The sequence below is a fragment of the Lepeophtheirus salmonis genome, chromosome 6 (assembly GCF_016086655.4).
Source record: "Lepeophtheirus salmonis chromosome 6, UVic_Lsal_1.4, whole genome shotgun sequence".
Lineage (NCBI taxonomy): Eukaryota > Metazoa > Arthropoda > Copepoda > Siphonostomatoida > Caligidae > Lepeophtheirus > Lepeophtheirus salmonis.
The window spans coordinates 51,136,561-51,412,414 of record NC_052136.2 but is presented as its reverse complement, the minus strand read 5'-3'; the positions used below and the strand labels follow the sequence as shown (position 1 = coordinate 51,412,414).

The following is a 275,854-nucleotide window of genomic DNA, read 5'->3' as shown; positions in this document are numbered from 1 at the left end:
GATGATGATTACGTAAACCCAGTTAGAACCAATTATAGTAAATATCATTATTTTTCGAACTCACACCCATCAGAGAACCGACCTTAAATGAACAGTATTCAAAATAAACGCTTCCTTCGATTAGATTGTAAACTTTTGAAAGATGTACTGAAAAACTCAATAAAAATATTTTGTAGCCCTTCCATGGACTCGATAGAAAAGGCGTTCCACTACAGGATGGCTACTTCTCCCCTTTTTACAAATAAATCGAGAGTCGAAAAACAGAGAGAGACAGCACATTCTGTAAGTCCAGTTTAGAAACTTCAAAACATCTGTTTTTGGGATTGCCTAAGTGTGGTTAACAATATGCACATGCCCACTGAGTTTTTGAAGAAATACTACTATTCATAAATAAAGATTGGGGATTGGCTGGTAATGTCACCATCTAAACATAGATTTCACTTCAAAATAGAATGCTTAATAACAAAGGTGCTATTTATTCTCTACACCGCAAGAAGTAAGAACTTTTACATACATACTAGTCTGAACAGACTCCTATTAAGTCCCCACGAAGTGTTGGAGAGGTTCGATATGAATGGAAATGGAATTGTTTAGCAGATTTTCGTTAAGATGTTATTATCTTTTTTCATTTACCCATGCTTATTTTTTTTTGTTTGAACAATGAATAACATTGTTATATTAGTTAACTAATATTTATTTTGTGATGAAGTTGCTATGTGTTTTTTGGAATGTATAGATATATGAAATTAATGTATAGAGAATAAAGAAAAGAACAAAAACAAAAAAAAAACTTAATCATGCATTCAGCTTCTAAAAATATGGAAACAGTTTTTGTACTTTTTTTATAATCAAGTGCGGACGTGTAAACGCCCCTAATAGTCCCTCAAATTAGCCTTACAATGAGCTGTCTATTTATCTCACAATCGTTTTCTTCAGACTTGTAGAAAATGGAGTGACCTTTGATCTGCAGACTCAGGTATATTAAACAGGGAAGAACAATGATTGTGTGAAAGTTTGTCTCTATAAATACTAAACTGATCTTAGTTTTTCTCCGACCCTTTGGCTTCTGAGATATATGAGTTTATAGTTATTTGAGCGAATATCGTTTAGAGTTTTTTTTCATCACTAAGACAATAAGAAAATTAAAGATTTGATTTATGAAACTGATGTAAAATTGTTTAATAGCCTTAAAAATGTTTTTATTTTTTCTGTATCTTGTTTTGAACTCGGTATATTTTCTTTTTAAGGCTAAAAAATGAGTAGAAACGACACAGTTCTTTTGGTTCTTATAACTTATTCTTTATTCATAGTAATAAGGAATATGATAGTATAAGACTCAGACCGATATTAGTTCCCCAATTACCTGCAATAAACCCAGATCTTCATCAAACTCCTGGAGATAAAATCTCTTTTTCCCAGAGTTATCAAGAGAGCCTCATTAGTTGTTTATATTTCTCTGGGTATTACCACGCTAACACACAAATATACAGTGTATTTGGTAGTCAGCTGTAATTGTTTCCAATTCTTTTCACTTAATCGATGCTCTGAACATTAATTGTTTGAATTAGAACTATCTCCTTTTAAGCTCTTAACAATTTTCAACAATGGCTGAATAATAATTCCATAACTGTGGAGAATTGACCAAATACTAACTGATTTTGGGTCTTGCGATATTTCTTTTCAAAGGAAATGTTGCGTGAAAAAATAAGCATATCGACGTTATCTAAGCAAAAAAGTATTGTAGTTATTCATTTAGAGAATTATTTGACTTTTTTTTTTTACCATAATGTATTAATCGATCACTCAAAAGCTCTCAATTATTCGTAGGGCCGATTTTGGCCACTTTGAGGACTCCTGCTATAAAGATATAATTATGAGACGGTGTATGACTATCTATTTATGGAAAACGCAAAATTAATTAGAAAAGTCCTATCATGTAGAAGAACAGTTAATCAGGGAAAATTACGAATTTATTAATAAAGATATTTACCTTGCTCTTGCTGAGTCTAATTTAAGATTCTAATCATCGGAATGAATATAGAGTATATCCCCTTTGGGTTTGAAATTTATTATTAATTAAATAAATAGATATAGTAAGAATATATTAATATTGAACAACATTCTATTTTGATTATCTAATATAGAGTTATCCCATGGACATATTAATAAGGCGTAGGATATGAAATTATCTTAATAGTAAAATTCGAGAAATTAATTTGTTTTTAATACTAAAAATGTATCGTTTCCTACGTGCATATTTCTGAAGGACCGACAGTCATAAGGACTAGCCCCAAGGGCTGATTTGACCGGTCCTAAGATCGGACTGGACTGCACCAAATAAATGTGGGGTGACACAGCACTACTCACTCCCCTTTCCTTCTATTAGTTCCTTGAAAGTTGTCTAGCTGAACTTGAGTTACAGTTTTTCCAAGTTGTGAATATCATCACTAGAGTTGACATTTTTGCAAGGAAAAAAAAGAGCACGAGTAGAGGGCAGGAGTGAGACATATGGGACTAATGAATTAATAACCTTGATTTCGGAGATAGAAAATGAAAATTGTATTTGTATTATAGATCACTGATCAATTCAGAAATTCAATCTTGCAATAAATTACGTTCAGATCAGATCAGTTTTTACAATATATTAAACAAAATAAAGTTGATGAAATATTAACTTTTTCTGCAGTAATTAAATAATAATTATAATAACTTGGAAAAAAAACACACTGTTTAAGGTGCAATCAAAAAAAGTAACATTATCAAATTTTTTTCATATATGATTATGGATCTTTTAAGGGCATATGCGTACAATTCAAAGTAGAGCTTATTAACTCTTCTTTTTTTATTATATTTATGGCTATGATCAATTTTACCCAAACACTCCCTTTTTTGGAGCTCTTTTTGGGCAAACCATCATTTTACATGATTTTATAGTAGCCCCCTTAAGTGAAGTAGAAAAGTTAACACTTTAACAGAATAGAAGAGCCACATTGTAGATTAACGAAAGGTACGTGCAAATGCAAAACACTATCATTCAAATCCCTTCTAGCACGGCATCACCTCACTAACATAAAAATTTATACTGTTTCTTTTTGTCAGCTGTTTTGCTTCTTTCCCCTTATCAACATTCTGAAGGTTGATTGGTTGTAGTTGAATGAGCCAAGGTGACGTAAACAACGACCAACAATTATTCAATACTAATACAGGGCATCGAGGGATCCTCCATGTCATCGACAACAAATTCATTCTCAATTCTTCTATCATCACATTTTTGCTTACATACATCTCAAATATATATAATTGTTTATTTTATCCATAGCAAATGATTTTTTATGAAATAAATTAGAATATGCCTTAAGAAAATAATAAGAGTTCTAAAAAACTTTCGTAATTAAATATTTAAATCTCACTAAGGTTACAAGGTAGACTATGATTGATCTTTGATATACACCAAACTTTTATCTAAAATAAAGTAATTTAAAGTAGACCATTTTGGGCATCTTAAAAAAATAACCTAAAATCAAAATGGTAACCATGATAATTTGAGAAATGCTTTGAAGGAGAGCAGCTTAGCTGGCAAGACGTTTCATTATATCATCTACAATCAGCTGTGACGAGAATATGAACATGGAATCCTTTGACCATTCAAAAATGCATTGATGTCTCCCTATGATGGAGCAGAGGTGTCAAACCTTTTAAAGTTCATCTGATCTCAATAGTAGCAGACCATTTGTTTGAAATTATTTTATTAGAAATTTGTTAATAATTTATACTTAAGTATTAAAAAAAAATAATGATGATTGATCCCTCGATATATGATCCCAGCTCCGTTCTGTGGCACATATATTTGACATCCCTGATATAAAGCATGTGATTTGAATGATTACCACCAAGAATAATATATTTTTCAAAAGTAGTTTTATAGAGTTTCTAAGTCGATTAAAGACAATCATGGAGCTTAACAGATAAATAAATAATCTTAAGAGCTTTTTTTCTCTATTAGGTGCTTATCATAATTTAAATTATGATAACTAATCTACATATATGCAATTTGTTAATTTCAATCTTATTCTTGATTAATATATATATAAATTATTATTGATAAGTTTATGTAGGGCTTATCATCTCTCAAATATGTTACATCGTTATTACCTAGTATACTTAATGACACAAGATAGTATATATTTACACGTGTTAGATTTCGGTCTGGAAATCCCAGACCAGTCGGAGATCAATATATATTTTTGGACCGAATTAGTCGGGTCCAACGAAAAAGCTCGGTCTGGACCGGTATCATATAAAAATTCGGTCGAGATCGGTCCAAAAGGAAAGTTCCGTCGAGTTCGGTTCTAAAAAAATCGGTCTAGACCGATTTTACAGATAAATTGATTATAACATGACATATATTTTTTCAAGTAAAATGATGTTATACGAAGTTTAAACAGAGATAGTTCAGATTAATTTGGAACCCGTCGTCTCTTATATGTATACATTATTTTTTCTAAAACTTGTCGTGTACTTTGAAATTTTTTGGAAAAAAATGAATGACAGTTCATCTAGAAAAAAAAGTTGGTCTCTCATAATATATGAGACCAAAAAAATTGGTCCATAAAGTGAGACCAAATCAAAATCGTCTACAAAGTGAGACCGAAAAAAATCGATACACGATCTGAGACCCCGGTCTGGACCGAAAAATCCGTCCAAATCGGGAAAAAATCACTTATGACCGAACTAAAAAAAATCGGTGCTGGACCGTGTCTCAACACTAATATATACTCTAAAGAATCAATACATTTAATGCATTTTTGGTCAGCTACTAGTATATGGACATATTCCTCCTATTAGTGCTCTGAACCTTGATTTGTTGAACTCGGATTAAATTTTGTTAAGGAATGAATATATATAAGCAGGTCTTTGGTTTCCGTCTGGAAATTATAAACTGGTCTCATACTGTTATAATATTTGCTTCAATGAACTAATTTTGTTGTTTAAAGAAGTTGTCTAGATTGGTCTCATAGAAAAAAATAATAAATCAATCGTGATCAGTCTGATCTGAAGTTCGATCTTCAAAGGTTTTATTGCATTGACAGTCCCATTAAAAACTCTTGTCTTCCAAGTAAAGTGTAATAGTGACCTAATGTTTTTCCATTTTTAAGTTCTACATGGTTGTTATTGAGAGAAAGAGAAAAATTATTAAAGCAAATATAATTGAAAATTTAATGGCCAATCAGATGATCACATAAAATAAGCCGTATATCTGAGAATTTATAATGAGAGGCAAATTATTTCAACCGCTCTAAAACATACTCGTACTTGTCACTAAGTTGATAGATTATATAGATGAATTGGTAGCAACGTTATTTATGTGACTGAGTTATACCATATTACTCAATTGATGTGCCTGAAGGAGTACTTTTTTTTAATTTTCAAAATGAATTTCAGATGTTGTTAAACTCTTTTCTTATATTAAAAAAAAACAAAAAACAATAGAAATAACACTCCGGTTGATCTAAGAAGTAAGAAATTTAGTCCTTTGATACGAAACCGGACAAATCAATTTCCGACCCGCTCCTATACCTACCTGCGTTCGTACAAGGGTACTCATTGTAACTACACACTTCTCCCAGCTACATATATTCCCATCTCCGTAATTCTTCCTAATAGTACTCGGCGTTTTTATCTGCAAAATAAATGTTTACAAGACACCTTTTGTTTTTGCCTCAATTACTTCGTATTGGATTCACTTAGACGCTTCAAATTTTAACACAACAAACCTTTATATATCTGCTATAGTTTGAATCTATTTAATGGCTAAACTTTCAAAAATAAAAATTGGATTAATAAATAACAGAGCGTTCAAAATGCTGTAACTTTGGTGAGTAACTGTCAACAGATGCTAGATAGATGTGACTAGCTATTTTTTATGAGTACTGCGATCTTCATGTTGAGGTCGAAAACTTTTCGGACTACCTTCGTACTTTGTATGTACTGCACTGAAAAAAGAAATCGGGTTCGAATGGAGTTTTAACATAATAATAATACATTTTTTTATTATTTAGCAAAATGAAGAGGTAAAGCCTAAATAAGGTAAAATGCCAGCTACAACCCCAAATTCTTACCTATAACCCAGCATTTGACTTAATTGTTATGTCATAGCTCTCTCCTCTGTGTTGGAAAATAAACTGATGGAACTATCAGCCTGAAGCTTGAGCTAACACAAGTAGACTTTGCTACATTCTGGATACTGGCTAAAATATATGGTAAATATATCTTTTTGTCCAAATGGGGAATCAAATTTATGTTCCCTTTCACTACATAAAAATTAAAAGGTAAGGAAGAAACTGAAAGCAACATTGAAAGCTATTCCGCATTTCACTTCTCATACATCACACTACCACTTGATCTCATTATTTCCCACAGGCAAGCCAAAGTATATCACTGAGGGTAAGCAGAATAGGTATCCGGGTCATTTCAGCTGACAGTAGTCTCCATTTTTTTTGACACTAATAAGTTTGCCTTTAGTTGTAAAAGAATGAGAACCCCTGACTTTATAGGCTTTGTATAATAGAACAATGGTTGGAGATAATGACATTTTAGCTTATATGTCATAAATATACTTTCTACTTTACTTTGATATAGGGCCTTTCTTCTTTTGCATTTTGTATGAAAGGTTAAGATATGCGATAAAGGATACTCTGTTTTATTGTTATGTAGATAGTACGTAAAAAGTAGTTTATTTATTTGAAATTAGGCAAATAAATACATGATACAATATGGCGTATATTAGTGACTCTTGGAGTTTTTACTTCCAGAAAATTCCTTGTAAATATTTATTTTCCTGTTAAATCCCACATTTAATTATGTGGAATATTTAAATTTCATTTAATTATATATAATCCACCAAAATTAGCTTTTTCATCAGTTCTTATTTAATTATTTTTTTCGCAGGCTGGATTGAGTTACATAATTCAAAAAGCGGGTTCTAATAAAACAACCCGTACAGTATAACTGATAATGATAAATAGTGATGTAAATCATTTGTATTTTTTTGCTGGCTCGTTATTTTTGAATTTGTAATCTGAAGAATGAATCTTCTTTTCCTTAGCAGTTGTCATTATTTGTTTAACTCTTGAGTAATGAACTTCCTTTGCTAAAAAGATTCAATTATATTCAAAGGCAGATTGAAAATTCGTGTGTGTTCATAAAATACAGAGCGGAACCCTGAGGGTTTGTTGCAGAGTCCTTATTGGACTCAGAGTAGAATTGGGCATCGATATCGGAATACTTCTTAGCTATGTCCTTGATGCTTTCCTTCTTCCTCTCATCCCTTGTCACACATGATTGTTGCTGAACTCCTCAAAAACATTCTCCAAATGGTTAGGCTTACCATGTTCATTTTTTTAACACGCCCATAATACACACGACTAATGGTAAAAATGAAAAATATGATAATTGAGAATATATTATGGGTAAGACTGACTTAAACTTTATTATTTCTGCTTCAAATATAAAAATAAATACTTAAATTAGTCATTATTGATTATTTTCTACCGAAATCCTCTTTGTTCCCGGGATACCGTTAACGACAACTGCCCGAGAAATGGGAAGCCCTAATGCTTAGGGTTCTACTACAGACATTAAATATGAAAAAGAAAGGGAAGTTGTACGATTTTGATTTTTTTTTAGGTCAACTGGGCCTGATTCTATATCTTTATATGCATATTTAACATATTCATTCATTTATGCTCTATTTTGGATAGCAATTACTCTGATTAAAAAATGTAGGTACAATGTACACACGAGTCCATAAATATGTATATTAGGGTGGTTTGTTTTTCAACTTTTTTATAAATTTCGATTTGGAAAAAGTTTGGAAAAGTTGTAATGTATATAGTATAAAGATTACCTTTGTAAAATTGTACTGTCCTACAAGGTCATCTTTAGATCGCACAACTTGATCAAATTATGAAAAAAGACAAAAACTCTTTAGTTAGTGAATATATGTACTAAGAAAATATTTTTTGTTATTTTGCATAAAATAATTATGATACACATTTTTTAACCTATACAAAGTGTTTAATACATTTTTTATTTTTTTATTCTAATATTAAACAAACAAAGCAAAAAAAGCTAAGAAGATTTGATAATCTGCATGTAGCACGCATCATTTTTTTTTACATTTTCAGAAAAGAAGGATCCAAATTATAACATAAATTTTTTCTCTCTAATATAGCTTTAGAAAAACACTGTATAAATATTTTGTATAAGTTTGAACATAATTAATAAATACAAAATAATGATTAAATAATTAACTGACAAAAGTAAGAACAATTAATTTCATTTCAAATATAAAGATGAAAAAAATGAAATTTTGCAAAGTCTTGGCATATCACAACTTTTTCGAACTAGCCGTAATCGATATTCAAAAAAAGTTGAAAAACAAACTGCTCTAATGTACATCATCTGTTGATACAATATAAACGTGATATTAACTTACTGTATGTATGTATACTCGGGGCTGTTGCTACACGTTTGTACATGTGTGACCCTCTCAGAAGGATTATTAGAGCCGAAAATAAAGAAATGGCTCTCATAAAAAAAATATAAATTGACCTTTTTTTTGAATAGAAATAAATATTACTTTATATAAGACGTCATTAAATGAAATATGGACATAATATATTAAAAAAAATTGAAAGAAGATTTGGCTTTTCATACAAAATAGTCATTCAAAACAAAAAATAAAGAAAAAAAGACAAATTTCAGAAAGAATCTTTATTAAAAATTATTCAAAATTATCATGAGCAAAAAAAAAAGATTAAAAATTCCCACTTTTAAATTGATGGGAGTAATCATAGATTGTGTCAAGAAAACTTGCCGTTAAGAGTTCAATAAAAGTACGAGTACATTAGTAATCTTTTGAAAGTTTTATTATCGAACATTTCTAGATAAAAACTAGATATTAAACTTCATAGATTCGAATATATGTAGTTATATGAATATTTGGTACCTGAGGGAATCATTTTCTAATAGATAACACTATAAAAAATAAATTTACCAAATGCAAAGATGATGATAGTTAAATTAAATAAAAAAAAGAAGTTATTTATAGATCTTGGATGAACCAATACGAGGGTGGTCAGAAAAGTTTCTGACATCAAAGGGAAGATAGCAGTACTCGAAAATAAAACCTTGGCTATAAATGTGTGCGTGTCTAAAACTAAACACTCTGAAATTTTTAAAAATAGTTAAATAATTCTGTAATTTTTAAAGTGGGCGATGAATTAATTTATTTAACATGAAAGATGAGAGTCTTATACACATGTCTATTCAATAGTGCCCCCATGTTCTCATCTACCAACTCTAGCCTGGACCGGAACTTACTGCATGACTTGGCGATGAAGCTCTGGTCGAGGTTGACTCAGGCATTCTTGAGGGCAGACTTCAGCTGGTCCTTGGTCTTAGATCTTGTGGTCGCCTAAGGAGTCCCTTTGGCTACCACGCTGTAAACGGTGGTGCAGCTGCACTTCAGAACCTTGGCAATTTCAGTGGGATTTTTTCCTCCGCTGAAAGTTCCAAAATTGCGACTCGACGTCTCTCCATATTATTGGCTGTTGTTTTACTGTTGCTATTTAGATTTTGCTGGAGTTTTGTTTATAACTAGTCAAGACCCTTGCCTCGAAGTATCAACCGGTTTCAACTCAATAAAATCACGAATATGTGCATGGCGTAAAATTTAAAGGAGTGTTCAGTTTTAGACGTGCACAACTGTATAACAGTCGTTTGAGTGAGTTGAAGTGAATGTTTTTGTGAAAATGAACAAAATCAATTATCAAGCTGTCATTAAACATTTGTTTTTGAAAGTGTAGGAACAGAAAAAAGTTCGTACGACTTCCTTACACTTTATTAAAAATTAATTTTCAACAAGAGTAACTAATTTCCCCTGGAAAATACTTACAAAAACCTTAATATAATTTACATTGCTTAATATTTTTTATAGAAACTTTACAAATTTTTAGTAATATGACACTACACTTTTAGTTTAAAAAAACATTTCTCTAAATTTGAATTGTCGAGGACTTATTGAAGTTCAAACTTTTTTTTCTTGAGCAATAAAAAAAAAAAAAAAAAAATAGAAATTCGACATAAAATAATTATTTTCTCAAAAACGGCCGGATAGTTTTTTTTTTAATTTTCAAAATCGATAAATATATACTCCAAGGAATATTAAAACGCCTTCAAAAGTTTTAGAAACGGTTTTGTCAAAAAATTGTTAAAAGTCAAGTAATAGCTTAAATATGTATCTAATGTATCAACACTCGTAAATCTAAGGTACTCACATCTATCTAGCAACTATTGACAGTTGCTCACCATACTTTTATGCCATTTTGAATACGCAGTTATTATGTAATATTCGTTTGAGTGAGTTGATGTGAGATTTTTTGTTAAAAAATTTCTAAATTTTTATTTTTTAACATAGTCTTCTGTAAACTCTACAAATTTCTCTCAGTGATGTTCTCATCTCTGTAACCTGCCGCGTCTCTAACTAAGCTGGGAAAAGTGTATAAAGTTACAAGGAGAAAATTTTGAAAAATAAAAATTTAGGATTTAGCCCATAGTGTTTAGAAAAGGGAGGTCATTTCGGTCCATCGAACATGTCGAAGAGAAAAAGTCTTCATTCCACCCAAAGTAAATAAGTTAGATTGAAGATTTGATATTCGATAAAGTATATTACATAGAAATCAACAAAAATGTAAGGTTATATATTTTATTCGGGTGTATTAAAATTAATGCATGAATATTTTTTATAGTTGTAGGGAAATATTTCACATTCCAAGAAGACATGGCCTGATTTGAAAATATTTTCTGATCCAATATAATTTAAAAATCCTTTTTTGATCATATATTACGATCCGATATAATATTTTATAAATATTTAGATATACCCTGTAAGTATTTGTTTGTCACAATTGGTTTGTTTCGTTTGTCAAAAGATTAATGGGGGAGTCCAGAGGATCACATATATATATTTTTTTTTTTTGGGGCTTGGATTTTGGGAATTTTTTGAAAAAAAAAATTCCCAAAAATTAATTTTAAATGTTAAATTTTTCGGAAAAAGAAATCAAAAAAAAAAATTCAAAAAATTAATTATAAATATTATTTTTTTAGGAAAAAATTTTTCAAAATCCACAGATATTCAGAAAAGAATTTTATTTATTAAATTTTTTGGAAGCAAATTTCAAAAATAAATAGTTATTCGCAAAAAATTTCAAAAATCCACAGTTCTCAAAAAAATTATTTTTTTTTTCAAAAATTTCAAATATTAAATTTTTAGGAAAAAAGTTTTAAAAATTCATATCTACTAATACTATTAGAGATAGTTTTTCAGGGAGGATAAACTTAACAAGACTTTGTTATGAATAAATTTTATCTTGGATTTTTTACCCCAATAGAAAACTGGTACTAGGAAAACTACCCTGGGGAAAATTGCCAGTTAGGAAAACTGCCCGGGAAATAAATGCCCGTATTTGGTTCAAACTTCATAATAACACATTATAAATTTACTTATATCATTTATAACAAATATCTAAACATATTTCTTTCTTCCCTTCCCCAAGGGACTACCTTCAAGTGTGAATAATATTATTGTATAACATTTTCCTTTCAGTTTTTTCAATTCAATCTAATCTTTTAAGAAATGGATCGAGAGGATTGGTAAGGAGGGACTAGGGGTGGAATAAATAGCTTAGACCCTCCTAAAATATGGTTGAATGCCCTCCGCCCTTGTATTGGGCCAGGGTAATGTGGGATTGCTAAAACCCCCCGCCAATACATCCAAAGAACCTCTCCAATAAATAAAAAAATAGTTTCAAGCCCTCAGGTTACGTAGGGTACCATCCAGGGGTACGATCAAGTACCCCGTGCAATGCCAGTGCTTGGAACTATTTGATATTATAGGGGTCCGTGGATGTGTGTCATCCTTTGGCAGTGATTTAAATAATATAAAGCGAATTTATAATCTGTTATTATTCATTATGAAATTCGAACAAAATACAGGCAATTTTCCTAACTGGCAATTTACTCCATGGCAAATTTCTCCAGGGGAATATTCCACGGGAAATTTTCTGCAGGGCAGTTTTCAGCGAACGGGCAAACTTTGTGTTGCACTCTTTTACATTTATTCATTTATCGAAGTTTGAGCACTCAGTGTATTTTCAATTCCTTTTTTTTCTGATTGCATCATATAAAACATCTGAGGAAATATCGAAATTTCTAAGAACTTTCTCCAATACCAAAACGACGCAGATATTGGACATTTTCCCCATTATATTCGTTCTCCGATTCCAATTCAATATATTGGGCTAGATTTAATTCCAATACCTAAGGAAAGGATATTGATACGAGTTTGATTTGGTCATTTTTGTATTTGGATAAAAATATCCTTAGAGTATTGATGGATCTCCAGTCTCTCCTACAATTCCAATGATGGTCCTAAGATTGAGGCCCGAATAAGATCTAAGCCTCTTCTGACAGAAAATATTTACTTTTAGAAGCTACAATCATGCAAAGCAATTGTGGGACGAAGATACGACATTATTATTTTACATTTGAAATAAGTAACATACGATTAAATGCTATATTTAATTATAAGTACTTTAGTTAGACGTAAAATCTATGCATTGGAAATCGTCTAAAAAAAACATCACATTTCACATGGAAGATTCCTAAAATAATCTTCGTATCTAAATAACTAGAGTATCTTGTTTTATTTTTATTGGGGTCATAACATCTACGATGTTTATCTCTAGCAATTAATAATATATCTATATAGTTGTAATGTTATATTAGAGATCTAAATATATTCAGATTGAATTTGAACTCCAAATAAACAAGTGCCTTATTTCTCAGATCCTACAGTAGTATGAATTTCTAAAACTTAATCATGAAATGTTTAAAATTCAATATTTTGACATGAAATTTCTGAATCTCAAAATGAGACCAAGAAATAAAAGGAATTAAACCTTAATATGGCATATTTTAAGTGATGCCACAATTTTTATGCCGTCCATTTCAACCAAGTTCTATAGTAATGAACCCCCTTTTTTCATTAATATTAAAGAAAATGTGAACTATTGGATTTAAAAATGGGATCTTACTGTCTTTAAGACTTTTATTGCTCGATTGTCTTTTTTTAATTATTTATAGCTATTAAAATCTGAACATTTTGAATTTTAAATTTCAACAAGATATAATTGATTAATTAATAATAGAGTTTCAACAAGACATATTGATTAGTTAACAATAGAACTTTAAAAAAATTAATAATATAAAGGTATGTGTCTGAGCTTTCTTAACCATTAATGTTGCCGCCCTAAGCTGCAATGATGACTTCCAAGCGTCGGCGGTAGGCCTAGAACCCGATGAAGATGTAGTCCTCTATCATGGCATCCCTGTGTTGGCTCACAGGGGCTTTGAGGGCCTCGGTGCTTAGATGACGGACACTACAGGCCTTCCCCTCGACATGCACCGAAAAGTTGTAGTCAAGGGTGTTAGCATAAGTGTTGTAGAGGCCCCAAAAGTGTAAAAAAAGAGTTCAAAAGAGTCTTGCAATAGAGCAGATGGTTTTCTTTCGTTGTTGCTGTCAAAAGTGGCCTTTCCAACTTCATAAGGCTATTTCCCCCCACTTTTTGATAGCTTTCTGGACAGTATAGTTTGAAACTCCAAGATCCCTTGTATGAACCCTCATGGACTTGAGAGGGATTGTCCTGGGCTATTTTCTTTAACTCCTCTGTGTCTAGTTTGGGGTTTTGGAAAGAGCGTTTCTTCTTTTCCAACGTTTTGCACCTGCTGGCGTTGTAGTCGGTGGTCTTGGAAATGTCCTACTGCTTGGAGTGCGCGAATGGAAATTCGGTGATCAGGTTCAGGTATCATTTTCTCAACTTGTACGTAAGCTAGATAGCTCAAGTTTATTTTGCTTTGTAACTAACTGTTTATGCTTTAATATGTCAAAGTATGAATTAATTTCAATCCCTCAGCCTTAATTAATTATTGGATTAGTAAGTGGTCAGATTTAAATGGACCACCCTGTATATGACGCTAAAATGTGTTAAAATATGTCATTTCATCGTATATAATGTTATTTCTGTGTTGTAGATAAAAATTAACTATAGTAATGGAAAGAATACCATATTTTTCTCTAACTATTTTATTTTTCTCGTCCCTCATCGATCAAAAAAAAAAAAGAAAAAAAGTACAAATCCAGCTATTTTTGGTAATAAGAAAAAAATATCATATTTTTTTCCACTATAATACTTAATTTTTACTTTGATATAATTCAAATATCAGTGTCCATCACTTACATCAAGTAGATGTTAAACTTTTTATTTATTCTAAAAGCCATTTAATGGAGTTATATCATTTGTCAATTATATGTAATAAAAATATCAACTTTTACTGTCAAAATGTTGTCTTCTTCATTTGTGATGCAATTTACAACGTCAGTCAAAACGCTCTATTATATCTCGAAATACATCTCTCTTATGTCTATCCATATTATACAGACATTTATCGGGTCCTAATATGGATAAAAAATATGTTATTACGTCATTATACATTCTTATTTAAATTGTGTAGCCAATAAATTAACTTTTTCCTTTTGCAAGGATAGGATATTTTTCTCCAATTAACCTAATTTTTTCGTCCTTAATCGATCCATAACAAAATTATTTTTAAAGTATCCAGAAATTTCATAGGAAATTTCAGTACCCCAAAAAAAAACCTCTTATTATTGGCCCTTGTAACCTTAGTATTATTAAAATAAAAAAATATTTTGTTATAAACTTCAAATAACATACCAAGATATATGCATAAAAAAATTTGTCTAGATGATATGTCCATTTTTTTACTTAATTCAAAAAATTCCCGAAATCGATAATTCGCAAAGAAAATTTAGTGCCAAAAACTTTTTTGCACTAATTTTGTAAAAAAATAGTTAATAGCATTTATTGGAAATATAAAAGAAACATAAGATTACCAATATTTGTTTCGTACTTGCAAAAACAAAAAAGTGATGAAGAATAATGTTGTCGAATAAATAATCATCGACCACGGGAACCTCTTTGCAAATATTGCCGAAATTATTTAATAAAATATTCTGGAATTCGAAAATACCGTTTACACCAGACAGAGTTCTAAATTTGTATGTCCAAAATGTATCGTTTTGTAGCATTTCTTTTAAAAAATTCGAAAAATGCTGTTTGATACAAAAATGGAAAAAATTGAAAAAAGTGTTAGAAAATAATAGATATTTCAGTTAAACATCAATTTTTATTTGGCAATTTATATGCCAACCAATCTTTATTCTATTTACCAATCCTATATTCTATGGGAAGTTCATTTTTTTCCACACATTGCAATTTTGCCGATTTATTTTTTTGCCCAGAACGTTTTTTTTTCTTAAATAAATTAAGAAATCGTAGTTATTCGTATAGTTGTTTGTTGAAACGCCGATCTCTTTTTGATAAATAACTCAAACCCCTATCTAGTCTCTTTGAGTTGCAAAAAATGGTATTTGCGTTTTGGGTATAGCATCCCTTATATGACCCCCCCCCCCCCAAATGACACCCCGTTTTAGTCCTAGCTCAAAAGAAGGACCCATGCAAAATTTCAGACACACACACAATCTCTTTTATTTATATACACGTATATGTACATTAGTACTTAATAAAAATATTTTAACGACTTTAGATTAATAACAAGAAATTTTTTTGTTTTTTATAAAACTATAAAACAATCAGAAAAAAAAGTAGGTTGTAGAAACTTGCTAGAAATTGAAGAACAGCAACTTTCTCCGTGTACCAACTAGCACGCCCTATACATTATACCATTTTACGGCTCTCTTTTTGAATAAAACAGAGATATTGTATTTCCTCTCAGCTGTTTTCATTAATTTTCATAAGTTTATTCTTCCATGCTATACGTAGCAGCTGATTCTACGTATAGTGAACTTAAAAAAAGAAGAACCTTTTCAAGAAAAGGAATAGATAGGATTGGGATTTTATATTAACTTTTATCAATCAAGGACCTTCATTTAACATTTGTGTCATATCATACTAAGTCATTGGAAAATACAAATGCCCAGCTACAATATTTTTTTCTTTCTCTTTTTGACTGTCGAGTTTGATAGTGGATTAAAAAGCTAGTCATCCATATATACATTAGACTGTCCACTAATGAAAATATTTGGGAATTTGGATATTTGTTATTTTGTATTTTATTTCTCTTAACAAGAAAATAACCATCAAACGTCTATAAAAATGGTCGTTTTTAAACGCGTTTTGATTTATAAATTCTATAAAATGTCGAAAAAAAATGAAATTTTGTTCTTGTTTCTTTAAAATTATCGATTTGAATCCAGTTACAAGATGTTTATTTTATTAAGTATTATAGATTAAACATATATTTTGCAACAATGCTTTAATAATCTATCTCTTATTTGTCTCATGGTATGAGAGAAACATGTTTATGGTACAAACATGCTTCCAATAAATAAATATTCTCTTTTTTTTTTTTTTTTTAAAGTCCAACTATGAGAATTGTTGGTTGTCTGACTCCAAAATTAATCTTCAATTTAATATATGAGTATTAATTATACATTCGATCATCATTGATACCAAATAAGACACCCTATTTTACCAATTTATAATTTGGACTATGAAAACTGTTTATTAAACTATTAAAAATATGACTTTTTATTTATAAATTCCTTAATATCTAGGGTTGATTTGTAATACTTCAGTATATTTTTATATTCTATAAATTTGATATTCTTCATTTATTATCAATATTTAATTCCTTTTTTTTTCGATACCAAATTCCCAACTTTTGTCATTACGGTATACTCTAATATACATATGTGCATAATTCACAATGAATGAAATTCAAGTCTTTTTTATGACAAAAGTAATAAAAGGATATAAAATTATGCATGAAATTGATTCTAAGACACTTTATTCTTTAAATTTATAGCATTGAATAAGTTTTCAATCGCAATTGTATCGACATTAAAGGATATAAAAACGAATAAAATAACTTGTAGTCGATTTAATAATTAAAAAAAAAAAAGGAATATCAGAATGAGTACCAATAATGAAAAAGATTTTGTTGTGTACAGCTTTTCATAATGAGGGTTGATGCATGATTCTAAACTTTTGCTCAATAAAGATTTTTGGGGGGAGAATATTTAATGTTTATATTTGAAAAGCAAGAGAGTTTACATGAGTCTGTCTCCAAGACAACTCTGAGACAAAAGGACTGCAATTCTGAGTCCATAAGTGTCCAAGTCTTGATCTATGTACATGTTTCAAAGTCCAAGTAAAGATAGGATGGATCCACATTTTTTCGGATCAGGGTCGGTTCGGATCTTTTGACTTAAATATTCGAGTAAATTTCGGATATACAAACTTTCGTAATACCGATACTGAAACAAACAGTGACAGTTATTTGTCCCAAATTTTCTGAGCATTTATAATGACAACTGATAAGAAAAGAACATTTTTTCTTCAGATTACCAATTACAAAAAATCGGGCCACCTAAAAATTTATATCACTGCTTATTCCGATAAAATAACAATTCCTGCACAGACCGCATGAGTTTAGAAGACATTTGTTCACGTTCAGTTTGTGCTCAATTGGTTTCTTCTCAGTTTTCAGGCATTTAATAAAATTATAAGACTCAAGTCACAGTGTCACATTATCATTTTTTGTATCTTGAAGAAAAAATTCATTGTCGTTTTTTCTTTCATATAAATACCAGTCATAAATAACAATACATTATAATCGAAATTGGAAATTAAACATTATTTTCCCGATACCGATTCCAGAAAAAGCCTCTGATTCCAATTAATCGTCCCATTACTAATATATATATATATATATAAACATGGCACATTTTAGCATTAGCAGAGCCTGGAGCAAAAATAAATGTAAAGCCCTTTACTTTCTTTACCTTATTAAAATTTGATTTAAAAAAGTTCTGTTTCTATGCGATTTTTTGGGTTGAATTCAATTTCTTTCTTGAATTGTGTGTATATTTTATTGAGTAACATTTTCTTAAAATCAATTTTTATATATTATTTTAAAATGACTTTTCTTGGAAATTGCTTCAATAATATATGTAATTAGAGCTGGAGAAAATATGATTTACTGTTATGCTAAAAAAAAGTAACCGAAAATCATGCTGGTAATACTGCCAATTGGAAGGCCATTTTGGAGGAGAGTAGCTTAGCTGCTATGACAATTTATCTGTTTAGCTGCGAGCAGCTAGAAGATGAAATAAACAAAAACAAATTCCACTCTGTATCATTGAAGGATTTAGGTATAAATTACCCTAATGTCGATCCTCAGGTCTACTCCGAGTCCAACAAGGACTTACACTTACCCTCATTGTTACACTCCGTCTTTCATGAGCACTCACATTAGTTGTTACTTTATATTTAGATGTGTTCTGTCTTCAAAAACTAAATAATAACGATAAAAACTTTGAAAAATATAAATCCTGTTCAGATAGCCAATTAGAATAAGGGGCTCCCGCGTTATCAGACATACCTTATAAATCTCTAATAACCTATTAGATGAATTTGTTACTTCCTTGAATAGGTAAGTAATAAGTAGAAACGGGGATATACCTGACTAAGCACAAATGATTACCATAACAGAAAAGTAATTAGTTATAGTGTCATTCTTGTATCATTAAGTCATAAATAATATTTTTTTATAACAGACATCATAGATATCTAGGGATATTAATATAAACAATGAAGAAGCCCTTGGAAGAAGTCATTTCCCTTGGTATCAGTATGTTCCTCGCTGCTACTACAATAACGCATTCAAAAGCTTCAAATCTAAAGCGTGTACACACTACATGGGCTCAACTCCGACTATTGCCATAGATATACCCCTCTCCTAATATAAACTTGTTGTTAATAATTAATACTCTAAATGTTAAAGATAAAAATATGACCTTGGATATATCCAGTAGCCCTGAATGGAAATTTCCACGAAAAGAGATATCTCCTGTTGTCGCATCTGGAAAACTCAAAGGTATGATGGAGCTGAGATTGCAAATCGCTTTGATAACTACACCCAAGATCCAAGTTTTTCAGGGAATTCCGTTTAAATTAAGGAAAGTTTCAAGGATTAATATTAAACGTAATTAATGCTTGTAGAAACGGTATCAAAACCAACTCCAGTGAAGAAAGGAATGATGATTATGAGCTAAATTTTTTTGGAAAGAAATGGTTGAGCTTAAAAATGCAGTGTCTAGTATTTTTTATATAAATAATCTTTTCTTCAGATTATTAAACATATAGTTACGTTTGGTTCTGATTTTAATGGTCTTATTAATATAGCAAATTTCATTATTTATCAACGTGAAACGGAGAATATTAAATAAAAAAATGACTTCATTAATGTTTTGATGGAAATGTACTCTCATCTACAAATTGACAACACTCCTTGAAATCCAAGAGCAATTATAGCAATTTACAGAGTGGTCCAGATGAATTGGCAAAATCCTTAAAGACTTATAAGGAACGAACTAGATGGAGTTAGAACCAGAACAAGTACACTGGCAAAGCTGGATATGCACAAGGTCACCCAGGCCTGTCAAAACTTCCGGCGCCGTCTAGACAAGATTCTCTAGAAAGGCGAATTTCATTATAAATGATTAAATGTCATGAAATGTAGCTTTCAAATAAATAAAAAATCGTTGTTCTAACCTCATCTAGTTCGTTCGTTATAATCCTTTAAAGATTTTGCCAATTTATCTGGAACATCTGAATTAGATACTCATGATTTCAAAAAGCAATCCTACACTTTATCATTTATCATTAAAGAAACTATGATAATCTACCTCACCATAAAGCTGCATACTGTGACTTGTCTTGTGGATATTATAAAAGAAGTAACCTACATGGAAATGCCCATATATATCTCACACTTCTATCCACAGTTTTTTTCCAAACCCTCAAGAATTAAAATCTGATGAATTTGTTCTAAGGAAAACAGCTCGTAAATTATACAAGATACTTATAGACCATCTTGATATGACAAATTAATTTGTGTTGGCTACCGACTTGAAATGATGGAGCTACAGATCATCTTAAAAAAAATAGTTACAAAATTTTAAATACTACTCACTCATGAAACCAAAATGTTACACTCATAAAGAAGTCCTTTTATTGTTGATACTTATGATATCGGAGTTAAGTTTGAGGTCAAAGAAGAGTAAAAGCTTCTAAACAAATGAAAAGTTATTTAAAAAAAAGAAAAAAGATGAATATCTGTTATCAAAAGTTAATGTGCATAAATCACACATCAATGTTAGAACTCAAGACTCATGTTAATTTATGAATTATTTGTAATAGAACATATTATTACATCTCATTTCAAAGTTGTTGTATTGTTTGTTGAAAGACTATTATAGAATATATACTCAGGTTCTGAAAAATGTTTGAGTAAATCATTTGAACAAGTTCTCTACAAGTAGAGCTGTAAAAAATATGCTCTGCCGATATGATAAAAAACCAAAATCGAAAAATGATATGGTCACCCGGAAAAGTTTAGGAATGCTTGGGAGAAGAACAGCTTATTTGTCATGACGAATTATTAGACTAGCTGCAAGTAGCTATGAGAGGCTGGAAATAAACACCAATCACATTTGGTATCTAGCAAGAACATAGGCAGGAATTACTCCAATGACGATCACCAACTCTACTTTTTGTCCAACAAGGACTTACACTTGAACTCTCAAAGAAATCATCAGTGTCAGGCTCAGTCTTTCATGAGCACTTTATACTTAAATGTTCTCTTTTCAAGCTATTATAAATAAAAATAACACCTTTGAAAAAACAAATACTCAAATTGTGAACTAGAAAAAAATATCGGAAGCATTTTAGGTCATATTTTGTGGAGCTCTATTCACTAGTCATATTTTTTAGGGTCCAAGACTATTTAAGAGCCTTTCAATACGAGTTAAAATTGAGACTTTTACGTCATTCTAAATCGATACTTTTATTTTGAGTATTCCAAATGGAGTCTAAAGTTGCAATGTGACTCGAATTCGTTTGTACAATTCTCCAGATATTTAGTTTAAAGGTACGAGGTTGACAAAAAATAGTAAACTTTATTATTAAAAAAAAGACATTCAGATTATAGTAAAAATTAAAATTCTTACAGAGCTTTTTGGTTCAGCTATTTCTTGATAACTAGGCCACGCACTGGTACATAAATACATTTTACTTTTTTCATTAGGAATTCACATAAATCATACCATTTCTGCATTGGCCATATGTACTGATGTAAATATGTCTAGAGCTTATTAGAAATCTTTTTATATGAACTGGACTCTTGGCAAAGTTAGAGGGACACATTCAGAAATTTTTATTTCCATTTATGTACGACCATAAATTATTAAGAATAGATTGCCAAATACGGATATTTATAAAATTAATTGACTTACACAAAGAATAGAGGATAGGTAAAGGGTGGAAATTGATTAATAATTTACTGATTGTCATTAGAATAGAAAGTAATATAAAATTAATTGACTTACACAAAGAATAGAGGATAGGTAAAGGGTGGAAATTGATATAATAATTTACTGATTGTCATTAGAATAGAAAGTAATATTATTGGCCGGTATCTTATGTAAAAAACAAAAACCAAAAAAAACGCCGGAAGTAACGAAGTCAACCGGATAATTGGAAGAAGCTTTGGGAGAAGAGCAGCATAACTATCATAATTCATTATATTAACTACGAGTAGCTATGATAAGTTTCCGACTTCAACGTGAAGATGGCAGCACTCATAAATAAAAGCTTTATTTATGAAGGGCGCTTTAGAATATATAGCAATCTTCATTTTATATTTTAACTTTTCCTCCAGAAAGAGGAAAAGAAGGCAATTTGTCCAATTGGGAAATTATTTTTTATTCAATAGAAGAAATTATTTCAAATTCACAATAATTTGAGTTCAAAACCAATATGACGAATCCATTCATAAATTCCAGAAAGAAATGGCTCCGGTATCGAATGTCCGCCTCTTTATTGCTCCTGAATAGGTCACATTCAAAGTTGCTGTTTAAAACCTCTCCTGATGTTTCCACAACAAGCTTTATGTTGTAAGCAATACACTTCATTTCGGCTCCTACCATTCCCGTAAAGAGTATCTTGTCATCATTAGGTTTGAAGAAACTCATAGTCATTACTGAGTACTATTCCCCACCTTGCCGTAGAAAACATAGTGCCAAATAAGAGCACTTGTCATGGGGGGATGTCCAATCTATTGCATTCAACGACTGGTGGATATTTGTTGAATCTCTTTGTTTACTCTCACACTCCATTGATTTTGGGCATTTTCCCTATCTTTTCAATCGGAAATGTTGAGAGATAAAAATATATATTATCTTTTTTTGCCCTTGGATTAAGATGGTGTTGTTTTTACCTCAGAAAAATGATAACGACCTCTATAACCCAAAATTTCTGCATTTGTGGCCTACAAAAAAATTATTTTTTTAGCATCGTCTACGTGATACAGTATTGTTTTTTTGCCCACAACAATCTTAGCAGAAGAAAAAAGCACGCAGTATAAACTATACAGTGTGCAAAAGTAAAAATACATCATAGTGAACAAAATTAATGAAATCATCAAGAGCTCAAATGTGATAAAGGTTGAGAGATAAAAATATATATTATCTTTTTTTGCCTCTTGATGTGAAGAAATATACCTTCCTTCCTTAAAATTCGAAATGTCCACCTTTAGCCTCAATTTCAGCCTCTACAAGAGGTCGGAAGACCTGACACACTTTGATGACATACTCATCAGACATAGCCATCCACTCCCGCTCAATGTAGGCCTTCAACTCTATAGAACTTCTCTGGGGGAAAAGATAGGCCTTGGCCTCAAATTCCATAGTCAAAGAGGCCACAATGTCCATTGGTGGAGTTATCCCCCTTCATCCAATTTAAGAATTGCTCAATATGTTGGCCTTTACCGTTCATATTATGACCTGGCGTTTTCTGTAGACGTAACATTTAAGGGGGGGGGAGGGATGTATGTCTTTCAGGACATTCCTGATGGTCCTTTTACTAGAGTTGTGTTTTTTTGAAAGCTTGCGCATCGTGGCTTAGGATTTGCCACAATACAGTCTCCCAAGACACTCATTCTGCACCGATTGCTTTTTATTGTGGCCCCACTCCCAGGCTTCTGTTTATAGCAGCTCTCGGCCTCAAATGCCTTTCTAATTTTCAAAACAGTCGAACGTTAACTTCAAAAATTCCCAAACAGGATCTCCCTGTTGGAGCAAATCAAGCACTTTACAATTTTTCGACAAAATCATAACTGACTTTGTTTACAAAAATTTGTATGACGTAAAGAGTAAGGTCTTAAGACTGCTCTTTCATTGCTTTAAGTTAATTTGTTTGGAATTATTTTAAGCTTTCAGGTATGATTCATTTTTGTTAATGCACACTTTAGTTTGTAGATAAATAGTTCCCTATTCAAAATCGGAGAAAGTGCCTATTTGTAATTACAAAAAAATGAAGAAAAATGTGCATGAAAAAATGCATTTTTTTTTTTGTGAAGTACAGTATGTCCAAAAATTGATAGTAGTTTTTAAAATAAATCATGTAATAACCTGAACAGGGGATTTTTTTTGCCCAAAAAATATATTTAGTTCCCAATATGACGACCTTCAAGCTCAATAAATTTTTATGCGTTTTAGCATCCCTTCATACAGATTATTCAAAGTATCTGGAGAAATTTTTTCTCAAGCTTTTGTCAGTTTTTTTTAATTCATCCTCTGAAGTTGCTGGCGCATTCCTTATGTACCAAGGCTTACAATAGGAAATTTTCAATGGGAGACAAATCAGGACTTTTGGCAGGAATCCAAGTTGTCTGAACACCACTTTTGTGCTTTTTTGGAGTTGTGAGCAGGGGCACCATCTTGATGGAAAATGGCTCTTGATGTGTGAGACAACATTTTCCTCTTCACAGGAGGTCCAGTTTCTTCAATTTCGGACAAAGCTGACATCAAAGACTTGCTGAGGATCTCCATTACGTAGTACTTGGCCGTTACAATTTGGTTTCGTGGAATCAGGTGAAGATTTGACACTACCTGATGGCTGATAATGGCCCAAACCTGAATTTTCAGAAGAAATTTCCCAATTGGAGTGGGTTCCACATCTCCCTTATCTCTTGCCAAACCCGATCTGTTTTGGGATTTGAGGCATGAAATAGCTCAAATGGACTTTCATCACTGAAGAGGATACATTTCCAGTCATCTGCAGTTTGGCCAAAGAGTGCCTCAGGTAGTTATCGACTGATGACTTGGATATTGGTAGCCCTTTGAAGTCAATCTTGCGGGAAGTTTCCTTGTGGATTGCCTCTTTTTAGTCAAAGATGTTGAAATAACCAGTTTGGGAACTCAACTATTTTTTTTTCTTCCTTCCTCGACCCTTCTGATTTGCATGGGTTTGTCCATCCTTCCTCTTCTTACACCAATTCTCAATGGTCCTGAGAGGAATATGTAACCTTTAAGCAACTTCTCTCAGGGTTGATCCTCCGTCTATCATGCCAACAGCCTTGGCTCTAGTCTCCAAAGAGTACTCTCTCACCGTTTCGGATATTGAATTTCAACTAACATCCTGTGGTGTTTTCTGAGCCCTTTTATACTGATGTATGATGCAATCATCCAAAATTATTGCATCAGAAAAATTCAATATTGCCAATTGATTGTATTTCATTTTATTCCGACCGAAAATAATTTTTTTTCTCTATAAAACGGATATTTTTAATACCACCATCAATTTTTGGACATATTGTAGAGAGACCCTTAAAAAGTTAAGTATTTTACAATTTATTGAGGATAAGTTGGTGGAAGGAATATTTTTGAACATTTGTTAAACTAATAATGTCTTTGAATCCTTTCAATAACGTGATTGGAGAAATTGGTGAAAATAAACCCCAATAATAAAACGTATTTAATTCTATGCTAAACAGTTGAAAGATTATAAGGATTGTGTCATTAAAACTTTGTATCATCTCTTCTATCCATTTTACACATATAAATTTATACTTATATGATTAAGAAACATCGATAAAAAAATTATAATTCTAAAATAATCTTAACAATATGAGTTTGGGGTTTTTGTTATTATTGTAAAAACATAAATTTTTTATTTAATTAAAAATTTCTATGAAATATTCATTACTTCATAAAAATCTTAGGAATAAAACTACTACTCAATTTCTTGACAATGAAAAATAAATAATCCAAGAAATCAAAGGAAAAACCCACTTTGAAGCGAAATAGTTAATTAAATTTACAAAACCTCGATTAAAATGGCTAAATATGCGAATAAATCCAAAACAATGTATTATTAAGGAACTTATATAGTTACATATAATCTTATTCAATGCATTAGGAGCATACTCGAAAGTATTGACAATGAAAATTAAATTCAATGGAATAATATAAAATATTGTGTTGTATAACATCGCAGTTTACTAACGGAAGGTTAAATGATAATAGTATATGACCATTGAACTATGAAATGTTACTCCATATATGCCCTAAAATCATTAACTTTAGGCTACAAAGGTGCCTTTTTATGTTTTTCGTGGACAAAGAAATCAGGGGGTAGTATCTTGATTCAAGAGCAAAGATTTGTTCACTCGTATAATTGTTTTCAAGAATATAATAACTCAATGCTCTCAAATTTTGTATTAAAAAAACAATGAATCTCAAAAAATGAATATATTATATTATGTATAATACGTTCATAATCAAGGGCGTCCGCAGGATAATATTTGTGGGGGACTTGGTACTATAACCTTCAGATTAAAAAAATATTCTGTTTTTGATCTTTCATTAAGGCCCTTCATAAGTATCATAGCTTTTTCTGCATTTTTATGTTATCTGGAGGTGTCATTTATCGACTCCTCCCATTTCTTATTGGGGTTAGGCGTTTTATTGCCTTATCACATTGAATCATTCAAATTTTAGTAAATAATTTATTTCAAGTTGATTTATTTTAATTTCGAGTTTAAAATTAATTATCTGCCCAAGAATTAAAATGAAATCAAATGATGTAAGTAAGACATTCTGGCCAAAGGAAAAAAGATGTAAGTGCAAATATTTCTCGTAAATTCCATCATGTATGATGAAAACTCCAAAGCTTCTTCAACTTAATAGGATAAAAAAATGAAAATTTTAAATTTTATTGGGAAAAAAAAAATCAAAAACATCTATTCAGAAAAAAAAAATTTTAGGAATTTTTTTTTTAAATCTACATCTGTTCACAAAAAATTTAAATGCTTAGAAAAAAATTTCAAAATTAAATTTCAAATTTTTTGGAAAAAATAATTCAAAAATCCAAAGTTATTTTCAAATTTTTTTTTTTTGGAAAATATAACAAAAATCCATAGCCATTCAAAAAATAAAAAAAATGGGGAAATTTTTTATCAAAAATCTACAGCTGTTTACAAAAAATTTAACTTTTTAAAAAAAGATTTCAGAAATTAAACTTCAAATATTAAATTTTTTAGAAAAAAATTCCAAATATTAAATTTTTTAGAAAAAAATTCCAGATATTAAATTATTTGGAAAAATAATTCAAAAATCTACAGCTATTTTCAAAAAAATTCAGAAATCCACAGCTATTCTCAAAAAATCTCAAAAATTAAATTTCAACTATTACTCTTTTTACAGTCCCCTCAGCCCACTCCTTGCGGACGCCACTGATAATACATATTTTATACATCTTCATACATGATATGAGGAAAAAAAGTTATATACTTGTTCCTGAAAAGTATTGAACTAGAACAAGTATTGTTTCCAATGAAAAAATATTATTATATGGTAGTTGTCTCTAGAAGTATCAGAAAATGAAAACAAAGTATAAGATATTTTCTTATTCTAGTAACGAGTACATTAATATGATTTCAACACCATCTGTAAGAAAAATACCGTAATGTATATAATATAGAAACCCAGTAATAGTGTTTTTTTTAAAGAACCATTAATAAATACAGGATGCAACTTTATTATCGTTACCTTATTTTAATCAATTATTAGGGCTAATGTAAATGTTTATGACGTCATTCCAAGCTGACGTATAAAAAGGCTTCTCCAATCAATTTTGGGGTTATTTCATATCAAAATGTCGAAGCAGGAGGTTAAACGAAGAAGGGTTATCGATTTGTTAGACACACAAATTTCAGCAGGGGAAATTTGTCGAATCGATGATGTCAAAAAGACCCCTGTTCTGCCAATTACGGGAAGAGAGTAACAAAATTGCAGCAATCGAGCATGAGGAAGGTTTTTGGGGTCCTTTCCAGCGATGGGGAAACAATCCTTCTCCATGTCAGGCCCGTAAGTCAACACTGATGGATATATCCGGGTACTTTGGGACTTAGTATAGCCCTGTATGACAGAAACTATCAGAATGAGGGATATTTATGGGACCAAGATGCAAACACAAGCCATAGAGGGTGAAAGTGAACAATGGTACAGGTAGAATTTTCAAAAAAACAGCTATTCACAAAAAAAAAAAATTATAAATATTAAATTTTTGGGAAAAAAAATTCAAAAATTAAATATTTTGGAATTTGTTTTTTATGAATTATTTTCTTTTTTTGATATTTGTAGTACGAGGCTACATCCCTCCAGTACACCCCCTGCCGATGTCCCTGATAAGACAGAGGCAACGGAAAGTCGATGGCATAAGTTCACAGTTTAAGGACTGCCAACTTAAAATTAAAGGTCTTTTTTTTTTGGAAGGAAGAAGCAAGGGACCCCTGTTTGTGTGATATGTAGTATGACGAAAAAGGAAAATTTGAAACGTTACCATATTATTATGTATGCAAAGAGGAGTCAAATTTTCTCCATTGGAAGTGAAAACACTCTAAGATAGAATAAATTTAATTCCCTTTAGTATACACTCCATCAGGGAGCAAAAAACATAAATGACTGCTTCTAAAGCTTCTCTCTGCATTGCGTGGATTATTAACAAGATTAAGATGCTTCTCGATAGTTGTGATCGACAGCATAGTTATAGCTGCACAGACAATGTTAACAGATGACAAGATATCCATTCAAAAGAAAAAGATTCCCTTGTCGAACGATATTAATTCACAGGGACTGAAACACTTGGTGAGGGCATAAAAGCGACTCTGATTGAAAGACTGAAAACTTGTCCCTTTGTATCGATGGATTTGTGGATAATAAGGACATATCACAAACGGCAATTTTCTTTCGACGTAAATAGTTAATCCAAGCGATTTTAACTTCTCGCGATGTTGCCAATGCAAGGAACTACAATGGATGAGGATATTATTAGAACAATCATAATAATGAAAACTTTCCTTGACAAAATTCAATTACTATGACAAAAATAACTTCATTTGTTAAAGATGGAGCACCATCTTTGAATAGTGAGGGATGGAGGTGTTGTTGAAGTTAAGTCAATATCTAGAGAACACTACATTAGACAGCCAAGCTTTTTCCCTCTAAAATATTCTTCAAATTGTCAATGTTACCTTTTAACATGCCCAAAATATATACTATGTTCGTCACTAATCACACCCATGTCTTCATTTTTACATTTTTTATATTCAAACCCCATAAGATTATTCGACTTTGTATTGAAGCATAAGAATCAGTTTAACAGAGAAGGATCACTTTCAGTACCTTATACCCAACATCCCTCCCTGGTGAGGAGCAAATGAGACTTATGTCTCATAATAGCCACATGAATCAAATCAAACAAGTAAATCAGAAATCAGCACTCTTCATCAAAGAGATGATATAGATTTCTTGGTACGTAGAATGGAATTCGACAAAAGATCTTGTTAAGTCCTCCATTCTTATCTAATGGCTTTATTAATTTAAATTATTTAGTTAATTTTCAAATGTTTTGATGAAACATCAACAAATAAAATTACAATAATTAATTCCTGAAAATTATTTTGATATATTGAAATGACGAATGTCAGCTTTAAGTAAAATGCTTAATGCTTATATTCGAACAATAATAGATAATAATCAATGAAATTCAATATAAAGTTTTAATTAGTCATTATACATTAATTACCGATCGGTGTTTTATTTGTAGCACCTACAAGTTTAACAGTTAATGTTGAACTTGTCTGTATATTTTGTCTTTGTACATAAACTGATCTAATCGTTTGATGACTAACTACGCTAGTATGTTTAAAAACATTATTGCATTATTGTTTAAGCTTACATAAATACATATAGGACTTTCAAAACAAGACAGTTTGGGATCCCTTTTATGTGTTATATGAGAACTTTGTTGAAATACATTCAGTTTAAGTTAGTAATTCTACGTGGCGTGTTCCTTCATACATAGGTATATATGTATGTAGCCAAATTTAATCAAATATTCTCCATTACGTTTTCATTTCCTAATTACCTTTAGCCCCATTTAAAAGATATCGTATATTTCAGTTCATTATCTTATATATTACATTTGAGAAACTGAAATCCAACAGAACAAAAGGATTGCCAGACAAATATAGGTATAATCTAGAATTTTTGGCCGTTCATTTTTATAATTGCATAATACAGTATGCCTTAGCAAAAATCCAACATGCATTAAAATTTAAGTAAATGCCAAATAAATTTACGTACGCCAATGAAATAACATTATTGGAAAGAATAGTTTTAAGACCTTCCTTTTTACATCATATAATTATAGACAATGTCAGTTTCGTGATGTTGTCGATGAAACGTATTTGATTTGCTCCACGCGGGAGCTCCTGTTTGTGAGGTGGTCTAGATTGTAAAAGTGAACAGGTTCACAGTTATGAGGATCAGGAAGGTGTTTGAGACTGATGGAAACGTTGAGGGCGTCCCCAGGGTCAATGTCACCATGCATACTACCTCTGTCATGATGCTGGGATTCGTGGCCTCGCATAGAAAGATAATTCGGGCACGTTTCCTAAAATCTACCATCACCACTTTCTCTTTCTAATTATTCTTCCTTTTTTTCTCTCTTTTTCTAGCTCTTTATGATTTTGTTAATGTTGTCCACTATGATGTATCTTTGCTCACGGACACCGTACATATTACATTCTGAATTATTAGAAAATCTATGTCATACTCATTGCTCATCCATGGGATATAAAATTTCAAAACAAAATCGTAATAACATCACGATTCACAAGTTACAGAGTTATACAAGGACTACTACAGAAAATGATTGGATGCTGAATCGAGCCAGTTGAAATACTATTTAATTAATTTATTATTTTTTTATTCTATTTTGTTGGATGTGGCAATAGGATAAAATATCATCTAAATATTCAATCATAAACCATTAAATAGATGATTAAAAATGTTTAGAATGTTTTTTTTCATTTCATTCTATTAAAGGAACATTTAAAACTTCTTCTTTAATATAATTTATAACATTTTGAGACCTATTTATATATTATATAGTATTTTTTATTTATTAAATTGATATTTTTTTAACAATGTATGCGAAAATAGGCATGATTTGTTAATATTCTTCTTCTTACTAAATAGGATATAATTCCCAATTATAACAAAAATCAAATTCAAAACGTAACTCGTATGTTAAATGCTTAATGTATTGATGAAGCTTGTTAGGATTTATAACTCGTAGACTCTTAATGTATAAATGTTTTTCCAAGTTTTTGATTGAATCCGTTTCAATATTGTTGCAACAACTCAAATCATGTTAATAAAAGACATAAACTAGATTGTCTAGTATAACGACAAACTTAAAGATACTCATGTTTAGTATAGTATAAAGCTTTTGGCGGTAGCATTGTCACTTATACACAAGCTAGTGGGTACAACTAAGCCATACTTTAAGAAGTATTGAATTATTTTATTTATTATATTGAATTATGTCATCTCAGGTCCATTTAATCCTTGGATTGTAAGGCTACTATGAAGTATTATAAGGTATTTACTGACAAAATAGTTGAATTTACTAGTCTTATAGTCTCTAATAGTCTCATGCTAAAGGTTTTTTTTCTTAATATGATGGGATTTTTGTGGTGGTAAAAAAGAGCTGGACTAGTAGTAGAAAATCTCATATCAAAGCCAGCCGTTTATTATTTCTTGAAAGGAGTGAAATCAAATTCTTGGGTTGTTCAAGTCATATGTGTCAGAAACATTTCACGTTAAGAAGTACTTAAGTTTACTCTAATGTTTACTCCATTTACTTTAATGAATTGAAGGAATTGTCAAACTGAAACAACATCTAACTCCAGATTTCATAAGTTACGAGTATCAAACATGGTCGTCGCCAAAAGACTATCATCTCTCCAGGAAGCTCACCAAGCACGGTGTTACATCGCTACCACAAAAATACTCAATGTAGTTTTTGTTGTCCATTTTGTTGTCAGCTGTCGATTCCCTTCTGTGACTAAATACATCATGGCTATTTCATTATTTATTATTTTTCATAAATAATCGAAATTATAAGTTATGAATACTTTGCCTCCGCTTCCAAAAGGATAGCAATACAATTTCTTGTTCATCCCTCATCACACATATATTAACGATCTTATTATTTCTAAGATAAATTTTGTTTATCATATACTATAGAAATACAAATGTATAGATTTGCATTTAAAAAAAGCATTATATTTAATAAAATACTATGTCGAATATTAATATTTTGTTATTTATATATGTAATTCATTTTAAAAATGTAGCGAAATAATATGACAATGATAGTCTGGGAGTACAAAAAAATTATCAGTAGGTGTGATTGACTTATTTGGCCAAATACCAAATGATTTCAAGCCTTTTTTCTGTTTCTTTTTGGTGGAAAGTCTGCGTGATAAAATAAGGCTAACAATGTGAAAGTCTTTGTCCATTAAATGAAGTATTTGTACTCACCCACTGGCCATAGAGAATGGATTAACTCACAATTCCCAATTTCCTGCCTTCGACATAACTAATAGTAATGCAACGGTAAAGTTCAAAATAGCCACATCGAAAGAAAACTCGCTATAAAGAGTTTTTCTAAAATAAGAACATTATAAAAACAATTGATAAAAAAAATCCCACCCTAATAAATTTGGATAAAAAGCTTGCTGTAATGTATGTCAGCCCCCTTATTCATATTTAAATATTTCATTTGATACTTGTTTTACAACTTTACAATAAAAAAACAAAAACAATATATATATATATATATATAATGAAACAGAAATAAGATATTTTTAAAAAACATCCTTAATTTTCGGAACTTTAAAATCGTGGAGCAACCTCTAAATGGTATTTTTTATTGTACTTGATCGGTACAACTCCATTTGACCAATTAAAGGAATATTAAAAAAGACAAAAAGGAACAAATTTGAAAAATTAAAATTTTGTGCTCACTACATATGGATTACACCCCCCCTCCTAATATATAGATATTATATAGTACTCATACACTCGAAAGTTATACATATAAAGATTCATATCTTCTAATAAAGTACTTATATCTAATCATCATATGAAAGTACTTGATTCAATTAAATCTAACTACATACTGTACCCATTATATAAGATGAAATACTCGTATTTTGATAAGAACTTAATACCTTCCTACTTAATTTTTAAACTTCTTCCCAACCTCCTAATAATATATTTAAGTATCTACTGCTGGCATAAATGAATAATTATAATATTCTTTAGTCATCTTGTCAAAAACACGTAGAAATAGTCGCTTCCATTCTTAATTGCCCATAAATCAAAAAAGTTTTTTTCTTTAGAAGTTATGAACACCACTAAAAATACATATGAAATTAAAAATTAAAAAGGTTTGGCTGAGTGTCTTTAATTTGATGTTTTAAATCTATGGCTTAAAAGTCTTCACGTGACATCATCATTATGAAGATTTGCCATCTATACGGATGTATTTAAAAGAAGTTGCTCTCCAAAGACAACCCTCAAAACTCAAAACACTCTCGAATTCTTTTTTTTATAGAGAGGAATGATTATAGAACATAATTAATGATGAAAATCCAGTGTAGAATGACATGTTAAAAAAAAGAAGCCAAAGATCAACATGATAACACTGACAATTTGAAGAATGTTTTAAAAGAGAGAAAGAACGTAATGGCGTTTCATTAGATTAGCTACAATCAGCTGTGACAAGAGAGGAAAGAAAAAGGAATATAAATAACGACATTTACTAGAATTACTCCGACGTCGATCCAGAATTCTACTTTGAGGAACACAAGGACATACAATTATAACTCCGCAAAAAATCCTCTGAGTTACACTCTCTCTTTTATGAGCCCACACAAGTGTTCAATCAGGTTTTGAATGTAATTGAATCTATTAAGGAAAGGATGTGAATTAGATAATTATGACAATTGCTTAAGCAAAAAAAGTTAATTTTCAGATTACCAATTGCAAAACAACAGGGCAGATAAAAATCATTTTTTTAGCACTTTCATCACTGACTACAAGAATCTTCTCTTGTTTACGCTCACCTGAATATTGGCTAAATTAACGCCTGAGAGAATGTCTTAAAATATAGTAATTTTAAGATTCACCATATCTCCTGATAGGTATTGCTGAAAGATAGAGTGGTATAATTTTTAAAATAGAAAGGAATAATTAACAGTGATCGGACGATTAAAAAAATCCTGATGCTATTTCGGATTTTTTAATATTTTAAATAATAGTTAAAAAATACAACTTTGCCATCAGGGGCGTCCACAGGATTATATATACATATATATATATATGTTATTTTTTTTTGAGGAAGGGGGTGGGGGATGCTTAGTTAATTTCAAAAAATAAATTTCCAATATTAAATTTTTTTGGAGAAAAATTCCAAAAATACATATTTTTTCACAGAAAATTAAATTTTTTGGGGAAAAATTGAAAAACTAAACTAAATTTCAAATATTGACATTTTTGAAAAAAAGTTTCAAATATTAAGCCTTCTATACAAAGTTAAAAATCACATAAAAACAACAGATTCCCCGTTTCCGATTAATCGTCCCATCACTAATAACAATGTCCAATACCAAAAATTTTACAAAAACAGTATATGTTCTATTTAATAGAGTTTAATCCCCTGATTCCAAATATGGCCGTATTTTTTCTCTCATAGCGTCGTAGCCTTCAGAAAAAGGACATACTTTTTTTTGTTATTTTTGGCCATTTTAAGCCCTCGGTGTTGAAGATAGGGATAAACTATTTTAATAAATTTTAAAACCGAATGTTAAAAAATTCTAAGACCACTTTTAAAATGTCTGCATCATACTTTTAACTCGAACTACCTTTGTTTAAAGTGGAATATAGGTGCTTTTTATTCAGAGACTCATAGCTTCAAAACGAATAGATTCCAAAAGTTTAAAAATATTGGAGAAAATAGCTGAAAGTATGAATTTTAATTTAAAAAAGAAGAACCTCTCCAAAAACACTTTATATTGTTGTCAATTTAAGATAAGGCCACCACAATATTTCTAGGAAAAACTCATTTTAGAATTGATTCTATAATAAAAGGTCATTAATATTCGTATGTCCCAGCTAGAAGAGATAGAAACAAAGACAGAGAAGAAGAAAAGAGATAGAAACAAAGACAGAGAAAAAGAAAAGGATTTGTTCCGAGGATCCCCCTTGAATGTCCGTTTTTTTGGAATCCTTCACTCACTACGGTTATGCAACGAGTCGTCTTGTGTCCATGAAGCTTGAAATAATTTATTTATACAGTTTAGACATGAGGCTAAATATTAAACAAATTTTATACAATATCTTTTCTTTTTCTCCTTTTACCCTTTTCTCTTTTTTGTTTGTATCTCATTTCTTCTTCTCTCTCTCTGTTTCTATCTCTTCTAGCTGGGGCATACGAATACTTATGGCTTTTTATTATAAAATCAATTCAAAATTAAGTTTTTTACTTGAAATATTGTCGTGGCCTTATCTTAAATTGACAACAATACAGAGCGTTTTTGGAGAGGCTCATTTTTTTAAATCAAAGTTCATACTTTCGGCTATCCAATGAGATTTTTTTAAACTTTTGGAATCTATTTGTCTTGAACTATGTGCTTCTGAATAAAAATAATCTATTTTCCACTTTAAAGAAAGATAATTCGAGTTAAAAGTATGCTGCAGACATTTTAAAGTGGTTTTAAAATGTTTAACATTCGGTTCTAAAATATATTAACATAATTTATCCCTATCTTAAACATCGAGGGACTAAAATCAAAAATTAACACTGTTGACATTACAATTTGAAGAATTTTTTGAAGGTGTTAGCTGTAATTAGCTGCCTTCAGTCATGAGAGAATTGAAAACAACAACAACATAAATCCTACTAAGTTTCTTTGAAAAATAAAAAGTCTGCACAGGTTGCAACTACAAAAAGCTTAGCTCTCGTCTACGGTCATAGTTTTTACAAATATAGACAAGAATTATCTTTAGTAAACCTTTCAACAAACCCACCAATGTTGCTATATACGAGGGTCGTTTGAAAAGTCCGTGTAAAGACCGAGAGATGAAACTACTGGTGCGTAATGAGGTTATGTTTAGTTAGTAGTATATCTTGGAAGAACACAAACAAACTTTCAGGCAGATTCGTTTAAATCGAGGAATTGGCCCAAAAGATTATGTTGACGACTGTCTTTTGAATTCGCAAGAATTTATCCTCATCGACTATCCGGAAAAGGGTAAAACTATTACAGGTGCGTATTATTCATCGTTATTGGACCATTTGAAAACTGAGTCGTAGGATAAACGCTCACGATTAGTCCACAAAAAAGTTTTTTCCCATAATGATTATGCACCAGCTTACACTTCAGGAGTTATGGTTCCAAATTTAGATACCCACAGCACTATCAATCTCACACACCTTCACTCCTCTATCATACATCCCCATATCATTGGATATCATGTATTTTATCGATGCTTTCTGGAGTAGTAACCTCAAACGTTCAGTATCACTTGTGCACATTTGGCCGATCTGAAAATTTTGAAACCAATTATAAACTCTTCTAATCGAAGGTGCAAAATCTCCATAATGTTTATGAGCTTCGGTTTAGTCTTCTGAGGCGTTTTGCCTTTTGTTAAGTATTGTTTAATCAACACACGAAATCATTTCCCTCATTTTTTTGAAAATCACTCCACTTCCTCGATTCAAAAGAATGCCAAACAGAAAGAAATAGACTGATCTGGTTGAGAGTTGGTGTGTGCTCTTCCAAGAGATGCTACTAAATAAACATAACTCGATATGCGCCAGTAGTGCCATCTCTCTGACTTTGAACGAACTTTTCAAACTACCCTCGCATAATCTAAGATTAATAAAACAACAACCCAGGTCTACAAAAAATATTAATATATTGATTTATTTTATTATCTTTATTCAAAAATTACAACTGCTGCATCTCTTCACTTGCCTAAGTTTCTATTGTAACTGTGATAAATTCAATTTTCTGTGTCTGTATTTTTATTCTCTCTTGATAACATTATATTTATATTGCGGTTTTAATAGATGAAAATGAGCAAATTGAATTTTAGCCTAACTTTTCGAGGTACTACATATCTTAATAGTATTTTGGTGAAAAAAATGAATAAATAAAATTGCCTGACCATTACAAGCCTTTAGATATGTAAAAGCTTCTCATCAAATACCCATTTTCAAGTTCAAAGGCATATGGAATTCTGTTTATGAAATCATTCGGTTAGTTTTATAAGAGCAATTACTTTTACTATTCTGTTTGAATTAATTGAATGGTGGACTGGCTGTGAAATATCTAGGATATTTCAAGGATTTATTGTTTTCAAATGAAGGTAAAGTTCCTTCATTTTTAGTACTAATTATTTGTATCAAACATTTGTGGATGTTGCTAAATGTAGGAAAAACTATATTAAATAGACGTCTAATAATTTAGTTAAATTGTTTTTGTCTACTAGAGTGTTGGCTTATGGCAGTAGTTCTCAAATGGGGGTATGCGTACACCTTGGGTACTTGGATGCACTCCAAGGGATACTTGAGATTTTAAAAGAACATTTTACAAGCGGTACATAAATTCAGGGGCTTATGCTGGAGGGACCGTAGCCCTTCCAAATTAAGGAATATTTGTTCCTGTACTAAAAAATTTAATTTAATTTTCTGTGAATAGCTATGGATTTTTACATTTTTCCCCAAAAAAGTTTCATTTTTTATGAAAAACTGTGAATGAATAAATAATAAACAAAACAGAGTAGCATGTGGTTCGAAGAGTGACTAATGGAACTCAAATCCTCGGTGTTGTATATATAGGACTGTGAGTTGATATCTCAAATGTATCTTAAGCCACATGATGAGAATCCTTGTAAGTGTATTAGAGGCTCCTTCAACGAATTTTTAAGTTGATCTTTTTAATATGATATAATGACATTTGAATATGTAACTTCATTTGTAATAATTGTCCTAAGTAGTATTTATCAATGAATATTAAAACTCTAGGTATATCTAATTTTTCTATTAATAATGAGAATACGGTAACAACTTTGTTAATTTGTAAAACATTTATTAACATAAATTCCTATCTCAGTGTTTAATTCCATCAATTAATTTAGTTAATGTATACATGATTGTACATATATACATATTTAATGACTACAGAAACTGCTCTAAAACATTTATTCGACACTTCATATAATTATCTAATCTGGTTAATTGCACTACGTATAGTTGGGGGCAACTCTATGGGAAGGTTTAAGGCTCTCAACTATTTCAGTTACCTTATATAATGGTATTGTATCTTAAATGTTGGTAAAACTGTTATAAAAGTGTATCTAAGTTTGAATTTAAATTTCAATTATTGAGAAATACAATCTTTTTTATTTTTCATAATGCTCATAAAATGACGAAAAGCATCAATGACATTTTTCCATTCCAATTCTAGATTGATCCAACTGTACTGAGCCTGAAATTTTGACCTTACATATGTCAATCATTTCCTCGTGCTCTCCTTTGACCCGATCTTTGAGTGCCGCCCCTCTTTCTCTCAGTGGTTTGGCTCCCCTCAGGCAACCGTCTTTTCTTCTGACCCTTAACCATTATATAGAATGTTAATTAATTAAGAAGTATAATAATGGAGAAGTGATTAGCACTTCTTCCTTTCGAATTGCTGTCGTGTTAAAGTACTTCAATGGTAAAGATTCGAAATACATTCATACCACATGCTACTGTGTTGTGTTTATATATTGATCTTTAATTAATATAATTTATAAAATGTCTAACTTTTGAGACCTTTCATATTTTTGTATCAATATTGCGGAATAATTTCATTTTTCCCACTCAACTTTATCCTTTAATGAACCTCTTATAGTATAGTTATTGAAGGTACATAACTAACTCCACTTGCTTTAGTTACGAATACATACTTATTTACTTCAATTTCATATGAATGGTATTCATGAGAAGGGTTGTAGAATATATGACCTGCTCGCCTACTAAATAAACAAACCGAAAATCCACATTGTAATTCTGAAAAAGCTACAATAATAAAGCTGCGATAAGAAGGAAAAGGAAATAAACAAGGACATTGGCACGAATTACTCCGATGTCGATACTTAATTCTACTCATAGTTTAACGAGGACTTACAATTATAACTCCGCAACAAATCTTCAGAGTTACTTTCCGTCTTTTATGAGGACATACAATTTCTCAATCCGGCTTTGCATATACCAATGATAGCTTGAGGGACTTTTGTTTATTTCCGTTCTCTCAAAACTGCTTTTAACTAATTTAATTTATACTACTCTCCTCTCGAACATTTTTGAAATTGTCATCGCTAACACTTTTATTTTTGAGTCTGTATCTATATATAGTGAGAGACCCAAAACTTTTTGTATTTTTCAATTACCATCTGATATCTTCAATTTGTAATTACAAGTAAATACAAATAAACGACAGCTGAAACAGAAATATATATGTTTTAGTGTAAAAATGTCAGAACAACAATCAAAAAGGCAACACATGTGGTATCTCCTGGCACTGCCAATGGCAGTGCCAGTTGGCATCTTCATCTGGACTGCCTGCAACATCAAAAAGTCAATTATACTCCCATACAGCAAAGAAGAAGCCAAACTTTTGCAGCAAGAATATGGCTAACTGCTACCATTCCTCCATACATCGATCCTCCAGCCCTGACCTCAAACCCCTGGACTTTGCAGTTTTGGGCATCTTAAAGAAGAATGTTTACGGCACCTGTCTTCCAGATTTGGGTTCGCTCCAAGCTACCATCAGGACAGTGCGGTACGATATGGACAATGACATCATTGTCAGGTGCTGCCAATTGGTTTACCGGCGTGTGGAGGTTGTTATTGTTTGTGAAGCAGGACATATTGAATAAAAAATGTAGCTTACTAGAATGAGTACTCGATAGTGCGCAACAGCTTCACCTAAAGTCATATTGAGTTCTATATCTCAGTTTGTTCCAAAGTTATGGTCGATTATGCATTTTAAGTTTTGTGTTAACTTAACTTTGTATGTATAATCTTCGTGTCAAGTTTGATCATAATCGATCTGTAACTTTTGCTGTAATCCTTATGAATAATAAACAAACAATCAGGGGGAAAACATAGCCTCTGTTCAATCGTTGGTGGAGGTAAATATAGTATTTAAACATACTGAGTGGTACATTAAAATCTGAACGCTTTGATTTTTAAACTTCAAGTAGATATAAATACTTCAATAACTATAGAATTTCAATAAAATTAATACCATATATAGATGTGTGTCTGAGCTTTCTTAATAATTAATTTAACCGTCCTTAGCGGCAATGATGGTTTCCCAGGTGGCGACGGAAGTCCTGACACCCACTGCGGAATTATTCCTCTGTCATGGCTTCCCAGGGGGACAGACAGTGGCTTTGAAGAATTCGGTGTTTGGATGGAGGACACTTCAGTTCTTCTCATCGACGAGCACCGAAAAGGTGTAGTCAAGGGGGTCGGCATCAGTGTTGTAGGGGCCAAAATTGTTAAAAAAGAGTTAAAAAGAGCCTTGCAATGAAGGAGATATGTTTCTTTCATTGCTGGTGTCTAAAGTGGCCTCTCCAGTCTCCACCCTCCCAAGGCTATTTCCATACACTTTTTTTGAAAGCACTCTGAACAGTCAGGTTTCATGGCCCCTCATGGACTTTAGGGGACTACCCTGGGCTGTTTTTTTAAACTCCTTTGGGTCCAGTTTGGCCTTTTGGCAAAACTCTTCTTATTCTTCAACGTTTCGGACTTGCTGACGGCGTAGATGGTTCTCCTGGAGACTAATTGTAGTGCGCAAATGGAAATTTGTCGATGAGGTTCAAGTGTAATTTTCTCAACTTATACGTTAGCTAGAGAGCTCAAGCTTTTGATTTTTTTGTACCTAATTGTTCATGCTTTAATGTATCGAAATATTGATTCGTTTCAATCACTCAACCTGAATTAATTATTGAATTATTAAGTGATCTGACTTCAATGAATCATCCCGTATCACAAATTGTTTTTGATTAGTCTTTTCTTTCTTCTTTAAAAATTACGTTTTTACTAAAGCATGATTTGAGTCCCCACTCAGTACATATGAGGTGTTATAAACTGCCAGAAACTGCCCAGAAATCAAACACACAAACATTTTCAAGTACTTATATAATATATATTTATTTGTAAAATAAAATGATATAGAATCTTTAAAGAAAAAAACAAAAAAGAAACAGAACTAAAACTATAATATAATATTTTTATTAGAAAATTAGATATTTTAATGTAAAAATATGTATGTAGTTTGTAACTCATCTTATCGCATTTTTCACAAAAAAAATGAAAACAAAAGCAGAATTATAATATAATATTTATGAACAACAAGAAAATTAACATAAACAAAAAAAAAATAATAATAACAGCCTTGGGATGATGATGATTATACATTCTAACCTGTAATTTATAGGGACAAAGGTGCCAACAGAAAACAAATATAGAAATAAATTTACACTGACATGGAACACCACATTAAAAATAAGAAGTCTTCATGTAACTTGGAATGTCAGAAGACAGTAAACTCTTTTTCAATAAATAATAATAAATATTATGGATGGTTTGAAAAAAGAGAAAGGGGGAGTGAGGGGGGTTGATGGGAAGTAACAGACATAGAGTTAATCTTTTTTTTTTGGTCCTTTCTATATGGTAGATATACATCTAAACTATAAACATCCATTTTCCTTTGTGCTCCATTGATTATAACTTGGATTTCACCGAATAACATACACATATAAATATGATGATGGGAGATTTAAACTTCTCTCCATGATGAAGTTGAGGATTTTCTTCCATAAATCCTCACCAACTTATCAGCTGTGGTTAAAAATAACACCGAAAACACGCTTTAAATGCTACGACAAACATGTCATGTATTTATGAGGACTCGGCAATACTCTCGGGATTTTGTTGACTCTGCTCTACCACAGAGGTGGTCATAGTGACTTGTGCCGAAGATGTGTTTTGTTTCCCATGGACGGATATTTCATGAAGTTCATGAGCCTCCTTTCCATGACTATTTTGATCCCCTCCAGAGAGAAGGAGTCCCCCATTTTTGGCACTTGCAATGTTGGAATCTTTGAGTCTCATACTCTGTTTATTGTTGCTTCGCCCAGTGGAGTCCTTATTTTTCTTGTCTCCCGTTTTGCGGTGATTCCTTCGTCTGGGAAACATAGAGTTATCCACATGAAGAGCAGCATTGACCTCTCGTCCCTTAACACAAGTGCAGGCCTTCATGAAACTCTTTTTAAAGTTCTCAGAAAGAAATGCGTAGAGGACAGGATTCATTGCTGAGTTTGAGTAGCTCAAACAGCCTGCTAGAAGCATGACGGCAACCACAACATTGTCCTGGTTATGCCCAGGAGGAGTAAATATAAGGGCAAGTTGAGTGATCCAATATGGTAACCAGCAGAGGATATAGACCGTTATGACGGTCAAAACGAGGCGTGTCACCTTACGATGACTCCTCTTTTTCACTTTGGATTTATTTTTAGGTCCAACAGTTTTTAGTTTGACGATGACGAGGACATAGAAAATGAGTATCAGAATGAGGGGTATTGCAAATCCCAAAACAAAGCTATAGAAAGTAAAGGCCGTCTGTCCATTGAGATAACTTCTTGGGCCGCCTTGCGAAAAATACTCTCCCTCTTCTCCCTCCAAATCCTCACTCTCTTCAAAGGGCCAGAATATATTACAACTTTGCCCTCCCGTCGGCTTTGTAATGGTCGCAGCATACATAAACACGGGAACCATGAGCATGGCAGAGGCAGTCCAGGCTGTAAGACTAACGCAACGAGCTATAACCGGCGTTCTATACTTTGGACTCGAAATAGGATGACAAACGGCGATATAGCGATCAGCAGACATGACCGTGAGGAATATGGAGCTTGTAAACTGATTGATGGACGTGGTTGTCAAATATATTTTGCACATCTCCATCCCGAAGGGCCAATCTCCCAGATAGGATGTCACAATGAGAAAAGGGATCCCCACGAGGAAGCACTCATCAGCCAATGCTAAATTGAGGATATACATATTTGTCACTGTTTGCATTTTAGAGTAACGGAGAACGACATAGATGACGAGGGTGTTTCCACAGAGTCCTACCATGCAAACGAGGCCATAAAATATTTGAATAATGGTCATGAGACCCATGGGAAGGGGAGAACCGAATAAGTGAGTGCATTCCTCTGTTAAATTATGTATTAGAATAAAGGTGAAGTTCATGCAGAAGGACTCATTGAAAAACTCTGGGGACAAGGATCCAGAGATATTCTGTGGATAAGGGAGTTGATTGTTAGATGAGGGATTCGTGAGATATGTTCCCTCAATGATCTCAATTGTTTCCGCCATTCTGCCTTCTGTAAAAAGAATATAAAATATTAGTATATCAAGCTATACAATTGTACAATATATACTGCAATATCATTGCAGTAGTATTATTATGTGTAAAAGGGCTCTAAAATAGGTTTTTAGGCGGAGTAACTAAACAATTGAATTTAATTTATTGCAAAATATATTACAAAAAAAGAAAGGGCAAAAAAATCTAGCAGAAAAAAGGCAATTAATACACTAATTCCCTATGAACACGCCAACTACTGCAATCTATAAATGTATATATATTTTATTTTAATTAGTACTGCAATAGATATAAAAATAATATATAATTTCGAAGTTATATTTTGCGAAAAAAAAAACAACCAAACAAGTTGCTTGAGATTTTCGCAAAAAGATATAAATGATTTTAATAAATTAATTTAAACACATATATTATAAAACTTTTGCTAAACAATAAAAAAAAAATTTTTTTATTTAAACTTTTATGTTCTCAACAAAATCATTCGTAATAGGAAACCTCTTCTTTTTACGAATAAGCATTTAGGGCCTTTATCCTCTTTTTGTCTTAACTTTTGATTCACACCTGTTGCCTTAAGGGTCAAAGTTGATCTTAGGGCTTATAAAGTTCAGCTAACAAAATAAATTAAGCCGGCCATACGTCAACACCGTCGTATCTTTGCTGATTGGGTCCTTGAAATGTATGAAAATGATCCAGAATTTCATCGAAAAATCATCTTGACTTATGAGGCCCATTTCCACCTCGATGGCTACATCAACAAGCAAAACTATCACATCTGGGGCTCGGGAAAACCCAAGATTTATTGTTGAAAAGCCTCTCCATCCTCAACGTGTAACTACTTGGTGCGGTTTATGGTCCGGCGTGGACATTTGACTTTACTTTTTCAAAATTGAGGCTGGAGCAACAGTTACGGTTAATGGATTGCGCTATCGAGAGATGATTAATTATTTTTTATTGGCAGAATTGCATGGTATTGATCTGGACAATGTTTAATTTCAACAAGATGGCACTGCCTGCCACACAGGCAACGAAACAATCGTTCTTTTACAGGAAAAGTTTCCGGACCGTGTTATCTCTCAAAGATGGAATTCGTGAAGCTATTGAGGACATTCAACGTCCACTTTGCGATTTGGTGATGGAAAATTTCATAACAAGAATACGGTCCTGTTAGTGTAGCTGGGGTGGCCATTTGCCTGATATTGCTTTCCATTATTAATGGCACACCTTTATCTTTAGTGTGAAATAAACATCCAACATCTCAAAAAATTCCATTTTCCATTGAATATCAAAATAACACCTCTTATTGGAATACCCTTTATAATTAGGTATCAATTACTAGTAAGTATATAAAATGGGCTATTGTGTAGTGATATGCAAGCTTTTCGTGACTGCGTAGCCTTTTAAAGAATTTTAAAGGGGAGAGGTATCTATGTTTTATCATAACTTCTTTTTATATCAAATTGATTTCTGGGAAACTTTTGATATTCAGAAAATAAATTTCTTGATGACATTTAATACTTAAAAGCCATTTCTTGATTAACTTAATATCCTTCCATTGGAGCCTTACACAATGCAGTACATAACAATCACTGGGCCATGCATAAATAAATATACATATAAAAAGTCAGCCCAGTACACTGAACACAGTTTTAATTACTCAATAGTTTGAACATTAGAATCGTATTACCAAAAGGTTAATACACTATCTAAATTTTCTGATTTAAAAAAATGCTTATCCATTTTTACCAACTTTTTTTTTTTTTTCAAAATCGAGATTTTCTTAAAATTTAAAGTAGCAGATTGAATGCTTTTGCTGATATTTTAATAAAAATGCATGATTTTCCTCAATAACATACGTCTAAAATTATATTTGTCATTTAAAAAAAAGTTTTTCTGCCAAAAAATTGTCAATATACTCAAATTGTCGATTCTAATACTATGTATGAAAGATGATATCGTGATATTATTGATCATATTGCAATATGATTACCAGTTGGTAATTTTTCAATGGTACACAAAGATCATAATCAATTTTAATATATATCTGTTTTTTTACCACCATTCCAGCGTATTGATCAACATTTTTATCATTATAATGACGTTGATAGTTAAGGGAAATATTGAAGCTGGACAAATTTAATGTCATTTTTTAAAGAAAAAATTTACAAAAATATAATAATCAAACCAAAATTTTTCAAATTAAAGATATTTTAATCACGTTTTCTGTATGTTCACTCTCTTTAAAGTTGTATTCGTTATTTTAACTCTTGCACATGATCGTGGATAGCAACAGGTGTGGCATATTGATACTAGAAAAGCTGTGCTAAAAAAAATTGCCAGTGGAATATTACTCTGGAGAAAATTGCCCTGGAGGAAAGTTGCTTGTAGCCGAATTGGCCGTATTTTGTTCAGACGTCATGATTAATAATAACATATTTGTTTGTTCCATCCCCCAATGGAGTACCTTCAAGATTGAGTAATATTATTGCAATACAATTCCATTGCAATTTTTTAAATTTAATCCAATCTGCTAAGAAATGGATCAAGAGGATTGATAAAGAGGGGGCGGGGGATAAATAACGTAGGCCCTCTTAATGTGCCCTCAGATTGGCGGGGGGTAGTGTGAGATTGCTTTAACCCACTGTCAAATCATCCAATACATCCAAGGAACTGAATAATACTGAAAAATACTTTAAGCCCTCGGTTTGCAAATTGAAAACTCCACCACTTTTTTTTAAACTCAATTTAACACTTTTTTTCTTATGGATACTACGTTACATTATTTGTATTTCAATATTCATACCACTAATTGATTTTTTTTTTAAATTTTGGAATTTATCATGTGTTATTATTTATCATGAAGTTTGATCAAAATACGGGCAATTGTCCACAGGGCTGTTTTCCGTGCACGGGCACTAAGATTATGTTTCTTAATTTAGGGAAAGCCTGATTTATATGGGCTTTTTTTACGGGAGTAATTGCATTTTATTTCCAATGTAAACATTTATCATTCGCATGTTAGCTATTTTTGTCAAGGGATAAATAAACTGCTGTCCTAGTGGATACAACACAAGTTTGATGATATATTTCTGTACTTTTATCATATTAGAGATTAATTAGAAAAGTACCAATGGATAAGGGGGGGTTATAAGAAATGGGGTTATTTACTATAAAAATATTAGATCGGAAGAATAATTTCATGGTTTGAGCAAATTTTAAAAGAATTAAATAGATAAATCTTTATTTTTCAATAGAAAATCTGCAAAAACTACTTAATAAGACCATAAGTAGGCTATAACAAGGCTATTGATTTTTCAATTATTGCATTGCTCTTCATGCCTCTTTCTGCCGCCCGTTCCCTCTTGACTAAAGCTCATTGAGGCAATAAAATTTGCATTTTGTGTTCCTTTATGACTAAAAAATCATACATGATACGTAAGAAATGTGGGTAACTCCCTCTAACAAAAAGCTCCACTCTCCTATCCTATTAATATCAAACATTTATTGTTGAAAAATACGGAACGAATTAATCAAGGAAAATTAATTTCCTACATATCTTAAAATAATATTTTTATTCTTTTATGGATGAAAAAAACTGCGTTATGAGAGTTGGTTGTTTTACATTTTTGGAATTCTTGTCAATTTTTTGTTAACAAATAGTAATTTTTCAAAAATAATGTTCATCCTTTCTAACCATTGTATATTCATCTAAAAAATATATTGTACAAAATAATTGTTGCATACTTTTAGAGCCCAAAAATATGATTTTTATTGTTTTTATTACTGTTTCCAAAAAATTCATTGGCTTTGTTTGTAAAAATTAATAAATTTAATTGAAATTGCACATTGGGTCCATACACAGAGCCTAAAAAAAGAAGAAGCTTGAGAAAGTTTGCACAAAGTCAGACATTAGTTTCACTCTAATGTATGTATGTGTATAATAAAGGATAATCAGGTTATTTGACATGGAAAAAGGACACACCGTGTGTCTGATTTGTCAGGTAGACTAATTGGTACTCCTACTTAGGGAGAAGCTGTCTGCTTTCGACAGGATTTCCATTATACAAACATATCCCTAATCATATTATTAGTAGGTACTCTAGCTATAATTTCTCCTCTTTTAACGAGGTATAATAATACAGGCAATCCTTTTGAAATTGTGTCTGTGTCATGTCAAAGACATTAATCATTTGTATGTACAATATATGAGTGAATACGTAAAAATATGTTCTTCATCAAGTTGTGGGGTTGTTAAGAAGGGTGTTAATTATGACATTATGTACATTGTACAAAATAACAAACGCCCACAATAGTTTTTAGTGTATAAAACTAATTACTAATTTGATTACCATTTGTAACTAACTACATAGTGTAATATATTTAACAATAAAATAACTAATGTAAAAAAAAATCTACGAAAATCTCTTTTTTTTTTCTCCCTTCATTTTATAATAATGGGGGCTCTTCTTTTTCTCTTCATGTGTAATAAAGGGAAAAGAAGAAGGAAAAAGGAAAAATAGTGACCCATTTTCTTTTGTAAAAAAGAACAAAATTAAAAAAAAAAAGTGCGTGGTTCTCCCCTTATATATATATACATTTTATTTCAAATACGTCGAAGCAAAAGAATTGATTCTAAAGTGCTTTCCAATCCTCTTTTTTCCCGTATCCTACGTACGTAGGATACTCATCTACTGACTCTCTCATTCTCTCTTTTCTTACACCCCCCCCTTCCCTCCTTTTTTTCAAATTAAAAATAAAGAAGAAGAATTATGTCAATGCTAGCAATAACAATAAAAATTATATATTATACAAAAGATGTGAAAATATTTTTTTTTGCTAAAAAAAATACATCAAACATCCCACTAAAAAATCCACGACGTATTCTTTTTAGCCAAACTAAAATAAATAAATTGATGAATAAAAAAAAGGTCTATTTAAGTCAATGCCTTGATTCAATTAAAAATTCATATATATCTTAAATTAATACTGGATGGGAATTATACTCTTTGGTTATAAATATTTATTTTATATAACTTTAAGAACTGAGAAGAAACCCAAAGGAGAGGTGATTCAGTAGTATGAAAACCAATAAATGAAGAAAATGTATTTGTAAGAACATGAAATGCTAGTAAAGGAGACAAGGGACTGTTAACATAATTTTCTTAAATTGCTGCGAGTTTGTTTAATTTAGACTCTTCAAAATTTAACGCGACTTAATTAAATATTTTTTCTATATATTTATAAAGAGATTTTATGATTACTTTTTCCTCAAATCGAATCTGGATGCAATCTTCTAAAACTGTTTACTACTGTACATTTTGTACTAATTGTAATCGTTACAAAGTACAATACCTTAAATTTTGCCTCAATAAGAGAGCTTTGATGAAGTTATATCTAGAAATTGAAAAATAATCAATTATTTGCTTTTCAGCAAGAGCAAAAATAAACTAACTGCTAAAGTACAAGAGGATTTTTCCTCCCAATATCATTTTTTCCGATAACAAGTTGAAAAATTGGTTGTTTTTTTTTTCACAAGAATTTCCATTATATTATACAATTCTAATGTAAATTATATGAATTACTCATTGATACTTGAGGAAAAGGGATCGTTGCAACCGTACGGGTCTTCCCTACCAAGGAACCCTCTTTAATTCGATTTGTTTATTATTTATTTACTGACGTCATTGGAATGCTGATCCTACCTTCAATTATTATTATCAACAAATGTATAAAAATGATAGATAAGTATTGAAATAAATATAATGTATTAGGGATGTGAGGTAGAATCAGCGTATATTGCTACCGAGTCTCTCTAGTAAGTAGGTCATTATTCTCATTTCCCTACATCTTATATACCACAAAATATTTACTCAGAGAGAGAGAGAGAGAGAAAGAAAGAAATAGGGCTTTTATAAACATACACAGAGCTCATTTCTTGAAGAAGGTAAAGGGAAACAGAGTAAATAAGAATAAAAGATTAATACAGTGGTTCTTGTTGTCATATTTCTAGAAAATAGGATGATGAAGGGGGAGGGGTTAGGAAGAGGAATATTTGCATAAAAGATAAAAGTCCTTTGGGAATTCATGTGGAATCCCATTTATTATTCATCTTTTGTTGTCTTATGTTATGCATCAATGTACATAAATTAGTAAGTCAACTAAATCTCTCTCAATAAATATAATAAAAACCCCTAAAATGATATAATGGCTCTGAGAAAATGACATCATTCTTCCAACTGTTGTATTTTACACCTAAACCCAGATAACAGACGGTGTTACCGCACTGACATACAAATACATACAGGGCTTTACCTCGCTAACACAAAAATATCCTATGTATTTTGTTGTCAGCTGTCTATTCCCTCCTCTCCCTTGATACGTCTTGGTTATTTCATAATGTATTCTTCCAAAAGAACATGAATACAATATCTTGTTGCTCCCTCATTAGAACGATCCCTTGAGTTTCATACTCTGAAGAGAGGGGTAGTGGATCCTAAAAGACTGGAAAAACGTTGTGTTCTAGAGCCTTTATTATATTTGGCTCTCATGTGACCTTTCAAAAAAAAATATTTCCCTCCCCTTATTATGACCGAGGTTTTACTTGAACCGCAGTTTAAAGCACCTCCAAAGGATTAATTTCTTAATAGATATTTTGAGAAATGGAAGATATTATTAGAAGAATAAATAATATGTAATCCATACTCATTTTTCATTATAGGGTGCTTCATTTTGCCGTGCTGACAAGCCTCACATATTAAATTTTCATCCTATTAATGAGATAAATTATGTATATATTTATTTTCAACTCTAAAGATTGCTAATGACTCGTTACTGGTCACAAAAAAAATGTGGGAGCCACTCAAAGAAAAAGTATTTATTTAGTTTTTCTATTCGTACATGTTATCAAACAAATTTAAAAAAAGATAAAAAAATATTAACTTGACTCACATTGTTCCATTCAATTGTATTATATATATTTTTTGAAAATATATTTATAACGACTTGACAATATAATAGTGTAGTTGGTAATTTGTAATTTTTTATTTCTTATGAACACAAAGTCCGTGCAATTGTCTGCATTCTACATAAATTTTGTCGTATGGGAAGAAAAGATGTAGAAAAACGAACTGGTAACCCTGATATTTGAAGAATGTTTGGAGGGAATGCAGCTTTGCAGTCATACAGTTTTATTATATTTGTTACAAACAGTTATGATAATAGCAGGAATAATTAAATAAACACGTATACCACTCTACATCTAGCAAGAAAATTTGTAGACAGGAATTACCCCGAGTCGATCTTGAATAATACAATGAGATCCAACTAGGGCATATACTTATAACAATCTCAAAAATCATCAATGTTACTCTTCGTCTTTCATGAGCATACTCACTTAATGATAACAGCTTTGGAAAATAAAATAAAACACTCTTCAATTTACTTTCTACAAAAAAAAAAAAATCCTAAAATTTACAACTCTACTTAGGGTTATAAGTTTTGTTGATATGAATTAGCACGACTACAATTGATATCTGTTTCTTATGCTATCAAGCAAGAGAAGAAAACGGGCCTGTTAGTCTAAGTTGATTCCTTATCTAAGTGAAATTTTCCCTCTCCCAACGGAAGGTGTCGCTTTTTATTATACCACAGATTACGTTAACATCTTTTTCTTCCCTACTCGACCAATATTGATCATATTGTATTTGTTTCGCCACTCGGTTTATCTGGTTCCTCGGTTTCATTCTATCAGCTGGTTGTTGTTCAATATCAAAGGTCTTGTTCCAACGATTCTTTTTCTTTCTTTCCTCAAACTCTACTTTATATGAACATTCTTACAACTCTAATTATGAGTTAGCAACACAATACAAACACACCTCACCAGACAAGAATAAAGATAATTTAAAAGAAGAGTCACATATCAACAGAGTCTCTATTATCTATGTATACCTACCTGACTGGGATGCTCATAAATCCCGTTGGAGAAGGAGTCAATCGACTTTCTTCAATATAATGTAAATCCACCTCCTTTCTCCTTCTTCTTTCTTATCTTGAGCCATTATTTATTTGGTTTATATACCTACAAATGTAGGTAGAATGTATTCGTTGCTTTTACTTTTATTAGACCCAATCTGATCCTTCTTCCCTACTCGTCTTCTCTTTTGATCCCTTCTTCCTCCCCATCAAAGTAAAGGGGGTAGAAGAGGATACAAAATTGGAAAGAAGGGGTATTATGTCTGTCATTTGTTGACAGACATATTATGTACATTAAACATATAAACAGAAAATTGGATTAACAAATCGGAAATTATAATGTAGGCCCACTCAAAATTAGTATTGTTTCTATCGGTATTTATTACTTCGGTCCAGTCCAGTCTTAAAATCAGTTTTCAGGACAGTTCCTTAAGACTGTCGGTCCTTCAGACTGTCAGTACTAGAACTGATTGATAAAAGAAAAACCAAATGTGTTTGACGTTATCAAGAATCGTCAATTATAAGTTTGATATGTAAGACTGAACTGGATCGGACCGAGACCGAATTGGAAAGGACTCAAGTGTTCAGTTCTAAATAAGGACTTGCACAGCACTACTCAAGAGATCTAGAGACAAGGTATCATACAGGGTGCGAACTCTATTTAAAAACCAACACGATTTAAAAAAAATTGATTTTCCTAAACTAATTATCCTTTTTTTATAAAACCAATGGCAAATGAAAGATGAATAAATTTTTTTATAACTAATAAATATAATTGATTTTGATTGTTTTAATAGTTGATGATTATAACTGTTTCCTTTAGTAGTTTCCAGATTTCCTCCCGGATCCTTCACATTCAGCTCAGATTTTGTATTTCAGCAAGACAAGGTTGATTTCTCACTTAACTGTGCCCTAAACAAAGAAGTCAATGGGGTTGAGGTCTGGTGACCTTTGAGGCCAAACACTGGGTGCAAGAAAGTCAAAATAAAAAAAAAAGAAATGACAATAAGGTCAGCGTTTTCTTTAGATATTTGTATTGCCAATCATCTTCCATACACTTCCTGATCAGCCTTTCAGAACAGTTGAGATTCATAGCAATGGCCCTCATCGATTTGGATAGCTCATCATCATTGATTTTTTGGAAATTTGCTCTGAAATCCTCATATCTGGAGCAGTGTGACCTCATCTTGTGATCAACACCTTTTTCTGTTGATTCATAATCACCCAAAGACTTTTTCAGCTCCTTTTGGACTCTCCAGACAAAGGAATTGTCTTGGTTTAAGAAGTTTGTTATCTCAATATTGTCTCTTTTGGCAAAAATAGCAACAAGAACATTGCCTTTTCCACGATTTTGGAATAAATATTTCATTGATCGATGCCATTTTTTTAACTGACGCCAAACACTTTTAACTAACCACCAAAACTACAAACAACATCCATCCAACGCAGGCGTTTAATTTTCGTTGTAACACAACTGCAGCACCTTGTATATCATAACTACTGTTTTCATTAAAAATATTAAAAAGTACATCCAATTTTGTGATGTAAAATTATCAATTTTATACATATAATAGAAGGACTACATATTATTTCGGCCACCATTGGACAAAAATTGGACGTTAAGTCTACCTGGTCTTGTAGAAAAAAGATGACCCATAAACAGGATATCTAAGTATCTTGGATATCCTCACTTTAAAGAAAAATACTTTGTTCGTTCTAACTACTTTTAGCATGATCTGTTCTATTCCAAATACTGTTTCTAGAGTGTACAATCGATCTGGAGCTAACGGTCCAGATTAATTGAAAACAAAGTAAGAAAATAAAAACTACGCTTGGCTCCTATTTGTGTTTCGAATATTGGTCAGTTGAACTTGAATAAATCTTCGAATATCCATATGATTTAATGCGGAATCTTCCATTTTGAATTGTTGTCTGTGTTTTCCTAGTCAAAATGATAAACATTAGCTAATTTGACGTCGTCAAATTCAGCATAAGTATATACAATATACATATATCACAACTCATTTGTAGAAAACATTCCTCCTTAGTAAATATGTGCAATCATAAGAAATGATAAACTTTTAAAATTGCTACATTCGTACAACGTACATAGTTCCCTTTGATGAAAACCATCATATTTGTTTTATAGGACATCAATACTTTGATAGGTAATATGAAAAGTATAGATGATAGGCAAAATGCAAGATAGCTTTCTCTTTCCAGAGTTATCGTCATGTCTGTATACATATATTTTAATGCCTAAATAATATACGGTGAGATAAATTTCTCCTTAAGATCACTTAAATTGATATAAATATGTAAAAAAAAGTCATTAATTTCATTGCTTCTCACAATCTTTTCAAAAAAAAGAAGAAAAAAAAAAAAGTAGCTGGTAATAAACTAATTCTTTCCAAGTACACATTATATAATTATTCTGGGAATTTTTTCATAGCTTAAAAGAGTTAATTCAAGTTCAACTAATAGGACATGAGTAAACTAATACAACTACATATGTGGTATGACAGTCTGTAGCTTGTTATTAAAAAAAAGGAAACAACCTGAAATGAACTTTCACAGTTCCAACTTTGTGAGTAATATACACTTATATTTTATATGAAACAATATTACATTTTAAATAAGGACCTTTTGCTTTTTACTAGAAAATTTTATATTTGAAAAGTAATTTTATTTTTCAATTTTTTTTTCCAAAAAATTTAACTTTAGTTGAATAGCTATGGATTTTTGAAATTTATCTCCGAAAAAATTTGATTTTTGTGAACAGCTCTGAATTTTTCAACTATACTTCCAATTTTTTTTTCTGAATAGCACTGAATTTTAAATTTCTTTTTTTAAAAAATCAAATTTTTCTTTAAAAAAGTGTAGATTTTTGAAAAACATTTCCAAAAATTTTAATATTTAATTAAAAAAAGTAGAAGATTATTTCAGTTTTACTAGAAAATTTAATATTTAAATTTCATTTATTTTTTCGAATTTTTTTTCCAAAAAATTTAATTTTCTATAAATAGTTATGGATTTTTGAAATTTATCACGAAAAAAAGATTGAAAAAATTGAAATATTTTTTCAATCTTTTTATTTTTGTATGAATTATTTATCCAAAAAATTTGATTTTTTGTAAACAGCTCTGAATTTTTGAAAAGACAACAATTGACGCCTAAATTCTATATACATTTCAAAAGAATATAATTTTTTTCACATGTAATTAGCCGTAGTCGATAAATATGCCTCCCCTGATTGTAAATATGCATGTACAAATAATAATTTATAAAACTAACATGCCATTGATTAGATAATAATACGACCAAAGTAAAAAGTCACGTTTGTTTCATTAAAACGTAACATTTCTCTCTTAATTATTTTCGTGCCAGTGGGGATTGATCATTTATAAATCATGAGGTCATAAATATGTAATATTAGGGATAAAACAGATAAAAACTGTATAGCGATTAATTTTATAAACTGTATTTTTTGATTTAGGGAAACTTGTTAGATCCTGTTGGACTTAAGGAGGGGAAAAAAGTATAATGGAATTGACGTCCTATGACAAATATTAATATCATTTCTTTATTTGTTTATTCTTAATGTTCCTAGAGGAAAAGTAATGGCTACGTGTTATATGATCACTATAATTATTTGAGGAATTCTTAAAGGAAAAAGAAAAGGACTCAGGGAGAAAAGTAAAGTAATATTGTAAAAAAAAAAAAAAAAATAGGACAGAGAAAGTATATTTCCCTTCATTAATATATATATATGAGCACTAGGCAGAGTGCACTTGCAATCTTGAAGCCTCATATGTACCATGTACATACATAAATGTTTTGTTGTCTAAAGGATATCCTCATAAAACACTTTAATTGCTTTGTACCTTGAATGTTGTATATGTTTTTATCACATATCACTTGAAGGATTTTCATTTGCTAATAATTTTATTTCTTTACTCAGAAAATGATATTTTTATCTCTATATTTTAATGTTTGAAGAAGGAACATTTCCCTCATTGCTCCTTGGTTGTAAAATGAAGATGCTTTCTCTCACTCAATGGAAAGAGTCTTTGTTTATCGTACATAATATTTGCAAGTCTTATACAATGTATACAATTTAATAATATTATAAAGAGTTATAATCATTGTAAGTAAAGGGGAAAAAATAAGTCATTGTCCTTCAAAATCTGTTTACTTTATTTCGTCAAATTATCCACATATCCAAAAAGGATGGGACATTTTTTTCCTTATTGATAAAATAAACTCCTTCATTCATGAGGTAAAAAAGAGTGATACAATCCATTGCCAGTTTATATCATCATTATATGTAATTTTGTAAGGACAGTCCTTTTACTCTTTGGAGGGGCACAAGAGACATGACCTCTTTGAATTATAGCTTGAAAGACATTAAAAAAAAAATGTATTTCTTCCTCTCCCCATGTGTCGCCTGAGGAATATAGCAGACCTTTCTTATAGACACGTCTAAACTGACGCAAAGGTCGTCACAATTTTTTTTTTGCTAAATGACGTAACCGTATACAAGGGTGGTCTGAAAAGTTTCCTACCTCAATGTGAAGATGGCAGCACTCGTAAATAAAAGCTAGTGACATATTTATAGCATACGTTGACATTTATGAACCAAAGTTTCAACTATTTCGGGCGTTCATCTGTTACGTAACAGTCGTTTGAGTGTTTTGTGCAAATGGACAAAATCAAGTATCGAGCTGTCATTAATTTTTTTTGAATGTGTAACCTTTAAATACATTCAAGCAATATTATACACACAAAAAAAAGTGTCTCGTGAACAGTTATTTTGCAGATAAAAACGCAGAGAAGTACTATTGTGGCCACGTTACAGAGATAGAAGCATCGCTGGGAGAAGTGTGATGAGTTACAAGAAGACTATGTTGAAAAATATCCCTTACTTTTGCTAGGTAGGAAACTTTTCAGACCACCTTCGTACATATATCAGCCACTGATGACATCAATCAGTCTATCTCATTTTTTAAAAGAATAATAAATAGTTCAATCAGGCTTAAATTAAGAATAATGACAAACTATTATTTTGCAGTATAGTTGTACAAAAATAGTTCAATTTTTAAAATTAAGTATGTAGTCTACCTTCAGTCTCAGTTCAGGTAATTCCTTATAGAGGGCGTTTTAAAATTTAGGAAACATTTTTGAAGGATAAATAAGAGTAACGGGACTGATTTTAAGTCACATATTAAGGAACCATACACTTTTTCACTGGATCTATTCTTATACAAGATTTTACGTCTATTGCCCAATACAACCAATAAATTAAATTTCTGCATCTACACCAAAAAGATCCATTCATAATTTATCCGTTGGTTTTCTTTAATTAACAAGAAGTCAAGAACAAAAACAATGCTTAAAGTAGGTACTTTTCACATATTTGTCCGTGTCTCTTTAAAAATTAGTGGAAATTCCTTTCTTCCGTTGTCTGACAATCATAGTTTCCTAGAAAATAGGGTTTAATGTCATATTCTTTTACACCTATTTCACAATATTTATCCAAGATTCTTCTCCAACATATCTTTTCTTTCTAAAAATTACTAAGATATTTTCAAATGGCAAATGTAATACTATAAGTCAGAAGGAAAGGATTTCAATCTGTTTCTCTAAATACCAGTGGGAAGGTTCATTATCAAACTTACCAATAATGCATTAAATAAAAAATATGCTTTCGAAAATGAAGTATAAAAAAGTTCTGAATTTAATACACCAAAAAAAATCCCTTTTGCTATAACTTTTTTTGGGACCAACATCGATTGATTATTTAGGAGGAATAAAAAAAGGAATAAACGAAAAGGGCTTTCACATTTTCTTAACCCTCCGCTCACGCAATAACTGGCTCCATTTTCAAAGGGGATCAGTATCATATTTAAAAAAAAAAATCTGTCATTTGCTCTCTCTGTGCCTATAATAGAGACTCTATCCACTCATATATATATTGGTCAATCTCTAGTTTTGGACGTATTTGTATTTTTGAAGCAGATAAGAGTATTTTGTAATTATCCTTACCTGGAGTTATTATTTAGTAACTAAGAATTTTATACTAGTTAGATATGTTCATACTACGTACATGGATCTGTAAAACAAGTAATGTACAAATTCCTTTCTCTGAAGATGAGCTAATCAACTAGATGGATGTATATTATATATGTGAATCATGAACGTATATAAAGAATGATTCTTTTTTAAAAATGTGAAAACATATTATTCAATGTTTAAATTTTCCAACCCAATTCCTTCTCTATATATACTACATATATGTAGATTTAAAACTATGATTATATGTTATAGATAGATATATACCCATTAAATGAATATATAGGGATATTTACATGTAAATATGAGCTGTAATATTCTATCCACAAATGAAGAATAGAAGAAAAATTACCATATGTACGGTATGCAAATAATAAACATTCTTTATAGAGAACCACTCACTTTTTCCTCCTCAGCAGATCCATGGACTATCATTTCTTATACATATGATCATCCTATAACGTCATATGCATCATATTTTAAATATGGGATTAAAAACCTCAGTTTGAGTATTTTGATAACTTTTTTTGGCTCATAAACTGAAGGGATGCAGTTACAAATATAAAATTGATGGATCATTAAGCAGAAAAATATGCAAATTTTTTACATATGATTAGAGGAAGAGAAAAAGTAAGACTTCAAATTTCAACTATTACAAGTAGATTGAACAATTTTCAGTGATGCGTAAACTATGTCCCGCTGGTATGTGAAAAAAAATGAACATGATTACTCTTAACAATTTGAAGAATGTTTGGAAGGAGAACAGCTTAGCTGTCATGACGTTTAATTAAATCAGGAAGTAAACGATATTTCTGGAATTAATTCAATCTCGATCCTGAATTCTACTAAAAAATTTTTCAAATATTACAATTTTTCAAAAAACAAATTTCAAATAATAATCTTTTTCTAAGAAAAATTCCAAATATTAAAATAAAAATAAATTTTTTTTTTAAATACTATTTGATATTTAATTTTTTTCAATTTTTCAAAAAAAAAAAAATTCAAAAGCCTGCAGTTCTTCAAAAAAGATTAAATTTTTGTAGAAAAATTTCCAAAAATTCCAGCTGTTATTACAAAAATAAATTTTTTGGAGAAAAATTTTAAAAATAAATTTTTAATTTAAAATTTGAAAAAAAAATTCAAATATTTAATTTTTGAAAAAAAAAAAATACCTATATATTCAGAGAAAATTTTAAATTTAAAATAATATTAAATTTTTTTAGTAAGAAACAATTATTCCATTTAATTTTTTTTGAGGTTTTTAAAAACCAAAGTGCTTTTTTGTATAATTTAATGCAAAAGGTAATTATTATCTTTGACAAAGCTCAATCTGAAGACATTGTACATTTTTGAAGTCTCGTTTATATTTCTTTCATTTTCAATTTATTTCAAATATTTACTTGTGCCAGTGATGGTCGTCTGTAGGAAAAATGAAATGTGGTACATTTATAAAGTTATACACTAATATTTTTGGATTGCAAATTATAGTCTTTTCTATATTAATTTCAATCATTACTTAATAAGAAAGTAAATTGATCAATAACATGGTACACTTATGTTTAATTAATTCTAAACATATCTAAATTATATTTTACCATATTTTCTTTTGAGAAATTAAGTCAACCTTTGTGGGTTATTTTAATCTGAGGATAACCAATTAGTTCTATAGAAGGAGTTTTTAGAACCTTGGATCTGCTTGGGAAGCTACAATTTTATGTAAATCTACAAAGAGTAAATGAGATATAATATTTTATCTATATGAACGTAAGCAGAAAGGAAATGGAATAGAAGGACAAACATCAAAGGAATATAAATTTTCTTAACTACATACATGGAATCGCATATCTTTTTTTATTAAAAAATCGAATTAAAATAGTATAGAGATGTAGGAAAGTTTGAGTAATTTTAAAAGTGATGAGTATATCTAGATGTAAAGTAATCCATGCTTCTAATAAAGTCATTTTTTTAATAAATATTTTGGACGAGTTAGAGTTATTTTTTAGAAAAATTATCCAAGTTATTCGAGTTCGACTAATACTTGAATGCAATAATATTTTGTGCTGTGAAATTAACATTATGGATGTCTAACTTGTTGTCCATTCTTAAAATGCAGTGTTAGTTTTGTTAGCTCTAACTAGACGAAATGTAGTTGACAACAAATGTTTTTTACATGACGATTACGAGACGAAACGAAATAAAACACTTTTTTTGAGTATTTCGTCTGACTTCAAAAAAATATTTTCTTTTTGGATTAAGTAAATATGAGACTCAATGTGAGGAAGAAATGTATAAAAACAAGACAAAATTAATGCTGTTCAATTAAATATGAATTGGAATTAAGATATTTGCTTCACTTTTAAGACATATTTTCATCAAAATATTTTCTTTAGGGATTATAAGTAAGGTAGTTTATAAAGGACAGTCCCCAATTATCCTTATATATATATACACTCAAACTTGATCAAACTGTCACCTGATTTAAGCGTGTCACCTCACTAAGCTGTTATATGCAGTTCCCACGCATATATGTCATCATCAAACTATAATTAAATTGTGTCCTTGCAATTTCCGAAGAGCAAAAATTATTAAATATTTACTACATAGGTAATGAACCTGCTTTTAACAGTCTCTCTTTTAAACCCACATAGAATGTTGAGTGTACAAGACAAAGAAGGAAAAAAGATTGGTTATAGACATATAAACCCTCACTTGACGAGTTAACAAATTAAATATGTAAATTGCATGCACATAAATGAATGATTTTCAAACAATTATGCATTTCCCTTCTTCTCTATCTGGGAATGAATGTTATGTCAATACTGCTCAGACGTTAATTTTACCATTTATTGTATTCTTTTTCCTCTATTTTCTACTTTGAAACCTTCCAAAATATCAAACCCGGCTTAAGATGTTTTCATTTTCTCTTGTCTGACCGCTTTATACAGGTTTGAATGTATGCAAAATATATAATGAGGATAAAACTAACAAATAAAACACAATCCTATAAAATGAGACACAATTGCAAAAAAAAGGCTTTGCTTGAAATGAAAAAAGAAAAATGATGGTGGATTAATGTCCTTGACTATGTATGTACTTTGAAAGAATATACATGAAATAAATATATATATTTGTATACAGAAACATATATGAATATATTATGCAAACTAGACGCATCTATTCTATTCATGTTCTATATTTCGTTATAAATAGCACTACAGGATATGCAACCACTGATCATGTATATGTGCTATACATATACAGCCCCAGTTTTTTTTCAACACACTTGCAGATATTTATTTGAATATCACCTCATTTATTATACAAAATAAATTATTATCTATATAGATAAATTTCTTTTTCCGAAAATGGGATATTAATGGACGGAAAATCAATAAATAAAATGTAACATAAAAGAAAACTACATTTACCATTTTATGTTGTACACATCGCCCTGAGTCAGCGAAAATATAATTCTTAGGTGCAGCAGATATTGTGTCAATATTCATCATTATTACATAAGGGATCCATTACAAAATTTTGACATAGCAGTCATTTTTCAATTTGTCCCGCTAACGCACATCATTTTCTTTATTGTATATTCCAGCCTTTCCATCAAAAGAAAGAAAAAAGGCCCCAAAACTGCTTATGATAGTTAAAACACTGAGTGAAAGACTAATAACTATATATACTGCCAATTAAAACCTAATCATAAAAAACAATAACGCATGAAGAATCACTTGCTGGCACCATGATGCCGGTATAAGTGCAAACATATGTAAAAACGCTATCTAAACATAGCCGACATTGATCTCCTGTACGCCAACGAAATATTTTCTGGCATAGAAATGACTCATCGAATTCCTCGAATCTTCATTCTATAAACTATGTTTTTTGACTCGTATGTATATCATCATGAAAGTGACTTGTTTCGTATATTATACATATTTTTTATTTATTTAAGGAAAAGCAATTAATTATTATATATACTAAGAAATGAATCTTTATTACTTTAAAGAAAAGAAACTGAAGCATGGATGGGAAGGTGGGGGGGGGAGCGGGAAGGAAACAATGATTAATAAGATGGATGACAGGTTTTACCTTTATTGTAGCTACCTATAATATATATATATAATAGAGCAATTTGATTTTAAACTTTTTTTGAATTTAGATTATGGCTATTTGCGACATATTTCCTAATTTTTGTTTACAACATGTACATCAATCAAAGGGTTAGAATCCAAGCTACTAAAAAATAATTAGAACTTTCAAATTTAATCAACACAGCCTATTAAAAACTGTATTTTTAGAAGGTATCATTATTTTTTCTAGACCAGGTAGGTTCCTAAGTAATGTTCCATTACGTATTTTTTACGTTTTATCTTATCCTGACCTTATATCATCGCTGTGCCAAATTTGATCCAAATCGATTAGTAACTTTTGGCATAACTCTGTTGACCAACAGAGAAACAAATAGAGGCAAGAACATAATCTCCGTTTTACTTCGTTTACGGAGGTAAATATGAGGTTGGTAGGAAAAGTTTCGATAATAACAAGACATTTTTTCTGAATGTTTTATTTCATTTTTCAACATGCAGTATGGGCCAAGGAATCTTGCAGTAGGACCTCTTCTTTTTAAATCATTTTAAGTTACATGAGGTAGTTCTATAATCCAATTAGAACAATAAAAAAAAACACATTTGTATTACGATCGACAACAATGAGGTTCGAGGTTCAAAGAAAAAGGATATCAGACTTGCTAGACGCCCATCTGGCAGAAATTGTCAGGATTGTCGGCTGCTCGGAGAAGCTCGTCTTCAAGGTGAAGAAGTGAAAAAGGATGCCCTGAACCTTGCACAGATTCTTGGGAGCGGTAGTATCAACAAAATTTGGTCTCCAGCCTTTTTGTAGTCGGTGAAGGAGAAGATAGACAGGAGCCCGATGAAGATCATGAAAAAGATGGCCAAGTTAATCAAAAATAATCGGAGTTTTAAGATTTAATCAACAAATCCTATTCAAAACTGTATTTTTAGAAGGTCTCATTACTTTTTCTATAACCGGTAGAGGAAAGATCCAAATTATCTTATCTTATTCAATTATTAGCTTTAGTAAAAAACTTTTAACATGTTTTTTATAAGTTACAACAATGTCTATCAGAATACATTTATGCAAAATAATGATTAATGCTGTATTTTAATCTTTATTAATAAAGATTCAAACTTTGAAATAGATGTGCTATCAAAAGATGACATCGTAGAAAAATGAAATTTTGCATAGATTATTTTCTTAATACATGACAACTTTTCTAAACTAGCCGTAATCAAAATTCGAAAAAAAACCCACCCTAATATCATTAGATATATATGTATTAGACTGTTTCGAAACAACAAAAGTTCTAAGTAAATTTACCAAGTACATAGGTAAGTTATATTCTGTGGTATTGAAAAAAATTGACAAGCCCTCTTGACTAATGAACAATTTTAATGACCGTCAAGTCCTGAATATATGTATACATAATTTGAAAAGGAACAAAGTAACAACTGTGCATTATAATTATTCTGCCAAACTGGCATTAAATAAATTGAAAAAAGTGGTATTTCGAGAATCAATCAATTAAATCAGTGGTTTTCAAATTGGGTACGCGTACCCCTTGGGGTACTCGAGATTTTGAAAGAATATTTTATAAGTGGTACAAATTAAGAGATTTTTTTATTAGAAAACTGAATACTTCAATTTTTTTTTGAAAAAATTGAATATTTCAAATTTTATTAAATTTTCAGTGAATGACTATGGATTTTTGAATTATATTTTTGAAAAAATTCCAAAAACCAAGACCCCTTCCAAAATATAGTCCTGCGGACACCACTGTCACTGAACCTCAAAATGTTTTTTGCTGGTAAGGAGGTACTTGGATTACATAAATATTTTACACGTGGTACATCACTAAAAAAGGTTGAGAATCCCTGAATTAGATTAAGGTAAGTGGAGAGAGAGAACTAAAAAAATATATTTGTATGTGAAAGGAAAAAATGTAGGAAGGCTTCTTCCATTCAATAATAAGAATCGATCTATAGATTTTGTGTCTGTTTATCACTGTATACATTATTTCATATATTTTCTCCTCTGTTTAAACTAGATTGCATCAGGAAGTATATATAATACTCCCAGTGCTCGTCATGTTATTCACAGAAATGTTCATTAGTCATTTTTCATGATCTCGTGTCAAGTTGTTGCAAGTTCTTTATCTCAGATTGAGTTGAAATCAAGTCTAAAGTCCCAGTTTAAAGATACTTAACACGCCGTTACCTTTATTGTATCACACAACCTTTCTTCAGAAAAGCAACAGAAAAATGGCCCGAAATCATCTCTTAATTAGCCAAATAAGTCAATCATACCAATTACTATATATTTCTTATGTATTCCCAGACTATCACCGTCATATATTATTTCTTCAACATTTAAAAAATATATTTTGTAATATTTAAATCTACATTGTATTTATTTAAAATATTACTAAGCAATACTATGCTAATCTTTTAAAAGCGTAGCTATTAACATATTTTATTCTATAAAGGACGAAGGATCAACCAGAAATTGCATTCTTGCTCTTTTGGAAAGAGAGCATAAGTATTGAATAACTTGTTACTTTGATTATTTATCAAAAAGAATACATTATGAAATAACAATGACGTATCAAGCGAGAGGAGACAAAAAAATAGACCAATACAAAATAAATAGGGTATTTTTGTGTTAGCGAGGTAACGGGTCGAATCCATGTCCTCAGCTCTGATTATTTCATCATCATTAACATTTAAATTCAGTGATATCAAGAAATTTTAAGAGTTAATAATAATGATTTGAAATAAGGATATTATTTTGATCCTTTGAAGTCTCAAAGTCTTCGAAATTAAAGTTTCAAACTTTTGAGTTTCAGTATGAAGTTGCAGATTTATTAATCTTAAATGGGATTCGAGTACAAGTTAAAAAAAAATATTATTTTTATAATTCATTGTCAATTTAAAACTTTTTTCATGTAAAAATATATATGGTTCTAAAAAAATAATATTTTGAAATAATCCATGTATCAGAAGTCTTTTATCGTTTAAACTTTAAGTTCAAGTTAATTAATTATGAAGTTATAGTTGAATTAGATTTGAGTGCGACTTGACTCATTCAGGGATATCAAAATAGGGGCAAAAGGGTCAGTTTTATAAAATGTTATTGTGGAAAAAGAGAGGATGGGTTCCGACGGGTACTGTGAACTCCTGTCCGACCAAATGATACCTTGAATTAAAGCCTGTAAGACCCAAAACTTATATATAGAAGATAAGTTGTCATTTTGACACCACCACACCGGGCCCTGTAACTTCCCCTATGTGAATCCCATGGATTAATTCTTTTAGGATTAGTGGTAGATGAAGGTCTTTGCCAATTCAGGTAACAGCATCGAATCCTTGAAGGCCTTCACCATCAAGTACTGGAACGAAGTCTTCCCAACGTACGCAGTTAAGACCTGCAAATCCTATCGAGCGAATGATTTGCAAAAAATTTGCAAACAAATTCAATGATTTTTTTCTTTTGTATTATTAGAACATTTAAATAAAATTTCAAACCTCTACTGGCTTCCCTTATTGATCAAGATGGAGTTAATTGTAGTCAGGATTTACCTGAACAACCTTTTATACCTCTCTCCTTCTCTTCTCCCTTTTTCTTCTTCATCCCTTTCTCTTTTCTTCTACCTTCATTCTTTGTTTCTATTTCCCTCTATTCAAACTTGCACCGCTAGCACCCTCTGCATGTATGTATATATATAAAATAAACCTACTTATTTAAATAATTATATAACTGTATTGATAATTTCTGGGACTAATCCCCCAGAGAATGAATGCTAGGGAAACTCCATGTTCTTGAATATCTCAATCCTTCTCAAAAATTAGAATATACAGTCCCAATTTGATCAAAATAAGTCACTTAAATATTGATATTTGTATATTTACGAAGTAAAAAAATACATTGATTGGGAGTTTCTCATTTTCTTGATTTAGGTTAAAGATTTTTTTTGTATTGATGTAAATCATATTTAAAAAAATATAATACATACAATTCATGGGTCATGATACATCCATTACTTTGATATTTATTTGCAATACGTGCTAATATTGATTCAAGATAAGGAAATAAAGCTCTAGACACACCATGTCAAACATACATAAACGAGAAGAAATTGGTGACAATGTCTAAGGATATATCTATGTACTATTGATCTTTTTTCCCGTTCCATGTTTACCCAATCCATACAATGATAATCATTTAATAAGACATATATGAGAGAATGATTTGATTATTTTGACCCATATCTAATGTAGTCCTACATAGTAGCAATGATTAATGTCTTGAATTATGATTCTTTTTCTAAACATATTTAGAATCTTCTCCCCTTCTATACTTCTTCAAAGTATAGAAGGGGGAAATTTGTACCCGTTTTCATACGTAGAACAAATGTTTATTAACACAAAAACAATCCTGAGCGATCAAAATCCCAAAATATTTTTTAAATCATATAAATAGGATTGTAAATCGTAAGTATATTTAGCATTAAAAAAAAGCACAACCACATCTAAAAATGAATATGGTAACTCCGACAGTTTGAAGAATGTTTTGTAGGGGAGCACCTTAGCTGTCATGACGTCTTAATAGATCAGCTACCAGTGGAAGTAAATAAACACAAGTAGGCCCACTTTATATCAAGTAAAGAAATGGGTAACCCTAAAATTTGAAGAATGTTTGGGCGGAGAGTGGCTTAGCTTTCATGACGTTTTATTATATTAGCTGTGAGTACTTATGGAAGAAATAATATAATCACATATCTTACTCTGTATTTAGTAACAACAAAGGGAGGAATGATCTACTCTGTTTTGATCCTCAATTCTACTCTCAGTCCAACAGCGACTAAGATTGATAACTACCCAACAAATATTTAAATTCAAATTTCCCAACTCCTCGACTTTCACACACTTGTGATTACTGTAGACTATAATAAAAAAAGACTCTTCAGATTGTCATCTAGAAAAAATTCTCACAAATATTATGGTCATATTTGATAAAACTCTACATAGGATATATGTGTTAGCGCGGCGTAAACACAAAAACAATCTAGAACAAACTAAAATTAAGTGAATAATAAATGCCCTCCTAAATTATATACATCATATCAACATACATCCTAATATTCAATTGTCATATTTCTCCCAATTATTGACATTCTTATCTAATTTCTGGGATATCTTGAAACACCAAAGAATGTGAATTTTAGTTTATAACCATAATTTGATTCATGACAATAAATTTGGCCCCGATATTATGTCCCCTTTCAAATAAAATCTGTCACTTTATAATTATTTTATTCCAACAATAAATTTTTACTAAATTATGAGCAATTTCTGGTGCTTCTAAAGGACTAATCAGAATAAATTGTTGATGGATACAAATAAAATCTCATTTTGAGAAAAAATATTCTAACTTGCTTTGGTGTTGATGGGGCACATATGTACATAAAGAAAACATTGTATGTAGTGTGAATATATATTTATGTTAAGTTAGATTTAGTTAAAGCTATTCAATTTTTCTCTATCTCAAGAGACTCATTTGTAACATTTATATGATTTTAAGTAATAATATAAAAAAATTGTTAGCTTTTTATGTATAAAAAGAATAATTTGTCTCTTTTTTCAACAACACAAATTGCATAATATATTTTAAACATTTATTTTTATTATGAAATATTACTTAGTTAAATTTTAAATATATATTTGTCATTACTTCTTACTTCTTCAAGTTGAAAGCACAAAAAGAGAGATTGAATCATTTTACATGTAGTTTTTATGGGTAACGTAACTGTGGACGTTTGAACAATATAATGTATCACAGAATATATATTGATAGAGTATGAATGTTGCTTACTTGAGACAGAGTCTCTGTGACATTTTGTAGCTTTGAATCTTTTGTTAGTTTGTTCATGTTTTATTAGTTATTGATATGAGACAAGTTTATATCAGTATTGGATAGCGTTTCAATCATTCCAATATATTTCATTCATGCACGAATCAACTTTCGTTGACATATAGCGAGCCTTGTGTAAGTAGAGGGCAGAGCCATCTGGCCATGTGCTAGCATGTTTACACAACGCTCAGAATTTGAAGGCTAGCTTCAAAGTTGTAAATCAAGTGGCGCAACGATGAGCACATAATCAATTTTTTTCAAATTAAGTTGTACAAGGATACTTGTTACTTACTTTTTCTCTATAATGGGTGCTTAATGAGGATTAAATGAATATTACTCCATAATTAACTACACATAATTCAAATTTTTCATTGAATTAACAAGGGGAATTCTGTTAAGGAAACAAAAATTGTTAACAGGAGTACCCGACATTACTCAGAATTATTAAGCATTGACAAATAGGCAAACTTTGGTTTAATATCATAGAAGATAACTCCCCGAGAAATACTTATTTTCCCCTCAATTTTTCATGAGCACACTGAAACGTAGTTACTCATGACTCAGTTATAGCTACATGCGTCAGGGCTTTAAACGAACACTTGTCCAACCATCTAGGACAGGAAAATTGTTCTGTCAGACCGGTTAATACAGTGTATATACAATTATAACGGAGAGGTGGTCCCAGTTCATGCAAAAACTAAGTACGTTTTGACATGTGACAAAGTTGTATTATCGTTTAAAAAAATTGATTCAGCTTTACTTTAACAAATTGATATCGAGAGTCATTATTTCTTGCTTATAACTCTCGCTACTTTTCAAAATATAGGACAGGTAAAAAAATAATGTCAAGCCCTACACACGTTTTTTTGAAAATTAGTCATCCTCAAAAAGTCAAACAGACACTCTTTGCTTTATAAATATATATGTCACAGAGAAACATGATAAAGTAAATAGTGTTGAGACTCTGTCTAACAGCAATTTTTTCGGTTCGGTATTAAGTGATTTTTTCTATACCGATTTTTCGATCAAGACCGCGGTGTGAGGCCGTGGACCGATGTTTTTAGGTCTCACATATTATGAAAGACCAAATTTCTTTTTTTTTCTACATCAGCCGTCTTTGATTTTTTTCGAAAAAATCTCAAAAGTACACGATATATATAATTACTAAGGCCTTAGATCATTCTTAGTTCATTAAGACCAAAAGAAGTGGACTTCTACGTTCTCCAAGAATTAGGAACAAAGAAAGACAGATGAATTCGAAGGAAGATACTTCTAACATGATCATCCATCTCGAGAGATGCTCAAATTTAGAATTCCGTACTCCACAAGAGAAGATGGAATTAAAATTCATCTCAGCTATCTCTTTTTAATCTTCGTATGACGTTGTTATGTCTAAACCGATTTTACTGATAAATAGCTTATGGCATGACATTATTATCTACATGTCATAAGCTATTTATCAGTAAAATTGGTCTAGACATGTTTTTTTGTCACCGAACTAGACTGAATTTTCCTTTGCGCCGATCCAGACCAAACTTTTTCTCAGAGCCGATCCAGGCCAAATTTTTCGATGAGGCCGGTCCAGACCGAGATTTTTTTTGGACCGAATTAGTTTGGTACAACAAAAAATGTAACGGTCTCCGACCGGTCTAGGATTTCAGACCGAAACCCAACATTAAAAGTAACGTTATCTGTGATATTTCAAAAGCAGTCTCTTACGCGAGGAAAAGGTTTCACGTAGCCAAAGAAATCTTTTTAAGCGCGTTTTGTCTCTTTTTTATAGACTTTGTGAAAATATGGTTAGAAGTTCAACATCAATTAACTACCTTTCACAAGCTCAGCATACTTAAGCTAGCAATACGCTAGCGTTGAGCATTGAAGTATTTATAAGGATATTGTCAATTCTTTATTTAAAAAGCTTCAAATAGTTTTTTGGTGGCAATTTGTACCTGTTCTATAAATATATTGCAATATTTTTTTTTTCTTTAACCTATATAAATTTTAAAAGGTAGGATTCCTTATTTTTGTTTTGTTAAGCAAAATCTCAATTTTGAGATATATGTTCGTAAACATATATTTTGAATGTTTATTTTACAAGAATTTTAGTACAAGTTTATCTAATTAGTCATTAATGCTTTATTTTTTTATTCAAATTAGATATATCCAGATCACTTTAAAGTAATATGTATCATGAAAAGAAATTATATTTTAACTATATTTTTCATCATTGAATTGTTTGTTATGTAAACATTGTGTTTAATTTTATTGCTATGCCTATAATCTGTACATACATATATATATACATTATCTAATCAATATAAACATTTCTATAGAATATGGATGTATATTGAAAATATAAACAGAGATACCTCTCTTATAGACCATAATTTGTTTCGAAATAGTGTTAGAAAACCAACAGGCTTCCTTTTTTAAATATGATTAAAACGAAAAAAATTACACAAATAGAAAATTAGTAAAAATTTTTTTTTATTATTCTGAGACAATCAGTAGTAGAATTTGGATCCGGTCATCTTTATCGATATTTTGGTCAATAATTGGTTTTAAACTGCAGATGAATGTTTAATCGTTCTCAAATCGTTGATTGAAATGTTATTGACCTTAAACCATGGATCGATAAATTAATGAACTTTACACTGCATGAATTACTATAAAACCTTGTATAGCGTCATGTAAGCGACTTTTACACAATTGTAACCACACCTGACTTTATCATTAGGTCCTTAATATATTAATCCAGGTTATAGTTTTATAAGAGACCAATCAACTCAGTTCAGCTATTTTTATGGGAATAAATCTATTTCTCATGATTTCTTCAAAAACAGAATTAGATCAGTTGGTAAAATACAAAACTTCGGCTTGTCAGTAGTAGAACTGATTTAAAAAATTAGAAATAAAGTTGAGTGACGTCATGAAGGACAGAACTTCATAAGTTTTATTACTGATATGCAGGACTGAACTATATGCAGCCTTCATTCCTAAAAAAGGATCGACACAACACTTAATATATCAATATTATTAAATATAAAATAGAGTAATGTTTTGGATGGACCCGCGTAATTTTTTATATTATAATAAATTTCGGACCTTTTTTATTTTTGGGGGAAAGGTTGAGTGTGACTATGAGTATTATAAAATTAAAAAAGTGAAACAAATACAGAGTGTATGTGTTCTGCAATTTTGTTTGTTTTAACTCTCCATTATTTTCCTAGGCTATTTAGAATCCCCGGTTTAAAAACAAACAAACAACATTTGTATTTTGTTATTTCTCTCATTTTTTGCTTCTCTTTTCATAGAAGTTTCTAATCGATCTTCATTAATCTATATCTGACTTTTCACATAGATACAAAATTGAAAATTATCTAAAATAGTTCACCATTACACATATATTGATCTATAATAGCTTGCAGAGGAAAATGTTTTCCGGCATTAAATGATAGTTCCCATAATTAGAGATGTGAAAAGTTTCAAAATCCCGACAAGAGTAAATTCAAAAACCAACAACTACATGAAAGTAGCAATAAAAAAAATATTAGTTTTCTTATAAACAATTCTTTTCAAGCTTGAAAATGTAAGCTTATTAGTTAAGCAGGGATCATTATTAAAGTTTATGTATTGTGAACTCTGACAGCAGATATGTCGCAAAACCGAATTACCATATTTTATGATACGATGTCAGATAGGGTTTTTACGCTCACCGGGATTTCGACACATTTCACATCTCTAGTATTAATATGATTTTAGTGGGGGGATGTGTATACATTCCAGAAATGTATTACGTCAGGATTTCATGGGAACGTAACAATGTTTTTTTTATTGCTTGACTCAAAGAAGTATCCCCGAGGTACCTTTTTTCATATATGTATAAAATGCATTCCTCATGGAGTGAATAATAACTGCAACGATTCACACAAAAGGATTGAAATAAATGTCAACATATGCAGAAATAGATCGCACCTCAATGCATTTCATAGAGTTCTATAACATTAAATATATAAACAGTTTCTTTTTTTGCGCAGAACGCAATACTTTAGTTTAAAAACATAGTAGAATCAATGAAAAGTGACTAATTGATTGAAACATGTATCGATTGTACTTACTAGGTGATTCAGAATTATAATCCCATTTAAAAAATTACTCACAGACTATTGTTTGTATTGGAATATGTATAGATATACGTATACTTTTTACAGATCCAATAATGCCCTATAATTAAGGAACATCCCATTCAGTGTAATTGTCTTTGATTTGAACAGCATGGCAAAGACGTCTCGTCCCTCACTTCCACCTAGTGGGCACAACGCCTTCCAAAATATATTTCCTCATAGGAATTCTAATTCTGGATCACCCTGTATGTTTATATAAGTTTGAAACAACGACCGATATAATAATGTGATAATATGGATAATATGAGTATGCCTCTTTTTACATCATCTTATGACCCCCCCCCCTACCCATCTATGTACATTCGTGGATAAATGTATGTTATGGGTAAGGGGGGAATCGTAGAATCTCTTTTTATTAGCATATTACTAACACCCTTTTTATTCCAATGGTAAGGTTTCACATACTATATAGCCAGAGAAACTAGAGACATTTGCTCCTTAACCATAAGTTGTTTTATAAATTTCTATAAATTTAGCCGAAACATATATTGTATGTCCATTGTTTAATCCCAAACTCAACCTTGAAGGGATCATCTCTTCCTTAAGCTAATATTGATATACCAATTTAGTCGTTTGCAATGCATACAAACATTTATCGATTACCTAAATTTAATTTTAATTTGATAAGTGCCTTTTTTGAAAGGAAGGATTTGTAGAAAGACTATGTAACGCTAAAGAAGTATCGGAAGGAGATGGGGTTAAGAGATGATACGGTAATACATATATCAAAGAATCCGGGTAATTGGTTCTGCGGATATACTAGATTGTTGGAATCCGGACTTCTCTAAACATAAAGCATATGTCACTGAAATGAAAATCTTTACCACACATATACATATAGCGAAATTCGGATGAATAGAATCTGGATAATGTAAGGTATTGTGGTATAACTAAAAAAAGTCATTCCGATATTTATAATTGATTGATTTGATGTCCAACGAAATTATATCACATCAGGGGAATTTGATTCTATGTCAAAATAGGTTTATATTATATGTGATGCGTTATTATCAAAACAACCTCAAACAAACATCATGAGAATGAGAAATTCCTGTTTTTGTTAACGTCATAGTCAAATTTCTCGCTTTATGACTACTCAAACTTCTGAGCAGCCTATAGTAAAAATGGGCAACCTTTATGGACTGAGAGGGTGAAATTAGCTATATAGGGTCTTGTACAGGGTCATTTAAATAACACAAATGAAATTGTGCTGAACTCAACACGCTTTGTATCAAAAACTTGTTTCATTAAGAGGAATAACAAATATTATTTTATTTATCTAAATAATCATTTAAAGTAAATATATTGATGAAAGATCACACTTTTAGTGAGACAGATGTGGCCCACACATTGTAAGCCACTGGTCTAGTTTAAAGGTTTATAAAACTGTATTTGCTTTCTTATTTGGCCTTTCAACAATATGGGGATGTTGGTAAATTGATGGTGTAGAGGGACTACCTTTAATATTTTGATATGACGTCAATAGATAATTAAATAATAGTTTGGCGAAAAGTAATTTCGTATTTCCGCTCTTTTTTTAAAACTTCGAAAAACTTGTACATTATTCGTAACATCGGATCATACAATATGTGTTGTAAAGGTGTGAGTTTATACTACTAAAACTTGAAGAACTGTATTGCGCTTGACCAGTTCAGTCGTTAATTATCGTGCGTCAAATATGGAGGTATGAAAGGCAGAAATTCGCCATATTTTACCTTTTTACTACTTGAAAGGAAAAAAAGCTTCGGTAGTGACCAAGAAAACTTGCAAAGTATACGGGGCCGAAGCAAGAGGGATTTGAGCGGTTTGTTTTTCGCTCAATTTTGCCCTCTACTGTGAACAACTAGACCGTTTAAAGCTGGGCATCTAACAGAAGTGGTAAACATTGGGGGAATATAAGGCAACAAGACATCATTAAGACAACATCAGGCCGCACACATCTTTGATGAGGTACCAAAACCTCTGGGAACTCGGATGGGAAGTTTTTATCCATCCAACCTAACAGTCCGGACCTGGCACCAACTGACTACTACATGTTCTTTTCGATGACCAACAGTCTTGGGAATACAAATTTGGCCTCAATAGAGGCCATTGAAAATTAGTTGTCCGAGTTTTTTACTAATAGGGACAATGGCTTCTACAAGTGTAAACCTATTTTATAGATAAATGGTTTATAACATGAAATCATATATATTTTCAAGTACAATGACGTTAATGCGAAGTTTAAACAGATAATTATGAAGTTGGATTCTAGTTGGCAACAAGTTATAGAGCAGATCGGGGTATACTTGGCTTAAATCGGATTATTGGAGTTCTTCTTATAAAGCATTTAAAAAAAGCGATAAACACAAAATTACCTTTTTTCCAACCTATTAGAATATCCATTTATTTATGAGAATATGTTTTTTATTAAAGTTAACTTGAGTAGTTTTTAATTGAAAAAGTTTTTTGCTAATGACTTAAAAAAGGTTCACTAAGAAAACATTAATCACACGTGTGTCTCTTTCAATTCCCCTCTCTTAAAGATACATATTTACTTCATGAAAAGTAAAAGAAAAAATATTCGAGTTTATTGACATTCATGATTCAGAATCATAGACGTGTTTATGTATACTTATAAGTATAAAATATATATATTATGATGTAAAATAATATTTACTTACAGAAATTCAAAGATGTCAAAAATTTCTTTTTAAAAACTCTTCTAAATCATGATGTGGTGGAATTCTTCACCTCTTCTGATCTCTAGCATCCTTATTCCACTTCTTCGCCTCTCCTCTCCGTTAAAACTCTGAAGAGGGATTGAGCCTGAGATATTGTTTTAACTCTAAATATACTTTTATAGTGAAATTTTGAGCAGGAATAGAGACTTGAGATTGTTTTTTTTTGTGTGTGTTTCTTTGCGCTCTCTTCTCCTTCTAACCCTGAATGAGAAGAGAGCGCTAGTCACTTTTTTTACTTCGTTGCTTTTCTCTTTTTTTAATAAAAACATGTTAATACATTTCCGATAGAGGATTCGAAAAGAAACTTCTTAAATGATCTTCTATTCCTTTTGCAATTGTAATTTGTTTGGGGAAAAAGTAATTTTCTGTGCGATAACTTGTTGTTAACGAGAATCCAACTTCATAATGCCCTTCTCGTTGTCCCTATTTGCAATTCCTAAGACACCCATTTTTTGCAGTCCTCTATTGAGGCCAAATTTGTACCCCTCGAGCGCTTTGGCCATTGACAGTAATAGGTAGTAGTAACTTGGTGGCAGGTGTGTTGGGGTTGGGCCCATAAAAACTTCCCATCCGAGTTCCTGGAGCTTTTGGTGCGTCATCAAAGATGTGTACGGACTAGCGTTGTCTTAATAATGTCTTGTTTTTTTCTATTCACCATTGCTGGTCGCTTCTGTTGGATACTCAGCTTTAAACGGTTGATTTGTTCACAATAGAAGGCAAAATTGAGCAAAAACATGAAACAAATCTCTCAAACCACTGTTGTATCGGCCCGTATACCTCGCAAATTTTCTTTGTCGCTTTCGACGTGCTTTTCCCTTTCAGGTAATAAAAATGTAAAATACGAAAATTTCTTCCTTTGATACCTCCATACTCGACCCACAATAATTCACAACTGAACCGGCAAGCGCAATATTGTCCTAAAAGCGTTCTATTACACAATTACACTTTTACAACGTTTTATCACATGTTCCGTTTTGAGCAATAATGTGCATGAAGTACGAAATTAATTTTCCCAATTTATATATTTACCATTAAATAGTTTATACTAGGATGTGGTGTTCCAAAAGATTTTGATGTCATGTCCGGTCCTAAATCATAAGGACGTGTCTTCTTCCAGAACAAAAAAACTCCCATAGCTAAAAAGATGTAATCATATATATCAACGAGTTGAGTGATCATTAATAAATCTTTAGTTTATAAGATTAATAATTATGTACATATATTAATTAGGCCTGTATTAAAAATAATGTCAAACTACAATAATTAATTAAAGATTTATGAGACTTATTTAATTGGTAAACTGAGGTACTCTATGTAAAATTAGGCTATAAAATTTGAGATTTGTTCAATTTTCCCATTATAAGAATGAAAAGGGACCGATTGTAAGTCCTATACAAAATACCAATATAGATGGGGGGGGGCACAAATATTATCTTCTCAGATGAGAAAAAAATATATATCGACGACACTAAGTTTAACTGCCAAAATGACAAAATAATTGGGAAGGATGTCAGACTTGAAGATTAAGCAGTCATGAAATGGAAAGTTGCTGTACCAGTAATGGTCTGGGGAGGAATCCAAAGCTGCAGGCAAAAACTTCGGCTAGTCTTATGTGAAAGGGACGCAACTTTAATCAGGATCGCGATATCTCCAAATTTTATAACCTGTGGTCCTCAATTTATACTGGAACAACAAAGTTACACACTGGATTGTATTTCAACAAGATGTACCTCCTTGCCATATCGGAAAAAAGACTCAAAATAGTTGGAATCAAGTATGAATTTTTGCCAAAAGCACGTTTGGCTTCATTTGAGCCCAGATACAAATCCAGTCGATAAGTTCCTATAGATAGATCTGGACTCAAAGAGGGGGGAAAAGTCGCCATAAAAATATTGAGTTTCTAAAGCCATCATTAACTGGCAATGGAAAGAATACCTTTCCGAGAAATAAATCCATGAATCATGGAAAGCATTTCCAAAGTGGCCAAAAAGTCGATAAAGTCGATAAATGTGGTGGATTTATAGAATAGCTATTAAATATCTTTTTACACTTTGTTTATATACTGTTTATGTACTTATATAAATGAATAAGTACTTCTAATGCAAGGCACAATTTTTAAATAATTAATGATTACATCTGTTCACGCAAACTACAGGGCCATGTATACCCCTTAGCATGAACTCCATAATTTATTAAATATATCCTCCTTTTCAAGCAATAACAGCCTTCACAGATTGGCAAATCTTGACGATGAAGGCCGTACCCACGGTGTACTACGCTGTCATGATAGCAGCTTGGATCGTATCCAAATTTGGGTCAGAGACAAGGAAGATATTCTTCTTCTTGACACCCAAACTGAAAAGTCCATGGGGCTGAGGTTAGAGCTGGAGTAGAGGTACGTGGAGCCAAGTCAGAAGTAAGCCATATTGTTGTTGGAGAAGTTTCGGGTCTTCTTGGCTCTGTGGGACTGTAATTGACTCCTTGATGTTATAGGCAGTCCAGATAGATATGCCAATGATCTTTCAGTCTCCTTAGTACTGAAACTGGCGTGGTGGAGGTGGCACACACGTTTCCTTTTGTGTTGTCTCAAAATTGGGATCTAAAATAGTGGTTTTTGCCAATTTTCGGTTCCAAAGTCGGATTTAAATATTTCAAAATATGTCTTAAAGCATTTTACGTCTAAAAACACAGAAGTAAAATTTTTACCTGTAAAAAAGGGACGCTGTTGCATAAAATGGGTTTATACATCTTGCTTGCAATACTTTTTTTTTCATATGTCAAGATAGGCTATTCGGAAGCTAAAAAACAACCTAAATTTCCTATATTTATAGATATATTAAGCTTTATAAAGAATTATGACTGATCCCCTTGACTAGATATACCTGAAATGCACTAAGAACAAAGTAAATATATATTTTTTGGATGTACACACAAAGAGAAGTTTATGTTACTACAAAAATTTAAATGCACTTTATATAAGAACAACATTATTATATTTGCACATATAGAGGCCTAATTTTGACCACTCAATGCACATTTTCTCCATCTATGAAGTAGTGCAAATCGGATTAGCCTAATTTTTGACTTTCTCCTACCTATTTGGGAATATTATCCAACAACCACTTTTGTTGCACATGAGTAAACTACAAAAGTCATTTTAATCCTATACTATGCGTGCTTTCCCCTTATTAAATATTTAATATAATTATTATAGCCCAACTGGTCTTGTTTATAATATTTGATCATTCAAATTTTGACAGCCTCATATTTTATTTATTTTCTAAAGCTGTTATCATAATTCTTTAATTTTTGAGGAGATAACATCTAATTATAAAGTGCGTGTACAAATAAATTCGGAGAGTAATACTCATGATTATTTTGGGAGTTATAAGTGAATGTTCTTGTTGGAATCAGAGTGGAATCGAAGATCCGCATTGGAGTAATTCCTACCTACATATGCTCTTGCTAGATTGATAATCTAATAAAACGTCAAAACAGCTAAGTTCCTCCTATGTCAAATACACTTAAATCTGGGAGGGTTAATGTTTTAATTTTCGTTTTTGGTTTTTTCAATCTATAACAAAAATCAAGAAAAGGAAAAGGCCAAAAATTTATTTTTTATTAGATTTATAATTTCATACACACCAATTTTACATATATATATTTATGTCATTAAAGGATTTTTATTCGAATTTGTGGTTTAATTTATAGGGGCGTCCACAGGGGAGGATTGTTGTAGTCGCCCCATAATAGAAAAATTAAAAAAAATTATTTCTATGGAAAAAAAAATACCCCCCCCCCAACTGATAATCAATTTAATTATTTGTTTTCTAAAAAAAAAGTCATTCAGAAAATAAATTTCAATTTTCCTATATAAAAAAAGGTATTGGGGAAAAAAAAAAAAAAAATCTTGCAGACGCCTCTGAGTTAAGAAACCTTAGAATTTTGCTAAGTTTAAAATTATATTAGCCCTAATATCATCTTTCAAATAAATCTGTCAATTTATTATTCTTTTATTGTAAAGATCAATTTTGGCACTCTAAATGGTATTTGCAGAGCCTTTAAAGGGTGCATTAGAATAATTTATTGTTAGAATTTGACGATAATTTGTCAGATAATATTAATGTATACTACACTTATTCTAGCTCGCTTTTGTGTTGATGGGCTTCGTCACAAACATTTAAGCTAAAAGGCACTTTTTCGAATGCTATTTCGCCGAACGTACCCTTTGCCGAAAAAAAATATCAATACCTTTGAGGATGATTCAAGGTACAATGATTTCCATTCATTTTACTCTCAATTTAAAAGATAAAATGTTTAATTATTTTCCACGAATTACAATGGTTAAGTGTTCAGTATTAATAATTGATTCCTTTTTTCAACATTTTTTATAATTCTACTTAACTTATATATTAAGGGATTGTCATGATTTTTGTTATAATATTAATAAGAGCTATTAGTTGAATTAATTACGTAATGAAGTGATTGCAAATGGTTGTAAATAATTAAACATACTATTTTATTAAATTGGAGTAACATAATTACATAATATGAGGCTTGAATTATCATCATTACTATTTCTTTCTATTGGCAAAGTGTCTTATGTTAGAAACACATTGAATTCATTTAAAAAAATGCTTTGTGAGAAACTTTATATTCAAATCCGATCATCTAATGATCTTATTCACCACTAATGTATAGAAAAATTAAAATTATATGTTTTTCTAAGGTTTTCAATGCTGCATTGTTTAATCAAATAAGTTTTTTTGTTTAAAACTTTTTATGGGGACTATATGTATATACGTAGGTTGCTACTTATATTTCTGGCCTTATAATGAAAAAACAAACAGACACTATCAAAATTGGCTTTATTGCTTATAAAAATATTCTTCATAAAGATCAGTGCACTTTTGCATTCTTTTGAACCATTTTTTTTTTTCCGTTCTGATTGAGGGCACTCCAAAATATAGGTTTTAAATGCATCAGTGGCTAGAAACAAGTAATGGGGAGGGGAGGGAATCAGGGCTGGACCCATTGTTTCGATGTTTTGACTAGTCAAAAATACCTTTGTTGAAGGCAAAATGTGTGAGTACTTGATGAATGATTTGCAACTTCTTCCGTTTTTTTTTCAAATTTCTTGGAAAACTTACGGAGACATTTAGAATTAACTGCCAAAAAAAGCAGCCAACCATTTGCTTGGAAGTACTTCTCCCTTGAACAACTTTTGTTGGATTTGGCTCATCTAGAAAGATGATTTGTTTTAGATTCATATCCATGGATCTGCGTTTTGTCACCTGTGTAAATATTTTTTATAGATTATGATGCACATCAAACAAATGTTTTCACCATTTCCTGGCTTCAATTAACACACCCCTTTTTTTGATCATTTATCACATGATTTGGGATTCAACGTGAACTAATCTTCTTTACATGCAAATTTTCATGTAATAAATAACTTTATTATTCATTCCAGGCCAGTTGATGGATATTCTTGTGCGTTTTCCCAAACAAAATAATTTTTTGACTTCATCAGATGAAGGATACTTAAAGGCTCTGCTAATTTCTTAAATTTGTATGAGAAACTTGCAAGCTGATTTGTTAAACCAATAAATGATCTGAAGTCTGTTTTATTAGGGCACTCGTTTGAAAAAATACATCTTACGTACAACACGTATCTTAGGGTCTGTGGCTGGATTTATTTCTTCACCTAGGAGTCTTCGGTACTTTTGGTGTCACGGTGCTAGGTCATTTATTCTTAAACCTATAACTACGCCATATAATGATATTCAATATATTATAAATAAATATGCAACGACATCGTCTTATGATGGTGTATATTCAACTGTACATTCTGTATATATATATATATAGGTGACCTGAAATACAAGTATCGCCGAAGCTCATGTACAATGCCCTAAGGAGAAGTTATTCTGTTGAATTCAATGTGCGTTCGCACCCAGGCGACTCCTAGAGAAAGAAAAATTCTTTCTATATATGGATTTCACCAAAAGATTCCTAGGTCAGATGGAGTAAGTGTAACACTAGAATGTTTACTTATACTTAATAATTGCAACTCCATCTAACCAATTAAAGGAACATAAAAAATAATACAAATACATAAGATCATCTTGAATGGGATTTAAATGTAGGTACATTCATCATTTTTATTTACACGTATTACATTTTATCCGTCAACTTGCTAAATTTTAGACAGATTTGTTTCAACATTTTGGATTCCATATGTGATAACACCAAAAACGAAATTAAAAATAGGTATAAGAGTATACAGGGTCGACAGAAAGTCCTTTTAAATTAACTTTATTTAATATGATTAAATTTAAAGTTGCAAGATATTATATTTAAACTCTACTTGCGTCGAAACTAGATCTAAATAAATAGTTTTGAATAAAATAATATTTTTGTAAACCACAATGAAAGCCAAGAGAGAGGCTATAATCAAGGAGTACCTGAAGGGCAAATCTGGTCCAGCCATCTTGAGGAACATGAAAAGCCTGAAGGCCAACCCGACACTCATCAACATAACCATTAGGATTTACGACGCTAATCAATATATCAAGGAACGACCCAGATATGGCAGACCAAGGTGAAATTCGGAGCCCGGAGTCGTCAAGACAAGGATTGCAAGAAATCCCAGGAGGAACACTACCAAGATGGCCAAGGATTTAACATGGGTGCAACAACAAAAAGAGACCTTTGAATGTATCCCTACAAATTGAAGAGGGAACATCACCTGTCAAGCAAGGTAAAGGCTTGAGAGAAGCAATTACATTCTTCAAAAGCTGAGGACTGGCACGGCACCTAACATTGTGTTCAGTGATGATAATTTTCATCACCGTGGAACAGGGTTTTAACTACCAAAATGATCAGTCTGTGATTATTTGTGTGGCTATGACTGAGACAGGGAAGTCCCCCCTTTGTGTTTGTGCCGGCTGGCGCGAAGATCAACAACAAGCAGTACATCACCACCACCATCCTGGAGGAAGGTCTTGTTCCCTGAGAATAACAACACTTCCAGAATGAGCCATTGACCTTCCAACAGAATGTTGTCCCTTCCCCCACATCTTGAGAGACACAGTGGTGGTGTGAGGCCAATTTGAGTTGCTTCTGAGACAAGCCAGTCTGACCCCTCTCTAGCTCTAACCTAAATGTCATGGATTTCTCCATGTAGTCCATTCTTGAGAGCAGAGAGTCTGTGTGCCCCCCATCAAGAATTTGGACGACATGAAGGCCAAACTTGGAGGCTGCCTGGGACTCCATTCCCGTAGACATAGTGCGTGCGGCATACATTTGTGTTCCAGACAGACTTTCAGCTGTGGTCAAGGCTAAGGGTGACCATTTCGATTAAAAGTTATATGACATATGTTTGGAACTTGTGTCAACTTATTTATATAATTATATGCAAATTATGTAATTAGTTATATCATTGGTACTTTAATAAACGTTTAACAGAACTTTCCTTGGACCCTGTATAAGATATAATTAAACATTTTTTTTTTAGGGGGCTTCAGATTCCTTTAGGGGGATTAAGCCTCCCTAAAAAGAGATTAGCGAATCCACATGTGTCCTCACATTGAAATGCGAAGAAATCAAATGAAAAAAAAAAAAGGAACGACTTTTCAGCAAAACAGACAATTGCATTAACTAAACCTTGAAAATGGCTAAATATCCGAATAGGGGAATATCAGGATTAAAAAAAAATCAATAATAGTGATTCAATAAGCCGTTAGTTATATATTTGCAATAGTAGCCATGAGGCATCTTAAATCAAGGGTTCTAATAAGATATCAGGTTAAGGAAGAAATGATATAATTTTATAGTTAAAAGGTTAAAGGCAGATATATAGATGTAGTTTCATAAATCAAACTAAGTCTCTAAAGTACTTTAGCGAACATTCCTAGATATCTCGACCCATTTCAGTAATGTGGATATAAAGCCAACATAATTGACTAAAACATTATGTCCATGAAAATATATATCAGACCGTTTATATTTATGAAAAAAAAAAAAAAAAAAAAAAATTGTAAATCTCTCATTTCATAATTTAATTTATCTTTAAATTTGCTTTTGTTGTGTAGTATCAAGGAGTTTTTAAGTACAATTTTAAATTTATTTTATGAATAAAAACTTTTTACTTCCAATTAATATATTTTCCTTCGATCTTAACCCATGATAATTCCTGGACATGAGATTCAAAGTTGCAAAGAAAATTAGTCGTGTTAAAAATGCATAATACCTTTAATTGTACTATGGACGATACTATTATTCATTTCTTAAACCCAGAATCCAAACAACAGTCAAAAAAGGGATTCTCGGGATTTAATAGCTCTGACAAAGGTAAACACCGTAAAAGAAAAAGAAAATTATAATAATGTTTTTTAAACAACTTAGGCAGAATACTTTGTTGATGTCTTCAAACTATTTTGAAGAGTTTTAAACCAATAAGTTCAGTTTTGGCGGATAAATGAATTGCTTGATCTCATACAGGTTGGCCAACAATGGAGCTTTTGGATCATCTTGGAATTTGTTGACTTTATCGGCCGGTATACAGACCTGATTTGGATTTTAAGGAAAATCCATCTTAAGATTATCAATATAAATAATAATGCAGATAGTGTCCATTGCAAGAATAAAGGTATCTCCCTCTATATAATTTGGTTGAGTGCGTTTCCTTTAAGATAACTGACTTCCAGAATGACAATTTTGGAAATATGGAACGACTCCAAAATAACTCAAGGGAAAGTCTTGTTTATGTTACTCGACACGACTTGAACCTGTTTCACTCAAGGAGATTTGCATCTCGAGTCTACATATCCCCATCATTATTTTTATACACATATGAATATTTTGTCCTCTATGAGTGCACCAAAAACTTTTTAATCTCTAAAAAAGTAATGTATATCTATAATTGTAATGCTTTTTTGTTAAAGTTTGTGTATTAGGGGTAAAGTAGGCAATTTATAGTTTGTCAAGTGTATTCAACAACAAACGTTCATTGCTTTAAAAATATTACTTCTTCATCTTTATCCATCTATAAATTATATTGTATAATAGATATATGCATGCCTCAAAATGAATTTTATCTCTTTGATATCATCGATGCAAATATCCGTATTTTTTATTATTTTTTTTTTTACATATTTTTATATAAATTGAATGCAATTTTTTCATGCTCCATTTTCTTATTATATATATAAATTTTTTGCTTTTTTTACTTGATGAATAGATGCGATTTTTGCTTTTTTTTTTAAACTATGTGATATGCTTTTGAACCAAATAAATATTTAATGTTCGCGTTCGAATTGTAGAATATTCAATCATTCATACATGGATCAAATAGTAAAAATTATTTTCATCCATATATGAGTGATTTTCTTTCTGTAGATTGTAGGTATTATTCTTTTTTTTTTTGCTTCAAAAGAATTCAGCCCTATATATCCACCTTAGTGGTGATTAATGTAACCCTCCCACTTTTTTACTTTAAAAAAATAACTTTTTGAAATTGTACAAAGAGAAAGCTCTTGCTTGCCTTTTGTACATATATTATATGAGAATATTGTGTTACAGTTATAAGTATACTATTATTACTAATAGTATTTCAAAGAAAATTGTAATTTGATGCATTTCCCTCTTTTTTAACACTATGTACAATATAAAAAGCTCTTGTTTAACCAGGGGCATCTGCAGGGAGTGGGCTGGAGAGGCTGAATCCCCCCCCCCCAAATTAAAGACTTTTTGCTGTTTACTAGAAGTCTTTTTGCTCCAGATGAAAATTTTTTAGTCGAAAATTGGGATGCTCCTATATCTGTCACCCAACCAAATTCTACTCTACGTATTTTTATGCAAAATAAATATTCACGAAGGTGATTGCACCTTCATTTGTCGAAAATCTTTGCAATCCACTGTTAGGACTATATTTTTTTTCTGGTGTATAATGGTGTATCCCAATTTCATTTACTGTAATTAATTGGCACCACAACTCGTATTTATTACGCCTAAAATACGTTAAAAGAGCCATACTAAATTTTGTCCATTTTCAGAAAAATATTCACTCAAACGCCTGATTTATAACAACTGCCTGTCCAAAATGACTAAAACCTTTGCAAGTAACTGTCAAGAGCTGCTTTGTATATGTGACTAGTTTTGAGCTTTTTACGTTGAGATGGGGAAATTTTCAGACCATCCTTGTATTTGAAAACAATTTATGCGTTTTTGGTAACAACATCACAGTTATTATTGAACAATTTGATCTTTTTGTACGACAATGTCGTGTAAATATCCCAAGTTTTGCGTAAAGAACATTAAAAAAATCCTTCTTTTTATTATGACATGAAATAACTGCCGATTTATTTTATTAATAGTTAGATACACATTAGATCCTGTACAGACGAGATTGAGCAAACAGTCATTTCTTTTTATTTCTATTGGTAATTTGTAAATATACATTCAACTATGCATAATTTTCTTTATGCTTATTCATCTTTATTTGACGTTATTTGTAAGTAGGCTCCAAAACCACTCAAAAGGCTAATGTTTAAATATTAATATTGAAAGAAATACTAAATAACAACTTATTTGGTTATTAGTTGTGGATTACATATTAGATCATATTAAATTTCATAAATTACATCTAAGTAATTATAGATAAAATTTCAAATTATTTTCTCCAAAATGTAATAATCTAATTCTTTGTTCTTTCATAATTAGATAATATTTTCTGAATAGTTATAAATTATCTCAATAAATGAAAAAAACCAGTTATACTTTTTTAAAAGGTGTGACTAATTACACTTAAGACTTTTTAGTGTTATTATAATTCTTTGAGAGCAATTATTGATGAAAAATTGTTGAGCTAAGACAACAAGTATGTTGTGATGTTACTTGTAAGAAATAATTATCTCTTTTCTTTAAAAACTACTATATGCAGCTATAAACATCCTTAAATAATGATTTTTCATTATTGAATTCCTTTGGAAATGGCAAAATTAATCAAATAGAGATACATAATTTTTGTCCTTATGGTGTTTATCATATTAATTACCCCTGTCAACGATGTTGAATGGAAGAAATGCTTTTGCTTCTGTTTGTCTGTTCGTTAGTTAGTTAGTTTTTAGTCTTATTTTATTAATCATTATTTTGTATTGTAATTCCTATTATTATTACCACAACTAAAAAGCAGTATTTTAAAAATTAATAAATAGTTAAAATTATTCCACGCTACAAATAATTATTTATTTACATAAGCTCAGGCTTGTACGTTATTAGTTCATATTTCCCCCCTAAGATGGCGCTCTTGATGCCCAAACTCTCCTCTTCTAAGGTACTGATCAGCACTAACTAAAGGTAGCGTAGCAGTAAAAGTGATAATGGAAGAAAAATGAAGGTACGACCGTCACACTATGCAATTGCTCATAGTTGAGATAATTCTAACTTGCATATAACCTGAATCTAAATAACAATACATAATGTTAAAAAAATACACAATAATAAGTAAAACTTAATAAGACCTTAATATTTTAAAATCTCTATCTATAAAATCCTTGAGGTCAGACGTTCTCACGACTTTGCCTGTCGTTCTGTTAAAATATAATTTGGATAAATTTTTTGTTTCTACTGAGTCTGCTTTTAGGTGAGTTATTGTTACGAGGGAAATAGCCAGAAGCCAATTTTATGTCACCGTAAGTAGAAAGTCAGCATTCTTGCGTCAAAAGCCATTTTATATGATGGTCAGGCTTGTATCACGTTTGGAGGCCAGAATTTGTGATCACTAGTATCTCACAATTAAATATGGGTAAGGTTTAAAATACCAGGAGGGGGAAAGTTTTCTTTGATGTTTAATTTGAGAGTTGGATACTGTGAATTGTCATTGAAAAAGAATATGAATGGAATTTTATTTTTCTTAAAAAATCCAATAATTAAATTTAAAATACAGCCTCTCTACTAGAATTAGTCTTTATATATCTCTAAAATATATATTTTTCTTCGAACTATCAAAATTTATTTATCTGACTGATTATGGGATATGATTCCTCCAGGAAGTGAAAGCTTACAAATCAGGGATGGAAAAAATGGGCTTCACGATATTAACTACCTACATATATATATATATTATAAATAGACATGATTTAAATATTAAGGGCTTTACTTAAAGTATTGAAGAAAGACTCAAGGCTCGATCTTGCAAGTCTAAGTCTGAAGGCCATTTTTTATATATATTGAAAAAAATGTATCTGGTTAAAAAAACAAAACAAAAAAAAGAACAAAACAAAACAAAACAAGGTAATCAGTTAACTAGTTTGATATAAATGACATTTGTAAACTTTGTTCATTTAGTGGGAATATTAAAAATTGTGAGTTTTGTTAATTTTAATGCTTTGGATCTTAAAGAAACGCTTAAAAATCCTTAAAACGAATAGGACTTTCTTTAAAGCCCACTCATTATGTCGCAACCCTTGAGGGTGCCTACTCATTCGACTTTTTTTTTACATCTGGACCAGAAGGATCTAAGCTTTCTTCTGAAATTCCTGGTCCGAGTGTCCTGGCTGCCTCACACCCAGAATCTTAGTCTTTGATCAATCCCATGAATGCCTTCTCCATGCAAATTTCAGTGTGGAATTCTTCAATGAGTGGAGTCCAAATTCCCTCAAATGACGAAAACAAGGAGAACAGGTACATTAATAACAAAACGTCTGATTTCCCTTTAAATCAGATATATTGGAGATGCTTCAAATTAATGATTACGAATGAAGATAAGTCTACCCCTGATTCGAAAGACCTCCTTAGCTTCAACGTTGCCCAATATTACTATTAAAAAACTAGGGCTGGAAGCCCTAGTTTTCTCTCATCTGAGCTAAGAAATGGGCACATGAAAAGCTTTGATAAGCTTAAAGACGCCGATTGACATAATGAGTAAATTTAAGAACTTAAATTTCCCTTGAGACATTAGAAAATATCATCAGGGAAAAGTTTTATGGTAGATATCACTAGGGCTATGGAATTCAACAGAATGAAGAAATTCCTCTTGAAAGCTTTAAAACCTGTGGGTAGGATCGAAGAAACTGACTTATTAAATGTTATGGACTCCTAACCGATGAGGAAAAAAATTGGCTTCATATGCTCGGAATCTAATAAAAATAGCCTTATAACTCATCCTGCTTTTAAAGGATTAGAAATAGAATTAGGATATGGAGAATTGCCTTTTTAAATAGTCGCTGATTGATAAAAAAATATCATCCCTTCTCCTGGTTTAAGGTCATATTATAAAACTAAACTTTTTCAAAAATAGAGAAAATTGCTTGAACTTACCCATGCAAATCTGCACAATCCCCCAACCACAAAGTTTCAATGTTTCTCCTGATAAAGCATGCCCCTCCTCGCTAACTGTGTCCGAAAAAGATCAAAACATTTTGCATTCTGAACTGCAGTTTCCTTATAATTCTAGCTCTGTAATTTTTTTAATGTCAGAAAATAGACACACCCACAAAAGACTACGCACTCTTAATGAAAGAGGAACTCAGGGCTTAGACAACATAGAATCACTCCGCAAACATTCTAATAAACACATCTTCCCCTGCCCAGCTCTTTGAACAGATCCGCGACTTTAGCAGAGTCTCCACAGAAGAATGTTGCGGAGTTAATCCAAAGTTGCATCACAGAATCATGGTAGAAAAGAGTATGGGTTCCCTGAAAGATACAAGGCCAATAAATAGAGCCCCCTAGTTTTATACAACCGTCAACTCTACATCATAACCCTAAGTCCTATCGAGGAGCACGACAAGGATATCAAGTGCTTCAATCAATTCAGACTTCTATTGAAACTATACAAGAGTTCGGAAAAATATCAGGACTATGTATAAATATTGGAAAATACAAACACATAAAATTCCGTTCCGATAATTTTTATGTCCAAGATGCACCACGCTCTGGAAGGCCAATTATGGAATATGTCCATAAAAAACTAGAAATTGTCGGATCTTACCGTCATGTAAGCACTTTTTGGATTACCAAGGAAAGAAATACTAGTGGAAATAAAAAACCATTAAAAATAATCGATTTATTTTTTCCATACCTTATATATGTATCATCCACCAATTTAAATCCTTCCACTTTAAGTACAGCTATAATTTTTGCATATTACATACAAATGTTCAAAAGACAAAGTGGTTATTGTAGCGTATTTCAACAAATGAAAGAAAGAAAACTGAACAATTCTCAATTATTCGTTTAGGTTGGCTTTGGTAGAGGGAGATCATTCAAGACCTCTAAACAACAGACATCTACTCTTAGAGTCCCGTTGGTATATGGTTTTTTGCGAAATACAGTATCCTTTAAACTTTGGAGATAAGGCATTCCATCTTTAAAAAAAATTCTTGTTTCTGAAGTATGTGACGAAAAATCAATCTTAACAAGTCAGTTCTTGGTTATTTCCTATTTTACTTGTCCATCTTTGGGACAAAAATAAGTTTTTCATAGAAGAGATGAGAGGACGTCTAAGTTTCACTGTTGCGGAAGGATTCTATCTTCAGGAATTTATTTATCAAGATAAATGACATCATCAATCTATAACAAACTCATTTTAGGCTGGGATATGAATATTTTTTTAAATAATTCTTCCGTCGTTGGACTCCATCTTTCTATTCGTTCCTTGAATATTAATTTTGGGGTTTCGCCAGAGTTAGTGGTGACTATTGGTGCATTTACTTTAAAGTTTGTAACTGTTTCTAGAGCAATAAATAAATGGATTGAGGGGGGAGGGCAATGCATTCTTCCTTAGGCTTAACAGCAAATAAAATATTTTTGACTTGATGTGCACATACCCCGATTGAGCTAACAGTTTGTCCATGGAGGTCAAGCCTGCTCTCCTTTAAAACTCATTCTTACTGTTCAATCTGCTTTTATTGAGTTATGTATTACATAGTTTACCCTTAACATGTGAAAAAATCCAATTTCCTAATGAGATGAAGGGTTTATATTGTTAATTTTTTTAGATAATAATAAGTTTTTTGATTGAATTGACTTTTGATTATGTTCATTCTTATTTTTTGTCTTAATAAAATATAATTTTGTCTTTTTTTATATAAAAGCTTCTACACAGAACAGGTTCTTTTGAGGAGAAGGGGAGAGGGATTTCCTGAGGATAATAATCAAAGTAATGAAAAGAAAAGAAGAAATAATTTGATTTGAATCTCAATTCAAATCCCCATGAAGTATACTTTAAATAGTATTTTATATCCAATGCCAAATTCAAACATTTTTTAAATACCTCTTATAAAAAGTTGAAAAAATTGATAGGAAATTTATTAAAAATGACCTAAAAAACAATAAAGTGTCAAGTTTGAACTGTCAAGTCAAGTCGCAAGTCTTTAAAATATGAGCTCGAGACCAAATCCCCTCCTCTGAAAAAAAGTATACGGATATTTTGGATACTTTTTGAAGAATTCATACATGATTAGGGTCAAACGTTCTATGATTTTTTCTTCAATAAATTTACAATAGTACCATGTATTGAAGACATCGATTTTTTTGTATCTTGACTTGTTGATAAATCGATATTTGTTATAGAATGACTATAGTTGACATGTTTATTAGAGTATTGTAGTTGCCCCTAAAATTAGGAGTCTTTCTCAGAATCAGCGGGACTTAATTTTGGTACTGCATCTAAGTAAGTAGAACATGATTACAAAATCGTAACAAATTAGGTTAATCTTTACCTCTAGCACAATTACAATACTCAACAATTATGAAATAAATAAAAAAATTATGCATTATTTTAAAAACATGTTTAGAATTAAATATTTGTATGAACAAAAAAGGTTATGATGCTTGCTTTTTTTCTTATTAATGATTCTCGTAAAATTTAGTTATTTAAATATTTTATTTATATTCTAACAAGAAATATAACCAGATTTAGAGAGTGTTGTAGTCCAGCCCCCCCTCCCAAAAGACAGGACTACTTATGCCTTGAGACATTCCCACCCAAATCAAAGAAACAGAAAGCACAACTAAATTAGTTGGTATTTAAAAATATACGAATGAATATATATGTGTCAACTAGTTACTAATTTAATAATAATTATTAAGTTATATTATTATATAAAGATGATAATTAGTAAAAAAAAAAAAAAATAGCTAGAAAAGAAAAACTATTATTATTATTATTCTTCTTCTCTGAACTGAAGTTTAATAATGTCTATTATATTTAATAAACAGTGTAGGTGCAATTACTTATTGCTCTCTAGAATCAAATAAATTATAGTCACAAAAAAAAAAAAAAAAAAAAAAAAAAAAAAAACAATATAGTTGTTTTTTGTTCATATAAATATTTTATTGATAAACATGTTTTTAAAATAACGCACAATTTTTTTTTTTTGCTTCATACATGTTTAGAAATGCCAATTGTGCTGGAGGTAACGTTTGTCAAATTTGCAAAAAAATGATATTTGTGTTCTACTTACATAGATGCAGTACCAAAATTTGGTTTTGCTGATTCTTTTTAATGTTGGGACAACTGCATCACCCTAATGTTTATATTGAAAAACTACATTTAATAGTTAGAAAAAGAAAATTATTATGTTTTTCAATATTTAAAAAATCGTTCTGGTGTTAATTTATCCCTCAGAAGTAAGCATTCTCGCATATCTTTGGTGTATTTAAAAAAATATATATAATAAGTATATATATGAAGTTAAATATAATAACAATATTTTCCCTGGAGTAATGCTGTTTTAAACATAAAAGATTCTCCTTTTTATACCAGTAATTAATTTTATCTTCCCAAAATCATATACCAGCCAACAAATATTAACAAGAGTCTTAATTCAGTAATACCCTAAGGCTTGCTCTCCCTTCTCCTCGTTCTCTTTTTTGCCTTACAAAATCGTCAACTCTATTAATTACACTCCTAGTAATAGGAAAACCTATTGACCACTGATTTGTTCTATATAATATAACACACTTCTTTAAAGGACCAAATTAGTTGGTCCACTACAAATCCTAACTTCTCCTTCTTCCACACTTTTGGAACTTTCATTTTACTATTACATGAATGAAAACATGCTTTTTATTATATATTTTAATCGGGATAAGATTATTCAAGCAAAATATTATACATGAACATTATAATTTTCCCTCTTTGTTTTTATAGACCAAAAATGTCGGTTTTTTTCTCTTTCTATTAGTGAAATGGTTATGAAATGAAAGAAAGAATTGAAATAAATAATTGTGTAATGAACTTCTTAAGGAATTAAAATGAATTTATTTATTGAAAACACTCTCCCAAGCTCCTTAAAACCCCTGATGAGTTGTTGCAGATCCTTAGTGAGTGAGAGACTCCAAAAGACGGACATTCAAGGGAACTCTCGAAGCAAATCCTGACAAAATCATAGACTAGTGGTCAGGGCCAATTCAGCAGGGATTTTGTTGCCAGGGATTCCTTCCCACACATGCGATCTTCTCTATTGATGATCACCAATCCCGAATTTGGGATCTTACTCTCAAGAGGGATTTCATTTAACCCTTTTATGTTCTATCCCCTCCTTTTTCTCTCTCTTCCTTTAAGCTTTGGAATAAAAATATATGGACTTTTCTTATGAAATCAATTTAAAAATTAGTTTTATCCTTGAATTATTATCATGGCCTTATCTCAAATTGAAAAGAATAAAGAGTTTTGTTGGAAAGGCTCTTTAAAAAAAAGAAAAATAAGTTCAGACTTTCAGCTATGAAATAAGATATTTTAAAACTTTTTAATATATTCGTCTTGAAGCTATGAACTTTTGAAGAAAAAGCATGTTTTCAACTTTAAACAATAATAACTCGAGTTATAAGCATGCTATTTACATTTTAAATTTGTTTTTGTGGTTAATTGAAGAGTTAAATTGAGTGTGATATTAGTTTTTAACAACAACCCAAAAGGCTGAACAGAACTGCTGGACAAGTGAAAGTGTTGTTCTCTAAGCTCAGGATAAAAATTTCAGTAGATAAACGAAGGGAAGGAAAAAAAACCTGATCTGCCTAATAGATTGTATTCAAAGGCATCAACTACCACAAACTCAAGTTGACGAAAATTTGGTGTTAAGACGGTTTACCACATCGCTCGTATGTGTAGATATGTATATAGAACAGTATATATGTTATCTGAAGAAGAGTTGCTCTCAAGGAGACTTCCTTATCTCAACTAACAATAGTTAATAGGAGGGTAGTCTGAAAAGTTTACGACCTCAACGTGAAGATGGCAGCACTTGTATATAAAAACTAGTCACATATAGTCTCATTTTGACTTTACACACTTCTCCCTGCGATGCTTCCATCCCTGATACCTGTCCTGTCTGTAACTTCGCTTCGAGGATTGTGTTGAGTTACATGTTGACTCTGTGGAAAAATAAGAATTCATATTTTTTTCCCTTCACATTAACTCACTCAAACGAAAGTTATAACAACCGTGTGACCAAAATGTCCAAAGGTATGGTGACTAACTCTCAACAAATGCTAGAAAGATGTGACTAACTTTTATTTACGAGTGCTGGTATTTTTATGTTAATGTCAGAAACTTTTCAAATACCCCTCGTTTATATATTAAGTGAAATGTTCTGAGTGTTTTTTACTAGATGTATTTAGTGAGCTATATCTCACGTTTAATACATTGCATAACAAAGTCTGAAAGTATGCTTAAAGGTTAATCGTACACATAAAAAATCATTTAAAGTTTTGTGTTTGGGGAAGTATGTGTTACAACGTACAAAATGGAAGTAAAAAAAGGAAAAATTCGACACATTCTTTAGTATCACTAGGACCAAGGGGGAAAGGTGGGCAACCAAAAAAAAATTTGATGTTTATGAACCCAATACAGTAACGAATGCAACAGCAAAGCGGTGGTTCCAACGATTCTGTTCTAGTTATATAGACGTTGAAAATGTCGATAAAATAACGAAAATCTTAGAGTTGGACCGGGATGTAAGCAATTATTTCATTGTCCAGGAACTGAAAATTAGCCATAAAACCGTTTGGAATTTGGAACCATTTAAATCGGATAATCCTAACTATCTTATTTTTATTGTCAAAATAAAATAAAAAAACGCTCAGAGCTTTTTATTTAACCTATTATAAATACGTATACGTGTACACGTACGATAGATGGGGGGACCCACCTTTAAACGAATTACATACGTTATTCTCAAATAATACAAGTAATAATAACTCGGAATCTAAACTGGAAGTAGTTAATCTACTCTGGACTCTGGAAGTATTCATTCCAAAACTAATCTTAAAGCTTTAAAGGAACATAAAAACGATGGAGCTTCTTCCAATGGTCGATTTAGGTCTCAATCTTTGAACAAAAGGTACAGACGTGAATCGCAAAATAATCTAGATCTAAAATTGGAATCCTCGAAAAAAACAAATAAGAGCAAGAAATGACAGTCGATAACTTTTTGATTATATGAATTGGAGATTTGGTAAATATTGACCATCTAGCATGTTACTACCCCATCGTGTAATAATATGGAAACTAACTTCTCTATTCAATTCAGTAGATTTGACCAAAAACTTAATCTGGTCTGGAGTGGTAGAAATAGATTTCGTTCTATTTTTTTCAATTTTAGTTAAACATATTAAATAGCTCTATATAGAACATAATTTTCACAAAATAGCCATTATATTCCTAGAAACTACTGATATGGATTTCAAGCGAAGATAACTTTAAAAGAAATCAATTTTTTTTAGGATTTAGTCCTTGTTCTAGAAGAAAAACTTATGCATGACTCTTGCAGATTGTTTGTAAAATTGTAGCCAAGTTTATTAAATCTCAAAATAGAAAAGCTAATAGACAACAAGATGTTCGTAATTTTCTTTTAAGAAAAATTACACTACGGACTTGGTGAATTTCTTCAGAATCTTTGAAAGACCTGGAGCTGAGATGAAAAAGAATATTGATGTTGAATGTTATCCTAAAATAAAAACTAAACTCCTTCAAAAAAAAAAAAAAAAAATTGTGAAAAAAAAAATCATAAAGTAACATTAAGAAAAATGAACTTATATCCATGATAAGCTTGCAAAATATTTTATGGAGGATTATTCACTATGCATAACATCATTAATTATATTAAGAAATAATTAAAAAATAATAAAGTGTCTGGTCCTGACGGATTGTGTGAACGAATATTTTCTATTGCTGGGGAAGAAAAATCTCCATATCTCTTAATAATAGTGAAATCTATACAAAAAGTAGGAACTCTGCCAGGTTCTCTTGCAAAAGCAAGAAATGCTGTCATTTTAAATTAGGCATACCTATTTTTACCCAGAGTGTTGTATACGGAAGAGCAGAAAGGGTTCCTCAAAAATTTAAAAATGACGGATATTTCGAGTAATACCATTACTGCAATGAAATCTTTAAAAAAGAGTTGTAATTTTGGTGCTTTGGTAGTATTTGATTTTCCTTCAACATTCCACCTCGTAGGTCATTGTCACATTTTGAAATTCATTAGAGATCTTTATTCAAATGTTTTTCAACCCTGTTAAGAAGAATTGCTTGATAGAAGTGTCTCAATAACTTCGTTGTAATGAATTCTAAGGGAAAAGAAGATTTGCAGAAAAGGAATTCTTTTTTCACCCTACCTTTTATATTCGCAATCGATAAAATAACTTGACGTCTTTCAAACATGGATTCGTTTTTTTTTTTAAATTGTGCTGTTGATATTACTTTAACGATGGAAGCAAATTCTGAAAATCAACTTTGAGAGATAATCAAATTCCTTCTCGTAAATAAAATAAGGTTTCTATACTACTACTAAAAGAAGAACTTCTAAAATGAGGACAATACAGTTCTTCTTTTTTCATTTTTATTTCTACGAACTCCGTCCTAAAGTACACTATTGTCTATAACTGTTTCTCTTTTCTTTTTATATCAGTACCTATCAGATGTATAGTCTATTGAGTGCATTGGGAAGTGTGCTGTAAAATTAAAATATAAATCCACGCTGGAAATTCAAAAAATCAAGGAATAATTCCAATTCATTATCGTCGTTAATGAAGATTTATTATAATATATTTATAACAGTGAAGTGCAAGAAGTTTTATTTAAAATCATTTTTACTTCAATTTTTGCAATTTAAATAATTAAATGCTTAATTATTTTACAGATGGTTAATAAATGTGTAGCAATAGGATGCAAGAGTGGGTACAAACGTCGCGAGATTAACAACGTCAGCTTTCATGCATTTCCGAGACCTCCCAATATTCGCCAAAAACGGATCCGAGCAATACATCGTGATAACTAGGAGCCATCAAAGAATTCAGTAGTCTGTAGTCGAAATTTCCTTTCGAGTGACTTCTAGAGTAATCACGAGGATACAAACAAATACAGAAAGAGGAATTCTAAATCTCTGACCATCCATTGTTTGGAAGAGGACGCCATTCCATCCCAATTTCACAACCTTTCAGCTTATTTATCACGAAAGATTACTCAAAGCAGGCCAGTATTTTTTTCAAGTAAAGAATGATACATAAGAGGAGGTAATGGAGAATAAATCCCAATTGTTTTTAAACAAACACAAGATAAACTCTCTCGGACATATTCAGAAGGGTATATTGGAACATGAACTGCCTGCTGGTGTTATATCTATTAATATTATTAGCAGCCAAAATTTCATCTTGCTGTGCAAGATGAAATTGCATCTCCATAGGTAAAGTGTTGATAAGAGGTGATGGAGAGCATGGACTTGTCAATTTGGGTCAATGGTTATAGAATTGCTTCCTTCAAAGTGTCTCATATCTGTAAAAATACAATTTCGCTCTTTTCGGAGCTAATAAACATAATTCCTGAAAAATTCAGGAGACGAATAAAATCCAATGGACAAAATAAACTTAGCAGTTCAGTTGTTGAATGAAGCAAAGGAAAAAATGGAAAGTGATGATCCAAAAAATAGGATGGATTTTGTATCAAAACATATTCAACCTTGCTCGAAAAATATAAAAGTCGGTAGATATTCTTCTTTTATTATTGCTGTCGCTAAATCAAATTATAATACTCCTATCACTTCAACTACTCTCTATAAACAGTAAGCTAATAACAATATATGTTGTTTACCCTCTCCATCACATTTAAAAATAATTTCATCCTTCATCTCACTTGTCACTGGATTAACTGACGATTCCAAAAAGTATCTGAAAGCAAGAATTGCTTGCTTGACAGAAAGAGAGAAGATGGTAAGTCTGATGGTAGATGAAGTATATTGTGAGAAATATGCTGAATATGCTGGTGGCAAAGTATTTGTAAGCGAGAACAATGAAGTGACAAAAACCCTCCTGTGCTACATGATAAGAAGTATTGCTGGTTCCTATTAAGATATAGTTGCTTTGATCCCCATTTTCAAGACCGACTCTAAGACAATATGTTCCAAGTATTCAGACATATTATCGGCATTAACTGAAATCCGATTTGATGTAACTGCTGTATCAGTAGACGGACACAGTTCCAATAGATAAAATTTTCTTTTACGAATGATGTCGAGGAGAGATGAAATTTGATCAGTGCCAAATAACAATAAGGAGGGAAGTCAAGTGTATTTACTTTAAAAAAGAGTTTTTTTAAAAGATACATTTATTCAAAAATGATTATTCTAACTTTTTAAACAAGAAGGAATTTGAATGTCCAGACTTTGATGGTAATGTGATAAAACCAAAGATGAAACATATCCAAGACCTGTACAGTCTTGAACTTGGAAAAGGTCTTACATATGCATGCAAGTTGAATCAAAAGGTTTTTGACCCAAGATCCATAGAGAGGTGCTACGTAAAACTTGCTGACTCTTTCTTTCATGAATCAACAATTGAAGCCTTGTTGTTTTATTCAAATAAGTATCCCCATTGGAAGGAAACTTCATCATTCTTGAAAATCATAAGAACATGGTTCAATATCATAAATGTTAGAACAACTACAGCAGGTAGAAAAATCAATAAATAGTGATATCATAAAGCTTAACTAATGAAACATTCTTTTGTGCCATTCATACGACTGCAGCATTGAGAGAAATAACTGGATACCTCTTAAATATGAAAATCGTGGATTACATTTTGCTTGGAACAATAAAAAATGATACTATAGAGAGGCGTTTTGGATACTACAGACAACTATATGGAGCTAATTACTTTATGAGTGTACGACAGTTTGTCGAAGAAGAAAAAAACTTTTAGGTTAAAATCCCTGATCCTTAAATTCTATTATATGTCACTTACCGAAATTAAAACTAGCTTTTATCCGTCAAATGAAATTACTGTTGAGATCAAGGAGGAGGCAGACTCCCTTTTAGTACTCTTAAATGAAGCATACCCTGAATTACTTCAGGACGACGAAAGTAATATAATTTTTTATGTAAGTGGATATATTTCAAGAAGCCTCGTAAAAAAAATACATGGCATTATTTATGCACTGGCATAGAAAGTCCCAAAATTATTTTGGAAGATGGAGGGGAAAATGATCTAAAGAGAATCGCTTTGAAAATAAAGTTAAAAGGAACTGAATTGGGAGAAATAACTATTACAAAAGTATGTAATAATGACCATATCTTCAAACATCTATTTTATAAAATCGTTAATTCATTTTGCAATTGTTTAGAAAAAACATTGTTTCGGGCATTCATAACGAAATAAGGGAAGGAAGGAAAAGGGTACAAAATGATAATAATTGTAGAAAAATAAGAAAATTAAATAATTAAAAAAATGTATTAAGTAAGGATCTACTAATATGCTCTGAATTCTTTGTTGGCTCCAAGTTATAAAGTCTGTCTATTAATTTACTTTATACTGCCCTCAGAAATAGGTGGGCTAGTCTGTCTCCCAAAAACCCAAAATAAGGAAATGGGTTTCATTTAAAAATATCTTACAAAATAATTGATTAATATGGTTTATAAAATAAGAGTGTTAAGTAAATTATAACGCTTCTTTATTTTTTATCTCTCTTCTTTTTTAAAATATAGGCCTGAGTACCTTTACTTGCTATTTAAGTGGCTCTCCTCTTCTCTAGTACTCCTTGTGCAAAATATAACGATGAAACTTTCTCTAGGACTATGGTATCAAAATATTTCTGCTGTGGTGATGGGATATAAAGTAGTAGAATTGGTCCACGTTTTGAGTGATGAATACAAATGAGTAAGGGATGGCCCCTATGAATCTAAATTTTTGCAAGTAAATGTGTGGCTTTCTAAATTCTAGAAGCAATTGCATAATCTTTCCTTGCAAAAATGAATTGACTTATATTACATGTGAATTATCCCGTATGTACCTCAACAGGACTACGTCTTTACCTTCTTTGGCAGAACTGGCTATAGCAGAAGATAACATTTGGCTAAGAATTCTATTTCATTTGAATTATTTCCTACTTTAAAGCTGCCAAATTAGAAACTATGGGGGCTTAGCTTTCTATCGGTTATAATTTCAAAGATGCTGGAAAAAATGAGGGTTTATCCAAGGAGAGATTGAAGGGTTAATTTTACGTCTTCAGAATATTATGAATTGCCACTTATGGGTACAATACACATTAGTCAAAACTTGGAAGCCGGCTCACCTCCACTAGTTTGTATCCATATAATTATACAATATATACAAAGACAGACCTATGTTTCAATCTGATTCTACCATTGGCATTATTTATCAAAATAGAGCTAATCGTCATTTATCAATAGGTTTAGCGACTTTTCATCATTATAAAAGTTTGTTCCATGCTGGAGAATTTTGTTATTTTATGACGTGTTATTATCAAAAAACTATCGTTTGAAGCATAGACAGTAGCCAACAAATTCATTGAATTACTTGATCTTCTTTCTATGTCAGAATTAAAATTTGTTAAATAAACGTGTGGAATTTTAAACGGGCTAAATTTACTTTTTATCGTCAAATTTTGATTGACATTATTGATATATTTTTATTCGTGTAAATATAGATGCTTCATATACAACACTTCTCCTCACGATTTTGTTGATTACCCTTTAATGAACAGATGTGAGTCAAAAGAAGTTAGTTTCCAAATAATCAAAGTCAAAATTCGCCTTGTAACAAACCAAAAAGAATTTAAAAAACTATCTCTAATGCTAAATTCTGCTGCTAGATATTTGTCACTATAAATCAAAATGCCGATGCCATCTTTTTTTTAGGTTCTCGGTCTAAGGAATGTCATCTTTGAGATCGATTCAATATCTAAAAGTTATCAATTCTATGATTAGAAGACATTGTCGTTTTGTTAAATCACGTTCCTTAAAAATGATTTTTATAGAGGTTAAATCAAACCCTTTTGCAAAGTTGTCGAAATAAAAAGTTTTTATGTTCTTTGCATTAATTTTTAAAATAATTCGCTAAAGTATATGCATAGAGAGGTTAATTTATTACCTTTCAAAATTAATTAAGAATATAAATGAGAGAAGGAAAATGTGTCGGAGAAGAGTAAAAAAAAGTGACACATAGAAGGAAAGTTCAATCTTTAAATATATTTAGTTTCATTAGGCCTTTAATTAAATAATACCTAAAAAATAATGTTGGCCTGTATAATCATATATTATAGTATAAAAATTCCTTTACTCTGGATGAATTCTATAATGAGTACCCTATTTTTAAAACAATTTATTTAATTTTCATATTTTTTATTTTAATTTTATTCCTTCATAATTTGGATGCTATTATAATGAAATAAAATGAAAGTCCTTCTAAGTTCCGAAAATCTTTCAACGTTTTCCCCAAAAAGAAACGAAAAGGCAGTTTGAAGTTCACCCGTTACGTCATTCTCCCAAATACTATTTATACGCAGAATACTATTAATACACAATAACATAGGTATATATAATATATGACGAAATAATCTTTTTTAGTTCAACCAATAATAGAACATTAGTAAGAGGCAAGAGTTGTAGGAAAAGCGACAGTTGATCAAAGAATACTGAGTAAATTTTCATGTTATTTGACATATACCAATCTTCATTGCATGTATTACGGATTTCATTTATCGAAAATGGTCTTTTCAGCGAGATCCCAAGATTATAAGATTAGCTGTTATGACATGTTGTCAGGATTGATGTGAGCAGCCATGACAAACCTGCATTAGACATTTTATTTGTTAAATTATTTAATTAAATGAAGCTTATATTTATTAACATAATTAAATTCGAGATTTTCCTGGTATTTGTTGGAGGTGTGTGATAAACTCCGGGAAGCCCCGAAAAAACATGATCCCAGTGGAGAAACTTGAGTATTTTTCTCTCAACCTTTCTTCTAAGTAAAAAAACAAAAAACATTTCCAATCAGATTGAAGTTAGGCAACATCTCTATTTTCGTCAACTTTTGCACAATTATTCATTTAAAAGGGTTTAATTTACACAATTTAAGAATATTTAATTGGAGTTGAAGAGTTCAACGATCCCAATCTGATAAGATATAAAAATATGGAAATAATTTATTCCAAACCTATGAACATCGATATTCTTGACTTTAGAGATAAACGATCTCAATACCTATCTATATAAAACTTACATCTACGGGGTTGGGCAGCAAACAGGGGAAGGTTAATTAATTTTAATTTTATCATTAATATGGGAAGGTTTCGTGATTATTTTTTAAAATTCTGTTTCAACCATCCTTTGTGCATCGACAAACTTTAATATACAGTTTGAGAAACTCGTCATCATGGGTTAGAAATAATCCAAAAGTTCGTGCATCTCAGATCTTCTAGATGCTGAAGTTGAGGTGGCGAAGATTATGAACATTGTGAAGTGCTCCAAGTCTTGGTTTTCAAGGTGGCCAATATGAAGAATGATGGAGAAGACCTTTCCATAAAATCAGGAATAGAATGGCACAATTTAAAGATGGATCTGGAGTTATTATCCAGCTTGGAGAAGAAGATCAAGGAGGACCCCACCAAATCCCTCAAAAAAGGATAAAGTGATGATATATGAACCTTGTGTAATGACATCATGTTTTCCAACTTTTGATTTATAATTTATAATATAGGAAAGATAACTTTAGCATAGTTATTTATGCGTTAAAATTGAGTTATTAAACTTTTGGACATTCATAATAAATAAAAGTAATATTTGTTGGAGGAATAATAACTAAAAATATATATTTATATATGTTAGTTGTTTAGGCAAAGTTGCATACTCTTTAACAATGGCATAAAAGTTTTTAATTACCGAATTATAATAATTTGTGGTACATTCTAGGGAGGTAATTTTCCACCTCCATTTGATTTGAATAAAGATGGGTACGTTAATCAATCCATTATTGGCAAACTCAAAAAGGAAATTTTAGATATATAACTTAATCCAACTCTGATTTCTAAGCTTTTTTCATGATTTACCATCTAAAAACCATTCAATATGAAACTTTACTCATAAGAACAAATTAAACCCATGGATCTTCTACCCTAAACTTTTTTTCTAAAGTGAGATATTTTATCTTATTTATCAAAATTAGAGGACATGATGCATGAGTCAAGGTCAATCATATTTATTTACATTATATTTAAAAAAATTAATAAAATCATTCAGTTACCTAGCTCGATAGTTATCTAATAATTTGTTACCGGGTTGTCTCTTGAAATCTGAACAGTTACTAATTAAATAGCTAATGAAGGTTGAGTGATTGAAATTAGTTAATGTTTCGATATTTTAAAGCATGATAAATTAGTTATAAAACGAAACAAATCTGTGATCTTAAGGTTACGTAGAAGTTGAGAAAATTACATTTGAATGAGATTGACGAATTTCCATTAGCACACTCTGAGCAGTTGGGCGTCCCTAGACTACCGTCCATGACGTCAGTAAGTAAGAAAAGTCGGAGATGAAGAAGGGCTCTGTCAAAATGGTCAATCCTTTCAAGTCCATGACGACCCATGCAAGAAATCTCGTTGACACTTTTGAGCCCCCTATAGCCCTGATGCCAACCCCTTGAGCACATGTTTTAGGTGCATGTCGAGGGGAAGGGCTGCAGTGTCCGTTATCTAAACACTGAGGCTCTCAAGGCTATTGTCAGCCAGCACTTGGATACAAATGACAGAGAACTAAATCCGCAGCGGGTGCTAGGCCTTCCTCCTGGAAGCCATCATTGCCACTAAGTGACGCTACATTAATTATTAAGAGAGCTCAGACACACATCTATTTTAAGGATTAACTGAGTTGAAATTCTATTGTTAATTAAGAAATTATATCTTGTTGAAGTTTAATATTCTAAGTGTTCAGATTTTATTGGACCACTCGGTATATGAATCCAACTGTTAATTGTTTTATTAACAACAATCCCAAACGCAAAGATCTTTAAAATGATTAATGACCAAAATCATCATAAAAAAAGAGCTCATAGCACAGAGTTGGATTAAATTACAGATCTTAAATTTCATGTTTGAGTTTCCAAATAATATGTAATTTGACAACCCAACTTTTATTCAAATTTCATAGGACAATAATCAAAAGCATATTTTCCATGGAATGTGCCATATATACAGGGCGTAATAACGAAATCCAGTGGTTCTCATTTCCAGATTTCCGTCATATATGATGACAAAATTGTGCAATGTTTTTTTGTGGTCGTATACACATTTCATGTTGTAGCCAAAACACGGACATGGAGTCAACAACCGTTCATTTTAAGCCTTTTTATAATTTACGAGGTAGATTCAAAGGTCACCAGAGGTTCTCACACTACCAAGAGGTCCAACGTCTTGTAGTGTAATAATTTAGATCAATACCCAAATCGAGTCTGTTATGGAAGCTAAATTAATTGAGATATATTCTTGATGATTATATCTGATGCTCAGTTTGTGATTTTTTGAATAAATCTTAAACAATTTAACATTTTTTAAAAACAGATGGATCAAAAGTGCTGAGTTTCGTTGTATACCCTGTATATATACAGAGTGCGACAGGGAAATTTTTCGCTACCAAAAACCTTTTTTTCCCTGTCGTACTCTGTATATATAAATAGGGTGGTCCAGAATTGGTGCTCCATTAAAAATAATTAATCACTCGCAGATTATGATTTGTGGGCGACGAGCTGATGGCTAGAGCGAGACATATGGTATACCTGAATTTAGATATTGTTACTATCAGCAGCCTCTTATATTTTCTTATGTCTTGTGGGGGGGATAAAATGAATGAATATAGAGAGAATAACCTTTAATTGAGCATTAGTGCTAGGGAAATATTGTATTTATATTTTTATTTTATATATTTATTACATTATACATTTTTAAAACAAAATACACCAAAGATAGCCAATAATACATACTTCAGAGGGAGAAGTTAATACCCCGAATACAATTAATTAATGAACAAAAGCAGAGTAATTTAAGAACACGCAACAACTATTTTTCCTTCATCTCATTTTTGAAGGTATTTTTTTACTATAAAATACTCAACTTAAGTATTATAAGCAATAACTACTAAGGGCAAAGTAAGATTTAGTTGGTTAATATATCTATTTGAATGTGGAAGTGACGAAAAACCCACGGGAAGCACTGCCGATTAGAATTGTATAGAAATACCATTGGGTTGCCACGAGATATTCCTGTTTCTTGAGAAGTTAAGTTGCTTATAGAGAATGTTAAGACACACAATTTGGAGAGGAGAGAAGTTTGTCTGTTGTCAAGGAATATATCCCTTTTTTTATGATTATAAACTACGTATAAAATGTTTATGTACTTTTAGTATTTATAAAAATATAGGACAAGTGTTTGATTTGCTCAGTGTCTCATAATATATATGGACATGATAGGAACATATGACCAAGGTACACCTTGGTCATAATACGTTTATTCAGAAATGAAAATAAAGTAACTTTGTTACTTTAATATTTATGAATTATCTTACGTAAAAGGTTTCCCTTAAGTATCAAATATATGCATAAATTTACATTATACTACAAAACGAGGAGAATATCTAAAAAAAGGCTTTAAAAAGAGGAAATTTCCCAAATATATATTAATGTATTTATTTATTTAGTTTTCTCGTACATTTTTAATAGAAAAAAAAAAAACAATTACAGAAATTGAGAGTCTTTTTAGGAGTTTCAAATACCCACATCCATGGGTTACACAAATAAAATATTTTTTCACGTGGAATTCATGATTTTTGATGACATTCCCTTTTTCTTTTCAATAACTTAATCACTTACTCACTTGAATGAACTATGAATGAGTATATAAAAAGATTATAGTTAAGACCTGGTTCAAACTAAATATTTTATGCGAATGTAAGATCGTTTGTATTGCAACAGGAAGTTCAAATGTTCATCCAGACTATGAAAAAACTGAGAATATTAGGTTGCAGAAAAAGTAATTTTGTATTTTTTCCTTTATTTCAATGCTTTATAAGAAGTTTTACAATCATCCAAATTAAGCCTAGTATGCATCGTTCTGTTCGATAACTTGTTTGCAACAAGAATCCAACCTCATAATACCCTTCTTTTAGAAGCCCTTGCCCCTATTGGCAAAAAACTCGGACAACCAATTTTCACAGGCATTTATTCAGGTCAAATTTGTACAACCAAGTGCGTTGGCCATAGACAGGAACAGGCGACAGGTTCGGTGGATGCATAAAAACTTCCCATCCGATCTACCTGAGCTTCTGGCGCGTCATCAAAGATGTTTGTTCGATTGCCACCTTCAAACGGTCGAGAAGTTCATTGTAAAGGGCAGAATTGAGAGTTTGGTCATAAGTAAAATTTTTGGTATCATGAAACCTGTGCTGGTTTATTATGAGGGTTTTCAATAAATATTTAACATAACAAAATTATACAGATATCTTGAAAATTGATTCAGCCCTGGAGGTTTAAAGATTTACTCGATTTTAAAGGGAAAAATTGCTACAAATTTCATGGTTTCAGCACATGAAAACTTTATACTTTAGTGAATATGACTAATTATTAATTTTGTTTGACCCAAATTTTCATTCTGATGGAACTACAAACCATTATTTTACATTATGTATAATGTTTTAAACTAATTTTCGAATATATTTTAGGCTCATTTTTGTTTAATTTAAGGCTTTTTCTGGATAAATATACTAGTTTGGTTTCCTTATATCAACTTTAAAGTACTAGTAAACTTTAACATCCTTTGTATGCAATTTTACCATGTGTCCAAAGTCATACTTCCTGCATTATCCATTGATACATATTTTAATTATCTTTCCTTTGTGCTTTGTCTATCCTATTAGTATAGTTATATTAGGGGTTAAACCGAAAAGAATTCGTAACTTAACAAATTTGGTACCAAAAGAAGCGAAATTCCATGAAAATCACCATATCCAAAATCTGCTTTGATCAGTTTTGGGGGAAAAATATTGCAGTTAGAGTAAAGGAGGATATTTTTGTCAAATTTTATCATAACTCACTATTTCAATTGTCCTCTACCCTCCAATAACCCTGTTAAAAACTGTACCAAAAATGCTATGAGCTCCTACTGGAAATAGCTTCGTATATCCTCTTCTCTCTCGATCAGTACAAGTAGCCCAGAAAATAGTAGCAATGGGAAAACATGCACTTTCTCCTTGTCGATTCTTACTCTAACCTCTAGTGCCTCCAATGTCTTGATCCAATCTTTCTTCTTGATTTTTGACTCTGAATACGAAATTCCATCTACTTGATGCTGTATTGTTTCATCAACACTTTCTGCGTCATCACAATTGATTATATCCCCTTCTGTTACTGTAACTCCTGTCGCGATGCTTCTTAGTAGAGGTTCGGTTTCATCAAATGGATTATGACTTTCAATCAGTTCAAAAGAATTACAATTTGTTCCCAAAAAGAGGAAGCTCTCTGATCAATTTGCTTATAAAAATCAGCAAATGACTTTGCGGAAAAAATTTATTGTATCTCCGGAAATAGACAAAGTCATTGATAGAGGAGAAATTTCTAATAGATTGCAGCAACAATTAAAGCTGGTGGAGGAGAAATTGAGGATTTTGTTCTTTCAAAGTCATCAACAGCCTGGGCACGAAATGAAACATGCACAAATATATCCAAAGAAGTTAAATACCCCTTCAGAGAAATAACATCGAAGCCCCTATGGGGAATGACAATTCACTGGGATCAAAAAATTATATTAAATGTATAAATGTTAAAATAAAAAGATTGGCAGTTGTTGCAACTGGAGCCTCTTTTAATGAAAAAATTGTCTATACCTATAATTGACAGAGCAACTGTTGAACTTAAGGCTAATGATATATTTAATGCTATAAACGCGTGGAATATAAAATAAAATGTATCCGCTATGTTTTTGAAACAACAGCATCAAATACTGCAGTTCATAAAGGAGCATGCATTTTTATTGAAAGAGCCCTAGAAAAACCCCTTTTTCATTTAGCCTGTTGGTATCATATTGGATAATTAATAACTAAATCTACATGACAGTGTTATTTTTTCAACTACATCATTCTTCATAACTTCTTAATTTTGCAAGTACGGAAAAAATATTGGTAGTTTTGTGTTTCTCTTTACAATGTTAATAAATGCTATTAACTACTTTTTTTTTACAAAATTAGTTCAAAACATTTTTGTACAAATTTCGATTGGAAATTTTTTTGCCAATAGTAAAAGATAGACTTCTCAACTAGACAAACTTTTATGCATATATATTGTCATGTTATATGAAATTAATAGCAACATTTTTTATTTTCCTAATATTGTATTCCATATAATATACAGGCGCTATATTATAATACATTATAGAATAATTTGACGCTCTCCCGCACCGGAAGGGTTTAAAAATTAAGAAAATGATATTGGCCATTGTCAATGTGATTTCTCGTTCCCTCTTAGGCCCTTGCCAGTTTATAATATTCAATAATTTACGAATCAAGTAATATAGTTACTATAGTAATGGAATTCATTTAATTTTCTTTCAAGCACTATAATAGTTGCCCTTATTCTGAATGTAGATTTATTTATTATTCTTGGAAGTATAAATTCGACTTTCATTCATTATGGAGCAACTTTAACTTATAGACAATGATGAAAAAATAGCGATAATACTATTTTATTATAAGATAAAAAATCCTCTCGCAATGTAACATTTAAAACCATCTAATAAATTTGGTAGAACTAAGTGCTATAAATTAATATAATCAATTACTATTATTCTCTTTTAGGGAGGATAAGTAGTAACTGCACCTTAGTTATAACAACAGAACCTTTTTTGGGATGTGAGAGAGAAAAAATCTTAAGTTATGTCCTACAAACTATATTTTATTCCTTTCTGTTAAGATTAGAAATTTGTTAATGAGCTTCACTCTCATATAATATACTTGTCGCCTTGTTTTACACCCACATTGAAGAAATAAAACAGCATTCATCTGGAACAAAATTTGATTCATTTAACTGAGTCGTATTGTAATTCCATTCAATAATTCATCTCTCTTCGCCTCCCAACATTTTCCACTCAATTGATCTCCGACCCTTTCCACAAGTTTAGAACGTCAAAATCTTTAAAGGAAGAGACTATGTCTAAAAAAGTATTCATTTCTCAATTGCAGTGGTCTAAAATTTCTTTATTCACGATGGCTATGATGGTGTTCATCTTCGTCAAACACCATTGGCAGATTTTGTGTTCTTCAAATAAACATTAGTTGTTTTTACCCCCAATATGGTCGAGATAGATAGATGAAAGCGTCTCAGGCTGATATCAGTGTAATTTATTTATATTATTTCGACCAGCGGTGATAATCAAAGCCTTGATCGGTCGAATAATACTTAGCCTTAATAAAATATTTAAATAGAATTGTTATTAAAAGTAACATGTAAGATAAGAATATAAATTTTTTTAAAATAACGTAAAAGTGCACAAAAAAAGTAACAAAATTAAAAAAAAACTAATATGAATAGATCAAACAACTAACAGGCTATTTATCTTAATGTGATATTTTTAATCAATTAGCATTTTGAATCGATCTCTGCTAATTTTTGTTTGAGAGAAAAAAATCAAAGAGAAAGCCTTACAGTTAATAAGGAATGGATAACCAGCAACATGAAAACAACAAGACCCCATTAAATAGGATTTATTTGAAGCACTAATGCTTGGGAATCACGAATGTTGCTTGAAAATAAATACAATTTATTTTACTTATATAATAAATTGGTGGTTTTTATGCTCCCACAACCATAACTACTCCTTATTGTTCTTTTGTGGCCTTAAATTGTGCTTTAGTAGAATAAGAAAAAAAAAGTATGAAAAAAAGACAATTTATCATTCTTACTGAGAGTTTCATTATATTATCTAATGACGTCAGATCTAGATATATGTAGTTTGTTTTTAGCCATTCAAAAACATGTAATCTCTATGTAAATAGTTTTAGGATTATTTTTTATTTGAATAAGGATGCATATTTTTCATAGCCTGAATATCGATTCTTAAATTAAAAGTTGACAGGGACTTAACATGAAAGGGATTTTTACAATAAATACTTGTGTTGTGAATTTAAATAATGATGCATATTTTGAGGGTTTGTTAGGATATTTCTACGCTTTTATCGACTCCCAATACATCTCAGTGATACGAAATACACCTTAAACCATGTTCGACCAGTGGTAGTCATTTATCTCTCAAAAGAAAGTTGGATTTCTCTGTGTAATTGTTTTGGCTTAAAACCACTTCTCCGATAGAGTGAGTGTTTTGGGCGAGTTTTGAAATCTGTACATCAAGTAAATTCATGTCACTCAGTAAATGATTTCTATTCTCAAATTGTGCTGGTATACTGATGAGAAAAACTATTTAGTTGCTTATACTTTTGGATTCGAGTATTACTAGAGCCCCAAGAAACTCAAGATAGGTTATGCCAACAATTCTCCAAAATAGTTTTACCCCGAAATATTTTTTGTAACATTCAACTTTATTTGAAGTCGAATAATCATACTCGATACCTTTGAGTAAGGATAAGTCAACTTTCTATTAGGAGTATCCTTCGAAAGGACAATTAATAATTACGTATTAAATGAAGAGTTGATGTATTGAAAAGGAGAAACCAAAATATGTAGAAATTTTCAAAAGCTCAAACTTGAACAAATTCACTGTTCTTAAACAAACTCGACTCAATGCAGAGCTAAATTCGAAATTCTTACATTTTAATCCGACACTACTTTCTTATGTCTACTCACATTGATATTTATAATCCTGGGGTCACTAAAATCCCACTTGTTTCTTTGTGTGTAATTTCTTTTTTTTTTTGACTGTTGCTTTGCTCCTTTCTCCACAGAAATTCATAATTAATCTTCATTATTCTAGGTATATATTTTTCCTCTCACTAATATTCTAGGATTTATTATCAATTATTCATTGTTTTTGAGAAATTATGTAAGTGAGCATTGCATCATAGTTTATCTTGGATGATGATATATTTTTTTGAAGGGAAAGTCAAAATATACATATAAGTTCTTCCTATATTGGGGATATAATTTTTAACTCCCAAATTTTCCATGGGCTTATAATATTTTTTTAACTAAAAAAAGTTCAAGCCTCAAGCTTATATATCACCATTAATTTATTTCATTAAAGAAACACACAAATATTTCAATTAAAGGCCATTGTAAATGTATTAAAGAGTCATTGTAAATAACTCGATATCTGGAGATACATTTATATACGAAGATAAATAAATGACAAGTGCTCAAATTGTTCATCAATTCACATACATTGATTTAAAAACATACAATAAAAAAAATATTTTTAGAAGTAGTTGTTATATTACTTTTTGTGGTACAAACTCTGGAAGAGAAATCGTAAAATGGTTATCCCGTTCTGTCGGATAATTTAAAAAAAAAGAAATAGGATTTTTGTACACATCCTAATATTTAAATCTTTATTAAAATAGAAAGGCGCTAAAATATAACCATAGGGATAGAATAAACATTAATTTTATATATTACGTAAAAAAATAAAAATGATTAGTAGAGTTTGTTTTTAAAAGGAATATCCGTTTTCAAACATGTAGGTGAAGCTTCACAAGTAATAGAACATCGGAGATGAGATATCATATTCCAAGGCAGCACGTTTCGCATACAAAATATAATGAGTCTTTGTAATAGCTATGTTATAATCTGCTTTTTTTGTTTGCAGAGTAAATGGCTAAGAAATCATCTTTATTCAAGTTATGAAAACTAAAATGGTCCTATAAATGATTGTCACGTTTGTGTTTGTACCTTATAAAGTAATTTTATGCCCTTCTCTACAGGTGTTCAAGAAGAAGGTCCCATATTGGAGTTTGATTGTATATTTTAATATCTGACGTACTAAGTAAATATAATCGAAGGTCTTTGAATTTGTATTCAAATTTAACTCTGTTATAAAATTTAATAGGGGTCCCCATTTAGACTTTTTCTTAATTGCCTTTTTAAATTTTTATTTAAAAGTAAGCGAACCCTTGGTCAGTTTTAAATTTCGAGTATTTTCTGCATTTCTTCAATTCATAAGTTGTTTACCATACGGGATATTACTTTACCACGTGGTCCATTGAAAAACACCTACTAATTCAATAATTAATGAGGGTTGAGCGATTGAAATAATTCTTATTTCGAAATATTAAAGCATACAAAATTAGTTACAAAACAAAACAAGCCTCAGCTCTCTAGGTTACGTACAAGTCGAGAAAATGACACATGAACATGATATACGAATTTCCATTTGCGCATTTCAATCTGTAGAGCGTCTCCACCATATACACAAGTCTGAAACGTTAGAGAGGAAGAATGGATTTGTTGAAAAGGCCAAAATGGACCTGGAGGAGTTAAATAAAACAGCCCAGGAAAATCTATTCAAGTCTATGAGGGCCTAAGCTAGAGATCTCGGGGTTCACACCAGACTGTACAGAAAGCTGTAAAAAAAAAGTAGGACATCATCTACAGCGTGTGCCAGTCCTTCCGCCAACGCCGGGAAACCATCATTGCCGCTAAGGGAGGCTACATGAATGAGTAAGAGACCTCAGACTCACATATATTTACAGTATTAAATTTGCTGAAATTCTATTGTTAATTAGAATTGGTGTTGAATTTCAAAATTCAAAGTGATCAGATTTTAATGGACCACTCGGTTTTTGATTTAATAATAAAAAAACAAGAAATATTAGAAATACTTAGTGTCCAAAATACATTGTTTTAATAAAAAATGATAATTTTCATTGAATATAATATAAGGAATAGAATAAGGAAACATTTTTTTTATGGAGGCCCTTTTCATTTGAAAAAGATATAAGAATGTAATTTGAATTAAAATACGGAATAATAATTATCTGTAGACGTATATTGTACAGGGGTTATCATTATAACTAGCATGGATATGTAAATTCTATTTTCTCAAATGTTATTTCTGTCCCATCTTCCATTGTAATCTAGTTAAGAAAAAATACTGATTTCCATCAAAAATCATCATCAAGATTTGACTATGATGTTTGGTGATTCATTATTTATTCAAAAAACGTCACATGTAATATTTAAAATATGAGAGGGAAGACATAAAAAAAACATAAACAAATATTGCATTAAAGAATATTTATTCTGACATTTGTTATATGAGATTCTTATTTGTTCAAAAAAGAATACAAATAAGAAATACCCATAAACCCATTGACAATTTATGAGACTTCTTTATGTTTATATAATATGTATGTAACGCCCAGTGGTTGATTTCCCCCTCTCTTTTATTTGTTCTTCACTTACTTTTGTAAAAGTCTTTTCAAGAATTTTGACAGGTTTTGGATGTGAAAACAAATTAGTAATCTTTGTTTATTTACAAAATCATACAAGAATAAAAATTTGACACACCTTCGATTCTTTAACTCCAATTTACATTACTACTGAAGACGTGCACCTTTCTGAGCAGCATTAGTAACTAAAATAGACACTTTTGTAGAGCGCAAAACCTCGGCTTAAAATATAATTGCAGTATGTATACCTATATATTTGTTCCAAAGTTGTAGTTGATTATCCATTTCTTGCGTTTGAGTTACCTTGACCTTTCAAAATTTAATTGCCTCATACTTTGAGCAAATATAACAGGGGTTGGTAACCTATGGGACGCGTGCCACTGCTGGCACGCCTAGGCATATTCACTAGCACCCACAAATTAGAACATATTCCTGTAGTTTGTGTGCGTCTTTTATCATTATTCTTGATAGTGACACACTCATTGATTACAAATGTTGCAGTTGGCACTCTATGTCTCAAAGGTTGGCTACCCCTGATATATTAGATATCCTAAGTTCAAAGGCCGTTTGTCATATTTTTGTGGTAACAAAAAAAAAAAGGATTTATTAGATTTAAATAGTCAAATTTATACTTATATAACAAATCAGGCCTATGAAATTCATTAATCATTATTTAATTACAATATCAAGCATATCACATGCCCTCTTTTTTGGGGTATGGTTATATATTTTACTCTAATAAATGAGTATTATTTTCATAATAATTTGCCAAATCGTCAAATGGCCCTATAAGCTTATATTTTGTCATTGCAGTAATTTCTCACTTCTTCTACTTCATTTGTAGCGGGCACGCTTAAGGCTTCGCTTATAAGTTTCTAGTATTATATGCTCAATCTTTGTGTCAAGTTTTATCAAAATCGATTTTTAGATTTTGTGGTAATCCTGGTTACTAACAGACTAAAAGAGGCAAAAATATAATCTAGTTTTAGATTATTTCGAAATGGCGACTCTCTTTTGGGAAGCTCTCCTGGAGACGACGTATTCAAGGGCTCTATCATGCTAATAGCAAACATTACACATAAAAATGCCTACATATAGTTAACTTATTCACTCCAAAGTTGTCTAAGATAATGTCTCGACGTCTATTCACTGTCATGAAAACACTAGGCTTCAAAAAACCAGCTGAACGCTGACATAAAAACGTTTAGCTTAAATGAACCAGCTACTATTACATGCTATGCCATAACTATTTACTAATCCATTCATAAGCTCAAAGCAAAAAGGTTTAGATACTTGATGTCGACGTCCTCGCTTTATGTTAATAATAATCTAAGAAGAGAGAAAATGATTGAAAAATGGAATAATTGACACCTATTCTACAACTGCTCGTCTATTGAGCACATCGTTAGGCTGACAATAAAATTATAAACGAACTTTTTCAAATTCTTAGTTAATAGGAAAAAATAGCTGCTATTCTGTAATATAGAAGACAACTAGTAATAATCAGATTGGAGATTATCCCAATCGACTGGTTCGAAATCTATTCCTGCGTCTAGAAAGCTCTGAAATTGGGAACGTATTCAACATTCTCATTATAGTATTGGCAATAGTTGGATTTGAGATAAAATCTTCGAGTTTGGTCAAGTTTGATTTTTTAAGAATTTCCTATTACATATGTAAATTGGTTTTGTCTTTTTAATGCATCAACTCTTCTTTTAATAAGAAAGGGGGCTCTATGATTTTTAAAGGGTAATTCTATTATATTTCAACAAATTTTCAAACAATTTTATACCCATAAAGATCATATGAACATTAAATATCATTATATTCCCTTATTTTTAGAGTGATTATAAACATCATAACTTATGCATAAAAAAAGTGTAAAAAAAAAGATATATTATACAATTTGTTATAACATTTAGCCTCATGTCTGAAACGGTATAAATAAATAATTTCAAGCTTCATGGACACAAGAGGACCCGTTGCATAACCGTAATGATTGAGGGATTTAAAAAAAAAAGTACATTCAAGGGGGTCCTCCAAGCAAATCCTTTTTCTTTTTCGCTATCTTTGTTTCTATCTTTCCTAGATGGGGCGTACGAATACTTATATACTTTTATTATGAGATCAATTCAAAAATGAGTTTTTTCCTTGAAATAATGTCGTGACCTCATCATACATTGACAACGATATAGAGCGTTTTTGGAGAGGTTCTTTTTTTAAACTAAAGTTCATACTTTCTGCTATCGAATGCAATATTTTAAAACTTTTTTAATCTATTTGTCTTAAAGCTATGAACCTCTCAATAAAAAGTAACTGTTTTCTACTTTAAACAAAGATAACTCGAGTTAAAAGTAAGATGCAGACAATTTAAAAATGGTTTTAGAATTTTTTAATATTCGGTTTTAAAATATATTAACATAATTTATCCCTATCTTCAACACTGAGGTCTTAAAACCGCATTGAAACTTAAAAATAGCCAAAACAACAAAAAATGTATGTCCTTTTTCTAAAGGCCACAAGGTTATGAGGAAAAAAAGTAAGTCCATATTTCGAATCAAGGGCTCAAACTCTATTGAATAGAGCATATACTGTTTTTGTACCATTTTTGCTGTTGGACAGGGATATTGATAAATGTCTAAAAAAATATCAGGAATGGTTTTTCCTTTTATTTAGGTTTTTAGGTTTAAGTTTACATACAAATTGTATATTATTCACGATACTACTGGAACTTAAAGCCTTTAAAATGGTATACTTTTTCACAACCCATTATATTTATATATCAGAAAAAACATCTTGGGGCTTAATCAAAGAGTGCTTATACACACACTATTTGGAAAAAAAGATTTTAATCACAAGAAGAAAAAGAGTCAACGGCGTCGTCTACATGAAATCTTGATTTATGACTGTATTTTTCTCAAAGTTTTATTAATAATGGATTTATGATATTGAGTAGTGCAACAATTGTGGATATGACATTTTATTTATGTGTGATAAAGCATAAATCATATTTTGTTCTTCTTTTGATTATCATTTTTATTGAACATGATATATACGTATACTTATTTATTAATATTCTAATCCTCCTAAATAAAAAGTGTCTTAATAAAATATTTCAGCAAAAATCATTACATACAGTTTAGGGCTCACAATATAATTTTGGGTATGCTAAAAAAATGATATGTATTAATTACATGGGCAATTAATGTATCAAAAAGCAACATGGTATCCCTGATATTTTGAAGAATGTTTTTAGAGGGGTGTAGCTTAGCTGTGATTACATTTCATTAGATCAGCTACAAGTAGCTGTGACGAGGGCAGACTAAAATGAATAAGGAGGACAAAGGAAATAACTACTCTGTTGTCCATCCTCAATTCTACTCTGAGTCCAACAAAGACTATGTATTTTTACTCCACAACCAATATTTTAAGTTACTTTCCGTCTTTTTTATGAGGGCTGAGGTGTATTTGGGATATTGGAAGGGTTCTTTGATGCTCAGGAAAGACGCATTTATCCTGCCTTAGGGTCCAACAGTCTAAAACCCATGGTCGGAGGTGTACTCTTGCATATTAGAAGGGGTTTCTTGGTAATTAAAAATGCAGCGGCAGTCCATTTTACACTATCCTGAGGCTCAGCACTTCACCTGTACAACTTGAGAGCTAGGGTGTATTTGGGATATAAGGAGGATTACTTTATGCTCAGGAAAAGGGCGGCAGAGACATTTAACTTGACTCGGGACCAGCAGCTCAACTGCACAACCCATTAGCTGGGGTGTATTATAGCATATTATAAGTGCTCCTTGGTGCCTGGAAGCGTGGTAAGAGTATAGTTTAAACCATATTTGGCTCAGTAATTCACCTGTTTTGCACAACTTGAGAGGCAAGGTGTATTTTGGAATATTATGAGGGGTTCTTGATGCTCAGGGAAGGGGTAGCAGATAAATCTAACTATACTCGGTAACAGCAGTTCATCTGCAGAACCCGTGGGCTGGGGTGCACTATAAAATATTAGAAGGGTGCCGCGGTGCTTAGAAATGTGGCGGCGGTAGAGTTTAAACTGAATTTTGGCTCAGTACTTCACCTATACTACCCCTCTTGCCGGGCTATATTTTGGGATATTAGGATGCTTCCATGATGCTTAGAGAACGGCTGCAAAACTGCAAGTTCGGTGTCAGGTCCAGAATAAAGCAATTACTTCCTTATCGAAGAAGAGTGCCTTTATAATATCTAAAACTTAGTATACTCATAAAACCAAAATGAGAATAATTCTTAAAACTTTATGGTATTACCTTTTTGTTTTATTTTAAGCAGAAGAGTTCTTAATTAATTTTAATTTCTTAAAGTCCACGGCAAACCTACTCTGGCTTCTATTATTTATTAGAATTTTTTTAAATTATTTACTCGTATATAAGTATATATTTAAAAATTACAGATTTATCTAAACTTTTACTTAATAGGATGTTTTTTTTTTTAATTTTCAAAAATAATACCAATATTCTATGACTACTCATAAAAGTTTCTCGTTTGTTATTTCACATATGTCAAAACTTGTATCACCTAAATGATTATAATTAGTTTTATATTAGCATGAAGATTTATTCAGGATAATGCATTGGCAATAACGACTCAATAGTTGTTGACTTTCTTTGTGTATGCACAATGCACATATTTACATATGAACATTAAGGGAGTTGTGATAATACACATATCCGTGCATTTTCATTGAAATATATTGACAGAGTTGTAGAAATTATGACCCAAAACGCGAGCCAGATTGGCAATCTAAATATTGTTTGCCAAGGTTGTGCGCTTTTGGTTTAGTGGTTCAAGCCGTTTCGGTTCTTAAACCCCTATAATCATTGTTTTCAATTTCCCTAATTAAATTATCGATCATCACAATGAAAAGGCGAGGAGATATTTAGTAAATTGATTAATGGAGAAAAATACAATATATACAGTCATAATGAACGCACACAATAAATTAATTAATGTTCGTTAAAACAAATAAAACCCCACTAGGAATAAACAAATAATTGTGAATCAACTGCACAGATTTGAGGTTATGTTGATTTATAAAAATTGTTCCGAAGAATTAATTCGTAAAATTATATCACAGTAATATCATCTATAAAACAATAACAAACTGGACAAAAAAACAACAACACATGAATCTCAATACTTTCTCCTGCAAGGGACTTCTTTAAAATTAAGCTCCCTTATTGCAAACTGGACCACTTATCTTGATATATGGCATCTTAGGGATGTCCTCTTCACCACCATTATCGGGAACTTTGCCACTGCTTGGGACGCTATCCGTACATTAGTTTTTGTCGTGTTGTTTAATTTAAACTTTAATATACTACAGCTATAAAACTTTGACTATATTTTAAATTCTTGTGCTTTACAATCGTATATTTTAAAACAGGCCCGTTAGACTTGTGACTACTAAAGGGTGAATTATATGGTAAATATTAATATATTATATTTATAATTTTCTTTAACTCTCCGTTAGGGAATATCCTTTTCATTATACAGTTATTGAATTGAGTATGAACGAAACTTTAAAAATGTACGTATTTAGTTACATGATAAAAAGTTAAGAGATTATATTTTGTCTATTTTTTAATCATTCAATTCATTTTACAGTACGACAAATGTGAATTGAAGTCATAAAAATAATGGTATGAATATAAGTCACCAAGGAAAAAACATCAACTTATCTTAAAATATAACAAAATGTAATTTTCTATTCTATAGTAATAACGTTCACTTCTTAAAATTAAAGCAAATGAGAATATAATATTCATTACTTTATGCGAATCATAGGAATCAAATTTATGTGTTTGCAGGTATAATACATTAACTGTTTGCATTCACATTTATAAACAGACTCTTGTGCAATTTAAAACAGCGGATTCTACGTATTATGATCTCAAAAAAGTTATAACATAAGATTTGAATTTCCATATTAATTTATATCAATCAAGGGGCTTCGTTTAGAATTCGTGTCATTTCATACCTGGCCATTGCTCTAATAATTGAAAAAAAAAAAAAAAAAAAATCCGTAGGCTCGCTACCTTTTGTTCTTTCAAAATTTTCTGTTCTCTTTTGACAATCTAGGTTGACAGTGAATAAAAAAAATTGTTGTGTTAGTTTTTATATTGAAAAGAAAAATATCCAAGAAATCAAATGAAAAAAAAAAAACCACGTACCACTTTTAAATAAATCAGTTAATTATATTCACAAAACCTCCAATGAAAATTGTAAAATATACAAATAAATACCAAACCAAGCATTACCCAAATAAATAAATAATTGTAATAAATTTTTTTAATGTTTCAGCGATTAAAAGAAAGTTTAATGAAGTGTACTATAGGCCAGTTCACAAACCAAGGCTTAAAAAATTATAATTTTACATTTTCTATTGATCATAAAAAAAAGCTATTAAAAATTTCAGAAATAAATCAATCTAAGTGAAGTACAGAGGGTTTACCAACATCAAAAGAGAGAGAATGTTTCTATTGTAAACAATCACTGGAGACATCAAATTTTTTTTAGTATAATGAACCAAGCAGTTGATATTTTTTTTCAACCTTAAATTGAGTCTTGACCTTAGAGATTTTCCATATTTTTATACAGTTTCATATCAAAAGAAAATAAATTACGTAACTGTAAAGGTACAATTTCTGAAATATTAATTTTCCGGGTGGTCCATTGAAATTTTTGAAATTTGAAAAATTTAGTAATTCAATCATTAAGAAGGTTGAGCCGGTTAAAATGGATTGTATGTATTTCGATATATAAAGCATAAGCAATTAGTTACAAAATAAAACAAACCTGAGCTCTTTACTAATGTGATTGACGAATTTCCATTCCCGCACTTCAAGCAGTTGGGCATCTCCAGGAACATCCTCTACACTGTCAGCAATTCCAAAATGTTGGAGAGAAAGAAGAGTTTTGTCAAAAATGCCAAATTAGACGCGGAGGAGGTAAAGAAAACGGTCCAGGCCAATCCCCTCAAGTACATGAGGGCCCATGCAAGAGAGCTCAAGGTTTCACACCAGACTGTCAAAAAAGTAGGTGGAAATAGCCTTTTGAAAGTGAAGATGTCGCTTTTGACACCAGTAATAAAAGAAACCCATCTTTTCTGTTGTAAGACTCTTTTCCACTTTTTTTTTGACACTTTTGCCCCCCCCCCCTCCACAGCCCGAATACCAACCCCCTGGACTTCACCTTTTGAGTGTATGCTGAGGGGATGGCTTACTGTGTCCGTCATCCGAACACGGAGGCCTAAAAGGCACGGTGAGCCAGCACTGGGTTCCATGACAGAGGACTACATCTGCAGCAGGTGCCCGGCCTTCTGCCGCCTTGAAGTCATTATTGCTACTAAGGACGGGTACATTAATGGTTATAAGAGTTCAGACACACATCTATTTATAGTATTAATTTTGTTGAAATTCTATTGTTAATTAATAAACTATATCTAATTGCATTTTAAAATTGAAAGTGATCAGAGTTTGGTGGATCACTCGGTAGATGCACAAGAACACAGTTGACTAAGGATTTAGCGTAATATTGGAAAATATTGTATTTAATATGTCAAAAAATTAGAATTAATATTTTTAGAAAATAATAAATGGAGATATAGCTGTATCAATCTACAAAAAAATAATCTAAATATTAACTCAATTAGTTAGCCGGCAAAGAAAAATCCTAGTCACAGCTTGGCCCCTCCTAGAATTTTAGAATTAGTCACACCCTAAATACATATATGTGAAACCATAATATTCTTTTGAGTTTTCCCTCTCTCTTTCCTTTTTATATGATCAGAGGGATGAAAAAAATGCATTATATTTTTAAGCGATGATATCATAATTTTCCTCTATCACTCTTTATTTAATGGAATCATTATCTTAACCATATATTTATATGGTTGTATACTTACATACATATAAGTGGGCTGAATAAAATCACCCCTCGTAATTAGATGAGGCATTAAATACACCATAAAAAGGCCTTCAATGATAAATATATTTAATCAGAAATCCTTTTTTTAATTAGATTATTGTATTTGTATACTAATGTTTCTACAAAGATACATAAATTTTCCTCTTAGCAATATCATGTTCAAAACAATCATAGGTCTTCACTATTATCTGTAATATAATATAGTACTAGGATTAATACAAATTGGAAGCATGTGACGTAGGTTGCTTTTAATATTTCTAGCCAACTAATGAAAAAACAAATTGTTACTAGGGAAATGGGCTGTATTGCTTTTCAAAATATTCTCCATAAAGATAAACACACTTTTGCATACGATTGAACATTTTTCGATGCATTTATTCATTCAGATTTGGAAAACACCAAACATTGATGTTAAATGAATCAGTGGCTTCTTCTAGTAATGAAAACCACTGACCACGTAAATTATCTTTGATATATGAAAATACAAAAAAGTTATTGGGGTCTAAATCAGGGTTGTAGGCGAATAACCCATCATTTTACTGTTTTAACTGGCCAAAAAGCTCTTTGTTAAGCCGAAGTGTGAGCACTTTCATTATCATGATGAAGAATGATTCGCTTCTTCTGGTTTTTTTTCTGATTTCTTAGAGGATTTCCAACAGACAAATGGTCGTGTATCATTCAGAATTAACTGTTCTACGTTGGTCTAATGCCACTGAAGTTACGTGACATTTAAAATTGAAACAAAGGCAACAATTTACTCTGATGTGCTTCTCCCACCAACAACTTTGGTTGGATTTGTCCCAACTTGAAAGACATATAGAGTCAATTGCTGTTTTGTTTTAGGCTCATATGCATAGGTCAATATTTGTCACCTGTGTAAATATATATTGTACGCAGGTTTTGATGCTCCTCTAATATTTTTTTTTCACCTTTTTCTAGCTCCAATCGACACGAGCCTTCTTTTGTCTTAACGTGAACAAGTCATCTGTTCAGCAAAATTACAATTCAATATACTGTACATACTGATCACACAAAGATGCATTGGTCTCCCCGTAAGTCATGTGAAGGCGATGTTTTATTATCTCATTACCAGCATTTACGTATTGTAGCACAACAACCGATTTTGAACGACCTTCACGAAATAATTCGTTGAGCAAACTCCGGCCTCGTTTGATTTCGTTATACCAGTCTTATTGTACTTTAGGATAGTACGTGATTCCCATACAAGGAATTAAGTTCATCGATGCACTGTTGCTTTGATAATCTACGCCGAAACGTATGAAAAATGATTGCACAAAAGTGTTCACGAGTCTCTTCCATTTTTTTACTGGAAAGATTATTTCAAATCACTTTAAAATACTCAAATCATGTGTAAATAAAAAAACGTTATTATAGAGTTGATACTTGTTAATACCAAGCTATTCACTTTATACAACAAATAGAGCTTACAACCTATAGTTTTTTTAGGGCAGGAATAATGTTAGTAACCTGCTGACCTGTCATGACACAGATTCACGAATTACAAAATTACTTTTTAGTCTAATGAAAAAATGCAAAAATCCCTTGAATTGATTTTTTCTTTCCATTTATTTCAATCATTCACAATCGAAAAGCATACCAAAAAGACGTTTAACCTTTTTATCTGTCAAAAACAAAACTGATTAAGCAAAATGACAGATATTGTGAGCATGCATTGTGGACATACATTATACAAAAATAATTTCAAGAATCAAATCATAATTGAATTCAAAATTAAATATGACTGTTTATTTTTTATCAGTGAATATAGGTATTAGTTATACGCTTGTTCTCTTTTTTGAGCCTTTGGGTCTGACATCTTTTGAATTATATAACCCAACACGACATACAAAATGTTTTCTATTTTACATACTATAGAAAATTTGATAAAAAAACATAATAAATATTAATTCAATGTATTTCATTAAGAATTAGAGGTTATCATAAGCCAATACACTTATTATAATAATACTTTACAAATTATTCTCTATGTTAGGCTGTCAACTATCCAATAGAACTTTTTATCCCACGCAATTTGTTAAATATTTTTTAACTAATAGATAAAATAGAATCAGTGACACTCAACTGTACATTCAATGCTTATTTCCAAATATGGTTTTCAAATAAAATAGAGGATTACTTATTTTATGTTTGAAAAAAAAAAAAGCTTGCAAAATTTAATGTGTGACATATAAGATTGAATTTTTAGGCTATTGTGGTAGACTTGTGGGAGCTGGAATGGAATTTTGTGGATAACACGGTTTGAAAATACACCACCCGAACTAACCTACGTCCTAAAAGTCAACCCGCTCATCACTAATATGCATCTACCCATATCAATGTTTAAAGTACCTAAAGTCGTAAAAAGCTTTAAAATAAAAGTGGAATAATGTTATGCCCTAGTAGTCATCAGGAGCTCTATTATTCAAATTGCCTTAGTTACTATATTTTACTCAAAGGTAAACCAAAAGTTTGTTTCCCGCATTTGTTGGGGTTTGACTCCAATACATGGCTTGTTTACTTAATGTTTTGTCAACAACTTTATAATTATTTCTTACCAAATAAAACTATTGATACATTTTATTTAGGTTAAAGGAAACTTTTGATTTATAAATCCAAATAAATTTATTTTTTATGAATTTGGTTTGGAAATGAATTATATATTGGTTTTTCAACTATTAAAAAAAAAAAGAATTTATTATACACTTTCAGTAATTGATCTTTTATTTACTTTAGAGTTCTGGCTTTTATTGGATCTAATTTAGTAGCACTATCTTTTAGATTTCATTTTTTTTGGGAGAAGAATAGGTCAAAATTGATATATATGTATATAATCTACTCAGAGAATTGATAATGAAACCTCAAATATTTTTGTTGACTCGTGTGTTTATTAATTCGAGACACATATACTTTTTTTATAGGACAAATCCTTCCTCAATCATAAACATATATACATTCATTTGGGCAAATGAAATCCCCTTTAATGTAACTCAATCACGCAATGCTTTATGCTCAACCTCAAGGGCCATCGTAATGAAAATAGTATAAATAGATCATGATTTCGTATTAAGTAACTGAACGTGCGGTAAAATCTATTCAAATAAAAATTTGTCAGATATTGAAATATTATGCAAATGTAAAATTTTATGATTTCTCTCTACTCTTTTTGTGTGTATTAAAGTAAATGTTATTAAGCAATTTATATCTATTTATCTATAAAATATTAGCAACTAAGAATGGGAAACGCAACGAAATTTAATAGTGTAAACATTTTTTATGGGAGGTCAAAGCGATAAATAAGAAAATGTCCTTAAATGAAATATTGTTATAAAATAATTGCAATGTGAGAAAGATATTTGTTGTTTGAGGATGTGGCTATAAATAGAAAAAATAGCTTTAAATATCGATAACAATGATGGAATATTTCCGAAAACTGATCTAATGTTGCACTTAATCCCTAAAAGCGAGCTAAAAATATGGATCTAATCTATTCATCGAAAAAATTAGAAATTATTCTAATATAAGTGAACTCTATTTTTCTTCAAATGGCAAGGCTGTAAGAATGAGTCAGGATATTTTAACACATTTCGCTGTAAAAGTTGTATAAGTATTCATTGACCCAAAATATATTTGATGACTTTTGTGTGTTTGCTACGTATAGACTCTAAAACTATTAAAAAAAATAAGCTAATATCTGGCATAAGTCTTTCCTGAAGCACTAAATTGAACAAGGGCATTTTGTCTAGTCCCACTCACAAAGGTGGCTGTAGATTAAGTTTTTTTTTTTTTAAAGCTATACTCTTAGTATTTCTGTTAGAAGTTATTTTATGCAAAAATCTTAGCCATATAAATATTGAAACTCTGAGGAAAGTGCTGAACTTTTCTTGGTTTACTAGATTAAGGAAAAACAGTGAATTCTGGGATTTTGTGATCAAGAGTCAGTTCAAAAGAGAAACTAGACATGATCTTATTGAAAGACTATTAATAGGAACATCGGAGTTATTTGGGATGTTTAAAAATATGGTTGCTACTAGAGACAGATGGTTTGGTCATGGGATTCAATTGTATAAAATTCTACAAACTATGAGATATAACGTTTCTCTAAACTTGAACCCAAGTTTGAAAATTCGAGATGTGTTTGTCAGGGGAGGAAGGCTAAAAAAATAAAGGAATTTATGTTGGTCCATATTTATCTCGTAGAGATACGGGGTTAGACAATTACCCGCTATTAATTCGAACCAAAACATTAGTCTCAAGCTACCATTCCAAAATCTGCAGCCCTGAGAATTCAACACCATCCTTCATAACAATTGAAGCACTATAACAGTAAAATAACTACAATAAACAGTGTCAACTACGGAGGGTCGTCAAGTGAAGATTGGAAAGACTGAAACTGAAAGAAATAGTAAAGGCATTTAGTCCTAAATAAATACAAAAAAAAAAAACACATTAACTTATTATCTTCAAAAATGTTTGGGATACCGATTAGCCACTTCTTCTCTTTTTACTAATAAGTCAAAAAAAAAAAAAAAAAAATGTTGAGTCTAGAATCTGCTCCTCTTGTAAAGAAAAAATTGATACCTTATTCCTTTGTTTTAAGGTTGCTCGAAAGTGATTCTAGTTCTTAAAATAGTGGATTGTATTATCCGTGAAATGTACGGCCAACAACTCTGCTCTTTGAAATGTCTAGTAGCAACGTTATCAACATAAAAAAAAACACCTGAAAGTTGAATATAACATTTCTAAAATCCAAGGACTGGACTAAACAAAAAAAAAAAAAAAAAAAAATAGAACTTTACAAAAACGTAAAGTTGTTCAAAAGTAGATTTTACAGACGCCTCTACCTTTATGTCTTCTGATATATTTATATTATAAACACTTTTCAAAATTTAATTTGTTCAATTAATCCAGCGATTAACAACTTTTTCATAATTGCAGATCTGCTGTAGGCAAAAGCTACTCATTCTGCTTGAGTACATATCTTTATGATTTTTTATAACATATTTTTGACGATTTTTGTTTGAAAAATACATTTCTTAATTACTTTTTGAATGTCACAAAGGTCCGATTGGAAGTCACTAAGCTGCCATTCAGGTACGTAACAAAAAAAAATCTATTTCCTATTTATTATTATATTTGTACATACACACTTTTACATGATGCCGAATCCGTTTCTCTTTGTCTTATTTTCTAAATTATTAAAGTCTCTTGTTGAGAAATATATGATATTAAAAAGAACAAAAAGAAAGCCCATTCTTTCATCTGTGAAACAACGTACATATTTTAAACAATACAAATCCATTCAAACGACGACGCTCTAAGGATTTCAACCCTAGAGGCACAAATCTTTTTTTCATTATAGATTATATTTCTATTTTTTGTAAAATTTCCTTTCCTTAAGGAATTGGGAATATTTAGGATTTTCGCTTAACAATGGACGAATCAAATTATTTAAAACCTGTTTTGATGGCTGATAAAAGTACGGTATATATATATTTGGATATACCGGTCGGTTTTTCTATTTGTTTTTTATCTTTTTTAAATCAGAACATGTTTATAATGTTTCCATTGTTTTATAAATGTATGGTTTTAAAATGAATAAATATATTTAAGCCTTAAAAAAAGTTAATTTGAATTACCCCAAAAATAACATGATCCGTGTTCAACGACATATGATTAATAAAGTATTATGTAAAATTTAGGATGAATGTGTTGTCTTGTGTAGCCAAATACTAATAGTGAATAAATATATTTAAAAAAAAGGGATTTTAATAAAATAAGCTGGTTAGGCTGCGTTAAATACAAATTACAATAATATTCCGGTGGAAAATAATTAAACTCTTCATGATTTTTTAAGTAATAATATAAAATAATAGTCTACAGGGGCTTAAAACAAGTTTATACATGCTTCATATTTTAAAATAATTGAATAACTAGTACAAGAGTCCCTTGATTATTCAAAGAAATTTATGGAAACAAATCTTCCACGACACGACTATAACGAATTCCATAACCTGGTTATGATATTCCTTGGTGATGTACATCCACGAGGTGTGCCATTTATGTCAACCGTTGCTTTACACCACGCCCGATGCCTATCAAAAGTTTTATACTGCCTATAAATTTGGATATTTCCATCTCAATTCAAATTGACAGACATAGAGGAGGAGCGAGGATTGCGCAATATTTCTGTGTTTATAATGCGTGTTTATCTTCAAGCCTGGATGTCTGCTCCTTGAGCCTTATGTGCGCCTAATAATGACATGAATAAAAAAAAACCCTCCTTAAACATTTATCCGTTGGTTCAGATATATCGAAGTCAACATCAGGAAAAAATATTCAAGTACTTGTCCAAGGAATATGTTGAATTAGGCCTATTTGGCAGTATATTAAATTCAAAATCAAAAAGACATACAGTAAAGGCCTTGCAAAATTTGAGTGTTGAAACTCAAGGAAAGCCGTTTGTTCTTTACTTTCAATGAATTAAAATGCAAAAAATTGTAACACTTTGGTGCAAAAAAAAAATCAAATCGAAGAAACTGTTTCAATGTCTGCACTTTCAAGACACATTTTTGAGACAGATTCTGACTTATGGAATTATGAAAATCACTACCGGCAAGCTCTTGATACTATCATTAATTTAAAAGTTGTAAATGATCTTGCTGAGCATTGGTCTCATTATAGAATATAGTGGTCTACTAATATCTAATGAATCGCAGCTCCAATTCCTTCTCCAAGTGGTCGAAGATCATGGAAGCTTACATTTCCTTGATTCAAGGTAAAATACTCTTCTATATTTTAATATAAAAACATATGTGGAATTTTTTTTTTCTAAAACTTTATTACGTTATATCCAAATTTAGATTCAAAATAAGTTAGAGAAATATATTAAAGTTTTATAATTGAATTTTTTTATTTATTTACGTTATAATAATCCTTAGCTTACCCCATAATAAAATTGGTCTAACATCATCATTTTCAAATAAAACTAGCTTTTAATAGTTTTAAAATTACGACTACTAGGAAGGTTTTGAATACATATGATAAATTTAGGTTATAAAGGCTTTTTTATCGAAAAAAGGTAAGAAACAGGTCTAATTTATAGTAATTTAACATGTTCTGTCTACTTCAAGTAATAAATTGACCATTGCTAATGCTTTGAGAAACATAAAATGTAAATATGGATATCATTTGTTTTACGAGCAGAAAGATGGACATATAGTATAAAATGCTAGTTTGAGGAATTTTGCTCTCTTTGACAAATTAGAACCAAACATTGATAGAAAAACTACCAAATATTTTCGATTGTAAATTTAATCAACTAAATTTATTGTTTTATAAGACTTGTTTTAACATGAAGTGTTTAGATTAAATTAAGGTCAAACTAGTTTTTTTATTTTTTAAATCGTAAAATTTCCAAACTTTTGAGCAATTAAGGCTACCTCTAAATATTTTTCAAAACCGTTCAAAATTTAAAAAAATGTCTTTAGCCTAAAATGAATTTGCGATTTAACATTTCACCAATTAAAAAAATAAGCTTCACCCTAATCCTCCGGATATTAGTTCATCTCCTTGGTAATGACAATGACAATTGTGATTGTCCCTCGGCCAGAAATTATCCAGAAATATTTTTTGAATCTTCGCTCCTTTTGCAAAATATAATCTCCTTAATAAATTATGGAATTGATCCATAATATACCAAAGGCCCTTGTAGTGGGCATCTGTCTCCATTTTCTCTTATACCTAGAAAAAGTAATATGTCATTTTCTTGTCATCTGGGCCTGGAACACCCAATGCCATCACCAGGACTAGATGCTTTGTCCAGAAGACATCTTGAACATTTTTATGGATTTTGCAAGCCATCGTTCGTTTTGGCAGTGTGTACACTTAATCAACTGTAAAGATCTTCTTTACAAATAATTTTTTATGTGGACAATTGCGTTTGAGATATATAAATAGTTTTTTTTTGAGCCTATACAACCTTCTTTCATTCAAAACTATCGGCCTGGAAGATTTTACTGATGTGAAGAAAGATTTCAGACCAATATTATCAAGAATGGTTTTCTGTTTTTCCGTTGGTCACATTAAGCTCATTGAGAAGTCTCCTCATGCTGAGTGTGGGATCATTATTGATCTTGGCCTTAAAAATATTGATAAAGCTAGGATTACGCTTTCTTTTGTATCTATTACATCCTTGGTTTCTCTCAGCTCATAATCCAGCATTTTTGGCATGATCATATATACACTACAGTGAACACTGAAAATCAACTCTAACAATCTAAATTCGTTTGAAGAAGATAATCCATTTTTGTCTTTTTCCTTGATCTTCCCTCACTTTTTGTCAGTTTTTGGTCAAACTTTCGACGGCGTAGCTTTAATCTTTTTAAATAAAGAATGTGAAACAGAGTTTCAGGTATTTTACTATATGTGTCTACAAATATGAAACAATTTAAACGGACATTTCCAGAAGTCTAGTATACAAAATATAGCAAAGATTTTATGAGAGATATTTTGTACATTCATATTCTTGAATAGTAATTGTATCGGTGTAAAAAAAATCTCTAAGACAACGATATCAGGTGCCGACGAGAGCTTAGAATGTTTTCTATGACTTAAAAATAGGGTGGACTGGAAAATTGACATTCAAATGAAGATGACACATAAAATATCATCAATGTATTTTAACTAATTTGTCTCTAAGTAAATAGATGTATGTATGTTGTGTAAAAGCTTTGATCTTTCTAATTTGAAGCATCTGCAAGTAATTCAGTAAACGTGTTTTAACTTTACCGGTCAACCTTAGCCTATACAAAGGGATAATCCTGAGCTTATCTTTCAGAATTGTGCGTTTGTAAAAAGTACTCCTCCTAATACAGGGATTCTCAACCTCATGTAGTTATGGACTACATGTAAAATATTTATTTAAACCAAGTACCCCCTTAACAGCAAAAATTATCATTTCATCAGTGACAGGGGCGTCCACATAATTATTTTTTGAAGCGAGGGAGGACTCATTTTTTTGGAAGATTATGGAAAAAAAATCAGAATTTTTTTTTTTTTTTCAAAAATCCATTGTTTTTTTCAGAAAAATAATTTTTGAAAAAAAATTTCAAAAATTCATAGTTACTCTCAAAAAATATTTTTTTTTGTAAATAATTTCCAAAAATCCATATCTATTCTCAAAAAATTTAGCTTTTTTTTCTTTCCCAACATTCATATATACAGTCCAAGTTAATTTTAAACAAATACCCCTAAAAATGTGGCTTGAGTGACAATTAAAAGACTTGAACGTGATCAACGAATTATATTTGCAAACTCCAAGCAGTTGGGCGTCTCCTGCATTACCGTCTATGCCAATATCAAACATTGGAGAGGAAGAAGGGATTGGTCAAAAAAGGCTAAATATTATATGAAATCTGGGATCTTCTGTAATTAGTAAATTTGTCGTTAAATTATATAGCTGTATACAGAGTGGTCCATTAAAAGATATATATATTTTATTAAGTAATAATAGAATTTCAACAAAATTAATAATATAAATAGATGTTTGTCGGAGGTCTCCTAATCATTAATGTAGCCGCCTTTAGCAGAAATGATTGCCTGCCAAGAGGCGGAGTAGGTGTCGTACAAACTGCGGATGTAGTATTCTATCATGGCATCCCAGAGGCGTCTGACAGTGGATTTAAGGGACACAGTATTTGGATGACAGACATGCACATGCATCGATATGCACACAAAAGTGTGCCAAAAGTGTAGAAAATATTTCAAAAGAACTTAAAAGACTCATTCGAAAGAGTCTTGCGAAGGGAGAGACGTTTTTTTTTATTGCTGGTGTCACAAGTGGCCTCTCCACTCTAACAAGGCTCTTTCCACACACTTTTTTTAAATCCCTGAGACAGTCTGACGTGAAACCCCGATGTATCTTTCATGAGCCCTGTGGACTTGAGAGGATTGGGCTCGGCTATTTTCTTTAGCTTCTCCCGATCCAGTTTCACCTTTTTGATAGAGCCCTTCTTCCCTCTCAAACGTTTCATACTTGGGATCGGAGTAGATGGTGGTCCTGGAAACGTCCAACTGCTTGGAGTGCGTGAATGGAATATTGTTGATCTCGTCCAAGTGTCATTTTCTCGACTTTTATGTAAGAGCTTAAGTTTGTATTGTTCAGTTAGAAATTGTTTATACTTTACTATATCGAAATATGAATTAATTTCGATCTCTCAATTATTAATTAGTTGTATTATTACCAAATCTTAATTTAATTTAAATAAGGTCAAAAATCCATATATAAGACTGAAAATATTATTTTATTTTGGAATTAATATGAAACTATTAAAATAACGTTAATGTTTCATATTTTATAGATACCTTTATGAAATATCAACAAAAACTTGAAGTAAAAAATAAGAAAAATTTATTTTCTTCTTCTTATCTGAGTGAAATGTATCAATTTATCGAATTTTGTGTGTCTCAGAAAGCTTCCAATCAGATCTTAGACTGCATGATGTAATATCTCACAAAGAACTTAACAGATTAATACATATTACTTTAATCTTAAATTAATTACAAATAATTATATTTTCATCGGACTGCTGAGGCACTCAAATGGTAAAGCTACTAAGATTATAGGAGAGTTTTTAGGAGAGTTTAAAGGGGATTATTAACGAGAAAAAGCGACTGTCAAAGGAGATCCTAGATGTAATGTGTATATAAGGACTCTGAGATAGGTTCTAAAAGAAATATTCAAGTTCCTACTTAACTGGCTCAATAAAAATTCCTCACACAGCTCGTATCTGTCATTATCTTTTCCTCAGAGGCTTTAGAGGTATTCAATAAAAGAAATTCCGATGTATTCCTTGATAAAAAATTTCAAATCAATCACAAATACTGAAAAATTCAAATAATATGAACATATAAAATCGATCATAATACATCTTTGTAAATAAAAAAAAGTTGATAAATAAATTGTTATCCCCCTCTGGGGTTCACAAAAAATAAATAGATTTATACATATATACCGAGTCTATATTTGATTATGGCATAATTTTTAATCATTTTTGTAAATATATACTAAGTTATCATTCAAAAGCTTTGAAATAACTATTATTCAACTGTTTTTGTTCTGTCCTTATAAAAAAAAAAGCTTTCAAATATCTCAACACGTTTTGGAGATGCTCTACAGAATTCTAATGTCAACTGTAGGTACATAGATTTAAATAAATTCTTATTAGAGGAGAGGACCTTGTGAAATTAGTCATAAGACAATTCCAAAGAATTATCTCGATGTGATTCTTGTAAAAATTACCGAAGCCGATTTCAATTCTTTAATATTTTAAATGATAGTTACAAAGTAAAATTTTGCTAACAAAGGTGTCTACATGATTTTATTTTAGAAGAAGGCTTCGTTTTTGGATTTTTTTTTCCAAAAAAAAAAATTTGAAAAATTTGAAAATATTAAATAATTTGAAAAAAATTTCAAATATACAATTTGATACTTAAATTTATTTTCAAAAATCTACAACTATTCACAAAAATGTGAAGTTTCTAAGAAAAAATACAAAAACTCGTGGCTATTCTCAAAAAAATAAATTTTTCAAAAAAAACTTCAAAAATCCCAAGCTGTTCTAAAAAAAAAAATAATAATCTCAAAAATTAAATTTCTCATATAACATTCATAAAAAAATCAAATATTTAATTTTTTTGGAGAAAAATTATTCACAGAAAAATATTCTTTGTGGAAAAAAAAATGGAAATTAGCTAAAATTTCAAATATTAACTTCTCTCGTAAAAAACAATAATTCCGTAATTTTGGAGGTGATTTTTTTTTCCTAACCTAGCAAAGTAATAAATAGTTTATACCAGTAATCAATAAGAATCGAAATCGCAAATTAAACATTATTTTCCAAATGTGGATTCAAGAAAATAAACCAGATTCTCCTTTTCTTAATCCGATTGATCGTCCATCACAAGTTAAAATCCCCTAGAATTTATTTGATGAAAGTTTAAAAAAATGTAATCTTCCACTTTTGGTCTTATCTTTGCGTGACCTAAGCTCTCATGATTACTGCATATGGATGTCGACTGAACCCAAAATTTGAGAGTCCTCAAGTAACAAATAAAGGACAAAACCTGAGCTAGACTATATTAATAGGGCTTACTCGTCAGTTTGGGACAATATGAAGGGCTTCATCTTGATAAAATATGAGTTGCATGTTCTTTTTTCCTATGATCTGTCGAAATATTTAGAGTCTAATAACAAATGTCTTAGGAATAAGTAGGAAAACTAGGTTTTTCATAACTAAATTTACACACGGTACATCTAGGCACATTGCTTTAAAGACCATTAATTTACTTCTGTAAATATCGATATTACTATTATTTATATGTTTATTATAAGCAATAAAACTTTGATGACAACAGGCCCCGATTCATGACTATTTAATATATTTTTTAATATAAAAATGAAAATAAACTTATTTTTTAATATTGATTGATGATTTTTAATTTGATGAGAGAGTAACAACGTAATAGGATTTCAAATGAAGAAATGTGTAAATGAAAGAGTTAAACAACATCATAAAAAGATAGATGACACCTTTCAAGAAAAGAAGATGAAAATTCCCCATAGATCAGTAGGTTCTCAAATCGGGGTACACGTACCCCTTGGAGGACCTTCAAGAAGTACTTGAGATTTTGAAATAATATTTTAAATGTGAGATAATTCAGGGGTGTCTGCAGGGGGTGCTGTGGAGAGGGGACAGGCTGTAGCCCCGTCCCCCCCCCAAATTAATGAATTTTTTTTTACTAGAAAGTTTCATATTTCATTTTTTTGCCAAAAAAATTAATATTGAAATTTAATTTCCTGTAGATAGCAATGTATTTTAAAATTTTTCTATAAAAATTTTAGTTTTTGTAAACAACTGTGGACTTTGAATGTTTTTTTACAAAAAACTTAATTTTTTGAGAATGGCAATAGATTTTTGAAATTTTTTTTGAACATCTGGGTGGATTATTGAAAAAATTTTCAAATTATTTTCCAAAAAAAAAAATTTTGATTTTTTTTTGAAAAAAAATCCAAAAACGAAGCACTCCTTCCCCCCCTCTATGAAAAAAAAAAATGAATCCTGTGAACACTCCAGAAGCTAGATTTAATATTTTTATAATTTTTTTCAAAAAATTTAATTTTGGATTTCTTTTAAAAAAAATCCTAAAACCAAACCCCATCCCAGAAAAGAGAACAAATAGAATCATGCGAACACCCTTGTACCTTAAGCTAAAAATACTTTGTGCTGGTAAGGGGGTACTTAGGTTAAATAAATATTTTACAAGTGGAACATCACTAAAAAAAAATGACCTCGTGACTTTATGGTTAAAAACTCATTTTGATAACTTATACAACAAAATAATAAAACAATTATCTGATAGATGGTTATAAAAGTATTTTGTTATCTTTAAAAACATTCAAAATACAGGCATTTAAAAATTGGGTAGGTGGCGTCGAGTTAGAATCTTTAGAAGTCTCTTAATCCTGAACTGGAGGACAAAAACGGTTAATATTATGGATTTTTGAGTTTTAAATTAATATTATAATATGTGCCAAATTAGAAAAAAAAAATCTTCATTAATTTACAGGGTGTGTCTGGCTATATGATGCTCCATTGTCAAAAAAACATGGTGTCAAAATAAGGAACCATAAAAAAATTTGTACGAGGGTGCTCTGAAAAGTTTCTCACCAAAAAAAGATACACGAGGTTTTTTCCGATTTTTTAATCTTATTTTTCATATAGCCTCCTTGTAACTCTAAACACTTATTCCAGCAATGCTTCCATCTCTGTAACTCGTCAAAATAGTCCCCGACGTTTTTCTCTGCAAAATAATTTTTCACGAGACACTTTTTGTTTTTGGTTCAATTATTCTGAGTTGGGTAGATTTAGACGCGTCAAATTTTAATACGTCAAGCTTTTATGTGTCTGCTATTGTTTGAATCTATTTAAAGGTTAAACTTTCAGAAATAATAATATATATATATTTGCATTTGTATAAAATATAATACGTATATTATACATAGTTTTAGAAGTAATTTATTGTCAAACTCATTGTACCTACAATTCCAATATAACTTTTTTTTTCTTTTGAATAATTATAACTTGTTTTAAATGAAATATGATACATCTAACAAGATCAAATAAATATAACAATTACTTAACATATAATTATGAATTGTTTGCTTCACAACTAAATACCAAGTTTCATCCTAGTCTTATGTTTAATTACCCGTACGTATCTAGTTTAGAAAAAATAATACCGAAATCCATTCCTACTACCAATGCATAATAAATATGAAAATTTGAGATCAATTAATTCATAGATTAAAGATATATTAACGTCAAAGTTAAGTAATTAATTTAAACATGTTTTTAAATTGATAGTATTGTTCTTAAAATCTGATACACGAGACACACAATCTTTCTCAGTCACACTTATGTGATCATGTTTATTTATTTTTTAAATCTTTTTTGATCGATATTATAAGTAGATCATTCAATGTCAAAACATCCCAGAAGGGTTAACCATACGAGGGTCGTCTGGAAAGTATCCGATCTAATAAAGATAAAGAATAAATGTATTTTTTTTTTAAATATAGCTTCCTGAAAACTCTACACACTTCTACCAGCGATACTCCCATCCTTGTGATTCATCCAAAGAGCAGGCCTGTAAGCGTTCTGCTATTTTTGTGTTCCGTTCAATATTTTTTTATTTAACATTCATCGATCAGCCATTATTTTCGTCCCGTTCTGCGTTCCAATCATAAGTAGTACCAGGCTTGTGTAGTATACAATCACTAACGTGCACGTTAAATGAAGTTGTACATATCTTGAGGCATAAAAAAGTCGGATACTCCAAATGAGATTGCTAAATAAGATTGAACGTAGAGAAACGAGAAATTTCCTTGGCGCCAAAGCTTTTTTTTTGTGTGAAATGTCCATAAGAATCATAACAAAAATTATTCCCGTGAAATAAATGTAGATATTATCTTTTGAGAATATTCCAAGGTTAATAGAAATACAAGGTTATACCATAACACTTTTCCCACTGATGTTAGACTTCCACCACGCTTCTTAATAGTGGCGTCAAAGAATATATACTATTACTCTTAATCATATAATTTCTACTATTTATGGTGTTAATATAAAGTTGCTTTTCTCTATGACGTCAAAATGTGTCTGTTTGGCCTAGTAGTCGGTACAGTACATCAAATTGAAATTCTAGCAAGCCTGATTGCATGGAGGTCTAACTTTGTATTTCTAATTAACCTTGAGAATATTCCAAATTTTCGGTTATATTTCAACAGTTTCGGGTATAAGAGTACAATAACAAACAATTTGAACATCTATCTGTTAATATCTAATTAACTTTATTTTTGTTCGTATCTTTATGAATATGAAGGAAAAATTGGTATGATGAATTCTGAATAAGATTTCTTGATTTTTTTTAATATATGCTTATTCCTAAATTAGCACCTACATTTTTTTCTCGTTACTATTTTGTCGTCATTCTTTTCATTTTATTTTATATAATTATTTTTCCCATGAGATTGATAAAAATTGTATATTTACAAGTCATTCATTCAGAGTTGAAATTAGATAATGGGGGATTGATAATCTAGACTGACAAAAAATTTAATCGGTGTCTTGGTTCTATTGCATCGGATCCGATTCTAACGGTGCGAGAATAGGAATCGGGAAGACAGCTATAGTTACAACCCTGCTAAATAGTAGAACATTAAGTGAGGAAGAGACATCTTAATTCGAAAGAGCCACAATTCTCTTTCATAGAACAAGAAAACTCATATTTGTCTATTACTACAGATATTCAACTACAGTTATTTAGCTCTCTTAGATGAAAATAACTTTCAGCGATATCGCTATTATGAACACTAATTATTGGGAAACTATACTGCGGTCCTTAAAATACATAACAGCAGAATTTATAGTTTTAATTGCCAATTTGCTTAAATTCACAACCAAATGATGAGTTCCGTTCACAAGCCTTCCAAATAGTACCATCACCTTCTCACCGAAAAAAATTGTTTTGCTTTTTTTTTGGACCGGTTCCCCCATCGCAGTCCACTGTTTGAACTGTTTTGGTTTATAATGGTGTTTCTATCTTTCATCTACAGTTATTAGTCGGTGCCAAAACTCGGATTTATTGCGCGTAAACTGTGTCAATAGAGCAATATTCGATTTTGTATATTTTCACAAAAACACTTGGATCAACTCACTCAAACGACTTTCACATAACAATTGCGGATCAAAAGGGCTGACATTTTGGTGAGTAACTGTCAAGAGATGCTACATATATGAGACAAACTTTTATTTACGAGTGCTGACATCTTCACGTTGAGGTCAGAAACTTCTCAGACCACCCTCGTATATCTTAGAATTAGTTATTTTTTGCAGGATGTCGATTGGAGTGAAGCTTATTTTTTAAATGTTCAAAATATGAGGTTCTGAAATTGTATTTTCTAAATAGAAAAATACATTTATAAGTACTCGTATTAGTATCGATAGAATAAACAGGGTAATAAGCATAGTTCTTTGTATTTGTTATTAATTATGTAATATTACATACATATACTGAAAACGATTAAATATTAAAGCCTATTGTAGTGTGCCACCTCAATCCTCTTCCGCAGATCAGCCATGACTGTTGAATTGATTAAAAAAAAGTTTTTATTATAAATAAATGTTGACAGTGACATCAGAATTTTTTCTCTACAATCACCCAACTCCAAGTTATAAGTTATTAAATTTGAGTCTTAATTCATTTGCACGGACCGGTAATTGTTTTAGTTTTTGAAACATGTTTGGCATCAACATTTTCTACTGAGTTTAAATGTTCGAGACGTTTCTTTTGGTGGATCCCAAGATATGGAGTTTCAGAAAAAATTATATTGCAACTAAAAATTGTAAATGATTTGGTAGAGCGTCGAGTGGGCCTCATTCAAGAATAATAGTCGTTTATTACGATCCAATTAATCAAGCTGCAATTCTTTTTTAATCGAACATAATTTACGTTTGTAATACAATTTTAGGAATTGTAATTAAATAATAAAAAAAGAAAATACAAAATCTTAAGATATTATTTAGTAAATTGTTATTGACTGATAATGGAAAGGAAATATTATATATATTAAGAATTACATTAAATAAATCATTTAAGGTTATACATATTTCTGCTGCATTTTGATAGTTAGTAATAGTAAAATAAAACATTTAAACTGTTTAACCCTATATTGCCCCGGCCCTCAAACGACAAATATTATATATATTCCAAGATACAAATAAATTAATACAATTATTTTAGACTGACAAATATATATATACATAAAGAATTTTGATTAGATAATCAAAAACTTATCATATATAATAATAATAAAAAAAAAATAAACTATTTAAATATTTTTATTGATATTTAAATCATATGTATACATATAACTGTCGTAATTTTTGATGATACTAAAATAAATAACCCTAGTAAAAGGTAAATGTACCTATTAAATATATGTTCAAAAGGATTTTAATATCCTTTGTAGTCTAAACAAAGTTTTGGTTGAAAAATATTTGCGCATGATCAAGAAAATTACAATATGTATGTAGATCAATTAATTTAGAAATAATATTGGATATTATATAAAGTATAAGGTTAAGTAAATATGTTCAAGACAACTTCAAATTTATATTGTGTTGTTGCCAATTCATGGTGAACCTCTCTTTGTAGGAATTTCATGCATTATGATTTATTGAGCTGTGATTCACTTCTTTTTTATTATTATCCTTTCACATGTACAAAATTCCCACTAAAGATCAATTATTTAAATTATCAAAACAAATCAATAAAAAACAGATATTTCTCAAGTTATTTGAAAAAGCATCAAATATTCCGAAGTTATTAAAGGAATGGGTAACATTGACTTTATAAACTAAAATTGGTCTGGTTTAAATGTCCATTGTTTCAACATATCTAGCAGTAGTTTTGAGTCCTTTTTTCTACAAGTGTAAAAAGTGTTTTTCCTTGTAAAGATTGTGATAAATTATTCGGGACCATTAGACACGTTTTTTCGGAATTTCCTTAGTTACATATTCTGAGATTATTTATTAGTTTAATCCTCTAGGATCTACTGGATAATAATGTTGATATAATTATGGTGATAAAACTAAAATTAAATCCATGGATAATGTTTTGATGAATACCCATCAAAGAATATAAGAATAGAAGTATCTATATATATTGTGGATAATCGTGCAATTTTAATTTTGGCCGTTGCAAGACACGGAAAGTTCGAATTGAAGATTACTAAGAATATCCATGGTGCTTGGAGCTGGGCCTCTGATATTATTAAATATCTCTCATCAAACTCATCTATACATTTTTGCCCAATGTGGAAGTTACTAAAACTTTTTAGAAAGAGCTTGAAGAAACGAGCTAGTTGTTAGATTCAATACAATTTTGCTCTTACTATTACATGTTAAAACTTAAGTGACTTGTTTGTTAGTTATTTAGTTCTATGCTAACTGGAATTGATGTAAGTCTTATTGTTTTATTTTATTGATTTTATTCAGTTAATATTTTATGCATATTTTGTTGTTGAGTTCCTTTGTTTATAAATTGGGTTTTTGAAAATAATAAGTATAATCTGGTCAATACATTTTAAATGACAATGTTTAATTATATTTCTTCAAATACATATTTACCATAAAATTTTAGGTAACTCTTATAAACTATTTGTTACCTAAATAAAGGTAAAAAAATTATATTTCTTCCCAAAATGGAGTGAAAAGGTGTGAATATGAGTCACTGAAAACCATTTTCCGCTTTTAAAAATGATTCTCAGGCACAAGTATGACGGAAATGGGCAAAAGAGTAGAGTGTCTCCAACAAAATACAAAAAGTTCTTCCACGTTGCCTCTTTGTCCGATACTCAACCAAAAAAGCAAAAAAAAAAAAATATATATATACTTTTTTTTGTTTGAAAAATGAACTAGTGCAAAGATATAACCATTGAAAAATACTTAGCAGTATTAGTATATAATATATTTTTATAATTAAAGGGCTCAATCTCTATTCCAATACTTCATTATTAGAATAGAAAGTATCTTAAAATGATAGTCTTGGGTACTCCATATACCAAGGGTATTAATATAATTATAATTACATATGATTATTGCATCTTATTACATTAAAAATGTACTATCCATCGGCCTTCCATTTTTTCTTCTTCCTTTTAAGAAATTACTTGTTTTTAAAAGTAGGGCAATTATATTTTTGTTTAATGTGGACAAATGCAACTTTTCTATTGTGGAAAAACGTGTAGGTATATTATTATCATTTTTTTTTTTGACACAATATTTCTATAATAAATATTAATTTTTTTCTTAATTGTAAATCCCGAAGAAAAACTTTCAATTTATAGGAAATAAAAGGACACTAATAATTAATTAATTGTTAAATTAATGTAATAACTTTACCATAAAATGTATAGATAATAATGACCCCTTACAAATTATTTAATAAGAGTGTGATTTTGCATATAAAAAAAGTGCAAAAATCGTATATGTATATCTATAATAATTACTCACCTGCTTTTGTGATTTTTTTGTTCTTTTTACAGTAGTCTTATATTAGGTTGGGGAAAAAGAACTTTCATATTTCTGTCCTTTTTTTAAAACTTAAGTATATCTTGTTGAGTATTATTGATCACATCATATCATTCGATAAGGCTTTGTAAAGGTGTGAGTGTATATTACAAACGCTTTCCGGACAGTATTACACTTTGCCGGTTTTGTCGTGAGTTATCCTGCGTCGAGTATGGAGGTCATATTTTACATTTTTACAACCTGAAAGAAAAAAACGCATCAAAGCGGCCAAGAAAATTTGTGATAGATACAGGTCGATACTCCTTCGAATCGCGCTGTACAACAGTGTTTCGACCGATTTTCCCATCCTCTACTGTAAACAACTCAACCGTTTGAAGCTGGCGATGGAACGGAAGCATCCAGCATTGGAGAATAAGAGACAACAAGACATTATCAAGACACTCATCTTCGATGACGTACTAGAAGCTCTGGGAGCTCTAAGGGGAAGTTTTTATGCATCCACCCTTCAGTCTGTACCTGGAACTAAGTGTATATAACGTGTTCCTGTTATTGTCAACGCACTTGGGGGTACAAATTAAGCCTCAATAGAGGCTCGTGAAAAAGGATTGTCCGAAATTGTTGCCAATAGGGACAAGGGATTCCCCAAGAAGGACATTATGAAGTTTTATTCTCGTTGGCAACAAGTTATCAAACCGAATAAGGTATACTTGGCTTCCTTCGGATGATTGCAACACTTAGTAAATAAAGTATTAAAATAAAGGAAAAAATACGAAATTACTTTTTCCCCAACCTATTATGTAAGTGTCTTCCTTTCATAGTCGCCTTTTTTTGTTTCGTACAAAAGAAAAAGTGTTTAGAAAGGTGAAACGAACGGCGTTACAAGGAGGTAAAAAATACCTTTATAATGTTGTGTAATAGCAAGTCTCATGATAATACATACAATAAGAATAAAAAATAATAAAGCTCCTCTTTTCGATAAGTTTTTTTGTAGCTTTAGTTGGTTTTATCAAAAGAAGGAGACGCGTGATTTGAGGTAGGACAGAAAGAAGGATCTGCAACAATAAGGGCTACCCGCATGACCATTATTCCGAGAAGAATATAACATTTGGGTGAGAATGTATAATTTTAAATTTATTATAATTATTTGTAAAAACGGAGAAATAAAAAAATTATGTGTTCTGCACTATGAATAAAATAGACGCAGCGTTACATTGTATGTTACATTTTTTTATGAGTCGTTTCTTCATCTTTTCTCCTCAACCCTCCCCCTCCCCTCATCCCTTGTTTAATCAATAATTATGAAATGATCAAAAAAATAAAGAAAGCGGAAGGGGGGAGAATATATTTCATAAAAAAAAAAATAAGTGCATTTGATTTGATTCATGGCTTCCTAATGAAGAAATATTCCATTACTATACGCTTAAAAAAACAAGCCGCATATTTATGTGTGATATGTATTATTTCATGAGTGCTTTTCTAAACATTACATAAAGTAAGTATATATTAAGTATTGATTAAACTCTTCAAAGAAAACAAGGCATAAATGTGTACTTATATTAAACTAAACAATTTTTAGAAATACAAATAGGTTTATTTTGTAAAACAAAGTCCTTTGTGAATTGTTTATTAATAATGATATTGAATATATTGATTAAAGGGATTGATATTTTAGTAGAATACTTTAAATATGCTTGCATGCTATAAAAAACCACTTTCAAAACGAAAAAATTGAAATTTCTAATTATTTGATAAAATAGGATTATACCAGTTCTTAATAAAGCACTTGAAATTGTTCCCGTATACATTATCTATCCTTGTTAGGTGTCCCAGAGGGCCATAACAAGGTACACACTTCACTTCTAAATATTTTAGTAACGTATCTGAGTTTACCAAGTGAAATAGTTTAATAAAACTTTAAGTTTCTTTCAAGCAATAGAGTAATATGTCAGCATGCTTAATTGAGGGCTAATTAATGTATGAAAGTATTGTTGTTTGGGGTTTGGTCTGGAAATCCTAGACAGTTCTCACACAGTTAAAACTTTTGTAAAACACAACTAATTTCTTTCAAGTTTTTTATGAAATGGTGTCTTAGAAATATTCGGCCTACTTTGGTCCCACTTAACAAAACTACATTCTTCTTATTTCGAAAAGAAGGAAAATATTTAGTCCTTATCAAATTTTTAAATATTCTTATAAGCACTAAATCACCGATGGATGAGATTGATTGATCGTGAAGTAACCGGCGATACTTTTGATGACATTATTTACTGTAATAGGAAGGACTTAATGTTCAATTTGTACGTCTTTTAAGATTTAGAATGGGATTGGACGGTATGTCAAAATTTTGGGACTTTTACATCCTTAATCCTCTTTTTGGAACAAGAAAAATCCACGGGTCTGAGGACATTTTAATACTAAAATGGGATAAAATATTTTTCCAAGTCCACTTTTTACTATTTTTTCTTATTTATTAGTATGGTTAGGCAGTAACAACATTTTATTCATCAAAGATTATTTTTGAAATAATGTATTCTAGAGAATATAGTTGTAAAATAAATGAAAAATTTAATCTTATTCGGGTATTTACTTGATTTTTAATCGGGTCTTTTCAATACTTTAAAATTTAATAATCGGAACTTATCCAGTATTTATTCAGCAGTTTTTTAATTCCAAGTTTATATCTCGAGTAATAATCAAAAGTTTTATGTCTAGGTTTCATATCAAATACTTACCGGACACTCCCCCCTTCCCCTAGGCAAAATCATACACTTTTATTATATACATATATAGACATGGTAAGAACAAATTCATCACAAAAATTATTCTTTACCTCTATATAACGTTTTTAATAATTTATTATTATAACATAAAAAAAACGCGATATGAGTGGAATATACTGCACTATACAGAAGTCAAAATAATTCCAAAGACTGCGTTGTGTGAAGTTCCTTGTGTTTGAAACCGCGTTATACGGGGACTTCCTATATATTTAATATATTTTGAACAATTATAAAATATGTAAGGATGAAGTTGTAAATTCTAAGCACCTTCGATATGTAAGAAAAAATCCAAAACTTTAAATATTAACAATGAGCATATGAAGAATGTTTCGCAAGAGAGGAGCATGTCTTTCATAATTTACCTGGATATAAATCTGAGGCCAAAAAGGACTTCCACATTTATAGCTCCCCAACCATTCCTCAGTGTCAATCACCGTCTTTCATAAGCTCGCGTATGAGTGATTAGTTTAAATTTTGATAATCAGTGTTTAACACTAAAACAACGCATGGTAATGCCCCCTTCCCCCTTTAAGCGACAGTAGATATCAAGAATGATACTTAAATATTTTTAATATTTGAATCTATAAAAATTTTATGTTTTGCAAATAATGATGGACCTGGGAACAGACATAAATCTCTCTCATTTTTATTTGTGCCAGGTTGTGTATTCCTTGCCAACTTACATTGACTCTTCTAATAAGTTGGTTGATTTATGTTTCTTGGAAGGCAGGAATTGAGTTACTTGATTGCATCGTGGTCTTTTTTGAAACGGTTAAATATACCAATTAGTAATACATAAATACATATAGCATCTAGAAAAACTAAATTGGTATTCAACAAAATTACTCACCGACAGACTTGTCTTAAACTTCTGAATAGTAATAAGAAGAACTTGAGTGAGGAGATTGGACATATTCTTCATCTTGTCCCAATTCGAAATCCTCAACTTCTGAAAAGGAGTAGGATGAGGACACAAGATAATAATGTCTTATATCTTCAAAAGATAATTTTTTCTTGAACATCTTTGCTCAATAACAGATCAAATCAGAATGGCTAGTTCAGCAAAATCTATATTTATTTATATGTATATATATATAAGCTAGGAACACAATTCCTTTCTAAAGTTGTTCATTCATGTCTGAGCTAGCTTGAACCTGTTTATACACAATCTTAGGGCAACAAAATTATCTGAAATGATTGGATATCAGATTTGATACCCACGTCTGTCTAAATAGTGTTCACTATATGAACTCAACGATTACTAATTTTAATTTTGTTTTTTATGGTTAATGAAATGAATTAGGAGAATTCAAGTACTTTTGAATAAATACACTTAAGAAGTTTCTCACATTATTTCATTGAATCCCAAATGGGTATCAAACATGACACTATTGTCGTTTTAGTGTTAAAAGTCAAAGAATAATGATGACAGCTTTGGAAAATAACAAACACTCTTCAGAAATCAACCACCACCAAATACACAAGCTGGAAGCTGTTTAAAATTTACAATCGTATGTATGGAACATATTTGACGTTAGTACAGAGATATGATGAACGATAGCCCCAAATTCCCTTTTTGGGGGTAATAAAAGAAAAACTGAATTATTGGGTCATATTTGAGGAGAAGAGTAAAAGAGGAGTCTTCTTAGCAGCCTTTCTTAATTTATATACATCTATATATATGTCTGTCTGTCTACTCAATACGTATTGTTCCTTTACCATTTCATACTACGTATTATTATATAGATAAATAAATAAGAAATCCACGAATGAACGTAGGAATATATTTCTGTAAAAAGGAAAGAGAAAAATGGGAACACAAAAGTCATGGAGAAAAAAAAAAAAAAAATCCAAGAATCTTCTTTCTCCTCTCTGATTGTGTGTGACCTATATATATATATATTTTTTTTTTTTTGCTTCTCAAAAGGAAAGAAAAATAAACAAAAACCATTTATTTTTTCGTAGTAAAAATCACTGCAAGAAATACATAGAAGAAGGTCGAGTCCAACAAAAAGCCCTATTTCCAATCCTTTTTCCTTTCTAAAAAAAAGGAAGAAAAGATTATCAAAAAAAAAAAAAAAAAAAAAAAAACCAAGAAACCTTGTCAAATTTGTAATTGACGAGTATTTTCTGATGAGTACAAACTAGTGTTGTCATTGTACAAACATTTTCGTACTGATTCGGGAACAGAATTTTGTATCGGTATACGATACTTTTTGATACTTTTTCGACGAAAAAGTATAGAAACAAAATGTTGTTAGGGGTCATTAACATGCACTTACAGGAACGCTCGCAGGATATATTTTTGGTGTAGGTGAGGGGTTTCAAGTTAGGTATTTTTGGGCCCTAAGTGATGATGCAATTTTCAATCTTTTTAAAAATTGACGAAATAAATTTAATTAAAAATTTGGGAATTATGTCCTCTCCGGTCAATACATTTATAATTCATGGCACTGCACGTAATAGTTAAAATAGCAATTAACTTTTTACCGTTTTGAATCACTTTACTTAGTACTGGTATACCTAACATCTCTACTACTTGGTAATGAGCCTTAAATTCGACTCGGGTTCAAGTCCCAGAATCACTCAATAATTTGCAGGTCCGACAAATACATGGAAACATTGTTGACAGAGCTACGTAATTTCTGGTAAGCACTAACCTTCAAACAGTACGTTGCAAAAGCTCATTGCAATCTAACAGTTAGTTTTTTGTGGTCAGCTGCTGTCCACTGAGCTGACGATCTTTTTTATTCAAAATATAAGTGGCAGATCAATTTTTATCTGTTGTTACATATCGTGGTAAGAAATCATTTTTCCTTCTCTTAAACAGCTCCAAACAGCTCTCTGAAAGATGCAATGTTATTTCTGGTCTAGGGTGAGGAAACTCAGCCCTCACTCCAAAATCAACATGTGAATTCCCAAATTTGCATGTAAAGTTGTAAACATTCTGATGTATTTAAGGTGTAAGCAACATCAACTTAATATTATTTTTTTGGACTTTTTTATGGTTTCCAAAACAAATGCCTATTGTGGACCACCTGAGTGCTCAGCATTAGCGGTGCTTGTACGACAGCGTTTTAATTAAGCATAAAGTCAAATAGAGTAGATCTATGTCCCCATAATATTTATCGAGCCACTGCTCGACTTCAAAAGTTTTTTTTTCCTATAATTAAATGTGGTTAATTAACACAGAAAATTCCTTTCTATCCATTATTAGAAAGTGAGAAAATTAGTGTCACTTAAACGACTGTAATGTTTAAGGTAACAGTCAGAATTCAATGCAATTTTGATACATACTGTTTGATGTTTAGTACTAACCGTAAGTTACGTGCGTAACTTAACAATATTACCATATGTATGTCAGGCCGGGGACATAATGAGTGATATGGGTTGCAGAACTTTAACACATAGGTTAAATTAATCTCAAGAAGACAAATGCTTCAAACAGTAGCATATTAATTTTTTTCTGCAGGTTTTATGTTTTGGAATTTAGACTTTTTTAAATGTTAGAAATGTTGATTTGAAATAAAACAAATTATAAATAAATTGTGGTTAAAATCTTTTTAAATTTACTTGTGAATAAAACAAATCAATGAACGAGATATTGGGGGTTTAATTGCTTTTACCGAGAAATATCCCGACATTTCTGCCTTTGTTATCTACAAAAAGGAACATTTCCTGTACTATCAACAAATTTTGACAACGTCATAAATATACAAGATTTTTTTTTTTTTCATTAATGACAATAAACAGGAAGCCACCATCTCAGTTCAACCTGTTAAAAAATTTGACATTTTCCTGAAATAGATTTAAGTTGATAAATTGGAAATGAATAGCTAAATAAATCATTATAACTTATGTATTTTTTTGGTCACGCAACTTCTGTACATATTCGATAAGGTGGATTTGTTTATAGTGTGGACATCTTTTGTGAGTCCCATGAGATATATTTATACAAGTTTGGATTCTACGTGAGTCACTTCTGCCATTAGTTGTATTCAAGTTTGGCTTTTATAAATTTCGAGTTGCAGACTATTTGATACATCGGATATATATATGATTTGCTACTGCTGCAAATGTATAATATATCACGGAGACATGAAAAAACAGGTCATGGCTCTGAACTTTTTATTATTATAAAGAAAGGACGTTCCAAGGAGACTCCTGTTTTCTTTTTTTTTGTGTGTATTTTTTTTAGTGTTGTAGATATTTTCTTCTTCTTCTTTTTTTTTTTTGAAAATCTTTCAAGGCTACGTACCAGGAGTGCTCTTAATTAGAAGAGAAACAAAGTTTTTATTTTATGGTTGAATATACTTAGTTTGTACATTATATATAGTAGTGCCTTGGAATATAAGATTAATTCCCCTCGGGAGCGAATTAATAAGCTTTTGTTTATAAATTCTAGCACAATAAACTCTAAAAAACCTATTTTAAGGGTATATAACCGTATAATATATATCAGATTGGCTGAAAAGTTCATAAGAATACATAGTCAAACACATGGCAAAATTTGATATATTTTTCGATAATTTTTGTACCTTTGAGGGCGATACAACGATTATGGCGGCCATTCAATTTTCCAATGTCCTCTTTACTGTCCGATTTCTCATAAGTCTCAAAATAGGCTTCATTTTTGTCGATTACCACTTTAGTATCAAAATAGGCCTCAGTTTTAGCGATTACCTATGATTTTTTTTTCCATTTTATTCTTTTTTTTAACCTCTTTTTGAGGTTTGTACAAAAAAATTACTGAAGGCCAGATCTGCAAAATATGGTCGATAGGGAGGTAATTTGTATTCTAATACATGCAATTTTTCTATCGTTATTAGTACCTTGTGACACAATTTACTGTATTGATGAACTACACACTTGTTTTTTTTTCATCAAAGTGGACCCTTTTTTCGTTATTTCATCCTTTAATCGCTTCAGCAATTCAATATAATAATTACGGTTTATACCATTTGGCAAAATGTCCGCACACGTTATGATTTATATTAATAAAAACCTATTTTTCTTGATTCCTTTAAAAAAAATTATGCATGTTAAATTGTCGAAAAAAATCTTTAGAAAAATTTAGAAATTTTGTCTACCCTGGAAGTAAAGCTTTCATTTAATTCAGATGTAAGACTTTATTTGACTCCAATATGGCCTTTCAAAAAAATATCATTAATCATTTTCTTATTTTACCATTGCTACGGTTACTTTTGCAAAATTTAATTGCAATTTGTGGCAGCTTCAAAGGATGAAACAAATTAATAGCTTATTAATTGAAATGAATGTTAATAATTATTTGTTCACATACTTATTTCTGAGAAAATTCACATGTCTTTGTCTAGACATGTCAAATTTGTAGAGTATTATGTGAAACTAAAAAATACTTACATCCTTTGCGACAATAAAGCTATAACAAATCCTTGTCACAATAATCCGTCATGAGAGGACTTTTTTTTAAAATCAGTCTGTCTATACTCCTTTTGAAGTAAGAGCAGGTATTTGTTATTTCTCTTTTTATTGTATAGAAGGTCAAATAATTACAAGTTCAGAAATAACAAAAAATAAAAACAAAAAAAAAGTTTCTTCAGTCGTAGTAATCAAAAAAAGAAAAGAAAAAAAGAATGCAAGAGTTGTTGAAAGTTCGAACTATAGTTGTATAAAATAAGACCTACCATTATCTAAAAAGTCCTCTAAAATGAAAATGGTAACCCCATCATTTTGAATAATTTATTGCCAGATGAACATCATGAGGTTTAATTAAATTAGCTACAAGCAGCTATGAGAGGAATAAAATAAACACAAATCCAACTCCTTATCGAGCTAGGACACAATAGCTGCGATGTCGATCCTCAGTTGTAGTCTAGTACAAGAAAGACTTACATTTACACTTCCTTAATACCGATTGGTCCATTAAAATCAGAACACTTTGAATTTTAAACTTCAAAAATATATCATTTATTACTTAATAATATAATTTCAAGAAAGTTACTACTATAAATATGTCTGTGTTCTTTTAATCATTAATGTAGCTCATCCTTAAGGACAATGATGGCTTCCAGGCGGTGGCAGAAGGTATGACACCCACTGCATATGTAGTCCTCTGTGATATATATTAAATTTTTCTTGTAAAAACTACAACCACTCCAGCCTACCCCCTGCGGACGCCCCTGAGTTATGTACCACTTGTAAATATTGTTTCAAAATCTCAGGTACCCCTTAGAGTGCCTCCAAGTATCCCAAAGGTTACATGTTCACCCATTTGAGAACCACTACTCTATACCAACAAGGACTTATATTTATTACTCCTGAATGAATTTAAAGTGTTATATCTTTCTCATTTATACATACACACACTAGTGATTACTTTAAGCTTAAATGTTCTCTCCAAAGCTATACACCAAGTGGCGAAACGAAAATCTCTTGATCGATATTTTTTACAATGTAGGGGTAGTTGCTAGGAGCCTAGAATAAAACTCTCTTTTACCTTAATTAAGCAGGTAAATTCAACAAAGGGGAAAAATGTTGAATAAAGCATGTGAGAAAATAATATTGGGACGCTTTATTTCTCTCTTTTATCTATACTTTAAATGCGAATGTTTCTGTCTGCATCCGGGATTCACGACCAAACCAAACCCTATTTTTTGCTACAAAAATTCATGTAAGTTATTGAGGCTCAAGAGGGGATTCTATTAATAATCCTTTTGGCATTCAAGGCCACGAAGGCCTTAAAATTGCATTTTTCAAAAAACTACTTTTTTTTTTAAACAAACGACATATAAAACAAAAAATAAAGACCGTTAAATTCTAAGAATTATTCTTCCAGCATGTCAGTATGTATCTTTGTACACTTTTTCTTAAAATAGATGATAAGCTTTAAAGAAGAAGAGAGAATAAGTTAAAAGATCTTCCGACAATAACATTAAAGTTCAGCAAACGACAGTTCTATATTGTATCGATGTTGACAAAAAATTATTTTCAATTATTATGATATTTTAAAAATAAGCTTCATCATATCCTGTAATTATTAATCTGCAATTATATTTTATGAGCTCAAAGAATACTTATTTTTAACTATGTATAGTTAAACCTTTTAATTAACTACTATATATAATTAAGGGTGTCATGGTGACAAAAATAAGTAGAAATAACCCAAAAGTTGTAGGAGTAAATAAATAAATACTATATACTATGCGGTTAATTATAAAAGAAACTAACTTTTTTACACACTCTTATCCTCAAATATAGTTAATTGTATTTGTACATATGTAGTAAAACCATCAATTGAGTCCCCGAAGATAAATTAAGTTGTAGGATTCCTCTTAGGTAAAAACAATCCAAAATTTATAATGTTTCATAAACGTACGAGTATTGTTAGTATAATCTACATATATATTAAATGTGAATGTCTTTGTGTGCGTCTGTGTGTATGTCCTTCAATCACAGCCGAACCAATTAATGGATTTTGCTGAAATTTTATATGTTGATTCTACAGGCACCAGAAACGGTTCTGGTAACATTTGTTAAGTGTTTGGGCCATAGTTTCCTTACTACTTATTTTAATAAATGTTTATTTATATCACTTAAATGCAGTTTTTTAGATAAAGATATTTCATTCTACTTTTGAAATGATTTTATACCCGGCGTAGGCCCTCATTCTAGAGCAGAGCCTGGGGAAGTGCCCTCCGAAAACAGACCCCTACAACAAAATTAGTTTCTGGACATTTTTCTTAGTTATAAAACCCCAGGATCACAGTATGAATCAAAGAGTTTCAAATGGTAAACTAAAACCTAAAAAACATTGCAAATACACTCTTTTCAAAAATTCTTTAAAAAGAAAGAAAAGAAAAACAGGACCCATAATGTAACTACGTACTTAAGACCAGCAATAAAGTTTAATACAAAACCATTACATAGGATTACAACAAGATAATATGTACATTGTACGTATAAAGAGAATAAAATGTTCTTAGACCCACTCTTCTTCTGTTCATAGACTCTCCGAGACAGGAATTTAAATAGCCCTAATTTATGTATACTGAGGAAAAGAAAAGAGCCATTCTGTAAATGTATGTAGAACAGATACTTGCATACTGTGTATATAAGTTTTTATCCACAAATATTTTTATTCATAAATACATGCTGTTATAAATTTAACTCTGTCTCAAATATGGCTCTTAAACTTCTAACTCAAACCTGGAATTTGAATATATCAAGCAAGCCAATCCAAAAGCTGAATGTTTTTCGTTTACAATTTTGTTTTTAGCTTTATCAGATATTAATATATCCATTATCTTGTTGAATGACCCATTCATTCTTGCAGATGCGACGTCCTTCTCCGGCCATAGATGTTTGTTCAAGGATTTGCTTTTTATCCATTATAATTAATGCGTCTATCAATGACTGAAAGTTAAATATACTCAACTTTGTTGTCCAAGAGTATCATTAATTTGTAATGTAAACACAATAGGGGACAAAAGCGTTTCTTGCATTTGAACAAAAAAATATTACATAATATTTTTGCTCAAGCCCGTTAATATAATGATTTAGTTATCTAAGACTAAATAATACTTTAAAAGATTCGATTTTTTTCTTCTGTAAGAGAGCTTTTTTTATTATTCAGTAGACTTAGAACCTCCACCCACCTTCTACTTGCCAATAAAGTTTTTTACAACGATTTTGTCGCGGCCCAACCGAGTTGCAATTTCCAAGAAGTAGCGTTCTCGAAATTCAACGACTTCTTCTTGCCCAAAAAGAGTTCGTTTTGACCACATTCTCCTTGCTCCACATTGTAGAGAGCTCTTAATGTTGCATAAATGACAACTATGATATGCTCATTAAAAAAATCATCTTTCAAGTATGTTCTTATCTTTTAGAGACATCTTAATTTGAGTAAATTAATGAAATAATTAATCCTCTAATAGGTTGATACCCTGATACTTTAAATAACTCTTATTCAAAGGAAATTTCAGTCTAATAGACATCCTATTTACAAAAATATTAAAAATAGTTGACTGTACCTATTTTTATTTTTTCGGATAGGGATTATATTACATATAACCATGCATTGAGATTCCAGGGGGTCTGCAGTGGGTGGGCTGGATCCCCTCCAAATTAAGAAATGTTGGATTTTTCTAGTATTTATTTTCCTCATTCGGGTAAACTATGCAAAGCGGACAAATATTTAATTTTTGAAATTTCTTTCCAAAAAAAATTAAGTTTTTGTAAATAGCTATGGATTTTTGAATTTTTTTTCTAAAAATTTTATATTTCAAACTTAATTTTTTGGTTTTTTTTCCAAAACATTTAAACTTTTGTGAATAGCTTTGGATTTTTGAATTTTTTTTCAAAAAAATTAAATCTTCTTTATTCTTGATTTTTAAAAGTTTTTTCTAAAAAAATTTAATTCTTAAAGCTTCTTTCCCAAAAATTAAATTATGGATTTTTTGAAAATAAATAAAGACATTTTTTGTAGATAGCTATAAGTTTTTAAAAAACATTCCAAAACCTTTAATATTTGACCTTTTTTTATAAGAAATTTAATATTTGAAATTTAAGTTATAAAATGTTTGTCCCAAAAATGTAATTTCTAAAATAAAATCTATTGATTTTTCAAATTTTTTCCCAACAAAATAATTTTTGAAATTATTGGATTTTTTTTCAACAAATTCCAAAACCAAGGCGCCCCCCAAAAAAAAAAAAAATACATATATATAATACTGCAGACGCCTTGAATTCTAATGTCGTAGTTTTGAACTTTTATATATTTACGGTTGCAAAAATGGTTAATTATTAAGAAATTATAGAACAATTTCCCTTAGTAGGGCAATTGTTCTTGTATCAAACAAAAAATATGTTGCAAAGCAGCTGTTAATGTAATGGCAAATATATTTAAAGAGTACAAGTATTTATTGACTGGCAACCTGCATAATATGTACATTTTACATACCTACCTATATATGAATAATGGCTTTTCCAATAAAGTACATAATCAAATAAGAAGGAGTTCCATTAAATATCAATTGAATCATGTTATTTATTACTTTAGTATATGTATACATTATACCATGAAGTAAATAAAGGATCAAGGCCTAAAAGAAGCCATTCCATATTGATTACGTCGATATGTGTAATCATTTAACTTTATAATATCAAGAAAATAACTTTACTATATGTAAAGTAGTAGCCGTAATGGCTATGCCGAGTAGCTTCCCAAATCAACTGTTCACGATGTTACCAAGGCCTTCAAGGATTCTGATGGATCGAGAACACCCGAAAGGAAGAACCGAGAAAAAAAAAACCTCCAAGATTTTGTGAAGGAAAGGAAATTGGAAGGAAAATGTGGCCTCTGAGCTCATCGGATCTGAAACCCTTCCAAATTGTCCTTGTATATTGTTTGGGGTGTCTTGCAGAGAGAGTCCAAGAAATGTGTATAAAAATACTGCTGACTCCTTGCCGGCTTCCATTCTCGAGGCCGTACCCAAAATGGACAAGGTTTTCCTCAGCAAGGCCTGTGCCAGTTTCATGGTCAGGTTGGAGATCTTAGTTGAAGATGGAGGTGGTTAGTTTGGTTTACTTTGCTCTGAATCCTCTAAACGAGTTTGTGTTGAGAAAGTTGGCCGAGACGAGAGAAGAAGATAGTGTCAGAGTAAGGGAATAAAATAAACTAGCTTTACCGGTGTGAAGGTTAGGTTTCTAGTATTTATTTACGAAGCGTCAGATTAAAAAAACTAATTCATATCATCACCCCTTTTCCGTTATCTTCTCTTATGAGAACAAAGTTCTTTACACAAAATGTTGTATCGAAATTTATTTTATTTTTTAAATAGCTTGTTAGAGTACCTTTGACTGCTCTAATTCGCTTCTTTCTCGTTTGGGCGGAACGTCGATTAATTAATAATATGTGGACTGTAATATTGTCTTAGATAAGTTATATTCTATTTTTATCACACGGGAGTCAAATAGCACACTCATAATATGCCCGCTAATGCAAAAAGAGTGAAGAAAATACCTTTTAATATTCGTCCAATCACAACACAGTGCTGTCATATATATATATATATATAATAAAGCCTACCCTACAAACCACTCATTTGTTTACGAGTGAACATACAGCCCGGGGTGAGCAAGTCTTTAGTTATCATCAGCAGGTAATATTCATGGTAACTTATATGAGGGTATGTGATAAACTTTACTACTAAAATTCCTAACTTCAACACTTCTTACTAATCCATCAGAACCAGGAAAGTTACGAACTACAAATCGTAGAGGCAAATCCTTTTGCCCTTGGATGTCATCGACCATGACTACAACGTCACCCTCCATTAAATTTCTTAGCTTTGCCTTCAATTTAGATCTTAATTGTAATTTCAATACATATTCCTTCATCCAGCGATTTCTAAAATGTTTTAGCAAAATAGTTAGTTTTTTACAGTGTGATAATGGTGACAAGTTATTTCTAATTAGCCGATCTGGCAGATCAGAGATGTTCAATCCTGTTATCAGTATCGAGGGTGTAAGAACAATATCTTTCACGTTAGAAGATAGTGCTGAAATATGTTTACTATTTATCACAGATTCGACTTCAATTAAAGCAGTTGACAACTGCTCTGGAGAAAAACAAGCCAAACGAAATTGTTGATTAAGGATGTTCTTTGTGATTTTGATGAGACTTTCCTATCTTCCACCTTAGTTAGCAGCTCTATGCAGGACGTATTTTCAGTCTATTCCAAACTTAGATGATTGTTTTAATATTTCATCTCCCTTTTGACTCATAAATTTTGATATTGCCCAAGATGCGCCTATGAAATTCTTACCATGGTCACTCCACGTGACACTCAGTATGTCTGAACTGCACACAAACCTTCTGAGAGCGATAAAAAACTCCGGAGTACTCCAAGAATTGATCATTTCTAAATTAATAGCCCTAGTAGACATGTCGGCAAATGAAAATTTATATGTCTTTCTAGGAACCCTTATTTTTCTTGTGGGATAAACTAATATAGGATCCCCGTAGTCTACAGAAGTTTGAGAAAATGGTTTTGTAAATTCAGCTCGGGCTTTTGATAAATTACCCGTCATTTGTGCTTGAAGTCTTGGTAAATATCTTTTACATCGAATGAAATTTCTGAAACACGAAGAAACTAATCTTTTGCATCCGATGATTTAATAATTATGACCTATCAGGAATTTACTATACTATTACCCACATGAAGCAATCGATTGTGTTCGTGTTCAATAAGTAAATTTATATTTTTGATGCCTTTAGGGATAGAATCGGGTGCCTTACTTCGCTGCATTAAAAAAATCCATATTTCGAAGATGGCCTCCATCACAAATTAATTGATCGTTTGAATGAATAAATGGATCAAAATTAATTAATTTATCGTTCGATGAGTCTCCAGAGTCTTTAATTTTTGAAATAATTTTCAAAAAATATTTAACTTGTTCATGACGAAACAAAACCAATTATCCTTCTCTAAGATCATCTTTACTTAGATCTCCAACTTTACATTTTTTACATGATGTTAGATAAGACTGGAGTCGAATTACTAGGACTCTGCTCTATATAGCTTCATTCAAGATGAAAAATAATATATGAGTCGGTCTATTCCTGTATTCCTAAATTCTTTTATTGGGCCATTATAATTTTCCCCAGTAAAAACAGTATTCTTCTTTGCTAATTGATACCTGACTATACATTTTTGTAATATCTGACACTAGAGTAATTTTATGAAAAAAAACCTTATGCGATGTAACTGCCTTTTTGGTCCTACTAATAAGCAATCATTCAGTAAAAGTCCTAAATCAGCTTTCATTGAGGATGAAAAACTATTCTAAGTTTAGTCATCGAAGATGATTCTTTTATTACAGGATAATGTGAAACGTAAAAAGGGGATTTTTATTCATTAGTTCTTCATAAGAGACCTCCTCCACGAAACCAAGATCAATTGACTTTTTCATAACATTACGATATTCTTCCAACAATTTTATATTTATTCTAGATTTAGATTCCAACAAATTAAATCTTCTTAAGGCCTTGTGTCTCGAATCGCCAATTAAACTTATTTTTTCTTTCAGATGTAAAAGAGCCTCTATTCTTCCGTCTACGAGCCTTCTAACTCGTTTCTCAAAAATAGCTTCAGCTCGTTTTTCATTCATTTTTAGCAAATCCTCTGATTTCACTCTGCATTTTTCAATTTCCCAGAAACAGCTTAAGTTTTCCGCGCACAAGTTAATGCATTGCCATACTTTGATGACGGAATAATGAATAGTAAAAGAAACTTTACTTTAAATTATACCCAGTGCAAATTCCGATGTATGTACATGTCTGAATTTAAATAACCCTCAAAAAAATATTTATTCATACATTGAAATAACCAATTTACTCGATTAACCTCCCTCATCCTCGATCTCGGTGGTTAGACTCCTCCTGAAGAAATGGCAGTAGTTTCATATGAAGTTTGCGTACAAATGACCCAGTACTCGTCAAAAGGGGTCCTCAAGGAATCAATATTACGAATAAAATACGAATTTTATAAGTTTTGGACTCAATATATGTCAGAAGGCAAAGGCCAACGAGTTCAGGTTTGGGCTGTATTTGGGTCACAACTCTTTTGGACCAGAAGTCCTTGTTATTCTCGAGAATCCTACTGTAATACCAAGTTTTCATCTACAAATGTTCGCTTTATTTATATGATTAACCTTGTCTTTAGGAGGACCATGTAGTCAGCCGTAGGAACGTTACCCAGTTGGGAACCAGATAAGTGAAGCCACGGCACCATTCAATACTACAAAGTTCAATGATATTACACTGACTGGTTTCTTGGGCGTAATAAGAATCTTCCTCATGTCTATGTCATTGTTTAATGCAAAGGAAACTATCATTCCACCAGTTCCAATCTCTGCCACACTCATCTCTGCACGAAAGAGTACCGATATCTGAATTTTGTTGTATCTTTCCATGCTCATTTTAGACTCGAGAGTAATAATTACTGCAGCTAATTCATCAGGGAATCATTTGTATTTCACAAATATCACAAATCTAATGGAGTTGTAAATTTTGTGCATGATCATGTGTTCGATATTTTTTGTAGTTAGCAATGGTGTTTTTAAAATTTATACGAAGCTGTTATCATTATTGTTGAATGTTAGAGAAAAGGAAATATAAATATAAAGTGTTTTTGATAACAGGGAGTACCACTGAGGTTTTGTTGTGGAGTTGTAAGGACAAGTCCTTGTTGGACTTGGAGTATAATTGAGGATCGACAACAAGTGGAATTCCTGACTATGTCTTTGCTGGATAAGGTTTTAAATGTTTTTGTTTTTTTACTCTCTTCCAAAACATTTTTCAAACTGTCGGGTTTACTATGTTGATATTTGGTTTGTCTATTTTTTATATAACAAAAACCTTTGAATTTACAACTGCTTACAAAGGGCGGAGCTTTTTGTTGAACGTGAAGAAAAGACGTGAGCAAAACTTAAGGTACTAATAAATTAAGCCTCTTGGTAACATCAAATGCCTGTTTTTGGGGTGATAAAATGTGTTACTGCTTTAGAGAAGAGTATTTTCTACATTTAAAAGAGCATTAGAACGGGTAGTATATATTGATCATTTTTTTAATATATGAATTTATCATTTGATTATGCATTTAAAAATACAGTAAAGAGAGAAGTTACCACTTCAAAGATCCTTCAAAGAATAAAACGAAAAATCATAAAAGAACAAAACTACGAACCATTTCTCCTTATCTAAAGAATAACTATTATTTTTTTATACGTTTTATCTATCCCTGTGTGTAGGTATAAAAATTTATATAAATTGAATGACCAATAAAAATGTTGATTATTTCAAAAATTTATACCTATTCTTAGTCTTCCCTTTGCCTTAATAATATTTGTCATTAAGTAATATGCAAAAAATACACACAATATGACAAATGCGTTTGTGACATGATGTCCATCATAAATAAAAATATAATTAATAGTACATATTTCTTTTCTTTAAGAAATAAGCTGCAAAACAAAATTCCATAAACATGTAGGTATGTAGAAGGTGGGCGCCATAAACATCCTTATTACTCACACACACAAATTTCTCTAACTAGATAGGCATAAGAAAGCTTTCAAAATGCTTTCTTTCGTGTTACACAAAAAATGAAATTTATTTCTATTGTCTTTTTTTAGTACAAATTTTGCAATGAGGTCAAATACTAGGTTGGCAAATATTCAAGGAGTAAGAACGACCAAATTATTCCTCTAACCCTAATATTATTATTAATGTAAAATTATGATAATTATTCATAAAAAATTCATTCTACAGTACTTATTACACATGGCTTACATATTAGACTAAACAAACAAATACAATTTTAGCAAATAAGATTATTTATATTTTTAGTATATTCATATATCAATTCGCTCCCCCCACCAAAAAATAACCTTTTCACCCGTTAATGCTTGGTTTTTTAACCTATTTTTAAAGCAAATATCTTGATTATTAAAGCCCTTTTATACTAGAAGCAATAGATTTTAAATTAATAAAGTATGGTTATAATGTCATAATAAAAATCAAAGTTCACAAAAATGTCATTTTCTTCCAATTTTTTATTTTAGTGAGTGTACTAGAGTGTTATACTTTTAGGCTGATCTGTTAATTTAATCTTTTGTTGGTATATTGATGAAAGAGTACTGTAAAAAAGTTTCAGTACTCAAAAGCCATTTATGTTACCTCTTTAGCAATTTGAAGATTAGACAAATGAAAAGCTAACAAGACATTACTTATTAAGTTCTGCTGTTAATCGGATAGCGTTGTTAATGTAAGAGTGCGCAATTAATATAAGAGAAACAGGGCACACAAAATATAAATATGGTTTATTTAAACAGTATAACTTGAATGATCAAATAGTCAATTATTTATCGATAAGTTGGTATGTAACTGCAACAACAATCTTTTCTCGTAGACCAATTAATTAAATAACATCTTCCTAAAGAGCTTGGAAGCAAAACGAGGAAAGTTAATAAATCCTAATTATGTAATTAAATACAGACGTTATGTGATTTCCCCCCGCATATTCCGAATCTCCTGTCCTTTGTTCATAGGTAAACAATAACAAACATTTCTCAAAATCTTTCATCATAAGTGAGCAAAAAGCAAAAATGCAGAGGATCTAAGACCTTCTGGATGCCAAAATTGAGGTGGCAGTGATTATTGACATTTTGAAGTGCTCCCTATGTGAAAAAAGATGCAAAATACCTCTAAAGAAAAGAAGGAAGTGGGGGACACAACTTAAAAAGGGGACCTGAAGAAGAAGATCAAGGAGGACCCCACAAAATCCATTAATCTCCTCTTTCACGAGTTTGACGTGGACGAGGGAGCAATCAGGAGAGCTGTGAAGAGGACTTGGGTTTGTTCTCTTACACAAGGATCCTATGCCACCTATTGACCACCTCTGAAGAAAAGGAGACTGTAGAGGTACAAGAAAGTTCGTGCGTGGATCAAGGCAAATGGATCCACAGTAACAATTTTCTCTGACGAAAAGATTTTCACCTTGGACCAGGTCTACAGCCATTGGAACGACCGTTGGCTTGGGGGATCGCCAGAGGAGGTCAAGAGGGGGCTCTGTACAGAATATCCGGCTCAAACAATGGTCCTGGGGGTCCGACAGCAAAAAGATGCCTCCTCTCTTTTTTAAGGCTAGGAGAAAATCGGCCAGAAGGCCTACTATAAGGTGCTGAGGTCCAACAGACTGCTATGGCTCAAAACCACCTACCCTGAGGACAACTATGTGGGAACCCAAGATGGTGCACCCTCAAACGAGTCGACCAAATGCCAGAAGATCTGTGCCAACAACATGACTGATGTTTAGCTCAAGGACATGTGGTCATCATCTTCGCCAGATTTGAACCCGTTGGACTTTGCTGTGTGGACTCCCTGAAGGCCGCCATTGTGAAGAAATGGAACAACTTGTCCAAGAAGTTTATCATCAACTCCCTCAAGGCTTTCCACCCGCCGTGTGGAAGCTGTGATTGCTGTTGAGGGGGCGACCTTGAGTGAACATGTTCACAAAAGTCATGTCTCAAAGTTTTGTTAAAAAAAATTTCATAATTATTTATCACAAAACAAAATTATTCACATATTTCTCAAATCAGTGATTCAGTACACGTTTCGCTTCCCAACCCTGTATAGCTATAGCTTCCGAAGGATTACATATCCAAATTTAAAAAAATCTAAATCTATTCACTGAAAGTTCATTTTTTTGGAAAAAAAATTAAATCTTTTGGGGAAAAAAAGTTAGGAATTAAATTGTAAATAGTAAATTTTCTTGAAAAAAAGTTCAAAAATCAATTAATTTTGAAACAAAATTAAATTTTTTGGATTTTCTTTTTTAAAATAAAAATTTTATGATTTACTTTTTTGGAAAATCTAGAACTTTTCCCAAAAAGATTTAAAAAATCCATAGTTATTCGTAAAAGTTTAAATTTTTTATGAAAAAATTTCAAATAGTAAATATTTTCACAGAAAATTCTATTTTTTGTAACAAAATTTCAAAAATCAATAGATTTTCACAGAAAATTGATCTATTTGGAAAAAAAGTTCAAACATCTATTCACAAAAAAAAAAAATCAAAAATTCATAGCTATTTATAAAAATTTAAATTTCTTGCAAAAATATTTCAAATATTAAATTTTTTGCTATCTTGCATAATTTACCCGAATGAGAAAAAATATTACATGTAAACAGTCATCATTCATTTTTGGGGTGGGGAAGGGGCTACAACCCCTCCATCCCAAACCTATAGACGCACCTGACAGATGTTAGTATATTTATAGAATAAAATCGCGTAGTTCCTAATATATATATATAATCAAATATTCAGGTGTGATATTTTCTGTACCTCATACCTACATAAAAATGAAAATATTTCATATTGTTATCATTATTTTACTATTTTAAAAGATGAAATAGAAACTATATTTAAATAGGAATTGAATAAATAAAGTTGTTCTTCATCAGGATATTAATGGAAAAAATAATAATTTATTTTATATTCCCTCACCCAGCAGATAGAGCTTCACCGATTAGGTATAAGTAGACATTAAATTACTATAACTAATCGATTATACCCTAGAACTTGAAGTCTATATACATGCTCCCACTTTCCATGTTTATTTCCGATATTATCAATGCAAGGCTTATCTTAAAAAATCAACCAAAAATTTGAAAAAACAGTTTCAAACAGTGTGGCATTTGCCCTTTATTAATCTCTAATGCTTTGATCTTCTTAACTTGAGTTTTCTGCTAAAGGGAAACAAAAAGATCAAAATGTTATGTCTTAATAAATAGATATTGCTAGAGTTATCACTACAGTCCATTGAAATATGAAAACTTACTAATTCAATAATTAATGAAGTTTAAGTGATTGAAATTAATTCATATTTCGATATATTGAAACATAAACAATTAGTTACATAACAAAGCAAATTTGAGCTCTCTAGCTTACGTCAAAGACGAAAAAATGACACTTGAACGTGATCGACAAATTTTCATTCACCCACTCCCAGCAGTTGCCCGTCTTCAAGAACACCGTCTACGCCGTCAGGCTCATTCCCTCAAGGCATTGAGGGATCACGCAAGAGATATCGTGGCTTCACATCCGATTGTCCATAAAGCTATCAAAAAAGGGGTTGGTAAGAGCATTGTTTCGGGGGGGGGGGGCTACTTTTAATAACAGTATTGAAAAAAACCCCATCTGCTACATTGTAAGCTTTTTGTGAATGAGTCTTTTGAGTTCTTTTGAATTATTTTTTGACACCCTTGAAACCTTTTTATTGACACTTTTGGCCCTACACCCCAGTTACTAACCCCTCGACTACACCTTTTGGGTTCATGACCAGGCGAAGGCCTGCAGTGTCCGTAATACAAACACCTAGGCTTTCAAATCCACTGTCAGCCAGTTGTGGAACGCCTTGGCGCAAAACTACATCCGTAGTGGACGAAATCCCTTTTACCACCGCCTAGAAGCCATAATTCTCGCTAAGGGTGTTTAAATTAATGATTAAGAGAGATCATACACACATCTATTTATTGTATTATGTTTGTTGAAATTATATTGCTCATTAATAAATTTTATCTTGTTGAAGTTTAAATTTCAAAGTGTTCAGATTTTAATGGACCACTCGGTAAAGTTATAAAAAAATTACTAATGTGAGTAATTTTTAGTAGATAGTTGGCAATGGGAGCAATGTGTATTCTTTTCCAAACTTCTAGGGTTACAATTTTAAATGTTGGTTTTTTTTCCATTACATACCAGTAGTGCTTAGACTTTATAACTATATTTATTGAGTTTATATGCGTTAGAACCAATTTGTGGATCTAGATATTTCATAAAATCTGTAAAATCGTTGAAAAATTAGTGAAATTACGCCTTCACTTAGAAATTTGAAAAAATTCCTGAAATTTTCATGAAATTATTCAAATGATGTTGAAGTCTTTTCATGAAATTCCTGATGATGATTATATCGATGTAAAAAACAACAAACAATACAAATAACTCTTGACTGAAGAACCATCATCTTTTTTTTTTATACAAATTATCATTAAAAAAATCAAAAATATATAGTTATTAACCAGCTAGAAAACAATCATTCCAATAACACCTTACGTCACTTTTTTTTTTGCTAATAACTCTTCACGTCATTGTTAAAGTAAACAAATGAAGCATATATTATGACGTAACTCGTAAATAATGACTCGTGAACAGCTCTGTGGGTTCAATGTACACTATCATGTTTTAGACATGGTCAATTATAAATAACATGATAGTCTAATACTCTGCATTATATTTAAACAACGTGCCACCTCTACATGGGAATGATATCATTAGTATTTGCATATTTATAACTTACTTGCCTAGTTGTACAAATTGAAACAACGCAATATTTAGAGTTTCTAATTAACTTAATTATGGGTTGCACACGTACTATATATAAATAAATGTATACATACATTTAAAATCTTCTTAGAAAATAATATCTGCAAGTATATTTACATATGTGTCCCGTCAATACGAAAGCAAGCCAGAATGGTTTTTCTCCAAATGAAGTCTGGATAACATTATTTGTAATTTTTGACAAATAATGATTAGTATACTACTCCTATTAATTATTTATATTCTTAGACGAATTATCGTTAAACACTTTGAACAAACAGATTAATAGTAACGCTTAAAGCAGAAACAAACAATGATTATGTACTACTAGAAGATTGTAAACGAATATATTTTATTTGAAAAACAATATCAGGGATAAATGATGTCTCATAAATAGAGTTGGATCGGTCCTGGGACTGATTTCCTAATCAGTCTTTTTTTATTGGTCTGATCTTTTTTACCATTCAGGTCCTAAGGGCAGATAAATTGGTATTTCATTCCTACAGTCCTGGCTAGATTTATAGAATTTCATTACTCATAGCTTGGATTGAATAATTTAAAAACGAACAAAATAACAAATTATAGCTAGAATTTATATAATAAATTCTAGCCACTCATCTCCTACTTTAAACCTCAGGTATATTGTCTCTTGAAAAAGGTTATGTTGAACAACCTAAAATACATAGTTAGTAACTATGTATTTTCAGATGTTGTAGTTACCAAAAAAAAAAACCGATGTGGACCAACAACTAGGACTAACAAACTTTAATAGGACTAGACTGATAAGACTGTCGTCATTTGAGTTTATTTAGACTGATCAATTACTATCTCATCCAGATAATAATAGAACCCCTCCACTATTCCTTTATTATTATTATTTTTTTCTTCACTATTGTCCTTTTTCCTTTTTCTTCTGGCTATAAAATTGGTACAAATGTTAGAAATTTGTCATGTGAAAATTTGTTATCCGAGTTTTTTTGCCAATAAGGACAAGGGCTATTGAGATAGGCCGTTATTTTAGCTGTCGTAGCATCGCCCAGGAGCTGAAAATCGATCATAAAACTGTATTGAACCACTTTCAAAAGGCTGGATACAAAAAGATGCTCTATAGGAGAGAAATCGTGTTCTATTGAGGGAACGCTAGGCCACATACATCTTTTTGGCGTGCCAGAAGCTCGGGAGCTTAGATGGGAAGTTATGATGCATTCACCCTACAGTTCAACAGCTTAAACGACAGAGTTTGTAACATTTTCCCTTGTCGTGATTTTTGATCAGGATTGTTTGATACATTTCAAATAAAAGTATTATATCATACTTGAACGAAATATGTCTATGAAATATTAGGCTGTATGTGTGAATATACGATCTACTAGTAAATAATTAATTGGGCCTTTCTCCTTTTCTTGATATTTGTTAATGATTATTTTTGTGTTATTGCCACATAATATTTCAATTTATGGTTACATTTATTCATTCTACTTATATAATAATATATCACGTTGCCATAATACTTAAAACTCGATTTTTTTATTAGTATTAAAATCATCTGTTTTTTGAAGCTATCTAATCCTTTCTAATGACTCTGCAGATACTTATTTCAAATTATGTCATATTTTTATGTATAATGTTGATAGTAAAAAATAAATTCATGAAAAATATAAAGAAAATTATAATTATTTTAATATGTTCAAATCCCATATTTGAATTTTTTTTTTACTTCCTATATTCATTATTTTACAACACGACATGACGGATATATGCAGAAATTAAGCCATTTTGTTGTATTATTTTTGAAAGTAATAACTCAACAGAAGGACATACCAAATCTCAGTGCTTTCTCTAGCCTCATTCTAGCAATATTTGAAGATTAATTCAGACTTGAGCAAACTAATACAAAATCAATAGCCGCAAGATAGTGAGGATGTTTTAAGCTGTAGGAATAAACAAATAAGTAAATAAGCTATTAATAAACGCTCGACTATAATACTATCTTCTGATTAGGAAAAAAACAACTAAGTAAATAATGCTTATGCACCATTTTACAAAAAAATCAAAGTTAATGGTAAATTGCTCTATATACAGGTGTGATCTTATATAGTGGTACACATTTTATTATTTTCAATTTTTCAAGAGTAAAATTTAAACGAGAGATTTTGGGAGAATATTTATCTAACAACTCTGGCCCAATCTAGTACTTTCTTATACAAAAGTTTGATGAAAGCTTCTGCTTTGAGCCACTCCTTCCTCTCCACAGAAATGGGAGGGCCAACTCTATACCGCCCAAGACCATGGCTCCGGCACAACTTTATATTCTGAAGGTATGATTCACTGAAGCTGACCCGAGCTCCTTGGATATGACCATGGGGGACATAGAAGAGAAAAGCTTCAAAATTCCACTCCTTTGTTGATCAATTTTACTCGTTCTCGTTCGTTTTGTTTTTAATTGAGTCAAAACTTTACATAAGGAATATTGAGCCAGAAGACCTACCTTTCATTAAGTTTGAAGCCAATCGACGAATAAGTTTTCGTGTTATTAAAATTGATATTAAACGTTCCACTAGATAAGATCAGCCCTGTACATGGTAATTACACCAATAATATCCGTTGTGTTGTTGGTACTAAAATTGGTATCGATACTTTGATACTTTTTAGACTGAAAAAAATTAAGCAAAAATTTGATTCTTGGCAATTTACATGCGTCCACTTGAGTTTAGAATGAAAGGGATACATGAAATTGGATTTGTTTGAAGAAAAAACACTCCTATAATTTTGGCTCTTGTTTTTTTAAATATAGGAGTTACACCATTCGGGCAATATTTATGACGTAAATGCTTTGACAGGCACGACTCCAATATCACTTGAATTGAACAGTCAGAATCAATGTTATTTTTGATGGAGTCAGAGTCAGGAGACAGAAAATTTGCACCGATTCTGACTTGGAAAATTATTATAATTTATATAAATATGACTTATTTATCATCTAAGGCCTACTTGAGTGTTTGTTAATATTTATTTTTAAATGGTTATAAAGTATAGGTATTAAGTACTATTTATTTATAAAAGTTGAAACTAATTTATAAGTTTACATTATAAATTTCAAATGTGTTTTATGGTCTATATATTTATAACTTTCAAACATTCTAAGGTCTAACTTATTATGTCACGTAGAGTGTAGCCATTATGTATTAGTCTTGTGAATAGTCAATATCATCAGGTACAAGTATAACGTTGTAATGAGAAGTCGTGTGAATGGTCTTTTCTCGGTTACGAGAGTATAAAAACTTACGAATGAGCTAGCAATAGATATAAGTTATATAACTTTTGATCTATTTCATTTGGTATTCATCAAGTTAGATATTTTATATACCAATTAGGTACTTTGTTTGTTTATACCTGGAACAATTGTTTACTAAATATAGCTAATAACTACCTAAAGCAACAAATTAAACCTATATTTATAGTTTCTACACTCAAACGACTCAATAGTACTTATAGAGGCTACAAAATATACTATCGTAAAATTAGGGGTAGAGTCGAAGTCGGACATTTATGTACCGGCTCTACAGTCCTTGTTTTAAATGAGCCAGTATCTATCCCGGTATAATTAAAGTACAGGGGTTTATATTAATTGTTTCCCTCACCTGTTAATTGCACGACTGAATGTTACCTGACTTTTATTTATAATTTCAAAAAGTTTGCTCCCGCATATAAAATTAAAACTATATATAAAATAAGAATTTCAATGCATGACTAGAGTCCTGTACGACAGTAAAATATACTTTTCATAATTAATAAATAAAATAATTAGGTCAATTCCTTTATCAATAAAAAGAATGAAATATTTTCAAAAAAATACTCAGAATAAAAGTACTATTTGATTGATGGACGACGTGGATCCTTATATTGAATATATAATATTGTCCATGAATGAAAATATTTATTTTCTTATTACATTCTTACATAAACACTCACAACTATTGAGCTAATACTTGGATAAAAAGAGGAATATAGTCTAATAAATATCTATACTTTACATGATCAATCTGTCTGCAAAAATTGTTATCAAATTTTAACCCGTCCTTGTCATAATATGAATATATGACAAGATAATTTTTTTTTTTTTTCTTAACATAACAAATTAGCTATGAATGGATATTCTAAAGTTGTAGTTTTTAATATTATATACACGAGCACACTCTTTGAAATTGTAAATACATATAGGGCAATTTTTTTAGGCCCATAAACGGCTTGATAGAGAGAGAACATTTTTTTTTTGTAAATGTAAATGGCCTTATGAACTCATCATGTTATATCATTGTAGGAATTTCTCAATTCTTGGACCCCATTTGTAGTGGGTACGCTTGAGCCTTCGCTTACAGGTTTCTCGCATTATAGACAATAATGAAAATCGTTGTATCATGGGCATGTTAAAAAAAGATACTAAAAATGCAAATGGTTAGCCTAATAATTTTAAGAATCCGTCGGAGGAGATCAGCTACAATCATAAGTGAGAAGGGAGGAAAAGGGAAAAGGAAATAAAAAAGGAGTTTGGGAAGAATTACTCCAATGTCGATCCCCAATTTTACTCAATTCATCTCTGAATAAATAATTGTCTTTTGAAGCACAGATCAATATTTTGAATATAATTGAAAAAAATAAGATTGCTACCCCAGAATTGATTAATAATGGCAACTGCTCAGAAAAACAAAATTCCTTCCACAGATTACTAATTCAAAAAAACAAAAAAAAAACAACTGCGAAACGAAAGAATTCACATGATTTACATAACTATCTATATAGCTCAGCCAGGCAGCCCACAGGAACTAAATTAATCCCTGACTCATCAGTAAATAATTCAGATTGTTATTTTCTTCTCAAGCTATTTTTATTAATTTTTCATTCTTGAGGAGAAAACATGTAAGTATTGAGTAATTATGAGTTAGTTTTCCCATAAAAAACGGTGTGTAACACTGAGGATTTCTTGATAAGTATCTTATATATTTTTTAAGCAAAGTGTGTCTGTTCGACAACGCTTAATATCTCTGGGCAATGCGGGTTATTACTGCTAATAAATAAATAGGTTTACAAACAGCATATAGTAAATCTGCGTCCTGATTTTATGTACATACAGAAAAATACTACATTAACATTTTTTTTTAAATAAATGCATTTTATGAAAATAAAAGAACAAGTTGGGAATATGGAAGATGTATTTTAAAAAGGCATTAAACTAAATAAAATACTTTTGTGTGTGTCGACAGTTTGAGCCATGAGACTTGATTTTTCTGAAATGCATGAAGAGTTGGTGTAACAATAATTGTTTTTATATTGTTTGTATGACATTATACAGCAAAAACAATAGCAACATCAATCAAGAAACTTTTTTTGTTGTTTTCACCAAATGTCACAGCATGACGTTTATGTCATACAAACGATGAATTCACAACTAAATAATGAAAACCCTTTTATTGGGCAAATGACAAATTATTATATTTTGTCGGGGAAAGATGGATTGATATATATCTAGACAAATTCCCAAGTCATTATTTAATATATATATGTTGTAACTTGTACTAACAGATTGTACAAGTTGCTATTTATTTGTCTTATTTAATTCTATCACCAAACATCAATCGATAATTATTACTCAAATCATACTGTTAATAGTTTTAGCAAAAAAAAAAAAAAAACTGTTCAGGTGGTCAATAACATCAAAACTCCCTTGTTAGAAAGTGCTTAATATTTACAAACCTATATATGAATTTCCCTTGCAATTTGCATTTACAAATTACACAAAATAAACATCTAGAATGTAATATTTTTAAATCAACTTTTTTATCATTCATTATTTTTCAAATTGCTCTAAAAAAACCAGGATTTATCAATTATTTATTGAAGCTACACTTTCATTTTGATATATTATCTCTGCGTTACTACCATTAAAATTCTAACAGTAATTTGGGATATTTAGCCTTTCTAACATTTAAATAGATATTTTAGCAATATATATTCTTTACTCGCAAATTTATTATATATCTAGAAGTGACAAATGTGGATGATAAAATCATCTAATGTGCCACATAGTAAGTACTCTTGAATCACAAGAAGTGCATATATTGTAAATAAAGACAAAGTAAGACTTTCAATAAAAGGACTAGCTTGAGGGAATTGTTATTTTTAAAAGGCTGCTTTCAGAAAAGCAATTTGCGGTACGTCAGAACAAAAACAAGCCAGAATGATTTTTCTCAAAATTGCCAAAAGTATGATTTACATTTTTATTTATTGACGAATTTTTGTAAATTTATATCAATAGGTTATTCCTATTAACTCTTTATCCAAAATTGATCGTCAAAAAAATTATAAATAATAATAATTATTATAAACTGATAGATTATGTTTGAAAGGCCATATCAGGGGCAATATAAGTCTCCAAAATCAAATTAAAGTTCTAAACTACAGCAAAAGTGCTTGAATATCTTACGTCATCTCAGAGTATTGAAAAGAATGCCTTTAATTTATTCAAATACTTCTGAAATATTATCCAGTATCAATATGTGAAGTAAAAAAAATATTTTGTGATTTTCTCCTTTTGTTGAGTATCGTTCAAGATTGTTTTTATATTGACGCATAATATTTTTAAATAATATATAAATTAAAAAAATGAATTTGTAAATTGGCTAAAATTAAAAATATATTAGTAATTGGATCTTCAAGCCATCAACAAGTCCCCATGTTTTTTTGTTTTTCTTCATCCGTCGTCGATTTTCTCGTTTTTTTTACTCATTTTTTACCTCTATAAAGCCCATTAGAGTAATGTGAAGTCCAAAGTATCTGATTTTTGAAAATTTCTATGGAGAAAAATGTTGTGTTTTTTTTTCTAATTCTAACAGATATTTTTGATTTTTAGTTCTAGGTTTCAAATTGATTTTTTTTATTTGCTCTAAAATACCATTCAGACTGTTCTTGCAAATGTTTCTAAAATGAAGGATTTACGTGCATTAAATACTTCTAACGCGTGGTTTTAAAACTTTTTCAATGATGCAATACGTTTGCAAAACTAAAAGGTCAAAAGTACGAAGTTTACATTTGGTATGTTTAATAATGCGTAGATTAATCCATAAAGTTTTTGAGATTAAAAAGAGTGCTGAAATCGAGGTCTCTAAAACTCATGGATGTAATATGATACGAATTGAGTTATATAGAGTTAAATGTAGAAACTTCACAGCTCCCTACAGCCCTTATATCAACCCCCTCGACAACACCTTCTACCTGCACTGTCTGCCATCCAAACACCGAGGCCATCAAAGCCACTCCCAGTCGGGTCTGGGACGCCATGACAGAGGACTACATCTGCAGGAGTTGCCAGGCTTTCTGCTGCCCCCTGGAAGCCATCATTGCCACTAAGGGTGGCTACATCAATGATTTAAAAAGCTTAGATTTAATTTTGTTGAAATTATATTGTTAATTAATAAATTATATTTTGTTGTTCGAAGTTTTCAGATTTTAACGGACCACTCCGTATAACCCTTCAAAGAAACTTTTTGTTGGGCCAGAATGAGGTATTTGCCGAGTCACTTGTGGCCATAAACATGATAAATGTTTCATCTCATTTTTGTTGTTACAACTTTTGCAAAACTCTAACTTGTACACGATACATATGGCATTAATAAGTCTATATTGCTTACATATATGAACAATGTACAACTATGTTTTCAATCCCTTACTCGAACGTCTGTCTTAAAATCCTTTAAGGGTCATAAAACTTATTTTCTTCTTATATATATATATATAAAGATATTTCGTTGATTAAGCAATGTATATAAACGATAATAAAAGAGCATGTCTCTAGAATAGAAATTTTGCTTTCCTCATGATTCAAATAAGACAACGTCATTCAATAAAGACAATGATGTTTTTTTAAGAGTCAAAACTCAAAGTTGTTACAAAATATTTATCCATATAAAAAAGCACAATCTCAATACCGGATCAGGAAAAAGTTCTAGTGAATTGGGGGTTCAGAGTATAGATGAATTTGTTATGGAAGTAGCTCATCTTTCATTTATTTTATTTTGACAGAGTCTACAGAAAAGTTCTTCTCATTGAAGAAGAAAATTATTTGTTCCCCATTTTGTTTCATGTTAGAGAGCTTTAGGTGGAGTTCTTCATGACGAGGCTCCTCAACCATTTTTAATGACTGGCATCCTGCCTCTTTCTTTGCCTTGGATACTGCAGATGTTTTACGGACTTCTTCTTTGTCAGCTCCGACATATTCACGAATGAATTGGTCTGAAACCTTCTCTTGACTACATAGGTTAGATTTTTGCCGATTATTGTAATCAATACTTGTCCTTGAGGTTGTTCCTATTCATCAATTGTTTCCTGTCGCAACAAACCGAGGCCTTGTTCACAATGATGATCTTGATTATGTTGCTGGGACTGTGTTTAGCATGGAATATCTCAGGAACAGAAAAATGGGACATTTGATTGGTTACTCAGAACTGGGAAACAATTAGTTACAATATCTCGAAAATACAATTAAAATTGGTATTTGGACTTTTTTTTTTAATTCAGTGTATGGACAATAAGGGACGTCAACCATCTGATATGAATTTTTGAAACTAAATCAAGCAAAACTGTTATGAATTAAAACTATAACTTTTCCGATATACAGGGTAGGGCAGCAAAACGTGGACTAGAGATGGATTTAGAAATGTATATCAATAATTTTATATTTTCAATAATAGGCAAAAAATAATGTTAACAAAACATTTAGACAATGTTTTTGCAAAACCTTTTTTTTTCAATCAATATGGCCACCTTCATTATCAATCACAGCCCTTACACGTCGCCTGAAAGACAAACTCATCTAACAAGTTCTCCCATGCAACCACTATGGAGGACTTTAGTGAGTCCACATTTGGGTGGACTCACTCTTGGTTTCCCTCCCCAAATGATCCCCATATCCAATGGGTTCAAATCTGGTGATGAAGGGGGACATATCTCTTTCTACCACAATCGAGCCATGTTATATGTGCAGAACTTTTGTCAATTGGTGGACGTGTGAGAGGGGGCACTGGACTTTCATGGCTTCAGTCAAAAGATGGCTTGGGGTACATGTGAAAGAAACTAATCCCAAGTTGTACTTAATACTTAAAAATCCCTCTTGATGGTCCCAGGAGCCACAGAGAAGTCGTTGGCGAGGCGATTCGTCGACTTAGTGGGATCATCTCCAAACTGAGCAAGAACTTCGTATCCCTCTTTCAAGTATACTCTCCACTTCTTGACATCCTGGAGAGGTTTTCTCTATTTTTTATCTTCTTGACCAAATTATAAGCCAGGCTCCTAGAACACTTAACAATGTTCGTAATCTTCAAAACATCGACTCCAGCATCTAGGAGATCTGAGATGCGCTGCCTTTTTGCCTATAAATTGCTCATTATGATGAAATGAATAAATGATTAGTAAAGTTTGTTTATCTAGAAAGGACGGCAGAAACAAAATATTAAAAAAAATGACTAAAGCTTTTCATATTAATGAGAAAATAAATATTAACTAACAATCCACGTTTTACTACCCTACCCAGTATATTTATTGAACACATAACAAAAATAAGAAAATTGTCAGGCTTCAAAAAGCTATAAAAACCATTAGTCAAAAACGTAGCCAAGGTTTATAAAAGCATCTCCATTACATTGCTACAAAAATTAATGGATAATTTGCACATATAAATAAGTATGTATATGTTTTTAATCAAAAACAACTTTGCAAAAATAGAGAAAAAGACGAAATGGAAGCCTCATTGAACCAAATTACTAATTGCAAGTATATATTAAAAAATGAGAGCCTAGTCATTACAATACCATCATGAAACACACCCGTTTCTTTATTTATAAATGAGCAGTTCCCTGTTATAGTAGTAACAATAAAATTGCCCATTAAAATGGGTGGAGACGATGATGATGATTGGATATAATTTTTTGGAGAATTAGGCTTAATTGACTTATTTACAGTTAAGGATCTTGGTTAGAACTATTAAATTGTAAGACTTTCGGTATTTAAAAAAAACACCTCTGGAAATTTGAAAAATGTTTAGGAGGAAAGCATCTAAGCTGTCATAACATTAGGAATACTCACATCAGCCGTAGAAAATAAAAAGAATTGTTCAGATTGCGAAATACAAGAAACTCACCTTCAAAAATCTTTAGAATTTACATTATTAATCACGGTCAAAGTATTGGTATATGAAAAAGAGTGATTATTTTAGAAATTATATTGTTGCGCAAAAATACTCGCATCGTAAAATGTTGAGAATTTACAACTCTAATACCAGGCTATGCATAGGCACGCAAAAAAGACCCCATACCGACGAGCGTTAATAACTCAAAATTGGCAAACTTAATTTAAATAATGATTTTTTGAACGTGGAAAATTTGCCAAACTAATTTTGTGAAATAATATTTGGCTCAAGAGGATTTTGCTTAATGTTCCTTTTACCGAATTTATTTTTTCTTGAAAATCTATTATTTTTAACTTGGAAAGAATTAACGGACCATCAATTGATTTTTCTTAGCTTTATTTCTCTTTTTGAGTAAAGGTTAAAAGAAAAATAAAGATAGCGTCGTCTAATGAAGGGATTACCAGATCTATCATGTGTGTACACCTAGTAATTGTACGTTAAGCCTGTTCAAATTGTAACTTTTTTGTTTAAACTTTCAATGTTTGACTTTTTCCCATTCTCCAAGGTCTGTAGAAACTAAAAGTACTAGTCATTTGCATTTTGAACCGCGGCTAAGTCTCCCGCATGGGCCTTGAAAATGTATTGTTGGTGGCTCTAAAAAAGGCAAAAAAAACCCATTCGTATTCTTTTGACTATAGCTTCAGAATTATTTAAAAAACAATGCTTCTTTTTATATTTTTCCCTATCTTTTTAGGAATTCTCCTTAGTTATTATTATCTTGACGTATATATATACAAAAATTGAATACAATCCATTTTTTCCTTGAACAAAGCTAATAATTAGATACCAAAAAACAATACAATATAATATACTAGAAATACATTGATTCTTAATGGTTTAAATAAGATTTCGCGAAACTAACATATTTATTTGTGTGGTATTCTAAAACTTGCAGTAAACAGTTTCTCTGCTCTTTTTCGGTAGTAATCCTAGATACAAAGTTATTCATGATTTTTACGCCTCTTTCAGCTACATCATTGGCCACTTTTACAGATTTCACAAACTCCCAAGCCGCTCTATAGTTTTCATCATTTTCCTAGATATCAATTGGTGTAATAGGCTAGTCACTTTTCAATCCAAGAGCGTCAAAAGAGCGTGCCTCAGGTCCTACCAACTGTATGAGAGATGAAGCTTAAGTGATGACTGGAAAACTAGCTTGCTTTTTCTATAACATTTCAGTTTTTCGTGTTTTCTTTCTAGGAGTTAAGATACCATGATGAATCAAGGTTAATAGAAACAAAGGTATAAGGTTATACCAAAACGCTTATCCGACTTATGTTTGACAGCCACCACGCTTTTTATTAGTAGTGTCAAAGAGTATATCTGTTACATAGAGTATCTATATATCGACTTTCTTGACTTTTACTGTTAGGCTACCACTATTTAGTGTTTGACATTTAAATATGTCTGACTTGCCCAACAGTTGGTACAGTACATCAAATTGAAATTCTAGCAAGCCCAAAAGAGTATTACTAACACGAAATATTTTAAATCACCAAACCACTCCATTTTGATAGGGTAGAGTTGTTAGTTTGAACATGTCATTTATAAGACATCATCTTATACGTTAATATTAGATGAACCCGTAATTGTTCTGTTTTCAATTGCATCAATGTAGATATCTTGATGAGTTTAAGTTAATTTAAAGGAAAAAATTGCTTATCTTGAGGAAGAAAAAAAATAATAGAAGAAGATATCATTTATAATAATATGATATGATAATTACCTTCAAAAACTATAAAATACGAACAAATCTGTATTTCATGCATTCTTAGAGAATCAATATAACTTTTTTTACAAGGAAACCGACGGAATTAATAGGGGGAGATTGATGTATTGACTATGTCCAAATAAAATAAATACAACTTTTTCTTGTACCTTGTATGGACGTAATAAACACATTTGATCAATTTCATCGAAATATATATATTTACTTTTGCCTTGAGCACAAAACAGTGAATTTTAGGAAAAAATGACAAAAAACTACAGAGTTGCAGGAAAAAAATGAAAAATTAAATTTTGCTAAAGGTTATATATATATATACTTGTTGTGTCCTTACCTAAGATATTATAACGAATATATTCGTCCAGGCTCTTTGCCAACCCAACGGGTAAAATGAATTGAAGAAAAAGTGACTCCAGGCGTGGTATAATTTAAAAGAGTATATTATATAGTTTAAAATACTTAATATCTATATTTCATAACTATTAAATAAGAAAAATTACGAATACTAAATGAAAGCCTTAGATTATAAATAAGTAAAATTTCCATAAATTGTAATAATTTTTGTATCCGGAGTCGGATCCTTTACAAATTTCCCGACTCGTGACTTCTACTCCGATTCGACCAAAAAAATCCCCTTATCCACTCCGATTCCTCAAAAAAGGCTCCAAACCTGCAATCCTGTATATAACTCATTATAATGATGAGCCTAGTGGTAATGACATTGATAATGTATATACATTGTACATATAGAAAAAAAATATATTTTTGTCCTTCTGAAATAGAGTTAATTATTTTTGATATCCCTGATATATGACATACTACGATTTTGTTGTTCTCCTAAAGAGTTTTTAAGTACTTGAGTGATTTCACTCAATTACATATCTTATTTCATTTAGTTAAAAGTTTTTGGAATAAATTGACCCCATTAATAGGAAAGGAAAGATTTTTGGGTCAAACTTTTTCAAATATTCTTACTGTAATTTGATGCCCTAATTCGATTTGGAAATATGTGCTCTATTTGAAGCTGTACTGATTTATTTGCTTTTGATATTTGGGGGTTTTCTAATCGCAATTTCACTTTGTCGTGAAATATCAATATTAAAATAGGATATAAGTGAAAATATTTTTGACATTTGACGATTATGCATTAGATATTTATAAAATCTTTATTGTCCGTCTAAATAAATTATTTTTTTATATGCAAATCGTTGTTTTAGAATAAAAATATTGTATGTCAGGGGACAATGCGCTAAATAGAAATCATTATAAAGAACTCAATGTGTGCGAGTTCGATACACAATCATTTCTAGATAAGGATAAATATGGGTTACAAAATCGTAAACATTTCCAGTATTTAAAAAAATGGTAACCCTGATCATTTAAAGAATGATGGAGAGGAAAGCAGCTTCGCTGTCATTAAATTAGCTATGAACAGCTGTGATATGAAATAAAAAAATATAAGTCCCACTCCGTATCTACCAAGGACGTAGACAGGAATTACTAAGTTGTATATCCTCAATTCTACCCTATGTCCAACAGGGACTTAATTCAGGGAGTAATTCATGAACTTGGTTACTATATTCAATTCAGCAACATTGAGACGTAATGTGTAATGTTAAAATTTAGAAAAATTTAGTATAAATTCAAAGTTTTAGTGTAGAATTTATAAATGTAATTAATTTACAAAGTTTTTCTAGTGTTAGATTTGGGATCAAAATTTTCAAATTTGATCGAATTCAAGTTTGGGAGTCCTAAGTTGGGTCGAATTCAAGTTTTGAAGTCCTAAGTCGGGTCGAGCTCAAGCTTTTGAAAATTTTCAACAATCTATGCAATGTAGTTTCTCATTTTTAATGTATCAAAACTTTTTTTTCTAATAAGGAAGGAATGTTTGTAGTTTTTTACCATCATTTTGAGTGATACTACTTGAAACTTGACGAATCATTATTTGAATTATTCAAGTAGAGTTTTAGACAAATTGAGTTTTTTTCAAGTTCAAGTATCCTCGATTCCAAAAATAATAGTTATTTATACACATCTTTGATTTGTGTACAACTTATTACATTTTAGAAAAACGTTAATTCTTCGTGTTAATTAATAAACATATAATATACTGGGAACAGGTACAAATCAAGTAAAGTAATAACAACTTTTCATTTGTAAAAAATAGAAAAAGCTCTTTATTGGAAAAGGTTATAATATTATTGTCACATTTCCTATAAAACAATTAATATATATATAAAACTTCCCCAATGAGTTTTTAAACCTCCTTTTTATGTTAATAATGGAAATTCACATATTTTTGTGAGACTTTGATCCTTTTTGCATCCGCTATTATATTTTTTAGAAAGCTGTTAGTAATAAGAAAGAAATTTCTATGGACAAAAATTATACAAGGATTTTCAACAGCTGGGCTGTGGTCCAAGTCTGGTCTCGAGAGCATTTTATCCGGGCTGCCAAAATGATTTAATAACAATTAATTATCGCAGAGAATTTGATCAAATAATTCAAAACTTTGATAATTGTGATGCTGTATTTTAATTAGTTGAGTAGCCGTTTTTATCCCTTCCCAATGGGCTATGGGATAGAAAGTTCATCAATTTTGCAAAAATGTAACTGTTGGTAAACTGCAAATCAAATTGATTGATTTGCCATCAGATGATGAATTTTGAAATGATCATTTTGAATTTAAGAATTCTACAGATATTGAATTCCCACCAGGGTTTGAGCTTCTAAAACAATTGAGTATTTGTATTTTTTGAATATTCGGATCAACATGGATTTGTGAATCTTTTTTCTAAGATATGAATAAAGGGATAAATAATTATCTTACTAAACTTACTCATGACCACTTAGATTAGATAATGAGGATTGCCATAATCAGTTTGATGCGAACTTTAAAAGAGGGCTCAAAATTCATGTTGAAATTACAGTCATTAGAGTTATAAAATTTATAAATTAAAATATTCAAACGTCAATGACTTTTAACTTGTTTATATTATTCACTGTCCAATTAAAATTAGAACCAATGTTTTATTAGTGTGCCCCTAAAATAAGATATTTTTATTTCATTTTAGCTAACACCCAAAACATTGTGAGGCCCCTTATATTAATATCTTTCTATCTTGATACTCTCATTTCAATCAAGAGCTATTAGAGAAAGGAGGAATAATAAAAAACTTGAGTCAATTGTTAGTTGAAGAATATAATTTTTAATGTATGTAATATTCATTTGTTTTTTTATTCTATAAAGTTAAATGTGGTGATTGGGATAAATATCTTTATTTTAACAATTCAATAACTATCACTTTTTAAAGTAATATATGGTGAATAAAAGTTTTTAGAGTTATGATCATTTTATTCAATAAAATATTAGTAGTTAGTTATGAAATAAGTTAATTTACAACATAAAATCTAAGATAAATAAAATGGTTTTGTGGTATTTTTTTTTAAAACATATATTTTTCGACAATCTATAGACCAAACTGAAACAATCGTAAAACTGTTGAATCAATATTCTCTCATTCTCTGTTTTAATAAAAAAAAAATTCACTATCACGAGATTTTGTTTATAGTAAAATAGAGCAAGAAAAAGTAATCTTTCATTAAAGTCAACTATTTAAAACATATATTTAGTTTAATAAAAGTGTATTTTTTAATTTAAAAGTTAAATGTTGTTAATCAAGCAAGAATTCATTGATACATTGGTGTTTGAAGAGTAACTGAAGGAGACAATTTGACTCACAACTTGAGACATGTTTAAAGAAGAAGTTATTTTTTAGTTTATTGTGATTAGGGAATAGTACCTGAATTTTAAATGTTGAAAAAATTAGAAATGGTGCCAGGATCAGGAACCAAATAGTATCACATACAAGTTCTATTAAATTTTGTTTGTGTAATACCGACTATTCTTCATAATCGATATTTGCGACTGTTTTAACGTACCTCTGAGTTACTTTCACTTTCCTCATCCATGGGGCATGTATTATAAATATATATATCTCTCATCCCAATGTCAATATAAATAAAATAATGAAAAACGGCAACATTCATTGAGGCGTTCGCACTTAAAGTTGGTATGATCTTCTTCTTTCGAAATGTTTATGCTAGATGTTCCTGACAAATTATAAAGCATATTAAAATCGTCACAAACAAGCAAAGTTCTTCATTAAAATAATTGATAGCCACCAGGTAAAACTCAAGAGGACTATTTAGAAGATCTATGGGCTACAATTGGGCAGTCCATGGTATAAACCATAATAAATCTTTTAACATGGCTTATAAGATTTCTTCCAATAACTGCTCATCTGCCTCCTTCGACGGGTTCGAAAAGACAAGTCCACTACTGTTCCTGCAAATCCAAGTTCTTTAAAATCAATTGGGCAAGATTTACATTTAATTTTATATAACAGCAGAAATGTTTCTAAAAGGTGCACATTGTGATTAACTTTGCAAATAAAAAAACCTGAAAAGTATGCCAAAAAGTATGTTTTTGTTTTAATCAGGCCTTCTTTAGATGGGCTGGAAGATGATCTAGTCAAATTTTTAACACCACATCCCCTTATAGGACATGTCCAACAACTTAAAAAGCCCTGCTACAAAACATAGCTCGTAATTCAAATATAAAAACACACATGCAATCAAAAGCACTCGACAACTTAGATATTATAATATTTCTTATCAGACTCCCTTAAACATATATTTAAAGCTTACAAATGACACAAACTGTCAGTTACTTTCTTTTTTACTATTATCAATTCAATAAATTAAATATGAATATACAAGGTGCACAAGCTATCTGTTCTGTAAAGAGTTTTTTTTTTTTTTTCAAACTCAATTTTCTCTCTAAGCAGTTATCGAATAAAAAAAATTAAATGAGATTCGGAAAATCAGATAAGTTCTGCTTGATTTTATTAAATAAAATCAATTCCAGCCTCAATTAAAGTCTATATACAAGGAAGAAAATACAAACAGGCCTTCGTCACTTGGTCCCTTGGCAAATACTTGAATTTCTTCTTGACTATGATAAACTCATCTTTGGTGATGTAGGGGGTTCGCCTGGTTTGACGTTTGAACGTGCAACACACACAAAAAATTCACCCTAGTTACATCTGGTAAGTTCTGAGGCCAAAAGTCCTGCTAGATAAAGTAGTCAAAATTGTCTTGGAGCCTCAAAAATCACCTTTAGAAGCCTCAAATGCCCTCCTAACCTTGCAAAAGAACGTCTCACTAAGTCCCTGAGCTCACACAATTGTTATGATGTCGCTCTCTGCGCGAATTCCAAAAAGTTGGGAATACAACTTCGTCAATTGATTCCATTTTTTCCCCACTGGTGCAGGTTTGAACAATCTAACCAAAATAAAAAATTGGAGAGCCCGCAATAGCCAAAGAGAGCACGCCAAAGTGGCAGCATATATAGCTCGTACACCTTGTACTGTATATTATTCCTCTCGGATTGAATTATCCAATTTGTTAAAAACTACAAAATGTGATAAGAATATGAATAAATATTTAAAAAACATAAATGGCTTAAGGCTACGCCTCTAAGTATGAATAAAAATACTTTGTATAAATAAAAGAAAAGTTTTTTAAAATATTTGTGTGTATTGGAAACAAATAATATAGCTAAAAAGTTCCCTTGAGCTTTCACTTTAATTATCTATACACGTTTTTTTTTTTTTTTTTTTTTTTGAGTAAATGTATTTAAGAAATGATGAAGAAATTTGAACAATGTGACGAAAAGGAAAAGAAAAGAACTTCAATAATGATTTATTTTCCTAAAAAAAAGCACAAGAAAAGGATACGAAATCATTTTGCAGAAATTTAAATTAAAATCCATTTTGGCTTCATTTAGTCCCTATAAGTGTTATCACGATACCAATATTTTTGTACTGGTTCTGGTACCAAAATAAGTATCGGTATTTTGAATTATATAAAGCGATAATGTCATTAGGGATAACTCACATGGCTCACTTGTGGGCTAGCTCCGAAATTTGATGGCGTCATAATATACAATTTTCTCTCTTGCTTTGTTTTATTCAGGACAGTTTTGGGACTCAGACATTTGGAAAGTTACGTTATCTGCTGGAAAACTTGTTTAGGATGTAATGGAACTGCTAATACCGCCTCTTATATAAATTTAGAATAATATCGTTTTGAATGTTTTATACCTCGCTACCACTTTTTCACTGCAGAATCATTATTCACGAAGGTGATTGCCTCTTGATTTGAGGACAAATCTTTGCAGTCCACTGTTCGAACTATATTTTATTGTTTCGGGCGTATAATGGCGTATCCAAGTTTCATCTACAGCAATTAATCAGCACAAAAACTCGGATTTATTGCCCCTAAACTGCGCCAACAGATTGATACTCGATTTTTTAATTTTCACAAAAACACTCATATCAAGCCATTCAAACGACTATTACATACAAAACTGCGCCTCCAATAAGCCTGAAACTTTGATGAGTAACTGTTAACAGACGTTAACTAGATGTGACTAGCTTTTATGTACGAATGCTGCCATCTTCACGTTGAGGTTATATACTTTTCAGACAACACTCGTATCTGCCTTTAAGAAGATCTCGAAGGATTAACTTTCCTTATTTCTACTATAATTGGTATTTTTTCAGGCAACGTTCTGTTTTATCTAACGAATTTGATTCAAAATGACAATATATTTGTAGGTATGCTAAGAAATTCACATTAAGTAAGTATATAGTTTGCAATTGAGATATCAAATATCAGAAATGGGGAAATCTTAGAACAAAAAATATATATGTAAAAAAAAATATCTTATCTACACAAATAAAAAACAGCATTTGAAAATTGTAATTATTTCCCTTTTCATAACCACTTTGCCAAAAAATGAAAAAAAATACCCAAAGTATGTACTTACTTACTAACAATGTAGATATATATGTATACATATTTTCTTTTCAAATACAGTTTTAACAAGGCCATTAAAAAACGAAAAAGCTTCGTTAGTATAGTTGAAATTTGTATGATAATTATATTAAAAATGAAAGCATGAATATAAAAAGGTAAATGGCCATCCAAGATAAGAGCTTAAATACCCTACCTAAGATAAAAACCATAGTTAATAAATAGCAATATGAAGTTTCATTAAAATATACCTGGAATGTACTCTCTAAGTTTACTAACTTAAGTCTATTTTTTTCTATTTGTAGAATTGTTATGAAATGAAAGATAGAATAGAAATAAAACAGTTGTGTAATGATTACCAAAAGAAGTTTCACGAATATTTCCTTATTGATTAGATATAATTCTTCCAATAACATAAAATAGATAGATCAACTTAGAAAAATCTATTAACTTCTTAAGATATTCATTACACAATTGCTCTAATTCAACTCACTTTTTCATTTTATAAATGTTCCTGTCTATAAAAAAAATAGCCTTCAGTTGGTCAAAGAAATGAATGGAAAAAAAGAGTGTTCATTCAATGTATCGAGTATTTCTTACGTAATGTCAACTTGTTCAACCCTCTTCATTCTGATATGTTATTGACATAATACTACAAATGCGCAAATTCTGTTTATAACCATTTAAATTAAATATTTTACATATATAAATAGAACATTGGTTGAAGTTCTTGAGTCTGTCACTGAAAGCTGGTTAGGCATAAACACCAAGCCTACCTAAATATGCTTGGACTTTTCCAACCCGAAATTTTCTATAAATTGAAATTGAATACGTCCTCAAATTTTGAAACTTAGGCAGGAACGATTGCAACAGTTAAAAAGCAGGAATTGAGAAAATTAAAGTAAATAATATTTTTAAAGAATTAAAACATTCAATTTTGAATTGTTGCAACCATCCTGGGCCATAGGGACGGTTGTAACATATGACAAGCACCTTTTTTTATGGTTAATTTTTGTTCAGTCCCAAAAATTACGCAGTGCACCCTATTGAATAATAAATAACACTCTTTCAGAGCTCGTTTACGACCTATGATGCTCATCAGGAGCATTTTGGGATTGTTGAAAAAGAAAATACCAAAAATCAAGATGGCAATATTGAAATTTTTTTAGAATGCTTAAAAGGAGAGCAACATTGCTGTCATGCCGTTTTATTAGATCAGCTACAAGCAACTGTGACGCAGGAAGGGGAAGATGACATTAAACAATTACATTGGTAATAATTATTCTATTGTCCATCCAAAATTTAGCTCAAAATCCAGCAATACTAACTCTGCAACAAATCATCTGCATCGTTTATGAACAGACCCAAATGTTCCTTTTGTAACAAATTAGTTAATGAAGTTTACTCCCTAGGAACTAAACAATAATGACAACAAATTAAGAAAAGAAAATTCCTTTTTCAATTTGCCAACTACAAAAAAAGGACGAGCTAAAAAAATGCACTCAATTTTCATCACTACCTTTGACCATCTATTTCCTAATTATCTTTAAGTCATCTTCAAAAATCATTTCATAACGTGGAAGTCTGGTTGATTGACATTGATGCATTTTGTATTGACATGTTGCATGATTATATAATTCCATAATTATTCAATGCTAAGATGAGTAAGGGAAGCCTTGAAGGATTGATTTTTTTTCTATAACAGTTGTATACTATACAATATATACCGTGTGGTCTATTAAAATCTGAGTACATACTAATTTAATAATTAATGAAGGTTTCGTTATTGAAATTAATTTCTATTTCCATATATTAAAGCATAATCAATTAGTTACAAGACAATGCAAACTTAAGGTCTTTAACTTTTGTAAAAGTCGAGAAAAGGACACTTGAATGTGATCAAAGAATTTCCATTCGCGCATCCCAAGCAGTTGGGCATCTCTAGGACCACCGTCGATGACTTCTGCAAGTCCGAAACATTGGACATTAAGAAGTTATCTCTCAAAAAGGCATAACTGACCCGGGGGAGTTAAAAAAAACAGCTTAGACCAATCTCCTCAAGTCGATGAGAGCCCATACAAGAGATCTCGAGGTTTCCCATCAGACTGTCCAGAGAGCTGTCTAAAAAAGTGGGTGGAAAGAGCCTTGTGAGGGTGAAGAGGCCACTTTTGACACCAACAATGAAATAAACCCATCCCTTCTGAGGAAAAACTTTATTGAATTAGTATTTTGTGTTCTTTTGAACTCTTTTTTGACACTTTTGGCTCTGCCCTATAGCCTTGATGTCAAACCCCTCGACTAAAACTTTTGGGTGCATATCAAGGGGAACGCCTGCAATGTCCACCATCGAAACACTGAGACCCTCAAAGCCACTGTCAGAAAGTACTGCGACGCCGTGACAGAGGAATACATCCGCAGTGGGTGGCAGGCTTTCTGCCACAGCCTGGAAGTCATCATTTTCACCGAGGTCGGCTACATTCATGATTAAGAGAGCTGAGACACACATTCATTAACAGTGATAATATTGTTGAAATTCAATAGTTTGTTAATAAAGCATATTTTGTTGAATTTTAAAATTCAAAGTGTTCAGATTTTAATGGACCACTCGGTATGTCAATTCCTTCTTTATTGAAAATTGTCAATAAGGGAAGGGCTCTGATCATCATTAATATTGATTGATTGAATCCATTTGTATTTATATTTTGTAATTGATTCTTAAATATTACCCACTTAGTAGGAGCTATGTTTTAAATTATATGTTGTAAAGTAATAAATACAGAGTTGGTGCACTCTGCATTGGATTTTTTTTTTTTTTTTTTTCATTGACAACATCTCTTTTTTCTTTTTTTTTTTTTTTTTTTTTTTGCAAAAGGGCCTACTGCACTCTCTTCAATAGAACCATAAAATGGCTCGATGTAATTGCAGTAAATTATTTTAATGGATTGCAGGTTTGGATATATATGTATGTATCCGTATAATGAGGGAACATTAATTCAAAGGGGCAAGTAATTGTTTGTTTCTTTGCCCTGTTCAAAACTCCTTCTTTTTTCATTTTTAGTTGAGCATAAAAAAGTAAAGTAAATAACGATCCTTTAGAGATTCATTTCAAACTCACAACATTTTGAAAATGATTTATAATGCTGAAAATAACGCAGATTTTCAAATTGCTACTTCCATTCACTCTTTCTCTCTTTTGAGAAAAGTTATAGGGGCATAAAATACACCATATAGCCCTATGGTTTTTCATTATCCGTAATAAGTTGATAAATAGTCTTTAAGAGACCTTTTATGGGAGGGGAGAGGCCTTTAATAAAATATATAAGGAGGATGTTCCTCTTGAAAATGCATAAATATATATACATAATGAAAAAGTATCGGTTTACTTTTATGGATTTAGTCACTTAGTCCATATTTTCATCAAATGAGTAAGAATTTTGAGCTCTTTAAAACTATTTATGTACTGAATTGAACAAGATACTCTGAATCTTCGCACACTAATAATTTTCTATTCAAAGTATGACGGTCTTGTCATCTAAAATATTGATTATTGACAAGAATAAAATTGTAATTAAATAATACTCAAAGTTTTGGGTCCCCACTCTGTAATTTTGAAGATAAATCACGAATTTACGTCGAAAGAAGGACCAAAAAAAAAAGTGAGAATGAGTAAACACTTAAAATAAATGGGTTCTTGCAAGAATCCAAGAAAGTAACATAGGATTTTTATTTAGCATGATCCTAGAAGGAATGTCTTAGAACTAGTATTGGGGCAGTCCCTTATCGTTCATGTGACTCGATCCTGCATCGGTCTGCCAACTGAAGACATAGACTACAAACAAAAGAAGCTTTTAAAATTATAAAACCGGCCTGCGGAGAAATAAAAAATAAAATTCAAATTTTCAAATAGGAAAGAAGGGAGATTTATAAGCCCTCGAGGCTCCCCTCTCGATAAAACGGGCGCCTTTGTAAATTATGTCTATACAATTGCAACTTGCACAATGTAAAAACGCACTTTTATTCTAAAGTGTTTATTAATGGAAAAAAAAAGAATAATAAAACTTTCCTCAAAGCCTTTTTCGCATTCAACGGAGCAAGTATTGTATACATAATATGTCTCAATTTGTGTATTTGAACAATAGATTTGTATTCTGTATTTTGTTCCTTTTCATTAAGATACTCCTCTTAATGTCCAAAGGAAATTAGGATTGTAATTATAATGAAAGGCTTTTTATTCTCACATTTCTTTTGGTGCTGTTTGTCAAGTGAATGATTATGTTATATTTCGTTTGTGCTGAACTATTATCTTTACATATGTATAAATCTATTTTTTTAAAGTTAAAATGTATGAAACAGACTTAGTAACCAATTTTGCCCCTTAATGGTATCAAGGTGAAATATTATGGTTAATGTCTTTCGAAGCCATACACATATTTTGAATTCTTGTTTCCGTTATTGTAGTCGAGTTATATTATAGATTAATTAATATGCAACCATAAAATCAAACAATTAAAATTGGGTTAGTATAAAACGTCTCAAAACAGCAAAAATTTCTTCTAAATATCGTTGATCAAGATTGGAAATGTCCTATTGGGATATTTCAAAATTGTTTTCTGGCAAAAATGCAAATTATACATTGCTTACTCTGACGTTACATATAAACAGAGAGTGCCACCAAACTGAAGAGTAATTACCAAAAGTAAAAAATAAGACTTATACATTTTCTCCAATTGGGGGACTGGCGCTTTCTGCTTATCGTACTCGCGATCAACCCTTAAAAGATATTAAGTATAAGATTTGCCAGATAGGGCATTGTTACCTGTGTTCCAAATATGATACTAAGGGTGAATAATTGTACACTTTAAATTTTTAAGTTCAAAAACTTTTTTTAATATCTGAATGGGTCTACAACGGTTCTATGATTTGCAGTTCCCCTGACTTTTTAAACATGACATAGAAAAATTTAAACTAGTTTTTTTACTGGGTGGTCCATTGAAATCTAAACACTTCCTAATTCAATAATTAATGAAGGTTGTTGAGTGATTGAAATTAATTCATATTTCGATATATTAAAGCATAAATAATGTATTAAAAAAAAGAAATAAAACAAAGCAGAGCTCTCCAAGCAATTGAACATTTCCAGGACCAAAGTCTACGCCGTCAGGAAGTCCAAAACTTTTGAGAAGAAGAAAGGCTTTATCAAAAAGCCAAACTGGATCCCGTGGAGTTAAAGAAAACATCCCAGGACAATCTCCTCAAGTTCACGAGGGTCAATGCAAGTGATCTCGGGATTGTACACCAGACTGGCCAGAAAGCTATAAAAAAAAGTTGATGCTGTGAGAATAAAGAGGCCACATTAGCCAAAAACAATGAAAGAACCCCATATTTTCCTTTGCAAGACTCTTTTGAACTCTCTTTTATGGCACTTTTGGCTCCCCTACATCCCTCATGCCAACCCACTCTTTTGGGTGCATACCAAGGGGAAGGCTTGTAGTGTCCAACATCCAAACACCGAGGCCCTCAAAGGCACTGTCAGCCAGTACTTGCACGCATTCACCTTCTGCCGCCTAGAAGCCATCATTGCCACTATGGGCAGCTACATTAATGATTAAAAGAACTCAGTCACACATCAATTTATAGTAGTCATTTTCTTGAAATTCTATTTTTCATTAATATATTGTTGAATTTTAAAATTCAAAGTGTTCCGATTTTAACCAACGACTCGGTAATAGCTTTTGGAACAAAAAAAAACTTAAACCTTACCAAGGTCAGTTTTTTGATGGTATCTCATCAAGATGGGGAAAAGCACTACTTCCACTCATTGTCAGATAAAAACTTAAAATTCCTGCACCGTTTTATGCACAATTATAAGAAATTTAAAAGATATTCCGGATATTCAGAATAGTTATAGTTTTAAATATTATGTAACTATTGCTCATTCTTTTTATGAAATTTGTAGCTATTTCGTGGCTTTGTTTTGTTTATTTATTTATTGTCCAATTTTATAGAAGGAAGGTTTTGTTGAAAATGGATCGATTACTAACTTCTTATATAGAAAGATGTTCGACTTTAGGTTAGGTAATTAATTTTAAACAGGAACGTTTATTAATATATATATTTTTTATATGTAACTTCTCTGAATTAATAGTCTTAAAAAAAAAAGACATATGAATTCCAAAAGGAGAGAGTCCAATGAACTACTTACATAATTAAATTTGTAATAAATATATTTCTTTAGTTTTGAAGGAGAGAGGCTTAGCTACCATGACGTTTTATTAGATGAACTGATGTCAACTTACTATGATAGAAAGAAAATAATAACAATTGTCGATCCTCAATTCTACCAAAAAAAAGTAATTCTAACTCCTCAACAAATCCTCAGTATTACTTACCATCTTTCATGAGCATACCTGGTTACTTTATAATTATGTGTTCTCTCCTCATAAATGGCAAGAACAATAAGAACAGCGTTGGGAAATAAAAATACTGCCCAGATTGCAAACTACCAAAATTATCGCACGCTTAAACGTCTTCAAGATTTTACATCTCTATTTATTATGTAAATGTCTAATGTTGTACAAAACGGTTGACAAGATAATTTTAAATTAATTGAAGGAAATGTATATTGTTCAAATTTATCAAAAAACAAGCTATTACTTAATAGCACCATCATTATCCTCTCAAGACAATAGTCTGCAGAGATTTATACGTATATAAGGAGATGAGAACAGTATGCAAATAATGATGGAAATATTCAAAGGAGAAGAATGGGAAGAATAGACATGCTTCATTAATTCCTTTTGCATAAATTCTTTATTTTTCTTCTTCTTCTAAGAAACGAGATCATTGACACCATTAGACGAAAGAAAAAATAATAATAATAATAGTTTCATGTCTATTTAATGAAACAAACAAAAAATAAAAGCCTTAGTGAAAGGAGAGAACATTTCTTTTTTCTATGAAGAAAAGGATTGTTTTGACAAAATCTGCATTAATCATTCAAATGCTAATGACTGTCGCTAAGATTTTTCTTTGGTGGTGGTGGATTTCTTACCCAAATTTTCCACCCATAAAAAAACACCATTCGATAAATATAAGAAAAATTTATATGGAAACTGTTGAATTTAATTTATTATATTCATGGATTTTTTTAATAAAGAGTGTACATATTTAATAATTATTTCTATTATTAATATGGCCTTCTTTCCAATTTGTTATTTTTTCAATTCAAATTTAATGACATTTCGTATTCATTTTCTGTCAAAGTTCCCATTTATTCCCTTTGGAATAATCTATCGGTGTTCCACACACACCAGTGTAAATGGTCAGTCCTTGAGCTACAAATCGTTGTGTGTACTAGGGCAGATTGCTTCTCAACTTTTTTTGAATTTCGATAACCGGAAAAAGTGGAAAAGTTGTGAAGTGGTTAGAAAACATAATTTTAATTTAGGATATCATCTTTAGGTTACACATCTCGGTTAATGTTGGAAAAAGGGCAAAAAGGGATTTAGATAATTCCTTGATATTAAAATAAATTAGCATAAAAAAAGTCAAATAATCACCATTATTTTATGCAAATTAAAAAATATAGGAGTGTGCACATAATGGATGGCGTAAAAAAATATTCACTCAGTTTTTAGTTGTTCTTAGTCATAATAATCATGTATATTTTGGACGTGTAAAAAAAAGAAACCAAAAATCAATATGGTAACCCTGACAATTTCAAGAATGACTTGGAGGAGACCAACTTATGACACTTAATTGGATTAGCTAAAGCCAGTTGCTACAATGAGGGAAGAAGGAAATAAACGAAAGCATTTCCAATGTTGATCCATAATTTTTGAGACCAACCTTTAAGGATTATAAGGACCAAACTCCTTATCAAATCCTCCGGTTTACTTTTTACCTTTAGGAGTACACAAAAATGTTCAATCAGGTTTTAAATATAATTGAATATGGTTTAAAATGAACTTCACTACTCAGGATTTAAATAAATAGCTGAGGAAAAAAAAATTATTCTTCAGATTACCAATTCCAAAAAATGGGCCGGTGTAAAAAATATATACAATTTAAATCCCCAGTTATTCTTATAACTTTGAAATTTACCTATGCATGCCATTAAATGAACACCCCCTTATTTTTTAATTTACATAAAATAATTTTAATTATTTGACATTTTTCTAATATATAAACAAATTAATAAAGTTATTTATAATGAGAAAAAAAAGAAATGAAATGTTGAACATATATTGCATGGACCCTAAATACTGTAAAATGAATAATTACATAAAACGTTTTTAATTACGTAAAAGATTGTATGAACACAACTACATAGATATTACATCTATAGGTAACAAAATTTATTCAAAATGGTTTACATATGCAGAAATTACAACCTCGAGTCTGTTCCATGGGAATGTTGTCCCAACCCCTAATTAGGGAAGGTTTCAGTACATCCAAATTTGAATGGGGTTTTTTGCTGATCCAGTCCTCCAGAACGGATTATATTTCTATATTTCTCGAATCAAATGCAGCCTGGATGGAGGCATATAGTTGTTGCTCCAAAAACTTGAAAAATGAGGGTCACACCTTTTTTTGCATCATATTGGAAATGTTAGAGGGAGCACCATCTTGTTTATAACTATAAGTATCTTTCCTTAAATGGGAATGGACCTATGTATAGCTAGATACTTTCTCTAGGATAGCACTTAAGTAATCAATGTTATTAATTTTGTACCCCGAGAGCAAAAAAGATAATGACGTCTTACAGGACCGTCTAATGACACCCTCTACCATGAATGAAAGTGTAAAAATAAAAGATTTGCTCTATATTCGGATAAGATATGTTGCGTTACATTATTGTCTCTTTTTTTCAATCAAAAGACTTTAGAAAATAAATTTATTTTCCATTATTATAGATTAGACCAATGTCTATCAAAATTGATTCATGCTAAACAATAGTGTTTTATAGACTAAACAATTACAATTTTACCCATTTTCAAACTTTGACCAAGATATGCTATCAAAAAACGATATCGTACCAAAATAAAATTTTGTGTGGGTTATGTTCTTACCTCATGACGACAACTTTTCTGCACCAATGGTAACTAAAATTCGAAAAAAAGTAGAAAAATACATCACCTTAATTTGTATGTGTAATGTAGAGTCTGACCTCATTTAATAATAGCTTCTTATTAAGAATTTTTGCTTTTATTTTTATATATATGCAAAAGGTGTTGTAACTAAAAAAATCTCTTTAGATTATGTAGACATAAAGCCATTAATTATAAAAGTATACATATATAAAAATATTTATATATTAATAAAAGAGTCAAAGCTCTTTAATTTCTTTTGTAATAAATATTTACATTGTATATTGTGCTATTTTGTCCTTAAAATGCTTAGTTTTTATTAAATAATTTTGCAAAAGAATGACATATCTTTTCTGAGGATCATTATTAATTTATAATATGTCGTCATTACTTGAATGTATTAGTTGTAGTAATAAGAAATCCATTATTTTTAAGTTTATCTCCTTGGCAATAAAAGCAGTGCTTACATGAAAATCCACATTTTAGGCAATTGGCCTTCTTCCAGAGCGTGGAACAGGAACAAAATTGACGAAACCGTAATACTGCGTAATTGCCTGTTACAGTATCAATACTCTTTACATTTTCAGCCATCTTCCTTGCATTCCTTTATCGAAGAAAAACTGTAAAATACATATTTTCGGTTAGCGTGTGTTCATATTTGACGCACACTCAAACAATACAGAGTCTGCTCAATCTCAAAACTGTCTATAAAGTTATTTTAGTAAGAAAATCTTATCTTTCTAAGGCCATCTAGCGTAAACCAATCGTAGTTATACAATTCGAGATACACATTACTAAAGCAACTATTGTTGCTCCTATAATTTTGTTCCGTATTGCGATACTATAGTGGTACCGGAAAACAACGCATTCAAAATGGTATTTATTAGCTAAATTTTTATTAAGAACTGTGCTTGCTGCCCCATGCAAAAATTTGCCCACCAATAACAGAACCTAAAAATTTATGAAAACTCTCTCACGCACAAAATGTACTTCTTAAACAAAAACGAAAATTGACTTTGATTTATCGTCCAATTTATATTGTTACTTTTCTCCCATTTCAAACCAAAGCCCTGAGGAGAGTTTGTAACTGATTGTGATTAACCCTTTTCTACTGTATATTTTAGTTGAAAATGTCAAATAGGTATCGAAATACCGGTATACCGTCACAACACTACTTAAAAACATGAGTCTTCAATAAAGGCTCGTAACAAAAAAGTCAAATTGTATAGAGTTGTAAATTCTAAATACTTTTTTAGTTTGTAAAATGGTTGTAGTCGACAATATCAACTGTGCTGTTGTTGTTTTTTTATTATTTCATTTAGAGGAGAGAACAACTAAGCTTGAAGTGCATTTGCTAATGAAAGACCAAGAGTAGGATTGTTTATTTTTTGGGGAGTTATAAGGAGCTTAAAAAAATATGTTAGACCAATCTCCTCAAGTCCACGAGGGCCCACACAAGAGATATCGTGGTTTCACACCAGACTGTGCAGAAAGCTATCAAAAAAGAGGAAAGAAAAAAATCTCCCTTCTTGCAATACTCTTTTGAGTTTTTCGAACTATTTTTAACACTTTTTGCTCCCCTACAGTATTTAAGCCAATCCTCTCTACTACACCTTTTTGGTGTAGTAGAGAGGAACGCCTCCAACGATTGTCATCCAAACACCGATGACCTCAAAGTCATTGTCAGCTAGTACAGGGACGCCATGGCAGAGGACTTCACGCGCAGCGGGTACCATGCCTTCAACTGCCTGGAAGATATCACTGCCACTAAGGATGTCTACTTTAATAATTAAGAGATGTCAGACAAACATCTATTTATAGTATTAATTTTGTTGAAAATCTATTATTGATTAATCAATTATATCTTGTTGAATTTTAAAATTAAAAGTGTTTTTAATGAAGCCCCTGGGAACGCATTGTTAATATGTTATAATATATTACATATAGTATTTTTCATTGAAAGACAAAGTGATTTATTCTTTAAAGATTATTTATTTTATATCTAGCTCTTTTATAATTTTTATAAAATAAATGTTTTTGATTCAATTAAATAGAGTATTTGGATGATAAACTGTATTTTATTTGTGATTCAAATCAAAATATCTCAACAAAAAAAGAGTTTTGAGTATCGAACCATGTATTTCGAACATTTATGATGTTCCACCCAGATAAGGACAGTTTTATTCTCCTTGAGCCCATTTTTCGTCCTAGGCTTAAAGCGTAAGGGGATTATGATCTTTCTATCAGATGCAATCACGTCAAGTATTGGTATTGGACTTCGGTCCGGAGATCCTTTACTGATATAAAACCGTCATAATTTTTGTTGGGCCGAACAATTTCAGTCCTTTGAAGAAGTTTAGTCAATACCAGTCATATGGAAAGATTTGTTGTACATCAATTGTATTTAAAATTGAGCCTAGCTCAATTTTATAAATGAATTAGCGGTAGTTCACAGCATTGCGTAGAGTAATTAGGCGTCAATGAGCATATAAATTTTGCTTTAATAGTATAGAGATAACTCCAGAACAAATCCTTGGTGCTACTCTCTGTTTTTCATAAGCAAGCTCCGACGTAGCAATTCACTTAATAGATAGACGTTCAATGCTCGAAAATAAATTAGTAATAATAACCGCTAATGAGCCAGGGAGTACTTGAGCTCATTGCTTAACATAATCTATAATACTACGCATTATTTTAGGTTAAATTTTATATAAAGTACTTCCTTTTCTTTCTTTTTTTGATATAAGTTGAACAAAACCCCTGCGAGATTTAATTCGTTTTATACAGTGCTCCCTATAAAAAAGATCCTCTTTTTTTTTCTTTATACTTTATTGGTATATGATAAATATGAGGTAGCACTATATAAATTACACCCTGTGAAAATTTTTCCTACATTTAGACATACGTATGTACAGATAACTTTGCTTTATTAATATAGATTGTTGATAACGTCCTGTATGCTTCCAAACTTGGAGAATTAGCACAATGATGTCATATTAGTATTCGACCTGACTAAAATGGTGAGTCGATTTTCACGTTCAAAAAAGTTAATTTTTTTTTTAGTTTGAAGCACTGTCCTATATTGATTTTCAAATCAATCATAATTTATGATGAATTTTCTCTAATCTCGGGGAAGACAGACTTCATAGACATATACCTCCAATGGTTCTGTAACTAATTTCATGGTTTGATTACACTTTGGAATGGAATTACACACTGAAAGTATTTCATTGGCAAGAGATTAATCAATGGGAGTAGCTATTTCTAATTTATAGAGTCAGGTCGATCTTTAACCACAGTTGCATTCGATTCAAGCTAAAACAACACTATTTTAAATTCATGTATGACTGGGGTGGGGAGAAAATTGGTCCAGAATTTGAAAACGATTAAACGTCAGTCTAAAACTGCTCTAGAAAAATCATACAACCGAACCAAAATAAAAATTTATCTCAAAACGAGCATCAACGCTAGTTATAAACACCTCTATAGGATTCTGCATTCTGATTGGTTTGCACAAAAAATAATATATGAGTAATTGCCCTAATTCATCTACTTTTGTCAATAAATGAAAAATGAGGAGATAATGAGGAATATTTTGAATAAAACTACATAGAATCTCTTGTTGCACAACTTATTATACTATGAAAACATTTACACAGGTAGGTACATGCTATCCATTGAGTGTCCCTTTCTTTGTGTACATAAAAGTTGTACATTTTGGCTGTATTTATCTACTACATGAATACATAACATGTTTATCAATAGTCGCTTGCCAAATTATAAGGAAGGAGGGGGGGAGACTCCCTTTAATAAAATGTTATGTTGGAAAAGAGATATAATCTCATATTTTATGACATTCTAAAAAAATAAAAATTCATATAACCTATAATGCCAAAGTCTCTCTCTCTCAATAAAATTTATAATCAAGCAACCTAAATATTACATTTTTTATTATTAATATTTGTGGCTTATAAATGTTAATAATATTATAAAGATATTTATTTGAAAGGGCGGAAAAACCCACAACATTACGTATTTTACGAGGGTAACAAAATTTAATAGGCGCATGAGTCAATAACTAGTGTATATGTGCATATTACTCTTCGATATAATCCCATTCTTTTGAAACCCATGTTCCAGCCATTTTTCCATTAGCTAAAGCTTTCATTAACCCATAAAGTACCATATTTTTGAATATTGGAAATCACTCGAACTAAAGTTCCTTCAGTATATTTCATAATACATAGTTTAATTGACACAAATAAAAGGATTTCCATAGCCATTTTGAAGTATTAGGTACACTCTCTTCAATCCACACATATAAATAAAACTTAGGTCTTCTACTGTTGTAGTACTTTAATATTACGGCTAAATCCAGTTCATTCCCATTTGGGGGGGGGGGGATCATGGTACTTAATGGGATAAAGGCCTTATATTAAAGACTTTTTTGATCTTTCTCTGATTTATTCTAGGTCTCCTGCAGAGACTCAAAACAGTGCCCTATCAAATTTATTTTGTACTTCAATGAATTAGAAAAGAGTAAGCTATAGTCGTGGTTAGACAAAAAAAAGTATGGGCAATCATTGTGATACCTTTATTTGCACATATTATTCTCTCATTTTAGTGTTGAGATGAAGTACTGGTATTAAGAAAAGTCTTGAGACCCTTTCCAATTGAATTTTTGATCAGTTTAGTGGGTCAATAAAAAAGTTACGGTCACTAAGAAAAAGTTTAGAATCTCATCCGTCATTTGATAAATGCACCCATTTCAATACACAGAGTATTGAAGTCCATGGCCAGATCCTAGAAGAATTAGGAAACAAGTTTATGAACTATTAATAATTAATTGAAACACAAATACTATATTTTAGTCAAATTATAAGCCCTCATAATTGATAGTGAGCTCCATACGGTGGTAGAAGCTACTGCAGACCCTCTGGATGTACTAGGCACTCATAGAGACCCCTGCCTTGTTATGGAGGTAATCAGGGCGCAGGTGTTGATGTGGTGTCTCCTGCAGGCCTTCGACTCCACGTGCACCTAAATGGAATCGTCTGAAGGTTGATCTCTGGGCTCTGCAGTGGTCAGAGGTCCTTTTCCCAGAAGGTAACGTTGGCTTGGAGCCACTCTTAGGTTTTCTTTGTGGTGTGAGCATGTGGTCCATCATGTTGGAACATGAAACAAAGATGGATCTGATCCATTATATGAATTTACGTCCAGAATTTTTGACGTATAAACAGCCTTCAGCTGTATCCTAAAGAGAATCACACGAGATTATGTACCTTCCCGTTGGATACAACTACGCCTAACACCGTCACTGAAGGAGGTTGTTTCGTAGTGGAGACATATCGGTGCTCCTCTGCTACATTCCCAAATGTCACTACTCGATCATTCCGCCTGCTGAAGATAAGGTGAACAGTAAAGGTGTTCTCATCAGAAAAGATTTTTCTTTTCTTTTCTGTTAACAGAAGACGCGGAATACGCCACAAAGACTTTCGTCCTGCCTTTTTAGAGCCCTTTACACCGCTGATGGGGACTTGATCATCTTCTTGGCCATGTCAGCAATTGAAGAATTCGGGTTTTTTCATAAAAGCCGACTTCAGATGGTTGAAAGACACGGATAAGTTTCTACCTACTACTGGAGAGCGTCTGAGATCTTCCAAGACCTTCAACTGCAAGCAGACATTGTAAATTGTCTTCCTTGAAGCCTCAGTCTGATTCCAGATGCCCTTCTAGGACAATTCCGTACATATGAGTGCTACGATCTCAATCCTCATCTCGTACTGTATGCCCATGGTGGCCACAAGGACCCTGTCTTTGTTTCAGGTAGATCGGTCCTAGGAAAAAGTCGGTCTAGTTCGGTCCCAAAAAACTCAATCTAGGCTAGTTTTACAGATAAATTGTTTATAACATGATTTCACATGTTTTTTCACGTACAATGACGTTATAAGAAGTTTAAACAGAGATAGCTCGGATTAATTTTGATCAAGCCGTCTCTTATATGTATACAGTATTTGTTCTAGAACTTATCGTATACTTTTGAGATTTTTTTTGAAAAAATGAATGACAGTTGATCTAGAAAAAAAAATGATCTCTCATAATATATCAGACTTAAAAAAAATAGGTCCATAAAGTGAGACCAAATCAAAATCAGTCTACAAAGTAAGACCGAAAAAAATCGGGTCTGAGACTGCGATCTGCACCGAAAAATTGGTCCAAATCGGTCTAGAAAAATCACTTAAGACCGAACGAAAAAAATTTTTGTGCTGAACCGAGTTTTCAAACCTAATATCTAGCTTGATTTCCATCTTTGTCCTTTGATAATGTATATGGGGGTAATAATTATAGAAAATATATTTTTATTAACAGTTTTCATTTACATTCATTGAAAATTTAAATATAGTTTTTATTGCTTTGTGTATGAGCATTGAGCAATACTGAGTATTTTTTCCCAATATTGTTGTGAATACCAAAGAATTGTCTGTAATTGGATAAAAGGAAGAAAGAAAAAAGTTAAAGAAAGCCCACAGTCATTTATAGATAAAGTTTTTATTTATTTTGTTTTAAGTCAAGTACATGATGAAAAATCACAACTTTTTATTGTTATTATTAGTAGTTTACAAATTTCCAATGTAAATTTGTAAAGTAATATAAAAGTTATATACGCCCAAAGCCATTATATATGAAAGTTTAAAAAAAAAGTCATATATTATTTACGAAAAGAAATGACAATATTTTTTTTAATAAATCGCTTAAAAGATACATTCTCTGAAATATTAATATAAAAGAACTCGATTAGATAAATATGGAATATTTTATACACGTATTTAAAAAGACTTGTAGAGAAAGGGCGTTAAAAAATATAAATTAACAATATAAGTGCGACCTAAAATTATTCATGTATGTAATATGATTACTTTCTGCAAGCAATGATTTACTCAAAATGAGGTCGAAAAGACTTGCACGTATTCACTATATCAACGGCAATAAATAGCATATAATTCTCTTCGCAATGTGAATTATTGTTCCTTATTATTAAAAGGTTCCAATAATTGAATTTTCACCTTCCATTTACACTGTCTCCAATTTCGAAATAGAAAGAGAAAATATGAGGACAAATTTGTAAATCATACCTGTTCGTAGGGTTTTGCCTCTCAGTCCAAATTGTTATCATTGGGGAGAGTTGGATGTCCTTAATTGCGATTTTTTTAACCATCTACTGATGGGATTACATGATTTGATCTGATGAATCTTTTTAGGTTAGCAACAGAGTCGGGGGTCCTTTTTTTGTGACATCTTGCCTTTTTTATCTTACTAACATCCTTGCCATTAATCGTTGGTATCATCAATTATGTTCCTTGTGTAAACAAATAAGCTTTTGATCGCACATTTCATCTTTACACTGATTGTTTATTTGATATGAAAGAACAAATGCGTTCTCTAAGACCTAAAATCCAACTTTCAAAAAAGGATAGGTTTGTATTATATGTTTGTAATAAGGTGTAAAATAGTTTGGATTTATCTCATTAACTCTGTATTCTTATCCAATACACTTATTCTAAATATAATATATAGTGTTTTATGGTCGCTAGTGAACTTTGTTTAATTGTAAAAATGAAGTAGCATTTCAGTGAAAATATTTTCAATCTATAACACAAAGTAATTTTTATTATATCTTACAACCCTTCTTCTCAAAAAGGGAATTAGCCAATTATGTCATTCTTACTATCAATAAACCTTGATAATATAATATAGTGCGGGGATATGAAAAAAAAAATATTTCCTTGATTACTTCTATCTCTATTGTTTTTTAATTCATATTTTTATGGTATCAGTGTGTTAAGTAGTTAAAATTTAACAACTTTATCCCTCAACAATTTTTTTATCTACACCCCAGTTCAAAATGGATTCCATGTTGCAGCATATATCAGATTTTCATCCCATACACCTCTCAACCAAAGATATTTGTTATGTCATTCCCTGTTCCAGGAAGCTCGTGGCTACTGTCAAGAAGTTTAAGGAGGGTGGAGATTACTTTAGTAGGAATCCTGATAGCGGGGGTCACAGCAAAATAAGATGGCAGGTGCACGTAACCTAATTGGTATAAAAAAGGTCTAAAGATCAACAAATATACCTACCTGAATGTCTTGAAGAAGATGAATAAGCTCTTGCTGGCTGGACAAGAACTACCCAGAAGACAATTACATGTGGAAAAAAGATTCTGCTTCATCATAAAGAAGCTCATTGGGCCAAAATTGCAAAAATAAAAAAACGGGGGACTTCTGGAAATGAGAAATGGGGCCACCTTTATCACCTGATCTTTCGCCTCTTTAATATACTGTATGGGTGCAGTTCAGAGGAATTCTTGTGCAACATCCCACAAAAAATGTGGGAGATCTCAAAGCTTCAGTTGAGAGAGAGCGGGAGAATATGTCCAACATTTTCGTGATTTCGTCATGCAAGGCATTCAAGGGCCGTATAGAGGCAATGTTGGCTGCAAAAAGGGGCCATTTTGCAAAATATATCTTGTATCAACAGTTAATCTCCTGAAAAATAATTATTGATCTAACTTTTGTAGTTTATGAAAATCATCGTGTCAAAGTTCCTAGGGATAAATATTTTTCAAGAAAACAAATCCTAAATAACTATTGAAATATTAATTTGATTTAAATTTTCTTTTTTTATTACAAAGCTGTATGGATTGACTTTAAGACAAACTATTTTTTTATTATTGTGATCAAAAATGAGGAATTTATTAGAATTCCAAAGAAAGGTTCAATTTTTATGTAAATTGGTAAAAACTTAAAATATTTTTGAAACTGAATACATGTTCCAACAAACTATATACATATATCCCAAGAAGCAATCGGGAACCCGCCTTCTCAATCCAAATGGAGGAGAGGGGGGGCAGTTGAAATTTGTTGAGTAGTTCGATCCTAGTTTATCAATTAACAAATTAAATTTATTTTTTAATTTACGTAATAAGTAAATGTTTGACAGTTTATCTCAATAATTATATCATAGATGATAATATTATTAAATTGGATTAGGTAATATAAAAGAATGATATAAACCTGTTTGATATTTTATAAGTTTATCTTCACTTATGAAATATTTGACAAGTAAAAGTTAACGTTTTTGAAGAAAATTATAGACTTCACAAAAACAAGCAGAATAGATGAAATAGTTGTACTTATTTTTCAATTTGACAAACAATCACCCATACATATGAGATTTGAAATCCTAAGCATTTTATGGTGTGCAACTTTTTTTTTTGTTTTTTGACAACCCGAAGAATATTTTTATTTTCTAAAGCTGCAATCATTATTATTCATTCTTGAGGAGATAACATCTAAATATAAAGTGTGTGTGCTCATGGATGACGCAAAGTAACTTGCCGAATTTGTTGGTGGAGTTATAATATTAACTCCTAGTTGGACTCAGAGTAGAATTGATAGGTATATTAAAGGATTCCAAAATTTAAAAAAAAACAGATTTGTAGGCAATAAGAAACTTTATTTGATATAGCTTTTTCTTCTAATTTCAGTCATGCTAATATTTCCTATATTTATTCGACAGTGACAGAGTAACCTGAAATTTTTGACATAATGACTACTTCCTTTTCTCAGCATCTTTAATTTTATATTATGATTTTGCGACATACAATATCACAAAAATGGTTTATGTGAGATTCATCAAATTTTCGTAAAACGATAATTGAAACATTTAAGTATGTGAGAAAATAGTAATGTCATGAACGAGAAAAATCCGTGTTATATCAAATCCACGTTGTACGGTGACTTTGTTAGTACTAAACCCCCATATAATGGGACAACTTATTTTTCAAAGTCCACATATTACTAGTTTTTCTTTGTATTTTCAGTATATTTGGGACAATAATAAAAAATGATTATTCATAAATTATTTAAAATAATGTATGCCCGACAAGATACTTGTAATATAACTGTAAAATTATACCTTAATTGGGTATTTACTTGATTTTTAATCCGGTCATTTCAATACTGTAAAATTTAAATAATCGTAACTTCACCTATATTTATTCAGCAGCTTTTTAATTGCAAGTTTATACCTTGAGTAATAACAAAAAGTTGTCAGTGTAAGTATTTTACTATCATAATTAAAACTTAAAAAAGTTGAAAAACTATTGTATTTTGTATACATATGTGACTAATTTAATATTCATTTATTCAAAAAAGCAAAAAAAATCATGCAGTTTTCTTTGTTCATTAGAAGAAGTGTTTCCAGTTATAATCATTAATTATTTATATAGTGTAGTTGGAACATCTGTTCATTGATGCAATAATTTCGTAATTATTCTATAATATATCCCTAAAAACAATTTGTACTTAACTACGTATTTAAAGTAAAAAATAATAACATTTCATTTCACGTAGTTTTAAAAAAGTTATCGCAACATCTGAAGTATTATGAAACTTTTTGACATTTTCATTTATCATTCTTAATTTGAGTTTGGATCTTGTTTCTTTAAAAAAATAAAAGAATTACAAAGTATATCATGTGTGATTAGTGATTACAAGTAAATACTAGGGCTGTCAAAAAGTATTGATATCATAAGATATTGCGATACATATCAATACATATGAATAATTGAAAATTTCGATAAAGATTAAGACCAGTCATTACAAGGATTTATTAAAATAAGTAACGATAAAGCCATTTTTATGTGATATCATTAATTTTGAGCCAGTTACCTCTGATGACGCATTACTAATTAGTAATAAAACAATAAATGAGAATAGACTCCAATTGTTTTTATCATGGAAAATCTAAATTATTTACGTAAATATATACTAAGTGAGTATAGTGCTTACATATTGTGGGTCTAAGGACGCCGTAGCTTCCAAATAGGGTAATTATTCCATACCTTTATGATCTACTCTTTCTTTTTTATATTCTTTATGACAGCACCCTTGATGGAGATTCTATAGACTCTCCTCCTTTGAGAGGCATTAAAAATCCAAAAACAAAGACTCGAACTTGATCAGATGTAAACAGCGAAGAACCAATATTTATGAAATACTCAAGAAGAATTCAGTATAACAAAAGATCATAGAATTTTATTTCTATTGGAATATTAACTATTGAAATTTCCATGGTCCAATTTTGTAAATTGCTTGAATTTCTCAACACCTTTCAAACATGAGGCTTTATTTTGAATTGATGGCTTGATACATACACATGACACTTAATTAATTATTTATAAATATTCATTTTTTTTTGTACTAAAAGTACAATATGTAAATCCATTCATATATCATGTATTTTCATTTGTACTGCATAACGTTATATCCGTGATGAAGGCTGAAAGGCTTAAGAAGGAAGATTTTTTTTTATGTAATGAGAGTTTTCCAATATGAGACAAACTATTCATCTCTAGAAATTTTAGTACATCTCCAGGAATGTAGATGAACAAAAAGGGAAAAAGTTACACATTCCTTCATTACCAAATCTATCTACTCAGAAATATTATACATCAAATATAAATTATATCAAATCAAGGTTACAGTTGACCCTTCGTACAACTTTTAATCAGAGTGGATATGTTCTTGTTATACATCAGATTGTCATTAGCTCAGTGCCTGGTTACCTGAAGTCGGTCAAATGAAAACACACATCAGAAATTAGAATGGAATCAGAAGCATGATAAATCAGACTCAATAAAAACCTTGGAAGTGTTTTATACTTTGTAAGATTCTGTACCTTTTCAGTAGTGTTGGCTTTTCACCTTTTCAATGAAGATAATAATTAGTTTTTCTTCACTTTAAATCCATTAGTATTTATATATCTTACTTAATTATATAATAGTTTAGTTCCTTCTGTTCAAATTTATTAGCATTGCTATTGTTGTGTTTCTGTAGAAGTGTACAAAGTATAAGAGTAACTTTTTTTATCACTTAACAGTTCTCAAGAACTATTTATGCACAAAATGGTAGAACAGAATATGATTTGCATACAAATATATCAAGAAGGAGAGTTTAAGATAGTCTTCCCCTTGTTTTCAATCTAAGAAAAACTTACAAGTATGATGAAATCAGGAGTGAGACATGGAGTATTCAGAATGTATAATTGTTCACGTAGACTCTAGAGCACGAATAGAGAAGTTGAAATGAGTATAATAGAAACTAATGATTCATATCACATGCGTTATATGCATCAAGAACACTGAAGGACTCTTATCAATGAATTATTTATCTTAGTGTTGGAAATGAAGCAAAGTTGACTGAAGGAGGCAGGGGCTCAAAAACTTCAATGAAGAAGCTGTGGATGGAGGATGAGAAGACTCTTCGCTCCTTATTGGGCCTTTGATCCGATTATTATGTCGCTCTATGAAACTCTCGTAGAAGTATGTAATGATTTGATAGAAGATATTGAGTAATGAAAGTATTCTTGAGCATAAAGAGGATGATTCGCGTGGTGATAATTAACTATGTGATACTTTAATTATACATCTGCATGATCCTTACATTTAAAGAGATGAGATCCAGTGAGTGAATCACAAAATGGCGAGATCCCTTGACTGTGTGTAACCTGAAGTTGAATTGAAGATAGGAAAGGAGGAGGAGTGTTCCTCCTTGCAAGGATATCCCAAAGGGAAAATATGAACTCCTAAGAAGCCGAAGGATGAGTGGATGCAGATCCATAATATATCCAAATGCTCCCTAGGAAAGATCCATGCAAATCCTCATAAATTAAATGTATCTTCCCTTTCCTTCCCTTCCGAGTAATCCCAATAATTTGAATCAATACTTCCCTAGCTAATAATTATGACACCACAATCAATTATATTTATTCAATATCAGTCTACTATCAGATATAAATATATTCATGTACGATATATCAATAGACAATAATAAAATTCTTACTCTAAGAAGTTGTTGGGCCAGCGATTGAATGATACTTCAATATTTGTACAGAATTGTGAACGTGTGAAGTATTGATATTTCATGATAATAATCTTCAAATCTCAATATTTTTTTCTTTCAAAATGAAGAAGTTTGTAGTATAAAATGTTTCATGTTAGGAGAGAAAACAAATTCCACGAAGAGAGAAATTTGTTAAGACATTAGTAATTTTTTTACTTTAAACATTTAATTTATCACGGCATTTTCACTCCTACAAATAATGAATAATTGAAAGCACAGAACCTATTCATTTTGAAAGGAATATTTGTTGAGCTTTGAAAATTATAATATGTAGAGCCGTTGGAAATCAATTTCTCATTAGTCTGTTCCAAAATTATGCACTTATTTATGTGTACAATGTACATGTATGATAAGTGTTCAAATTCAACCAAACAAATGAATTTTGTGGCACTGTTTTTCTCTCCTTTTGAAGCACAAAATATTTTCAATTACCAACCCCCCTGAAATATTCGATGCATAGCCTTCATTGCCAGGCCACCGTTGGAGCCAGTTACCTGATTTTTTTGTGTATGCATGTAAAAAGATGTTTTAATACTTATTGACATTAAGAGGGTGGTCTGAAAAGTTTACAGGCTCAACCGGAAGATGGTAGCACTCGTATATAAAAGCTAGTCACCTCCATTTAGCATCTGTTGATAGTTATTCACCAAAGTTTCACTCATTTTGGCCGAATAGTTGTTAAGTAACAGTCGTTTGACTGAGTTTGTATTTGAATTATTTTTCTGTGATTATATTTTTTAACATAGTTCCGTAGTAAATCTACACACCTCTCCCAACGATGCTCCCATCTGTATAACTCGTCCTGTCTATAACTTTGCTGGTATAAGTGTGTAGATTTACAAGGACCCTATGTTAAAATAAAAATAAAAAATTCAGAAGTTTCTTTCACAAAAACACTTACATTAACTCACTTAAATGACTGCTACATGACTAAAAATGGCTGAAACTTTGCTGAGAAACTGTCAATCGATGCAAAATAGAATTGAATAGCTTTTATTTGCCAGTGCTGCTATCTTCACGGTGAGGTCAGAAACTTTTCAGAGCACCCTTGTATAACACACTTTTTGGTTTTGTTGAAAAATCATTCACATGAGAGTGAAATACTTGGAACTAGAAATTAGTTACTCGACTTGTTCTGAGAGTTAAAAAAATCGTATTGTCTTGAACACGATAGCTAAGACTCGCTAGTTGACTTGAACTCGAAAGCTATTTTATGTTGAACCCCTTGACACTATGGACTATATATTATCATTACTTGAAATGAACTCAAAAGTTCTTTGAAGACTCGAACTGGACGTGAAGAAAATATTTAATGTATTTGACTTAACTAAGTCTTTTGAGCAAAGACTTGAGTCTCGACTTCGACCTCTTGTGAAATCTTTAGGGACCTCAACAAGAAATCACTTCTTTTATAGTATTTGATGATGTTAATTTGGAGATGAGAAATAAATTATAGCAATCGGATTTCGAGTAATCCAACTGCTTGCATAAATATACATACAGTCAGTCGTATGTGTGTACTTATTCTTACTTAGAGGATTTAAAAGTAATCTGACTTGATTTATTTAAGGGGTTTTTTCCCGTCTTTTTACTCAGTAGTACATATATTGTCGGTATTGTAATGCATATATAACATAAATGTGTTGTTAAGATAGTAATATTTTCGTAACGGTTCCCGTATGATTAAAAGTCTCTGTATTTAGGTGCGTTTTTGTAATTTTTGGACTAGAAACGTTATTAAAAAATGTTGTGGGTAACTTTTTAAGTTTGCCACACGTCATACTTTTCCTTTCTATCTCGAAATTTGAGACAGCAGCAACGGAAAGTTGAAATTCAATTATTACAACCTTTAAATACTAAGGAGATAACTTTGCGAAGCGAAGAATATATTTTTGTCACTGCAGTAGAAGGAAATGGACCTCGACTTTTTCAATATATAAGTACTATTAACACTTTGGATGATCATGAGAGTAGATGGAAGGTCTCATTATGTGGAGAAGGTTATGAGTTTCTCTCTTATGGAGTATATAGGGGGAGGGGAAAGAAGGACCGGGAGTTAATCGATAGACTGAGTAAACAGGCCGGAGGAGATCCAGCCTCCTCCTCAGTCCACGGATGGACTCCTAGTCCTCTCCTTCTACTCCAATAATATAATTTTCGCGTCACTTCATTTAGTAAAGTTATTTCTTTATTATTAAAAGGTTGGATTAATTGAATTTCAACTTTCCACTGTGGTTGAGATCGAAAGAGTAAGTATGACGTCCGTTCAAACATATATAGTGTGCTGGAAATATTTATTCTCGCCATCAGTTTGGTATAGTACGAAGTGTTTTAAATGAGGTACTACTCCGGCACAGACATTATCGTACCCGGGTATCAAACAACACTACCTACAACATACATGCATAATAAATAAATCTTCTTCTCTTACTCTTAAGACTTTCAATTGCTAAGTACTATATGCAATACTAAAAGGAGTGGGAGCAAGGCCTTGATGATATTGTGTTCTTTATAGTTATACTTCCTTAGTATGTGTTTATCGATTTCTCTTTTGATTTATCTCTCTGCATTCCCAACAACGCAAGACAGGAAGTTAAAATATTTTATATTTATACACATATCTTTTTTATACACATAGTGTATGAACAAATAAATATAAATATATGTTACAACATAAATAACAAGCGAGTAATTCTCAACTACTGAACATAATATCCTTGATGCTTCAACTTACTACTCATCATAACTCATATTGTGCATTCTAGCCAATATAATCTTTCATTTTTTTGTTGCAATGAAATAAATAAATTTATTTTGAACTAAATTATCACTAAGATAAGAAGTATATCAAGGATTAATAACAATTATCAACTTGAACTCTGATACAAGTAGGTCTCGAATCGTCTACCCGGCTATGCTAACTTTTTGACTCATACTTTCGTAGGGGATGGGATTTTCTTTTATAGAAATATGACTGTTTTATTCTACTCACACTCCACAAAAGATCAATCCCTGGTATTTTTTTGATCGAGAGTGTGTGGGGTAATTCCAGGGTTATGGGCGTTGCATTCAAAGAGAAATTTGGAAACTAAGCTTAGAAAGCCTTGATTTGAATTACAAAAATTGAATATACATATTCAAATTACACGTATTTGGATAAAGAACATCCTGGAATATGAAATCTGTCATTTTCTATCCTGACGTAGGCAACTTTTTCTTTTCTTTGAAGAGTTCATCTTGAATTCATGGAGTTAGTTATAGAGTCAAATGCATTGTTATTCAAAGCCCTCGAGGACAGAAAAAGTGTTGCTACGACCACTAATCTGTACGAAAATTAATCACATGGTCTTAATTTTGCCCCAGTTGTTAAGTCAAGCTATTTAGACGGATATTTTATGTTCAGATTGTGAAACGTTGTGCAGGGTACGGCAAAAATATTTCCGTTTGTATCATGCGTGGCAATCAGGATGTAATGTTAGTGGTGGAATGGGCGTGTTTTTTTTTTCTAGAAGCGAGATATTAAAGTGTATTTTTAAGTACAGTCTGTCGATATGATCCGTTGGAACAATGCGTTTGTAATTCTCTTTCTTAGGGTTTTTTAGTGCAATTTATGAAAATCCGTTAGTTGCTTCAATTTTCTAATATATATATAATAAAAAATTCAATTCGTTTTCATATTTTAAAATTTGCATCATTCTTTGAACACAAAAAAATTCCATTGATAACGGTGCTGTAGAGCTAAAATTGGTACAATTTGTCCAAATCGGTGAAATTGAATCGGATTTCTTCTGAAAAACAAACATTTTAAGACCTTTGTAGAATCGTCGATAACTAGATATCTAACCAATTAATTTTCCACAACTATAAAATAAGATATAATATTGCAAATTTAGTTTGGCTACGATATTGAAAACTGTGTACAGAGGATCATCCGCACGATTATATATATAATTTTTTTATTGGAGGGGGGTCATTTTTGGATTTTATTTGAAAAAACTAGAAAATTAAATTTTTTGGAAAAAAAATTCTAAAATTAAATTTCAAACATCACTTTTTTTGGAAATAAATTTAGTTATTAGTTTTTGGAATTAATCTGGAAAAAAAATAGAGAACTAAATTTTTTGGAAAAAAATTTTAAAATTAAATTTTAAATATCACATTTTTTTCGAAATAAATGTAATTATTTGTGAACAACCGTGGATTAAAAAAAAAAATTATTCAAAATTTAACCTATGAAATTTTTTCACAAAAAAACTTATATTTTGTGAATAACTATGAATTTTGTAATTTTCTCATAAAAAAATTTGTTTTTATTCAATAACGATGGATTTATGAAATTTTTTCCAAACAATTTTAATTTTTTTTTTTCAAAAAAAATTCCAAAAATAAGGGATCCCTCCCCCCAAAATATATATATATTTATATAATCCTGTGGACGTCCCTGCAGGAATTTTAGTAGACTTGCATGGAAGGTTGCTTTTTCAATTTGTATTTTCTTTTACAAAGTTTTTGTTTTTTCCCCTATGCAATTACTTTTAAATAAAATTTAATTTCCGGAGTTTTCCATTTAATAAAGGAAATTTAATTTTTATATACGGACAAAATACATAATTACAAAAATATTGCTTTATTTATTACAATATCGTTTGTTACCTTGTTGAGTTACTGAGGTATCCCTTTACAAAAAGAGAAGGAATTAATAATGAAAACCGGGTATTGGGTTTATAATTTGTATAATAATATATCCCATATTATATAAGTATTTGAAAGAAAATAGTTTTAAGACTAAAATCCAAGTATATCACCACCAGGGCTGCGGAGTCGTGATTTTTTTTGGTGGAGTCGAAGTCAGGAGTCTGAAAATTTGTACCGACTCCGTATACATATTTCTCGATTAGGAGTTCATACATTACTTATGTTAAGAAACTTATGAATGTATAAGGAATAGATATTTTATTTATTTATTCTTCTTCTTAAATATCTTATATTCCAATTTTTTTTTACCTGGCACAACTATTTCCTACAAATTAACTAATAATTACCTACCATATAGCTATGAATTATGTCTATATTTATAGTCTCTAGACTTGATATTACTTTTATAGGCTATAAAATATATTATTAAGAAATTGTGTGCTGGAATCGGAGACGGTGACCATCAAAATACTGGTATTTTATTTGAATCTCTTAACCTTTCCTATATAATTAAACAGAAAAAGGGCTAAATTAACTTGAAGTTAGGCAAAATTTGCTTGGCCAAGAAAAAAAAGGTTTCCTTAAGGGCAGGAAGATTTCCCACATTTCAAGACATATACAGTCTGCTCTTGAAATTGTACGTAAAAGGAAACTTTTGGTGAAATTATAGTTCTGGACTTCAACAAAGCATTTAATTCTATCCTACAAAGTCATATTTTGAAATCAGTTAAAAAACTTCTTCCAAAAGAATACTTGAATCCCATTAGGTGGGGATGGAGAAAGCGACCCAATTAATTTAAGAAAGAGTTGCCGTCAAGGTTGTCCTTCAGCCCCCCTATGATTCGTCGCTGCACTAAAAGATCCTGGAGATTCGATTATATCGAAATTCAAGGGGTTGGGAGTTGATTTTGGGGCCTCGAGACATATTATTGATATGTATGCCGACGACGTCACATTGATGTTAGAACCTAAGTCTGAGGCTCAATTAACTAAACGAATTAAAATGATTTTAAATTTATTTCAATTCCTTTAGTTTTAAAGTATTGAATTAAAAGGGACAATACGAAATTACTTTTTCCCAGCCTATTACTTAGTGTACTGTGTGTTTATTAGTTGAGTTCAAATGAGATCTTATTAAGATGTGATTAATTCTAGCAATTATTTCAATAGTTGGAAATATTTGGCTAACTAATGCCATTGATTTTAGAATTTTTTTGTGTTAATTTTCGGAGAAAGACTTGCAAGATGAAATAAAGGTACATATTTTCGTAATAAGTATACGCTTTTAAATATGAATAAGAGATAAAAGGAGAAAGCACATAAATGCATAAATTAATTAATTTTGTATCTTTGAAAGATTGCACAATAAAGTGCATAGTTTATGAACTTTTAATAGTCCTTAGATTAAAAAAAAGCCATTAATATATTAGAAACCATGGATATATATATATATATAAAATAATGAGTGAATATTATTTAACAAACATGAAATAGTAAAAAAAAACCACCAAATTAAAACTAAATTTTTTCTCTTATTTTGAATTTAATAGTAAATTATTATTATAGTTTTGCTAAAAGTAATTTTCTGGATATTTAAATATGTACATAAGACATACCTGTACATCACATGACTTTTCACTCATTTTCCATTCTTTTTAGGTTGATAGTTTTGCGTATACATATTAACAATCCATTGAGACTCCTCCTTCTTAAAGATTAAAAGTAAAATGGTCCTTCCATCTGATGAAGGAACCTCCATTCGTCATGTTAAATCAACCTCCTTTCTTGACAATTTGGTCCAATCGGAAGCAAAGATATCCTCTTCCGATGATTCCTCTACTAGCTCTAAAAGCAACAAATCATCCATTCCAAAGACAAGGGAGAATTTTACAATTCTTAACCAACGGGCTCAATCATCAAATGGTAAGTATAATTTAGGCATAAGTAAATCTTAATCTACATTAACTACATATATTTAATGGATCGAGTGCATATATATTTGGACAGTAATGAGGAAATAGAGTAGGATTGCCAGCAATAAATTTAAATTAATTATAAACCCTTCCGCTTCATATATAACAAAAATAAAGAGATCGTAAAATTTTAAGAATTATTCTCACTGCATGTTGGTATGTATCTTTTCACAGTTTTTTTATAGGAGATTATAAGGTATAAAAGATCGGAGCGACCGTTGAATAGTCATTCGCTCAACTTTCATATGAATGTCTAAAATCTTTTGTCTTAGTCTCTCTTCTTCTTCTTTTTCTCTAAACCTTATAATCTCCTTTAAAAAAAGTATGGAAAGATTTATACTAACATTCAGCAACAATAATTCGTAGAATTAATGATTTGTATTTTTGTTCTAGATAAAGTAGTCGTTTGTAGGTAAAAAAAGTTTTTTTTAGAAGAATACTATTTTAAGCCAACCATGGCCTTGAAGGCCAAAATAATTGTTATAGAACCCTTCCTGGAGCCTTAAAAAGATGCATAAAAATATTTCAGCAAAATCCATTCATTGGTTTGGCTGTGATTGTCAAACACAAATACATGCCTACACATAGACATTCGCATTTAATAAATAGATTATAACATAAATTGCTAAAATAATTTATCTTGTGATGGGAGGGTTAAAATAAAGGATTTAAACTATAGCAACAGTTGTTGGATATCTTGACTCATCTCACAAATTTGAATACAAATACTGAATTATGTCCATCAAATAATGGCATGTATGTATATATGAAGTAAAAAAATACATGAAAATGTTCTTCGTTTTTTGATATTTATTTTAGATTGTTTTTATGTTGACACATCACATATATTATTGGTTTGCATATAAGAAATTGAAAAAAAAACACCATATTTTTTATGATTAATGAACCTATAAACGTAGTTGATAAATCTCTGTACATAATATGTTATATATATAATATGTAATATTATATATTACATGCAATGTGTCCAACATAATAAACACTTTAGACAGATTAAATCAGTATACAACGGTGTACGTTGTATTTATAATGATTAATGAATTATATTTAATTAAAATACAGACTCCAGAGTAGTTAAAGGGGGGAAGGACAAAGGGGATTTTAAAAAAGTTAATAGATATTATTACTACAAACTACTTGAATAGATTTTTTTTAAAAAATAGAAATAATCCAACCAAAAATTTTGTAGTCATGAGTATTAACTCATTGTATGCATAGTCAACCATTGTAAGAGGTGTATAAATCATGTCCTTTCCTTTATTTAAAAATAAAAGAAAGCAAAAATCAACGAGGTAATCCTGACAATTTGAAGAATACTTAGGAGGAAAGAAGCTTTGCTGGCAGGACGTTTATAATAGATCAACTCCAATCAGCCGTGAGATGAAGGAAATGAATACAAATACCACTTGTTCAATAACAAGGACAAATAGGATGGAATTACTCCGATGTCAACCCTCAATTCTACTCTAAATCTAACAAGGGATTTCACTTATAAGTCCAAAACCAACCCTTAGTGTTACTTTTCATATTGAATGAGAACACAAACTATTTATTGATTTAAACTTAAACGTTCCCTCTTCAAGAATCAAATAATCATGATAAAAGCTTAATAAAATGAAAAATCATGTTCAGTTTGCAGTACAAAAAGCATTGCACACGTTCTATATAGAACATCCTTTTTACAACTCTAGATACAATTGTACATATTTTATTTACACATCAGAGACTTTCGAAATCCTGGGTACCATGTATGAATTGATTAGATCTTTATTTTCTCCTCATTTTACAATAAGATTCTTCATACACTTGCCCAAAAACTCGGGATGTCATTATTTTGTTGATCATTAGGTGAAGAATGTTCTCAAGTTACTCCAAGTTACATTTTCAAGTATACCTAAATTCCCGGGAACTAAACTATGGGCCTTGATCTGTTCTTTTTTACTGGAATCTGGGATTCAGACAATATTTTTGTTAATGCCTCCCGATGATGGAACTGTTTCGAATTCCTCGACGTAAGGATATCCAGAAAATCAATCTTCATATAGGAAGTAATACTTTCCTCCAAACTCAAACAGATCTGCAGGCGAGCACACAAATTACCTAATTGGTATGGGTCAACATTTGATTTTTTTAATCACTTCTATGATATTTTTGTCCATTGCAAGATAATAAATTGTCTACCTAGCGCTTCTTTTTGTTTTCTCTAAGCCTCAATGTGAACTGTGCAATCGTTGAAGAACATAAGCTTCTATTTCGATTTACAAATCTTTTTTTATATTTTCAATAAGAAGCTCTGATAACAGCAACTCTAATAATTTGTCCTCTATAAAATCCAACATCTCTATCTAACTCTTCATCTACCTTGGAATGACACATCTGCGATTTGGATAACACATATGGTACTTCACAATAACTCCACTTTATCCACATCGTTTCAAATTAATACACTAATATTTTTTAATTTAAATCTAATTAGTCTAGCGTTTATATTTGTTCAATTTTATTTTATGTATGTATGGAGAGCAGTAATATATATTTAACTAACTAATTAGTCTAGCATTATCTAATGGTATTTACCTATGGTGTAATTATTAAGAATTGGAACAAGTAGCTGATAATTTCTAGATGAAAGCTCTACCAAAAATATGTAATAGTGCTTAATTTACTTGGATCCGCTTAATACTCTTTTTGCATAGAATATAATCATAATGCTTTAATTTAGGTATGTGTAAATACAAATTTGGATGGATTAAAAGTTATTTTGTTTTCTTGGTATCTTTGTAAGATTCTAGGGACAACCCATTTATATAAATTATAAATAATCAAATTAGGTAGGAACTACTAGATCGGAAGAAAAATCACTCGAAGATCTAGTAACCAAGCGGTCGGACAGATTAGGTCTCCCGAAGTTCGACATCGATTCCAAAACCCTTTTTTCAAAAATCATTTAAATTTTGCTAGACAAAAATGGCTCTGTTACAGAATCGGGGAACTTCATCAATTTATACTGAATTGAATCATCAAGGTAGGAGTTTCAGTTGCATATTTTCTAGAAAGGAACTAGAAACGTCTGTACACATTCTGCACAAATGTGGGAAGATTAATCCTTTAATAAGAGTGTAAAGATAAATTAAAAGATAATCTATAAGGCAGGACCTAAGTGGTAGTGTCCACTTACCAGAAACTTTCTATGGCTCTTAAGTTAGAGACTATCATCAGCGGAAAAAAACAAGAAATTATGTATTAAAGACAAATGTAGCAGGAAATTTTTTTCAATTAATTTGGAATGTGTCCTTTTTTTTAAAAAAATCTTTGTTTTCTCATTTTTTTTCCGACAGTGGTCGTTAACTCGGACTCTTAAACTTTGTTAAAATATCAGAGTTATAACTTCTTAATAGGTCTTACAATACAGAAAAAAAAAGAAAAATCAACATTGGTAAATTTTCTGTATCTTTTCAATTAAGTATGATTAAATATTAAATTATAGATAGTAGAGGGGCGGGAGAGAATAAAAGTGATTTTTAATCTTATTGTCGTTTTATCTTAATTTTATATTCTATTTTTTGCTATGTCAGATGTGCTCAATCATTGTAATTTATGAAGTTAAATTTTCCTTTGTAATTTAAGAAAGTTTTTTTTTTTTGCTTTTGTCATCATTAAGAATAAAAATATGCCTTTCGGCTTCAAAAAAATATAATGGAAAGAAAACATGCAGTCACAAGGGAATTTTAAATGGAAAACAGCATATTCTCAGTTGTTGGAAAATGTAGATAAATAATATCTTTGAGGTATTGATATTAACAGAGTGCATTGGAGTTGAATGTCTAGGTATTGTAAGATATGAAAATGGCATTTTAATGTTTTGGGACCATGTTTATTTCCTTTATTTGTTAATAAACTATTAAAATTCAGAATGTAGTAATAGTTTTGAAAAAATTAGCCGATTTCCTGCTAGATTGAATCAAATTTGGCAGCATCTAGTAACAAATGGGTAGAAAAGTAAAAATACCCTGTCAATAGTGGTGAAGACTGCATGTAGGAAGTTAAAACTCAATGTGCCTATGTATATTCCTAGAGTAGAACTTTATATATGAAATATAAACTTCCAAGACCATTCTTAGGTCTGATGGAGTAAATGTAATACTTAGCATTTTAGTATTTTGTCGTGAAAAAAAGGTGCTAGGATAAGGCGAGAACGAGACGTATGGTACACCTGAATTAACAATTTTATTTATATCAGCTGCATTTTACAGGAGACAATGAATTACTGCTCTAAAAAAGGAGAACCTTCAATAATTAAAATATCATTAGTGAAAGGAAAATATTATAATTCTATTTAAATTTATATATATTTATTTTATTATGCATTTTTTAATCAATCTACACCAAAAATAGGCAATAATGCATACTTCAGAGGGAGAAATTAGCAACACGAAAACCTATTAAATAATCAACAAAAACAAGAATGAGCGAGCACACGCAACAACCGTACATTTTCATAACAAAGTACTCCAAACTAGTAATACTGTAGTTAGCCAATGCAACTTCATCCGACCAATTGAAGGACAAAAAAAAACAGCCACGATTCGCCACTTTGTTTTAATACTTTAGTCCACGAAAAGTGTAGTAATCTTGAATGGCTGATTATAATAGAAAATATTTAGCATACTTAAAAATTAGGTATATCAGATACTTGGGGATTTCACAAATGATGATAATAGTATATTAAATTATTATTACGATTAACGAAGAAGTGATCATGATGTGTGGGCATTAATTAGTTTTTTTATGTATGGAATGATTCATTATCTTCATTTGCTTTGCTTTCTTTAACTACTGTTGATGGCATGCAATTAATTATAACATATTATCATATAGTTATTCTAATAGAAAATCCATTTATTTTGATATTTGTACATTTACATTGTATATAAATTATCCAATATACTCGTATAGCTCTTACAGTTTCCAACTTATATGAGTATGCAAGTAGGTGAAAACTGGTTGAATTAAAACGAGAGGTGACAATGAACACTTGATTTAATCAAAAATATCCGGACTAAACTTATTGGGTCCACTATAAACTTGTCTATAGTACCGTTAATCATTTTTTGTTTAATTGTTTGTGTGTGAGATGATGGACATGCGAGGATGAGGAGGGAATTCAGTTTTACCTAGTGGTCCTTGTTTCGGACGGAACACTGCAGTCTGGTACACCTTACTATTGCCTTAAACTATTTTGTCTCAGGATAATTAGTCTTAAATAATTTTGCCTCAAGGATAATTTGCCTTAATATAATATATAAATAAATTAAATTATACCTCATTTTTGTTACTTATGGTCAAAATTGATTATTCCTTTAAATTAATTAAATAAATGTTTATTTTCCTTTGGAATAATGTTGGAATTATGCTTTCCCTCATACTATACCTGTTCATCAATCCATGAGTCTTTCCCAGTATGAATATTCCATCATTCGAAGTATAGTTAATAACAGAGAAATGATTATCAATTCCTATATTGGAATCGTTGTCGTGTTTTAGAAATTTTGTCGTTCTTATTATACTAATTTTATTTTGTCTCTGGTTCTAGATTTCGATTGTGTTACCATATGCATTGAAATTTTGGGGCATTATTCGTTTATTTAAAATGCTAAGACTCAGGATTAATTGGATTCAAAACTAAGATTTGAGGTTTTATTGGATGTCGGAACATTTTGGACCAAATTTTCTTCACAATCGTGGTATAATCAAATCCCTTTTTTTAGCGCTCTTTGTTTCATAAGCACTGTAAAAACTAAGAATATAATTCCCATAGGAAAAAGTTTTAATCATTTCAATCTTTTAAGTGGATATAAAGTAATTTGGAAAGAATGGACAGGGGGGGGGCAACACTCAACGTAACCAAAAACGGTTGCAGAAGTTAAAAGATATCGAATTTCAGTAAAAAAAAATAAGGAAAAAGATTTAATATTGGGGTGTGATGAATAAATAAATAACAGTTTTGTGATTACTCCCAGTTGGATTGATTTAGACGCGTTCAGTTTTTTTAATAACAAGCCTTTATATGTTTGCTATTGTTTGAATCTATGTAAAGGTTAGACTTTCAAAAACAAATATTTAATGACAGCTCGAACCTCGAATTTTTCAATCTTCATAAAAACACTCATGTCTACTCACTCAAACGACTGTTACATAACAACTGCGCTTCTAAAATGGCTGTAACTGAATATTATATAGATGTGACTAGCTTTTATTTATGAGGGCCGGTATCTTCACAGTGATGTCGGAAACCTTTTAAACCACCCTAATAGGATACAGGAAAAACGATATAAAAACTAACTGCATTATTAAAAAAATAATTATCCTAAAAAAATTACTTTTTTTTTCATTAGAATCAAACAAGTAGTAATAAGTTTCAACAGTTATTTATTTATTTCAAAGTTTATAAGATAATAAATTAATTGATAAAACAAGAATGTCTTTTAATAAAAACTTATTCAAAACTTTATTCTACTGTATTGAAACACTTTTTTTAAATTAAAAACTTGTTCAAATGCCATCACAATGACTAAAACAAAATAAACTCAATATCCATTTAGTATAATACTGAAGGGGAGTCATGTTTTGTTAAATTACACATAGATAGTTTGGATTAGTCAATAATCCCATTTTTATACAACAAATTTACATCTATTTACAAAAAAAAAAGAACAATTAATTTAATCTTAATTGTCATAAGTTAAGGAGCTTTTGGGAGAATTTTAGGCATTTTTCCTTGGCCTTTTTTGTGAAGATTCATCATCTTGTACGAGTAAAAATGAAGGTTTTTGTTAATGCAGAACTAGATCAACGACTCTGACTAGACAACTTCACAAACAACTCATCATCTTCTTTGATAGACTTTCCTGGGTCGTCATAGACGATTTTCTGGATTCGAACCACGAATTCTGGCATCTGGAAACAGTCACTTCGACCTTTGACCTCAGCCCGTATTTCTGTTGACTCAAAATCCCCTTTAGAGACTTCAAAATCCCTCTTTACCTGGCGAACAAACTTCTCAATGAGTGTTAGAGTTCGAACAATTGCTATGTTGTCACTCCTGGCGCGGATTCCAAGGAAGGGTATGTGCCTTTTCCGAATATTTGGGACAACGAATTCGTATGTGTATTTTTGCGGGTTCTACTAAATGAGATTTATGAGCATCTTGAAGCCACAATTGATGCCATTTTTTTCTAGCTAGTGCAGGTTCAAACAATCTATGGAAAAAAAATCAGCTGCATAAGTGCCCGCTTTTGCACAAGAGACAGCGCCAAAGTGGCGGCATAGATAACTTGTTCACCCTGTACTTATTCTGTCATTTACATTTAAGTATGAAATATATTAATCTTCCCTACACTCAAGTCATAGCTAAAGTTATACTTAAGTCAGCACCTGTTATCTTTGTTCTAGAGAAGTAAAAAAATTATATTTGTGTAGCAGATATCAAATTGAAAAAAAGGGGTTACGTATCTTTTTTAAATTACTCTCCTATCTTTTTTTGGACATCTTAATGCGCGTACATTCGGTTTAAATTTCTATAAATATATACATGTAAAGGAAAATTTCATGTAATTTTGAGTAGGATGTTTGATTTGAGGTAGAATGACACTGTAACGTCTTTATGTTGCATAAAAAAAATCCCCCAGAAACGAGAAAATAACATTATGAATGATGATTACATCAGTTTTGCCCTCTTTTTGAACGTCAAAGTTCATCACATTAAATATTTTTAAAGATACGAATATTCTTATAATCTTTACTTCAAGTATGCAAATTTCTAATTTGCATATATATGAAAATATACATATATTAAAATCATTTTCTAGATAAAAATGTATGATGACATATTTCCACCTCAAAAAATATATATAAATACATACGAGAGCGGACTTTTGTTCTACTTTGTCACATTAATTAATTATAATTATATTTATTTATTTAGGCTCTGAATCCAACCGAAGATACTCAGCTTCCATCCTAACACAAGGAGAAGAAGAAGTTATTTATCAAAATAATCACTCTGGAGTTTGTTGTCCAAACAATCATAAAGTCTCTGTTACGGAAGAATATGAGGATTTGTTCCTGGAAAAGCCTGGGAAATTAGGTGTCAAAGACGCCTTTCAAATTCTTAAATTTTCCTATATTTTGCAGGTGATTAGTTTTGTTTTTTTATTGCTTTTTTGCAACTACGTATGCATTTATTTAATAGTTGCATGTATATAATATTATGTAAATTTATATTTAATTCAATTAAATATTTATAAATATTTTTTTTGCATAGATACACACACAAAGAATCCCTAAAATTAACATTTACATTCGCCCATTTGGTTCAATGCTTATGTGTGTGGAAGTAAACAAAAATTTTCACATTATTTAAAGAATATGCGAATTAAATTAAAATAATTTAATTGTTCGCTATATCTAAGTTATTCTCATATTTGGGGGAATTCCTTTTGTTCTTGCTTAATTAATTAATTGCATAATATACATTCGTACGTACTTAAAATGGGAGGACGGTCTTTCATATTTAAATGGATACATCGATTTTACGTAGGAAGTCTATTTTGCTACAAGATAAGATTGATTGCTTTTTTAATACAAAATATAGGGTAAGGAATGTGATGAAAGTAAATAGATGCTAAATTCAGAATCAATATAAAAAATCATCTTCATAGTCAGAAAGAACGAAGCTATGTCGCATTTTCAATAAGAATTACATACAAGCCAAGAATTTTAATTTCAGAACAAGTTTGGGCCTCAATATCTTGGTAAACCTGAGATCTATGTTCATAAAAATATGCTCAATTGATTTAGCAGATAAAACTATATAAGAAAAAATACAAATCCTTGAGATATCCCCAAATATGATGCCGTGTGGCCATTATTGTGAGCCTCTGCGCAAGACGTACACCCAAAAAGACTATTGTGTTAACGAAGCTGCCCAAATCAACTTTTACGATGTTTTCGAGGATATCAAGCAGTCTGATGGGTCGGAAACACCTGCAAGGAAGACTCATGATTATTCTCAGAGCAAAAAACGTACTCCAGACTTCCTGAAGCAAAAAAGCAAAGGAAATGTGGCCTCCTTCGGATGTGAACCCTTTGGACTACTGTGTGTTGTGTGTGGGTTTGGAGAGAAAGTCCAAAAAACGTCCACATAACACTGTTTAGCCCTTGCGGGCTTCCATTCTCGAGGTAGTGGCCAACACGCACAAGGAGTTTCTCATCAAGGCCTGTACCATGTTTAAAGCTGGAGGTGGTTGGTTTGAGTGATTGACTTCACTATGCACCTCTACATGTAAGGGCAAAAGATTTGTGAATTGTTGAATTAACTTTGAGAAATAAATTATAATATATATTCTCCATAAATTTCCCAGATTTAAAATCCCTACCCACAATTAATTGATGTATTTTTAATCCATGGTACAGCTTAAAACATTAATACCCTTTCAATTTAGAACTGGTTTTCCTATCGAATTAATTAGTAAGTTTGTCAGGATTAATATAATTAGAGCTTGTAAATTATAATTTAGATAAAGCAGGTAGTACTATACATAGATTCCAGAAAGTAAGTTAATACTTTTGTACGGGTTCTGCTACCAAAAATCTTATTACTTTTTGGGTATACAAATAGAGAAAAAATATCTTGATTCACATACACTTACAGTATTTGTTCGGAGTGACGGATTTTGAACTCCAGCCCATCCGGAGGGATGGCCTTGTTCAGAAAATTTGCTGCTGTTATAAAAGTCTAAAGATTCAATGATTTTTAAACAAAATTGTTCAAAATAATTCATGAGATGGTGCTCCAGATTTGAGACAAATATTAAATTAAATTTTACGTAATATAATCATTAAGAAAGAGTAAAGACTGCTTAATTAATGGTTTGAAATCTTATTTCATTTTTAATTTATGAATACCTGCTACTTATCAAAAGTTGTTTGTAGGCATAAAAAGATGATCTACAAAGTTTCATTTTCATTGAAAAATATTTGAAAGTTCCTAAACCAATGAAAATCATGAACTTTCATAAGAATAATCTCCTTAATGATATGATTTTTAAGCCTAAGTATTCTAAAACTACCATCGATTTATCATAAAATACCCAAAACTCTATTGCCTTTTTTGGAGGGCCTTGAAGGTGATAGAGAAAAAACTAAGTCCATATTTCAAATCAAAGGATCAAACTCTACTATTTCAATTTTAAACATTTTTGCTGTTGAAATGACTGCCTTTGCTAATCACTGTAGTTAATTTTATTTCAATAATTGGAACTTATCCCAAGAGGTTGTGCGATCTTGCAGTTTATTTTTTTATTAGTTTGCTCACGCCCTTTACATTCTTGCTATGTTTTATGTATCAACATTTTGTAAATCAGAAATTTTGTAGAAGACACCATCAGCATGATACTTTTTTAATGCCGTAAGAGTTTCAAGTATCGTTTTCAATACGCATGTAGTATACAAAGTACCGTTTTAATTGTGTTAGTACCTCCGTACGACTAGAATAACACTAATAGAATCCAAAGCAAAGGATTTGTTAATGCACTCTCAGATTAAATATGTATATCCGATCAAATATAATTGCTCAATCTTTGAGCACTTGTCAAAGGATAATGCTATCTATCTGTATATACATTTATTTAATGGATGAGTATTGTTAGATGATGAAAATATGTAAGGAATGAAGGGGCCCTATTGTTTACCCCGATTCTCTATATTTGTATGCTGTGCATATATCAAAATATAGATATTGATATGCGTTGCGAGTATGTAATCTTCATCTTTTATAAGAGGAGTAGAGAAAACAGAAGACTATAAGTAGGTATCTGTCATAAATAATAACATTCGTCCACTTTTTTGCCTTCAAATGAGTTATTATGTAGGAGAAACTCGGGTAATATGGTACTTTTTTTGGTGGTTTTTTTTTTTTCAAAATTGCTTATAATTTTAATTTATTATAGTCATGTAACTAGCTACATTTCAGTTTTCAATTTATTATTAAATGATTTTTTTTTTTTTAAACACGCAAGGTTCTACATTGAGTGTTTGAATTTTTTTATAATTTTAGAACTTTCAAAGATTAACTAAGCATTTTAGCCAGCAATAACTCGATCTTTAAAAAAACAAAGACGCTCTTTCAGCTGTTCTTATTAATTTTCATTAGGTGACTCTTGTATAATATAAATCAGCTAACTCTACGTTTTCGAATATAATTCAATCTATATAATAATTAATAACTATTCTCTAAATAATAAATATTAAGGAATTTGTTTTTTCGGAGAATCATTAAACTTTTACTATAGATGTTCTGCATTAAAGAACAAATTGAAATTAACTACAATACACAAAATTAATTAAAGTTAGAGGCCTTTTTTAAATACCTACAATTGGCTCATATTACTTCATACTCAAGGATATATGGGCGAACAAAGTTGCATTAATCTAAATGTAACTAAATTGACTTATTGTTTTTATTTTGCTTCTATTTAGATAATAATGAATAAACAGTATTATGTTATTCATAAAATGACTTATACAGCTCATAAACGGGGCAACAAGTGGTTTTCAGGCTTTATATAGGTCACATAATCCACTACGCAAAGTTTGACAAATCTATACAAAAGTTCATAGTTGTTCCAGATCTGGATGGATGCACCTCCTACAAATTGAGGATTTGAAACCCCAATAAAATATCAGGAGCATCCACTTAGCCGTGGCCGATATTACCGCAATTAGTGTGTCTCATTTTACCGCACTCTGTCATTTCAAATATTTAATTATGTTACAAAAAAAAATTATCATCTTAGAAACTATTCCTGATTACAACATCGTTATCCATTATTATAATTTCTCTTTGTATACACAGCAAATTTAATACACTAATAGAAATCAATTAAAAAAATGATTTCTTTTGGAGAAAAAAAGGTAAAAATGCTAAATACGTTAATGTTCCGAAAAAATAAAGTTGGGAAAGTGGTATCGCCGCATATTTTTATTTTGTATTTTATTCCTTTAACAAGAAAATAAACATCAAACATCCAAGAAAAATGGTCCTTCATGGACGCTTTTTGATTTGAAAATCTATAAATGTCGAAAAAAAGGAAATTTGGATGTTACTCTTTAAAATTATTGATTTGAATCCAGTTACAAGATTTTTATATAATTCAATATTATAGATGAAACATTTATTTTGCAAAAATATTGGAACAATCTTTCTAAAACTTGTCTCAAAGGATAAGTATTTAAGTTCCAAGCATGCTGACAATAAATAAATATTTTCGTTTGATACTGCGTATTGCATTTATTTAGACGTTTATCTACTTTTTCACTAGTTAAATCTTGTTTTTTGATACCAAGTGTCTAATATATTATTACTAAATATACTTTTGTTTCTCATTTATACCAAATAATCCACCCTATTTTACCAATTTATAATTTTGAACTATAAAACTGTCTATGAAACTCAATAAAATACGACCTTTTATTTATTATTTCTTCATTTATAGTATTGACTTTTGTCATTACAGTACACCCTAAAATACCATAGCTCTTTACATGGTTGGCACAATTAGCCCGAATGCAATATGTGTCAAAATTAATGTCCTTTTATTTAACATTCAAAACAAAGTAACTCTAAAATGAAGGGTTAAGCATATACATATATGGTTGTCGCATAGTACTTAAGGGTACATACTACCCCATATAAACCTATTTGGGTTATTTACGAAAAAAATGTCTGAATTACGCACTAAAAATAACTTTTTTGCCACTGTTACACAAAATACATGTCAAAATATTGGACACATTTATTGTATTATGCAACCTTTACTCCTAAAAGAAACAAAGAAAATACCCTAAACCAGTTGGAGGTAAGCCAATTCTGGGCCACTTCTTCCCAACTACGGAATTATCAAAGTGTTAACAGCTAGACATGAGCTAATTCAAATTTAACCAATCAACGTTCAAGACACTGATTATAGGTGAAGAGGAAAAAAAAAATGAGAGCGGATTAAAAAATACATAGTGTATTTTTGTATTAGTGAGATAACTTTATGTGGAAAGATACATATTGAACGAAGAAGGAGTTAAAAAAATAGAGAAGAAGGTAGCCAGAGTTTTTAGTGTTAACTGTAAAATACCTTGACTTTCGGGAGTATAATATTTTCTACTAAGTTTATAAACTATTTTTTTCACACTCAAATCTATAAAAAGAGTCAAAATATAAAAATTTCAAATCGAAGAAACCAGATTTTATACGCAAAAACTAATTGCAGATTTTTAATTAGCTCATCAAGTGCTATTAAAAATAAATATAGAATTTATAAGATGTTTATTCGTTGACAAATTGTGTTATCTCTTAAGATAAGACGTATATTTAGAGAGATATTCGAACAATTTGATTGACCTCTCAATCAAGAGTCCAAGATACCAAAATATACAAGTTAAACTGCCAAAACCATATTGAGAACAGTATTAAGTATTCAGAGATTCTAAAGTAGATAAAGAGACGTGGAAGAATTACGTCAAGTTAAGGCATTTAAAAAAAAAACTTGAGAAAACAAAATTGCTGTATTACAAACGTGTTGCTCACCTATTCATTTTGTCAAAGTACATCATAGTTTCAAAATTCAAGTGAATGCAACTCAAACTTTAGAGGAAGTTAACAAGGATTATAAGTAAATTTCTGAAAGATAAAAATCATACATTGGCAGTAGGATACAAATTAATGCGATAAATTACACTGGGGAACACGAATTTTGTACGTTTGAATTCAAGCCAAAAAATGGAATTTATCTTTAAGTGCAGGATCCAAAAACTGATTTCCGTTTTTCTCTGAGTTGTCTGAATTCTGAAATATCTGGGATTATAGTAATTTGGATCGTTCAGAGTCATTTTTTACCCTTAGAACAATGACGCATTAAAAGTAAAATTAATAAAACTTTTGTAAAAGGGTTTTTATTGATTCTTTATCTCATTCTAAACACGACATGTTTCCATTTTTAGGCTGAAAAGCGAAACTTTTCATTAGACCCTTATAACTTATTCATAATACATGCGGGATGTCATACCTTATATTATAGAAAAATATTCAATGTTTAATTTAAAAAAGATTTATTTAAAAAGTATTCATCTCCAAGGATTTTTGTTCGATTTTGTATTGTTTATTGATCCCATGTTTTTATGGGGTGTGCAAGCAAATGGACAACATTATCATAATATTGCTTACGATTTTAAGGTTAATTTTATGACTTCCTGCCCCTTTATAATTAATACTATTATACTGCACTTCGTACAAATTTAAAAAAAAAATAATTCATTTTATTTGAAATATTGAAATTCCCCACTCATCGTGAATGACTTTTACAAAAATTTTAATCAGACCTGTTTGATGTTCCTTCGGGCCTTGCTAAACTTAAAAAAAAGGTCCTTTCTATGCTTGTTATCACAGCTACCAGTCTTACAAAGCTTCCAAATCGTATATTAAATAGTACTCAGGGTTATCGAGTCACCTAAGCACCGTTAAATTTCTGATTTCGTATTTTCATCATTGTAAAGTGCCTCAACTACCTTCTTTAATGGATGCATAATGACTGAATGTGGTATTTTTTGTTCACTCATTTTTATTTATTTTGTCGAGATTGCTCTGGGATTGAAATGTAGCCAACCTCATTGCAGATTGATAGTTTAAGCGCTAGAAAATTTTGCACCAATTATGAATCCTTTAAAACTTGTGTATCCCATTCAGAATGATCTTGTTAAATAGTAATAAAGTGGATAATTTGTAATAGACCATGATGAAACAAAATTCATGAGTCTTCCTTTTCAAGATCAATACAGTTAGCTTGATGAACTTTATTTGGCTAAGAAATATCTCTTTCCCACAAGATGTCGCTTTTGAGATACAATAGATAACGTTATTCTATAACTTTTTAACGTAATGTATACAATTATTTCTTCTCTTTGTATAATTAAAACCTCTATTTAACAACCAACACGATTATTTTTTTTAAATGGATTTTCTCCAAAACTAATCATCGGATTTTAATGAAAAGCAATGCTAAATTTAAGCTGAAGCAAAAAAAAATAATTTATTATTCAATATAATCGCATTTGGTGTCAATAACGGCCTCGACTCGACCTCAGAAACGGGAGCAGGTCTTGATGAGTCTCCTTTGATATATTCCGGTATTCCTCCAGGGTCTTGCTCATATTTTGTGTTGCAGGAAGATTTGTTGGCGTGTGGCCCAACTGTACCCACACAAAGAAGTCCATGGGGTTATGAGAATATTTAAGACAACCAAGTAATACTTTTATAACTCCATTGATTCATAATCACCTCCAGACTTTCCAGACAAAGGACCTGTCCAGACTTAAGAAGTTTACCATCTCAACATTGTTGAGATTTAGCAGATAGTGACATGAACACTTAATCGTGATCAGCTATTGAGGAATAAATACTTTGTGCATCCATTCCAGCTTTTTAACCAACGTCAAACACTTTTGACTAGTCGTCAAAACAACAAACATAACAGTAGTATGTCTACTTGCACATGGGCAGCTGTCGCAGACGCCCAAAGTTCCTTGTTTAACAAAAGCCACACGCTGTATGCAGGTATATACTTAAACAAACTTTAATAGGGGGATTATTTTAGGGTAGGCATTTATATACATTTATAGCTTTGATTGTATCTTGATACTGTATTAAACACCTTTTGTATCTTAATAGCGAAAGTTTTTTTTAAATCACACATTTGCAGATATTTGTAGTATGTATATTGAACATATAGTATATGTTGAATTTTTACTTATTCCATATATATTTTTTTTGGCAATAACCAAAAGAAAATAAATGTAACTAAAAGTTACTATAAATAAGAGAAAATAACAGACATATCATCATGACTTTTTGGGCAAAAATATACTTAATAATATTTATATTTAAAAAAAAAGGATTAACGGTTGATTATGGGGAAAAGTTGTCAAATGTGCATACCACCTTGGAGACAAAGGACGGTGATAGATGATTAATATCTTGGAACAAGATGAAAAATATATTATTTTCTTAAGGGATTTCATATGATAAATAAATTAATTTCGTTCATTTATCCAAACACATCTGTTAATTTGGCGAATAAATACTCATGAGGAATAATGATAATAATCTTATTTCTTAATTAACAAAAAACCTATTTTATCGTTTGTGAATTATACCTTCATACATAGATTTTACATACAGGGTATCTCAGATATTTTACTTAATATAAACTATCCGAAATTTCATTAAATTAAGATGTCATCTTTAAGTAGCACATCTAGTTCAAAGATTGAGTGGAGACAAAAGTTATTTATTTCTTCAATAAAGATTAACATACAGCATTAATTAATTTTTTTTGCAAATAATAGTTATGATAGACATTATTTTAGGCTATAAAAAAGACTAAAAAAGTTTTTTCTTAAGCTACCCTATGGAGCAAAAAGAGTTTCATCTTTACTTTCTGAGAATGTAAGAAAAACAAGAAGCGGATCATCAAATTTACCTAACTTTTTTTCTGTTTTTTTTTAAACAAGTTTTTGTGTATTTCCTAACTTGATTAAGATGTGGGACCTAAAGATGACCACTAAGAAAAATGCAATTTTTGTATAGGTGATCTTCATACCATATGACAGACTTTCCGCAGTAATCGAAATTCGAAAAAAGTTAAAAATTAAATCGCTCCAATGCATATTTATAGAATATCCTAGATGTTTTCCCTAAGATTCGATCGTTCATTAAGTTAAACAAAAGTTAAGGAATAAGTGAAGGATTAAATATATTTTAAAATGATATTTGTGTCTCTTTCTCTTTCAAACAATTTGAATAAAATAAAAACAATGCAAATATATCTTTTGATTTCACATAAAATGAATGCAATAATAAAAATAAATTTCATGTTTAAAAGATGTTTATTTACAATCACGTCGAAACTTTTGTCCAATCGAAACCTTAATTTTGAAATGAAAGGGGAAAGTTTGATACATACCGATGGTAGCTATATAAAGTCTCGGTACGCTAAGCTTGGGCTAAAAGCAAACCTATAAACCAAGTTGGGAAACACCCCTTTTAACTTGAGCAGATTCCTTGTTTATTTGATTTTTTCCCCTGTGGAAATTATTTATTTATTAATTATGCAACAAATGACATTACAAATCATTTTTTCTCATAACTTATGCAATTTTTATATTTTCTTCGTATAGTTCACAATGTTAATTAAAATGAGGTTGTGCATTCAGTTATTGAGTAATATTTAAGTATATTCAATGTAACGGACAAAGAAAGTATTGCGTAGATCACTACTTTGGACAAATATTGATTATCTGGTTTTCGTTTCCTTAATGGTTAATAGCTATAAGTTACAGTATCTACGGGGAGAATGCATTTGATTTAAAAAATATATAGAGTCAGCTGCCTTATATAAAAAGGATCAACAGACGAGACAGCTGGATATTTTTATGTCTAAAAAAAACGAGTCGTGGATGTTCACACAGCGGCATTAACAGCTTCCAACCTTGTCCTAACTGTGTTGCAGTATTTACAAAACTTAGTGAATAGGTGGAAAAAAATAACCAATCCTCCTTGCCATTTCCATCTATCATGATCACACATGATTACTTTATACTGAGATGCTCTCTTAAAAAATTAAACACAGAAATATATGAAGCACCCACTTTACAATAAATATAACTCTCATAAAAGTGGTGCTAGCTTGATGGTCTCTTAATTAATAGTTCATTTAATTAATCTGGCAAGTAATAAATGAAGTCTTTTAATTAAAAATTAGGAATATAAGCGTAATAAAAAGTACAATATTGAGTAAAATTGTCTCTATGTACATTATGGTGGGGTGTTTTCAACTTTTTTCGAAGATCGACCATGGCAAGTTCAAAAACATTGTGATATGGTATCGAGTTAACCTATGCAAATTTCATTTTAAAGGAGACAAAATTTCTTTATTTCACCAATGAAGATTAAAATAGAGCATTAATCATTATTTTGCGTCAAAGTATTTTGATAAATATTGTTCTAACCTATAAAAAATAGCTATAAAGTTTTTTTTAAAGCTGCTCTATAGAGCAAAAAGAAAGAACAACGTCGAAAATTGTTATCTTTTTTTATGAAAATGTAAAAAAAATGATGCGCCTTATACGCGGAGCCTCGACTTTTTCAGACTGTTTTTTTCTCTTCTTTTATTCCCTAGAACACTTTTAAAATAAAAAAATTTTTATAAACAATATGCATCATTTATATTTTATGTAAAATATCTAAAAATATCTTTTTTGCATCTATATTCCCTTAGTAAAGAGTTTTTGCGTTATTTCATAATTTGATAGATATGTGTGACGTAAAGAAGAGCCTCATAGGACAATGCAATTTTGCATAGGTAATTTCCATACCATATGAGAACTTATACAAAGTCTATAATTGTTTCAAATTTGTCTATGAAATATTGGGTTGGATGTACTAGTATACCTATATGAAGAAAAAAATTAAATGGTTTTTTTGTTCCAAATTGTTTTTCTGTTGACGCACCAAATCCATGAGCATTGATAGTCTTAAATTTTATCCCTCATTAAAGTATTTAGAAGATAAAATAAATATTATATTTAAGTAGGTATGAGCAGATATATCGGATGGAAATGGGAAAACGGATACATCGGGCGAAATATCCAATATCTATGGTACATCACTTCCGTTTCGGAGAAAATTCTTTTGAAATTTTGATATTTTCTCTGATATTTCATATAATACAATCAGAAAAAAAGAAGGGAATGAAAAAAAAAAAATTATTCAATTTTTGAAGTGAGAGAATGCTTAACTTAACAAAGTACTCAAACCTATGTAGTTAAATGACTCAACGAATCTATATGTTATGACTCATGTACTTTTTAAAGAGAGTGAGACACAAAGTTTTTACAATGGTTATCATATGAGGTAAAAAGTGCTTGTCAAGTATGTCTCCGATAAATATCATTACATATAAAATGTAATCTTGCAAACATTACTAAACTGCGATCAAATTTATATATCAGTACTTTATAGCTCAAATACCCTATATAATTAAAAGAATGTATGTGTATGTGTGATGTATGTCCCACTTAGTAAGTAACAGAAAAAAGAATAACATATATTAAATACGAATTAAAAAAGGGAATGAGGAAGAAGATGAGCGAGTTAATATTAGTATGTATTTTCATTCTTCATTATATATTTATGTTTGAAAAACGAACATGGCAAGTTAGCAATGACAATAAATAAATCACAGGGTCAAACATTTGAAAAATTGCTTTGTATTTACAAAAATCAGCACTTTCACATGGTCAATTAAATATTGCATTTTCAAGAGCGTCAAAAGAAAGTGCAGATTTGATTATATTTTCATCAAATGGACAGAAGCAACAAAAATGTTGTATAGAAGGAGGTTTTAAAATTGAAATTTACCTATTATATAATTATAGTTTATAGTAAATCGTTTTAGTTTAAAATTATAACATAAATAAGCTATTTTTCACTGACTTTCTTTAAGAAAGCGTGTTCGTGCTAGTTTTCTATTATAATAAATTTGACTCTCAAAAGTTCAGCCTTTTCAATTTATTACGTCAGTAAAGTTTACTGACGTAATAAATTGAATCATAATTAAAGGGAACACCATTTTGAGGGCTCATAGTGGATATTTTTTCTGCAAATTTCCAATAAATATTGACGTGACTTCATTAAATGAGTTTAAGGATAAATAAAAACTTAATACCTACATTGATACAACTTAATGTCATTTGAATTAAATCATTTCAGTATGTACAGAAAATCCTTAGTATGGAAACATTTGTACATTTTTTTTATCAATTATGGACGATACAAGTAGGATAATTAAAAAAATATCTTTTTTTTGTTGTTGTTGTAATAGTTAATTTATGGTCTATAATATCATTATTGTCCTTGGTATTAATTAAAAAAGAGTTTTCATAGTTGAAAACCAAATAGTTGACATCAAAATGCTTACTAAACAAAAACTATGTATATGAATTAGGTTCAGGATTCACGTAACCTCTATAAAAAAATATAGAATATAAATTAGATGATTAGGGTTATGTATTTTTGTTTCAAAATAACTTTTATAATTTTTTAAAGCATGATTATGATTCTGATACTATGTTTTTAATTATTAGTGTAAGTTTCTAGTTTATTCTAAGAAAAATACATAACCAAGTTCGAAGTATTAATTAGTTTCAAATTACTTTAGATGAATCTTAGACAAGATACGTGATTTAACAAGAAATGCGCAAGAGATGAAAAAGCGCATATTCTTTATTTTAGACGAATCAGAATTAGAGATAAAAAAGTTCTTGATAGATATACATGATGCCTTATACTCTCTTAAAAACACTATATAGGTACTTACTAAAATATGAACATTTGTAAACTGTAAAATTGAACTGGATTTTTGGTTTACGAAAGTAATTATCATCATTATTTTATTCTTGAAGTGAGAAAATACAAGTATGGAGTAAATATTTGAAATTATTTTTCAAATGATTTCATATTTGAAATATAATTAAATTTTAATCGTCTGTGAAAATGATTTTTGAAATTTTTCTCGGAAAAATATAATATTAAAAAAAAAAATACATTTAAAATTTTATTTTAAAAATGTTTTTCATTTTTATAAACAACTTTGGATTTTGAAATTATTTAAAAGAAATTTCATTTTTTTTCATGAATATCTTTGAATTTTTGAAATTCTCCGAAAAATCTAATATTTGAATTTTTTTAAAGATTTAATATTTGAAATGTAATAATCGTCTTTGAATGTCTATGGATTTTAAAAATTTTCTCCAAAAAATATGATATTAAAAAAAAATTTACATTTGAAATTAAATTTAGAATTTTTATTCCATTATTGTAAAAAATTTTTAAATTTATCTCAAAAAATCTATTAGTTGAATTTTTTTTTGTAACAAATTTTACAATTAAAACAAATATTAGGATTTTTTTTCCAAAAATTTAATTTTTTGTCAAAAGCTTTTTTTGTCAAAAGCGTTTTTGAAAAGTTTTTGTCTGTGAAAAACTATTATTGAAATCAAAAAATATTATTATTTTTTTCAAAAATTTGAAATAACATTTTTTTCAAAATATTCTCATTTTTTGTCAAAAAAACCTGTAAAAATTCACTATGGATTATTGAAAAAAAAAAAAACCTATTTCTCAAGTCAAAAACACTTGAATGTACCCTGCAATGACTATGCATATATGAACCTTTATAATATACGTACAATTTAAAAATGGGACAATAGGCTTACATGATATCAAATTTATATGTTGTTTATTCTCTGTTTCTACTTACTAAGCTCTCAAATAGTCTTGAAAAGTAATAGATTAAAAAAAAGTATGACAATTGAGTTTGTTTACAAAAGGAGTCAACCTAAGGTGAAGACGGGTGGGAAGGCCTTGTTCCTCTTCCAAGGCCACTATATACTCTATTTATCTTAAATATATATTTATTGATTAACAACGGATATGTTTGTAGTTAGGTGGGGTCGGTCATTGATTGATGAGCTTCATAATAGCAATTACACCCTCACCAAACAATGTATTATGATCTAATGATTGATCCAATGTTTTTATTATTGATATGAAAAGCAGACAATGGTCATTTACATCTGAGTAAAAATTTGTACTCTTATTCTGGTTGAAAACCAAAAACCCTCTTTTTTTTTTAGACATATTGACTCATAACTAAGTGTAAGAATCAGCACGAATAGAGAAAAAATTTATACATATTTGTTTCCGTTCCTAAGTTTTGTTTCAGTAACTATGACACAGTTTGAACAAGAAACAGTGGCTCCCATTATTAGATCCATATTCTCCTATAGTTTAGGACTCCTTTAGTAATCAACATATTGCCTCTTGTTAAAAAATCATCTTCATTTGCTCAATTTCAGCTTGGTTTGTAGTTAACATACTTGTATGTGATTAATTGGGTCTGAGGATTCGGAGATTTGTTTCTGCATATATTTACATAAAATATAGAAATCCCCTGTCCCTTAAGAAATGTTTGATTTGGGGGAAAATATTTTATTTCTCAATAGTGACTTTCGAATTTGATTGATATAAAAATTTTAGACTCAATTTAAAAAAAAAAAAGTAAACGTTGAACACATTCCCTAATAGAAAAAAAACCCTAAATGGTCCCACTACATCAACATGCCATAAATGCAGTTATGGTGTAAGTTCTTAGTTTAATATTAAAGTCAAGTTGGTGGAATAGGACATTGGATGTGTATAACTAATGTGTAAAATACTACTATATGAGGTCCTATCGAACTTATTTATTTTAATTTCAAGGAGTACAATTTCGTAGAAGAAAATAATGCGTGAGACTGTAGCAGTTAAAGAAATAAAGTATGTGCAATTCTTCGTGTTGGTGGGGTAACACTGTACATTATACCACGTTTAGTTGGATTTTTGAGTTTTGTAAGAGTAGTATTTTTTATTTCAAGACCAAATTAACAAATCCCATCATTTACAGGTACATAGTGAGCCCGGACAATTTGAAACACGTGTAGAGAAAGTAGTATACAAAATTACAATTGCCTATCTATATATATACTTAAAATTAGCCATTTATGCCATTTGATTGCCTTCAGTATCAATTATTCCCTCAATACGAAGTTTAAAAGCCTGAAAGGAAACATCAGCCCAGTTTCACTGTCATTACTACCAATGAAACCCTGGGTAATAAGGAAGGCTGAACACTATGCCTTGAACATGTAAGAGCCATCAATTTGCACTACAGCTACTCAGCAATCCTTCCGAACATCTATCTACAGTCCATTTCATCTCATCGCTGAAGAAAATTATTATTTTTCCATTTGAGCTATGATCTACCATTTGTGACCTAAGTTAGTTATATATTTTTTTGTAAAGATGTGGCGTTTCTAGGGATTCTTCTTTAAGTTCAAGTTATTACTTTTTGAGACAATTGAACCACTCTAGTTGTATTTTCAAAAATTTGACCTGATGGATCATTTTAAGCATACAACAGAGGTAGTTGTTCTCTTTTTCTCATACCATTGCTTGTGGACTTTTCTAATATCCTTTCCCACGATTGGAGGCATCATAAACTTTGTTCTTGGAGTAACCAAGCAAGTTCGTCATTGTACTAGGGTTTCGTGAACTAATTCAACCATTGCATCTTTTTTTTTTTTTTTTCATCTTTACACTAATGTTTTATTTAATATGTAAAAAACCTAATCTCACTTCCTCAAAAAATAAATTATAGTTAGTTTTTAGTTTAAGCTTTTGAGAAGGTCTAAAATAGTTTGGATTTATTTAATTACGGATTGACATGCGAAAAATATACAATATTAGTTTGTTAGACAATTAATAACAATTTATTTGGAATCATGTTAAAAAGCTATAACATAGCCAATAGAGAAGCAAACACTACTTTAAACCATTCAAAAACGTAGACTTTCTTCCATAGCAAAAGAAAAGAAAAAAGAGAGTGAGAACAAGCAAAGACAAATATAATGTTTAAATAAACGTCGACAATTTGGTTATTCTTTTTATTTATTTCCAGGAGTCACCCTACAAGGACTCTGATATATCCTCTGTTCCAAGAGTGATTGAAGAGCTTTGGTTTGATATCAGGAAGGAACTCAAGGAGAGGGAGATATTTGAGGAATGTTCCAAATCTGTGAGACACAATTCTATGGACTGTGTTTGTCATAATAGTGTCAAAAATGAGTGTTTAGAGACATCTGTTGAGGAAGATCAAAACTTTGAGGATCGATCACTTGCCAAGTAATTATACTAATTAATTTTTGCTTAACTTACTTAATAAAGAAAATAGTACAATATATCCTAAGATTATTTGAAGAAATCAACAACAACATTGTAATCAAAATTTATCTCACTTCCTCAACATTATAACAATCTTGAACAATTAACAAGAAAATGAGAAAGTCCTAATTTATTTTTTATTTCATATATACATGCAGACCAAATTTTAACTAACATATTGTGAATTTTAGGCTTTATATTAAAATTTGTGGAATAGGAGAAAATATTTTAACTTTTGTTTAAAATTTTTATTTGATTTACAATACTTATGTTGGGCTCGATATTCCCCTTTTCAAATATAATATACCAATTTCTTAATCTTTTATTGTGACAGTCATTGTAAATGGAATTTACAGCTCACACAAACGGTTAATATGAATAATTTGTTGAGGGAAATTGACGTTAATTCATCGAAGAAGTCAAATGTTATTTTAACTTGTTTGTATGTGTTAAAATATGCTCAGCCTTGAAAAATATACATTTTATTCATAAAGTTATAATAAATATTGAAATTTTCATAACTGTCAAAAATGAATATAATATATTATACATTGATATTTATAGACATTCAATAAAATTATATTTCGAACCATTTTTATTAGTAATAAATGGATTTTCTTATTTGCTTTTTGTATAAAAGCAGACTTAAAAAGAAAAATTGAATTAAATAAAATGGTTTTAATATAAGGATATATATATATAGGTAACACAATAGAGGAATTTAAAAGGAAATGATTGGCAATTGATCATAACCGTCTAATAGTAGATCTAAAATCTGATATATGCGTCAAATTAATTTGCCTAAAAAGTCTAGAACTTAACAAAACTTTTTTTTTCACTCAAAATTGGCTTCTTTAAGTTATTGATATTTTTTTAAATTCACTTTATGGAGAAAAGTCCCCATAACACTTTTCAAACCATTACATATCTTAAACGGTATTTTTCCCCCATCAAGAAGCAGTATCAAATTAACTAACGTATTTTTTTTATCCATTGTTCTGTAAATGACAAAAGTAGCGTCACCCTTAGTACAGGGTTTTCAAATAAGAGCTGTTATTTTGATATTCAAAGAAAAAGTAACATTTTTTGATATAAATTATTGGAGGTGTATTTCAATGTAAAGAGAGAGGTATGCCATTAATAATGGAAAATAATATCAGCCAAATGGCCGCCATAGCTACTCTTACATGACTATATCCTTTTTATGAAATTTTCCATCACCAAAAAAGCCAAGTGGTTGGTGTATGCCTTGTATAGCTTCACTAATTCCATATTTGAGGTCTTGAATCGACGCTGAGCTGTTGGAGTAGATCTTATTTTTCATGTGGCCCCAAAGGAAGAAGTTGCAAGGTGCTAAATCACAAGATTTTGGGGGCCAATTGCGATCATCTCTTCAAGAGATAACATGGTTCAGAAACTTTTTCCGTAAAATAACGATGGTTTCGTTACTTGTGTGGCACGTAACGCCATTTTGTAGAAAGTAAACTTTTTCCAATTCCAGACATACGAAACATTTAATCATCCAAAGAACGACGAGGAAAGGCCAAACTTGGGTTTTCTTCAACACTTTTGGGCTATAGCAGAAATATTCTCCGTTGTTCTTGAGCGAGGTGCAAGGGTTTTATTCTTCTTATCACTAACTTTTCCCAACAGCTTGAATGTTTTCACCAATTTCTGTGTTGCGATCCGACATGGTGCTTCGCTAAGACCCAAAAATGTTTTAGCTTTACGAACCGTCTCTGCCAGATTTTCGCCATTTTTATAATGAATTTTATTTTCAAAATAACACCTCTTATTGGAAAACCCTTTACAATAACTCACAAACTAAAGAACAGATTGTAATGAAATTTTGATAGCCATGTATTGAAGAGTGGTACTAACTGAAGCTAATGGTAATTAAAAATAGCGCCATCTATGTGTGCCACCTGGGTCTTTACATCCCACAGCGATACATCACTAATACAAGAATTAATAATGTATAGTGTTGTTTTATGTCAATGTTCTGCACCTTTTCCTCCTATCAGTGCTCTGAACATTAATGAGGCATAAACTTTGTTTACTTATATTAGTTTGTGAACTAAATGACACTAAAAGGCGCCATCTTGCAGTAAAATGATACATCTGCAGGGGCTTATAGGATGCTTGGTTTTTGGAATATTTTGGCGTATATAGTTGGCGTATCATCAAAAAATAGAGAAAGTACTCCTAAAGCTATGTCGATATGAAATGCTTTATTTAACGTTAAGATTTACCTAGCAAAAAATATAACTGTAGGAGAACCCGTGGTTACGGAAGATATTCGTGCTATTTTAATTTCGGGAGTGGCAAGATATGGGGCGTTCGAATTGAAGATCCCCAGGGGCATCGAGGGTGCTTGGGACTGGGCCTCTGATATCATTTAGATATCATTCTTCTAACGCACAAGACAATTTTCAGAAAATACTCAAACTTTTTAGAAAGAGAAAAAACGAGCTAGTTGTTATTTAAAAGCAAATTTGCTATTAATGTTATATGTTTGTGGTTTATTGGTTTTACATGCTAATGTTTTAGGTTAGATATTTGAATATTTTATCTCTGTATGCTTTCATATGGTGAAAAAGTTTTAAACTATAATGTTTAATTATATTTTTGTAAATGTATTTTCATCAGAAAATTTAAAATAATTCTAGTTTCAATAAATTATTTGCTGTCTAATTAAAGGTTAAAAAAAAAAAATTCAAAAATTAAATTTTTTGGAAACATAATTTCAAACATTAAATTTTAAGGAGAAAAAAATTCAAAAACTTAAATTCTAAATATAAAATTTTTTCCAAAAATCCATGGCTATTCATAAAAAATTATTTTTGTTGAAAAAAAAATTCAGAAATCCAGAGCTATTCACAAAAAATTGCGCCCTCTTTGTGTGAAACCTATTACTTTTCAGCCCTTGTGTTAGTATTACAATCATTCTAACTCATCTATGAGTTGTCTTTAAAGTATATGTGAAATCTTTACTTATTGTATATTTTCTTATATACGAGCGACCGTGAATAAAACCTACACACAAGAGAATAATTTATCCCAAACAAGTTGTGCACTGAGTTATGTCAATCTATTGTCAAAAATTATCCTGGGAAAAAGGGTCAATGGATAGATTTGTAGTCAATAATTATGAAATTAGAGATGCGACAAAAAAAAATCATTATGAGACAATGTAGGTCATTTTTCAATATATAAATGAAACAGTATTTGACCTTTTATGATACAAAAATTTAGTCCATTTCTTTTTTTATTAAAAGTTGTGTCATTCCACAAATTTTCAAAGAAAATAAATTATAACATACATAATTTCCTTTAGTATTAAGTGATTTTTTAAATTCCAAGAATCTTCATTGAAAATCATTCTTAAGAAATATTTTGAGGAGGTAATTATAAATTACCACGTTTTCTTCTACAAAATTAAGAAATTACTTTAAAAAATAAGTTTTTATATAAAAAGTAAGCTTAAAACATACTTTTGGCGTCCTTTTAATTATATTTGCTAATTGGTCCCTGTGGAGCTATTTTAATTATATTATTACTCAAATAATATATAAGAGAACCAAACTATCGGTTTTGGAGTAATAGTTAATTAAAATATTTTCTCACTATAGGATATTTTATAGGGAAATTTTTTATGTATAAAGTATTTCACGATTTTTTTTTTTTTTTTAAGTAATTACTTCTTTAATAATATATTGTTTTTTTAGTAATATAGTCGTACCAAAATAATTATAACTAAAAAAAAGCATGTTATTCTTTTAATGGCCTATAAATAAATTGTAAATGAATAATGTGAATAAACAGATGTTTAAACATTGTACTATAAAAAATTATCCAATGCAGTGTTTGTCATATGGATGTACCATTTTTCGGTTCTCTACTCCACCACCTTCTAAAAGGTTCCACAACCCCTAGCTAAAATTTTATATAAATCGTTATCTATGATTTCTTCCTGATAAATAAAAAATTGAGCAGACCCTGATCTTCAACATTTGGAAGAAGTTGATGGTCAATTCTATAATTTAAATATAGTATTCCAGTCTATATTTGAATAACTATGTATTTGGTTTTCCTCATACATAGACATAACTCAAAGTTTGTTCTAAATATCAAACACTTATAAAACATTGATCGTACAAAAGAATTCTTCTACTAATAGAGCAATAAAACTTATTTTTACTGCAAACATGAATTGATTTAGTAGAATAAAATGTTGCATTGACATTAAAAAAGTATTTCTTTTGATAACTTTTTAATTTATGTATATTTCAATTCATTTTAACGCCTTTTCTTTATGTATTTTATTTGCACGATAAGATGATTCGCTGAATCACTATCATCTGTTCCACAGAGGCCTCAGAATTGTAGAAACATATTTCATACATCACAATAAACTTCTCAAAACGTCAGTTGACGATATTGACTAACCCTTTTGCTGTTTTATTTAGATTCTAGAACTCAAATGAAGTCTTGCTAAATTGTGAACTAATCCAAACTACTAAATATATAATAATAAGTATTCAAGAATTTATAGAATGACGTCATTAACTCTTAATTAATTTGTGAACTCATTTTTCATCCTATAATCCCCTTTGTGCAGAACATAGTTATCATTTGCGAACTTTTAGCCATCTCAAATACGTATGCTACTTTGGAGTTCAGTCAAAAAAAATATGTTTGACGGATGAACTAACATTATGTTTGAGATACGAGTATATAGAAATTATGCCACCCAAAAAGGTATAACAAGTGGGAAATCCCTCATCCCTTGGCTTATTCTTATTCTACAAATATTGATCACATGGTCTTCTTTTTGCATATGGTATTAAGTTTAGATGCCACATGACGTAGCAAATTAACAAAAAAGCAATATATAAAGAATAATGAATAAAATAATTAATGAATTAAATATGTATGTATAATCTATACACATACATTATATACAAATTACTACGTCTACCATAGACCCTTAAAAGAAGAAGGAGGGGGGGAGTCCTTTATTCATTATCAGATATATTTCTAAAGATTTATGTATTTGTATATTTAAAAAAGTTCATAATAGGTACATGTAATTTATTGAAGATAAAAACTATAATGTCAAGTTTAAAAAAAAAGTCGGCATTGCCTGTATTAAGAAACTCTAAGACAGTGGTTCTTAAGCTTTCTACCTTTATTATCCCATTTTAAAATTATAATTTCATATTTTCTCCCATAATATACACAATGAATTGACATTTTCTTAGAAAATAAACTGTTATAACCTTTTTATTCGCAAGGATATTACTAAATCCTTTTTTACAAAGATGGCGTTTTATATGAGACCATAAATCCCCAATCCCCCCTAGGTCGTATCCATGATTCTCTTTTTGAAGGGGGATTCTACAACGGTTAAGAACCATTGCTCAACCAGAGTTGTAAACAAAATGTGACTTAAAACGAGGGCAATACTTTTTGTAGTTTGCTACTTTAATAGTGTTTTATATTTTCCATATTCTTAAACTTTTTAAGGAGGGAACATCTTACTATAAAATGTGTGTACTCATGAATGACCAAGAGAAATAATTAGGATTGTAGAATCCTAGGCATTTTCCGTATGTAAAAAAAAACGAAACCGAATATTAACAAAGTAACCCTGACAATTTGGAGGAAAATAGATTTGCTACCAACTTTTTTATTAGATTATCTACATACAGCCATAAGAATAAGGAAATGAACAAAAGTCCTAATTAATATCAAGCAAAGACATAGGCAGGATCGATCCTCAATTCTACTTTAACAAAGCTGAATTTTAAATTATTATAATTATAATAAATTTTCTTGTAAAAAGCAAAAATTCCTTAATTTGGGGGAGGGGCTTTTTTTCATAACTAAAAAAAATAATGAATAGTTAAATACCCGGTATAAATCAATCGGAATCGCAAATCAAATATTATTTTCCCAATGCTGATCCAATTTCCAATTCCAAAAAAACACACCTGATTCTCCTATTCTTGATTCCGATTAATTGGACCATCACAAATATAAATGTAATATTTCTCAACAAAAATACCATTCTTAATAATTACTCAACACAAAAGATGAAGATTCCACATGTAAATAATTTTAAACCTATCAGAAAGCAAGTTAATATATATATATATATTTTATTTTTTTCATTGATACATTTGTCGCCTCCTTGCTTAGAGTCTCTTGAGATAGGTATTGCGAGCTTCATTTAGTAGATAAACGTAATAAAAGATAGGTTTCCTTTGTTTAAATCTGGCTCAACTACTTATATAATTATACTTAGACAATCAAAAAAGCTATTAAATCAGTTGCAAGAGCTTATATAATAACTTTTTTATAATAATAGTATTATTAAAATAATCGGATAAGAAAAACTTTGATTCATCCTTCACGAAGAGTATCATAATTTTTAATTTAAATGCAAGAGGTATTTAGGTAAAACAAAAAGTATAATTCACTTTGTAAATTCAATTGAAATATTTGATAATTATATATTTATATCGTGCGCAGAAAACTGCCTTTGGAGAAAATTGCTCGTGAAAGATTGCCCTGGAGAAAATTGCTGTGGAAGAAAATCGCCAGTTAGCTAAATTGCTCGTATTTTGTTCAAATTTCATGATAGATAATAACACAGTATAAATTCCCTTAATATTATTTATGACAAATATCTGAACATATTTGTTTATTCCATCCCCCAAGGGAGTAACTTCAAGTGTGAGTAATTTTTTTGCAATATAGGACGAGGAGGAAGAGAGAATAAATAGCTTAAGGCCTATTAAAATGTAGTAGAATACTCTGAGATTGGCCAATGTCTCAGGGGTAATGTCCAATACATCCAAGGAACCCATCCAACACCACAAACTAGTTCTAATCCCTCGGGTCCCGGGGATAGTGTGAGATATTTAAAAACCACTATCAAAGCATCACATACATCCAAGGAACCCCAAATAATATCAAAAAATAGTTCCAAGCCCTCAGTTGGCGTGGGATAGTTGAGGGTATCTCTGGATCCTTAAAAACCACTGCCAAGGTATCACATACATCTAAAGAACCCCTCTAACTCCTCCCGGGTCAATCCGAGGGTGGAGGGTATTCTAGCCTATTTTAAGAGGCCCTAAGCTATATATCTCCCCCCTTACCAATCATCTCAATCCATTTCTTAGAAGATTAGATTTAATTTAAAAAATTGCAAGGAAATTGATTTACAATAATATTACTCAAGCTTGAAGGTACTCCCTTGGGAAATGAAACAAAGAAATATGTTTAGATATGTAAATTTATAATGAGTTATTATTCATCATGAAGTTTGAACAAAATACGGGCAATTTTCCTCCATGGCCATTATCTCCAGGCAGTTTTCCAAATACCATTTATATCTACATGTATGTCACCATGAGAGGGGAGGGAGTGACACCCTTACCGCCCCCTCCATGGATTATTAGAATCGGAGGAAAGGGACGACGTCAGTAGAAAAATTGTATTATTTATATTATGAGTCAGTAAAAAATGTATTTCCCCTAAAAATGTTATCCCATACTTATTTTATTATCAATATATAATAGAATTTTTCTTAAAAAAAGGTCATTTTTTAAAATATAAAGATATATATTTTTTTTTCTTTAAAGTCATTAAATAAAATATGGAGATAAATGATTAAAAGTGCCTATATGAAAGCTTTATATTTTTCAGAACGATCATTTTGGAAGAGAAAAAGAGCCAACCTTCATTTTTATATTCTAAAAAAAGGAATTTTATTAATAAACTGGGGTGGACACTCGGTAGAGTTACAAAACCTCCCCCTTAAATAAAATTGAATTATATATATATATCAATTTATTTCTGAAGTTATGATCGATTATGTATTTATTACGTTTTGTGTTACCTTAATCTTAACCTTTGATCTTAAACATTCAAAATGTAATGGCCTCTTACTGTTACCATTTATAATCTTTCTATTAAGTTTTATCAAAATCAATTTGGAAATGTTGCCACAATCCTGGTGAATAACTAAATAACAGGGGAAAAACATTACCTCTGTTCAACTTCGTTGGTGGAGGTAAAAATGGGATGTCAGCCAAAAAAATGTATTGTTTATTCAATAACTAGAGAAAAATTGAAATTCATTTCTTTAGAAATCCATTATTTGAGTCGGAAAAAGTGTCGTTTAGAATAAACATCAGAAAAATAAAATTGAACTTCTTATTTAATTTTTATTATGAACAAATAATAGTAATTATTTTTTCCTCTGTTTACATAATTAAATGAGCTACATGCATAAAAATGTACAATTTTTACAATTACACATAATAAGTTTTAAAAAAATGGAGTGTTCTCATGTTATAAAAAATTGCATAAAATATTAATAGGAGATTTATGGGTTGTTAAAGAACTGTTACTTTCTTAAAAAAGGTTATGAAATAAAATATGAACATACAATAAATATAAAGGCTTCTTATTTCTAATAGAGTTTTGTTTAGAAAAATATGACTGCGTATTTTATTTCCTAAAAATATTCATTACATATTTGAGTCAGAAAAAATGAAATGTCAGTTATTATATTTGAAAAAAATATTCAACATTTAACCCCCCCTGAAAAATCCTAGCAATGCCCCTGTACCATCATCTACATATATTTCTCCGAAAAATAATGTATATGTATATCTTGTATATTAATATATTGTCAAGATGGTAGTAAACTGTCACAAACAGTCTGCTTTTTCCTGTGAAACAAAAGTTACAATATATTTTATGTTAACAAGTATTCATAAGTATTGCCTATTATGTACAGAGGTTTAAAGACTTTGTTTTTTTTATTTAGGAAAAGTCAATAAAAATCACAATTCTTATGTAATTATTTTTCAGCTGTTAATTTAGTAATGCCCTTAAGATTAATTTGATGAACTCCAATGAAATTTGTTTGAGCATTGGACATAAAAATATAAAACCAAACAAAGAAGTGAAACGCGTCTGTTATCTTGAGAAAATGTATTTGTCAACTTGAAAACTTTCCTCATTTTCCCTGGTTGAATTCATCGAGGTTTTGAAGTAATTTATAGAGAAATTCATAGCACTCCTAGCGGACAAAAAAGTATTTTCGTAGCCAACGATGTTTGGAGAAAAATGACTACGTGATCATAGGTGACGTCACTAGCTCTTCTCTTCTTCTTTTTTTTTTTTGAGGGGGGAATTGGGCCCCATAAAAGTGTATGAAGACCCCCCCCAAAAAAAAAAAAATCATATCTTATTTATATTTATAAGTGCGTTCTTGGTGTTATCACTAGTGTTGTGTCAGTCTTTATTTAGAACCGAGGACCACGGTCCAGTCCAGTCCGGTTCCATCCAGTCTAGTCCAGTCCAATCCCACTTTTCGGTCCTTAAAGAAGGTAAAATTGATCCCTCGTAACGTCAATGAGGGAGTTTTTCCTCTCTTTAATTTTTCTGCTATATAATAAAATTAATTATCCCATTTAAGTCGCCCGTTGCAGTAGTGTAACATAAAAAATGACTAACTTTCATAAAGCATTTGTTCATGTAAAACTATTGAGTGTACTTATTGAGTACTGTGCAATATGAAAGAACTCAGTATTAATTTGTATTCCTTCTTTATTTTAATTATTATCATTTATTGTCTGGAGAGCATGGGATGACGAGGCGTACTTTATCAAGAAAATGTCCTTGCCATCAAATAGGTAATTTTATTACATAGTATTAAAAAGTAATACTTTGTGGTAATCTAATCTTTTGAAAAATTGATTTATTAAAAATATTACTACTACTATGTATTCCCTATATCATTTCAATTTCTAAAATTTTAATTGTTGCATGAACGCAACGATGGGCATTGAGCTACTTGATTTCTTGCCATTTAAATTTTATTGAATATCTTTTATAACAAATATTTCACACAATTAACTTTAAACGAAGTACTAGATAGATGGTTGGATTTGTCTTTAGATGATAGTGATTCGTCAAATCAACGTAATAGATCTTTCGGAACTCTAAAAGTATTAAATACCCCTTCTAATGATGGAAATATTACTGATGATGATTCTGGTTTAGATAACCTTCCTGCTTCACAGCTTACTCCATTTGCTTCATTCGAATTTTTATTGAAGAGGACACAAATAAAACCAATATACATAAGAGTTAAAAAAAATCCGGAAATTGGCTAAATTTTTTAACTCTTTCTGTCTGAAGAGGCCATAGAAAATTTAGCAAAATCAACAAGAAACTATGCAACTCAAAGATGTAAACATGGATTTACAATCAATTCAAACGAAATGAAATGTTTCTTTGGCATATTGTTAGTGTCAAGTTATTGATCCATGCCACATCGCCAGCTATTTTGCCAATTGCAGCAAGATATACATAATGAAGCTATTGCAACATCGATGAGGTGAGATTGCTTTGATGAAATAATTAAGTATTTTCATGCAACAGACATCCCATTCCAAACATCAAACGACAAATTTGCAAAATCTCAGCCATTACTTGATAAATTAAACACAAATTTTTATAAATTTGGAGAAATGTTAGGCCCAACTAGTGTATCAATTGACCAAGCTCTGATTCCCTATTTTCGACGTCACCCATCAAAGCAATTCATCAGAAGCAAGCCCATCCGGTGGGGTTACAAAGTTGGGGTTGCTGCTGATCTAAAGGGTTACGCCTTTGACATATCATTCTACCAAGGAAAATATGAAGCATACATCGAAAGCTACAATTAATAAGGTTTAGGAGGAAGAGTTATTATTGAAAGCGATCAAAAAGTCACCTTGGGGGAACAAAGAAGATTTTAAAGACGCCAATTTCCAATATAGTAGTTATCAAGTGGAATGGCGATAACAATTTTGACCATTAGATCAACTAAATACATTTTATTATGGCTGAGAAATACCACCAGTCACATCGAAAATATATATTAACACAAAATAATATAAAAATTTATATTATACTTTTTTTAATAATTATTATTATAAATTTGTTCTTCTATATATATTTAAAAAATAAGAAATAAAGTTATAACTACAAACTTATATGATTTTTGGTCCTGTTCGTTGCGAGGAGGCAACACACAAAATGATCGATATGCCAATGGTTGCGTTCCTGCAATATTTGGTTTTGTTATATATAATTTACAATTATGGAAATTAGGATTAATTTTTACCATTTTAGCATTCATTGTGATACTTTTATTGATATATTCGAATTTCAGAACATAATTCGGAAAAAAATATATTTCGGCGTTAATTGGATATAACTAAGTAACAATATAACATGTTCATATTATAATGAAAAAAATAATAGTTTTTGTAAGCTATGTGCAATAATCTTAATACATATTTCAATATCTAATTTGCCTTAATAAACCATCGATATTTTTATGAAAAATTTCAAGGACCGATCCCAAAGACTGACGGTCCTAAGACTGGACTGGACCGAATAAATAAAAACTGACACAACATTAGTTATCAAGCATTGAATCCAAAACGGCTGAACAAATCAGTATGAAATTTAACAACTAGACGTATAAAATAATCAAGCATGTTCCTGTGATATTTTTGAGTCTCCGAGGTCATTAAGATGTTGTTTTCGCCCGAAATAAAACCTCATTTCCCTTCTCTCTTTTTCTATCTCTCTCCTTCCCTTTGTCCCTCTTCTCTTCTGTCTCTTTCTACGTCCCTCTCTCTGTCTCTTTTCTTTTACCTTCATTCTTTGTTTACATTCTTCTCTATTCAGCCCTGCAACACAGGCGCCCTCTCTGCTGGTATATATATAAAATAAACATATTTATATAAGTAATTATATAACAAGATTTCTACTTGTTGGAGCTACCTCCCTGGTCCAAGTGATGAAATCTAGCAACGCCGCAGGCGATCGATCATATTTTTTATTTCTCTTGGTTTAAAGATTTGATTGAAAATATCAGTGCTATTGTTGAGACTTAATTTAAAACCGATTTTTTTTTTTTTTTATTTGCTCTTCGGCCATTTTTTAGACTATTTTCAATAATATTTTTAATCCAGTCCACCGTTTCAGACCGTGAACTGATTTTTTCCCCGTTCTCACTCTATTGACCAATTTTCTCCTCATTCCAGTGATACATGCTGTAAACAAATGAAAGACTTTAAACTTCACATGACGTTACTGTAGCGATGATGATCATAATTTGTAATCACATCTCACGTGATCCATAATTTATCATTATAATTAATCTAGAACAAATAACCCTAAGACTTTCAGAACGATCCCCAATTCTAATCCCAAACATCAAATGAAGAATATCCCAATTGCTAAAAGAAGTGATGTAGCCAGTAATCTTTGTATGTGAGCATTTTCTCTTTATGAAGGAAAGCTTGACTAAAAAAGTGGAATAAAAAATTATTTCCATTTAGAGCTTATTTTCACGGCGATACCTCACTAGCACAAAAATACCCTACATATTGTTTTGCCAGCTGACGATTCACTCGTCTCACTTTATAGCAATACGTAGTACCACACTTATGATCCACTTCGAAAAGGACAGGAATACAGTTTCTTGTTAATCCCTCGTCTTATGTATATATATATATTTGGGCCATCTTTTTATTTATATGAAGACCCTTTGGCCATCATATAAAAATAGAAATGTATAGCTACGCTTTTAATTAAATATTACTAAGCAATAACAAAGTACAGTATAGATTACAATACAATGTAGGATTTTAATATTATGAAATACCTATATACCAAGGATATAGTCAAGGAGTACTTAGTAGATAAATAGGAGTTAGTATGATTCGCTTATTTGGGTAACTACCAAATGATTTTGGACCTTTTTTTATGAAGAAAGTTTGTGCGATACAATAAAAGTAGCAACGTATTTTCTTTTGAAAAATGTACAAATATTCATATTCCTTCAAACACATCAATACAAAATGTATTTTTTCAGCAGTTAGTTTATTTGAATTCTAAACATTGAACCATAAATACATATTTTGGATGGGTGAACATAGCTCCACTGTTAATAAATAGTCCGACAGTTGACTAATGACGTTACTATTACTAAATTTCGTACCTTTTTTCATTTCTCCTTTAAAAAAAAAAAGTTGAGAGAGTCAATGAAGATTATTATTGTAAATGGAATCCGGGTTTTTTGATTTTACTATTATTTCTTTAACTTTCTTATTCTCTTTCAAAAAATAATATATACATATATTTTGTGCAGATGAAATCCTTTCATACCATTATATTTATTGAGACAAACAAGTAAAGTTCCGTTCTATTTATAGTTAAATATCTTTTATTTTTGCCAAATGACAAAAATAAAAAAATATATTTAACCAAATAAACCTGTCGAATTGTATGTCATGTTTTCTTTCTATATTGGGGATGTACTAAAAAACTTAAAGATTTATTTACTGCAATTTCTTTTTCAAAACGGATAGGGATTGCCCACTCATCAGTGATCTTCAAAACATTCTCAACGAAATCATCAACGAGGGTCTCCTCGACTCCATTCTTCCTTACATAGAACCCTCTTCACATTATCCTTCCCCCTGTTCTTCTGCAACTCTTCCAGCCAGTCAAGACACCTCTGTATTTGTTACCCATGAAGAAGGACGATTAACCTCCTCTGCTAAGTCTCGAGGACGAAAATCCAAATTCAAGCCCTCTTCTTCCTCCTTTCTAGATTCAGAGCTACATCGACAACGGCAATCCATTCCTATCTCTGAAATGAAACCCAAAAATCATGGTAGAGACGTTACCATCCACGTCTGTGATGAAGTTCAAAACATGAAAAAGGACTTTACTTGTCCTCAACATCTATTATTATCACAAATGGGATATTTTAAAGACATTACGTCGGGACAATGCCTAGAGGATTTGGATATCTCTGTGCATTGCGATGTTTTCATTTTTGAATGGTTAATTTCCTGGATCAAAGAGGATGAGAAACCCGAGTTGGAGCCAGAGAATGTAATATCTATACTCATTTCTGCGGATTTTCTTAAAATCAGCCCCCTTGTGGAAACGGCTCTTTCCTATGTTCATCGAAACATGAACAAAGTTCTTAGTGTGACAACAAACCTCTCCTGTCTAAGTGATCATTTGCTAAACAGGTAATGAATAAAAATAGCTGCCTTCAAACTACCTCTATTAGGAAATGTAAATCAAAATAAAATTATGTGGAAAAATAGGATTGCCCTATTTACATACATACATATATCCAATAACCATTTATGCTTTCATCCAATAATTTGTATTTTTTTGTATGTCCTTGACTTGCTTCCTCTTTGTATTACTTTACTTTCATGAATATAAAGATTATCAGAGCTTTACAAGCCTTCTGAAGTTGAAATGATACTAGATCGAAAGGATCGGATTCAAAGTCGACTCTATAGCAAATTAATTCAACGACTCTGTGCTATTCTACCTCAATATGATCGGGAAATCCTGGATACCGCGTTTTCTTTGCATCGATGTGAACTCTGTGGGCTCTTTTTAACCTCTTCTTCAGCCAAAACTCTTCCTTGTCTTTCCTTTCGATCCAAGATTGACCATAGGGGCAACATTGTTCCAATTCATAAGCGGTAATATTTTTTTAACTTTAACATACTCTATAAAAAAAGTAGCAAATAATATAGTGTATACATTTGTTGTGAAGAAGTTGTAGCTTGTATAAGCAGGCTGTGCAATTTACAATTTCAACGTCTTATCACACTTTATTTTATTACAACATAAGCCATTTTAACTATTATTATTTATGAATACTATAATTTAAGTAAGGAAAATTAAAACTATGCATAAATTACGTATTTACGAGTAATATATTTATGGACGATCAAGGGTGCCACAGGATTTCGTTTTTGGAGTTTTTACAAAAAAAAACCAGGCACGTTATATTTTTATAGTATTTTCGTATGATTAAACATATTTGTGCACAATGTGCTACAGAAGCCATATGTCTTAAGGTTTAACTTTTCTCATGTAACTTTACTATATTTTTTTTTGGAAAAACAATTCAAAAACCCATACCTATTCGCAAAAAAATCAAAAATCCATATCTCTTTATAAAAGTTTAAATTTTTTTTTTTTTTTTTAAATTCAAAAATCTATAGTTATTCTCAAAAAAATTAATTTCTTAGGGAAATAAATTCAAATAAAAATATTACAAAAAATTAAATTTATGGGAAAATAATCTAAAATATGAAAATTTTTGGACAAAATTTTCGAAAAACCACAGTTGTTTACAAACCCCTAATTTTTTTAGAAAAAAATTTCAAAATCTTAATTTATTCTTAATTTTTTTTTTTTTAATTTCTAATATAAAATTTTTGGATTTTGTTTTTAAATTAAATGTTTTATAAAAAAATGTAATACCGTTCTAAAAGTATGTCGTTCATGTATACGGAACAAAAGTAGCTTCATGTATGTTTTATTTTTTTTGCATAAAACTACTTTTAAGTGTCACAACATTAATTAAACCCCAGGCACGTTATATTAATATTTAAAAAGGGCTTTTAAGTATTTTCATGAGATTAAACAAATTCATGCACATATGGCTTTAATTTTAAATTTTCCCATGTGACTTTATTATATGTAGATATATTAAATATGTGCATGTATTTATAAAAGAGATTTTATATTCTTTCAGGGATCCATCCTTTAATATGAATGAGTTTTTGAAAGCCCTGCGTCTAGAGCTTAAAAGTTGGAGAAAGGTATTTTGGAGACTCTGGGGAATGATTCACATACTTTATTGTTCTCTCTGTGGGGTCTATTTCCCTGTTTATCTTCATGAATTCTGCAGTTTCCATTCAGCGGATCCTGTGTTCGATGGGATTCAATTTAAAAACTCCACGCATCCCTTTGGGCAGTATGACTGTTGCAAGTCCAAAGTTTTCCGTTTTCAAACGCTATCTCCATCCTCTAGGGTAAGTTATGGGGGCTTACATATTACGTCTATATAAATATCATGTTAAGGAGAATATTCGATATTGTATTTCTCTCTCAATCTTTTCTCTAAAAACTTATATCATTAGACAACTTTTGGAATATTTTTTTATATTAAATTAATGACCTTTTTAATAAAAGAACATGCTAATTTTATTTGTATCATTTTTATAAAATATATTTCTACTTTTGATCAAAAAATAGCCATTTAATTTATGTTATTTAGTATTGCAAATTATGAGAAAAAATCGTTTTTGACAACAACCACTTCTATCTCTTAGATAGAGTTTGAAAACAACAAAAATCCATTTAAAAAAACCAAAAAATAGGCTCAAGTGGTTCTTGACAAAGGGAATTTGAGAATGTGTGGGGCGGGGGGATTTACATTTTTTCTATATTGAAGATCATAATAAATTAATTTCTAAAAAAATATAATAATTGTTTTATTAAGAAATATATGAAATATTTTGTTAAAATTGATCAGGGAAGAATAACTGTATTAAAGTTGGGTAAAAGCGTGAACATCCACTTGGATTTTATTGGTGTTTACTTAGCAACCTACAGTCCTATTCAGGTCCGCCTCTGTCAGTTCCAGTTCAGTACTGCATATCCGTCCAAAAACTTATAAAGTTCGGTCTTAATTGACAACTCTCAACTGTATTTCTTCTTTTGTCAATCAGTAATAGTACTGACAGTCCTAAGGACTGGTCACAGGGACTGATAGGATCATCCTTGAGACTAGATAAAACCAAATAAATAAGGATCGACACGACAATAAGCTCCACTATTGTATAGTGAAAGCATTAGTGAGAGGTGTACAAAATTCTTGAGCAAGAGCAGGAGCTCGCTCATTGTTTTGAATAACAAACGAGAGCAGAAGCCTGCTGATTATTTTAGAAGAGCGATAAAATCGATCGAATTTTTGCTCTTTTATACAAGTTTGTAATACTTTTCCCTTTCTACCTCTTAATAGACGGTTGAAGTTAAATCTCAAGATAGGCTGTATTTGTACTTTTATAAAGTCAATTGACATAAAATCTCAGACAAGCATAAGTTCAAAAAGTTGAAAAACCTATATACAAGCTCAAGCTAATTATCAGGCTTGACTGGATATTAGTGCACAAGATCTCGTGATGACATGTGCCCTAAGACAGTGGTTCCCACTTTTTTTTTTGTGCCAAGGCACACCCACCAAAGGACAAATAAAAAATTTATTGGCACACCAATTTTAATTAAACCAATCATTCAAATTATTGTCAGCTAATTCAAATATTTATGGGCGGACCACAAATTGTACGGTACACTTGAACTTGCAATATATGGTATATTATCGCAGTTATAAAGAGTTGTCAAATTCAAATATACCTATACGAGTGAAAAAATGAGTTCATTACTTTAAAAAACGAGCAGGAGCGCGCTCAAAAAAAATAGTAATTAGGATATCTTAAGCGGACTAATGCTCTGTCTATAGTATAATTGATCTTATCCTAGGAAAAAAACTCCCAGTGGATCTGCATATGTATTAACCTCATTTTAGAAGATTTTGTGCGTCTAAAATGCGCGAAATTTCTCAATTTAACATTTGCATGCACACTGATTTCTGAAAACATCAAAATGAAATTTTCGAGTCCGTATCCATTTTTAAATATTGGATACAACTCTAATATGTTTGTAGGTATATTACTTTCACTTGGCGCACTTTGAATATTATATGCACTATAATATAAATTTCAAATGCCCACAGTTGTATTACCTACACGTAAAATCAATAAATGATAGTATCAACTGATAATTAAAATGACTCATGTTGTCATTATAAAGGCATTATGGGGCGTATGCACTACAATTTACTTATCCATACAATATATGGGTGTACAGTGTGGGCACCTAAAACTTGTAGTAGAATGACGAAATTACAATAACGTCTTTTTTATGGAATCAAGAAAAAACAACTCCAAACCAATTAATGATATGTTTAAATACTATATTTAGTTAATTTTTTTATTAAAATGGTTCGATTTTTGGTGGATCAAAGGACAAAGTAGAATTATGCATTATTACCCGTACATTGAAAACTACCCGTGGAAGATTCCCCTGGAGAAAATTGTTATTGAAGAAAATCGCCCGTATTTTGATCAAACTTCATGATGAATAATAACACATTACAAATTCTCTTAATATTATTTATGACAAATATCTAAGCATATTTGTTTGTCCATCCTCCATGGGAGTACCTTCAAATATAACTCATATTATTTCAATATAAGAGGAGGGATAAATAGCGTAGGGCCTCTTAAAATATGGTTGAATACTCTCCACCCTCGGATTGGCCAATGTCACAGTTTTGGCTTAAACTATTTTTTTTTTATTTTGGTATTGGAGGAGTTCTTGGATCTATTGGCGGTGGTTTTTAAGGATCCAGGGGTACCCCAAAAGTACACCACGTAACTCCGGGGCTTGGAAATATTTTTTGGTATTAGAAAGGTTCCTTGTATGTACTGGTGGTGTTTTTTAGGAATCCCACACTAACCCTGGGCCAATACGATGGGGAGGGTATTCAACCATATTTTAAGAGGCCTTAAGCTATTTATTCCACCCTCCTTATTACCAATCCTCTCAATCCACTTCTTAGAAGATTGGATTGAATTTAAAAATTTATATGGAAATTGTACTATAATAATATTACTCACGCTTGAAGGTACTCCCTTGGGGGGATGGAACAAACAAATACATCTGTTTAGTATTAAGCGAATCTATAATGGGTTATTATTCATCATGAAGTTTGAACAAAATATGTGTAATTTTCTCAAGTGCAATAATTTTCCTTTACTGCCAATTTTCTCTAGGGCGATCTTCCTCGGGTAATTTTCCCAAGGCAATTTTGCTAGTACCATCATAACCCTATAGACCCTTTTCTATGCCTGTATCGTTTTCCGTTGAGTATTTAACCCTTAGCTAGTAAACAGGGATTTTATAAAATTGATTCAAATTTGTTCAAAATAACTTATATTGTCAGAACTTATTAATATGCCTCTGAAACATCCTTAAAAAATGCTACTTTTTAGTCTTGTAGAATTACAATTTCTTAGAATAATTCTTAAATTTTGGAATTTTAAATCAAGGTTTGAATTTTTTTTGTTTTTTTTAAAGTCGTTCTTTCTATTTCTCTTTTTCCAATTTAAAGTATACGTGTTGGTACTAATGTAGACGTTATTCTATACATCATATTAAATCTTAAGAAATTTAATACCTACATTTTTAGACGTAAAGAGGAATGAGGCATAGTTCTAGTTTTGATTCTTCTTTGAATGGAAGGAGCTGTAAATGACTTCTTGAGGCTGAAGGCTGCCCGTCAACCGTCTTTCCAGCCTTCTTAACACTGACACCGGCAATGAGGAGACTGCACATGCATTGCTTTTTTGAAGATAAGATTTAGTTAAGCCATACAACTGTTTTGAAGCATACAGCAGATAATTTAAAAGCTTCTCCTCCATTTGATTCAAAACTACTCTTTTTTCATCGAACCTTTAGTGTAGCTAATGGCAGCACCAGTAACCAGATTGTTTTTGGCTGCTTTAACATTCCTGCTATAAAAATACTTTACCGCTTCATCAGTTTGCCTCATGTATTGTCTATACATTTTTGTTAAAAGATAGTTGCTAAGCCTACAGTTTAAAAAAACATGATATGATTCTATATTTTAGCAAGTGTTGTTAATTATTAACAATTAGTGCGTCTCATAAAACTCTTCAGAGTCATTACATATATTTTATTATGTTACTAAAAAATGTTTCACTTTAGAAACTAATGCTAATTACCACATAGTTAATCATAGTTATTCTTTGTTGACTATTTTATCTGTATTTACACAATAAATTTAATCCACTAAAAGAGTGTAATTTAAAAAAAAGTAATTTCATAATTAGTTTGAATACAAAATGGCTGAAGGATAATGAAATTTCTCTCACATGTCAGAACAAAATAACTCTAGAATTAGAATCAAATTCTATTTTAGCCCAACTTTTAAGGACTCCCGAAAAATAATTTTTAATTTTCGTCAAAATTTTCTTCAAAATATAATTGAAGAATTATTTTGCTAGATTGTATCACATGAGAAAATCAACTTTAAGGACACATTTTAAATTCAACAACATCACTTTGAAATTCAAACTTCCTAAATTCACCAAGATAACTTTAAAGTTAAAAATTCTTAAGCCCTTTATAATTAGAGAAAATCGTTAAAAATGTCATTTTCAAAAGGCTATACAGGTCAAAAAACGGCCTTTGAAGATTGAAACTTTATAAACATTACTTTTTCATTAAAATACAACAAAAGATCGAATTAACAGATCACCCAAGAAATTGGACACAATAGTATACATGTTGTTTTAAAAAATCCGCGTAATTTGACCTTTTTGTGACCTTTGACCTTAAAACTGCTCCATATAAAGTTAAAATCTTAAGTAACTAAATTATTTTAATCATAAACAGGTTTTAATGATCACGACATTAGCGAGATTCTTCTTATTACTGTGAAAATAGAATTGAAAAAATGGTTCAAAAAGTAAAATGTACATTTTTTTTTGTTTTTTTTTTTCGAGTGCCTAAAAGATCCTCTTAAATCTGAAAAGTTGGGCTAAAATTTAATTTGCTAATTTTCATGAATTAATATCCCCACGAGTCTTGATGAATGAAAATAATTCTTATTGTTTGATCCATATATTTATTTTATGTTGTCAGAATAATAAGGAAAAAATAAAGTTCTTTCGATTCCTTAAGAAATTCATTACATGATTGTCTTAAACCAATTCCCTCATTAACTCAATAACTATTCTTCCAATAGCAATGCTGGTTTTACGGGCATGGAAGGGCACTTACTCAAAGTCCCACTCTTGAATAGGGGGCCTAGATATATATATACGAGGGGGGCATGAAATGTTCCGACCTCAACGTGAAGATGGCAGAACTCGTAAATAAAAGCTGGTCACATCCATCTATGTTAGCATCTATTGACAGTTACTCACCAAAGTTTCAGCCATTTTGGACGGGTAGTTGTTATGTAAACGTCGTTTGAGTGAGATGATGTGAGTCTAAAATAACAGTCTCCGCGTAACTCACTACACATACATATCCCAGCAAAGTTAGAGACGGAACGGGTAACAGAGATGGGGGCATCCCTGGGAAAGTGTGTAGAGTTACAAAGAGACTATGTTGAAAAGTATAATAAAAATGAAGAAAAAATTATCACAAAACCTATATGGTCATAGATAGGAGGCCTTTAAATTGTGAGAGGTCAAAGTAACACAAAAACGCACAAAATACATAATCGACCAAGACTTTTGAAGAAATTGAGATACATCACTCAATTTCATTTGAGGTAGGGTTTTTGTACTCTACTGAGTGCCCATTCAAATTATTTTTCCATTCATAATTTAGAGCAGTGATTTTCAAACATTTTACCCTGGAACTATTAATGAACAAAGATTTAGGATTTTTTTTTACATTAACAATGTGCATACATAGATAGAGATGAGGAATTTTTCGAGACAGGGTTGAGTTTGATAAAAAGAAGAAATGTATAACTTGTTAGCCTGTATTGTAACATCACCGTCTATTCAACAATTTAAAGTAAACGCACCTTTTTGTTTCCCCCTATAACAATAACAAAATCCTCAAGAGCTCAAATATGATTAAGCCTATCAACTTGAAATGTATTAAATAGTGAAAAAACAAATCTTCCTTCGTTAAAATTCAAAATTTTCACCTTTATCCTCAATTGTAGCCTCTGCACGAGGTCGGAAGGCCAAATAGTGATGAAATACTCCTCAAACATAGCCATTGACTTCCCCTTAGCTCTACAGTACTTCTGTTGTGGACAGGAAAGGCATTGTCCTCAATGGCACCCTAAATCCCATAGTCAAGTGGGTTCAGATCTGGTGATGAAGGAGGAAATAATTTTCATAGCTAGAAAGTGTCGTTCATCCACTTTAGGAGCTTTTTGGCTTTAGTCAATCTGATGGTCTTTACCGTTGCTGCTATAAGCTGGTGTTTTGAGCAGATGTAGCTCCTGAGGGGCATGTCTTACACAGTATTCCTAATCGTCCCTTCACTAAACTTTTGCTTTTGTGCAAGCTCAAGAATCAAGTTTTGAGATTTTCCTCAAACCTGTCTCCCAAGGCACTCAAGAACTCCTCCGATCGCATTATATTATTACCTCTACTACTCCAAGACTTCTGTTCATGGCTGCCATCAGCCTCAAACGCCTTCCTAATCACTTCCACAACCTTAACCCACTCACAAACAGGAACTCTAGCACTCAATGTTTCTTCGACGGCATGGCGAAACTGACTTTATTTACAAAAATTGTATGATGTAAAAAGGAAGATCTTAAGAGTCCTCTTTCAAACCATGTATGTTTATTGTTCTATATTAATTTGCTTGGAATTTATTTGATTTTTAATGCATGATGCATTTTTGCTTACCTGTACTGTCTATTTGTGTTTAAACAGAGGACTATACTCTAGGCTGGTTTTAACTTGAGCAAGGTCTGAAACAAAGAGAAAAAGTATGGCCCTTCGTTCTTTTTTTTTTAATATTATTATGATGATAAAGGGTGTGGTCTAATGCAACTTCCCCAGATACTCCTCCGTCTAGAACCGTCAATAATCATACAAAAATGGTACATCTTATGATCCCACTCGACAAATGTCCCATTTCTACGTATCAATAACATAAAAACAAATTTCAGGGTGCATATGGCTATCCTCTGTCGTACAAATTGAGAAACGATGTTATAAAGGAGATGCTTTCAGAAAAACGATCTAATAAAGAGTTAATACAAATTTTAAAGAATAAAAAGAGTACAAATTGGTTGTTTTTTTTTTCTAATCATAAAACTGTTATTTTTATCTTCAAAGTTGTATCCGTAGACATGGATGTATTCATTGCTTAAATAATGTATATATTCTTTTGATTAATAGGGCTGCCAATCCAGGGAACATCGTGTCAAGCTTCGTGCAGATCGTGATAAGAAAACATATCGTATTTTACTGGCACACCGTGAAATTATTTGCCTCGTTCCATTTCGGAAGGGAGGTCTAAGGATTTCCTCTGATGTAAATAGTATCACTTTACCCTCCAATAAGTAAGACATATTAAAGACATGCATTTTATTTGTACATATATATAAAGCGATTATCATCAATCATCAATGCACAAAATGGATTGAACCTAAAAAATAGTAGATTTCATGCAATATATTTGTTTCTTATGATAATATAGCAGCAATATTAAATTTAAATTGGTCTATGTCCCCATCCATTTTTCAAAGTAATGCCTTGATTTAATAATAATTCTTATTTGTAGTGTTCGAATATCCTCCGGTGATAAAATCTCGGAAGAAATATCAGAGAATATAAGTCATTTTCGATACAAAAGAGGTCTTATTGATCGCAAAGTGTTGGAAATATCTGGACTTAATAGAGCCAATGCTTCCTCTAATTCACGACCCACCAATAAATCTATAAAAAGAAGTAAGAATATACTGTTATATATGATGATTTTGTATTAAATGAGTGCAAATAGCTGACTATAATCCAGCTGGAATTAAACAGATAAAAAGGTAAATAATCATTTTTTTCCCCACACTTTTTACTATTTTTACGTCAAAGGTAATGCCCGGATTTAGTTTGCAATTTTCGACTAAAGTTGAAATTTTTGCAATCTTTTAAAGTATGGAATTGACAGTTTTTTTTTTTTTTAATCGGATTTCTTAACACAATGTATGTAAACAAGTTGTAAAGCTTTTTCTAATGAAACAAAGAAGATCTTACCCTAAATACTGTCACTCTTTCATGAATTATACCCTAACTTAATCGTGCCTCTCTCACTTAAGCCTTTGTAAACAATAAAAAAGAGTTACGGCCAGGTCAGAGCTTGCATTTATTTGTGGTTACACCTCTCATTGAGATTTGAATATAAAATTTGGAGTGCATCGTAAGTGCAAGCGACCGATGATTAGCAGTGGCGTAAAAGTGGTGTATTCAGTTATGTTTTTGTGAAGCACTATCCTTTTGGAAAATACTTTTTAAAATGATCAAGAAGGACAGGTTTGTCCTTATTAACAGAACGCATTGCAAAACTGGAGAAAGAAAAAAATCCAATTTATGAATCTTTAACTAGTTTAACTGAGATAGAGAAACAACTTCGAATGATTTTTGGCTAAAAAGTTAAAAAATGGAAAACTAACATGAAAGAATTCTCAATGGTAATGAGATAAAATACCTTCTTCAAATATGTGTCCTCATGATATTGTTGATTTTAAAATTAATTGAACAACAAATGTTAATGTTGAGCAGTTATTCTGACTTTAGTTTGTTAAAAAATGAAACATTTTAACAACTTAAGCCCAAAATATTGCAACTAAATATCTGTGATCATAAGATATAGTCATTAATAAAACCACAAAATGTCCCCACTTTTTCCTCAAATATAAATCCCCTATCGTTTAATGTTAGTAATTTAAGTTTCAAGTTTATTGTAAAACTATTTCTTTTTAAATTGCTCATTTAAAACAAATCTTCTCTTAACTGTAAACTCAAATGTCATTACACAACTATCACAAAAATGTGCACTACATTTTACTGCGAGAAGTCAATTTATCTTCTTATTTTTTCATTATCAGTTTCAAAAAGTTCTTAGGTTGAATTTGAATTAACTCTTGTTAAAGACAGGTAACAATACTCAACAATTATTAAATAATATTTTTATGTTTGAGAAGAATTGTCATACAACCAAATGATTTCAGGTCATTTTTTTAACGGAATGATTGCGAGATATACTAATAATTAACGACGTACCGAACAGGAGTATTACTATAATAATTAATTAAGATCAATTTACGAATGAAAAACAGGATCTAATACTAATATTTCACTAATAAAAATTATAGAGTGAAGGCAAAGAATATTGATCCAATTTCATCTTAATTTCAAAAAATAAATTTCCTCCTGGATTATCAGTTATGCAGGGGCGTCCGCAGTAATATATTTGGGGAGGGGCTTTGTTTTTGGATTATTTAAAAATAAAAATTAAAAAATTATATAAATTTCTGAAATACATAGCTATTCACACAAATTTTGAAAAAAAAAAATTGAAAATTAAATTTTTCGGAAAAAGATTTCGAAAATCCATAGTTATTCACAAAAAAAATGAATTTTAATGATTTTTTTTTCAAAAATCTATAACTATCCTCATTAAATTAAATTTGTCGGAATTTTTTTTTTTTAATTTCGAAAATCCACTGCTCAAAAAAAATTTAATTTTTTGGAAAACAAATTTAAGAGTTAAATTCAAAAATCCGTAGCTATTGGGAGAAAATAAATTTTTTTGAAAAAAAAAATATAGAAAATTAAAATTTTATTTGAGAAATTAAATTTTCTGGAGAAAAATTGGAAGATTTTTTTTGTTTTTTTTTTTATTTGGGGAGGCTACAGCCCCTCCAGCCCACACCCTACGGACAGCCCTGTTTTTTGCACACATATGTATCGGTACATTCATATTTATCACCTAATGATTATCTACTAATTCCATAACAGATCCTAGTTCTCTATATACCCTCACTGGTGATGAAAGTTTTTGTGTCAAGGACAACTCTCCTAAGCCTGCCTCCTCCTATGGACGCCTTAAAAGGGAGCCAAAACTCCCTTCCAAAAAGTTTTATCAATCAAGTTCAAGTTCCTCATCTTCCGAAGATGAGGACGATGATGAGGAGGAGGACAGATCAGAGGATGGAAATTCAAGCATAGCGGACTTAGACCATTCGGAGGATACAAAAGTAATTTCCAAACCGCCTTTGATAAAGGATGTTGCTAGTGTGGATATCAAAGTAGAGAAGGATCATTTGTCAAATTTAGGAACCATTGAGCATAGAATGATTGGGCTTGCATCCAATTCACTTCTAATGGGGAGACCAAATGTATTTTTAAACAATAAAAAGGGTGCCAAAGATACTGGTTTAAATAAGGAGTCGCTTACATCCTCATGGATCTCTGATCGATCCACGAGAGCCAATCAGGTACTTTATAATATATTGAATGTAACCGTTTCTAAAGCTATGGAATTACTAATTCTATATATTTCATTCATTACAGGATCAACAAAGAGAAAATGAAGAGAATATCACTCGAGATATTCTTAGATACTTATGTCAAAAACAATTATCCCATTCTAAACAGACTGATCCAACTCCAACAACCTCTAAAAATAATCACTCACCAGAGGCTATATTATCTATAAACAGAGTTTGGTCTAGTGGTGGAAGCATTCCACAACTGAATGCGCATGGAGGAAGCTTCTTGAGATTAGAACAAGATTGGAAGGATACGCATTTGGCATATCTTCAGCATAGAACCTCTTCAAATAGTTCTATTTCACAAGGAAGGATTCGACCCCTATCAGCGGTAGCTGGTCTAAGAGTGACTACACGGATGAGAGCCTCCAAATCCTTGGCTAATTTAGCTGTTCAAAATTAATTAGGCTGTTGTTGTATAAAAGCGAATTTTTAGTTGAAGGATAATTATATACATAAATATAATGAATGATTAAAATAGATGTCATAGAATTTTTTTTAAAGGAAAAATGAGTGGATATAAATTTTAATTGCAGTGCTTATAATAAAAACTAGATTCATTTATTCACATGATGGCTTTGTCAAAAACATTCCTTTTAAAACTATATAATTGATTTTTCAAAGAGACATTATGTACTCTAGGTGACTTGGATTAGGAGGGGGTCAAATTCAATTTTAGGCCTAATTTTCTGATGTAAGAACATATTTTAAGCACTCTAGAAAAAATAATTTTGAATTTATGGCCTAACCGGCTCATTTAATCAAATTTTACTTTCTTTTTCTTTTTTATCAAGTATTTATACTGTCTATGATAAATTTTATATATTCGATGAATCAAAAAATAATTTGTACTTTCAGAATCCATGCCAACCGTGGCCATGGGTGTATGACCTCTTACTTCTTTGCAATTTATATAATAATGAAAATCTCTTTGGAAATAGAAAAGAATTAATAAATAAATTCTTTTTTGGCTTAGACAAAGGCTCAAGAATATATATATATAGCCTTCCTGACGATTTTTTTTTTTTTTAACTTATAGCAGACAAAAACAGTTGAACTATTGTATGCCAATATTTTTGTACTAATTTGAATTATAAATCATGGAATTAATTCATATGAATTTAAAAATAATTTAGTGTGGGGTTTTTTCCTTGTGCCGTGATTAAATACTTTTATCTTTATATTTAATCATTTTATTGAAAATATGGGCGTGTTTTGCATGCATTGTCATTTAAGAGTCAATTTTCTCTTAATTTATCTAATAGTGACATTTATTGTTAGACGTCTATTTGTTAGAAGCTTTCCTACAGTTATCAACATGCATAAATGATTGATACAATAAATTAATGCTTAAAAAGAAGAAACTTTATATTTATTTGAAAAAATTATATCCTTGAGATATCCTAGATATTTCCCCGCCAGCCTTTGAATTAATTAAAACATAATTTTAAAAGTCATTGGTCCTTTCAAAATAACCTCAGGATTCCATAGAAAAAGAATATATATTTTCAGATTTGTGATCGGAATACTGGTCTTATCTAACCAAAAGAAGTTCAGAAAAGTACTATTTTTTTTTAAAGTTCATTTAATTGGTCCTGTGGAGTCGCACTGATTAAGTATAAGTAAACATTTTAGTATTACATTTACTCCATCTGACCTAGGAATATTCTTTTAACTGTCTATATTGATAAAGAATAATTTCTTCGCTAGGAACGACCGGGGCGCAAACCTACACACATTGAATTCAAGAGAATAAATTATCCCGAATGTGTTGTTTATTGAGCTACGTCGTTCAATGGTTAAGAAATGTATTAAAAATGTTATTAGACAAAGCGATGGAAGCATCATTAAATATAATTTCAAAGGTCCTTGAAGGTGATGTCATACAAAATTGAAACTATAATGAAATGCCAATTTTTGTTTGATTCTATCATCTTTAATCAATCAGGATATTGAAAGTTGATTATAAATTAACCGGAACCGATAAATCATTCTTAATCATGCTCAAAGTGTTATAATATGAGACATTGTTTATATTAAGAGATTTACTTCCAATGATAAATATGTCCTCTTTTTAAAAAAAAAATATATACTAAATAAATCAGAATTAATTACATTCAGAGGCGTCCGCAGGGGGTGGGTTGGAGAAGTTGTGGCCCTCCCAAATTAAGGAATTTGGCTTTTGCAAACAAAAATCAATATTTAAAATTTAATTTTTGAAATTTTTTGTGTTAACTATGGGTTTTTGAGAAAAAAATCCAAAAACTTTAATATTTGAAATGTAATTTTTGAAATTTTTGTGAAAAACTATGAAATTTTGAAATTTTTTTACAAATTTTTTTTTTTTTGTGAATATCTGTGGGTTTTTATTTCACTTTTCCCCAAAAAATTTACAAAAAATTTGCTTGAAAGTAACAATTTAGAAATAACCACATTTTTAGTACCCCATTCATTTGAATTGTATCATGAGTCGTTCAAAAAGTCCTTAACGTTAGGAGTTGGGTTAAGCGGTTTACTCTGAAACCATTAAATAACTTTTTCACTAAAGTTATTTCTTTTTTTTTTGCATTTATGGTGAACAATATTGTTAATAACAGAATTAAAATGGAGTCCATATTTTTTTAGTCAAGTTCGAGTTATTAGTATCTGGCTTAACGTTTAAATTAGATGATAAGTCCTTCCAATAACGTACTGTTGGTAATATAAGGCCTTCTTTAAACATGTATTTATATAAAGCTGGTGAAATATTTTTCCCATACAGAAGCAACAGTCAAAAGAGTAGGAGAATAGAGTTTTCCTCTGTTAGGTTTTAATACCAAAAGAGACTGTTCTATAAGAAAACTGATTGATTTAGCGATATCATCCTCAACATCTGAAAAGAATATTCAATATAGCTTCAACTTGTTTCTTCAATGTATTTAATTGGTTCAGGATTGGAATTTGTTTCAAGCCCCTTCAGAGGTGCTAGAATATTCAATACTTCGGAACAGGTATTGATTTTTTTTAAGGCACTATATGGCTCACTACGGATAAAGGTAGTAGTTTATCTTCCTTATACAGTTCAATTGTTGGGTAAAGTTTATAGTTGAAGCTCATAAAAAAATATTTGTAATTATGGTTATATTAGAAATCAAAAAATAGTTGAATACCTAAACTTGGTTTCTCAATAAGGAAGTACATTAATGAAGTATCTTTGGAAATAAAAACATACAAGATAAAGATCATAAAGTATCTACCATCATTGAGGAATTGTATGTCATGCAAAAAATTCAATATTCAAAAGGGAACATTACAGAGCTAGAGACATGGAGTCTACAAAAACATTGTTGTGTTTTTTCATTAATAGAATTTCTGGCACATTGAAGGATACTCCTGTAATTATTCATGCTTCAACACTAACTTCTGATTTAATACATTCCTTATTTCATTTTGTTCTGAAAATGGTACGCTCCATTGGATTTAATGTCGTAGCAGTAATAACGGATGGACACTTTTGCAATAAAAAAATCTTCAAGACAATGTTGAAAAATGATGACCATTCTATTGATAATCCATACTCCCCGAAAATAAAATTTATTTTCTATTTGACATAGTTCAAATTTTTAAGAATATATATAATAATCTACTCACTCGTACAATATTTGATTGTCTACCATTTAATCGAGCTTAAATGTCTGCGAATTTCAATCAGATTCGTAATTTATATGAAAAAGAAAAGTTCTTTCCACTGAAGCATGCGCACAAATTAATGATAAAGTAATTCATCCACGAACCATTGAGCGAACTAATGTCAAACTGGCTGATTGTTTCTTTCATGACTCTACTATATCTGGTCTGAGGGCGTATGAAAATACGAATTTAAGATGGGGAAAAACGGCAAACTTTTCATACTTGATAAAAGAGTTCTGGTGTCGCATAAATGTAAAAAATAAATTCGAAGACCATAGTTTGAAAGATAATAGGACAGTTGTTGATTTTAGGGATTGTGAAACCCTCATTTTCTTAAAACAATTTCTCAACTGGATTTGTGAATGGGATAACTTAAATAAATTAAGTTTATAAATGGAAAATTTTTACACTGTAAAACATTCGTTGGCTCGTGTGATTGAACTTTCAATATATATATATATTAAAATTCAAAGGAATGGATTATGTTCTTCTAGGAAAGATTAATTCCGATCCTATCGAGTGATTTAGTAGAGCTCAAACATTTAAAAGAAAATTTGTTAAACATGAATAATAGAAGTGGATTAGTTTCACCATTCTGATAAAGTATATCTATCTTGTGGTTTCGCTGTTAAACTATATAAGAAAATTATGAATGGTAATGAAACAAGGGCATTATTTTTTTATTTCAGTGAATCAAATCTTATCTTTAAACATATATCTTATTTGAATCCAAGAACAAACAGAGTTTAGTTCCATACTAACAATTGTATGTGATGGGGGTCATTCCTTCGTAGATTTTTTTCGTCATATATCAAAAAAGTTCTTTAATGTAATGATGAAAAATTTTATATCTATAATTAATAACTCAACACATTCCAGTAAAAAGCGAAAAGATATATGAAGTGAAAAATTGTCCTTCATCCAAAAAAAATTCTAATTATCTTCAAGTAACTTATAGTGGTAACACTAACATATTCACTGATTTGTCATTTCGTGCATGGTTTTAATAAATATATTCATATTCAAAAACGTAACTGCTCACAAGTAATTTTGAAGACAACTAGTAGAGTTGAGAGATAAGCTCGAGTGAAGTTGAAAGTCTTTGGACATGTGAGCTAAAGAGTTTCAAGCCTCGAGTCTTATTAAAATTTTAACCTTGTCTACGAGCTCTAGTCGAGTTAAGAGTATTTTACATCCAGTTCTAGTCAAATCTTTAATTTATTTTTTCTACTCCAAATCGAGTCCTCGTGGAGTTTGAAGTAGTCCCAATTTAGTAAGAGCTAAGTGGAACTGGTGTTGAATTGAATTGAGAGATAAGCTCGAGTGAAGTCTCAAAAGTAAAGTCCAATATAATACGACTCCAAGTCAGGTCGCGAGTTTTTGGGTACGTGAGTTAGTGAGTTTCAAGCCTTGAGTCTCATTAAAATCTGAACCTTATGGATCTTTACGACGAATTCTAGACGAGTTACGAGTTCTTCAAATTGAGTCCTAGTCAAATCTGAAATTTCTTTTTTTTAGTCCATATCGAGTCCTCCTGGAGTTCTAAGTCTCAATTTAATAAGAGTTAACTAGAACCCATGTTCAACTTTCGATTAGTGAGTTATAATTATAATTAATTGATGACCAAATAAACTGAATAATTTTTTCTTCACTTCACTTCTATGTATTGAATGTAACTAAAGAAAACAGCCCGCACTTTTAATAGGCTACGTGAGGCATTCAAGTCATGTAGTAAAAGATGTCTTTGTGTAATAGGTAAACATATTCATATAAGGACATTTCGTATAAAAAAATTTCGTTTAAGGACATTTTGTATAAAAACAATTTCGTATAAAACCATTTCGTATAAATATATGAGAAAACGGGGAATTTATGAATTGTCATTTTAAACCCCGAATTTTGGGGGTGTTTTCGAGTACCAGCAATACTTAAGTTACAACCCCCGAATTATACCCCGAATGTTGGGGGTCTTTTCGGGTACCGCCAAGTCCCAAAACGGGATGCAATCCATCGCCGATACTTGAAACGACTAAGAGCCCCCCCAATTATACCCCGAATATTAGGGATGTTTTTGGGTACCGTCAAGTCCCAAAACGGGATGCAACCCCACCACTGATACTTGAAGAAACTACTAATTTGACTAATTCCCTTTTTTAATTCGTGTTTAGTATACGTTCTTCCTTTTTCTAATAAGACAATAATTCGTTTCTTTTATTTTTATTTTTTAAAGTTACATTTTCGAATCGACAGCCCATAACTTAAAAAAACTTAAAGACACGGGGAATCGATCTTGTATTATGAAAAAAATCTGCTTATTAGCGAAAAAACAAACTTGCCCTCCAGAGCCCAGGAATTTGGTTTGATCAAAGCATTAGTAAGCGCTGCTCTAAGTGCCACTCAAAATTCTTCAGTGGGAGCGCCCTCATTGTTTTGAATAACGAGCGAGAGAGGGAGCGTGCTCGCCATTTTAGAAGAGCGAAAGAATCGCTCGAATTTCCGCCCATTTATATAAATTTGTATTACTTTTTCAGTTTTCTGCATCTTACGTGATAACATCGAAAATTTTGAGAGTTAAAGAATAATTTTAAAGATTACAAGAAAAGACGTTTAAAGTTATGTCTCAAGCAAAGCTAGAATATTTTTTATGCTGTATCTGTGGCTATCTGCTGTCTACGGTTGACAAATTTGCCTCTCATGTAACTGGTCACTCTATGAAGATTCAGACATCAGTTCCCTCAGAGACACTTCCATCTCCTTCGTGTGATGAAATTAAGTTGGAAGATAAATCTTTCTTTTTTATAAAACGAATTTTCCCAACTTAAATACGATTTCCTAATATTTTTATGTTGTAAATTGACATAAGATCTCAAAATCTCAAGCAAGCCTAAGTTAAAAAACTTGAGAAGCCTGTGTTTAATTTCAAACTAATTATTTGGCTTAATTATCAGGAAATTGCAGGATACCTTGTAATTACATGTCCCCTAAGACAGTGGTTCGCAAACTTTTTCTGCCCGATGCACACCAAAAGACATATACATTTCTTGATATAACTATTTTAATTAAACCAATCATATTGATTATTATAAGCTTTTGCAAATAATGTATGGTTTTCATAAATCGTCCGGCACACTTGAACTTGCCTCAAGATACACCGGTTAGGAACCACTTTCCATCAGCACTTAATAGTATCTGATTTGCTTGTGGTAATGTTAATTATATCACTTTATAATTGTTCGTAATGGTAATTTGAGTATTTGGCAGAATTGCATTTAGATCTAATCAAGCACGAATGTTCCTTTCTGATTTATATACATATACATTCGTCTGAATAATAGATAATAATTTTATTTATTTATTATCGTTTTAAGGTTAGAAAATATTTTACAAAACTGATATTAGAATCAATCTAATATAATAATAATTTATAAGCGTTTTCCCTCTTAGTTTTTAGACGTATTTTCCATGAACATCGACACACCAAATCAGTTCGGATGTACGGCTCACTGTATGAATTTGATAGCACAAAAGATATAAATTCAGCTTTCAAAGATCTTGTGTTTAAAAAATTATTTTACAAAGCTTTTGGAAAATGTCTATCACTTTGGAACAAACAAAGTCCTAGTATTATTGCAGTTGAAACTATTAAAGATATTTTAGGAAAACTTCTGAGAGTCCCAAATGAGATAAGGTGGAATGGAAAATTTGATGGTGTTTTGGACATTTCCAGAGCTCTTGAAAAATGTAGGGATGAACTCATGAGTTATTTGACAATCTTGGATTAATGTATTTCAGCAAAGCAGAGATAGACTTAATTAATGAATACATTTTGTATTCTAAGGATTTTGCAGCTGACATAGATATATTGCAAGGAATTGCTGGAATCGAAAAAAAAATTCGGACACCTTTTTAAGGATAAGATCCACTTGTTAGCTACAACTACTCATCCATTATTTAAAGATTTGGTATGCTTTAGTGATTCTCCCGAATTACAAGAACATATGAAAAAAGTCTTAGTTGATGAGGTTAGCCTTCTTGTTCAAACTGAAATTATTTGTGAAAATCCTGAGGATTTAGAAAAAATTGAGTCAACATCAACCTTTTTCCCAATGAAGAAAAAATTCAAAATAAATCAAACTGCCGCTGAAATTGTAGAAAATTTTATTAATTTAGAAGACAACTCTTTAAACCTTTTAAACCCTTTCCAAAAATTCAAAAAATATTTCTACAAAATAATACAACACTGCCGTTGAGCGAGTATTTTCAAAAGGTGGTCAAGTATTGAATATCTTGCAGAAGATGTACGCGGAAGTTTATAAGTATTTCGGAGATTCCTGTAGAAATGCTGGATGTTGGGGGAATCAATTTGATGACATTTATACTTAATGTAAATATATTTTTAATCTTTCAACCAGTTTAATTTTTTTTTTTTCAATCCGTTGCTGTTTAATTGCACTATTCGGTATAAAATAAGTTATTTCAAGATAGCTTTCAACATTACAAATAAAGTGTAATGGATCAAATAAAAATTAATATGGACTTTAAAAAATTAACTTTTCTAGTCTTTGGTGAAGTTTTAAAAAAATCTGATTATGCAACGTACATCAATTTTAGCCCGACATTAGCCCCTTCAATCTTTATTACTGCGCAATATGAAAGTACTTTCTTTTATTTTTTAACCTCTCCTTTTTTTTCAATAACTATCATTAATTGTATGGAGAGCGTGGTTCATATTTAAGGTTGATCATTTTGGTAAGAATACAAAAGCGTGCGAAGAGAAGGGAAGAAATACTTATGACAACATTGATTAAATAATATACATCTTCTTCTATGAAGAACGTTATCATTCCCGTCTATATAATTCATTATTAATATAATATTACATGCTGATATTCGATAGAGAACTGAATAAAATACCTAAACTAAAGTCGTTTTCTGTCTGGATTTCTGAAAACGGAGGCCCAGGAATTAGGAAAATACTTACCGGATGAGAAACAGATGGTTTGTCGAATTTGTCGATTTAAATGTGACTTTAGTCCCCTGTCTAGAATTACACGCCACTCATTATCATCATCTCATATCAAGAGTATGGATATTCATCTATAAAATCAAGTTAACGATTAATACATCAAGTCAATCTTTAACTTTGATCTCACAAAGATGCTTATTGCATGTTATATAACCTTATCCATTGCTAATCATCCTATGTTCAAAAAAATTATGGAGAAATACATGGGTAAATTCGTCCCTTCCCGAGGAACCATCGTTAATTAATGGAGGATGTTGGTAATGATGTCATTTATAGAAATAACCCCATTGTAAATTGTGAAGTTAAGATATTTTTCAGAATGTTTAGATTACGAAATGGAACTCTAAATTTTGTACCATCTAACAGTAAGTATTCATTTGTTTTTAAAATCTAATCATAAAATATGATTCTATTTTAGCTAAAATTATCCAGAATTATGATACACAACTCATTAAATGGCTAAAACAAGTGCTTAAATGGTCATAACAACGGGGGTAGTAGCTTTGGATGGTTTGCAACTACTTTGTCTGACATTAGTTTCTTCACTGAAAGACTTGGGTACATATATAAAATAATATAATGTTACATAGTCAATAAATATTACTTTTTTATCACTTAAGGATTAGCTATGGTTGATAAGCTCCTAGAAATGGTGCTCAGAATACTCATAAAAGGCAAAATCAACGGGGGTAGTTACATTGGGTGTAGCATTATAATTAGCAGTTGGGTGTAGCATTATAATTAGCAATTGGGTGTATCCTTTATGATATGTTGTTATATAAGCATAAATAACGGGGGGAGGGGGAAATATTTTTGATGCTATTAATAAGGAGTAATATCGCCGGACATTACTACATAATTAACTTTTGCGCTAAATCTGTAGGATGGATTTAATTCTAACATTTTTTTTATTAGTATATGTATTGTCTAATTTTATGATTTTGAAATTTACTTTATTATTAATAATTATTTAGATCTCATCGATATCTATCCTGTGCTCAATTGTATATAGCAACTTCCACATTAGTAAAAAAGGTTGATGATCTTTTTGATTTAACTCGACGTCTAACTTGTGTTTTACAACCTAAAGTTATGATATATTTAACTGAATTCCGATGTCAGAGCAAGAAAATATTATTTGGAGCAATCTATTATTTTGTTATTCTGTAGTTATAGTTTATTGTTATCATTAGTTATATGATTATATTTAATTTAAGCCTTCTTTTTAAATTTGGAACTTCAAATATATTTCGATTGACTCTACTTTGTCGTTTCATTAGTTATTATTCTGAGAATATGGTTCATAATGAATTACAATTTCATGGAGTGTGACGTTTTCAAATCTACTGTACCGGATAAAAAACGTCTAAGTCAATTATACGTAGTATATCTTCATTAAAAATTTTGCTAATAAATACTTTCGTTATACCCTCAAAAATCATAATAAAGCAGGCAGCTGATACTCACATCAGTATTTTAAACAATGATACCATAAGTATTTCTCCCCCCATCCTTCTCTTTGCACGCGTTTTTCCCTACAGGATTATCAACTTTGTTCATATTATATAATTCAATTGCAGGTATTTACAAATATTATCTTTTGGACAGTACTTTATTCTTTAATTCATGAAAATTTCATTCAATTCTCTTGATGTTTCAGAAAGTTGTGTTGTTTTATTGAAATATCATATTTTATTATATCACATATTTTGGTGTAGGTTATAACATTAACAGATTTAACACTACGAAAAAATGGACTGAAATTCCTTTGATACATTGGGCATAACTTCCATAATATTGGAGCTAGAGACATGATTTTGGTATCAAAATGTCTATTTTACCATTATTTATTAGATAAAGTAGGTTTAAAAGGGGAAAAACGGAATTGGATTTTTTTGTAACATACATACATAAAGAGTTTGTCAAGTTCAAATACGAGCGAAAAAATGAGCGCCGCTCATTTTTTATTGAGCGGGAGCACGCTCATTGCTTTACAAAAACGAGTGGGAGCCCGCTCAGGATTTCTTGAGCGGATTAACGCTCTGGGTCTGATCATAGTTAAACATAGCCTGACGTAATTAACTCAAAATTTTGAACAACTTTTATTCATGTTTTAAGTCTGTATCTGTCTCCGTTTTTGAAATAAATGCATTTAATGATTTTTTTTCTAAGAGTTCTTTTTTTTTACATCACACACATAAACATAAATTATTTTAATACTATATAGGATTAGATTTTTATTGGATTTTTTAATGCACGAGGTTGAGTGTTGCTATTGAAATAGTTCCGTAAAAATTAAGGATAAATAATTTAAAAAGGAAATGTTATTTACATTATAAATTTATATAGAAAAACCAGAGGACCAAGAAGAAGTATGCACTCTTTTTTATTTATTATAATTTTCAGCTCCATCGGATTGATACAAACAATATTTTAAAAACATTTACTTAGAATGTTCCATTTGTTTGTTAAAAGTGTATCTTCCGATTATAACCACCAAATGCATTCTGCCGAAATATGAAATATTTTTTAGGTAAGAGCAAGTTAGAACAACGGATCAATAAGTTTCAATTATTAATATATATTAAAATAATGCTTAGACCTAGGCGTTATTAAACAAAAGGGCTTTAATAGTATAGATTATATTTGATTGGAATATCAAATATATAAAAAGTGTACATAAACAAACGGACTTATGTTAAATGGAAAATGAAAAGTCTTATCAGTTAACTTGATCATGGATAGATAAACTGGACATAGCCCCAAACACTACCATATATTTAAATTTCCTAGTGGCATACTCAAAAAGTATGACCTATCCCATATCTTTTTTTTTTTTTTAGGTACACAAATTTTAAGTCTTCCCCGAAGAAAAATCTGAGAGGCGGCCCTTATGACTCTGCTTCAGCTTCTATTCTGATTTATAAGATGATATGACTTGAATAAATAAGGGATACAGTTGAAACCCCAAAGAAACGGGAATGTGATATTTTCTAACGAAAATAAGTTTGATTTAAAGGGTTACACATTTTTTTTTCAAATTAATTTTTAGATCGCTTTTAAACTAAAAATCCTATTTTTCAACTGTACAATGTGACCATTATCCCTTCGAAAATAGCCAAAAAGTGGTTGCAACACCAATATAATAATGTATTGAGTTGGTTCGTTAAGTCTTCAGACTTGAATGTAATAGAAAAATTCACGCTCGAGAGTTATTCTCTTGAATTTGATGGGTGTACGTTTGCGCCCAGGTGATTCCTAGAGAAAGAAATATACTTTATATATATGGGTTTCACCATCTAACTAATTAAAGGAACATTAAAAAAAAAATCCTGGATAATTATCTTTTCCAGAAGTGTATAACAGGTAATTTGAGAACAAGGAAAGCTTTAAATTTTGCATTTAGCAATATTGGAATGAAATACATATATACTTAAAAAGTTAATTGTGTCCGGAAAAAAAATATAATTATTGAATTTTGAGAATATTAACAACATATTTCACCCTCAAAAACATTTTCGGGATCAAAAAAATATTCATTGCTCAAAAATTACCAGAAATAGGCCCTTGGACTCCAGTCAATATTTTGCAAAACTTGTAACTTGACTTAGGTTCGACTTTGACTAGACTGGAATCGAGTTATTACAATTTTATCACAGAATATAAAATACAATTTAAAGTATCTTTATATATCTGAGGACTTGAACTGGAGTCAATGAAAATATTCAAGGACTTGACTTGCGATACTTGACTTGGACTGCCAGTATAAGGACTTTTTTCATCTCTGAAAATTACTTAAAAAACCATATATTTATCAAAGAACGCAACTAATTTATGTATCATATACACATTTCCAGATTTAATCGTTACAGTTTATAGGTCATAATGATCAAATGAAGAGAAAGGGTGTTTAAAGATAATTTGGATTACTTTATTGAAAATTACCATTAAATTTGAAACAAATACATGTATCCATATGAAAAAAATAATCAAAACCTGATATCGTATGGAAAAACTAATAGTAATTATATATCTATTTAAATCCTCGTTCATAAAAATGTGAACTTTACAATTATAAAAACCATATAATTAGCATTGTGGAGAGAAGGGTTGCTGTATTAGGAATTAATAGTATTATATATTTTATATTAGTAAGTCCAAGGGGAGGAAGGCGAAGACATAGACCCCTTCCAATAAATTTGGGGTACGCGATTAGCAAAAAATAAAGACACCCAAAAATGATAAATAATGTGAGTGTTTATAGTCTCTTCTTATCTATTCTATGGAATGAGATCTTCGGCCTTAAAATCAAAACAATTTAAAGTATTGGTAAGAAGGAGATTTTTAAGGCCTCATACATAAGCAGTTGACCTTCATTATAGAATAGATTATATTTTTTAATTGTATAAATTTCTATTAAAATTAAAAATAACTTTGATAACATTGAAAAAAAGTCAAATCATTAAACCCATTTTTTTTTTTTAAATAAACGCATGCGCATTATCCCCTCTCCCCCCAATTCATTCTTAATAAGAAAAAAAAACCAGACGTGCATTTTTTTCTTCTTAGTAACATATTCAATATTGTGGAAATAAGAGAATTAATGCATACTTTGTAACTAATGCATAAATATATATAGTAAATCGAGGCTCATTTTAACCCTATAACGCCCACTAGATTAATGTATGTGTCTGCTTTTATCTGATTTTTCGAAATGAGAAACTTTGTCCATTTCTAGGAACAAAAACCTCTTGTATAATTGGAAATTAAAGATTTTTTGAAATCGGAACTTTTGATACTTAAAGAGAATTATTTTGTTATTCAAAGTAGTTGACAGATTGGTTTTGCTGAGATACATTTTAAAAAACCGAATGATTTTCCAATAGAAAAACAAAATGCCTCTAAAATTATAATTGTAGTTTTTCATAAACATAAGGTTTAGGCACTTTTCTGATAAGGCAATAAGTATGCAACACTGGAAGGTCATATGTAAGAAGTTCGTTAATTTTCATAGGCCTTTGATTATACCATTGCAATAGCATCCATTGAGTCGGGTACTCAAATACACATGCATTAAATGATACGTATGACAAAGGGACAATCAAGTTAAGACCAAATCTATTAAAGATGTAATCAAAAAGATTATCTGGCACTTTTTTAAAACAGACGAATGGAAATAAGTCAACGAACGTAAGTAGGCAAAAAAGGTATTATAAATATATATTCATATGAAAAGTAGAAGAGAAAATCTATAAAAGTAGAAAAAAAAAGTTGTGTATAGGTACATATAATAATTAATAGTAATTATAATTGTAGTAATAATAATAATAGAAGCTCAGATCTCCCATTCGAAGCTCGTTATTAGCTAGCTTTGCATTAACAGAAAAAAAAAAAAAAACACATGTTAGGAACAGGATATTCTTATTATTTGTTGTTGAAAAATTGGCAGTTATTGAATTCGAAGATAAACAATTGAATGAATGTAGTAGGTTGTTACTTCAGTTACACTTATGAAAAGGAACTTAAAAAAAGTATCAAAAAATTAACTTTTGAAAGCAAAAAAATGTAAAAAGTACTGTGTAATAGTAGAAAGTATAAAAATATATATATAAATATGTATGTTTATATTATAGCTTATATAAAAGATTTGAGATCATCTTCACCAGATTTACTTATGTCTTTTTTTTTTGTTGTTTGTTTCTAATTAGTTTGTTTGTTTTCTACAATTGATTTTAAATTATGCTTGTAAAATATAAAAAATGAGATCTTTATATAATATTTATGTATATAACACTTATTTGAGATCGATATGAGATCAGGTTGACGACGACGACGATTGCTTGCAGGATTGAAATACATGATCAGGATATAGTAACCGACGTATTATTATTATTGGAGGATGAAGTGTTATTGGTATTTTTATTTGCTGATGGCGCTAAGCCTTTTTCCCTACCACCACCGTCTGTACCCTCCCCATTATGGCGATCTGGGCATTTCTTTTCGTGACCTAACTTGTTGTAATTTGTCCGGAAACGCCTTCCACAAAAACGACAGGGATAGGGTTTTTCCCCAGTGTGAATCCGCATGTGACGATTCCAAGTTGAGCGATCATAGAGTGTCTTACCACAGACATGACATTCCTTCCTTTCTTTGGGACTACTAGATGATGGAGTGGAGCTAGGAGGTCCTCCATTTCCAATGCCTGCCACCTTTTGCATGTAGTAATAAAGCTGTAACTAGAAGACAATTCATTATGAATTCACAATTTAAGGCGAAAAGGAAATAAGCAATTATTTTTTTTGTACAAAAAATAAAACAAAGCACTTACATTGGCCATAGCAGCTGCTTGATTGATTTCATTCGAGGCTGACGTGGAATTATTGGGATCCAATTTGGAGTTGGATTTATCGCCGCCTTTAATTTGATGATTTTGTTGTACCTGCTAAAGTGAGACGTGGAGGAAGTGGATGTGATTTCAATGATTCAAAAACGAACTACAAGCAGAAGGGAATGCCCTTTCCTTACCTGAGAGGCCGCTGCTGCCAATAGTGCATTCATAGATGCCATGGGATCAGAGGGATCTAATGCATTAGGAGGCAGCATGTTGGATGAGGGTGGCTGGCCAGAGCTTGCTCCTTTAGTGGTGTAGTTGAGCCCATTGGAAGGGGCATGGGAGCCGCCATGAGTGTTATGACTGTTGTTATTCATGAGGGAGGAATCCTGATTGGGTTTCACGTAGGTCTGGAGCGAAGGCGACGCGCGTTCGTCTACATGCATCTAAAGAAAGGAGAGAACTAAGTCAGGGGCTCCGCCAAGTGCCAAGAGAATGGACAAACTTACATCCAGGGGAGAGGACTGCTCGTTCTTCATCAGCGTTTCTTCTTCCACGAGGATGTTGTTGTTGTTGTTGTGGGTGTGGAGAGGGTGGAGAGTCCCTGAGGCGGATGAGGAGGAGTGATCGTCCGAGGAGGAGGTGGCTCTCCGCCTCTTCTTTTCCAGCTCAAGGAGGCCTCGAATCTGAAGACTTTTGGCCGTTGCCAAGAGACCGCTCAGCTCTGCCGAGGGACAGGCCACTTGGCCCTCATACATGTAGATGAGAAGGAGCCGCAAATACTTTGCCTCCACGTCCTTGAGAACGACCATGGGGTGGGAGCAAGGGTTGCGCACGAACAAGGAGCGGAAGTAGGGAGAGCAAATGGACAAAATGAGTTTGTGTGCCGGGAAGGAGGAATCGCCCGTGATGAGGGTCACATCGATGAGCTCCTCACGGTCCATAAGCTCGGAAGCAAGAGAGAAAAAGGACTTGTGGTGATCATCCCACTTGAGAAGGAGCTGATCCTCTTCATCCATTGGTCCCTGGTGTAGATGCTGAGGCTGAGGCTTGGATTTGGGTTTGCAAGGATTCCACGAGAAGGAGCGATTAGTGTCTGGAGTGGTCCTGCCTCATTGTAGTCATGGACTCGTGTTAGTGGTGTGAGCGGTGAGCGGAGTGAGGATACAAGTTGTAGGAACTACCCTCGTAGTAGTAGTAAATAGCTGTTAGTTGTACTAGAAGTAGTAGAAGTTTGTTCGTAGTTGGATTTGAAGCGAACAAGAGCTCGGCTTCCCCCCTCGTCTCAGTCTCTTCTTCTTCTTTTCTCCTTCTTTTCTTCCCTTTTTCAAATAAT

The 275,854-nt window shown here is 30.8% G+C and overlaps 3 protein-coding genes and 1 long non-coding RNA gene across 14 annotated transcripts in view; 2 read left to right on the top strand and 2 right to left on the bottom strand.

Moving 5' to 3' along the window:
• Positions 1-40,664: 40,664 nt before the first annotated feature.
• LOC121119846 (somatostatin receptor type 2) lies at positions 40,665-74,003 on the bottom strand. The gene is made up of 2 exons (XM_040714649.2): positions 73,808-74,003; positions 40,665-42,918 (listed from the first exon to the last, which is right to left on the bottom strand). The coding sequence occupies exon 2, from the start codon at positions 42,915-42,917 to the stop codon at positions 41,442-41,444; it is 1,476 nt and encodes a 491-aa protein (XP_040570583.1). The 5' UTR covers position 42,918; positions 73,808-74,003; the 3' UTR covers positions 40,665-41,441.
• Positions 74,004-94,783: 20,780 nt separating this feature from the next.
• LOC121120838 (uncharacterized) lies at positions 94,784-97,595 on the top strand. Its single transcript, XR_005865220.2, has 3 exons — positions 94,784-94,938; positions 95,017-96,819; positions 96,897-97,595. It is a non-coding gene; the product is annotated as an uncharacterized lncRNA (long non-coding RNA).
• Positions 97,596-140,171: 42,576 nt separating this feature from the next.
• On the top strand, positions 140,172-260,602 carry LOC121120604 (uncharacterized). 3 transcript variants are annotated; one of them, XM_071889662.1, is made up of 12 exons: positions 157,140-157,190; positions 192,759-192,840; positions 209,140-209,403; positions 217,459-217,667; positions 233,138-233,361; positions 246,855-247,529; positions 247,734-248,000; positions 249,065-249,344; positions 256,344-256,507; positions 256,729-256,895; positions 258,960-259,438; positions 259,515-260,602. In XM_071889662.1, the coding sequence occupies exons 3-12, from the start codon at positions 209,208-209,210 to the stop codon at positions 259,893-259,895; spliced, it is 3,042 nt and encodes a 1,013-aa protein (XP_071745763.1). In that variant the 5' UTR covers positions 157,140-157,190; positions 192,759-192,840; positions 209,140-209,207; the 3' UTR covers positions 259,896-260,602. The 3 variants fall into 3 exon arrangements, with proteins under 3 accessions (XP_040571413.1, XP_071745763.1, XP_071745762.1); XM_040715479.2 differs by lacking the exons at positions 157,140-157,190; positions 192,759-192,840 and adding an exon at positions 140,172-140,293; XM_071889661.1 differs by lacking the exon at positions 192,759-192,840.
• Positions 260,603-273,378: 12,776 nt separating this feature from the next.
• LOC121121111 (uncharacterized) overlaps positions 273,379-275,854 on the bottom strand; it is a 2,797-nt gene continuing 321 nt past the window's right edge. Inside the window, exons 1-5 of one of the 9 annotated variants that reach the window (XR_011780971.1) lie at positions 275,028-275,854; positions 274,713-274,964; positions 274,516-274,629; positions 273,851-274,423; positions 273,379-273,552 (exon numbers count right to left, since the gene is read on the bottom strand). The exon at positions 275,028-275,854 is cut by the window's right edge and continues 321 nt beyond it. Coding sequence is in view for 4 of the 9 variants with exons in the window: in XM_040715992.2 (XP_040571926.1) it covers positions 274,049-274,423; positions 274,516-274,629; positions 274,713-274,964; positions 275,028-275,537 (1,251 nt within the window). In the remaining 5 variants the exon portion in view is untranslated. Of the gene's footprint in view, positions 274,424-274,515; positions 274,630-274,712; positions 274,965-275,027 lie in introns of all 9 variants that reach the window. The other 8 variants (XR_011780970.1, XR_011780972.1, XR_011780974.1 and 5 more) reach the window with 8 other exon arrangements.

Bases quoted from the DNA above. Each gene is read 5' to 3' on its own strand.
- LOC121119846 (XM_040714649.2), bottom strand. From the start codon at position 42,917: ATGGCGGAAACAATTGAGATCATTGAGGGAACATATCTCACGAATCCC.
- LOC121120604 (XM_040715479.2), top strand. From the start codon at position 209,208: ATGGTCCTTCCATCTGATGAAGGAACCTCCATTCGTCATGTTAAATCA. The intron at 256,508-256,728 runs GTAAGACATATT...TCTTATTTGTAG, and splicing joins ATCACTTTACCCTCCAATAA to TGTTCGAATATCCTCCGGTG. The intron at 256,896-258,959 runs GTAAGAATATAC...ATTCCATAACAG, and splicing joins CAATAAATCTATAAAAAGAA to ATCCTAGTTCTCTATATACC.